This window comes from Bos mutus, chromosome 4 (assembly GCF_027580195.1).
Source record: "Bos mutus isolate GX-2022 chromosome 4, NWIPB_WYAK_1.1, whole genome shotgun sequence".
Lineage (NCBI taxonomy): Eukaryota > Metazoa > Chordata > Mammalia > Artiodactyla > Bovidae > Bos > Bos mutus.
This window is the reverse complement of record NC_091620.1, coordinates 63478111-63748993: the sequence shown is the minus strand read 5'-3', so window position 1 is coordinate 63748993 and position 270883 is coordinate 63478111. Positions and strand designations below refer to the sequence as shown.

At 38.2% G+C, this 270883-nt stretch overlaps 2 protein-coding genes across 7 annotated transcripts; both read left to right on the top strand.

The window, feature by feature from the left end:
* Positions 1-117541: 117541 nt before the first annotated feature.
* SAMTOR (S-adenosylmethionine sensor upstream of mTORC1) lies at positions 117542-196968 on the top strand. The gene is made up of 5 exons (XM_005887433.3): positions 117542-117847; positions 135366-135507; positions 151510-151680; positions 182917-183031; positions 193729-196968. The coding sequence occupies exons 1-5, from the start codon at positions 117688-117690 to the stop codon at positions 194356-194358; spliced, it is 1218 nt and encodes a 405-aa protein (XP_005887495.1). The 5' UTR covers positions 117542-117687; the 3' UTR covers positions 194359-196968.
* Positions 196969-211896: 14928 nt separating this feature from the next.
* TMEM168 (transmembrane protein 168) lies at positions 211897-270337 on the top strand. 6 transcript variants are annotated; one of them, XM_070369561.1, is made up of 7 exons: positions 211901-212230; positions 213913-213958; positions 214651-214828; positions 216505-217758; positions 259643-259785; positions 261817-262091; positions 268338-270337. In XM_070369561.1, exons 4-7 carry the CDS (start codon positions 216631-216633, stop codon positions 268883-268885), a joined length of 2094 nt encoding a protein of 697 aa, XP_070225662.1. In that variant the 5' UTR covers positions 211901-212230; positions 213913-213958; positions 214651-214828; positions 216505-216630; the 3' UTR covers positions 268886-270337. The 6 variants fall into 6 exon arrangements, with proteins under 6 accessions (XP_070225666.1, XP_070225662.1, XP_070225663.1 ...); XM_070369562.1 differs by having other exon boundaries at positions 214651-214854; XM_070369563.1 differs by lacking the exon at positions 213913-213958.
* Positions 270338-270883: the final 546 nt, after the last annotated feature.

Sequence of the window (270883 nt, the reverse complement as noted above, 5' to 3'; positions counted from 1 at the left end):
TGAAAGGTGAAAATTATTTGATATGAACAAAATGAGGAGTGAAAAATAGCAGCATTCGGAAGTATGAAATATTAGCAGAGACATAAAGTTGGGAAATTTTAAAGCCTATTTGGGGGATGCCGTATATTCTACTTGAACTATATCCAAGATATAAACAGGAAATATTCCCAGGAAAGTAAACCTGGGCTTGCATTTGGAGGCTTCCATTGGCTGACTACATAGACAATCACAGAGAATCCAAAGAGTAGAATTATTTGTAGAAGGAATGCAATTAATTCCATTTTTAGATGCTGAGGTCACCAAGTCATATGGACTAAACCTCATCATAGTTGAAGGCAAGATGATTTACCAGGACCAGAGGAGAATTTGACAGAAGGGGAGAATAGGACACAAGAATTGCTATGAAAACATCATAATGGCTATGCAATAGCAAAGGCCAGCTGAGATTACATAGCATAAATGAATATTGGACCCAATGGCATTATTTTGTCATTTTATCCAACAAGGTTGGAACAGAGAAATGGGTGATGTGAATAACTTATCACTGACAATGGATATGTCAGAAAGCCAAGACTGCAAACAATTTTAGGATGCCACAGGAAATAATGAAGGAATACAAGAGGGCCATCTTCGTTATGGAGGCAAGTGAATCAATGGGTCAACGGCCTGGCAGAAGGGTGACAAGTCTACAATGAGGAGATCACAAAAGTGAGGGAAAGAAAATAAAATAAAATTAAAAAAATAAAGTCACATTTTAGTATTTTAATTGTATGAAGGATTAACATATTTTCTTATTCTGATATGTAAAATTTCTCATGATTCAAATTGAATATAAAAATATAAAACTATTTAAAATTTAGAAAAAAAAAAAGAGCAGGCATGAGAGAGGAGGTAAAAACGGTTGTAGACAGAGGAAGAATCAGCGACAAGATTTGGTTCAGTTCAGTTCAGTCGTGTCTGACTCTTTGCAACCCCATGAACTGCAGCATGCCAAGCCTCCCTGTCCATCACCAACTCCCAGAGTCCACCCAAACCCACGTCCATTGAGTCGGTGAGGCCATCCAACCATCTCATCCTCTGTTGTCCCCTTCTCCTCCTGCCCTCAATCTTTCCCAGCATCAGGGTCTTTTCAAATGAGTCAGCTCTTCGCATCAGATGGCCAAAGTATCCGAGTTTCAGCTTCAACATCAGTCCTTATGATAGATTTCAAATCATATGCTAATAGGCAGGATTAAAATGCAGGTCTTTATTTAAAGTGAAAAAAGCAGAAGAAATACTTACAGAGAAATCATACAGAGAAGATGGACAGGTTTCCTCAAGGCACAATAGAAGAAACTAGTAGAGAATGAGGAGGGGAGGCAGTAAGGTAGATCAGGTATGGAAAGAGATGACATGGAAAAATATATATATTCCATAAGAGCCAGATGAGGGAGAATCATCTCTGATTATCACAGAGATGAAAGAAGCTGTACGATCCAAGAAGAGAGCTTCAACAAAGGTAAAAATTTTTTACTTGGGTTTGAATACTTGACCAACTTTACTTGGGTTCTAGTAGACCAACTGAAATGTGGGTGTATTTGCTTTCTAGGGCTGCTGTAACAGAGCACCACAAACCGGGCGACTTAAACATCAGAAACTTACTCTCATGGTTCTGGAGGATAGAAGGTTGAGATCGAGGTATGAGCAGAGTTGGTCCTTTCTGAGGGCTGTCAGGGAGAATCTGCTTCATGCTTCTTGCATAGCCTCTTTTGGCTTGTTGGCAATCTTTGGCATTCCTTGGTCTGCAGAAACATTACCCTGATATCTCTGACTTCTTCTTCTTATGGCATTCTCCCTGTTTATGTAAGCCCATGTCCAAATTTCTCCATTTTGTAAAGACACCAAGTCCCATTTGGTTAGGGGCCTGCCCTACTCCAGCTTGATCTCTTCTTAGTTACAGTGACAATCACCCTATTTCCAAATAAGGTCACATTCTGAGGTACTGGGGGCTTTTTAAAGCTTCAAAATATGAATTTTGGGGCAGTACAATTCAACCCATGATAATGGAGTTGGCAAAATATTTGTGAACTTGGAGCTGTGAGATCCAGTCTCCCTGGGGGCTATGATAGGCCTGAATGTCTTCTCAGAGTTTCCAGTGATGGAGAGGAAACAGGTAAAGGTAAATTTCTGCATGCTGAACCTCATGCAGATAAAGCCTTTGGATAATTGACTGCAGTATTTGCTTTTTGTCTAGATGTTTAGACCTTTATATATTCATAAACACAGTTCAGTTCAGTTTAGTTGTTCAGTCGTGTCTGACTCTTTGCGACCCTATGGACTGCCACATGCCAGGCTTCCCTGTGCATCACCAGCTCCCCGAGCTTACTCAAACTCATGTTCATAGAGTCAGTGATGCCATCCAACCATCATATCCTCTGTCATCCCCTTCTCCTCCCACCTTCAATCTTTCCCAGCATCAGGATCTGTTCCAATGAGTCAGTTCTTCACATCAGGTGGCCAAAATATTGGAGCTTCAGCATCAGTCCTTCCAGTGAACACCCAGGACTGATCTCCCTTAGGATGGACTGGTTGGATCTCCTTGCAGTCCAAGGGACTCTCAAGAGTCTTCTCCAACACCACAGTTCAAGAACATCAATTCTTTGGTGTTCAGCTTTCTTTATAGTTCAACTCTCACATCCATACATGACTACTGGAAAAACCATAGCTTTGACTAGATAGACCTTTGTTGGCAGAGTAATGTCTCTGCTTTTCAATATGCTGTCTAGGTTGGTCATAGCTTTTCTTCCAAGGAGCAAACACAACCTGTGTGCATTTAAATGCCTGCCAAAATGACTGTACACAAGTCATTCAAGTGCAGAGTTTGGAAGTGGGAATAATGTAAAGGATGGAAAATTTGTAATATGATAATCCACAAGACAAGAATTACCATATGATCCTGATTTCCCGTGGTGCTCTCTCTGTAAAGCTGAAAGAAGAGTTCATTCAGCCTCAGGCCACACAACAATCAATATAAGGTCAATGAACCACAATTAAAACATGTCAAGATCTAAAAGTTATTGAAGACAAATCGTTCTTCATGGAAGATGTTTCTCAGAGACAGAATAAATGATAGTTCAGGGAGACCAGAAATCAGTTCTGGAAAGGTCTTAGCCTACTAATCCTTCAGGAAAAGCTGACAACATTCAAAATTCCAAGATTGTCAGCAATCTAGAAAAATACTAACCTTTTATATCTTTGTCTTTCCAAGGAATTCCTCAAAAGTAAGATCTAAGAATTTAATGATAAGAAAACTTGCCCTTTAGTGTTAAAAAACAATGATAAAAAAGGCTGGAATAAAAATTTTTATATAAAATGTCATGACTTATGAAACTATGGAATATCCCTACAGTGCGGGAGACCCAGGTTCAATCCTTGGGTTGGCAAGATCCCCTGGAGAAAAGAATAGCTACCCACTCCAGTATTCTTGCCTGGAGAATCCCATGGACTGAGGAGCCTAGAAGGCTACAGTTCATGGGTTTGCAGAGTCGGATGCAACACACAGAAGATGATGTGAAAGATTTTTTTCTTTGATTTTTTATTTCCATTTTATAAATTATTCCTCATTTTGTGGTCTATGTTATAACTTTAAAGCTGCTTATTACATTTGCAACTTAACTTTTAGGCCTAAATACTCTACACTTACACTTCTCACCTAGATAATATCTACCTATTCATTTTTAGGTCTAAGCTAACTACCCACTACCACCCTTGCCCTATTTTAAGTAAGGCTTCTTGAGCTTTTCCTTTAAAATATTTTTAAGTCAAGAGTTTTGACTTGTATATATACATACTTGTGAAAATTATTTAATTCCTGCCTCTCTATACACTGGATTCTAAACTTCACAAGACCAGGGATGATATCCTTCACCTTCTTGCTTCCACTGTATCCCTACATATAGGTATTCCACAAATATTTGTTGAATAAATGAATAAAAAAAAACTGTAAGGTAGAAAAACTAAACAGTAAACAATATGTAGTCTAAGGTGTTTAGTTCTATTAACAGAGGGAGTATAATAGCATACCTATTTTATAATATTTATATAGATCTACTTTTTCCTACATCTCTCTTCATTTTCTGGCCTTCAGTTGCCCTAGGGAATGGAGGAGTCCATACCAGGGCTACTCAGGAAAAACTTTGGCACCATCACCACTCCCTCACTAGGAACCAAGGATCTCACTCAGACAGACAAGTGCAGATTTTTCACACAACTCTAAAATGCTGCAATTCCCCATTGGAGGAACAAAAAGGAAGAGTGAACCTCTTTTTCCAGATCTTAGTAGCAAAGTGTTTAAAAACAGATAGAATACCTACTAATTATGGAGGGAAAACAAGATTTGTTCTACTACATAGAGATATAAAATAGAAAAATAATCTCTTACCAGATTCATATAATTCTCATCTGGATAGGATTTTTGACTAATGAAATGCCTTCTTCTGTAACTGAAATGAATCATTCATTTCCTATGGAAACATCCTACACTTCAAATTGCATACACAGTGAATTTCAAAAATTCATTTCCCCTGAAAAGAGTGATTTAATATTTACTGCCCCCCCACACACACACAGTTTTTTTTTCTATACAGTACAGTTCAGAAACTTATGAAAACATTTTTATATATCATGGTTCTGCCTTAATCATTCCATATGCATTTGTATGGAAATACAAAAAACCTTGAATAGCCAAAGCAATCTTGAGAAAGAAGAATGGACCTGGAGGAATCAACCTGCCTGACTTCAGGCTCTACTACAAAGCCACAGTCATCAAGACAGTATGGTACTGGCACAAAGACAGAAATATAGATCAATGGAACAAAATAGAAAGCCCAGAGATAAATCCACGCACATATGGACACCTTATCTTTGACAAAGGAGGCAAGAATATACAATGGAGAAAAGACAATCTCTTTAACAAGTGGTGCTGGGAAAACTGGTCAACCACTTGTAAAAGAATGAAACTAGAACACTTTCTAACACATACAAAAAATAAACTCAAAATGGATTAAAGATCTAAACATAAGACCAGAAACTATAAAACTCTTAGAGGAGAACATAGGCAAAACACTCTCCGACATACATCACAGCAGGATCCTCTATGACCCACCTCCCAGAATATTGGAAATAAAAGCAAAAATAAACAAATGGGATCTAATTAAAATTAAAAGCTTCTACACAACAAAAGAAACTATAAGCAAGGTGAAAAAACAGCCTTCAGAATGGGAGAAAATAATAGCAAATGAAGCAACTGACAAACAACTTATCTCAAAAATATACAAGCAACTCCTGCAGCTCAATTCCAGAAAAATAAATGACCCAATCAATAAATAGGCCAAAGAACTAAATAGACATTTCTCCAAAGAAGATATACAGATGGCTAACAAACACATGAAAAGATGCTCAACATCACTCATTATCAGAGAAATGCAAATCAAAACCACAATGAAGTACCATTTCACGCCAGTCAGAATGGTGCGATCCAAAAGTCTACAAGCAATAAATGCTGGAGAGGATGTGGAGAAAAGGGAACCCTCTTATACTGTTGGTGGGAATGCAAACTAGTACAGCCACTATGGAGAACAGTGTGGAGATTCCTTAAAAAACTGGAAATAGAACTGCCTTATGACCCAGCAATCCCACTGCTGGGCATACACACTGAGGAAATCAGAATTGAAAGAGACACATGTACCCCAATGTTCATCGCAGCACAGTTTATAATAGCCAGGACATGGAAGCAACCTAGATGTCCATCAGCAGATGAATGGATAAGAAAGCTGTGGTACATATACACAATGGAGTATTACTCAGCCATTAAAAAGAATACATTTGAATCCGTTCTAATGAGATGGATGAAACTGGAGCCTATTATACAGAGTGAAGTAAGCCAGAAAGAAAAACACCAATACAGTATACTAACACATATATACGGAATTTAGAAAAATGGTAATGACAACCCTGAATGCGAGACAGCAAAAGAGACACAGATGTATAGAACAGTCTTTTGGACTCTGTGGGAGAGGGAGGAGGGGATGATTTGGGAGAATGGCATTAAAACATGTATAATATCATATAAGAAATGAATTGCCAGTCCAGGTTCGATGCAGGATACAGGAAGCTTGGGGCTGGTGCACTGGGATGACCCAGAGGGATGGTATGGGGAGGGGAGGTGGGAGGGGGTTCAGGATGGGGAACACGTGTAGACCCATGGTGGATGCATGTTGATGTATGGCAAAACTGATACAATATTGTAAAGTAAAATAATAATAATAATAAATAAATAAATAACATTTTAAAAGCTGAACAAAAAAAGAGAAAAGCAAATGTTTAAGGAAAATACGTGGTCTAGAGTGAGCAGTTCATGAGCTGTGCAGGTAGATAGGACCTTGGTAATACAAGTACACTAGTCTATAGTGATGGAAGGGTGGGATGGGAGAGGAAGTACTGATTTAGTATGTAAAATGAAACATTATTAACCAAAGGCCTATCATAATATTTGCATTCATATAATAAACAAGTTAGTTGTAATTATAAATGTCATATTTTATCTAGCACTTAGTCTCTATGAGATTTTAAAGTATCATTTATAATGTATATTCCATTTACTTGTCAAAAAGTTTTAGAACATATAATAAAAATACATCATAAGTATACAGGTCATATGAAAATAAGAAATATCATAAATCATTAAAATGAAAGATATTTGCATAATAATAGTTGAAAAATAAGATAATTATTACAAATTGACTCCAAGCATACTTGTAGACAAAACAAAAATGAAAATTTAGTTGGTTTTTTTAATTCTTGATTAAAAATCTCATGATGGGGACCTCCCTGGTGGCTTAGTAGTAAAGGATCTGCCTGACAACACAGGAGACATGAGTTTGATTCCTGGTACAGGAAGATCCCACATGCCTCGGAGCAACTAAGCCACAACTATTGAGCCTATGCTCTAGAGTCCGGAAGCTGCGACTACTGAGCCTATGTGCCACAACTACTGAAGCCCGTGTGCCCTAGAGCCTGTGCTCCACAAGAGAAGCCAACGCAAACGAGAAGCCGGCACGCTGCAACAAAGAGTAGCCCCTGCTCACTGCAACTAGAGAAAAGCCCACATAGCAAAGAAGACAGAGCACAGCCAAAAATAAAGGAATAAATAAATAAAATTTTTATAAATTTAAATAAATTTTTTTGAATCTCCTGTCAATTTCACTACAGGAAAAAAGTCTTTCTCATCCTAAGTTCAAGGAGAAATCTTCTACATGCTTTTTGTATAAAAAGGGTGTTGAATATTAACACAATGGAATCTTCCAAAGTGCTTCTGGAAAACATTAAAATGTTTTCCATTGTAATTATCCTTCAATTAAAAAAATAAAGTGGCCAAAAAAAGTTTTCATTAATTTTTATTTTACCCCTTATATAAAGTGGATGTTGATTCACAATTCACTGGGGACATTTCTAATGGTAGCTAAACCAATAGAGTCCAAATACTTCTGAGTGATCTAAGGGATAGAACTGAAAGACCATAGAAAACTGTCATTCAAAGACTACTTTAAACCAAAGAAAACTCAATTCCAAGTATACCTTACTCAGAAGTCAGACATGGAAAACAGATCAAAGTACAGCCACTCTACTTGAAGAAAGAACAGAGGAGGCCTGAGACCCTATCTTTCAGTAACCCCTCTTTACTTTACTTCCCTACCCCATCTCTAGTCAGCTCCAAAACCATTGCCCTAGAAAAAAATGGTTGGCTAACTGGTCCTTCTATTAACTACTGTTTGACAGGTTCTGAGTAGTCGTCAGTTCAATCTTAGGCTCCAAGATGAGAGTCAAGAGTATAGACCTACTGTGTTGCTCCCCTCCTCAAAAAAAAAAACCTCACATGCAAGATACACATATACAATAGGGGAGCAGGTGTCCCATTGCAAACATTTACAAATAGGAAGTGTTTGTAGGGAGTTCCTCCCCCATCCCTTCCTGAAACGAAATAAATCAGAATCAAAGCAGATTCCATGACAGTTCTCATGTGTTTGTGAAGGAGTTAAAAAAAATCTGCTAAAAAGTAAAATATGCATTTTCCCCTAAATTTATAAGACATTTCTTATTATTGCTGAAAATTCAGAAAAGTCAGAGAGCTCAAAGAAAATAGTGTTCCATAACCTTATTTTTCTAGAGGAAACCAATGATAACATTTTATTATATTTCTGTTCTATATTTTTGTATGCATTGATATGTACTTTGAAAACAGATTATGCTGAATATGCTTCTTAGAAATGTTATTTTTACATACATAAGTACTTTTGTACTCTGTCAAATGTTTTTCCATAGTTTCATTTTTCATGGCCTTGTGATAACTGCACGATCAAAACAATTTTGCGACTATCCAACAGCTGGCCATGTAAATTGTCTACCCAGTTTCTATACTATCAATTGTGCTGCAGTGATATCCTTAGAAATACATCTTTTCCTATCTTCAAGACTACTTTTTTAGAAATACAATCACTGAGTCAAACAATAAACTGCATTTAAGTCTTTTGATGCCCATAACCAGTTTACCTTCAAACAAAACAAAGCTGTACTTGTCCTCTGAAGCTAGGACAGCTGTTCAGAATTGTATTGACTTTAGCTAACTAGGGATTTATGCAACCACAGTGATCAACCTAAAGAAGGAATGTGACTTTGGCTGAGTATTCTTGCCTGGAGAATCCCATGGAGGGAGGAGCCTGGTAGGCTACAGTCCATGGGTCGCAAAGAGTCAGACCTGACTGAGCAACTTCACTTTCACTTTCTTTCACTTTTATTCTGCTAAGGCAATCTCCAAATCCCTGCAGATGACAGCCCCAGCAGCTGAATCAATTATGCTTCAGTGAAGAAGGACCTGCACCTTGCGTAATGTCCCCTACACTGATACCGCCAGTACTTTATGAGAGAGCCCGGTTTCCCTCACTTTGATGTCACTTTCATCTTTGTTGTTTGAAAGGTGAATAACAATGTCTTGTTTGGTGGCTCAGATGATAAAGAATCTGCCTGCAATACAGGAGACCCGGGTTCTATCCCTGCGTCAAAAAGATCCTCTGGAGAAGGTAATGGCTACCCACTCCGGTATTCTTGCTTGGAGAATTCCATGGACAGAAGAGCCTGGCAGGCTACATACAGTCCATGGGGTCACAAAGAGTCAGACACAACTGAGCAACTATGCACACATACATGTATATATAGATAAATATATAATGCTATAAATATATAATATAGTAGATAAATATATGTTTAATTTATCTAGAAATTCTTGGTGATATATATATATATACACACACATACATACACACACATATACATATATGTGGTAGCAAATTATCTTTTCCCAAATAGTCATCTGTCCCAGCATCATTTATCCAGTTGTCTATCTTTTTCTTCATAGCAGCATCGCTGACTCAGTGCACATGAATTTGAGCAACAGGAGATAGTGGTGGACAGAGGAGCCTGGCCTCCTGCAGTCCATGGGGTCACAAAGAGTCAGACATGACCTAGCGACTGAACAATGAACAACAACAACAAATTCTTATTATACTAATATCCAAAGGATTTTTAATCACTGGAAAATGATTCCTAAAAAAACGCTCTCCAAAGTGTCAACTACATACAATGGTGCTCTATATAAACATTTTAGGCAAAGTTTCCTACCACTTCTCAAAAAAGAACAATTTGATATAAAGAAATTAAATATTAATAGGAATATAATTTTATATTTTGAATAATGATTTTTAATTAGGTCCAACAACTGCTTTACCTATAGAACGCTAATATTATTTAGAATCCTTATACACCACTTAGGCACATTTTGTTTAAATAGCTGAGATGATTCTTTCTCTATTACTCCAACCCATGAGATTAAATCCTATTAAAAGTAATTCACATTAGCATCATTAGAAGATGATCCTTACAGTTACAGGCCTACATACAGTTCATTTCTTCCAGTTTTTTTTAAACAATGCAATTTAGCTGTGTGTTTATTTTCACTGAAAAAGAAAGAAACAGGAAGATAAAGGGGCTAATCTTTAGAAAATACTCTCTATCACTCTCTATGCCTTTCATCAAGCATTCAGAAGTGTGGTTTTCATTTCAGCCCATCTGTACACAATAAATTAGATAATAAAACAGAAGCAAGACATCATTTAATCAAACAATTTAGCTATTGAAACTCTATCCCATGAAGACACTCCCTCTCTGTCTTTTCTCAGAATAACGATACTCAGTCTCACACACTGGAATGCTTCAGCTGTGGGGGAAGAACTCTGACCTCAGGCCTTGTGCCACCTGGAGGAGTCAGAGGTGTCACCAGTCTCTCACATGTCTCATAGTTGCTCAGTGAAATGAAAATTGTTCTGGACCACTCTATTAAAATAGTAACCCTACAGTTAGTTCTATATTAGTGCTCTTTGCCCAAATAAAACTTAACTCCCAATGTAATAAATTCTTAAAATGAAATTTAAAAGATGCTTCAGATATGCCTGCCTAATACTTTTACTTCTGTGAAAATGTGCGGGATAATCATGTCCATATTTCCATGTATATTATACCAGCTCCTGTCTACATATATCGTGCTAAGAATACATAACTAAAATTATATGGCAATATCTCCACAAACGATACTGTGGTTATTCAGTGGGGGAGCGCAGGAATAAAGAAGAGAAAACTTAATCGATTACTTTCAAATAAACTGAAATGTCTTTATTTGCATCATACATAGAAGTGTAGTGCTGGTAAAGACACAAGATGAAACATCTGCAATGAACTCAGGCATTTTCTCTCTCCATTTCCTGCCCTCAGAGGACCCCAGAATTTACTCCCACAACACACAAAAAAATCTATCCTTCCTCTCTGCTCTCCATGATGCCTCAGCAAGAGACTTGCTCCAGTAATTATTCTCTCTTCCTCCTGACCCTTCTCTCTCCAGGAGTTTCCTGCTTTTGGCCTATAATACTCATGCCCTCACTTCTAGTTGATCACATATTCTTTCTTTCCTTCAAGCTTCTGTATTCTGACTCATTTTCTCACCTATTTTTTCTTCAATTTGCTAAAATGTGTCTTCTCTCTTTAGCATGCCACTGAGACTGTTCTTGCTAAAGATCTAATTACGGAGTCCAATATATTATTTTCAGCCCTTGTATTATCTGTTGTCTTTGTTACATTTAACACTGGTAACTACATGTTTCCTAACATCTTCTCCAATCTCTCTATAATGATTCCCATCCCTAGTTCTTTGGCTTCACTCACTGCTCAGCAGCCTTGGATGATTCCTTTTCTTCACCTGATCTTCATTCTGTAGTGTCACTGAGGTTCTTATACCAGGTTCTTGCATTTCTTCCTACATACATTCCTGGGAGGTGCCATCTAGACTGTGATTTCAAGCAGCTGTACACTCAAGGATCCCAAATCTCTATATCCAATCCAAATCTATTTCCTAAACCTTAGACAACTATGAAGTAGCTCCACAATAGAATGATTAGCTGCCTTTTTGAGTCTACATAAAGATGATACAAACTCTTCAGTTTTAACTCCATAAGGTTATGCAAAATATAGACATGTCATCATGTCATTAAATTCATAATGCTAATGTGTATCTCACTATTCCTGAAAAAAAAAAAAAAAGTTTCCCCTACTCCGAAGACGAGAGTTTCTTTTTACTCTGCCAAAGATCATATTATTACTTTGACTTAAAAGAAACAGAACATAAGAATAAATGGTGATGTGAGATAATACATAAAATTTAATAATTCAAGACAATTTTCTTCCAATGTATTAGGTAGGAACTCTCGTTTGCATATTTTCCCAATTGCTATTTTCAACTTTCTTAAATTGATAGGGTCACCTACATTACACTTGTTAATAATACATCTTTAATGTATGTGAGTATAAATGTTTGAATTAGTTAAGATGTCACCAAAAGACCAGATTCTGTCTTGTAGATAATAGGGCTTGAGATGACTTCATTATCTAAAAATAACCAAACACAGTAGAGTTTGCTGTAATAAAAACTGATACACAATTCTCCATAAATATATTGTGCAGGAGTCTTAGATGTTGATCACACCTTCTTTGTATAAATGAAGGCTGAGTGAGTAATTTCTAGGCAGCATCATGTAGATCAAACAGAAAATGGTGCTAGCAGGAATATGTTGAAAGCCTTCAGGTTAAAGAAATGCAAATTTTGAAAGTGGACATTATCATCAGTGAATGCATTTAAACATGCTTGTTTTGACTATATAATTATTATGATTTGTCTACTAGAGACTTACTATAATATCTGCTCTCACATTTCAGTAAATCTCGATGGCCCTTCCTTCAAAATATTAATATATACAGAATTCAATTACTTCTCACCCTTTCCTCCACTACCACCTTAGAACAAACCATAATAATCTTTCTCTGATCAAGGCTATTGAGCTTACTACATAATCTCCCTACTGGCACCTTTACTGCCCCTACAGGGCATTCACCACATAGCACCTGGAGTATCTTTAGAAAACACAAATAAAATTATATCATTCTTCTGCTCAAAACGCTCACTGAGAATAGAATCCAAGGCCCTTGTAACAGTCTACAAGGCTCTACATAATCTGTACAACTCTTTTTCTTATACCCTGCCATGCCAGTCTCATCTCCTACCATTCTTTCCCTAAATCCATCTTTCAGTCTAATTGATCTTTTCTTTTTTAATTTTATTTTATTTTTAAACTTTACAAATTGTATTGGTTTTGCCAAATATCAAAATGAATCCGCCACAGGTATACATGTGTTCCCCATCCTGAACCCTCCTCCCTCCTCCCTCCCCGTACCATCCCTCTGGGTCGTCCCAGTGCACTAGCCCCAAGCATCCAGTATCGTGCATCGAACCTGGACTGGCAACTCGTTTCATACATGATATTATACATGTTTCAATGCCATTCTCCCAAATCTTCCTACCCTCTCCCTCTGCAACACAGTCCATAAGACTGTTCTATACATCAGTGTCTCTTTTGCTGTCTCATACACAGGGTTATTGTTAGCATCTTTCTAAATTCCATATATATGCATTAGTATACTGTATTGGTGTTTTTCTTTCTGGCTTACTTCACTCTGTATAATAGGCTCCAGTTTCATCCACCTCACTAGAACTGATTCAAATGTATTCTTTTTAATGGCTGAGTAATACTCCATTGTGTATATGTACCACAGCTTTCTTATCCATTCATCTGCTGATGGACATCTAGGTTGCTTCCGTGTCCTGGCTATTATAAACAGTGCTGCGATGAACATTGGGGTACACGTGTCTGTCATTCTCATAACAGACTAAGGATATGCTCTCCTAAGGGCCTCAGCTCTGCGTAGAATGCTCTTTCCCCAGATACAGCTTAATCTTCTCTATACTTCCTATGTCTTTCTGAAAACTAAGGTTCAAATCCCAGCACCGCCCACCAGCATTGCTGTGACTCTACCACAGTTACCTATCCTTTTTCCTATCCCAGTCTCTTTTTTTGTAGATATGAAATAATAACACATATCTATGCCTTTGCTCTTATGGTTCTCTTTTCTCAGTAACCACTACACCCAGATTTCTGCTTAGGTCTACCACCTTTCCTTTAGGACTCTGTTTATATTTTTTCTTTATCAGAAATCTTTGGTCATCACATATAAAACAGCATACACATCACCCCCTTTATCTTCTATCTCCCTTTACTCTGTTTTATTTCTCTTCTGAGCCCTTTTTAACCACCTCCAGTATTGTCTCTTTACTCATTTGCTTATGGCCTGTCTCCCCTCACTAAAACAAAAAGACCCTTTTTGACAAGTTCATCTGTTTTGTACATTGCTGTAACCCAGCATCTAGAATTATGCCTGGAAAATACTCAGAGCTTAACAAATACATATTTGTTTAATAAGTTAAAGAATGAATGAGGGACATCCCTGGTGGCCAGGTGGTTGAGAATCTGCCTTGCAGTGCAGGGGACACTAGTTCAGTCGCTGGTCAGGGAACTAAGATCACACAAACTGCAGGGCAGCTAAGCCCATGCACTGTAAGTAGGACCTGACACAACTAAATAAATAATCTTTTTTTAAAAAAATGAATAAATGAACATGAATTTCAGTCAGGGTGAATTAATTGTGAAATTAATCAGAGAAATTATTTCTGAAATACTACATAACTTTCATTATGAACTAAGTTTCTCCTGTATTACACAGTATATATCTAAAGAATGGTAGCCTTTACTTCAGCATGATTCACACTGTGTATGCTCACAAGATAAACTAGTTGTTGTTCAGTCACTCAGTTGTGTCCAATTCTTGTGGACCCTATGGACTGCAGCACGCCAGGCTTCCCTGTCCATCACCATCTCCTGGAGTTCGCTCAAATTCATGTCCATTGAGTTGGTGATGCCATCCAACCATCTCATCCTCTGTTATTCCCTTCTCCTCCTGCCCTCAATCCTTCCCAGCATCAGGGTTTTTTCTAATGAGTCAGCTCTTCTCATCAGGTGATCAAACTACTGGAGCTTCAGCTTCAGCATCAGTCCTTCCAATGAATATTCAGGATTGGTTTCCTTCAGGATTGACTGGTTTGATCTCCTTGCAGTCCAAGGGACCCTAAAGAGTCTTCTCCACACCACAGTTCAAAAGCATCAGTTCTTCAGTGCTCAGCCTTCTTTATGTCTTAAGTCTCACATCCATACATGACTACTGGAAAAGCCATTGCTTTAACTATATGCATCTTTGTCAGCAAATTAATGTCTCTTCTTTTAAATATGCTATCTAGGTTTGTCACAGCTTTTCTTCCAAGGAGTAAGTGTCTTTTAATTTCATAGCAGCAGTCAGTATCTGCAGTGATTTTGGAGCCCAAGAAAATAAAGTCTGTCACAGTTTCCATTGTTTTTCCATTTATTTGCCATGAAGTGATGGGACTGGATGCCATGATCTTCACTTTTTGAATGTTAAGTTTTAAGCCAGCTTTTTCACTCTCCTCTTTCACCTTCATCAAGAGGCTCTTTAGTTCCTCTTCGATTTCTACTATAAGGGTGGTGTCATCTGCATATCTGAGGTTATCAATATTTCTCCTTGCAATCTAGATAAACTAGGAACCTACCAAAATAAATACCAATCTAGACAATGCTAGCCCTCAGAGTAATTACAGAGTGGTTCAGAAACATACATTTTCATCAGCTATAATAATGAAATTATTTAACAACCTTTTGAAACCTCTAATCCATCTGTGTGTTTGCATAGTTTGGGGCATTAAATCCAAACTGAAGGATATCTGATATTATTATAAAAGCCAAGCAGGTGTGCAGGGATCCGCATTTATTGGCTCTCAAGAACGAAAATGATCATAGTTCCCATGCTAAGACCAGTTTAATTTCTTGTCAGCAGGTCTACTCATTGTTTTGCATGAAGAAGTACCGAGAAATTACATATCTTTAAGTAACAGGCTCATTTTAATGAACTTTTTCCATATTTAAAACGACCCTACAACACGTCTGCATCAAAGAGCCAAAGGAATTTAATCATCTCCAAAACTACATGCAAATTTTTAAGTTGAGGATTCTATTTTATATTGGAAATATATCCTTCTTTAAGACCATTTTTTCTCCGGAAGCCATTCCTTGGCTAAAACAACACGAATTCCTAGCTGCTTTCTCAAACAGCAAATACATAAAGTTCAAATTAAATAGTGTAAAAAAGATCATCTTCATTATTAAAATGGAAAACCTCAAAAATAAATTTTCTGGTAAAATGATAAAAAAAAAATTATATTAACTAAATCTATTAACTACTGCACTTTAAATTTCTGTCACGTTATTTTTTCTATTCACCGTAACTATGGGTATACTTCATTTTATTGCATTTAACAGAGAGTGTATTGTTTTTACAAATTAAAGCTTTGTTTGTGGTAACATTGCCTGAAGCAATCTATTAGCACCATTTTTCCAACAGCATTTGCTCATTTAATGTCTCTGTCACATTTGGGTAGCTCTCAGGATATTTAAAATATTTTCATGATTAATATATTTGTTTTGGAGATCTGTGATCAGCGATTTTTGATGTTACTAATATAATTGTTTGGGGGCACCACAAATCACACCCATATAAGACAGTGAACTTATTTGAAAAAATGTTCTGTGTGTTCTGCCTGCCACTGACAGACTGATCCCATCTCTTTTCTTCCCCTCAGGCCTCCCTGTTCTCTGAGACACTACAATATTGAAATTAGGCCCCCTAATAACCCTACAATGGCTTCTAAGTAGTCAAGTGAAAGAGTCAAACAATGTGACAGACTTCACTTTGTTTTATTTAAAAAATCACCATAGCCACACCAACCTTCAGCTGCCAGCACCCTGATCAGTCAGGAGTTATTAATACTGAGGAAAGACTCTTCACCAGCAAAAAAATTACTATTCACTGAAGGCTCAAATGATGGTTGGCAATTTTTAGCAATAAAATATTTTTTAATTAAGGGATGTACATTTTTCAGATATAATGCTATTTCACATGTAATAGACTACAGTAGTGTAAACATAACTTTTACATGCACCAGGAAACCAAAAAATTCGTGTGAGTTTCTTTATTGTGATATTCAGTTTATTGCAGTGGCCTGGAACCACAGTATCCCCAAGATATGCCTATATTCAAAGTTTTTGTAATATATCACAAGACTTAGTAGCTTAGAATTGGGTATTGTTATAATAGGCTTAGTCTGTAAAGAAAACATAGAAATGAAAAATGATTTTCACATTTACATAAAATAGAGAAGATGACTACTACTTGAAACTCTATACTATATTATTATATACAGTATGCTTCCAAACCACTTTGTGTGTATGTAAAGCTGGCTTTTACAATATGAAGCCATTGTCAAACAAATCACTTTCATGCTGAAGATGATGTAGAGAAAATAAATCAAGTCCAAATCAGATAAAACTCTATTTCATTATTTCCCTCCAGGAATATCAGAATTCATTTAACTATCCATTTGTCCTAATGAAATATTCTGTTGTACTCATAATACAGATGAGCTGAGCAGCATCCTCAATTTGATCTACTCTCAAAAACCAGAACTGATACTTTCACAATGCGGTGCTGGAGAAGACGTTTGAGAATCCCTAGGACACCAAGGAGATCAAACCAGTCAGTCCTAAAAGAAATCAACCCTGAATATTTATTGGAAGGACTGTTGCTAAAGCTGGAGCTCCAATACTTTGACCACCCGATTCGAAGAGCTGAACTCATTGGAAAAGACCCTGATGCTGGCAAAGACTGAAGACAAAAGGAGAAGGGAGCGGCAGAGAAAGGGATAGTTAGATAGCACTACCAACTCAATGGACATGAATCTGAGCACATTCTGGGAGATAGTGAAGGACAGGGGAGCCTGCATATTCCAGTCCAAAGGGGTTACAAGGAGTTGGACACAACTCAGCAACTGAACAACAACAACGCAACCAGAACAAACTACCAGAATGGTGCAGCAGAAAGTACCGTAGGTCTGGTTACAGCCCTGGCTCCTCAGCCACCTATATGGCTTGATTCTATTTCCCCATGTGGGACATGTAAGAAATAAACCGCAGGACTTTTAAGGTCTCTTCTAGCTATAAGTTTCTATATTTTCTTCCTTAAAACAAATATATCTAAAAGGATAAAGAGTGAGATAGTTTGTTTCTTTGAACATTGCAGCAGTTGCATTTCTCTAAAGGTACAGAAGAGACCTATTGAGATGGAGAGATTGGTAGATGGAGATCTGACACTGTTGTCCACTTCCTGCTTTCAGAATTTTTATCAAAGTTTTTTCTTTATAAAATCTGATGATGTCATACCTCTTCTTCTCTGCTTGTCAATGGCAATTTGGACATCTTTACACTTAGCACCAGAGACAACAATCATACAATTTAGTCCACTGAACTACTGCTGCCCCTTTCCCTGCCTTGCCTTGCCTTCTTTTCATATATCTCAGCAGACAACATCCTAAAACATTCTACACATCTGTACCTAAAGTTCCTCTACCTTTAATGTCTTTATTCCTTTGCCCCTTGGCAAATGCCCACCTATAGGGATGGTCCTTAAAAAAAGATATTTCTTTTCTTAACTTTTTGTTTTGTATTGGGATATGTATAATTATGCCCAACGTCAGGGGCGGTGACCAAGAACACCAGGCTGCAATGGTGCAGGAGGGGACGAGAGGAGCTACCCCACGTCGGAGGTCAGGGGCGGCAGCTGCACGGGCACAGGAGGGTAGAGAGAAGCTATTCCACATTCAAGGTCAGGAGGGGTGACCTCGTCCAAGGTAAGGAGCAGTGGCTGCGCTTTGCTGGAGCAGCTGTGAACAGATACCCCACGTCCAGCAAAAACAAGACCAGGATCTGACTGTGGCTCAGATCATGAACTCCTATTGCCAAATTCAGACAAATTGAAGAAAGTAGGGAAAACCACTAGACCATTCAGTTATGACCTAAATCAAATCCCTTATGATTATACAGTGGAAGTGAGAAATAGATTTAAGGAACTAGATCTGATAGACAGAGTGCCTGATGAACTATGGATGGAGCTTCGTGACACTGTACAGGAGACAGGGATCAAGACCATCCCCATGGAAAAGAAATGCAAAAAAGCAAAATGACTGTCTGAGGAGGCCTTACAAATAGCTGTGAAAAGAAGAAAAGCAAAAAGCAAAGGAGAAAAGGAAAGATATAAGCATCTGAATGCAGAGTTCCAAAGAAAAGCAAGGAGAGATAAGAAAGCCTTCCTCAGCGATCAATGCAAAGAAATAGAGGAAAACAACAGAATGGGAAAGACTAGAGATCTCTTCAAGAAAATTAGAGATACCAAGGGAATATTTCATGCAAAGATGGGCTCGATAAAGGACAGAAATGGTATGGACCTAACAGAAATAGAAGATATTAAGAAGAGATGGCAAGAATACACAGAAGAACTGTACAAAAAAGATCTTCATGATCCAGATAATCACGATGGTGTGATCACTCACCTGGAGCCAGACATCCTGGAATGTGAAGTCAAGTGGGCCTTAGAAAGCATCACTACGAACAAAGCTAGTGGAGGTGATGAATTCCAGTGGAGCTATTTCAAATCCTGAAAGATGATGCTGTGAAAGTGCTGCACTCAATATGCCAGCAAATTTGGAAAACTCAGCAGTGGCCACAGGACTGGAAAAGGTCCGTTTTCATTCCAATCCCAAAGAAAGGCAATGCCAAAGAATGCTCAAACTACCACACAATTGCACTCATCTCACACGCTAGTAAAGTAACGCTCAAAATTCTCCAAGCCAGGCTTCAGCAATACATGAACCCTGAACCGTGAAGCATATTAAAAAGCAGAGACATTACTTTGCCAACAGAGGTCCATCTAGGCAAGGCTATGGTTTTTCCAGTGGTCATGTATGGATGTGAGAGTTGGACTGTGAAGAAAGCTGAGCGCCGAAGAATTGATGTTTTTGAACTGTGGTTTTGGAAAAGACTCTTGAGAGTCCCTTGGACTGCAAGGAGATCCAACCAGTCCATCCTAAAGGAGATCAGTCCTGGGTGTTCATTGGAGGGACTGATGTTGAAGCTGAAACTCCAATACTTTGGCCACCTCATGTGAAGTTGACTCATTGGAAAAGACTCTGATCCTGGGAGGGATTGGGGGCAGAAGGAGAAGGGGATGACAGAGGATGAGATGGCTTGATGGCATCACCGACTTGATGCACATGAGATTGGGTGAACTCGGGGAGTTGGTGATGGAAAGGGAGGCCTGGTGTGCTAGGATTCATGGGGTTGCAAAGAGTCGGACATAACTGAGCGACTGAATTAAACTGATGTCTAATTAACAATGTTGTGATAGTTTCAGGTGAACAATGAAGGGACCCAGTCATACATATACATGTATCCATAAAAGCCTTTATTATATTCTATTGTAACTTCTCTGTTAAAATCTGTCTTACTAAACCATTTCTTTTTGTGGGTAAGAGACTGTGTCTTACTTATCTTTGTGTTGCCAGTGCCTAGTACCATACCTGGTACACAGTGAGTATTCTATAAGTATTTGCTTTATATGGAACTATAGATAGATTGAGGCAATGAAAAATAACTATGAACTATCTCAGTTGCTGCCTATATTAACACAGTTATCTAAAAATTACAAAAATATCCCAAGGATATAACAAGTATCCTCATAAGAAGTATAGGGGTGAAAAGGTTTATCAGTCAAAGAAAAATTAGGACATCCTTCACCTTGTATTTTTTTAAAAAGCAAAGAGTAGTTATCAACAGAAATTTATTCATAAACACATTGGTTTGTTACCAGTGGATGAAACAAATTAACAGAGCTTCCTTAGTAATGAGAAATTTGGAAATTTGAAAGGTCAATTTTGCCACCAAAAAAATCTGCTCCTGACATCCTCTGTCACTTGTAAGCTCCTTTCAGCCTCACCATTTGCTTGTTTAATGAAGTTAAAATATAACAGAAAAGGATCTCTCTGCAAAGTCAGTAAAGTTAAGTAAAGTCTGGCCGGTCATTAAGAAAAAAATAACTATTAATCTGGTGTACTACAATTTATTTATATAAACTGTTAATTATTCCAATAGTAGGAGCCAGCTTCAAACTATTTTGGGAAGAGTCTCTTATAAGCAAAAAAGTTATTGTCCTGAAATGGCTCAACAAAATTAAAATAGACTTTTAGAGAGCCGAGAAGTAAATCAGTGCATCCACAGTCAACTAATCTTCTTCGAGGGTGCCAAAACCGGGAAAGGACTGTCTCTCCAATCAGTGGTGTTCAGCAGACTCAATATCCCAAAGCAGAAGAATGAAATTGGAGTTTTATCTCACAATATAACAAAAAATAAACGCAAAATTTACTAAAGACCTAAACCTAAGACCTAAACTTGTAAAACTACTAGAAGAAAACATAGGGAAAAAATCTTCTGATGTTAGTTTCGGCAATGATATTTTGGATATGACACCAAAAGTACAGGCAACAAAAACAAATGAACAAATGGGACTGGACAGAAGTAGACAAAAGGGATTGCATCTAACTAAAAAGCTTCTGCAGCTCCCAGCCTTAACATCATCTTCTTGGAAACCTCTGAATCATAAGAGACAAGTGGAGGAAGAAGCAAATGCACAGGCTGAAGCACAAAAAAAAGAAAAATGAAGTAGAGGTCCAAGTAAACTGCTAGCTGGTTTACAGGAGCAACAATATGGAAAGCTGGAGACCAAAGACACTAGTAGAAAATGTGGGACTGGATGCTACTGTCTAGAACTGTCTCACTGAATCTAGGCCATCCATTGTCATGTAATAACTCAATCATAACAATCTTCTAGGTAGGAATTATGATTTCAGTTTTTCACTTGAGGAGACTGAAACAGAGATTACATTATTTTTCATATCACTTGACTAGTTAGGGTCAGAGCTACATTAACAAATCCAGAACCCACACTTGTAATCACATCACCCCATTCTTCAACACTGGACTACCTTAACTTCTATACAAGAGCAATTTATTAAAAAAAATGTAACTTTTATTGGTGATTTTTCCTGAAAATAAAAATGAATCCTGTTCATTCGAGAACATTTTTGTAATCAAAAAAATATAATAAAATTATATTTTAAAAGAAAATAACCCAAAGAGGTTGAAATACTACAAATTGTACCAGTGTGGTAATAGAATTAATTGTGGAATTTTAGGACCCACAGAAAGAGAGCAGTAGACCTCATTATCAATTTGTAAATCATGCTCCATTCTATAGATGATACTCTTCTTGATAATAAAGCAGCCACTACCTCAGTATTATGTGATATTTTATGGATAAGTGTAGCTGTAACACCAAAAAGTAGGGTACCAGTGGTCAGAAACATCTCTCTATAGTTATTATTCTTTGCTATGATTCACAAGAGTATAAAAGCTTAACATGCAAGGCATTTTTGTGCCAGCAAAGCATGTAATAACTTTTTCTGATAGGTTCCTCAATTGCTTAATTTCATTAAGAAAACATAGAAGAATATTAGAGTAGACTCATGATGATTTTTTTATTTTATATAACTTGGATAACATGAATATAAAGGTTGCTAATGCTAAGACTCTGGTTCCATCCTGGGTCAGGAAGTTCCCCTGGAGATAGCTTCCCCTGAAGGGATAGGCTACCCACTCCAATATTCTTGGGCTTCCCTGGTGGCTCAGATGGTAAAGAATTTGCCTACAACGCAGGAGACCTGGGTTTGATCCCTGGGTTGGGAAGATCCCCTGGACGAGGGTATGGCAATCCACTCCATTTTTCTTGCCTGGAGAATTCTCATGGACAGAGGAGCTTGGCAGGCTACAGTCCATTGGGTAATGAAGAGTCAGACATGACTAAGCAACTAAGCACAAAGTTAAGACTAGGAAAGGATATTAGAATTGATCTAATTATATCTTTATCTTTTCTTACTTGGATATATTATATATCAAAATCACATAGAAATTTCTAAACTTTTCCTATGAGTTAATATGGTGATCTTATATGAAATATGGATCTACCCTGGAATGCTAAAAGGCCTCCATGAAGCACTAGAAAATTAAAAGAGCAAAACTTTAATTTTTTAGACTACTTCATATTCACTATGTAATTTACATAATAATATCAACTATGTGTTACAGTGACCACAACAACTTAGGTAACTATCTTGTGAAAATAATTATAGCAGATATATGTGTATATTATATTTTAAAATACTGATATAGATATATATTCATCCATCTAACAATATAATGTTGAAGGCAATAACATCCAGCCTATTAACATTTAGCAAGTGGTTGGTACAAAATAAATATTACAAACTATAAGTATGTTTTTCCAAAAATGACACTTTCATTATTCTTTATTACAAAGGTTAAATGAAATAACAGAAATTGGCATATGTAATATTTTCAATGATCTAAAATAGATTAGAATTGATTGAATGCATCTAAATGACATGAGATAAAGCATCTCTGTTTCTAAACTAAATTAGGATGAAATCTACATCTAAATCTATTTAATGCATCCTAGGCTATAAATGAAACAGTAGACATGCAGTGATAAATTATGTCAGTATTTTCTAGGCCTTAGCTTTTTAAAAAACAAAGTTCAAGTAGATCCTTTGATCAGAGTCAGACTGAAAATCAAGTGTGATGGATTTCAGCTGTTAGTCATGATTAGTGCTTTTATGATATTTAACAGAGGAAAATTTTCACATACCAAAAAAAAATTCCATAAGATTATTGGTATTTTTTGATTAATCTGAAATCAATGAAGTGAGCTTCATCAATTATGTCATTCTGCCAAAATAATTAATTGCAAAATGTGTCTCATCTTCAGAGAGCCTGCCACTTAACTTTATCATTCTTATGACATGCATGGTGGGGAATTTAATCACAGATGTATTCAAAAACAGTTATATAGAAATAAGTATTTTTATAAATTTCTACCTTCATCTTTGTATATGCTATAAACTGATGCCAAAATATCACAGATTGTATGTTATTTCTGAGTCTTTCCTGCTTATGTTCTCTGGAGTTCATGTAAAAGAAGTTCTTAATCTTTTAGGAATCACGGACCTATTTAGAATCTGATGAAAGCTATGATATTTTCCTTTTAAAAAATGTACATATTCACAGATGGCATCCAATTTCAGATAATCTATGGGTACAGCTTAAGAACTTGTGTTCTGTAACAAATACTTGATTTTTCCAGAGGGGTGTATGAAATGTGTTGGACTTCTTAAAGAAAAAATGGATCAGTGAGCTTATTGAAGATAAGGAATCTTAGATTTGGGGGGGGGGGGATGTGATTACATCATTATGTATACCATGGGAAGTGGAGTTTATCCACCTATTGAGAAACATATCTCACTTCCATAGATGAATGCTTTTACATTGACAATGTGGCCTCCACTGGCTTATTCTTCTCTTTGGTGAAATGGCTTTTCCAAGTCTCTCATCACTGTCAATTCAAGTGGTTTAGTGTTGTCAGCACATTTCAAATGCTTTTTCTCCCCCATCCATCCATTTATTAAGCAGATATTTAGGGGCTCTGTAACAATCTAGCGGAGGGATGGGGAGGGAGATAGGAGTGAGGGGGCATATGTTTACCTATGGTTGATTCTTGTTGATATTTGACAGAAAACAACAAAAGTCTGTAAAGCAATTATCCTTCATTCAAAAAAGTAAATTAATTTAAAAAACATATTTATTGAATACCTGTTACATGCTAGAATCTTCCTAGAATACTAGGCTTTGAGGATACAGGCACAAACAAAAAAAATACAAGGTTCCCACTCTCATGCAGCTTGCTTTCTAGTGGAAAGGAAGAGAACAATGGCCTGCATGCTCAATCATGTCCAACTCTTTGCGATCCCATGGACTGTAGCCCACCAAGCTCTTCTGTCCGTGGAATTTTTCAAGCAAGAATACCAGGCTGGGTTGCCATTTCCTCCTCCAGGGGATCTTCCCGATCCAGGGATTGAACCCTGGTCTCCCACATTGCAGACAGATTATTTACCATCTGAGCCACCAGGGAAGCCCCAGAGGAAAAAATCAAACAAAGAACAAAGATAATTTCAAATAATGATAGGTTCATGATGATGATAAATGAAGGTCATAGGATAGATAAGCCACAGAAGTGAAAGGAAAGACTCTAGAATGTGATATTGATCTGAAATCTCAAAGGATGAGGAAGAGTCAACTGTGGACAGATTTAGGCAGAGAGTATGCAGTAGAGGGACCATCAAGAAAAGGGCCCTGAGATGAGAGCATGCTTGGCTTATTCAAGAAACATTTATGAACAGTATGACTAGAGTATTCTAAAGGTAAGATAAAGTCAGGTGGGTAGTGGGGTACAGACCCTGTAGGACCTTGCATATTATTAAAAAGATTCTAGATTTTATTCTAAATGTGATGAGAAGCCATTAAAGGATTTCAAGCAGAGAAGTGACTAGCATAACTAGATTTGTATTTTTTTCAAAGATGATTTTGCCTAATATGACCCTAGACTCTATTGTAGCCACACTAGAGAATGCAGCAAATTCCATTCGGGGAAGATAAATGAAAATTTCTACTACTGCTGCTGCTACTGCTGCTAAGTCACTTCAGTCGTGTCCAACTCTGTGCGACCGCATAGACGGCCTCCTACCAGGCTCCTCTGTCCCTGGGATTCTCCAGGCAAGAACACTGGAGTGGGTTGCCATTTCCTTCTCCAATGCATGAAAGTGAAAAGTAAAACTCAGTTGTGTCCAACTCTTAGTGACCCCATGGACTGCAGCCTACCAGGCTCCTCCATCCATGGGATTTTCCAGGCAAGAGTACTGGAGTGGGTTGCCATTGCCTTCTCCATTTCTATTACTAATACCAAGTAAAGCAAGTTACAGTCTGTAAGTAAGTTATCTTATGACTAACAACATATGCTTTTTTAGATTTGCTATTAACTGTTAATTTATAATAATGTGAGATATAAAAAACCTCAGGTTCTATCTATACCTTATTGAAAGCTCTAACTTTCCATTTGTCTAATAAGTAATTATTGAACAACTTCCTTACCCAGTTATTGTTCTAGCCTAGTGCTTTTCAAACTATCTGTGGAGAAGGCCCAGTGTTTCCATGTTGACCAATATTTTTATAAAATGCAATAAAAATAAAGACAAGCTTAATTTATCATCAGGTGCAATAAACATATAAAATTACATAAAATTTCAATAGATGTACTCAAAAGAAACATAACCAAAGCAGAGAAAAAGAATTACAAAGAACTGCAAAACTAAGTGATTTCTAACACACTTGTACTTTTTTGTCATTCCACAATAGTAACTGAAGACTATGTGAGGAAATAGCGATTTCCCATATTAAATGCCTATTCATACACTTCAAAGAAACACCAAGATATCAATACTTAATGTTTTCGTGCAATAAATGAGCTTGCTTCTTGCTTGTCATATTATCTAATCGAGATAGGACTGACAACAATGTATTTCTAAACAGCTGCTTCTTGTTTTTAATAACACTCAAAAGTAGAGAAACCAGTCTTGCAGAAGACTATCAATAGGAATGCAAAAGATTTTTAAAGCAATTCTGGCAAGCTCAAGATACTCTTAACTTCTACACAAAATGAGGCAAGTGTTATATTTTCAAAATTAATCCTCAATCCCTCATCATAGATATACCAAATGACTCTTTAAAAGTATAACTAAAGCCTAAACTGTCTATTCCCATTCAATGACTACAGTCGTAGCTTATGAGTCCACTGATCATGAACTAGAATGTTGCAGCAATGTCGAAAAATTACTGTAGAAGTTTCCAAATCCTTACTTCAACTTTTGCCTGTTTCTGCTCACAGTTCTTAGACCCATACCCACTTATGAACTTCAGTTTGGAGAACACTATTCTAAATTACCCTTTTTATAAACAACAACAGAAAAACCTTTATGTTTTCAAAATCATTAAACTCACTGTAGAGGGATGCTTTCTACTCACCAGTGTTGCTGCTGCTGCTAAGTTACTTCAGTTGTGTCCGACTCTGTGCAACCCCATAGACGGCAGCCCACCAGGCTCCCCCGTCCCTGGGATTCTTCAGGCAAGAACATGGAGTGGGTTGCCATTTCCTTCTCCAATGCATTAAAGTGAAAAATGAAAGTGAAGTCGCTCAGTCGTGTCCGACTCTTAGCGACCCCATGGACTGCAGCCCACCAGGCTCCTCCGTCCATGGGATTTTCCAGGCAAGAGTACTGGAGTGGGGTGCCATTGCCTTCTCCGCATCAGTGTTACAGATCGCAAATAATAAAAATAGCAGCAATAAAGTCAGTGTTAGAGGGATTTCTCTCCAAATAAAAAAAGATTTGGGGTAATTCATGTCTCTGACAGATTAGATCAGATCAGTCGCTCAGTTGTGTCCGACTCTTTGCAACCCCATGAATCGCAGCACGCCAGGCCTCCCTATCCATCACCAACTCCTGGAGTTCACTCAGACTCACGTCCATCGAGTCAGTGATGCCATCCAGCCATCTCATCCTCTGTCGTCCCCTTCTCCTCCTGCCCCCAATCCCTCCCAGCATCAGAGTCTTTTCCAATGAGTCAACTCTTCACATGAGGTGGCCCAAGTACTGGAGTTTCAGCTTTAACATCATTCCTTCCAAAGAAATCCCAGGGCTGATCTCCTTCAGAATGGACTGGCTGGATCTCCTTGCAGTCCAAGGGACTCTCAAGAGTCTTCTCCAACACCACAGTTCAAAAGCATCAATTCTTCGGCGCTCAGCCTTCTTCACAGTCCAACTCTCACATCCATACATGACCACAGGAAAAACCATGTCTCTGACAACCTGGCTCTATTTCTGATGTCTGGGATTTGTTGTAACAAAGAGTTTCCTGCAATGATCATCTATTTAGAAGTACTCAGATAATTTTCTTGCTTCACTCCTCTCAAAAACAAGCAAGTAAAAAAAAGAAAAACACAAAACATACATATATATTAATTTAGCATATAACAAAATATATTAGGACTTTTAAAAACTTCATTTAAAACCTTGTAATTTCAATTTTTATTAGGTCAACTGAGTATTTATAAAAATGGAACTAAAATCGCTGGTTGGCTACAGTTGGCTCATACTAGTTTGAGAGAACCAATTACATGCATTATCTTCCCACTCAGCATTTCAATGACAACAGGTTGGTAGTTGAAATCAGCCATGGTGAAATTATTTACACCATGGAGATTAGCAAACACCACTAGTTAAGCTTTTTTTTTTTTTTTCCTAGAGAGCTGGTTATTAAACATTTACTAGTAATAACTGGTTGTAATTAATATTAACTTCAAATTTCTTTAGAGTAAGAAAAATCACTGCAGATGGTGACTGCAGCCATGAAATTAAAAGATGCTTGCTCCTTGGAAGAAAAGCTATGACCAACCTAGACAGCATATTAAAAAGCAGAGACATTACTTTGCCAACAAAGGCCTATCTAGTCAAAGCTATAGGTTTTGCAGTAGTCATGTATGAATGTGAGAGTTGGATTATAAGAAAGTTGAGCACTGAAGAATTGATGCTTTTGAACTGTGGTGTTGGAGAAGACTCTTGAGAGTCCCTTGGACTGCAAAGAGATCCTACCAGTCCATCCTAAAGGAAAACAGTCCTGAATATTCATTGGAAGCACTGATGCTGAAGCTGAAACTCCAATTATTTGGCCACCTGATGTGAAGAACTGACTCATTTGAAAAGACCCTGATGCTGGGAAAGATTGAGGGCAAAAGGAGAAGTGGGCAACAGAGGATGAGATGGTTAGATAGCATCACCAACTCAGTGGACATGAATCTGAGCAAACTCCAGGAGATAGTGAAAGACAGGGGAGGCTGGCATGCTGCAGTAAGTGGGGTCACAAAGAGTCAGACAAAACTTAGCAACTGAACAACAAAAGAAAAAAAAAGTCTTCCTGGATTACATAAAAAATCTGTCATTCAGGATAAATTTATACATAGAAATGCCAAATCACAAATAAAATTAGAAATAGGTATACAAGAAGAAGAAGAGTATATGTGTGTTTATGCCTGTAAAATTGTTTTCAAATAATTATCTTTATGTTGGCCATAATATACTGCTGCTGCTGCTAAGTCGCTTCAATCGTGTCCGACTCTGTGCGACCCCACAGAGGGCAGCCCACCAGGCTCCCCTATCCCTGGGATTCTCCAGCCAAGAACACTGGAGTGGGTTGCCATTTCCCTCTCCAATGCATGAAAGTAAAAAGTGAAAGGGAAGTCGCTCAGTCGTGTCCGACTCTTAGTGACCCCATGGACTGCAGCCTACCAGGCCCCTCCGTCCATGGGATTTTCCAGGCAAGAGTACTGGAGTGGGGTGCCATTGCCTTCTCCATAATATACTAGAAAAATTCAGTAATTTATTCTAGATAGAGAAAAATCGAGAGCTAATGAAAAGCTTTTTGAAGCAGTAGGAGAAGAGAATTCACATATCACTATACAGGTGAAGCAGAGAAGACAATGGTACCCCACTCTAGTATTCTTGCCTGGAAAATCCCATGGACGGAGGAGCCCGGTAGGCTGCAGTCGATGGGGTCACTAAGAGTCAGACACGACTGAGAGACTTCACTTTCACTTTTCACTTTCATGCATTGGAGAAGGAAATGGCAACCCACTCCAGTGTTCTTGCCTGGAGAATCCCAGGGACAGGGGAGCCTGGTGGGAGTCGGACATGACTGAAGTGACTTAGCAGCAGTAGCAGCAGCAGCATACAGGTGAAGGCTGTATTACTGAAAATATTAATAACAACATTATTTCCAATAATAGTATTAAAGATAGAACTCATGTTTATTTCTATAAACAAATAGCAGGCTACACTAAAACAACTTAAATCCATTACTGGAAAATGATATAAATTTTAAAACAGAATCATTTTTTAAAAGAAGTCAGAAAATGATAGATATAAGGATCTAAAAAATGGTGAAAGAGTGGATAAATGTTCAGTTCAGTTCAGTCGCTCAGTCGTGTCCGACTCTTTGCAACCCCATGAATCGCAGCATGCCAGGCCTCCCTGTCATCACCAACTCCCAGAGTTCACTAAAATTCGTCTGCATCGAGTCGGTGATGCCATCTAGCCATCTCATCCTCTGTCGTCCCCTTCTCCTCCTGCCCCCAATTCCTCCCAGCATCAGAGTCTTTTCCAATGAGTCAACTCTTTGCATGAGGTGGCCAAAGTATTGGAGTTGCAGCTTCAGCATCAATCCCTCCAATGAACACCCAGGACTGATCTCCTTTATTATTTTTTTTTTAAACTTTACATAATTGTATTAGTTTTGCCAAATATCAAAATGAATCCGCCACAGGCATACATGTGTTCCCCATCCTGAACCCTCCTCCCTCCTCCCTCCCCACACCATCCTTCTGGGTCGTCCCAGTGCACTAGCCCCAAGCATCCAGTAGCGTGCATCGAACCTGGACTGGCAACTCGTTTCTTACATGATATTCTACATGTTTCATTGCCATTCTCCCAAATCTTCCCACCCTCTCCCTCTCCCACAGAGTCCATAAGACTGTTCTATACATCAGTGTCTCTTTTGCTGTCTCGTACACTGGGTTATTGTTACCATCTTTCCAAATTCCATATATATGCGTTAGTATACTGTATTTATGTTTTTCCTTCTGGCTTACTTCACTCTGTATAATAGGCTCCAGTTTCATCCACCTCATTAGAATTGATTCAAATGTATTCTTTTTAATGGCTGAGTAATACTCCATTGTGTATATGTACCATAGCTTTCTTATCCATTCATCTGCAGAATGGGAGAAAATAATAGCAAATGAAGCAACTGACAAACAACTAATCTCAAAAATATACAAGCAACTCCTACAGCTCAACTCCAGAAAAATAAATGACCCAATCAAAAAATGGGCCAAAGAACTAAATAGACATTTCTCCAAAGAAGACATACAGATGGCTAACAAACACATGAAAAGATGCTCAACATCACTCATTATCAGAGAAATGCAAATCAAAACCACTATGAGGTACCATTTCACACCAGTCAGAATGGCTGCGATCCACAAGTCTACAAATAATAAATGCTGGAGAGGGTGTGGAGAAAAGGGAACCCTCTTACACTGTTGGTGGGAATGCAAACTAGTACAGCCACTATGGAGAACAGTGTGGAGATTCCTTAAAAAACTGGAAATAGAACTGCCTTATGATCCAGCAATCCCACTGCTGGGCATACACACTGAGGAAACCAGAAGGGAAAGAGACACATGTACCCCAATGTTCATCGCAGCACTGTTTATAATAGCCAGGACATGGAAGCAACCTAGATGTCCATCAGCAGATGAATGGATAAGAAAGCAGTGGTACATATACACAATGGAGTATTACTCAGCCATTAAAAAGAATACATCTGATCTCCTTTAGGAAAGACTGGTTGGATCTCCTTGTAGTCCAAGGGACTCTCAAGAGTCTTCTCCAACACCACAGTTCAAAAGCATCAATTCTTCAGCGCTCAGCTTTCTTCACAGTCCAACTCTCACATCCATACATGACCACTGGTAAAACCATAGCCTTGACTAGACGGACCTTTGTTGGCAAAGTAATGTCTCTGCTTTTTAATATGCTATCTAGGTTGGTCATCAGCAGAAGGCGATGGCTCCCCACTCTAGTACTCTTGCCTGGAAAATCCCATGGACGGAGGAGCCTGGTAGGCTGCAGTCCATGGGGTCGCGAAGAGTCGGACATGACTGAGCGACTTCCCTTTCACTTTTCACTTTCATGCATTGGAGAAGGAAATGGCAACCCACTCCAGTGTTCTTGCCTGGAGAATCCCAGGGATGGCAGAACCTGGTGGGCTGCCATCTATGGGGTCGCACAGAGTCAGACACGACTGAAGCAACTTAGCAGCAGCAGCAGCAGGTTGGTCATAACTTTCCTTCCAAGGAGTAAGCCTCTTTTAATTTCATGGCTGCAGTCACCATCTGCAGTGATTTTGGAGCCCCCCAAAATAAAGTCTGACACTGTTTCCCCATCTATTTCCCATGAAGTGATGGGACCAGATGCCATGATCTTAGTTTTCTGAATGTTGAGCTTTAAGCCAACTTTTTCACTCTCCTCTTTCACTTTCATCAAAAGGCTTTTTAGTTCCTCTTCACTTTCTGCCATAAGGGTAGTGTCATCTGCATATCTGAGGTTATTGATATTTCTCCTGGCAATCTTGATTCCAGCTTGTGCTTCTTCCAGCCCAGCATTTCTCATGATGTACTCTGCATAGAAGTTAAATAAGCAGGGTGACAATATACAGCCTTGACGAACTCCTTTTCCTATTTGGAACCAGTCTATTGTTCCATGTCCAGTTCTAACTGTTGCTTCCTGACCTGCATACAGGTTTCTCAAGAGGCAGGGCAGGTGGTCTGGTATTCCCATCTCTTTCAGAATGTTCCACAGTTTATTGTGATCCACATAATCAAAGGCTTTGGCATAGTCAATAAAGCAGGACAGGTTAGGTCACTCTAAACTGTGATCCTAGATAGAACATTTAGTCTGACTGAAAAATGAAAGCCTAGAGCCACAGGAGAAAGCCAGCAAATTCGATGATTCACCACTACAATGAATAACCTACTGGTAACATACTAATTTATCATTCATGATTCCTGGGGGCAGTGGGACAGTAGCCCAGCTTTTGATACAAGGGGTTTCATAAATCATTAACCTCTATCTTATTTGTAGTCATCTCTTCTCTTAATCAAGCAAAAGCACAGTGAAAACCAAGCTGGAAAAAACAATTTCGAACTTTAGAATAAACTGTTTTTCAAATATCATGAAAGATGTTTACAACAAAAATGTTTGGTTGGAGGAGCCAAGATGGTGGAGGAGCAGGACGGGGAGAAAACTTTCTCCCCCACAAATTCATCAAAAGAGCATTTAAACATCGAGTACATTCCACAAAACAACTTCTGAATGCCGGCAGAGGACATCAGGCACCCAGAAAAGCAATCCAACTCTTCAAAAGGAGGTAGGAAAAAATATAAAAGACAAAAAAAGAGACAAAAGAGGGAGGGACGGAGTTCTGTCCTGGGAAGGCAGTCTTAAAAAGAGAGAAGTTTCCCAAACACCAGGAAACCTTCTCACTGCCGAATCTGTGCCAAGCTTTGGAAGCACAGAGGACAACATAACAGGGAGAAAAAATAAATAAACAATTAAAACTCACAGATTGTGAGCCCTATGGTAACTCCCCCAGCGGAGAAGCAGCGCAGAGGCCTGCACACACCATTAGCAAGCGGGGGCTGGGCAGGGAGGCACGGCGCGGGCTGCATCGCTGAGAGTAAGAATCTGGCCTGAATACCCTGAGCGCTATCTGAGGGAAATAATTTGGGCTAGCAAACCAGACTGCGGGATATCTACCTCGCGAAAAGCTAGCCCTAACCTAAGACACCGCCAGGCCCGCGCACGGAACAAAGGACTGAACAGAGATAGCCGGCTGCAGACCTTCCCCCTCCGGTGACAGGCAGCCAGAGCCGGAAGAGGGCAATCGCAGCCCCAGAGAGACATTATCTATAAAACTGTAAGCAGGCTTCTTTGCTAACTAAAACTTCTTGGGGGTCTGGACAGTCAACATCTGCCTGAGAAGGTGCGCCAGTTTTACACCCAGATAACCGAGTGGCGGGGAGGCGATAAGTCACAGCATTGGCGCTCGCCAAACACCTCATCACCTGAGCTGCTCGGACCTGGGAAGAGCACAAAACGCAGGCCCAACTGAGTCTGCGCCTCTGAGGACTACCCGAGTGCCTGAACCTGAGCGGCTTAGACCTGGGAGGTGCATGCAGCCCAGGGCCAGCCTCGGATTGTTCCCGGCGGAACAACCTAGAGCCCGAGCAGTGTGGGCAGGGAGGCTACACGCGCCGGTGAGCGGGGGCAGACCCAGTGTGGCTGAGGCATTGCGGGCGCACGCCAGTGTTATTTGTTTGCAGCATCCCTCCCTCCCTCCCCACAGCGCGACTGAACAAGTGAGCCTAAAAAAAAAAAAAAAAAAAAGTGTCCTCCACCATCCCCTTTGTGTCAGGACAGAAACCAGACACTGAAGAGACCAGCAAACAGAAGAAGCTATAACAGAGGGAAACGCCTTGGAAGCTACAGGCAATAGATTAAAACCCCGTGGTTACTACGGACTACATAGGAAAGGGCCTACAGATCTTGAGAAATATATGTCGGACCAAGGAACTAGCCAAAAATGAACTGAACCCACAACACTCACAACAAAACCAGAGAAAGTCCTAGATATATTTTTACTATTTTTACGGTCATTCTTCTTTCTTTTCTTTTTTTTTTAATTAAAAAAAAAATGTTAAGTCCTCTATTGTTCCTTCAATTTTCACTTTTATAACCTATTACTTTGCAAAACAAAAACAAAAACAAAAAACCCTATTTTTTTCTTCTTCAGCAAACTTCATATATATATATTTTATAATTTTTTGACCTTGTTTTTTTTTTTTTGTTTGTTTGTTGTTTGTTTTCTTCTTTTCTTTAACATTGTATTTTTGAAATTCCAAACTCTACTCCAGATTTTTAATTTTAGCTTTTTGGTATATGTTATCAATTTTGTACCTATAGTTTTTTTATAATTTCTGTGACTTTTTTTTTTTCCTCTGTTTCTTTCTCTTCTTCTTTTATATAACATTGTATACCTGAAATTCCAAACTCTACTCTAGATTTTTAATTTATGCTTTTTGGTATTTGATATCAATTTTGTACCTGTATTTTCTTTATAATTTCTGCAACATTGTTTGTTTTTGTTTGTTTGTTTTCTCTTCATTTTTCTTCTTCCTTTTTTTTTAACATTGTATTTTTGAAATTCCAAACTCTACTCTAGATTTTTAATTTTTGCTTTTTGGTATTAGTTATCAATTTTGTACCTGTATTTTCTTTATAATTTTCGCAACCTTGTTTGTTTTTCTTTGTTTGTTTTTTCTGTCTTTCTTTTCCTTCTTTTCTTTAACATCATATTTTTGAAATTCCAAACTGTACTCTAAATTTTTAATTTTTGCTTTTATGTATTTGTTACCAATTTTGTACCTTTAAGAACCCAATCTTCAGGACCCATTTTTCACTAGGGAGCAAGATTACTGGCTTGAGTGCTCTCTCTCCCTTTGGACTCTCCTTTTTCTCCACCAGGTCACCTGTGTCTCCTCCCTAACCCCTCTCTACTCTACCCAACTCTGTGAATTTCTGTATGTTCCAGACGGTGGAGAACACTTAGGGAACTGATTACTGGCTGGATCCCCCCTTTTCATTCCCCCCTTTTATCGTTCTGGCCACCTCTGTCTCCTTCCTCCTCCTTCTCTTCTCTGTATAACTCCGTGAACATCTCTGAGTGGTCCAGTTGTGGAGTGCACATAAGGAAGTGACTACTGGCTAGCCCACTCTCTCCACTATTGATTCCACCTCATCTCATTCGGGTCACCTCTAACTCCCTCCTCCCTCTTCTCTTCTCCATGTAACGCTGTGAACCTCTCTGAGTGACCCTCACAATAGAGAAACTTTTCATCTTTAATGTAGATGTTTTATCAATGGTGCTGTATAGAAGGAGAAGTTTTGAAACTACTGTAAAAATAAGACCGATAACTGGAAGCAGGAGGCTGAAGTCCAAACCCTGACTCCAGGGAACTCCTGACTCCAAGGAACATTAATTGACAGGAGCTTATCAAACGCCTCCATACCGACACGGAAACCAAGCACCAAACAAGGGCCAAAAAGTTCCAGGGCAAGACACACCAAGCAAATTCTCCAGCAACAAAGGAACACAGCTCTGAGCTTCAAGATACAGGCTGCCCAAAGTCACCCCAAAACCATAGACATCTCATAACTCATTACTGGACATTTCATTACACTCCAGAGAGAAGAAATACAGCTCCACCCACCAGAACACCAACACAAGCTTCCCTAACCAGGAAACCTTGACAAGCCACCTGTACAAACCCACACACAGTGAGGAAACGCCACAAACTGCCAGAATACAGAAAGGACACCCCAAACTCAGCAATTTAAACAAGATGAAGAGACAGAGGAATACCCAGCAGATAAAGGAACAGGATAAATGCCCACCAAACCAAAGAGGAAGAGATAGGGAATCTACCTGATAAAGAATTTCGAATAATGATAGTGAAATTGATCCAAAATCTTGAAATTAAAATGGAATCACAGATAAATAGCCTGGAGATAAGGGTTGAAAAGATACAAGAAAGGTTTAACAAGGACCTAGAAGAAATAAAAAAGAGTCAATATATAATGAATAATGCAATAAATGAAATTAAAAACACTCTGGAGGCAACAAATAGTAGAATAACAGAGGCAGAAGATAGGATTAGTGAGTTAGAATGGTAGAAATAAATGAATCAGAGAGGATAAAAGAAAAACGAATTAAAAGAAATGAGGACAATCTCAGAGACTTCCAAGACAATATTAAACGCTACAACATTCGAATCATAGGGGTCCCAGAAGAAGAAGACAAAAAGAAAGACCATGAGAAAATACTTGAGGAGATAATAGTTGAAAACTTCCCTAAAATGGGGAAGGAAATAATCACCCAAGTCCAAGAAACCCAGAGAGTCCCAAACAGGATAAACCCAAGGAGAAACACCCCAAGACACATATTAATCAAATTATCAAAGATCAAACACAAAGAACAAATATTAAAAGCAGCAAGGAAAAAAACAACAAATAACACACAAGGGAATTCCCATAAGGATAACAGCTGATCTTTCAATAGCAACTCTTCAAGCCAGGGAGGAATGGCAAGACATACTTAAAATGATGAAAGAAAATAACCTACAGCCCAGATTATTGTACCCAGCAAGGATCTCATTCAAGTATGAAGGAGAAATCAAAAGCTTTTCAGACAAGCAAAAGCTGAGAGAATTCTGCACCACCAAACCAGCTCTCCAACAAATACTAAAGGATATTCTCTAGACAGGAAACACAAAAACGGGTATAAATTCAAACCCAAAACAATAAAGTAAATGGCAAAGGGATCATACTTATCAGTAATTACCTTAAACGTAAATGGGTTGAATGCCCCAACCAAAAAGACAAAGACTGGCTGAATGGATACAAAAACAAGACCCTACATATGTTGTCTACAAGAGACCCACCTCAAAACAGGGGACACATACAGACTGAAAGTGAAGGGCTGGAAAAAGATTTTCCATGCAAATAGGGACCAAAAGAAAGCAGGAGTAGCAATACTCATATCAGATAAAATAGACTTTAAAACAAAGGCTGTGAAAAGAGACAAAGATGGTCACTACATAATGATCAAAGGATCAATCCAAGAAGAAGATATAACAATTATAAATATATATGCACCCAACACGGGAGCACATAGTATGTAAGACAAATGCTAACAAGTATGAAAGGAGAAATTAACAATAACACAATAATAGTGGGAGACTTTAATACCCCACTCACACCTATGGATAGATCAACTAAACAGAAAATTAACAAGGAAACACAAACTTTAAATGATACAATAGACCAGTTAGACCTAATTGATATCTATAGGACATTTCATCCCAAAACAATGAATTTCACCTTTTTCTCAAGTGCACATGGAACCTTCTCCAGGATAGATCACATCCTGGGCCATAAATCTAGCCTTGGTAAATTCAAAAAATAGAAATCATTCCGAGCATCTTTTCTGATCACAATGCAGTAAGATTAGACCTCAATTACAGGAGAAAAACTATTAAAAATTCCAACATATGGAGGCTGAACAACACGCTGCTGAATAACCAACAAATCACAGAAGAAATCAAAAAAGAAATCAAAATTTGCATAGAAACGAATGAAAATGAAAAAACAACCCAAAACCTGTGGGACATGGTAAAAGCAGTCCTAAGGGGAAAGTTCATAGCATACAGGCACACCTCAAGAAACAAGAAAAAAGTCAAATAAATAACCTAACTCTACACCTAAAGCAACTAGAAAAGGAAGAAATGAAGAACCCCAGGGTTAGTAGAAGAAATCTTAAAAATTAGAGCAGAAATAAATGCAAAAGAAACAAAAGAGACCATAGCAAAAATCAACAAAACCAAAAGCTGGTTCTTTGAAAGCATATATAAAATTGACAAACCATTAGCCAGACTCATCAAGAAACAAAGGGAGAAAAATCAAATCAATAAAATTAGAAATGAAAATGGAGAGATCACAACAGACAACACAGAAATACAAAGGATCATAAGAGACTACTATCAACAATTATATGCCAATAAAATGGACAACGTGGAAGAAATGGACAAATTCTTAGAAAAGTACAACTTTCCAAAACTCGACAAGGAAGAAATAGAAAATCTTAACCGACCCATCACAAGCACGGAGATTGAAACTGTAATCAAAAATCTTCCAGCAAACAAAAGCCCAGGTCCAGACGGCTTCACAGCTGAATTCTACCAAAAATTTAGAGAAGAGCTAACACCTATCCTGCTCAAACTCTTCCAGAAAATTGCAGAGGAAGGTAAACTTCCAAACTCATTCTATGAGGCCACCATCACCCTAATACCAAAACCTGACAAAGATCCCACAAAAAAAGAAAACTACAGGCCAATATCACTGATGAACATAGATGCAAAAATCCTTAACAAAATTCTAGCAATCAGAATCCAACAACACATTAAAAAGATCATACACCATGACCAAGTGGGCTTTATCCCAGGGATGCAAGAATTCTTCAATATCTACAAATCAATCAATGTAATACACCACATTAACAAATTGAAAAATAAAAACCATATGATTATCTCAATAGATGCAGAGAAAGCCTTTGACAAAATTCAACACCCATTTATGATAAAAACTCTCCAGAAAGCAGGAATAGAAGGAACATACCTCAACATAATAAAAGCTATATATGACAAACCCACAGCAAACATTATCCTCAATGGCAAAAAAATTGAAAGCATTTCCTCTAAAGTCAGGAACAAGACAAGGGTGCCCACTTTCACCATTACTATTCAACATAGTTTTGGAAGTTTTGGCCACAGCAATCAGAGCAGAAAAAGAAATAAAAGGAATCCAAATTGGAAAAGAAGAAGTAAAACTCTCACTGTTTGCAGATGATATGATCCTCTACATAGAAAACCCTAAAGACTCCACCAGAAAATTACTAGAACTAATCAATGATTATAGTAAAGTTGCAGGATATAAAATCAACACACAGAAATCCCTTGCATTCCTATACACTAATAATGAGAAAACTGAAAGAGAAATTAAGGAAACAATTCCATTCACCATTGCAACGGAAAGAATAAAATACTTAGGAATATATCTACCTAAAGAAAGTAAAGACCTATACATAGAAAACTATAAAACACTGGTGAAAGAAATCAAAGAAGACACTAATAGATGGAGAAATATACCATGTTCATGGATTGGAAGAATCAATATAGTGAAAATGAGTATACTACCCAAAGCAATTTATAGATTCAATGCAATCCCTATCAAGCTACCAACAGTATTCTTCACAGAGATAGAACAAATAATTTCACAATTTGTATGGAAATACAAAAAAACCTCGAATAACCAAAGCGATCTTGAGAAAGAAGAATGGAACTGGAGGAATCAACCTACCTGACTTCAGGCTCTACTACAAAGCCACAGTTATCAAGACAGTATGGTACTGGCACAAAGACAGAAATATAGATCAATGGAACAAAATAGAAAGCCCAGAGATAAATCCACGCACATATGGACACCTTATCTTTGACAAAGGAGGCAAGAATATACAATGGAGAAAAGACAATCTCTTTAACAAGTGGTGCTGGGAAATCTGGTCAACCACTTGTAAAAGAATGAAACTAGAACACTTTCTAACACCATACACAAAAACAAACTCAAAATGGATTAAAGATCTAAATGTAAGACCAGAAACTATAAAACTCCTAGAGGAGAACATAGGCAAAACACTCTCCGACATACATCACAGCAGGATCCTCTATGACCCACCTCCCAGAATATTGGAAATAAAAGCAAAAATAAACAAATGGGACCTAATTAACCTTAAAAGCTTCTGCACATCAAAGGAAACTATTAGCAAGGTGAAAAGACAGCCTTCAGAATGGGAGAAAATAATAGCAAATGAAGCAACTGACAAACAACTAATCTCAAAAATATACAAGCAACTCCTACAGCTCAACGCCAGAAAAATAAACGACCCAATCAAAAAATGGGCCAAAGAACTAAATAGACATTTCTCCAAAGAAGACATACAGATGGCTAACAAACACATGAAAAGATGCTCAACATCACTCATTATCAAAGAAATGCAAATCAAAACCACTATGAGGTACCATTTCACGCCAGTCAGAATGGCTGCAATCCAAAAGTCTACAAATAATAAATGCTGGAGAGGGTGTGGAGAAAAGGGAACCCTCTTATACTGTTGGTGGGAATGCAAACTAGTACAGCCACTATGGAGAACAGTGTGGAGATTCCTTAAAAAACTGGAAATAGAACTGCCTTATGATCCAGCAATCCCACTGCTGGGCATACACACTGAGGAAACCAGAAAGGAAAGAGACACGTGTACCCCAATGTTCATCGCAGCACTGTTTATAATAGCCAGGACATGGAAGCAACCTAGATGTCCATCAGCAGATGAATGGATAAGAAAGCAGTGGTACATATACACAATGGAGTATTACTCAGCCATTAAAAAGAATACGTTTGAATCAGTTCTACTGAGGTGGATGAAACTGGAGCCTATTATACAGAGTGAAGTAAGCCAGAAAGAAAAACACCAATACAGTATACTAACGCATATATATGGAATTTAGAAAGATGGTAACAATAACCCTGTGTATGAGACAGCAAAAGAGACACTGATGTATAGAACAGTCTTATGAACTCTGTGGGAGAGGGAGAGGGTGGGAAGATTTGGGAGAATGGCATTGAAACATGTAAAATATCATGTATGAAACGAGTTGCCAGTCCAGGTTCGATGCACGCTACTGGATGCTTGGGGCTAGTGCACTGGGACGACCCAGAGGGATGGTATGGGGAGGGAGGAAGGAGGAGGGTTCAGGATGGGAACACATGTATACCTGTGGCGGATTCATTTTGATATTTGGCAAAACTAATACAATTATGTAAAGTTTAAAAATAAAATAAAATTTAAAAAAATGTTTAACACATTAGCCTCATCTGCACCTTCCAACATTATATGTTCAAAAGAAATCATCTTAAGGATTGATATATTTTCCCTTGAAGAGTTCTTTTTTATGTAATTTGAATCTGAGTTATTTTTCACAGCACAGCAGAAACAGGATATTATGGATAGATAAGTACTACTTAAAATAATGTAATGGAGAATTAAGAAGATATTCTTATCATAGTATATCCACCCTTTCCACTTTGTAAGGATTTGCTTACATTGAAAAATATTTTTTAAATGACTAGGAATCAAAAGTCCACTTCCTTTTAAGTTGTATGACAGGTGATCTCTCTAGTCTCAGTTTCTTGCTTTCTTTTCTCGTTCAGGGAAGAAAAATCTCCATCAGAGTGCTGCTCATAAGCCACTGAATGTGTGTGCACAGATGTTCGTGTGTGCTCAGTTGTGTCTGACTCTTTGTGACCCCATAGACTGTGCCCGCCAGGCTCCTCTGTCCATGGGATTTTCCAGGCAAGAATACTGGAGTGGGTTGCTGTTTCCTTCTCCAGGAGATCTTTCTTACAAGTGATGCAATCCACGTGTCTTGTGTCTCCTGCACTGGTGGCAGATACTTTACCACTGAGCCACTTGGGAAGACCATAAGCTACTCAGTAGTCTTAAATGAGCTGTGTCAGTTGATTCCCTGACACCTGTAGCCTTTTAATCACTCCCAGTGATTGCTGAGTGCCCATGGTTTTATCAACTATCTGTATCTTCCTTGAACATTTATTACACTCAGACAAAATAAGGTTTATGTCAATATTAACATCAACAATATTCATTTAGCACCTAGAAAAAAATTTTAATTAAAATATGAAAAATGTTCCAAATTTCAATCATTGTAAACACTGAAGAAAAACAAGATGTCCTGTCCATTTTTGGATCTCCCTGCTTTTGATTCATAAATTTTTAAAGTTGAAAATTACAATGACAAATATGATACATTCCTGGGATTTTCAAAAGGCTGCATAATTGTCATCAATTGATATTAACGTCTTCACTTGAAATGGTTTTCTTATCACAGGATTAGGACACACCTGCCACTAAGTAATAGCAGTAAATAAGATCAAATCTTAATTTTAAAAAACCTATGTTTAAGTTGCAAGAGGCATGTTCTCAAGAGTAATTATATATTCATAAGTCATAAACTTAGCTTCATCTATTTCTTTGTATTTTGGGAGCTAATAAAAGAAATCTCACCACATTTAATTTTTAAATGGCTGTATTTTTCCTTCATTGTCACATACAATCCCCACATGAAGAATGAACTATTACTATTTCCATTTTATGGATGAAGCAATGGGGATAGGATATAAATGACTTTAAGTTGAAGCCAGTGCTCATTTACCATCCCCCAAATCCTAGGACTCTCAAGAATTATGCTACACCTACTCTGTGTCTGCTCTATAAATTGAACAACAAAGCTTGGCTGACAGTACATCTGTTTACAATTTGGTTTACTGAAAGTTTTAAGGCCACTGTTGAGACCTGCTGCCCAGAAAAAAAAAAATATTACTGCTCATTGACAATACACCTGGTCATCCAAGAATGTTGGTGGAGATGTACAAAATTAATGTTGTTTTCTTCCCTGCTATCACAACATTCATCTGTAGCCCATGGATCACGGAGTCATTTTGACTCTCAAGTCTTATGATTTAAGAAATACAGGTTATAAGGTTATAACTGGCATAGATATTAATTCCTCTGATGAATCTGGGCAAAATTTATAGAAAACCTTCTGGAAAGGATTCACCATTCTAGACGTTACTAAGAACATTCATGATTCATGGGAAGAGGTCAAAATATCAACATTAACAGGAGTTTGGAAGAAGTTGATTCCAACTCTTATGAATGACTTTGAGAGGTTCAAGACTTCAGAGGAGTAGTTAAATTGTTTCAAATTCCACCACTGAAGATGTGGTGGAAATAGCAAGAGAACTAGAAGTGGATCTGGATGTGAGTGAATTGCTACAATCTTGCTATAAAACTTTAATGGATGAGAAGGTGCTCCCTATGAAAGACCAAATAATGTTATTTCTTGAGATGAAATCCTCTCCTGGTGAAGACTGTTGAAATGACAATAAATGATTTAGAATATTACATAAAATTAGTTGAAACACAACGGCAGGGCTTGAGAGGATTGGCTCCAGTTTTGAAAGAAGTTCTACTGTGGGTAAAAAGGTAGCAAACTTCTTCTCATGCTACAGAGAAATCACTCATGAAAGAGAGTCAGCTGATGCAGCAAACTTCATTGCCTTAAGCATTGCCACAGCCACCCCATTGTTCAACCACCATACCCTGATAAGTCAGGAGCTATCAATATGAAGACAAGATCTTCTACCAGCAAAAATTATGACTTTCTAAAGGCTCAGATAATGGTTAGCGTTTTTTAGCAATGAAGTATTTTTTAATTAGAGTCTTCCTGGTAGCTCAGTGGTAAAGAATCCATCTGCCAATGCTGGAGACATGGCTTCAATCCCTGGGTCGGGAAGACTCCCTAGAGAAGGAAATGGCAGTCCACCCCATTATTCTTGCCTGGGAAATCCCATGGACAGAGAAGCCTGGCAGTCCATGGGGCTGCAAAAGAGTCAGACATGACTTAGCAACTACACAATGTTTTTAATTAAGGTATGTACATCAGTGTCTTAGACAGCATCCTATTGCCCACTTAATAGTCCACAGTATAGTGTAAACACTTTTATATGCACTGGGAAACCAAAACATTTGTGACTTGTTTTGCTGCAATATTTGCTTTATTTGCTTTGGGTTAAAACCAAGCCCACAGTATCTCCAAGGTATGCCTGTAATCTAATAGACTGCACTGTACTTGACCATATATGAAAGAGCCAATATAAGACACAGCTAGTCATATTGACAATTCAGTACTTATTAGGTAAAGAAAACTAAAAACTAGATCTTTTGTCACATTAAAGTTACTTGCTTGCAGCTAGACTTTAAAAAATAATTTTAAACACTTTTTACTTAATGGAAATGTATTTTCTATTATAAAGTAATTCATGTATTCTGTGAAAAACTCAGACAATATGATATAAAAGTCATCTTGTAATATTAATCTTGTTTCTAGTTTTCTAGGTAAATCTTACTTTGCCCTTGTAAAGTATGTGTTTTTAGAGCATCTTCTAAGTTCCTAAGTAATCATAGAATCTCAAAATTATAAATGGAAAAATGAATAAATTGTGATCTTTAGACAAAGCAATGCTTGTAGAGACAGAGAAAAAATAAATTCCACTGCCATTGAACAGAAAGTATGTATTGTTTACTCTTGCTTCTCTAATCCATCTGTTTATTATTTCTAAACTCAATTACTTTAATCTATGACTATTTGGTGTTACTAGAAGTTGCAATTCTTTGCCATAATCACTCATTTAATTTTTATTTTTAAATTTAATTTACCCATAAGAAAATAGCTATTACAACAAAACAGAAAGCTCATGCTGCGATTTGTATAAATTGCTGGACTTATAATACTTTGAAGAGATCAGATTTTAGATCTCTATCATTGATTCACACTTTAAGTGCATATTAGAATTATCTAAGGGAGAAGGCAATGGCAACCCACTCCAGTAATCTTGCCTGGGAAATCCCATGGATGGAGGAGCCTGGTGGGCTACAGTCCATGGGGTCTCAAAGAGTCAGAGATGACTGAGTGACTTCACTTTCACTTTTCACTTTCATGCATTGGAGAAGGAAATGGCAACGCACTCCAGTATTCTTGCCTGGAGTATCCCAGGGACAGAGGAGCCTGGTGGGCTGCTGTCTATGGGGTTGCACAGAGTCGGACACGACTGATATGACTTAGCAGCAGCATTAGAATTATCTACAGAGCTTGTCAAAACACAGATTGCTAGGCCCCCATGTCTAGTCTTTCTGAATTCACAGATCTGGGACTGAAATAAGAGAATTTGTATTTTGAACAAGTTCCCAGGCAATAGTATTGGGGCTGGCAAAGACCATATTTTGAGAACTAGTGATCTATATAAGGCATTAAACATCATTTCAGAGCTCGTCTTTCTAAGATTTATTATCACTTGGTCTTGATTTTAATGGACAATTCAGTACTGTGTATATAGTAGCTTTCAGTAAATGCTGTTAACTGATCAATTCTAAAATTAAATATAAAATAAATTGAGTTATAAATCTATCAGTTATTAAATAGCCCATTCCCCCTCCATAATTTGCCAGTTGAGAAAATCTTGGCCAAGTTTTCAGAGAGCATAGATACGTCAAATACTCTTTGGATGCAGAATCTTTCTACCTATTAAGTTGCTTTTCAATGCACTTTTATTTTATTTACTGAAAATAACAATCACAGTCATCCTGGCACAGGGAATATAAAGGTAGAATAAAATACAATGAAATATTAGTTAAATTGTTGATTAGATTGTTGATTTCAAAACTTTTTTTAGAACAGTATTTTGGTAATAGTAGAGAATGATTTTTGGAACGAAATAAATCACAGCTTGATTTTTTAGTTTTAGTATAACATTAAGCTTGTGTTGCTAAAATCTGCACTGTGTCTATTTGTTTTGATATCTATCTCTTACCCTGCATGATTAATTTAAGCAAGACATTTCTTTTGTTTCCAACCCTACAGTGAGATGTTTAAGTCCTTTCTCATAGTTACACAAGCTCTACCAAATTCTGAATTCTTGTTGAAATATCAGCGGAATTGGGAGAAAATATTTAATGATTTTTCCTTTTCCTTTGTCAATATGTTATGGCATTCACATGACTCCCTCTGGTGGCAAATGCAATATGGAATGTTAATCTTTTTCAAGAAATGTACATGTATACATTTCTCTTTCTATAAAGTCAATAATTTCTCCCCTCTTCCTGAAGTGTTCTCTATCTTAACGCTACCCACAATCTAATGTGAACACTGCTGCTGCTACTGCTAAGTCGCTTCAGTCGTGTCCAACTCTGTGCGACCCCAGAGACGACAGCCCACCAGGCTCCCCCGTCCCTGGGATTCTCCAGGCAAGAACACTGGAGTGGGTTGCCATTTCCTTCTCCAAATGTGACCATTGGAAACCATCAAAAATTATTAGTTCAATCAATACAAAGACTGCACCTCTTTGTCAATCACCCTGGAAAATAGTGTTAAATTATTTTTGTAGCTTTTTAATAATCACACCAGAATAGTAAAATACTAAAGCAACTGATTAGAAAATAACTCCCCAAACTCAACCTCAATTCTTCTAGACATAGTCCATTAACAGTCATGTATAAACTTAGTCTAAGAAACTTAAGTATTTGCATTCAGGAAATACCTCAGAGCTCCATACAAATATGATGTAGAGTCATGCAGAGATGAATCTGAATTCTCCCTCTGACACTGATGGAAGAGTAACCTACATCAGGTTATGCAACTGCTAAAAGACGTGATTTTCATATCCATAAAATGGAATAATACCTACTTCATGAAATTTATAAGACAATGCATTTAAAGACCTGTCCCTGTGTCTAACATTTAATAAGATACTAGCTATTATTATAGTTATTCCTTTTAATTAACAAACCAAACACCTCTCAAATGTATTATTTACAGGAATTATTATCAACTGCCCCTTTGCCTGCACTGTCTCACATAGGATCATTTCAATTATACCATTTTATGATGCCTACATTTATGTACTCTCACTGTCCTCTTGTTCATCAGTCAGGGCCCCAGTAGCAAAAAAGATGTTACAGAAAGCTACATAATTTGAGAAGAGCTTAATAATGAGAATATTTACAAAGAAATGATTGGATCTAAAGGAAACCATAAGGGTGATGCAGTACCTTGGAAGTTACCTCCCCTAGGCCATAACAGGCAAGAGTAGTGAGCAGTTACCCAACCTGGAGAGGAGAGCTATATGGATAGGGTTGCCGGACACTCGGTACAGGCTTTGCTGGATGCCAGCCTGTAATGACCAAACTAGGAGGTGGGAACTGATATCTCACCCTCACTCTTCTTTCCTCTGATCACTTACAGGTATCTCCCATTGGCCACATTTACCTGGAAGCCAGAGGGCAAAGCTGATTAGCCTATAAGGGGCAGCTTCCCAAAGCCCAGTGTAGCAGCAAGAAAGGTAGAGGGGGGAAATGGCGATGCAACAAAAGAATTCAAGCACATCCTGCAAACCCAAAGTTTTCATTTTACTACAGTGGCCATTATCTCCTGCCTGGATTATTTCAATGTCCTGCTAACTGGTCTCTGCCTCCAGTGTTGCCTCCTTCTTGTCTATTGTTCACACAAGACAGAGTGACCTTTCTAAAAGTATAAACCTGCTTATGTCATTTCCCTAATAAAGTTATCCAGTGGCTCTCCCATTGTTCCTGGGATAAATTCCAAACCACTTAACATGTGTTTTATGAGGGCTTTGACTATCCAGCCTTGAAGATTTCTCCAGTCTCATTACTCACTGTTTTCCTGGTTACTTTCCACATAAACTGAAGGGAATTTAAGTCCTCTAATAAGTCAAGCTCACTTTCTGATCTATCTGCATGATTGTCCTTTTGCCTGAATGCTTTTTGCCACCATCTCTGCAGGTTTAGCTCAAGACTACCTCCCAAATGTCTCCTCCTCTAGGGAGTTTTCTCCATCCTCCCAGAATTAGGTCATATGTCTTCCTGGAACAGCTCCATCTGCTCCAGACATGGCACTAATACATTATTTTAATTGCCTCTTTACTTATCTATTCCCCCCTAGAGAATCTAGGCTACTTAAGCACAAAAGATTATATTGTTCATCATTGTCACCCTGCCTCCAACCCAGGCTTGGCATCATGTGGGCACCTGGGGAACATTTACTGAATGATTAAATAAACTAAGAGGAAAAAAGTCCAATCTCTTAATCAAAACTTTCAGACTCTCTGAAACCTACCTGACATTACCTAGCCACCCTCACCTTATATTTATCCTATCTCCAATATCTATTTCCCCCATTCCCACTCCCATCATGAACTCATCTGTCCAACAATCTTTCTTCTCTAGGGAGGAAATTAAAGATCCCTTTTCCTTCCCTACTCCATCTCCTAAATAATGGATTAGAATGTAGGCCTCCCATTCTATCTCCAAGGAGAAGGAATGTGATCCTTGATTACAACACAGTACAAGAAGGTAGAGTATTAAAAAGACTGAAAGACTACTCAAATATAAAGATGGTTCCTTGGGGCTTTTTTTCTTCCTTTCAAGAGACTGAAAGGTAAGGTGGGTGTCCAACCTGCCCCTCTGTTTTCGTGCAGTGAAGAAGACAAGCCTGCAAGTCCTTCCCTTCCCCCACATCACACATAGGCACTGAGGCAAATCCTCTGTCTCTTACACACTCTTCACACTCTTCTGTGTCTTGCTATCATACGGGCTCACAAAACACACTGGAGTTGTAGGTAATCTTAGAGTCCAACCTTCCAGGGCATACCACTGAGGTTTAATGCCAAGTCCTCAGATTATAATCGAGGGTTAGCTTACCTGGTTTCCATTGTGTGAATTGCTTTCTTGGGATCTCAAGCATCAGGTACTTCATTTGAGGTAAGACTATTTTTCTGTGAACTAGAAAAATACCATCTTGTCAGTTTTTGAAGTTGTTGCTGTTTCAATTTTTTTCTTTTTTTCTTTAAGTACATGGTAAAAAAATTCAAAACTGTATAGTGAGGTAAGTGTCTTTTCTTCCCACGTTCTGTCACCTGGGAATTAGAAGTGTCTGCTAATTATATTTTACTACTATCATATCAATCTCAGAATTGATTGAGTATTCTGGTGGCAGACAACAGGTGGGAAAACAGGCAGGTGGCCTCAGACAAATGATCACAAGCCCAGGTTTGACTTGGGGGAGAACTTTAATCTTTTTAACCCTGTAAATGTTATGAGGCTGACAGCACAGAGATAACCAGGATGCAAGGAGAGCTTGGTCAATGCCAAAGCAAAAGGCAGATCCAATTATTAGAATATGGGTATGAGGCCAAAGTTAGATTAGTCACACAGATGACGAATGATGATAGATCCCACCACGACCAGCCAACTACTCCTCACATCTCCCCAGGTCAGGAAGATGAAGTAACTTTCAGAGGCTAGAAAATCATGGCAGAAGGAAGGCAAGCACAGCAGTATGGAAACAACCATTGTTACACCGGTATATGATTTGTCTTGTCTATCAGTTAAACCATGAACACCTTGAAGCTAAGTACCAAGGTTTTCCCTATATTTGTTCTCTGTAATAAACAACATTTTACCAAATTTCTGTGTACCCACTACTTGAATTATAATTTTGTCTATCAAAAAGTTTACTGTCTGAAGTAGAATGTGCTAGTCACTCAGTTCAGTTCAGTTCAGTTCAGTCGCTCACTCGTGTCCGACTCTTTGTGACCCCATGAATCGCAGCATGCCAGGCCTCCCTGTCCATCACCAACTCCTGGAGTTCACTCAGACTCATGTCCATCGAGTCGGTGATGCCATCCAGCCATCTCATCCTCTGTCGTCCCCTTCTCCTCCTGCCCCCAATCCCTCCCAGCGTCAGAGTCTTTTCCAATGAGTCAACTCTTTGCATGAGGTGGCCAAAGTATTGGAGTTTCAGCTTCAGCATCATTCCTTCCAAAGAAATCCCAGGGCTGATCTCCTTCAGAATGGACTGGTTGGATCTCCTTGCAGTCCAAGGAACTCTCAAGAGTCTTCTCCAACACCACAGTTCAAAAGCATCAATTCTTTGGTGCTCAGCCTTCTTCACAATCCAACTCTCACATCCATACATGACCACAGGAAAAACCATAGCCTTGACTAGACGGACCTTTGTTACTCAGTCATGTATAACTTTTTGCGATTCCATGGACTTCTCCAGGCAAGAACACTGGAGTGGGGTGCCATTCCCTTTTCCAAGGGATCTTCCCCACCCATGGATCAAACTCAGATCTCCTGCATTTCAGGCAGATTCTTTTACCATCTGAGCCACTTCCCCCCAAAATTACAAGTGTTTCTGAAAACTGGAATGAAGCTATTTTTCTGGTATACACACCCTTTGCCTGCAAGTAGCTAGAAGCAACCAGATTCAGTTCAGTTCAGTCACTCAGTCATGTCTGATTCTTTGTGACCCCATGAATCGCAGCACGCCAGGCCTCCCTGTCCATCACCAACTCCCAGAGTTCACTGAGACTCATGTCCATCGAGTCAGTGATGCCATCCAGCCATTTCATCCTCTCTTGTCCCCTTCTCCTCCTGCCCCCAATCCCTCCCAGCATCAGAGTCTTTTCCAATGAGTCAACTCTTCGCATGAGGTGGCCAACGTACTGGAGTTTCAGCTTCAGCATCATTCCCTCCAAAGAAATCCCAGGGCTGATCTCCCTTTGACACAAATGTTGTAATCAAACTAAACTCCCCCATTTTGACCTTGAATCAAAATGTCAGCAATATGATTAACTGACTGTTTAGAGTAAAAGATAATCATTTCTGAGAGGTCAAGTATGATTCACAATTTTGCATTCTTTTCAGGGGTTTTTATACATACTGTGATTGGATACACCAGAACAATTTAATATCATCCAGAGTGACATCAACCTCAATGCAACCCATTAGGCTACTTATGAAAAACCTTCCATGAAGGCTGAAATACCTTCCAAGTGTGCTGCTCAGGAAAATGTGAGTTTTAATGTCTAAATTATTAGGAGTTGAGGGCTTCCCTAGTGGCTCAGATGGTAAAGAATCCACCTGCAAGTCAGGGACCTGGATTCGACCCCTAGGTCAGGAAGATCCACTGGAGAAGGGAATGGCAACCCACTCTAGTATTCTTGCCTGGACAATTCCATGAACAGAAGAGCCTGGTGGGCTACAGTCCTTGGAGTGACAAAGAATCAGACATAGTTAAACGACTAACACTTTCACTTTCACTTTACTGCTGCTGCTGCTAAGTCGCTTCAGTCGTGTCCAACTCTGTGCGACCCCATAGACGGCAGCCCATCAGGCTCCCCCGTTCCTGGGATTTTCTAGGCAAGAGTACTGGAGTGGCTTGCCATTGCCTTCTCACTCAACTAGGAGAGAAATAAAATAACTAACACTTTTTATTATCACTTTCACTTTATAATGCTCAAAGAAACAGCCCTTCCACTGTAACCCATTACTCTCCTCTCTGCCCATTTCACTCTAGCTTCAAAGAGGCCAGGCTTGCCTCAAAAACATTAAAACCTTCCCTTTTCCCTCTCCTTGTGTATTCTTGCCTCAGATAGCTACATGGCTGACTCCCTCCAGCTCACTTCCTCAATGTTCCCTGTGTGGAGCCACCTTCTCCGACCACAGAGAAATCTATGATTTTATGGTACCTATGCTTCCTCAGGGATCAATGCAAAGAAAGAGAAAAACAATAGAATGGGAAAGACTAGAGATCTCTTCAAGAAAATTAGATAGCAAGGGAACATTTCATGCAAAGATAGGCTCAATAAAGGACAGAAATGTTAGGGACCTAACACAAGCAGAAGATATTAAGAAGTGGCAAGAATACACAGAAGAACTATACAAAAAGGATCTTCACGACCCAGATAATCATGATGGTATTATCACTCACCTAGAGCCAGACATCCTGGAATGTGAAGTCAAGTGGGCCTTAGCATCACTACGAACAAAGCTAGTGGAGGTGATGGAATTCCAGTTGAGCTATTTCAAATTCTGAAAGATGATGCTGTGAAAGTGTTGCACTCAATATGCCAGCAAATTTGGAAAACTCAGCAGTGGCCACAGGACTAGAAAAGGTCAGTTTTCATTCCAATCTCAAAGAAAAGCAATGCCAAAGAATGCTTAAACTACCACATAATTGCACTCATCTCACATGCTAGTAAAGTAATGCTCAAAATTCTCCAAGCCAGGTTTCAGCAATATGTGAACTGTGAACTTCCAGATATTCAAGCTAGTTTTAGAAAAGGCAGAGGAATCAGAGATCAAGTTGTCAACATCCACTGGATCATGGAAAAGGCAAGAGAGTTCCAGAAAAACATCTATTTCTGCTTTATTAACTATGCCAAAGCCTTTGACTGTGTGGATCACAATCAACTGTGGAAAATTCTGAAAGAGATGGGAATACCAGACCACCTGACCTGCCTTTTGAGAAACCTATAGGCAGGTCAGGAAGCAACAGTTAGAACTGGACATGGAACAACAGACTGGTTCCAAATAGGAAAAGGAGTACATCAAGGCTGTATATTGTCACCCTGCTTATTTAACTTATATGCAGAGTACTTCATGAGAAACGCTTAGTTTTCAACATTCAGAAAACTAAGATCATGGCATCTGGTCCCATCACTTCATGGCAAATAGATGGGGAAACAGTGGACACAGTGTCAGACTTTATTTTTCTGGGCTCCAAAATCACTGCAGATGGTGATTGCAGCCATGAAATTAAAAGATGCTTACTCCTGGGAAGGAAAGTTATAACCAACCTAGACAGCATATTAAAAAGCAGAGACATTACTTTGCCAACAAAGCAGTCTAGTCAAGGCTACGGTTTTTTCAGTGGTCATGTATGGATGTGAGAGTTGGACTGTGAAGAAAGCTGTGCACCAAAGAATTGACGCTTTTGAACTGTGGTGTTGGAGAAGACTCTTGAGAGTCCCTTGGAATGCAAGGAGATCCAACCAGTCCATCCTAAAGGAGATCAGTCCTGGGTGTTCATTGGAGGGACTGATGTTGAAGCTGAAACTCCAATACTTTGGCCACCTGATGTGTAGAGCTGACTCATTTGAAAAGACCCTGATGCTGGGAAAGATTGAAGGCAGGAGGAGAAGTAGATGACAGAGGATGAGAGGGTTGGATGGCATCACTAACTCGATGGACATGGGTTTGGGTGGACTCTGGGAGTTGGTGATAGACAGGGAGGCCTGGCGTGCTGCGTTTCATGGAGTCATACAGAGTTGGACATGACTGAGCAACTGAACTGAACTGATGCCACTTTGTATCTATTCATTATTTACTTCTTTTGTCTAACTGAAATTTCTGTCAAGACAAGGACTTTGTTTTATCCCCCACTGTCTGTAACAGCCATTCAAGACCAGCTATATGTCAAAAACAATTTTAAAGGACATGGTTATGAAAGGAGTTTATATTATAGAAGAGTGAGAGGTAGACAATAAAAGTACACAAGTAAAATAGCATAATAGTTCAGACAGTACCCAATGATTTGAAGGAAATAAAACAAAGGAATGTGATAAAGAGTGACTAAGGGTTTATTTCACTTTCTGCCTAAGGGTTGGCGGGTTAATTTAAGTGGTCTGGTGGGGAAGATTTAAGGACGTAACATGATTTGAGATGAAAATTATTGACATATGAAAGAGATAGCCATGAGTGGTCCTGGTGAGCACTCCAGAAAGAGAAAGTGCAAAGAACTCAGATCAGGAATATCTTTGACAAAAAGAAGCATAAATTTCACTGTGTCTAGAGCTTCATGAATGACAAGACGAAATGGGAATGGCAGGCAGAGGGAAGTTCATACAGAGCATTGTAGATCATGTTGAAGCATTAGATTATCTTGCCACATATATGTAGAATAGATGATAGGTGAGCAAGAACAGAATCAGCAGGGAGGTTTATCCTGGCATTGTTAAGGGAGATAACAATGACTTGGACCATGTGTAGGTAGGGAGAAGTGGAAAAATGAAGATAGTAGAGCTGGAGATAGCAGAGGTAACAAAGTGCTGATGGACAGAATATATGCAGTGAAGGAAAAAGGAATCAGGGATGACTCCTACACTTTGGTCCAAACTTATTTGGTGGATGGATGGTATTTCCACTCACTAAGGCAAATATTCAGTGCTTGTCACATAATTAGTGCTTAATAGTTATTGAACATATCAATCAATATTGAGGTTCTAGGTGAAATTTTGTTTGAACCAAAAACAGTTCTGATGAAAACAGAGGTTGGAAACAACTGCAATTAGAGAGATTAGAGTTGTACACACTAGCTTTAATATCATTTGGCTGAATTGGAGGCGATGGCTCTTCTATTAACAATGGGTACATGCATTCAGAGCTGGCTTCTGGTATAATGAGGGTAATGGGTAGTCCTTAACAGGTTTGAATATTATACCCTATGAAGCAAGGGCAGTTTGGTTGTGAAGAATTGTCAATTGTGAGAAAAATGGCTTAGTCAAATACGGTACAGGTTGATGTTGATTAACAAGGAATTATATAAACTAAAAAATCAAAGAGTGAACAGAAGTTTTAATTTCATCTAGGGACGATGACTGTGTCCCCCAAAATTATTTAAATCCTTTTTAATAAAGTAATTTGAGACCTTCTAGGCATGCCAGTTTTGTAGGAAATTAATCCCTAGAAATTAGATGGAGAATGAGAGACTTTGCAAGGTATAGCAAAGTCCTTTACTGAGGGTCTTGTAAATCATACCATAGAAGCAGTTACCTTCTTTTTATTTTTTAAATTTCTCATGTATTTTATTGAGATCTTTATTTCTCCATGTAGCTTTTGTTTGTGTTTTTTTAATCCTTTTTCAAATTCTTTCCCCATTTAGGTTATTGCAGAATATTGAGCAGAGTTCCCTGTGCTTTAACTATACTCAAGGCCACCCATGGGTCTGATTGATTGAAAAAGTTATTGTGTTTGGAGAGATTATCCACCTTGCAGAAATACTGGCAGAGAAGTTAGAGCACAACCAAAAGCAAATACTTTATCTCCTGATCAACACTGGAACTTCAGGTTGCTCAGACCTGGGTAATCTAGAACCCTGCTGGCTGACACTGACCAGGCAGCTAATAGGAATAGCGGCAGCCGCACAGCTGCCCAGGATAGAAACCTTCTGGGGCATCTGCAGTTGAAGATTATAGATGTCCACTGGTGTGTCCTCTCAGGAAAGTTAGAACTCAATTTCAGCAGGATTATGAGGTTTAATTGATTAGTGCTGCTAAAGTGTGTACTATCTTGTTGTAGAGTTTGTAGTCTTAGCTTTGTAGTTTTAGGATTGAGTTATTTTTCTCCCAAGGGAGACATGTGCAATTTTCTCAAGTGATAGCTTTAACCTAATACCTTTAGTGGTTAAAATCTTGATAGTTGAAAGTTAACGGGTTTCTAACAAGCTATTCCCAATATGTGCATAATTTGTTTTGTTTTCTTTTTCATGGTAGTTCCACCTTAAGGTTGAATTGGATAAAACAAAAGAAATGCAAATTTCTTCTTCAGAATTTGGTTTCTGAGACAATATCAAGTGCCAGACTTATTGTTTAAAAACAATGGCATTTTCATTTTCATTGAAAAATACTATCATTTTCTGGCTATAAGAATTAACTATACTGAATTAAAATTCTACCACCTTGTATCTATGTAAACTCAGGCAAGTTACTTAATTTCTGTTTAAGTCTTAATTTCCTCATCTATAATACAGAAATAACAATAATTGTGACTATTAAATGAGATAATGCAGAAATGAGTTAACACTTATTTGTCAGATATTTTGTCAGTTTATTTTTATTATTAAATGTTTTGAGAATTGGTTTTATCCTCCTACTAAATAATTAAATGTGGATATTTAATTTAAAGGACCAAACTTGAGCTCCAAAACATGAGTGAAGACAAGTATTTTAAATGATGTTTCAATTTATTTGCTGTTATAACTTTGTGTCAAATCTGTCTAGTTTATCTGGCAGAACACCAGCTAAAATAAAGTGATTACTATCCTGACAATTCTAATTATCTAATCTTTTAAAGATCCTAATGTTGGTGTTGTTTAGTGGCTAAGTCATGTCCAGCTATTTTGTGACGCCATGGACTGTAACCTCCTACACGGCTCTGTTCATGGGATTTCCCAGGCAAGAATACTAGAAAGTGAAAGTGAAAGTGAAGTCACTTAGTTGTGTCTGACTCTGCAATCCCATGGACCATAGCCTACCAGGCTCTGCCGTCCATGGGATTTTCCAGGCAAGAACACTGGAGTGGGCTGCCATTTCCTTCTCCAGCAGATCTTCCCACCCCAGGGATTGAACCCTGGTCTCCTGCATTGCACACAGATGCTTTACTGTCTGAGCCACCAGGGAAGGGTTGCCAATACCTTCTCCAGGAAATCTTTCTGGATCTCCAGGGATCGAACCAGTGTTTCCTACATTGGAAGGCAGATTCTTTACTGCTGAGCCACCAGGGAACCCAAAGATCTTAATGCACATACACATTTTCACAGAAATCTTTGAAAGCTTCAGCTTGTTAGTTAAGGAATGGCCTGTTTGACAAAAATCGGTTTTTGTCCATATTTACAGAGCAAAAGGGCACATGCTACTGTTCTGTTTTATTTGTTGAAATAACCTGGGTCAATTCCTAATTTTACTTTCTATGATAGTCTTAAAGAAGAACAGTATACTTATATTCAATTCAGTATCCTTCTCTATCCTGCCATGTGTAAGGCACTGAAAAAAAATAATTAGGTCACTAAAAAGTAAGAGAAGCAGCTGCATCTACTGTATAGCTTGTCTATACCAGAAGCTGGTAGATCCTGAGAAAAAGGCTGTTTCAATAATTAAGAGAGCTTTCTCAGTCTCTAATATAAACTATAAAGTAGTTTAGTGAATGAGTGAATATGTATTGAGAACACACCACTCCCCAAAAATCTAAATCTACATTTAAACCTAATAATAAAATATATTTAAAGCTATAAAATGTAGCTCTTACTTTTTTTGTTGACCCTTGAAATTGTCTTAGGCTCTACATTCAGCCACACCTAACCAGGACTGAGCCATACTCTGCCACAAACAATAGGAAATTCAGAACAATATGCTCCCTAGCAACAGAGTAAATTCAAAAGTTTTTATGGTAGAAAAGTAAACTTTAGTTGAGTTTGTCCTTTGGACCACTGAGCAAATTTAGAATAACAGAACCTATTTTTCTTTTGTACAAATACTTAGGAAAAAAACACAACAAACATCTTTACAACTATAGAAATGTATGTATTAAACTTTATGTAGTATAATGCCAATATTGTAAAACAATTATCCTTCAATTAAAAGTAAAGAAAATTTTTTTTAAAATTCTATGGATTATAATGAAAATAAAATTTTGAATAGCATAAATATTAACAGTCATGGTTAATGACTTTTTTAATCAATCATGTCTCTCTTTTCACAAAACATCTTGTTCGTTATGCTAAATTAGTATATATAAACAAGCAGAGTTTTATCTGTAAAAAATAGGTGGTATATTTAGTTTTATAGATTTACATACATATATAATATGGCTGGATGGCATCACTGACTCGATGGACTTGAGTCTGAGTGAATTCCGGGAGTTGGTGATGGACAGGGAGGCCTGGCGTGCTGCGATTCATGGGGTCGCAAAGAGTCGGACACGACTGAGCGACTGATCTGATCTGATCTGATAATATATATATATATATCAGAATCTAATCAAAATATGCTGCTTTTATTAAAAAGCAGCAAGCTAATAAATTAGCCTGCCACAAACTAACATACAAGCTACTTTCAAGTTAACAAGTTAGCCTGCCAGTTTTATGGGTATTGGTAGAAGACATGAAACCCTGGATCAGAGATAAAGGACAAGTTATTACTCAAAGCAATGGCAATAACTAGACTGTTAGCATTTGCACTGATACCCAGACCCACCATTCCCATAGCATTTAATAAAAACAGAGGTACCCTGACCTTAGGGAACACAAATCTTGTGTTTGTGAGAGTTCCTGCCCATTGCTCCAGAGAGAGATACTATCTCTATCTTCCTACTATAAACAATCCTACCCTTTCCTTTGGAGGAGACAATATCTCCATCTTCCTAACAAACATCCTTGAAAATATAGTTGAGAACAAAAAGTAGTCACTGCCTTGCTTTATAAGAGGTGCAGAAATGCAAGACTCCTGAATAATTGTCTCTCAACAAATCTAAGCAGTGATTTCTGGGGAAAGAGGTTGAAAGAAGAGAGAGAATCCTCTCCTGGTGACTTTTCTGGGGCTGAGGTTAGAGGAACCCTCTTCATCCTGGGTAATCTGATGAGAGAGTTTAGTTTGGGGTGCACTTCTACTGCCACATGTGGCCTGACAAGAAGAAAATTCTATCTCCTATTCTTCCTTTTTGCCCTCTCTCAATCTCTCAGTTTCCCAGAACATATTTTAGTTGCGGTCTTGGCATCCTGAAGTCTGACTTGGAAATCAGTTACCTTAGAAATAATTTACAGCGTCAAATTCCCTGACTATTCCTCTCACTGCCTCCAATCTCAACCTCCCCAAAGGCCCTATTAACCCGTAATGTATCTGATTTATAGAACATTCAGTTTCAACTGCATTTTAAATTAAATAAGCATGGCTGGCTAGCTGGAGACCATAAGCACCACTTATGCCATCTCTAGTATGGGAAAATGTGTCTTTATTAATGAATGCACTTAAATGATTTTATCAGCCATGCCTCTTATTATATTGTATCTCTGTATTTAAAAATCAAGTTTTTAGCATGTTATTAAATTCACTTTTGCTAATGTCTGAAAGATGGCACTATTTTCTGTGGCAGCAAAAAAGTTATCCCAAGCCAAAAGCCTGGAGAAAAAGTAGACTTACTAACAGGAGATTAAAGTTAAGTGTAAGAGCCAACATGCTGTCAAATTATTGTATTCTCTCCCTAGAGAAGTATGATGGCCAAAAAGTAGTCGGTAAAACCAATAAATATTTTAATGATAATTCACAAAATCCTTGAAAAAGTGAATAGCTTATAATATGTCAAAGAGAAAAAATAAACAAGGAATTATAACTCTCTCACCGGACAAGGATTGTACCTCTGAGAACCTCCCTGAGTATTTCCAATTTACATTCAAATTCTCATATTTTGAAGGGCTCTTGCTATGCAATAGAACATTACCACTTGTCATCAAAATATTCTCTGTGATATTTGACTTTCAAGTTTACTTTGCTTGACTTCACCCCCATTGCACAGAGCAATAGGATCTTTTCTTATCTGCATTCCCATTTAGAACTTGTAAAACATTATCATTTTGTATCAATTCTTAATTTTTTTAAATTTATGTTCCTTTATTTCTGGTTGAAAATAATCCAATTAGCTCTATTTTTCCTGTATGAAGACATTAGACTGAAAGCAGACTAGCAACGCCAAATGTGATCTTCCCAAGCTGTAGTGAGAGGTGCATTCACTATTTCTGTGCTCTAAAAGACTGATGACATCTTTTAAAATCAAAGTAAGAATTGGGGGGGGGTAAATTTTTTACCTTTAACCATTCTTTATTTTTGCTCTTTTCATAGGATCTTACTTCATGTTGATCTGGGGGGAAAAGTTTTTTGGGTCACTTGTAATTAAGGTGTTCTACCTCTTGATTTACATTATGTTTAATTTTTATCTTACTTTTCACATTTCTAGGGCATATTCTTTAAATTTTACAAAATATTATTTTAAGATGTCACATTGCTAAACTATTCTAGGAGGCAATTTTGGATAAAACAGGAAAGGTCATATTAATTACATCTCAAAATTAAAAATACAAATGAATAGTATCTCCTTCTATATAGCTACCTTAGGAATTTTTGCTTTTATTCCATCAATCTTGACATTGTTTAAAACAATTTGGGGGAATCCTCTTGTAGATTTGCCTTTAGAATCTACTGCTTTATTTTAAATGAACTTAGTGGTAGTAAAACTTCATCCTTCACATGTGGACTTTAATTTTTGGATAGAGATAATTGTTATCCTAGTCTAGTATATGGGTTGATGATCAGACTGGGAAAAAACCTGGGATAAAAAGTATCTGACTATAAGGAATGAGGGTAGTGTTCTTATCTGATTAAGCTGGCTTTGAAGACAACTTCATGAAAAACTTTTAGAAAGCTCTCGAGTTTTGCCAAGAGCAATTGGCTGTCATATGGTCAGCTCCTGTGTAGACCCTTGGTTCAGCCAGTGGTAGCAATGTATCAACAGGTCCTAAGCTCACTCAGTTCAGTTCAGTTGCTCAGTCGTGCCCGACTCTTTGCGACCTCATGAATTGCAGCACTCCAGGCCTCCCTGTCCATCACCAACTCCTGGAGTTCACTCAGACTCACGTCCATCGAGTCAGTGATGCCATCCAGCCATCTCATCCTCTGTCGTCCCCTTCTCCTCCTGCCCCCAGTCCCTCCCAGCATCAGAGTCTTTTCCAATGAGTCAACTCTTCGCATGAGGTGGCCAAAGTATTGGAGCTTCAGCTTTAGCATCATTCCTTCCAAAGAACACCCAGGACTGATCTCCTTTAGAATGGACTGATTGGATCTCCTTGTAGTCCAAGGGACTCTCAAGAGTCTTCTCTAACACCACAGTTCAAAAGCATCAATTCTTTGGCACTCAGCTTTCTTCACGGTCCAACTCTCACATCCATACATTACTAGTAGAAAAACGATAGCCTTGACTAGACAGACTTTTTTTTGGCTCACTCGGTTAACCATTTTACTCTAAAGGAAATGGGGAGTCACTGGAGGGTTATGAGGAGGTAAGTGCTGATATAAATAGGCATGTTTCTAAAAGATCACTCTGGATGATGCATTGAGAAGACACTGAAATGTTAAGGGTAGAAGGCGAGACAGATGTTAGAAGTCTAATTAGGAAGTTATTGCAGTAATCCAGACAAAGGATGATGGTGGCTTGAACAAAGATAGAAAACGGAAGTGATGAGAGGTGGTTGAATTTTGAATACATTTTGAAGATACAGTCAATAGGATTTCCCAATATTGGTCTGGATTGGGTCCCAGCCAGGGGCCATTTTCCACCGAAGAGGCATTTGGCAATGTCTAGAGACAGAAGAGGAGAGTGAAAAAAGCTGGCTTAAAACCCAACATTCAAAAAACTAAGCTCATGGCATTCTGGTGTCATAGTTTCATGGCAAATAGATGGGGAAACAATGGAAACAGTGAGAGACTTTATTTTCTTGGGCTCCAAAATCACTGCATATGAGATGACTGCAGCCATGAAATTAAAAGACCCTTGCTCCTTGGAAGAAAAGCTATGACCAACCTAGACAGCACATTAAAAAGCAGAGACATAATTTGCTGACAAATGTGTCCCTCTAGTCAAAACTATGGCTTTTCCAGTAGTCATGTATGGATGTGAGAGTTGGACCATAAAGAAGGCTGAATATCGAAGAACTGATGCTTTTGAACTGTGGTGTTGGAGAAGACTCTTGAGAGTCCCTTGGACTGCAAGAAGATCAAACCAGTCAATCCTAAAGGATGTCAACCCTGAATATTCATTGGAAGGACTGATGCTGAAGCTGAAGCTCCAATACTTTGGCCACCTGATTCAAAGAGGTAATTCATTAGAAAAGACCCTGATGCGGGAAAGATTGAAGGTGGGAGGAGAAGAGGGTGAGATGGTTGGATGGCATCACCCACTCAATGGACATGACTTTGAGCAAGCTCTCGGAGGCAGTAAAGGACAGGGAAGCCTGGCGTGCTCCAGTCCATGGCTCGCCAAGAGTCAGATGTGACTGAGCAACTGAACAACAGCACAGACATCCCTGATTGTCATGACTAAAAGCATGCTGTAGGCATTTAGTGAACAGAAGTTAGGACTGATGCTAAACATTCTGCACTGCACAGGACAATTAACACAACAAAGAATTATCTAGTCCAAAATGTCAATTATGCTCTCACATGCACTTTGAGAATCATCCTGTGTTTCCCTACTATATGCTTTAGGAGAGCCCTCTGTAAGAATGTTGGCACTAAGCTAAAACTATTGTTCAAATGCCCATGGAAGAGGACAGACTCTAGCAAAATCCATTCTGCCAGTGGACCCAGCCTAAATGAGAAAGAAACCTCTGCAATGAGCTCATTTTAGGAATAATGAGTAAGCCTGTTTTGAGGTGGCTTTTATTCACCACATCCAGATAAGAGGGTAACCATAGTCAGGACTTCTGCTTAGACCCCCAGCATCCAGCCTCTACAAGAACCATTGAAGTCTACATTTATGAGAGTTCTTTCTTAGTTTCCTGGCAGAGAAAGAGGAACAAACAGGGACAAAGGCTTACTTCATGAGCCCAAGTGGAGTGTGCCCTGACCAAATGCCTCAAGCTCATTATTTTAGAGGAGGGAACTGTTGACCAGAGCAAGGTGGCCACTGGACAGATTTGCCATTTTAAGAATTACTCTAGATGGATGTCCTCACTTTCTGAAGACATATCACCTTCATGATAGATGTCCAAAAATTACAACTTGGAATTTTGGAGCACTACTCTATGAATGTAGTTATCCTCTTACTTTTAGAAATCTTTGGTTTGAGAAGAGAATCATCAAATCTGTAAATCCCAATTCTAGAAGGTAGAGCTAATAGGTTGCAACCAATATTAAAGTAATGTGGGTGCTTCTATTATCAGTAACACATTCGGACAGACAAAGCCATAAGATTCCTGCCCTGAGTAGATAACAAAATTACACAGGCCATTCTTTTTATCCATGTAGGTATTCTTCCAGCTCTCAGACTTACAAGGTTTCATAGGCAAGCAAAACTATTATGACAGAAGAATATTTGCTAAGGAACTCCCACACATAAAATTAATTCATACTCAAAAATCTTTTTCTGCTTCACACTAGCTTTTATCCTATGCACCATTTTCATATCTTTGTCATTTTCTTATAAAAATTATGATATAATTATCAGTGAAATTGAAAATCTTACAAAAGGTGCAGGATTTCTTGAAGTCCATAAAAGTGAAATTAGAAAACAGATAAGTCATTGAGAAGTAAAGATCTGATGACAAAGTAAATCCTTCAAAAGAAGCTTTGAAGAAGCCCTTGAATATTTTGTAAAAATAACTCCCTTTATGAGCACGCTGCAAAAGTCAAGTGAGAAGTGAAGAATGTCCTACTGTGCTCTTCTATAACTTGGTTAGAAAAATTAAATCCTCATAAAGCCTTTGATTTATTTTTTGTGCATCCTAAGAATTAGCATAATAATATGCAAACTCTAACCTAGATGTTGTTAATTAGGAGTCTACTTTTATATAGACTAAAAGCTTTATTCTTCAATATAAAAATTCACAGGAATTTTCCTCTAAATTCCTTATCTCCCTGTCATTCCTACCGCTCACATTATAAACTCAATTAAACTTAAAGCTACAGTTGGCTTCTGTCTTCTCATTACAATCTGAAATGTATCCTCTGCCTCAAGACTAGTACAACTTCCTTTTCTGTTCAGTGGTTATATACTCCTAGATTAGTCATTGCCATTAGTTGTACACAACTACAAAGAACTACAGGAATACCTCAAAGTACCTCAAGAAACTCCAGAACCCATTGTAATGTCCTATTAGGTTAAGATCATTTCCTGTTTGAGAAACTTTCGATCTAAACAAATGGACTATCCTCACAGAATGCCAGAATGCCCTCTATCCAGAAAAACTTGCCAAAGTGGCAGAACAGCTTAAAGTTGAACACTCTAAACAGATATGTCCAAGCTTTAGATGATTCTAGCTTGGTCTATAATTGGTCAATTCTCCAATTATACAGTCAAACAAAATTCCAGCTGTGTTCCAGGAGAGATTCTTCCTTTTTGAACTTTAGAGGTTGACCTGGTTCCAGAATGACTTTATTACTGTTCCTTGACCCTCATAGCAATTCAGGCCCAGCTCCTGCTAAAGTCCATTTACAGACTGGGAACCTCAGGTTTAGAAGGATTAAGAAACTGTTGCAAGATCACAGACCTAATGTATTAGTGGAGCTGAAATGTGAACCACAACAACTTGATTCCAGACCCTTCCCATGTCACCATTCTGTAATATTGACGACACTGGCAAGAGCATCAGGCAAAAATAGGAACTAGTTCACTAGCATGCCACGAGAGAGAGATTTAATAAAGATGACACTCTAGTGGTGAAACTTGAATCACGCTAACAGCAACTACCTGCTACGCGTACACAGAAGATGAACTCAGCTATGAAGAAATTAACAAGTTTAAATCCCTGGAAATTCCTTCCAAAACAAAGGCTGTTACAAATCTTACATTAAAAAAAAAAAAAATGCGGTCTGGTGTTTAAAGCTAGACTAAAATTAAAACAGCAAAATGAACAAACCAGCAAAAGTAATGATCCTATGTACTTATCCTAAGTCTTAAGTATCAAGCTTTGGGAGCATCAGGAAAACTTCATGCCTCTCTATATCCATCTTAAATATGCAGCAAAATAGGCAATGATGCTTTCCTACTTCCTTTCAATAGCACTGTGAGTGCAAATTAATGTTTTAAATGTCAATATTCTTTGAGAACATCAGAAAAAGGATGTCACATAATACATAACCCATATTTAGCTCACTTTTAGCCACTTCTGCTATTTATATACTTGTTTGTACCACATTCAACTCTTTCTTGTCTGATAACCTCAAGTCATTGCTTGTACTTTGTGCCATGTGTATGTACAGTTACATAAAGAAGTGGATCCACCATTACTAACTTATCATTATATTATTTTCATCATTAAACAACCAAGAAGATTCCAATCCATGGAAAATTGGGTTGTTTTCTTAAAGTAAAACACAACCACTTTTGTATTATATCAAAGTACATACCAATTATTTTATTCTGTTATTTTGTTTTTAATGTAACAGGACAACCATTAAGGGTTTTTTCCTTCTTTATTATTTCTATAACATTCGTGAGGCTTCTTTGGGTTATGAGCTTTTAGTAGGGGTAGTGGAGAAGGCAATGGCACCCCACTCCAGTACTCTTGCCTGGAAAATCCCATGGATGGAGGAGCCTGGTAGGCTGCTGTCCATGGGGTCACTAGGAGTCAGACACGACTGAGCGACTTCACTTTCACTTTTCACTTTCATGCATTGGAGAAGGAACTGGCAACCCACTCCATGTTCTTGCTTGGAGAATCCCAGGGACGGGGGTGCCTAGTGGGCTGCCATCTCTGGGGTCTCGCAGAGTCAGACACGACTGAAGCGACTTAGCAGCAGCAGTAGGGGTAGGGGGTTGTACATTTCACTGATTTGAAGCTTTTTTTCCTAAATATTTTTACTTATATCTCATGTACCTTAGTAGGTATCTCTTTTTGTTGATAATATACTAAATATGTTTCAAAATCTCCAAAACTGTTTCACTGGGTACCTTTTCTTCATATCTTTTCTTAAAGAAATACACATGAATACAGAAAAATAGAGATGTATAGATATGAATATAGCTATGTCAGAAGCATAATTATTTTAAGTTCACTTTTACAGCCAATGTTAATTGCACAGCCTCAGTTGACTGTGTAAAGCCTCAATATCTTTAAAAATTATTGATTTATTTGGCTGCACTGGGTCTTAGCTGCGGGACACAGGATCTTCACTGCAGCATGAAAACTCTTAGCTGTGGCTGTGGGATCAGTTCTTGACCAGGGGTTGAACCTGGATCCCCCTGCATTAGGAGCACAGAGTCTTAACCACTGGACCACCAGAGAAGTCCTAAACCTCAATATTTTTATTACATACAATCAAACAAGGCTTTTACAAGTAAAAATTTCTAAATTTAGAATTTCCTTTTGTGGACACAAAAGTTCCATTATAATCGTGGTTTGCAAAGGGTGGTCCCAGGACCAGCAGCATCAACATCCTCTAAGAACATTTTAGAAATGCAAATGTTTATTCCCCAACCACTGCCCATATCTACTGAATCAGAAAGTAAAGGGTAGTATCCGGCAACCTCTGAATAAGACTTCCATGTGATTCTGATGTTTGATAGCACATCACAGAGAGTATTTATAAGGTCCTTGAAATTAAGAATGGTGTCTTTTTCATCTATATCATTCCCATGTGTGTCTAATACTATACCCTGGCACATAATAGATATTTAGTAAATATTTCCTATGTGAATAAATTTAATGTGTGATCATTTCTGTGATTTGTTTGACACTGTCTTCTCCTGACTTCTCTCTTCTTCACACTTGTCATCCATAAAATTGGGGTGATAGAATAAAGAAATGTTAAGCGTGAACCGAACATGACTCTCACCAGGCTGTCACTGTTCCCCCCACATGATATTCTCACAGTGTCCAGTGTTTTAAATTCTCCATGATCTGTATTTTTTCAGAATGCTTAGAAGTATCTTGCATACCAAGCAGGAAGAAAACAAAGAAACTGCAGGATTTTGTACTGTGCAGAGCACTACATTACACTTATATTATCACATCTTATTTCTCTGCACAGTGCAAGAGAGAAAGTCTGTCATCAAATAAACATTTAGCAGTTTCTGCAACATTGTACCCAAAATATATAGCCATAAAGAACAACAATGATATGTGAAACTGTAGATATAATTCTCTGCTCCAGAAGTAGTATTTGCCTGACCTGGAAAGTATACAAGGAACATAGTTAATGGGTTTTTTTCTTCAAAGAAAAAAAATACCTTCATGAAACTATCAAAAACACTGTATTTCTGTTTTTCATGAAATATTTACAGATAATGACAGGTTTAGGGAAATTATGTAATCAGCAATTCCTAAATTGCTACCATTATAATTACTGTTTATTTGAAAATCCTCAGAGAAAGACAGAAGACATGTCTCCAGTTTTGTAATGATCTGAGATAGTCTCCTGCTGCTCTTCCACACACCTGGGCTAATACCAATGTAAATCAGATAATGCTAATTTGAGCATATTGATGAGGGTCAAGCGTTACTGTTCCTGTAGCTAATTAAAAAAAAAAATTTCCTCCCCTTGGCACTATTACTATCAACAGATTCTCATCCTTGCAAACACAAACATAACACTAAAGAATAGAAACCTCCATCATGCTTCTAATGTCTCATCTCTCTCATTTTAAGATCCTCTTGATTGCCATTTCTAATAGCTTTGTCTGATGTATTGTGAGAATCCTTCGATAGTATATAAACCCTTGTACTTGGGTTCTAAAAACCTGAGTTCAATCATTTAGCTACTGTTAATGGGAATCACTGCTCCTTTGAACTACAATCTCCACATCGATAAAGAAAAGATGATAGTTTGATGACAGGGACCTTTAAAAGTCATTCCTAGAGCTGCTATCAAAACAAAACCAAACTTCAAAATAATCAGAATATAAATGTTAGCAAGGCTGGAGAAAAATTGAAGCCCCTCTTCTCTCTTGGTTAGAATGTAAAACAGTGCAGCTACTATGCAAAAACACTATGATAGTTCCTCAAAAAAATATAAATGTAATTAAAAAATAATCTAACAATTCCACTTTTAGGTATATACCTAAAAGAACTAAGAGCAGGATCTCAAGGGGTCGCAAAGAGTCGGACACGACTGAGCGACTGATCTGATCTGATTCACAATAGTCAAGAGATGGAAACAACCCAGTGTCCATTGACAGATGAATGGATAAACAAAATGTGATATACACATATAATGGAATATTATTCAGACTTAAAAACAAAGAAAATTCTGACACAAATAAATAAATCTTGGGGACATTATGCTAAGTGAAATAAGCCAGGCATACACTCAAAAAACCCAAACAAAACAAAACACTGTATGTTATACGAAGTATCAAAAGCAATCAAACTCAGAAACAAAATGCATATTATTTCATACTTGCTACAAAATGAATGAAACTGGAAAACACTGTGCTAAGCAAAATAAGCCAGTAACAAGAGTTCACATCCTGGTATAAAATGTTCAGAAAAAGTAAATCTATAAAGACACAAGACATTAGTGGTTGGCAACAACTGGGATGGGGGAGTCAGATGGTATGATCGAAGCATCATCGTTAAAGGTCATATTTTTTTTAGGTGATGAAAATTTTCTAAAATTAATAGTGGTAATGGCTGCACAATTCTATACTAAAAACCATTTAACTGTACACTTTAAAAAAGAAGTAGAATGGTTGTTGTCAGTTGGTAGGGGGAAGAGGAAATGGAAAGTAGTTGTTTGATGGGTATAGAGTTTCAGTTTTGAAGATGAAAAAGTTCTAGAGATTGGTTGCACAACAATGTAAACATATTTATTACTGAACTGCACCCTTAAAGTAGTTAAGGAATTAGAACAACAATAAGATATCATTACACACCTATTTGGAAAAGGGAATGGCAATCCACTCCGATATTCTTGCCTGGAGAATCCAATGGACAGAGGAGCCTAGCGGGCTACAGTCCATGGGGTTGAAATGAGTCAGACATGACTGAGCAACACACACACAACCCACCCACCCACACACCTGTTAGAATGACCAAAATCTAACACTCATCTGCTCTTCTTTTGCTTCTCGCAATCCCTTCCTTTCCCCCAGAATGAAGGTCTCATGAATGGAAAAACCAGCATAAGGAAGGAAACTTTCTCAAGGCTCTAAAGGCAAGCAGGGTGACAGTCAAGCTATTCTCTGAAGAGTTCAATAGACAACCAGTTGGAAGAAACGTCCCCCCCGCCCCTTTCAGCCCTCTTGGCCATAAACAGAAAACTAAGGGAGTAAGTTGGACTAGTTCTCTTTCTTTCACATGTGGACTAAACTGTAAAGGAGGTCCAACTTCTCCTCAGTTGACCCTACACCTCTACCTGCCACCACCACAGCCAAAACCACCTTCTCTATGCTGGCCCCCCTTATCAGAGAGTGCCTCTCCCCTGACCAGCCCTCTCCTCACTGCTCCTAAGATTCGAGAAACAAACATTTCAGATTCTAAACGTTTCCCCCCTCCATTTCTCATCCCTCTTCTTCAGAAATCAAAGATTTTTCTTTCTAAAGCTCTCACACTGATAACAAACTAGCTAACATGCCATACTGGTTGACGCTAGATTTTATCTCCAGAAAAACTCCAATTTTAGTTACTCCCAGTATTCAGTGCCCAAACATAAAGTGAAAAATTGTAAACCGAAGGTGAGAATTCCAGGCACTATGTTACATCTGCCAAATTAAGGGACCAAGCAGTCTTTATACTGCCTTTCTGGAGAAGGCAATGGCAACCCACTCCAGTCCAGGGGGTCGCTAGGAGTCAGACACGACTGAGCGACTTCACTTTCACTTTTCACTTTCCTGCATTGGAGAAGGAAATGGCAACCCACTCCAGTGTTCTTGCCTGGAGAATCCCAGGGACGGGGGAGCCTGGCGGGCTTCGGTCTATGGGGTCGCACATAGTCGGACACGACTGAAGCGACTTAGCAGCAGCAGCAGCATACTGCCTTTCAAATCACATCAAGTAATTAGCAGCCTGCTTTGCTATGCATGAGCTGATTTTACTCTCTTAATTTTGCTCATGCAGTTGTTTGCTCATCACCAGAAAAACCAACTGGGGTTCCTGAAAAAAATAAGATGGTATTTAGTGATAAGATAAAGTCTAACCTCTTCTTAGTCCAGTTTCATCTGCCTGTAGCTGGCATGTGCAGAAGCGTTGTGCATGTTGCCTCAGAGGTAAATTTCCACAGCTGACTTCTGTGTAGACGCCTCATTCAAGATGGCAGCCGCATATTCTGCGTACAGCGGCCTCTCGGAGCACCTCGGTCTGAAGTGTGGCGTGAGCAGCAGAGCCACACTTGAGCCACGAGAACTCGCCCCTTCTCCGCATAACCCAGGAGAATCCTATAAGGCAGCCTCGCCCACAGGCTATTGGGAAGAGCTGTGCTCTATTATGCAAGCTTGTATCTCCCTATTCTTTCATTGAAGAATAAAGCTTTCTCATATGTATACACAGGGGCTTCCCAGGTGGCTCGGTGGTAAGGAATCTACCCCAATGCAGGAGACTCAAGAGACGTGGTTCAATCCTTCCGTTAAAAAGATACCCTGGAAGAGGAAATGGCAACCTCTTCCAGTATTCCTGCCTGGAAAAATCCCATAAACAGAGAAGCCTAGCAGGCTATAATCCACGAGGTCACAAAGAGTTGGACACAATTGAACACACACGTATACATATAGCTGATCCACTTTTCTGTACAGCAGAAACTAACACAACATTGTAAAGTAATTATGTTCCAATAAAAAATAGTGTGTAAAAACAGAAAAAAAGAATAAAGTTTTCTTTTGCCACCAAACGGAACTCTGCCTCATTCTCTTAGCTCAAATAACACCAAGCAGGAGGACCCTTGTTGGGGAGTGACTCGAGAGGGTTGGTAACCTTTTCAATTATTACTTATTAAGCTCTGCTGTGTACAGGATACTGTACTTTGAGCATTTCCTCAGCAACCCTACACAGAGCCTTTCCCCACTGCTCACCAAAATGCCAAAAAAGACACAGAAAGAAGAAAGCAACTACCACACTGGTAATCAAGACAGTAGATGGCCTAACTCTGGTATGTGGGAAAGAGTAATGCTAATTTCAAAACAAGGAGAACTTGATAGAGGCATCTTCTCAGAGAAAAGCACATAACATTTACCACCTTCATTATGTGAAAAGGATGTTCTTAGAGAAAGGTGGGGGGAAAGCAATGAATAGTGCATTGCTTTTAAGGCTTGGATCCTAACATAGAACTTAGCTGTTATTCAGCTGCTAAGTAGCGTCTGACTCTTTGTAACCCAATGAACTGAAGCACACCAGGCTTCCCTGTCCTTCACTGCTTTCCGGAGTTTGCTCAAATTTATGTCCGTTGAGTCAGTGATGCCATCCAACCATCTCATCCTTGGTGGCCCCCTTCTCCTCTTGCCTTTAGTCTTTCCCAGCATCAGGGTCTTTTCCAATGAGTCGGCTCATAGCATCAGGCGGCCAAGGTATTGGAGCCTCAGCTTCAGCATCAGTCCTTCCAATGAATATTCAGGGTTGATTTCCTTTAGGACTGACTGCTTTGATCTCTTTGCTGTCAGGTGACCTGGGTTTGATCCCTAGGTCAGGAAGATTCCCTGGAGAAGGGAATGGCTACCCACTCCAGTATTTTTGCCTGGAGAATTCCAAGTACAGAAGAGCCTGGTGGTTTTAAACATAGAATACAGTAAATTTTTTGCACAAGTAATTACGATTCATGATAAAAAGTATTTTCCTGTTCAATGTTACCGTTATCTCCAAATAGGCTTGCTTCTTCTGCAGAGTTCATTTAACTCTGGGTTTAAAATATACAATTGAACGGGCTTTACTTTCTCAATTTTTATATTATACTGCTTACCTAATCCTGTATAATAAAATGATAATAAATTCAACATATTGAAGCCAAATTTGCATAGATAATTGCCTCATTTATACATTCCTTTTTTTGATAACAGCATTTCATGGCTGACTCACATCCAGTTTAAAGTATGCTAACACTCCCAGGGCTCAGTTTCTTTCCAATATTGCCATTAAATATTCTTCTTCTATAACTGATTTTCACTGATTTTGCCAGTCCTAGGCTTTAAAAATAGTATCTGAAGTGCAGAACAGTTGCACAGTCAATACAATCAAATAAATTCAGTTTTTTTAAAAAGAGAGAACACATCAAAAATGTAAGTAAAAAACAAATTTGCTCTGTTCTCAAGCAAATTTTATGTTTAAAAAATTATCCTGATGCATTTGAAACAAATTAACAACCCCCAAAGAGGAGAGTTAACTGGCATAAAAATTACTTGAATTATTCCACCTGTAGAAAAGAAAATGCAAGAAAAACAATCACAGATTTAAGGCTTAAAGGATTATTTTTAAATGTATATCAAATAGCAAACTTGTCCAAAATGTATGTTCATTTATAGATGAAGAAACAGAAGTGTAAAATAATCATTGATCAATATAGGTAGAAGAATAGAAGTTTCTGAATTTAAGAGTCTTTTTAGTTTGTTTTGTACTCCAGCCAGTATTCCACTTCTCCATTTAAAATGCATTGCCAAATAATCAGAATGGAAAGAAAAGGAACATGAAGAAAGACCCCAAGCTAAAAATCACATAAAAACAAAACAGGAACATATAAATAAGTAGTTTAGGCATAGTCATGTTTGCAAGTAAAAATTTTGTGGAAGATAATGAACTATCATATGCGTATAAAGAACTAAATGTTCAATACTGATTCTCTAAAATAATGTTACAAAAAATGCTCATTTTGACAGCCCTGTGTCCTTTATTAAATACTATCTGCCATAGCCCAGATGTAAATCTGACCTAACTTTTGATACAAGATAGCCTATGAGAATGCTAGAAAAGCTAAATGTCAGGATTATGCAGAGCCAAAATTACCTAAGCATGGATAAAAGTATGGAGAGTTATACCCCAAATTACTAACAGTAGTTGCCCCTTCACGATGGAAATAGAGTTGAGGAAAGAGAATCATCACTTTTAAATTCATGTATTTTCCATTTAAATTTTTTGTTTAAATTGATTATAATAGTCACATATTACTTTTAGAATTTAAAACATACATTACTGAAATTTCTGACCAGGTGTCGAATAATGTTGCTTCTCAGTTGAAGCAGTTTTGACTTAGAGAAATAGCACTTACTGATGATCCACAAATTTCATTCCCTGAATCCTATCTCAACCTTTTCTCCCTCTAGCTGGACATACCAGTGCCCCCATAGAAAAGTCCCAGAACTGTTGCCAGGTGAGCTATCATAACATGTAAAAAAGGAGGAGTATAGGTAGGAGAAATTCTTTTAGACAATCCTTACATTCAGAAGAGTGAGTAAGAGAAGCAGTTGTGAAAACAGTGAATTGATCCTGAATCCAGATTCCCAAACAGAACTTCTTGCTTAAATATTGTCCTGCATGCCCAAAATACTTCCTCGTTTGTTTGGGTTTTTTACACTTCAGTTATTACACCATAGAATTAAACTATAGAATCCTCCCCAAAAGATCTTCCTCTGGCTTATATCTTTCCTTAAAACACAATTCTTCTTGAAAGGGTAAATGTCTCTCCACTCTCCGCACATTAGTACATGTTAGCTTAAACACATGTGCTCATGACATCCAGATGAAACCAGACTTCCTGATGAGACAAAAAGCATGTGAGAGAAGGTAATTGACAACGGGAGATCTGGATGTTGAACTGAAGAGGACTTGGTATGACTGAAAGCATATATGCCTGGGAATTATAAAAAGGACCTCAGAAAGTTATTTTTAAAAATAGATATGTCATAAATGAAGGAAGTGGATACCAAAAAAGCTGTGGACTGCTGAAAAAAGCACCCAGTGGAAAAAAAATGCTCTGTTTCCTTCCCGTTCTTCCTTTCTTTCCTCTCCTTCCTTCTCTTTTATTTCAAATACTAAAGTGAGTATTGTACCATATATGAGTTAGATACAATGGCCTAAATAAACTTCAGTTGAAGGTCCCTTTTCCATCTCTAGATCTCAAATACTCACCATCACCTCCCACAGCCTAAACACACAATCGTTTGCCCACTTCCAGGAAAGGGTTTGAGAAATAGCCCATTGAAGCCTGCCAGACAGAAACAGATTTTGTCAACGATGTATCTGTGGACTGGATGTTTATGTCTCCCTCCCAAAATTCTTATGTTGAAGCCTAATCCCCAGTGTAATGGTATTTGGTGATAGGGCTTTTGGGAAGTGATTAGGTCATGAGGATGGCGCCCTCATGAAAGGAATAAGTACCCTTATAAAAATGAGACCACATACAGCTTCCTAGCTCCCTCCCCCAGTGTGAGGTTACAGAGAGAAGCTGCCATCAATGAACCAGGAAAAAAAGCTTCACCAGACACCAAATATGCCAGTGCTTTGGTCTTGGACTTCCTGCCCTCCAGAACTGTTAAGAAATAAATTTCTGTTGTTAGAAGTCATCCAGCTGCTGCTGCTGCTAAGTCTCTTCAGTTGTGTCCGACTCTGTGCGACCCCATAGGTGGCAGCCCACCAGGCTCTCCCGTCCCTGGGATTCTCCAGGCAAGAACACTGGAGTGGGTTGCCATTTCCATCTCCAATGCATGAAAGTGAAAAGTGAAAGTGAAGTCGCCCAGTCGTGTCCGACTTTTCATGACCCCATGGACTGCAGCCTACCAGGTCCCAATTGATGATATTTTTTCATGGTAGCCTGACCGCAGTAAGATAGGCATGAAATTTACATTGAGAGGATGAAATTACACCCCAGAGGGACACATCTGAAAAATAATAGATGGCTGATCATTTTGCCACGGTGGAAGTGAAAACCAAGGAGAAGAGCCAAAAAGCTAAGGCTAGTTGGGGGGGACTATAAAGGGATGGGATGAAGGGACCAGAAGAGAGAAGAAACCTTGAGCGGGAAACAAGAATATTGAAAATGTTATTATGCAATCTGAGTCCTCTTCCTCAATTCCCTACTACATCCTTAGGAAACTGTCCACTTCTCACTATTGGAATTAGCTCTATTTTTTTTCAGGTAAAAAGTTGAGGGAGGTAAGCATAAGGTAAAACAAAGGCTTTCTCTTGGAGGCCTGTAATATTCCACTTAAAGATAGAGGAGTGTTAATATTTATGTTTGTGACAAGATAAAAAGAATTGTTTTTATAGGGTGATGACAATCTAAGTAACTTTTTCTTTTCTAGTATTATTGTTACACTGTTTTACAATACAAAAATATTTTGTAAATAGGGAAGAACTTTGAATTCGAGTTCACATATATATTGTCCAAGGCATGGGAAGTTTCCAGCAAGGTCTTCTCTCCAGCCTGGCTGAGTCACAACGCCTCCGCCAAAGTTTCATATTACATTTGCCTGCAGATTTTAGAGCTCTTCAGAACAGAGACATGAAACAAGACTCTGAGATGAGCCTTCTGTGCATCCCAGAGAGAAAGTAAGTCATCCAGAAGCAGAGATGGCTGTGCCTTGTGAAACTGAGGTCATGAAATTCAATCAGGACAGTCAGGGATAGAGAACTCACTATACATACCATCAAAAATGGTTGATAAAGTGAGCTGAATGAAAGAGTGACATTCACTAGTTTTCTTGGTTTCCCTGAGTTGTTTCTCAATTGAGGATGCCTGATAGTTTTAAAGAGGATTGGGAAGAAAAGTGGGATGGCATACAAACTAGAACTCTCAATTCAAATCCAGGTATCCCAGGAGTAGCTAGGAAATATTTACCTATAATATATAGGCCATGGAGCTGATATAAATAGTTTTTAAAAATAAATTTCAAAAATCTTTGAATAATTTTTGACCACCAGTTTATATTAACTTCCCTCAAACTTATGCTGTCCCAGCTATTTCATCTTTCTTCCTCTCAGTAGGAGTGCACTAGAAGAACACCAGCATTCTGTTAAAGCAAAAGTAGTATTAAAAGCAGTATCATAGACAATGATGTTTATGAAGACAAAATCCAGAGGACTTGGGGGAAAATGGGGCTTAGGCAGCTTCGGGGAACACATTGGTTTCCCTTGTAGCCTTTGTGATTCCAATTTCAATTTTTGCAATTCATTTAGCATATTAAGGTAATGGAAGGGTTATAACTAGAGTTTCATAATGCATGCATGCTAAGTCACCTCAGTCTTGCCTGATTCCTTGCAATTCTATGAACCTTAACCCCCCAGGCTCCTCTGTCCATGGGATTCTCCAGGCAAGAATACTGGAGTGGGTTCCCATGCTCTCCTTCAGGGGTTCTTCCTGACCCAAGTATCGAACCCACATCTTGTATGTCTCCTGCATTGGTAGGTGAGTTCTTTACCACTAGTGCCACCAAGGATCCCCTAAAAGGAACATTAAAATGTGTGAATATCATGGAATTGTAGAATAATAGAGCCAGATGGTCTAGATTCAAAATCTCAGCTCTTCCCCTCACTAACTGCATGGCCGTGGACAAGTTGCTAAACCTCTCTGTGCCTCAGTTTCTTCATTTATAAAGTTGGGATAGTAAGTTCAGGTAAGTTCAATTCAGTTCATTTCAATCGCTCAGTCATGTCCGACTCTTTGTGACCCCATGGACTGCAGCATGCCACGCTTCCTGGTCCATCAACAACTCCTAGAGCTTGCTCAAACTCATGTCCATCAAGTGGGTAACGCCATCCAACCATCTCATCCTCTGTCATCCCCTTCTCCTGCCCAACATCAGGGTCTTTTCCAATGAGTCAGCTCTTCACGTCAGGTGGCCAAGTATTGGAGTTTCAGCTTCAGCATCAGTACTTCCGCTGAATATTCAGGATTGATTTCCCTTAGGATTGCCTGGTTTGATCTCCTCACAGTCCAAGGGACTGTCAAGAGTCTTCTCCAACACCACAGTTCAGCTTTTTTTATAGTCCAACTCTCACATCCTTACATGACTACTGGAAAAACCATGGCTTTGACTAGATGGACCTTTGTTGGCAAAGTAATGTCTCTGCTTTTTAAAATGCTGTCTAGGTTAGTCATAGCTTTTCTTCCAAGGAGCAAGCGTCTTTTAATTTCATGGCTTCAGTCACCATCTGCAGTGATTTTGGAGCCCAGAAAAATAAAGTCTGACACTGTTTCCACTGTTTCCCCATCTATTTGCCATGAAGTGATGGGACCAGATGCCATGATCTTCATTTTCTGAATGTTGAGCTTTAAGCCAGCTTTTTCACTCTCCACTTTCACTTTCATCAAGAGGCTTTTTAGTTCCTCTTCACTTTCTGCCATAAGGGTGGCATATCTGCATATCTGAGGTTATTGATATTTCTCCGGGCAATCTTGATTCCAGCTTGTGTTTCTTCCAGTCCAGTGTTTCTCATGATGTACTCTGCATATAAGTTAAATAAGCAGGGTGACAATATACAACCTTGACGTACTTCTTTCCCAATTTGGAACCAGTCTGCTGTTCCGTGGACAGTTCTTAACTGTTGTTCTTGACCTGTATATGGATTTCTCAGGAGGCAGGTAAGGTGGTTTGGTATTCCCATCTCTTGAAGAATTTTCTACAGTTTATTGTGAGCTAGTTTGTTGGGATAGTAAGTACCTACTTTCTAAGTTTGAATAAATTGAATAAATTCATATCCAGAGCTTAATACATAGTCTATCATGTAGTAAGACCTCAATAAACATGACCATTAATATTAGAAGCATCAGATTGACTTTTGTGGCACTTTAGAAACTCATAGTGTGATTTACTTGGAGTTGTCACTGGAAGGTAGGAAATAAGACTGCAGAAAAGGGCTATCTTTACTTTCACAATCATTTTGAGGGTTGTTCAGCTTGTAAATGGAGAAATATAAACGTTTCTTGATAATATAATGATCCTATAAAAATAACCATGCACAAAATTTATAATTTACTTATGAGTCACTGAGATTAAATTATCAGTGTGAAAATTGAAGGAAAAAAGAAATAGAAATTTTATTTGCTGTTAATGAAGTGAATTGTAGTGTTGGAAATGACTTTCCACTTGCTTGCATAACAATAGCAAGGGCATAAATATTAAACAATTTCTAGTCTTGTATTGGAGAAGGCAATGGCAACCCACTCCAGTGTTCTTGCCTGGAGAATCCCATGGACGGAGGAGCCTGGTGGGCTCCAGTCCATGGGGTCGCTAAGAGTCAGACATGACTGAGCCACTCTACTTTCACTTTTCACTTTTCACTTTCATGCATTGGAGAAGGAACTGGCAACCGACTCCACTGTTCTTGCCTGTAGAATCCCAGGGATGGGGAAGTCTGGTGGGCTGCCATCTATGGGGTCACACAGAGTTGGACACGACTGAAGCAACTTAGCAGGAGCAATAGTCTTGTATAATTTTAGGTTCCACCATAGTTAAAGGAAACAAAAAGGAAACATATTAAAAACTTTGCAATAAGCAAAGAATAATTTTTAACACTAGAATTGTTCATTTTACCTGACAGTTTAATATCCTACATAAAAGTGAGATAGAACCTAACACATGCCGGTAAGACTGGTTGGGTGAGAAAAGCTGATATTGAACAATTACATAAAATGACTCTTGGCAAACAAAGAAAAACCAAAGAATGACTGCAAATGTTCCATTGCCGGTAATTTGATGCTCCTGAAATAGGTGAATAAAATAAGAGAGGAAATTGGGAGGCTCTTAAGGAAATGCTGAAGCAGAGTTGTAAGTTAGAAATACGAGGTTGCTTGGGGCTGGTGCACTGGGACGGCCCAGAGGGAGGGTATGGGGAGGGAAGATGGAGGAGGGTTCGGATGGGGAACACAGGTATACCTGTGGCGGATTCATTTCGATATTTGGCAAAACTAATACAATATTGTAAAGTTTAAAAATAAAATAAAATTAAAAAGAAAAAAGAAAAATCAGAAAATTTCAAAATAACATGGATTCCCAAGTATTGCTTAATAAGTACTCTGGATGGAATAATACTATAATTGCCTCTGCAACTTCAAGGTTTCTTGCTGTTCCCAAAGACAAACACATGGGACTTCTGGTTTAAGGGGATAACAAAACCAAAACGCATGGGAAAATCACCCATTTGAAAGGCATTATTGCAATTGCAATATGTGTTAACTTTTAAAAAAACACAAAATGATGAAAATAACTGGATGTAATCAAGTTCAAATAGTCTAAACTGTGCTCCCAAACTTTGAATTGATTCATATTAAATGATGATTTTAGTAGTTGAAGTAGGAATTATAAGTGTAGTACTACAATAGAACAGATTTTAATTAAAATATCTTAATAAGAAATATAAAAGTTAAAAATAAGCAAAATAACAAAAATGTCTAAAACCAGAGTAGTCTTCTCTTTAGTTTGATCTCATACTGATGTCTTAAGTGTACCATCTTTATGCTTCTGATCTATTAATATTTCTGTTTTGTTTCATTTTTGCCTCTTTGACTTAAAATAAATTTTAAATGTAATACTTTGATTTAAAAATTTTCCACTTTCACATTTTTACAACTCTTTTAATTTGTGCTTGAAGTTAAGGAACCTTCAAAAATGTTTTCATACCTTGAATGAGTAGCATTCCTCTTATTTACAAAGGCTCTTTACTCTGAGATAATTGATACCAGAATTATATTTATAAGAATCCAAATCCCAGAGTACCAAATGAACAAACATGCATTTTCTACACTTTATCATAGATCTTAGGGAAAACAAATAAAAATTTTCTCTAGGAAGATAATTAAAATAAATTGAATAATTAATAATTATATGGGTTATTTTATCCTATGATTCATGACTTTTTTATGAGCCAAAACTTTTACTTTGGAAGGTTTTATGATTAACTTCATCTGACCTAAATCAAATTTATCATTCTAAATTAAGATATCAATATAAGAAAATTTAGTAATCAATCTTTAGTTTATTGCAGTTATCAAATCATTTATCAATGAATAATTTAGATCAGTTCAAAAGAATCATACCTTTCATCCATTCATTTCCCAAATATGTATGGTAAGAAATAGCAGTAATTGTACAATATGCTACCAGTAATTTTACTTTATTTTCACAAAAATCAACTTTATATCAAATTGTTTTTCATTTTTATTCTTTTCCTCGCCTGTTAAAAAATAGAATAATATACACTTTCAGTTACCTGCATTCATGGCCAGATTTTTTAATAAGTCAGTTAAGTAGTGGATCCATATATTACTTGATATCAGCATCAGCTTCTTCTTATTAGGCACATATCTCATCAAGGTGGGTATGTCAGATGATTGTCAAAACAATTAAGTGTCTTGAGGGCAGATTTAATGTTTCCTTATAAAATAAAATACCACACAGAGAGAAGTCATTCAAACAACAAAACAATACAAATTTGAAGCTAGAGTGTTTTAAATTCTAGGAAGAAATAGCATGAAATGAAAAATGTATAAATAGAATGTCTTTTATGTGAAAATACTGCAGGCTAATACAGCTATCATATTGAGACTTGATATTTTACAAGTTAGGGCCCTTCTGTAGGTATGCAGCCAATAATCTCCATATTTAAATATATTAACAGTTTATATCCATGAAACCAAAGTCGTAGAAGATTAATGTGTATCAGGTGCAGGTAGACAACTCAATAGGTACAATTCTTAAGACAATTAGAATTGGTACTATCCTGAGGCTATGGAAGGAAAAGGCGGTTGCCAGGGACATAAAACCAACTGACTGGACATGTATGGCACTCAGATGCTTTATGATAACACTGAGTGCATGAGGGCACACACAGAGGAGCATACACAGAGGGTGCACTGATGTATGTGCAAGAGCTCATTGGATGTTGCCATGGAGGCAGCCAGTAATGGTGTACAGGGAACAAACAGAAGGACATAAAAAGAGATGACTGTGCTGCATGTACTGAGAAAGAAACCTGTGAAATCCTCTCTGCTCATTGGCCATCACTATGGAGACAGCCTTTCAAAGCCCATAGGAAATGGAAATTTGATTCTGGTTTAAACACGCACACACACTTCATAGTGGTGAGTATCATCATGAAATATATTTAAGGTCAATTTCATAAGCTGTTTTCAGGAACAATCACTAATGTACAGCAAGGAAAATCCCCCTAGACAGAAAACATTGACATTATTCAATAATGATGGAGAGAATCTTTTCTTCCTGCCCCGGTATTCATTCTTAAAAGTTACTCATTTCACTCAATTTTATCTCTAGCTTATACGTCAAATACCAATACCACTGAATCCCATTAACACATCATTCTTTCAAGTAATGAATACAACTCTGTGCTGCACAGAAAGTACTTAAGAGACCTTGAAACCTTGATGTTTGGCCAGTAGATATATTTCAAGTTTTATAAGCTCTGTATGCATTTGGTAAATGTTTTTCAGTGATGCATTACCAACAAGGCTCCCTGGTACTTGGTATCCTGTTATGTAAAAAAAAAAAAAAAAAAATCGGTTGAGCTTTAACCAGCTGCTCAAGAGGCATAAAGGAAATCGTTGTTTCCTAAATTATCCTCTTCTGCTTTTCTTTTGAATGATAGTAGTTTGCCCTTACTCAATTACCAGTATAGACATCATCTCTTGAATTCTTTCCCGTTTTTCATTTGCTTAATCTCGTTATGTTAAGCTGCCTAAGCTTAAGTTTATCCTGGTCCCACAAAATACATAGACACATACAACTTAGTATAAGAAATATACATATTGCAGGGGAAAATACAAAAATGATGCCTTTTGAAAATATGGAAATTAATCACCACTGTGCTCTGCTGTGCTCAGTCATCAGTCATGCCCAGCTCTTTATGACCCCATGGACTGTAGCCCACCAGGCTCCTCTGTCCATGGGGATTCTCCAGGCAAGAATACTGGAGTGGGTTGCCATACCCTCCTCCAGGGGGTCTTCCCAACTCAGGAATCGAACTGGGGTCTCCTGCATTGCAGGCGGATTCTTTACCACTGAGCTACCATGGAAGCCCTAATCAGCACTACTTATTGACTAAAAAAAGTACTCAGAAATTAAAAAGTGGAATATCTTATGTGAAATAATTAAGGGATTTTTCCTTCCCTTTGTGACATAACACTGTTAAGTAATAAATTGAGGAAAGTGCATGGGTTTGAATTTTCTTGACATTTCTTATTAGGTAGAATTGCCCAGGGGCTGAATTCTTTAGACGTCTGAAACAGGGTTACGATACGTACATTTGAAGTGACTTGGAGGTAGGACACACGGGTGTGGTTTATTACTCTTTACAAGGACTATTCTAACCATGGAATGGAACTTGAGAGAGAGGCGAAAGAGAGTCACAGGTAGCAAAACTCCCTAACTTACCCCTGGCAATTTTAAAATAGAAATTCTACAACCAAGGGAGGCACATGTTTCTATTGCAAAAGTAAGAATATTAATAGAGGTATAAATTCCTGTGGAATGTTCCCCTCTAGCTAGGTGGAAGGGTTATGTCTTCTGCCTGAGAAAGAGAGCACTAGAGAGAGAAGGCAAAAATAAGGGTAAACTTGTCCACCAACTCTATGCAACCAAACATTTAAAACAAACCCTTCTGTCATCCAAAGGCATAGCCAAACGAGATAGTTGATGACAATGTAGCTGAGTCCTCACTGTAAGTCAGGATGCCCCCCAAATTACAAATTTTCTTGACTAGGGATCAGCCTGTATTTGAAAATGATAAAGCTCTATTCATGTACTTGGGGTTAGAAGCAACCGTGATCCCAGGGTACCTTAGCATTTGTCGAATACATCTGCTACAAGCTGCCTACACAACAGTGGAACAGATTAGGAAGCACCAGAGCTATTAAGAGGATTAAGACTGAGAAGTGTGCCTACATAGGCTCTGAAATATTCCGCAGTACCTAACTTTATTTATTTGATGCCTAAAACCTTTGACTCAACCTTTAAACATGTCTGGTATGGTATTTTTAATCAGAGGAGGCTATCTGGTTCAGTGTAAATATTAAGTATTATGGTTTATATAGGTCCTTTTATACTAGGATTTGACCCAAACTTTTAGCAAGTTGAAGAATGGATTGTGAAGCATATTATCACATTCTTTTGATTCTACACACTATCCTCAGAAATTTCATTTGCAGAGTAATCTTTATTTTCAAGGACTTATTATATAAATAACAATAATAACAACTTATTTCATGCTATCATAAAGCTGTAAAAAAAACTTTTAGAGAATTGTTTAACTTTCCTGTTGGGGGTCTAACACTCTTATTTTAGGTTATTTTGCACAAAGATCATTGATATTTTCTAAGTTAATTGACTTTCCATACTCTAACTTTAGTTTCCACTATAGACATTTTCAGTTGAAAAAACAAAGAAAAACCCTCTAGCGATTATTTCTAAGTTACATGCTTGAAATTTTTGTAATTAAACAGCCAATAAATGGGAGCACCTAGGCTATGGCCTGGAGAAGGCAATGGCACCCCACTGCAGTACTTTTGCCTGGAAGATCCCATGGACAGAGGAGCCGGGTGGGCTGCAGTCCGTGGGGTCGCTAGGGTCGGACACGACTGAGCAACTTCACTTTCACTTTTTACTTTCATGCATTGGAGAAGGAAATGGCAACCCACTCCAGCGTTCTTGCCTGGAGAATCCCAGGGACAGGCGAGCCTAGTGGGCTGCCACCTATGGGGTTGCACAGAGTCGGACATGATTGAAGCGACTTAGCAGCAGCAGCAGCAGCAGGCTATGGCCTCCAGATCCAAAAACTCTGACTTTCCATTACTGTATAATGAAAATAAAACACTTATTTATAACAATTATGTTACTTCTATAAAACATTTACTCACATTATGATGTTATCTTTCATGTGTAAACATAGCAAAGTGTCAATATTCCTACAAATATGTTCGTCAAATCAGTAAGAAAAGTCACAGAAATCACAATAACAGATAAGAAAGGGCACGAATGAATCAACACTTCACATAACATGATGACTGTAAAAACTGTTCAACCTCACTAAAATTTAAATATGCAAAATGAAATAATGGGGAACACATGTATACCTGTGGCGGATTCATTTTGATATTTGGCAAAACTAATACAATTATGTAAAGTTTAAAAATAAAATAAAATTAGAGAAGAATAAAAAAAAAAAAAAGAAATAATATTGTAGCATATTATAGTTAAATTGTCCAAAATAAATAATGGTGTATCTTCAGTTCAGTTCAGTCACTCAGTTGTGTCCGACTCTTTGCAACCTCACGAACCGCAGCACACCAGGCCTCCCTGTCCATCAGCAACTCCTGCTACTGCTGCTGCTGCTAAGTCACTTCAGTCGTGTCCCACTCTGTGTGACCCCATAGACAGCAGCCCACCAGACTCCCCCGTCCCTGGGATGCTCTAGGCAAGAACACTGGAGTGGGTTGCCATTTCCTTCTCCAATGCATGAAAGTGAAAAGTGAGAGTGAAGTCACTCAGCCGTGTCCGACCCTCAGCGACCCCATGGACTGCAGCCTTCCAGGCTCCTCCATCCATGGGATTTTCCAGGCAAGAGTACTGGAGTGGGGTGCCATTGCCTTCTCCGCAGCAACTCCTGGAGTTCACCCAAACTCATGTCTATTGACTTGGTGATACCATCCAACCATCTCATCCTCCATCATCCCCTTCTCCTCCTGCCCTTGATCTTTCCCAGCATCAGGGTCTTTCAAATGAGTCAGCTCTTCGAATCAGGTAGCCAAAGTGTTGGAGTTTCAGCTTCAATACCAGTCCCTCCAATGAACACCCAGGACTGATCTCCTTTAGGATGGACTGGTTGGATCTCCTTGCAGTCCAGGAACTCTCAAGAGTCTTCTCCAACACAACAGTTCAAAAGCATCAATTCTTTGGCACTCAGCTTTCTTTATAGTCCAACTCTCACATCCATACATGACTACTGGAAAAATTATAGCCTTGACTAGACAGACCTTTTTTGACAAAGTAATGTCTCTGCTTTTTAATATGCTGTCTAGGTTGGTCATTGGAGAAGGCAGTGGCATCCCACTCCAGTACTCTTGCCTGGAAAATCCCATGGACAGAGGAGCCTGGTGGGCTGCAGTCCATGGGGCGGTGAAGAGTCGGACATGACTGAGCGACTTCACTTTTCACTTTCATGCATTGGAGAAGGAAATGGCAACCCACTCCAGTGTTCTTGCCTGGAGAATCCCAGGGATGGGCAGTCCTGGTGGGCTGCCACCTATGGGGTTGCACAGAGTCGGACACGATTGAAGTGACTTAGCAGCAGGAGCAGCAGGTTGGTCATAACTTTCCTTCCAAGGAGTAAGCCACTTTTAATTTCATGGATGCAATCACCATTTGCAGTGATTTTGGAGCCCAGAAAAATAAAGTCAGCCACTGTTTCCCCTGTTTCCCCATTTATTTGCCATGAAGTGATGGGACCAGATGCCATAATCTTAGTTTTCTGAATGTTGAGCTTTGAGCCATCTTTTTCACTCTTCTCTTTCACTTTCCTCAAGAGGATGTTTAGTTCTTCTTCACTTTCTGCCATAAGGGTGGTGTCATCTGCATATCTGAGGTTATTGATATTTCTCCGGGCAATCTTGATTCCAGCTTGTGCTTCTTCCAGCCCAGCTTTTCTCATGATTTGGAACCAGTCTGCTGTTCCATGTCCAGTTCTAACTGTTGCTTCCTGACCTGCATATAGGTTTCTCAAGAGGCAGGTAAGGTGGTCTGGTATTCCCATCTCTTTCAGAATTTTCCATAGTTCATTGTGATCCACACGGTCAAAGGCTTTGGCATAGTCAATAAAGCAGAAATAGATGTTTTTCTGGAACTCTGTTGCTTTTTTGATGATCTAGTAGATGTTGGCAATTTGATCTCTGGTTCCTCTGCCTTTTCTAAAACCAGCTTGAACATCTGGAAGTTCACAGTTCACATATTGCTGAATCCTGGCTTGGAGAATTTTGAGCATTACTTTCCTAGCGTGTGAGATGAGTGCAATTGTGTGGTAGTTTGAGCATTCTTTGGCATTGCCTTTCTTTGGGATTGGAATGAAAACTGACCTTTTCCAGTCTTGTGGCCACGCTGAGTTTTCCAAATTTCCAAATAGTGTATCTTAGAGCGTACAAATTTATAACCTATGATAAAATGTTTTTAAAGGTTAGATTATTTAGATCAAAGTCTGAAGAAGTACAAATACTTGGGTAAAATGTGAGAGTATCTTTATTAAATGTAGCAATTATGAACCTTAATCCAATTTTATTCCCTACAGATTTTTAAACAATTTTTCTTTTTTAATTTATTTCTTAATTGCAGGAACGTGACACTGTTGTGTTGGTCTCTGCTGTACGATAACACAAATCAGCCATAATTATACATATATCACTTTTTTTTTTTTTTTGGAGAGGGCAATGGCACCCCACTCCAGTACTCTTGCCTGGAAAATCCCATGGACGGAGGAGCCTGGTAGGCTGCAGTCCATGGGGTCGATAAGAGTCGGACACGACTGAGCGACTTCACATTCACTTTTTCACTTTCATGCATTGGAGAAGGAAATGGCAACCCACTCCAGTGTTCTTTCCTGGAGAATCCCAGGGGCAGGAGAGCCTGGTGGGCTGACGTCTCTGGGGTCACACAGAGTCGGACACGACTGAAGTGACTTAGCAGCAGCAGCACCTTTTTTTTGAGCCTCTCTCCCCTGCTCCACCCCTACAGATTTAATCAGAGTATTCATATTCTCAAATTTTAAAAGTCCAAATTTCCCCAATTGTTGGAGTTGAAATTTTACTGCACCTTTTCTCATTTTAATAGTTATCTATGATCTCAGCTTACCTTTGACTTAGTGAATTCCCCAGAGGCTTAACTCTCTTTGCTTCAGAGTTCTAACTTTTCCTTCCTTTCATGATTTGACAGAAAGAGCCCAAGGTTGAATATGTCCTATATTTCCCATTATAACTTTCATGTGACAGCATTTTTCAAATCAGCAGAAAAATTTCCTTTTCTGACCATGTTTCTTTTTCATGCCCATTCTTTTCCCTTTTTGAAGCCAGGGCTTCAATACAAATTTGAAGTGGAAAGTTAGTGCAAATACAAATACAAATTTGCACAATACTTTGGCTCATATTGCATTTTCTGTCAGTAATAGGTATAGCAGGCTTTAGATTACTAATAAATTCCCTTGATTTTGTTGTCATTTAAAAGGGCATGCCCTTCTCATTTCAAAACAGACTATAACATACATTTAAACATATATAACATGGTTTCTTTCTCTATAGCAATTAAATAAACTGTCCTCACAGTTACTCAAAAGCACAGATTCAACCTGGAGTGGGTAGTCTTTCCCTTCTGCAAGGGATCTTCCAACCCAGGGATCGAACCCAGGTCTCCTGCATTGCAGGTGGATTCTTTACCAGCTGAACTACAATGGAAACCCAAATCAGTGCTGCTGCTGCTGCTGCTAAGTCACTTCAGTCCTGTCCGACTCTGTGTGACCCCATAGATGGCAGCCCAACAGGCTCCCCCATCCCTGGGATTCTCCAGGCAAGAACACTGGAGTGGGTTGCCATTTCCTTCTCCAATGCTTGAAAGTGAAAAGTGAAAGTGAAGTCGCTCAGTCGTGTCTGACTCCTAGCGACCCCATGGACGGCAGCCCACCAGGCTTCTCCATCCATGGGATTTTCCAGGCAAGAGTACTGGAGTGGGGTGCCATTGCCTTCTCTGTGCTACTAGAACACAAATTACAAATTCAGAAATTTCATCATATTTCTTAATGATATGGCTATATTAACTTTTGATATTGATAAAATAATATTGCTTACTTGGAAACAGATAAAATATTTTTGAACCCACACTAGCTTACCAGATACTTTTAGGGATTGAAAATAAGCTCTGTATTTTCAGTAGCTAAATTATTTTTTAAAATCCTTATTTGCGTGCATGCATACTAAGTCACTTCAGTTGTGTCCGATCTGTGTGACCCTATGGACTGTAGTCCACCAGGCTCCTCTGTCCATGAGATTCTCCAGGCAAGAATACTGGAGTGAGTTGCCATTTCCTTCTCCAGGGGATCTTTCCAACCCAGGGATAGAACTGCATGTCTTAAATTTCCCACATTGACAGGCAAATTCTTTACCACTAGCACTACCTGGGAAGCCCCCAAATTCCTATTTATATAGCATTTAATAGTAAAGTTAAAGATTCAGGTTACTAGGTGGGTATTCTACAATTCTGATTCTATCCATTGAGAGATAGGCTCAGAGTCCACAGTTAAGGGCCCAGCCCTACAAGACTGCCCCTCCCCTCATCTGAGATACTGCTCAGTCCCAAGTTCAAGTTTTTACCTGTGCTTTTGACAAATTGGCTACAAACAGGAGGTTCTAACAACCTCCTCCAACTCAAGAATGCCAATCACAAGCCCTGGTTACTGTCTGTATGTCTGACCAAGGGCTACAGACCAGAGGCTCCAACAAGCCTCTCCCTGAGTTTGAATAATTCACAACAGTGGCTCAAAGTACTCAGAAAACCTATTTACTCACTAGATCATTGGTTTATTAAAAAGGATACAATTCAGGAACAACCTGATGAAAGTGATGCCACGTGGTAAGGTATGGGAAAAGGACTCAGAATTTCCATGCTCTCTGGAAGTGCCACTTTCCCTGAATCTCCTCATTTACCAACACAGAAGCTCTCCAAACCCCATCCTTTTGAGTTTTAGGAAGGCTTCATTACTGGGAAATGGTGAAGGACAGAGAAGCCTGACATACTGTAGTCCAGAGTCAGACATGACTGAGTGACTAAAAGCAACATTACATAGACATGATTGATTAAATCATTGGCCATTTAACTCCAGCTCCTCTCTCCTCCCCGCAGATCAGGAGGTGGAACTGAAAGTTTCATCCCTCTAATCACCTGGTTGGTTCGCTTAGCAACCCGCCCCCACCTTAGGTTACCCAGCTAAGTTGATTCATCCGTGTCTGACTCTTTGTGACCCCACCGACTGTAACCCACCAGGCTCCCCTGTCCATGAGATTCTCCAGGCAAGAATACTGGAGTGGGTTGCCATCTTCTCCTCCAAGGGGATCTTCCCAACCCAGGGATCGAACCCGAGTCTCTTGCATCTCCTGCATTTGCAGGCAGGTTTCTTTACCACTAGTGCCATTGGGAAGCTAGGTTACCCAACAGCTTTCCAAAAATCACATCAGGACATAACAAAAGACACCTTTACTGCTTCCATCACTTAGGAAATTTCAAGGGTTTTAGGAGCTCTAATCCTTTAATGCAAATGAAAACTATACGTATATTTCTTATTATTAATCACAATATCACATAGCTTACAAGTTTCAGCCAAAATAAATATTCAGTGCCGTTGAAGAAGAAAAAGATACCTGCACATTTACATATTACAGGCATTCAAGACTTCATAGACTCTTGTTTCTCAATTCTAGTCCTAAAATAAGATTAAGCTGAGTATCTTCATCCTTAGGACAGCCTGATCTGATAATGGATGGGATGATAATCACCTCATTGAACCGTTCTCTAATTTACGGAATCATATTCTTCATTTATCCCTGGTTCATGGAGAATATCTTGTAAACTTTTATTTACAACTATCAATATTTGTAGGCCAAAATAAAAGTGTGAATACTTAGGACACAAATTCATAATTAGCTGAACCAGTTTTTTCCCCAAGAATTTTTACCTTACCTTTGAAGTGGTGAGAGCACATTCATGAAGGGCCAATACTACATATGTACAACTTTATTGCCTCTTATTTCAGAGGAAGATGAATTTTGCTTCCCTTCTAGGTTTTACCAGTCTGCCTCTTTCTAATCACAATAACTTATTTTTTCATTAAATGTTTATGTGACATTATTTTATATCAGCTACTTTGCCAAATCCTGAAAATATAAAGGTAAACAGGATATGAGGCTTGCTTTTAAGGCTCTTAGAGTCTAGAAGGAGATATAACGTGAGATGAACTACAATAAAAGATAACAGGTTTTTGGAAAGAAATGTGGACAAAGACCTAGGAGATCACAGATAGTGCTATAAAAAACTTAATACACAGAAAGCTCAGTTAAATAGTCAGGAAATTCCCTGGCAGTCAAGTAGTTAGGACTCCACATTTCCAATGCACAGGGCCCAGGTTCAATACATAGACAGGGAACTAAGATCCAGAAATCCTCCAGATGTATTGTACAACATGGAGAATACAGCCAAAAATCTATAACTGTAAATGAAGTGTAACCTTTAAAAACTGTATAAAAAAAAAAAAACAAAACCCATGTTCCTATGTTCTGGTGAGAAGTGGTCTTACAAAGGTCCATTGCCTGACTCTCAGGGACTGGGACTCACTTTTTGGTCCCCACTTCTACCAAGGCTTCCTGGGTGACACTCCTTACATAACAGACCCCACCTTGATTTCAGTCACTACAGGCTGAAAATTGCTGCTCCCCATTATAGATCTGGGCTTTCCCTGTGGCTCAGCAGTAAAGAATCCGCCTGCAATGCAAGAGACACATGAGATGTGGGTTTGATTCCTGGATTGGGAAGATCCCCTGGAGGAGGACATGGCAACCCACTCCAGTATTCTTGCTGGGAAAATCCCATGGACAAAGAGCCTGGAGGGCTACAGTCTATAGGGTTGTAAAGAGTCTGACATGACTGAGCAAATGCACATTATAGATCTATTTGGTGGGAGATGGAAGGAGCTGTCTCTTCTCTCAGTTCAGTTGTAACCTGGGTGCTTGCATTTTGTGGTCATTTTTTCCCTTCGCCCATGGTAAAAGCAAAGAAATTTTGTCTTCAAAAGGTCCAATTAAAAACCTAGAGTAAGGCTAATGGATAAATTAGGTTATGTTCTCAGACTTAAGTCTTGAAATAATATGTCAGAAAGTCTGAATAATTGGTTAACTTATTACTTCTTCCTCAAACTGTTCACAAAATTTCAGTGTTTCATAGTTACAAATGCCAAGCTTTTCAAGACAAAGAGTTCAACCACAGTAAAATGCTGTAAACTGTCACAATTCTCTTTCTCTTTTGTCCAATATGGAGGTGGCGGTTTGGTTGCTAAGTCATGTCCGACTCTTTCGACCCTGTGGACTGTAGCCTGCCAGGCTCCTCTGTCCACGGGATTCTCCAGGCAAGAATACTGGAGTGGGTTGCCATTTCCTTTTCAAGGGGATCTTCCTAACCCAGGAATCGAACCCTACAATCTTCTGCATTGTGGGCAGATTCTTTACCAACTGACCTACAAGGGAAGCCCTATAGCCATTACGTAAATAAAATATACATATCTAGTTTGTCCATTCTGCTTAAGGTGGAGAAAAAACTTTTACAGACTACCTTATCCTTTTAGCACTAATTTTGTGGAGATTCAAAATGTGGTACATATGTCCATATATCTACTGACCATTTCCATGTCAGGGCGTGCGTATATATTTAAGAGTAACTGAAAACTGTTAGAAATAACATGAAAATTCGTAAGCCCAAGGGTTACACAGTAAATATTAAAAAATAATGTTAGCTTTGCAATATCTCAGAAACAACCAGATAGAAACTGTACTGGAAGAAATTATCCCATTTACAAGAACAGTAACAAGCTTAAATATTTAACTATAAACTTGCAGGAAATTTACAGAATCTATACGCCTAAATCTAAAACTACACAGGAGAGTATATGGAAGAGTTTAAATAAATTGTTATACACACTATTCACTTGTATAAAAAGGAGATGATATTGTCATTTCCTCTCTAAATTACTCTGTAGGTTAAATGCTGTCACAAAACACCAAAAGGATTTTTTTTTAAGCTGGACAAAATTATACTAAAGATCATTTGGGAAAATAAACACACAAAGATGATGAAGAAAATTCTAAAAGGGAAGAGTGAATGGAGCTAGCCCTATTAGCTCTTAAGATGTCATGTAGCTTCCATAATTAAACAGATTGGAACATGAGAAGAAATAGATCAATGAAACCAAAAAAAGTCAAGTGGTGCACAGCGTGCATAGAGATTTTCCATTATGTTAAAGTTGTCTTTCAAATCAATGTGGAGTAACTTCTGAATGGTAAAAACTAAAATCATAACCATAAACAAAATCAAAGACTATGTAAGAAAAAATATTTGTAACATATTTACAAAGAACTCATAAATTAATAAGGAAAAATGATCATTTTGTGAGAGATAAGAGGAATGATTTCATTTTTCCTCTAGAAAAAAGCAGCAAAATGGTACCTATCATTATTTTACACAAAAAAAGACTGTGGCTCTAAATAAAGATGCTTGGAGAGAGATAGGGAAGGGAGTCTCTCCCCTGGTCCCCTGGAGAAGAAAACGGCAACCCACTCCAGTATTCTTGCCTGGAGAATCCTACTGATAGAGGAGCCTGGAGGACTACAGTCCATGGAGTCACAAAGAGTCAGACATGACTGAGTCACGAGCACACTCTTCTAAGGTATGTATTTTTCCAATCATATTCAAGTATTTATTCATTTAACCTGTCAACATATTACCTGGGTAATGGAATTTTAGGTCAGTCTTTATTTTCTTTATTTATAAATAAACACTTTTTTTATTAGTCACCTCTTCCCTCCATTTATTGAGGTGCTCATGTTGTCAGAGAAACACTGATTACAAAAGGACCAGCCATACAGCTGGAGAGACTTATCAGGAAAGGGAGTTTGTTCCCTTTATTTTTATTTCTTCTCAACTGGGCTTGAAGGAGACAGGACAGAAGGATTACAAATTCAAAATTAGAAGGTTCAATGGGGTGCAAGAAAAACTGTGGGAAAGAAAGAGAAAGGTGAGTGCTGACAAGTGGCACCCCCTTCAAAGATAAACCCATATTATTGTTTCTGGAGGAGGGCATGGTAACCCACACCAGTAATCTTGCCTGGAGAATCCCCATGAACAGAGGAGCATGTAGGGCTAGAGTCAATGGGGTCGCAGAGTCGGGCACGACTGAGCGACTAAGCACACATATTACTGCTATTTTTAACATTTTAAGGAAGCTGCTCTATATTGTCTGTAATTTACCCTAAAATAATCCGATGTGGATGGAGAGATATATGAATCTCAGTTTAATTTTACCCTAGAAGTAAATAGAGGTGTTAGTCACTCAGTCGTGTCCAATTCTTTGTGACCCCATAGACTCTAGCTCACCAGGCTCCTCTGTCCATGGGATTCTCCAGGCAAGAATACTGGAGTGGGTTGCCATTTTCTACTCTAGGGGATCATCCTGACCCAGGAATCAAACCTGGGTCTTCTGCATTGTAGGCAGATTGTTTTCTATCTGAGCCATCAAACAGGTAATTATCATTGAAGTGTCTTAATAAGGAACATACACATAATGGGTGGTCAGCTGGATTTTAATGGCTCTAATCAAAACAATCCAGAAGCATCTACACTAGCCTTTCAAATATCTTTATCTCCAATCAGCACATGAGGCTTTGTTAGAAGTAGTTTTTCACTGTGAAATGAATGGTGTTCATGGTATATGCATTGGCTACAAATGTACAGATTTTCATACCTTCAGGTGAATAACTTAATATCTAAGCAACCCAATATCCTATGCCTTTTAGAAGAAAGCCCTGATTTATGGTTTATGAGTACATTGTTTGGCTGCCTAATGGCAGATTTTCTCACCTGACTCTAAGTAAATTTTAGCTATATTTGGCATTACAATATAGCCATATTCATCTATATTGAAGTTTATGTGCAAGATTTCGTCAGAGTGCCTAAAATGATGCAGTTTATAAAGCATCATAACTTTTTCCAATAAACATTGCTATGTAATGTTTGTATTTGTGACAAATTTGGACTTGCCTTCACTGTGACATTTCACTACACAGTGAAGCTATGAGGGAAAAGACCTACAGTCTCACCTTACTTATCCATACCAAAACTTAATTATTATGTATGGCCAAATTTCCTTAGGTCAGTTCAGTTCAGTCCAGTCGCTCAGTCGTGTCCAACTCTTTGTGACCCCATGAATCCCATCACGCCAGGCTTCCCTGTCCATCACCAACTCCCGGAGTTCACTCAGACTCACATCCATCGAGTCAGTGATGCCATCCAGCCATCTCATCCTCTGTCGTCCCCTTCTCCTCCTGCCCCCAATCCCTCCCAGCATCAGAGTCTTTTCCAATGAGTCAACTCTTCAAATGAGGTGGCCAAAGTACTGGAGTTTCAGCTTTATCGTCATTCCTTCTAAAGAAATCCCAGGGCTGATCTCCTTCAGAATGGACTGGTTGGATCTCCTTGCAGTCCAAGGGACTCTCAAGAGTCTTCTCCAACACCACAGTTCAAAAGCATCAATTCTTCGGCGCTCAGCTTTCTTCACAGTCCAACTCTCACATCCATACATGACCACAGGAAAAACCATAACCTTGACTAGACGGACCTTTGTTGGCAAAGTAATGTCTCTACTTTTCAATATGCTATCTAGGTTGGTCATAACTTTTCTTACAAGGAGTAAGTGTCTTTTAATTTTGTGGCTGCAGTCACCATCTGCAGTGATTTTGGAGCCCAAAACAATAAAGTCTGACACTGTTTCCACTGTTTCCCCATCTATTTCCCATGAAGTGATGGGACCAGATGCCATGATCTTCGTTTTCTGAATGTTGAGCTTTAAGCCAACCTTTTCACTCTCCACTTTCACTTTCATCAAGAGGCTTTTGAGTTCCTCTTCACTTTCTGCCATAAGGGTGGTGTCATCTGCATATCTGAGGTTATTGATATTTCTCCGGGCAATCTTGATTCCAGCTTGTGCTTCTTCCAGCCCAGCATTTCTCATGATGTACTCTGCATATAAGTTAAATAAGCAGGGTGACCGGGGGAGCCTGGTGGGCTGCTGTCTATGGGGTCACACAGAGTCGGACACGACTGAAATGACTTAGCAGCAGCAGCAGCAGCAGCATTGCCAAGCAACCTGAACTATCTGAAATAATAGCTGAACATTTGGGCAGTTTATTTTCTTGCTAACTTTATAGGTATGTGTCACTTCTTAATCCCCATACAACCATCTATTAATAAATTATCTTATCCATTGTACATTTATTAATTAACTCTTGGAATTTCTTTTAGGTCTGTTAAAAAATTATTTTTTTAATCTAATGTAGTCTGTAGACTAGTTCACAAAAATTTGAATACCTTGCCTTTGCAAATCTAAATCTTCTGTGTACTTGATAGTACTAAATCACTCCAGCATTATTAATTCAAAATTATAATCAGACTTGCTTCTGCCTCATATCATCCTTCTCTAGGTCTCTTCACAAAATAAATTTAATGTTTTCATCTAGAAATAATTGATTCCATACCTTGCCATGAAAACAGAGGTCTAACAACCATTAGAAATAAAATCTGCAAAAGACTGCAGAGATATCTAGTTCAATACCCTTATTTAGAGGTAAACTGTGTTCCCAGAGAGGTTTAGCAAGTTTCTCAGTTATTCAGCAAGTTAGTATCAAAGTTGAATTATTCAGAACCCAAATTTCCTTACTCCCTTAGGCCATCTCCCCAAGGATAACACAGCCGTTCCTTTTTCAATTGTTTGAATCACTAAGAGCCAACATTTCAGGAACGGAAATATGGTGAAATTGAAATAAAATCTATATCAAAATTTCAAGCTTTATTGTTTACATCTAGAAATATACCCTAAGGAATAGCAACATTAATTTTCTGACATTTTTAACAACAGCAACAAAAATACTATCTCTTTTATACTCTGTTCTGTTTTTTTAAAAATAATTTTATTTATTTACTTTTGGCTGTGCCGGATCTTCACTGCTGCATGGACTTCCTCTAGTTGCAGCAAGCAGAGGCTCCTCTCTAGTTGTGGTGCACAGGCTTCTCACTGCTGATTCTCCAGTCGCAGAGCACAGGCTCTATGCCACGCTGGCTTCCAGTAGTTGGCACGTTGGCTCATTAGTAGCGGCTCCCCCCTTCTAGAGAACAGCCTCAATGGTTCTGGTGCAGTTGCGCTAAGGCATGTGGGATTATAGGAGGTGGAGAGAGCCATAGTCTTACTTTCTTTGCTTTCTTTGGAGTTATCACATAAAGTTAGGAACCCGAAAGATCTTGCTCTGATTGAGCCACTCCCGAAGCATCCTTTTCATGTTCCGTTCATCGTATAATAATTTTGCTTCTAACCCTAAAACTGTCTTTTTCTTTCCCTGTCCTTTTTTTCAGCTTTACATTAATTGAAAAAGGATGAACAAATAGGTTAATAAACAAATGAGACTGCAATATAGGTTCTTCCATTCTGAAGGTTATTTTTCAGTTATATTCATGCCTTCTGATAACCGGCAAAGAACCTTAATGGTATCCATATGACTGACTCCATAGCATCAGAAATGATGGTGATAATATAGGTTATGGATGCGTGCTAAATCACTTAAGTCCGTCCAACTCTGCGACCCTATGGACTGTGGCTCACTAGGCTCCTCTGTTCCCAGGGTTATTCAGGCAAGAATACTGGAGTGGATTGCCATACCCTTCTCCAGGGGATCCTCCCCACCCAGAGATCGAACCCACATTTGTCTCCTGCATTGGCAGGCGGGTTCTTTACCGCTAGCGCCACCTAGGAAGCCCAATATAGGGTATGCTGTCCAGAAGAATCCCATGGACAGAGGAGCCTGGCGGGCTACAGTCCATGAGACCACAGGAGTTTGACACGACTTAGCGACTAAACCACCACCCAGAAAAAACAAGGGTTTTACATCTACCAAATTATGTACAAAATCTAACATCTTCTAGAGCCTTTCAAGGTGCAAAATAACTTAATGTGTTAACATATACAATAACTTAGAAATGTCTATATATTGTTAAGTATTGCTGATTAATTTTTTAATGTATTGCTGATTAATTTTTTTTTAATTTATTGCTTTTTAATTTTTTTAAATTAAAATTTTAATTTTTTAAAAATTTAGCTGATTAATTTTTTAAAAAATTTAAATTGTAAAATTAAAAAAATACTAAATTTTAAAAAGTTAAAAATTAAAACAACAAATTTTCTTGTTTTATTGTATCATGCTTTCTGTTTAGCTTTTCAGTACCCCTCTCTAAAAAAAACTCTGCTATTTTTGCTATGTAATCTGCACTGTCAATGCAATCCCATCTCCCATTCTCATAGTGTAGTCTTTATCATCTTCAAGTACCAGAAATAAACATTTAACATTTGCAAACAGAAAACTCTGTGTTTCTACATGCATGAGACATGATACACTTGGAGAAATGACTATCAACTGAATTCATATGTGGGGAAATGAAAGATGTCAATTTTAAAATAATTTCTTTCACTTCTTTAAGAACTTTCTGTGAACAGCTTCTGTGAACTTTCCTCATCTGTATAACAGGGATGCTAAACTATATACCCTAAGATGTAATTAGGAAATTAAAATAGCCACTTCAATGTCTATACCATGATATATCATGTTAATATAATCAGATAATAATATGGTCCAACAATTTGTTACGCAGCAAATGCATCTCTCCTTATATGCTGCTTTACTAAATTCAGGTTTTTAATAAACATTCATTTGCAAAAGCTCCATAAAGATGTAATTATGAGATTTTCCCATTATGGTGGCAGGTCTACAGAGGAATGAAGTGATATTCTCTAATTATAAGATTATAACACATGTGAGATGAGAGACATTATGGTAAGCCTAACAACCTAATGGTTGCTGTAAAGTATTCAGAATTTTAAAGATGAAATAAGGTGGACATTCTATGAAGTTGCAACTAATACACATAATTTCTCATTTCCCTTAGATTTTTGAACTATTTCCTTTGTGTAGTTAGAACTGGAAAAAAAAACTGACAATAAATCAGCATTATCCCAAATACTGGAACACTCAGGGGTTCCCAGGTGGCTCAGCAGTAAAGAATCCACCTGTCAACATGGAAACTACAGGGATGTAGGTTTGATCCCTGGGTCAAGAAGATCCCCTCAAGGAGGAAATGGCAACTCCCTCCAGTATTTTTGCCTGGATAATCCCATGGACAGAGGAACTGGCAGGCTATAGTCAGTGGGATTGCAAAGAGTCAGACACAACTGAGCAACTGAGCCCAGAGCAGACGCAAACAGTAAGCAAAACATCATATATTACTATTATAAAATTATATAAAATCAATTATAGTATTGGGTTATAGATTCTTATGATAAAATATTTATTTTGCTAAACGATACTAGCAATATAGGAAAGTGAACTAAACAGGAAAAACTAAAAATCCCCCTCCCTTTGTCAAGAGTACACACAGGAATGATGGTTAAAAGATTCTTTATTCTGTAATGTTTGGATTTCAGTGATACCTACCTCTGAAGATAATCTTGAGTGGCACACAGACACTATATGAATCTAAAGTAGGTTTGAGGCCACATTTTGAAATACAGTGAGATATCGCATTTCACTGTCAGTTCGTGTTTCTAGAGAATTTCAGAATCATTCAAGAGTTCTAAAGAATCAGATCCAATCTTCTTATTTGTGAATATGAATTATTTAAGAATAAAAAGAACAGGGAGAGGACAAGAAAACTTAAGAAAAATGATAGTATTACCTGGTCAGAGAAATCTAAATAGCTTTTAGTTAGAAACCCTAGTAGTTAACATCATGAGTTTAATAATGAATAGTCAAGAAGTTTTCAGTCTTGATGTATCAGGCCTCCTGGGCTACCATAACAAAGTACCACACTGGTGCCTTAAACAATTCATTTTCTCACAGAAGTCCAGGAGCAAGGCACTGGCAACTTTTGATTTCTGGTGAGACCTCTTTGTTTGACTTGCTGAAACTCACCTTCTCCACGTATCCTCACATGGCCTTTCCTCTGGGCATGTGTCTACAGGGAGAGTGAACGAGCTGTGGTGTCTCTTCCTGTAAAGACACAGTTCTGCTGGACTAGAGTCTCACCCTTGTGACCTCACTTACTCATAACTACTCTTTAAAGGCCGTATCTCTAAGTACAATCACACGGAGGGTTAGGCTTTTTTTTCTTTTGGGCCACACTGTGTGGTTTGTGGGATCTTATGTCCCTGAACCTGTGCCCTCTGCAGTGGGAGCTCAGAGTCTTAACCACTGGACCACCAGGAAAGGCCCCGAGGGTTAAGCTTTTAACCTAAGAATTTTGTAGGAACATGATTTAGTTTTTAATATCTGGTATCCATTGGAAATCCCTCAAAATATTGATCTCTCTACTTAAGGTCAAGCTAGCAATAATTGGCATGAGACACCTATTAATTGTGACAATCACAGGAAGTTTATTCTCAGCTGGAAGAAACCTCTCAGTATTCTCATATTGTGACTTTTATCCTTTACCCCCAGAAGAATAATACAGAGGCATTACAACACAATCTAGAGGAAATACACTTTAATACATTTTTCCTATTGCTTAGTAGTATTCCGTTGTATAAACAGATCATAATTAGTTTATTAAACTCTTGTTGGCCATTTGAATTGTTTCTGCTATTAATATATGTGTTTGTAAGCATTTGTATGGATATGTTTCCATTCACTTGGTTAATTATATTTCCATTCTCTTGATTAATTACTTAGAAATAGAAATACTAAGTCACAGGATGTGTATATTTTACTTTATAAGAAGCTGCCAAAACTTTTTTCAAAGTGGCTCTATCATTTAACACTCCCACCAGTAATATTCCAAAAGGATGGTCTATATTCTTGTTGATATTTGGTTGTCATCTTTTAAATTTTAGCAATTTGGGGATATGAATGTTATTTCATTGTGTTTTTAATTTGCATTTTCCTGATGACTAATGAAATTGATCACTTTTCATATGCTTCTGGTACTTTTTAGTTATAGAATTTCCATTTGGTTCTTTTATATCATTTCACTTCTCTGCTGAGATTTGCTTATCCATTCACTCATTTTGATCATCTGTTTCCTAAACCACGAGCATCTTCATAATTATTTCTTTAAAGTACTTGAAAGCTAATTTTAATGTCCAGATCAACTTGGGATCTCTTTCTATTGATTCTTTTTTCATTTGACTAGGGATTATACCCTTTGTTTCTTGGTGTGTCTATTCCTTTTTGATTGCACACTGGATATTGTGGGTGATACATTGTAAAGACTCTAGATTTCACTGTATTTCTCTGAGAACTGTTAATTTTTGTGTAACTAGACAGTTAAGTAACTGGCTTATATGCATGAATTTGTAGAGGCTTGATTTGAAAGAAGCCAGACACAAAGGTACATTTACAGTATGATTCCTTTTATAAGAAGCTGAAGGACAGGAAAAATATTCCTAAAATGACACATCAAAGGAATGTGAGTACATTCAGACATCAGTTGTATATGGGAAGTGAAGACTGACTGGAAGGGGCACAATGTAATTTCTTAGAATGATGAAAACATTCTGTACTTTATTTGAATTGATGTTTACATGGCTGCATCCATCTACTGTAACTCACCAAAGTGTATGTATATTTTTCTCAATAAAAATGGGTGTCAGAAAGTATCTGGAGACTACATGTTCACTTGCAAAATTTAAAGTCCTCAACACCAATAGAGAACATGGACCTGTTGCATCTAATTATCGTCTATGAATAATTATCACTGAATATAGTTTTCCATGCAATAAATAGAAATAGTAAATATAGAAAGCAATGAGGGGAAAAAAAGGAACAAGAAATTTTCCAGTCTTACAAAACGATGCTTACTTAGGAAAAGGAAACTCCAGATATTTTCTGTTCCTTGTTCAGATTCTTTTTGCCTTCATGATTCAAATTTACATTCTAAGTGGGAGAGATTCAAATCATTCCACTCCTCTAGAGTGGATTCTGTGTCTAGCTAAGGAGAATAATTCATTAAAATATGGTGCTTTATCTTGCATATTTGTTTTATCCTGAAATACTTTAAGTTAAAAAGCAAGTAGTAAAAAAAAAAAGCAAATATTGACACATTGAAAGTAATGTGTCAATTTTTTCTGATAGAAAAAAATGCCACTAGAGGTATATGGTCAGTGGGGGGGGAAAAAGCGATAAGGAGTATTCATCCTAAAGCAATGGTTCTTAACTCCTGCTGTACATTAGAATACTAATTTAAAATACTAAATACCAAGGCTTAAGACTCACTAATTGAAGCAGAATCCTTGAGTTATTATTCTCATTGAAATAAAAACTTCATGAGGGAAAAGTTGTTTTTTGTTTTTTTCTTTCTTTTTTTTTTTATTCTTATATCCCCAGATCTTAGAACAGTGCCTGGCACTATTATGCTCTCAATATTTGATGTACGGATGAAGGATACACTAGTTATTATAAACCAAGGACAATCGGTATTTTTCTTAATGGCAGGATTCTTCTAGATGATATAGAGCACAGAAATGTAAAGCAGTTATTTTATTAAAAATTATCTGGTGATTTGTACTCATTTTAGCTAAAAATTACTAAGCATTTACTGAGCATTTCCTATGTGTCAGGAATTATGCTCAGAGTACAGTATACAAATGTGAATAAGGCACGGTCCTGCATTTGAGAAATTCCCAGCCTTTTGGGATTAGTGGTAAAGAGAAAGTCTAGCACAATAATGTTCATCCATTTATTCATTAATTCAATATACTGGTTAAGCACTTACTATGTGCCATGAATATATGTGCCAGGATATGCTGTGGCAAACAAGCAAATATGATAATTCTCTTCCCATTTACTGGAAGAGAAAGATAATAAACAGGGGGAAATATATACTTGGTGATAAATATCATGAAGAAAATGATAATGATGCTGCGATAGGGAATTTGGTCAGGTAAAAGGCACTGTTTTATACTTGATGGTCAGGAAATACTTTTCTAGGGAGAAGCTTTAATGATGAGAAGAAGCCAAAAATTCAAAATGCATAGAGAATTTCTAGCAGAGGAAATATGTTCAAAATACTTGAGGTTGGAAAGAGTTTGACATGTTCGAGGGCCTGAAAGAATCCAATGGCTAGAGCATAAATGGAAAGTAGAACAAGTTAAAAGTGAAATAATAGATGTTGTTATTAAATTCACAGCCTGGTAGGTCATGGTAGAAAGTTTGAATTTTATTCTAAGGGCAATATGAATCTATAAAATGGTTTTAAACAATAAATGGCATGATATAACTTATATGTTTAAAAGATGAAAAGAATTTCTTTTTCCAAATGTAAAATAGATTGGAAGGTAGACAAAAATAGAGGCTTCTTGAAGATTAGTTAGGAAGTTTTTACATAAGTCCAGGTGAGAAATTATAAGGGCAGTGAATTAGAGAGGTTTCAGGGCAGATGGATAAAAGTGAGCTGCTATGAATATATCTGAAGAGAGGTTTGACAGGAGTTGGTGAGAAATTAAAAAGTGAGCAAGCAAAAGGAAGAATCAATAATGACCAAAGGTTTCAGATTTACAAGAATGGGAGGATTGAGGAAATAACTATATAGACGGGGAAGAATAGATCAACTCCAACATTTAAAGCTTAGGTAGAAAAGGAACCCAGGGGGAATAAGGAATAACTAGAGAGGGAACAGAGAGTTCTACAGCATGAGGGATCTCAGAATCTAAAATTCTACCTAAAAGAGGAGAGTATTTCAAGAAGGAAGAAGTGATTAAAAATGTTCAATGGGGCTAAGGGCAGAGAACTATCCACTGGATATTATAAAACAAAAGTTGTTGGTGATCTTGACTAAAGCAATTTCAGTAGAACTTTTGAAACAAAATTCAGATGAAAGAGGTGTTGTGCTCAGTTGTGTGTGACCACATGGACTGTTGCCCACTAGGCTCCTCTCTGTCCACTGAATTTTCCAGGCAAGAATACTGGAATGGGTTGCCATTTCCTACTCCAGGGGATCTTCCCAACCCAGGGATCAAACCTGCATCTCTGTGTCTCCTGCCTTGGCAGGTAGATTCCTTATCACTGTGCCACCAGGGAAGCCCTGAAGAGTAAATAGGAAGTGAGGTAATGAAGGGGCTTCCCTGGTAGCCTAGCTAGGGAAGGGGCTTCCCCTGGCTCAGATGGTAAAGAATCTGCCTGCAATGCAGGAGACCCAGGTTCAATATCTGGGTTGGGAAGATCCCCTGGAGAAGGGAATGGCTGCCCATTCTGGTATTCTTGCCTGGGAAATCCCATGGAGAGGGGAGCCCAGTGGGCTATAGTCCACAGGGTCCCAAGGAGTTAGATATGACTAAGTGACTAACACTAACTAGCTAAGGCAATAAAAGAAACAGGAGTAGATAACATTTTCAAGAATTTTAGTTTTGAAGGGAAGCATAAAAATGGAATGAAAGTTGGAAGAAAATATTGAATCAAGAGGAGATATGAGAGCATATTTGTACGGTGATGGGGATGTCCTAGTTCAGACAAAGAGATTGATGGTTCAGAGAAAGAGGGAGTATTAAAGGGGAAGTCTGAGAAGGGAACATGGTAATTGAGGAAATCCTTGAGAGAATTATGGCCTGTGGAATCTAAGTTGGACAAGGAAGGGAGTGAGGAGAGTAGAGATTGCAGTATGGTAAAGCGAAACAAATCAACAACAAAAAAGAAAACTAGAAAGAGTAATGAATATCTGTCCCTCTGAGAAGGAAGTATACTTGGAAAAGGAAGAGGACAATCCCATGGAGATATAAGATTGAACCAATGTTGTATTATCTTCTGAGGCTATAATGGAGAGTGGTGGCAGTGAAAAGAGATGAAACTTGAAAGCTAGTTTTTGGAGAGTACTGCATGCCTGCCAAAGAATTAGAACTTAATTTGTTGACAATCATAATTATTAAGACTCTTTGAGTTGCAAATAACAGATATATACTTGGGTGATGTCTATAATGAAAGGGGTTGTAAAAATAAAGATACAAATATCTTACAGAATTCAAGAGTGGAAAAGCAGTAACAGCCCGGGAAGGGCTGAAATTTAGCATGTATATCATCACTCATTTCTCCTTTTCTTTCCTAGTTTCTTTCTTCTCCATTTTACATATTAGAGCATGGTGACTCCATTGCTCATAAGTACAACCTTTTTACAGGAGGGAGAGAGATTGAGCCAGTGCAGGTATCTACTCCTCCTGTTTCAGTCAACTATGGCTAAAGTATGGGGTGTCATTCAATAAATATAGTTTCTCACAGCCCATTCTTGTGGATCAATAGCTGAGCTCATATAAGATAATGTTTTTAGAAGTTAAGTAGGCAGCCCTCAAGTCATCAAGATATGTGAAGATTTTTTTAATATTGAAGTAATATGATCAAACCCATCATTTAAAAAGATAACTCTGGCAGCAATATAAAGAATATATAGAAACAGAGACAAGTTAGATTCAGAGGTAAGTCCAGTTAAGAAAATACCAAGAAAAATACCAAGCAAAAAAATAAAATGAATCTGAATTGGGATAGCAATAGTAGCAATGGAAAGGCATGTATGGAACCTTAAGAGGCAGAATGGATCAAACTTTAATATAAGTAGTGAGGAAAGGTGAAAAAGAAAAGATTACTCCAAGATTTCTAGCTTGAACAATAGGGTAAATATGATTGCTGATAACTGAGACAAAAAACAAAAAACAAAAGTCAAACAATAACAACAAAAAACAGGTTTTGAAAGGGTGATATGAAACCTGAAGAGTTATAGTTAATCCAATGATACATCCAAAATTCAAGAAAGGGTTGAAAAATCAGTATTTGAGAGATACAAAGACAATATTTGAAACACCAGAACTGCATGATATCACTCAGGAAGATCTTGTAAAGTGAGAAAAGATAGCGGTTCCTTTGGAAAACTCCAGCAGAAGAGATGAAACTAGGAGAAAAAGAAAGAAGAGGCAGAAACATAACGGAAAAAATAAGACATAACTGTGTCTGAGACGTCAAGAAAGAGCTTTACAGGAAATAAAAATGATCAACAACGTCAAATTCTGCTGGAAGGAGAAATAGGCTGCGAGCTGAAAAGAGGCTAATGTATTTGGCGATCACATGACTGCTAACCTCTCTCAGAGCAATTTCAGTAGACTGGTGGGGGTGGAATCCAGATTGCAGTGGGTTGAGAAGTGACTGAGAGAAGAGGAAGTGGAAGCAGTGCTTATGACCTGCTCTTTCCAAAAGTCATCTATAAACTAGAATATATATCAGTATAGAATGATTTATTCTATTAATACTTATTTTATCACTATACTGGGTTGAATGAAAACTAAATAATTGACAAAGGTACAATTGAACCATGAACTCCTTTCTCCCAAATTTCTAGAGATCACTTTATCTTTAAATAAATTAATTCTGTGGCCTTTTAGAGAGGTAGATCCAATGATATTATATCTCATCTTTATTTTTACTGGTTTTCATGCCATCCTCTTTAATGATTTCTCCCATCATCATTCTTTTTTACTCCATCTCAGCTCTCAGACACATGACCTTTTTGTCGATCTCATTAAAGCTTGTGCTCATTTTCTCAAGTTTCCTATCAATCGGGGTAATTGCTTCCTACACAAAACCCAGTCTCCTATTAACTGGCTCATTACTTTGAGTTAAAGGTTCAGAAACTTCTTCAAACTGAAATCACTGCAGTGTCCTGTAAAGAAACTACTTTTGAAGATGCTGACACATCTATAAGCCAAGACATTTTTTGGATTGAATTCATTGTTTTATAGATCCAACTTATTCTTTGTCAAGTTCTTATATTCACTGGTTTTCCTTCCTCATTGTAACAGTACATTTTTTACTCTCCAAGTCATAACAGTTACAAACATATGGAGTAGTAGAGGACAGACGGTTAAGTGTCTGCCTACAATGAGGGAGACCAGGGTTCGATCCCTAGGTCGGGAAGATTTCCTGGAGAAGGAAGTATTTTTGCCACTCCAGTATTCTTGCCTGGAAAATCCCATCGATGGAGAAGCCTGATTACAGTCTACAGGCTACAGTCCATGGGGTCGCAGAGTTGGACACGACTGAGCGACTTCACTACTACTGCTGCTGCTGCTGCTGCGGCTAAGTGGCATCAGTTGTTTCCGACTCTGTGCGACCCCATAGACGGCAGCCCAACAGGCTCCTCTGTCCCTGGGATTCTCCAGGCAAGAATACTGTGGGTTGCCGTTTCCTTCTCCAGTGCATGAAAGTGAAAAGTTAAAGTGAAGTCGCTCAGTCGTGTCCGACTCTTAGCGACCCCATGGACTACAGCCTACCAGGCTCCTCCGTCCATGGGATTCTCCAGGCAAGAGTACTGGAGTGGTGTGCCATTGCCTTCTCCTACTAGAGGACAAAACCAGTACAGCTCTGCCTGATGGTACCTTTGCCTGTGGTTCAGAAAAGGTATCCTATTAATATTCCTCTGTCTAGTTGAAGACAATTGGGTTAGTAAACATTTCTCCTCATTATTTGCAGGCTAACTAGTTTTATATTTGCATTTTCTAGGCTTATTTCACTGATGCTGAACATCCTAATAACCGTTGCTTCTTTGGATCAGTGAGAAAGACCAAGAGACATGAAGTGAAAAAAGAAAGAAAAAAAATGTAATAAAATAAATGATCCAAGCCCATTATATCTAATAATTAAAAATATTCTTCAGTAGTACAAGTAAACATCTCATCAAATAGAATTTTTTACACAGCATCTATGTAAGTTCATCTATGTATACTACATCACTTTGAGCAGTATAATCTCTCCTAGAAAGAACTAAGAACTAAGATGCCCCAGGATTCAGCTGCCCTTGCTATCAAATCATTATTTAGTATATATCATATGGTGGGCACTGTGATATAGAGATACAGACCTTGGTTTGTTTTCAAGAACTATCCAGTGTGTTGAGGAGAAAGAATATGTTATCCATAGGAAAGAAAATAATAATATAAGACAGTATATTTTCAATGACAAATGAATATTACAGATTATAAGAGCTACCAGGTTTCAAAAGGAAAGGTTTACCATACCAATATGAAATAATTAGAAAAGGTTTCATAAAGGAGAGTGCTTCTTGTGTAAGATATGGGAGGAAATATAAGACATAGGTTAGCAAAAAGGCATGGGGAAGGCCTTATAGGCAGAGAAGTTAGCTTAAACAATGATCCAGAGGAGATGTAGAACTACTCAAGATTATATTAGACCAATCAACCCTGAAGAAGGCCTGGAAGTGTCTTTTATGCTCTAGAGGAAGTAGCAACCAAGAAATAAGTCTAACTACCCTGAGCCTGGGGCTTCCCAGTGGGGCTAGTGGTAAAGAACCCGCCTGCCAATGCAGGAGACATAAGAGTCGTGGGTCTATCCCTAAGTTAGAAAGATCCCTTGGGGGAGGGAATGGCAACCCACTCCAGTATTCTTGCCTGGAAAATCTCATAGACAGAGGAGCCTGGCAAGCTATAGTCCATAGGATCACAAACATGACTGAAGTGACTTAGCACACACATTTGCACCCTGAACCTATGATGCTGTGAGAAGCCCCAGGTGAAACAGCACCAATTTGCCAGGAACATGTGTGAGGTCATCTTGGAAGTGGGTTTTCTCCCAGTAGTTGAGCTATCTGCTTGATACCATCCCTCAGCCCTGCCTAAATTTTGGAATTTTGAGCAAAAATTTATTAATACTATTTTAAATCATTAAATTTTAGAATGAACCACCACCTCGTTTCTTGTTATGAGTTAAAATTATAACAAGCAAAATGGCTTTACTATTATTCACTTTCCCATCTTTGTCTTCTCCATCACATAGCATTTAGTCTTTATCCTCAAAATCCATATCATATGATGACTGGTTAATTTGTTTTTTAAAAAGGTCAAAATGTTCCTTCTAATGGTATTTATCTTTTAATAAAGGAAGATAGGAATTAGGAATATCTTTAAGATGCAAAGGCTGGAAAGGATGTAGAGTGGAAACGTAATAAGAAAGAAAAGGAGAAGTATAAAATCACCATATAAAAGCCCCAAGCGTCCAATTTAAACTATATTGCTTTAGATTATCTAGGTCACAATTTTTCTTTGCTTAATTTCTCTACTTCAAAGTGCTATGTCACTGACTATAGGTTTTTTTTTCAGTTGAGCGAAGTTAATTACTATGACTGTTTTATAAACCTCAAATGACAATTTTTTATAGGCTAAAATCAACTTAGATAAATATTTTAAAATAATTAACAAACAAAAGATTTACCCCATCAATGTTTTTCCTAAAACATGTAAAGTGAACGAAAGGGTAAAACAAAAATGTATCATACTTCTCTTCAACTAGTCTGCCACTAGTTATCTTTAACTAGACTGATACTTTAATGGGAATTTTCTTTTTCCATTTAGGAAAACATATTCTAAAATTAACTAGCGCATATTTTAATTCAACAGAAAAATCCAGTCTCTATCACCATTGACTTCTAGGAATTAATCCAAATCATGAATTTAAAATGCTGCCTGTCATTTTCTATCTTAAAGTCATGGGCACTGTTAAGAGACATATTCAAGAATTATTTGATATCTCTTTCAATTTTATATATCTTCTCATTTAATGGATATGCCAAGCCCTTTCTATTTTTACACTAAATTTATCTAGGCAGCAACATAACTAGTTTGTATCAAATTTCCACTTGCTTTATTTCATAAATAGCACATAAATAAGAATTCCACTGGTTTGCATCCTCTAACTAGTAACTGCAAACTTTATGAAAATACAATCTCTCTTTTTTTGCAACTGAAGACACAATATCTAGCAGAATGTCTGGCATATAATAGGTGCCACGTATAGGTGGCTCAGACGGTAAAGCGTCTGTCTACAATGCGGGAGACCTGGGTTCGATCCCTGGGTCGGGAAGATTCTCCGGAGAAGGAAATGGCAACCCACTCCAGTGCTCTTGCCCAGAAAATCCCATGGACGGAGGAGCCTGGTGTCCATGGGGTCGCAAAGAGTCGGACACGACTGAGTGACTTCACTTTCACTTTCATATTATTTTTAACAGAATATACAATAGAGAACATACATTTAAAGTGTATAGTGTGATAAATGTTTACATCTGTATAGACTCATAAAACTATCACCAAAATCAGGATAATAAACATATCCATTATCCTCAAAAGTTTCTTTATGCTCCCTTTTAATCCCTCCTATCATGACTACTGATCCACTTTCTGTCACTATGGATTAGTTTGCATTTTCTAGATTCCTATGTAAGTGAAACCATAAAGTATGTTTTGTTTTCTCTCTAGCTTCTTTCACTCAGCTTAATTATTTTGAGATTAATTTGTGCTGTGTGAATCAATAGTTATTTCTTGTTACTGCTGACTAGTATTCTATTGTATGGCTAAATCATAGCTTGTTTATCCATTCATCTGTTGAGAGACATTTGTTTCATTTGGGACTCTTGCACATAAACCTTCTGTGAACATTCATGTATGTCTTTATAAAGATATATGCTTTCATTTCTCTTGGGTAAATACTTAGGAGTGGTATGGCTAGATCATATGGTAGGTGTATGTATAGTTTTTTAAAGTGAAGTTGCTCAGTCATGTCCGACTCTTTGCGACCCCATGGACGGTAGCCTACCAGGCTCCACGGTCCATCGGATTTTCCAGGCAAGATTACTGGAGTGGGATGCCATTTCCTTCTCCAGGGGATCTTCCCAACCCAGGGATCAAACCTGGGTCTCCTGAATTGCAGACAGATGCTTTACTGTCTGAGCCACTAGGGAAGCCCCAAGTTATATCGCTCAGTCGTGCCCTACTCTTTGCAACCCCGTGGACTGTAGCCTACCAGGATCCTCCGTCTACAGGATTTTCCAAGCAAGTGTACTGGAGGGGGTTACTATTTCCTTCTCCAGGGGATCCTCCTGACTCAGGAATCGAACCCGGGTTTCCTGTACTGTAAGCATACTGTCTGAGTCACAGAGAGTGTCAAACCATTTCCAAAAGTAATCACATCATTTAACATTTGCACCTGCATTGTGTGAGAATTCTCCTTCCCCTATGTTCAAGCCAAAAATTGGCATGGGCAAACTTATAAAATTTAGTCATTAGCATTGATGTGTAGTGGTAGCTCTCTGATTTTAATTTGCTTTCCCCTGATGACCAATCAAGATTGCTGGGAGAAATACCAATAACCTCAGATATGCAGATGACACCACCCTTATGGCAGAAAGTGAAGAAGAACTAAACATCATCTTGAGGAAAGAGAAAGAGGAGAGTGAAAAAGTTGGCTTAAAGCTCAACATTCAGAAAACTAAGATCACGGCATCTGGTCCCATCACTTCATGGCAAATAGATGGGGAAACAGTGGAAACAGGGGCTGACTTTATTTTTGGGGGCTGCATAATCACTGCAGATGGTGACTGCAGCCATGAAATTAAAAGACACTTACTCTTTAGAAGGAAAATTATAACCAACCTAGATAGCATATTAAAAAGCAGAGACATTACTTTGCCAACAAAGGTCCGTCTAGTCAAGGCTATGGTTTTTCCAGTGGTCATGTATAGATGTGAGAGTTGGACTATAGAGAAGCTGAGTGCCAAAGAATTGATGCTTTTGAACTGTGGTGTTGGAGAAGACTCTTGAGACTCCCCTGGACTGCAAGGAGGTCCAACCAGTCCATTCTAGAGGAGATCAGTCCTGGGTGTTCATTGGAAGGACTGATGTTAAAGCTGAACTCCAATATTTTGGCCACCTCATTCAAAGAGCTGACTCATTTGAAAAGATGCTGACACTGAGAAAGATTGAAGGCAGGTGGAGAAGGGGACGACAGAGGATGAGATGGTTGGATGGCGTCACCGACTCAATGGACATGAGTTTGGGTAGACTCTGGGAGTTGGTGATGGACAGGGAGGCCTGGCGTGCAGCAGTCCACAGGGTCGCAAAGAGCTGGACACGACTGAGCGACTAAACTGAACTGAATGACCAATGATATTGAGTACTTTTCCATGAACTTTTTGCCAATTATTAGCCCAATTCAAGGTCATAAAGATTTTTATCTAAAAGTTTTGGTGTTAGGTTTTATATTTAGGTCTGTTTTCTATTTTGAGTTAATTTTTATAAATGGTATGAGGTAGGGATTGAAGGACATTGTTTTGCACATGGATGTCCAATTTTTCTAGTAACATTTGTCAAAAACACTATCCTTTCTCCACCAAGTGAGCTTTGCAACTTTGTGGAAAAATCAGTTATCTGTACATGTATGTGTCTATTTCTGAATGTTCTTTCCTGTTTCATTGATCTCTTTAAGCCAATACAGACTCTTGATTATTTTGGCCATATACTAAGTCTTGAGATCTCCAACTTTGTTCTCCATTTTCAAAGTTGTTTTGAACCTTCTGGTTTTTGCTGGGGTTTTTCCCCCCATATGAACTTTAGAATCACTTGTCAGTTTCTACCAAAAGAATGACTTGGATTTTGATTGGGGTTTCCTTGAATCTTTACATCAATTTAGGGAAAATTGACATCCTAACAATACTGAGACTTTTGACCTATGGCTGAATACATCTTTACTGAATAAAAGAAGAATTTTTGAAGTTCAGTTTTAGAATAAAGAATTTTCAGAACTCTAGGTAAATTAGAAATATCATTTTTATTAAAATTTTATGGCTGGAACTTTTGATTTGGCTTTCAAAAAAAATTCTAATTGTATTTTTAAAATTATGGGGAAATACAGTTGACTTTGGGAAATGTATTGTGGTTGCTTCCTTCTTTGACATATAACATCTTGTAATTTCAAATCTAGTATGAGATCTGTGTATGAGATCTATGTATGAGATCTGTGTTTTCTAAAGACCTTTCCTTTAGGAAAAGAAAAATGAAAGATGATTCAGTGACAAGCTATTAAAATCTAGAGGGAGACTGATGCACATTCAATAAAGGAAAGTCTAAATCTAGCTTCCAGCATCCAGGAAAATTTTATCAAGTCCCTTAAAAACAAATGATACCTATCACATTTATTTGCTTTTGTAATTCTTTAACCATTCAAAACATTTTCAGTTTATGATTTTCTTTTATTCAGACAACTGTGAAGTAAGAACAAGTCACCGTCATTGGCAGTAGAGGAAGGTAAGGAACCCAATAGAGAACAGATCACCAAAAGTCACAGTGACGGCTAGTGAAAACTGCCTTCAGGTCAACTAATTCTCTTCTGAGATGTTTCCTCACTAGACATTTCTATACAAAAAACAGGGCTCACTCCAGCTGTTCAAATAGACAAGGCACTTCTTTAAGGATGTCAGTTGTCCCCTCAATCTCCAGAAGGACCAGTGAGGAAGACTTACAGACCACCCAGCCTGGATCTACACCTAAGTCAGACCCAGCAACTAATGTCCTAGGTCAGATCTCACTGTCAGCTACTAATGTGTTAGCTCTCACCTCACTGTTTTTTGGCTTAAAGAGCAAATGTTGGACAGTAGAAGATAGGACTTCGGTTGCTATTATCCTAAAAGACCCACACCAGCACAGTCTCCCTCAAGAAATCAAAAGTTTCCCTGTAGCTTCTGCTTCATTATTCTGCTCTTTTCTGAACAGACAGCTCATTCCAGAGAATATGATTAGCAGAGTCTGGTCATTGCTTTAGGCCTGCATTCATAATAGTGGAAATTCCCCAGACATAAAAATGATGTTTAAAAGGCACTGAGTAGCCTCAACATGGCAAGGTACATCTCACAAAGCATTCTTAAAATCAATGTGAGTCATAGAATTACAGTGGTTTGGGGTTGAAAGAGATCTTTTAAATTGCCAGTGTTTTCTAAATTTTAAGCCATGACTCATTAAAACACCATAAAAATCAATGGAGTGTGCTCCAAAGTTTTTTTTTTTTTAAACTTTGGAGCAACTAAATAGACATTTCTCCAAAGAAGACATACAGATGGCTAACAAACACATGAAAAGATGCTCAACATCACTCATTATCAGAGAAATGCAAATCAAAACCACTATGAGGTACCATTTCATGCCAGTCAGAATGGCTGCGATCCAAAAGTCTATAAGCAATAAATGCTGGAGAGGGTGTGGAGAAAAGGGAACCCTCTTACACTGTTGGTAGGAATGCAAACTAGTACAGCCACTATGGAGAACAGTGTGGAGATTCCTTAAAAAACTGGAAGTAGAACTGCCTTATGATCCAGCAATCCCACTGCTGGACATACACACTGAGGAAACCAGAATTGAAAGAGACACGTGTACCCCAATGTTCATCACAGCACTGTTTATAATAGCCAGGACATGGAAGCAACCTAGATGCCCATCAGCAGATGAATGGATAAGAAAGCTGTGGTACATATACACAATGGAGTATTACTCAGCCATTAAAAAGAATACATTTGAATCAGTTCTAATGAGGTGGATGCAATTGGAACCTATTATACAGAGTGAAGTAAGCCAGAAAGAAAAACACCAATACAGTATACTAACACATATATATGGAATTTAGAAAGATGGTAACAATAACCCTGTGTACGAGACAGCAAAAGAGTCACTGATGTATAGATCAGTCTTATGGACTCTGTGGGAGAGGGAGAGGGAGAGGGTGGGAGATTTGGGAGAATGGCATTGAAACATGTATAATATCATGTATGAAACGAGTCGCCAGTCCAGGTTCGATGCACGGTACTGGATGCTTGGGGCTGGTGCACTGGGACAACCCAGAGGGAGGGTATGGGGAGGGAGGAGGGAGGAGGGAGGAGGGTTCAGGATGGGGAGCACGGGTATACCTGTGGTGGATTTATTTTGATGTTTGGCAAAACTAATACAATATTGTAAAGTTTAAAAATAAAATAAAATTTAAAAAAGAAAAAAAAATAGAATTGTAAATATCACCATGGATTGCACTTAGGGAAGGTAAGTATTGTCTGGTGATAAAACATTTGTCCTAATTATATATGTGTGTCTCTATATATGTATATGTACAATATAGATATACATATGTGTAATATATATTTATATTTGTATATACAATATATATTTATATATGCACATTTTACATCAGGACTTGGGATGTGTGTGTGTGTGTGTGTGTGTATATATATATATGGGATATATGTACATACATATACATATATCCCAAGCCCCGATGTAAGATGCATTTTTTACTATGAGTCATGGTGAACACAAAAACTTGAAAAACACTAGTCTAATCCAACCTCTTCATTTACATTAAAAGGAGAAAAAATAAGGCTCAGAAAATCAAGCACCTTGCTCTGGTAGTTAACGTAAAGGCGGAATCAAGATTCAGAAAATCTCTCAGTCCTACTCCTATTATAAGGACAACATCCATCACCTGGAAGAATACTTCCCGTTTCCTAGGTGAATCTCCTCCTACATTAGCCTTGCTGTGGTAATGAAATGAACTTTATAATTAGTATCTCACAAAAATATTGTAAACTTCATAGTTGCATTTGTGAGGCAATAGTTAATGGTTACCACTTGCTGTAATTCGGAGAAGGCAATGGCACCCCACTCCGGTACTCTTGCCTGGAAAATCCCATGGATGGAGGAGCCCCGTAGGCTGCAGTTCATGGGGTCGCTAAGAGTCGGACATGACTGAGCGACTTCACTTTCATTTTCACTTTCATGCGTTGGAGAAGGAAATGGCAACTCACTCCAGTGTTCTTGCCTGGAGAATCCCAGAGACTGGGGAGCCTGTTGGGCTGCCGTCTATGGGGTCGCAGAGAGTCGGACACGACTGAAGTGACTTAGCATGCATGCACTTGCTGTAATTAATTCTAGTCAACACATTCTACATATTAACTATGGAAAGACAGTTAATCTGTGTTATTTTAAAGATTTTTATGTTGGCAGATATGTTAATTATAGGGAAGACATTGTACCAGTAACTATAAACAAATATTTAAAGAAAATAATTTTATTTTCAATAAATAGAAAGAAATCTAAAGTAATGATCTGTCATGCTGAAGTGAAATACACCACTGAAATTTTTTTTCTTGCCAGTTCAGTTCTCAGCTATGTTTGTTTCTATCAAAAACATTAAATACATTTTCCAAAAAAAAAGTTTCTATAATTTGAAATGAAATATGAAAAGCAAAAGCTTTTCAATGGTTTCTCTAAATGTGCCAAATTAATGATACATCTACATTTTGAAAGCTTGAATTACTAGAAGAAAAGTACTTAAACTTCATGGATATTTTTATATTAATAGGTAAAAGCTATAAAAATAATATGTAAATATTTTTAATAATATAGCTTTTTATTTTTCTTGTCTTTATTTTAACTGAATTGCTAAAAATTCTATTTCTAAATAGCCATGAGCTGAATATTTGCCCAGCTTGGAATATCTCTTTCTTCAATAATAACAAGTCTTTTGCACTATTGTACACCATTGTGTATTTTGTAACTATAAATTTAATACTAATACTTCTATTATACATTAAAACCTAAATGCTTTTAAGATTTTAATGATAAAGAGGGTCAAAGAGGAATAAAAAATACCAATGATTAATGCTTTCGATAAAGAACCCTAATTTCTATTGTGCAACCTTCTCCCTCCTACAGGAAAACTCAATAAATGCAGCAATGAAAAGTACACTTTTGCAAAGTATGCCCAGAATCTTTCTATTTGCTAGCTCAGTGCCACCACCCAGATTTTGATGTGGTTTTTTCAAGTTTACTTTTCATCATCATTAATACGTTTTGAATTCATTCTGAAAATAGAATGCACTTTATTTTTACATGTTGACTCTTCTCATTGTCTATGGGAATTTAGTTTCCTTACAAAGAAGACATACTGTTCATGGGGTTCTCAAGGCAAGAGAACCCCCTTTATTTTGGGGGGCTCCAAAATCACTGCAGATGGTGACTGCAGCCATGAAATTAAAAGATGCTTACTCCTTGGAAGGAAAGTTATGACCAACCTAGATAGCATATTCAAAAGCAGAGACATTACTTTGCCAACAAAGGTCCGTCTAGTCAAGGCTATGGTTTTTCCAGTAGTCATGTATGGATGTGACAGTTGGATTGTAAAGAAAGCTGAGTGCCGAAGAATTCATGCTTTTGAACTGTGACGTTGGAGAAGACTCTTGAGAGTCCCTTGGACTGCAAGAAGATCCAACCAGTCCATCCTAAAGGAGATCAGTCCTGGGTGTTCATTGGAAGGGCTGACGTTTAAGCTGAACCTCCAATACTTTAGCCACCTAATGTGAAGAACTGACTCATTGGAAAAGACCCTGATGCTGGGAAAGATTGAAGGCAGGAGGAGAAGGGGATGACAGAGGATGAGATGGTTGAATGGCATCACCAATTCAATGTAGATGAGTTTGAGTAAACTCCAGGAGTTAGTGATGGACAGGGAGGCCTGGCATGCCACAGTCCATGGGGTCACAAAGAGTCCGACATGACTGAGCAACTGAACTGAACTGAACGAAGAAAACAAGTTATTTTTCTTGCCAAGGATATTTTCCTATACTCAGTTCAATTCAGTCACTCAGTCGTGTCTGACTCTCTACAGTCCATGAGGTCGAAAAGAGTCAGACACAACTGAGTGCACATACACACACAAAAATTCATGTGCTAGTAGTAGCATGGAGGGAAAAATTCTTTTAACTACAATTCAGTGCAAATGAAATTTAATACTCTCTTTACGACTGTGTGTGTGTTAGTCACTCACTCATGTCCGACTCTTGACAACCCCATGAATTGTAGCCCGCCAAGCTCCTCTGTCCATGGAATTTTCCAGGCAAGAATATTGGAGTGGGTTGCCGTTCCCTTCTCCAGGGGAGAAGGGATTGAACCAACCCAGGGATTGAACCTGGGTCTCCTGCATTGCAGGAAGATTCTTTGTGGTCTGATCCACCAGGGAAGCCAATTCAGTACAAATGAAATTTGATGCTGTCTTTACTATGATTATAACTTTCCAATATTTGCACCTCTTTCTGCCTTCAATAAATATTAAAATATGGAAAGAGCGAAACGATGCTGTCTTCTCAAGTTCCTCTTTTTCCCAAATGAAATCTCCTCCCACTCCAAATAAGATCCCATGCTGCTGCTGCTAAGTCGCTTCAGTCGTGTCTGACTCTTAGCGATCCCATGGACTGCAGCCTACCAGGCTCCTCTGTCCATGGGATTTTCCAGGCAAGAGTACTGGAGTAGGTTGCCACTGCCTTCTCCATAAGATCCTATATTCTCATTTTATTTGGAGAAGGGCATGACAACCCACTTCACTATTCTTGCCTGGAGAATCCCATGGACAGAGAAACCTGATGGGCTATGGTCCCCAGGTTCTCAAATCAAAGACTCTGACACAACTGAATCAACTTAGTACGCACGCATTCTCATTTTATTAGGCATGTCTGTGTAATTTCTCCTCATAACTACAATTAGTTCTTATGAAGTTTATCTGTGTTTGATCTGCTTCTTCACTGAGGGTAGGGACATATCTTTCATCTTAAATTTCACCAATCTTCTCCCTTCACTTCCACACTCTCCCTCCTCCTATGTTCTGGAGACTGTATAATGCTACCTTTTTCAAGATCTCATTATTCAGAAGGTGGCATACAAAATGGTTACACAACGCAGGCCTCATTTATATTTATAAAATTACTGATCAGATTGTTATTGCAACAATTTCCAAACATCATGTAACCAACTGCAGTGCGGTGGGTGGGGTGGGAACACTATAGCCTAACACAATTCATTAGGGACCTCAGCTGGTTGAATCTCTGAAACTCCAGCAGCCTCAGTACCACTTGAAAGCTAATGTGCTCTCTCTCTCTCTCTCTCTCTCTCTCTCTCAAGCAGTGTTCCTCCTTTCTAGGACAGAACTCAATAACCATATTCCCCATAAGCTTCTCATGAGAAGAGAGAAGAGGAAGGAGGTAGAACAGGTTGCCAAATCCACTTTGGCACTCTGCCTAGATTAACCCAACCATTTAAAAGGCAGCAAGTTACCCATGCCAACATTAAAAGTGCTCAGAGTTCTGATGCGAATTCTGATGCGAATTAGACCAAGGCAGGCTTTCTCTGACACCCAGGCCACCACAGACGTTCTCAAGGGCATCTGTTATGGATTCTCTAGCTTTCCTTTCCCCTCTTTCATCTTATATTGCTTTTTATTGCCCCTCTCCTTTCCCCAGTTCCCATGTTTTTCTGCCCAACCCTAGCACTAGAGGCATCATTCACTGCTGGCTCTTGAATTAAACAGTGCTTGGGCTTCCCAGGTGGCACAGTGGTAAAGAACACGCCTGCCAATACCAAAGACTTAGGTTCGATCCCTGGGTCGGGAAGATCCCCTGAGGTAGGAAATGCAACCCACTTCAGCATTCTTGCCTGGAAAATTCCATGGACAGAGGAGCCTGACGGGCTACAGCCCATAGCGTTGCAAGGAGCCGGGCACAACTCAGGACGCACACACTTGGTAGCCAGACCTCTTTCTGTGCCTACCAAAGCATCCATGCCTGGGTTCCTTAAAATGTAAAATTCTCGTGCTCCCAAGTCATCTCCTAAGCGCTTCTCAGGGCCACGCAGATAAAGGGAACCTACAACTGACAAGGTGAGGCTGAGGCTCAGATACAGGACCCTGACTGCATCACACCAGAATGTAACTCTCAGGAGGGGAAATGGCTAGAAGACATGAGAAAGCTGGGCGGTAGAAAGATGCCCAACCTAAGCAAACTCAGTCGCGCAAGCGCATGGCTTGCAGCGCGTCTCCCGTGGCCTCATCACAGCGCCTGCGCACAGGATCCCTGGAGCGGCCGGGAAGGGAGAGAAGCTGTCGGGCCTAGAGCTCCCACTGCCTCAGCAACCTCAGCCTGCAAACCCCGCCTCCTTCAGCTGCTCGCCTTCCCAAACAAGCGGGTGTGGCCTAGCGCTCTCCGTCTATTGGCCTTTGGCCTTTTCCGTTTCCGCCCAGCCCTCCAGAGTCCACCAATCAGCTTGTGCATTTGAGTAAGTGGCCACCTCCTAGGCAGCCGCTCTGATTCCTCTGCCTCCTCCCGCTGCTGCCTCCGCTGCTGCCTCCTCCTTCCCCACCTCCTCCGTCAGGCGGGCGTCTGCGGGGGCCCGAGGGGCGGCGGCGGCGGCGGCGGCGGCGGCAGCAGCGATATGGAGCCGGGGCCCGGCGGCCGAAGCGCTGCTCGCGGGCACGGGGCCGGACCCGCGAGCACTCCGCCGCCTAGGGAGCAGGAGCGGAAGCTGGAGCAGGAGAAGCTCTCCGGGGTGGTAAAAAGCGTCCACCGGCGGCTCCGCAAGAAGTACCGGGAAGGTAAACAGCGAACGGAGCGGGGGGAAGGGGAGGCCTCGTCGCCCCCGGCCCCTTGTCAACCTCTCCCCTCCCCCAAGGGGCCACCATTACAACCTGAAGGAGCTGCACGTCAGCCCCTGCCAGGGCCGCTCTCTCAGGCCAGGACGCCCCCTTCTCGGTCGAGTCCTCGGTTCGGCTTCAGGCGCCCTCCTCCCGCCCCCTTTTCTTCGAAGGCCCTTCAGGAGAGTTCCAGGCCTGTGAAGGAGCCGAGTCCCCACCTCCCCCATTCCCTGTCCCCAGCCTGGGTGCTGAGATTGTTGTCACCACACACAAGCACCCAGACCCTCAACACAGGAGGTGGAGGTCGATCGTTACGAGAGACTAGAAGCTAAAACACGAAGTCAGGTAGAAATCCATTCGAGAAAGATGGACTGGAAGAAGCGCAAGTTGACCACCCTGCGCTTTGATCAGCCTGTTTGATTTGTTGCCGCGTTTGACCCCTTCTTACTACCTCATTCCTGCGGGTTTAGCCCGGGCCGGAGCTTCCTCGCATTGGCTTCCAGGGCTGCGAAGTCAGCAGGCCTTTTAGCTGACTGGATTTCACCTAAGGGGGAGGGGCTCCATCCTTGCCACCCCCCGCCCCCCCATCCCGTTCTTTAAATGCTGGATCTTAGTGTTTATTTAGGCGGGAGAGAAAGAGATCTGGGGCAGATTCTTAAAATATTCTTTAGATATGAATAGTATGTAACGACTAAGCCTCCAAAGGGTACCCCGCGAAACAGGCCATCGCTGGGAACCCCTCTTACGGAAGATCTTGAGCAAAGGAGAAGCCATAGTAGCTTTTGCTTGGGCCTGAGAAGTGTTTATAGTTGGGATCTACAGTTATATTTGGTGTTTTAAAATACAAGCTTTTTTACAGAACTATTTTATAAGAAACTGACAGTGAAAATTCCCAGTTTTTTCATATGCTCAGGAGACATTTCTTCTAAAGATCAAAACGAGGGATAATTTTCTTGGTTTCTTCTGGTTTTAGCTTAATTGCACATTGAGAAGTCAGCAGTCTTCTAGTGGTTGTCTTATACTTGGTTAAGCTTGGATTAGAAGCAAACTTATGACAGTGGGAAGGAACAGATAGCTAAGATAATGTTACTTTTGAGTTACAAACACTTTTCAATTACTCTGGAAGAGTAAAACTAAGTATCTTTTGTTCTTTTGAATGTAGGTGATGTGTTTCATTTTTCAAACTTTAAAGTTTTTTTCCCCTTGACAACTCAAGGCTCGATTTTTTAATAGCTGCTTAAATAGTAATCCTAAAAAATAGCCTATAGTTATTGTTTAATAGTTAGCAATAGAGACTTATCAGGCATATTGAGACATTGAAATTTGTTTTTTTAAAGAATGCTTTAACCCCAACCCACAATTTATTCAATAATAAGTAGTTACTATAGCAACGATTGCATCATTCTTGATATTCAGAGAATGCACTTACATAATGGCATTCAATAGGTTCTTGTGTTGTTTGGAAAAATGAGGAAATAAATGGACACACTTTATTGTGTATTTTGTGCAAACTTAAGTACCTCTTTTTAAAGAAAAAAATGGATAGCATATAATTCCATTTCCATTTTTACCTTTTTAAAATAATTTGATTATTCGTTATTAATTCATTCAAAAATTAGGTGTCATCATGTCTTCAAGTGCTGTTTGTTCTCTCTTAGTTCCCGCATGTTGAAGCATGTGTTTAAGCCTGAATATTAACCAAGAGAACACTTGTTTATAACGAGAATTAGTATTTGGAAGTTACCAGAGCTAGGATAGATACATGTAGTTCATAAGTGAATGATACAGTTTGCTTTAGGGCAGGTAAAGTCCTGGCAGTCTGTAAGCATATGACTGAGACTGTTCTTTAGGTGTTTTTTTTTTTTTTTTAATTTTATTTTATTTTTAAACTTTACATAATTGTATTAGTTTTGCCAAATATCAAAATGAATCCGCCACAGGTATACATGTGTTCCCCATCCTGAAACCTCCTCCCTCCCCATACCATCCCTCTGGGTCGTCCCAGTGCACTAGCCCCAAGCATCCAGTATCCTGCATCGAACCTGGACCTGGACTGGCATCTCGTTGAATTCCACCAATGATCTAGACTTTTCTGGGTTTTAATGATATACAAAGCCCCATCAGTGAACTAGCAAAGTAAAAGGTCCTAAAAAGCATGCCCTTTCTATCTTTATTTCTGACATGTAGGTCAAGACTTGTGATTTGACAAAAATCTGTGAAAATGCCACCTGAAAAAGTCTGATTTTTCACATAATAATACCAAAGAAGTAGTGCTTTATTAATTTAGTGCTTTACTTTGAGGTCTTACTATCATTATAGTGTCATTTGCAGGTCTTCTCTGGTTATAAAATAATAATACAAATGGTGCTGTGTCAGGTTACAAAGGCCTATTTAATCAGTAACATGCCTGTACTGTAATACCAATAATTATGGAAACTGTACTCCTTTTATAACAATATTCCTATCAGAAAATACAGTGAAAATTCCAGCATAGAATCTTTGAATGTTAAACTAGAAGGAACTTTAGTGATTCCCAAACATGAATAAACAGTAAACTCATATGGGTACCTTTTAGAAAATTACTCCATTCCACCTCAGATGTACAATTTCAGAACCCCTGTCAATGGTGCTTGGAAATTTGTCAGCCAGATTTTCAAGTGATAATCTAAATGACTTCCTTTGTTTTTACACATGAGTGAGCTGAGTCCTAAAAAATAGTAAAATAACTTGCTTGAAATTTGGATAGTTCATCATTAGCACCAAACATATTTTATGAGATTTTAACAGATTTTATGAGATTAATGTTCCCCCCCGCCCCCCGCCCAGTTCAAGGCCTAATGGTGTCTCCAAATGTTCTTGAAGTGGGAGGGAAAATGAGAAGCATGAAGTAGCCCTAAAATTTGTGTTGGGTAAAAGGATGTAAATTGATGAGAATGGGGCAGTCCCTGGAGTAATAGGTATGATTTGCTGAGTTAGAGCTATGTGAAGCGTGGGTTTCTTCTGGAGTGACGACATCAGAGAAGAAAATAAATTGGGGTAGAATGAAGGAAGAGGCAAAACATTTCACTAGATAGTAAAAGACAGGAGTGAGACCTGGATAATGAGTGTAGTGTTGGATAATACAGTTTTCCCTTTCCTTATCTTTGATAGTGGAATTGAAAATCAAGCAGGAATAATACTGAAAATAAGGTTGGTAGAAAAAAGTTTCTCTCCACCTTTCCTAGTGCATTTCTGCAAACTGATGCTTGTTGTGGCAATGAGCAGGCTTGTGGTCGGGGGTCCTGGATAAGATTGTGAAGACTAGCACTTAAGTTTAACGCACTCTTTTCTTTTAACACTTTTCCTCTCTCTGCTCCATTTTACTGCCTGTCCTCTGTCAGCACTTAGAGATCCTTTGCCTATTTGTATAAGAGTAAAGTGAGAATTGGAGATAAAGGTCAGTGTTGCAGGCAGTGTTGATATCTGAAGTAGTTACCAAAAGGAAATGGTGAGGAAATGTTTAGCAATGGAGATGAGAAGGAGTGTTTCTAGTGTCAGTCATTTATAGATAAAGGATTGAGTTTATATAAATGGAAACCTTTATTTTTTTAACCTATTTTGTGAATGTCTTTAGCAGTTTTCATCAATTTAATTGTCTCTGAATTTACTTTTTCTGCATGCCAAAGCGGGTTAAAACAGTTTGTCACATAGATCCGGGCAGGTTATCAGTCAGAAAAATATTAAAATGCATGTTAACCTGTTAACAATGATCTTCTCAAGACGTAGGATAATGGGTGATCTTTATTATACTTTTCTACATTTAAAAAAATCAGTGTTACTAGTAGCAGTGATAATATTTTAAAAGTAGTTAGAATAAATTGGATAGGTTACTGATACTGAAACAGAAAAGAAGAACACAGAATAGGTTGATTTTGTAGACTAAGTCAGGAAAATGTGTTACAAAGGTTAACAGCTGTGAGCAGCATTTTAAGAGTCAGCTACTAAATAGCCTAGTATAGATGTTCAATTCTTATTGATTATTCAAATTATTCTCCTTGTTTAAGACAAAGGATACTGCAACAGCAGTTTAGGATAAGCTGCTCATTTGTGATTGATTTTTCCTTAGCATACAGCTAAAACAAGAGAATTGTAGGGGGAAGGGAAAAACCTTTGATTTAGAAATAATTTTAAACTAAAATCAAAAGGTCTAAAAGTGAAAGAATAAATGTATTATTAGCATTTTTTCATGAAACAAAGTTTTGAAATTACTTTTAAAATTAGAATAACAGACTGTGTTTTTAGTTGCACTTTCCTAATTTTTTTCTCCTTTGGGGGCTTTCAATACTGCTTTAAGTTACTGACCAACTCTTTGACCCCAAGACACTTTAACAGATTCCCTTTGTTTTACTTTTTTTTTTTTTTAATCAAGTGATGTTTAACTCTTTTTTTCTTTACATGTTCTTTTCTGATTCTGATACAGAATCTGAAAGCACTGTTTTTTATCGATGGAATCTTTGCTCAATCACCAAATGAGTAAGTTGAAAACTGTCCACAGAAAGGAGAGTCTCCTAGTTGCGTTAGGAGAGTTTGAACTGCATTTCTAGCAGGGAAAGAAAAATGAAAAAAATATAATAATCAGTCACTTCATGGGAAATAGATGGGGAGACAGTGAAAACAGTGTGAGACTTTATTTTGGGGGCTCCAAAATCACTGCAGATGGTGATTGCAGCCATGAAATTAAAAGACGCTTACTCCTTGGAAGGAAAGTTATGACCAACCTAGATAGCGTATTCAAAAGCAGAGACATTACTTTGCCAACAAAGGTCCGTCTAGTCAAGGCTATGGTTTTTCCCGTGGTCATGTATGGATGTGAGAGTTGGACTGGGAAGAAAGCTGAGCGCAGAAGAATTGATGCTTTTGAACTGTGGTGTTGGAGAACACTCTTGAGAGTCCCTTGGACTGCAAGGAGATCCAACCAGTCCATCCTAAAGGAGATCAGCCCTGGGATTTCTTTGGAAGGAATGATGCTAAAGCTGAAACTCCAGTACTTTGGCCACCTCATGTGAAGAGTTGACTCATTGGAAAAGACTCTGATGCTGGGAGGGATTGGGGGCAGGAGGAGAAGGGGACGACAGAGGATGAGATGGCTGGATGGCATCACTGACTCGATGGATGTTAGTCTCAGTAAACTCCGGGAGTGGTGATGGACAGTGAGGCCTGGAGTGCTGCGCTTCATGAGGTCGAAAAGATTCGGACACGACTGAGCGACTGAACTGAATTGAACTGAACACTGGAAGATAAAGGGAACTTAGATAAACTCAGTGAGGGACACATAGTAACTATTGATTTTGTTATTTTTAGTCACCTTGTAGTAAGGTATCTTTTTAGGAAATTTTTACATTTTAAAATGTAAAAATCAACAGTATTGGTATAGATCCTTTGATTTTGGGGGAAAAAAATGTAACAACAAATCACTGCAGATGGTGATTGCAGCCATGAAATTAAAAGACGCTTACTCCTTGGAAGGAAAGTTATGACCAACCTAGATAGCATATTCAAAAGCATATGGGTATCAACCTTGATTCCACATTAGTATTGCCTGTGGAACTTTATGGAGCACAGGCATCTGTATTATTCTAAAACTCTGTAGATTATACAGTGGGCAAAGGAGTTGAACACCTAGCTAAAGTACAATAGATTGAAGTAGGAAGGAATCTAGATGAAAGTAAATCAGCTAGGAGACTTACACCAATCTATTTTTTAAAGGTTAATAATAGTATAAGTAAAAGTAGTGTTCATGAGAATAGAGAAGGATAAGTCAAATACTTTTTGAAAGTCAGAGTGAACAGTTTTAGTGAAAGTAAAGAGTCGATGATGCCAAGATTTCTTGCCTGGAAAGATATAAGTAGCCATTTCCAGCCAGTTTGTTGAGATGGGGGCATGGAGGAAAGAGTAGTTAGGCACGTTGGCTTGTCATATGGTAATGGTAATGATTTAATTCAGATGTATCTCTTGGTAGTAAAGGATTGGAAGCCCTCTTTTAAAGTTTTGAGGGCAGATGAACAGCCCAATGGAGTGATGATAATGTATAACGGAGGATAGACTCTTGGAAGATACCAGTAGTATCTTACTGGTTTTACATAAGTAAGTAAGTATGCTCCTTTATGCTCCCAAGATACCATTACCTTTCCTTTATTGTAGTTATCACTTGTGTGCGTGCTCAGTTGTGTCCAACTCTTTTGCAACCCCATGGACTGTAGCCTACCAGGCTCCTCTGTCCATGGGATTTCCTGGGCAAGAATACTGGAGCAGGTTGCCATTTCCTCCTCCAGGGGAATCTTCCCGACCCAGGGATCAAACCCACGTCTCCTGCATCTCCTTGCATTGGCAGGTGGATTGTTTACCACTGAACCACTTGGGAAGCCGGTAGTTATCACTTACCAGGTCAGTTATCTGTCTTTCCCACTAAATTTAGTTCCTTGAGTAGGAGTCTGCCTTTTTATCTTTATGTCCCTAGTATCTAGCACCTTGCCTTGTAGATAAGGCACACACACAAAAGAAGGAAGCTGATATAGAATATGTCCATGTGGTTTGAATCTAATCTTTTTATATTCATAATTTTAAAATTTTAATTTTCAGTACAAATTTTTTGTAATGAATTTATGGTCATATCTTAAGTGAGTATATTAGATTAATTTAGCCTTTTGAAATGGTCCATATTATCATTATTAACATCAGTCCACTTTTTAAATTAAAATTGTCAGTAGGGAGTATAGGTAAAAAAATTTTTTTCTCAAAAAATGTGAACTAATAAGGACATTGTGTGTGGTGTAAGTGTCTGTGTGTGTGTTGGTATGATAATAATTTTGTATATGTCTTTGTATTTATTTATATACTCTAACTTCACACACAAAATTTTTCAACCCCAATACTCATTTCCTAAATTTTTGAGGTGAAGTTTGTGCTGGTTTTAAAATCTAAACATCTGAGAACCACTGATGTCAACTGTACTAATTTATTGTGCTTTATGTGTAGAATCACTGATGCTCATTGCACAGGTTATTTTAGAACCCCATGCCTTTACAGGGACATCTGAGTATTACTTATTCTCATTTATACAGAGATTTCTCTATTTATATGGAAGTTCCTATTCCCAGTTACATAAAAATTAAGTCCCAGAAGATTCTCCGTAAGTCCTTTGTTTACACTAAATGGGATCTGTGTGGCGATATGCATTTAGGTAAAGTTGTTTCACAAGGGAATAACAGATACTGATTCTAACTTTTCTTGATTCTTTCCATCTCTTGTATAGGGTGTATTCAGTGTTTACAGTTTGAATTAACTTTTCATCATAAATATGTTTGTAATAAGAAACAGAAAATGCACCATGGTTCAAATTATATTTATAAATGTGAATTTTTATCCATGCAGTTTTTTGTTTTTGAATTAAATTTGGCTCTTCAGTTTGCCCCAAGCCTCAGTTGCTCTATATATTATTTCACCAGGCTTTTGAGTTTACAGTCTTTCCATAAACCCTTGGTTTTAAGCCATGACTGCACAGTGGATTCATCTGGGGAGCAGTAAAATAAATGACCAGTTCCCACTTCAGACCACTTAAATAAAACGTCTAGGTGAAACCATTGTGTAGCCAGAGTTGAAATCGCTGCCAGGAATCTAACAAATAATGCAGTTGCAGAGGCTAAATCACTACCACCCAGAGACTAAGTAATTGCATTTGACTGACAAAAGACCATTTGTTTGTGGCTAGTAGAGTCAGTGTACTTTGCTTTAGTGCAAAGCTTTGTTCGTATCCATGAAAGTTCATAAATTAGAAACTCATTATGAGAAGCAAGGTGGTACAGTGGTGAGGAGCATGGACTTTGGCACTTGACTGCCAGGTTTGATGTGTACCTTTGAGAGGGTTACTTAATCTTTCTGTACTTCAGTTTCCTTGTCTGTAAAGTAAAATACCTATCAAAATGGGTTGGTATTAGAATTAAATGAGCTAATATTTGTAAGGTACTTAAACAGTATCTGGCATATAGAAAGCATTATTTGTGTTAAATACATACTTTTAAAGATAAAAGGTATAATTGTAACTACCACCTGGATGCATTTAAGGGTACTGAAGATTGAATGGTTCCTGGAATTTCTATCTAGACTGTTCTATAGTGTCTTTCTTCTTCAGTAATAGGATTGCTGAAGCTTTTGTTCTTTATCTTTTTTTTTATTTTTGCCCCCTTTGCTTCCTATATTTCTGTTAATAACATTGTATATGAAAGATCCAACCTTTTGAGCACATTAGAATATTGGATTTTTTCCCTCATCAGAGAAATGACTAGTAGCAGCACGTTAAGTGTAATATGCAAGTTTTTCAGGTGGTTCCTTTGTTTGATTCTCAGGAACGCGTCAACATCAAACATCTTAGATGTTTTTGTGCCATCTTTAGGTTTGATCCAACATCCGCTGGATCATAGAAAAAGCAAGAGAGTTCCAGAAAAACATCTATTTCTGCTTTATTGACTATGCCAAAGCCTTTGACTGTGTGGATCACAATAAACTGTGGAAAATTCTGAAAGAGATGGGAATACCAGACCACCTGATGTGCCTCTTGAGAAATTTGTATGCAGGTCAGGAAGCAACAGTTAGAACTGGACATGGAACAACAGACTGGTTCCAAATAGGAAAAGGAGTTCGTCAAGGCTGTATATTGTCACCCTGTTTATTTAACTTCTATGCAGAGTACATCATGAGAAACGCTGGACTGGAAGAAACACAAACTGGAATCAAGATTTCTGGGAGAAATATCAATAACCTCAGATATGCGGATGACACCACCCTTATGGCAGAAAGTGAAGAGGAACTCAAAAGCCTCTTGATGAAAGTGAAAGTGGAGAGTGAAAAAGTTGGCTTAAAGCTCAACATTCAGAAAACGAAGATCCTGGCATCTGGTCCCACCACTTCATGGGAAATAGATGGGGAAACAGTGGAAACAGTGTCAGACTTTATTTTTCTGGGCTCCAAAATCACTACAGATGGTGACTACAGCCATGAAATTAAAAGACGCTTACTCCTTGGAAGGAAAGTTATGACCAACCTAGATAGCATATTCAAAAGCAGACATTACTTTGCCAACAAAGGTTCATCTAGTCAAGGCTATGGTTTTTCCTGTGGTCATGTATGGATGTGAGAGTTGGACTGTGAAGAAGGCTGAGCGCCGAAGAATTGATGCTTTTGAACTGTGGTATTGGAGAAGACTCTTGAGAGTCCCTTGGACTGCAAGGAGATCCAACCAGTCCATTCTGAAGGAGATCAGCCCTGGGATTACTTTGGAAGGAATGATGCTAAAGCTGAAACTCCAGTACTTTGGCCACCTCATGGGAAGAGTTGACTCATTGGAAAAGACTCTGATGCTTGGAGGGATTGGGGACAAGAGGAGAAGGAGACGACAGAGGATGAGATGGCTGGATGGCATCACTGACTCGATGGACGTGAGTCAGAGTGAACTCCGGGAGTTGGTGATGGACAGGGAGGCCTGGCGTGCTGCGATTCATGGGGTTGCAAAGAGTCGGACACGACTGAGCGACTGAACTAACTGAACTGATGACATATTTAATAACTGAAAGGTTGCACCTTTTGACCTTTTTCACCTATTTTGCCTACTCCCCAACCCCCTGCCCTTAGGAACTACCAGTCAGTTCTCTGCATCTATGAGCTTGATTTTTTTTTTTTTTCCCTTCTTATATTCCATGGAACTCTGTCTTTTAATCCATTAATGAATGTACTGTTTTTTCCTAGTTACTGTCTTTTCATTGGAAGTAACTTATATTGAATATTCTTTAGTTATGGCATAGGCTTATGAAGGTGAATTTAGTCAATAATTACAGTTTAATCCTGAGAGTAGGACCAAGTTTCAGAATAATTTGATTCATTGATTTTCATGCTGAATTTGGTTTCACAACTTTAAGTTGGCATCACTTGTGTTTTGAATTATCAGTTTTTTAACTAGTGTTTTTAAAAGTCTAAATGTAAAGAAAGAATATAATAAATAGTCCTGTTAATGCAAACTTTATTTTAGAATTTTATGACAATCACGGGACTTTAAAGATTTGGCAGAGCTTTAACTTGATCTTAAAATGATGTATTTGAACAAATGAATACTGATGTCTTCTCTACATTTATTATTTTAGTCTGACTAGAAAATGTTTATTAACAATTAATGTCAGGTTAGGCTGCAGAACATCTAAATATAATTTTTGAATTGCCCAGATTTCTCTGTGCAATTCTTCCCTTTTCTTCCCTTCCCTTCCCTCCCACCTTCTCTCTCTCTCTCTCTTTTTAACTAAGATTTTTATAGATGCCTGTAAGAAATAAGTAAGAAAATAGGTTATTAATCACAATGATTTTGAGTTGTCACAAGTGCCAGTATATAAAAATCATTATTAGGCTAATTATTAATTAATCGAAAGCACTGATTGATTGAACTTAAATACTTAAGCATTTCTTGTTGAGTAGATCTTTGATGCAGAACTCAGGAAGTTCTTCATTCTTCATTTACCTTTTGATAAAGAAATATTATCATTTTAAATAAGATCATCTTTTAAGTCCAGTTGACATATTAACTAAAAGGTAGCAATAATAACAAAAAATCCTCAGAACTGAGTTTCAGCATACTTTTTTGCATATGTAGCTCACTGGTCAACCTTAACTTTTTTTGACTTTTAGAACACAAATCATAAATTACTTTGAAAATATAGTGCTTAAAAGGTAAATAGCATCATTTTGAATGGTGTAAAAACAAACAATGGGCTGTTGTGAAAAACATGGGATTGTCCCATTCTGTTTTTAATAAATTAATTTATTTTAAAAATAAGTTTCAAACAACTAATCTCAAAAATATACAAGCAACTCCTGCAGCTCAATTCCAGATAAATAAACGACCCAATCAATAAATGGGCCAAAGAACTAAATAGACATTTCTCCAAAGAAGACATACAGATGGCTAACAAACACATGAAAAGATGCTCAACATCACTCATTATCAGAGAAATGCAAATCAAAACCACAATGAGGTACCATTTCATGCCAGTCAGAATGGCTGCTATCCAAAAGTCTACAAGCAATAAATGCTGGAGAGGATGTGGAGAAAAGGGAACCTTCTTACACTGTTGGTGGGAATGCAAACCAGGACAGCCACTATGGAGAACAGTGTGGAGAGTCCTTAAAAAACTGGAAATAGAACTGTCATATGACCCAGCAATCCCACTGCTGGGCATACACACTGAGGAAACCAGAATTGAAAGAGACACGTATACCCCAATGTTTATCACAGCACTGTTTATAATAGCCAGGACATGGAAGCAACCTAGATGTCCATCAGCAGATGAATGGATAAGAAAGCTGTGGTACATATACACAATGGAGTATTACTCAGCCATTAAAAAGAATACATTTGAATCAATTCTAATGAGGTGGATGAAACTGGAGCCTATTATACAGAGTGAAGTAAGCCAGAGAGAAAAACACCAATACAGTATACTAACGCATATATATGGAATTTAGAAAGATGGTAACGACAACCCTGTATGCAAGACAGCAAGAGAGACATAGATGTATAGAATAGCCTTTTGGACTCTGTGGGGGGGGGGATGCTTTGGGAGAATGGCATTAAAACATGTACAACATCATATAAGAAACGAATCGCCAGTCCAGGTTCGATGCAGGATACAGGAAGTTTGGGGCTGGTGCACTGGGATGACCCGGAGGGATGGTATGGGGAGGGAGGTGGGAGGGGGGTTCAGGATGGGGAACACGTGTACACCCGTGGCAGATGCATGTTTTTGTATGGTAAAACCGATACAATATTGTAAAGTAAAATAATAATAATAAATAAATAAAAAAAGTTTTCATGGGTATTCTGGAAAGTGGAATTTTCTAGTAACTGAAGGCTAACTATGTTTTTTGTTCAACTTTGTAGCCTCCAGACATGCAACATAGTGTTATAACTGGTAGTTTGGGTTTGGTAACTTGAATAAATACATGATTTAAAACTTCTGGGTCCGGAATGGCTTATGTGAACCATAGGGAATATGTCAGGTTTATATCTCTATGAGAACAGATACCACATTTTATTACATGTCTTCTCCCTTTTGTTTGATGCCAGTGCTTGCTCATTAACTTTATTATTCTCTGTAGTATTTAACATAGAGTACTTTTTCAGCAAATCTGTTAAAGAAAATGAAAAGTATGTATAATTGCATTTAGTCTTGGTTATATATTAAATGTACTAACTATTAATCATGTTATTCTCAGTATCAGCATACTTGGAGAATCTGGAGACTCTTAAATGTTAGTGAAAACATTAAATTGAAGTTTGCAAACAGTTTGAGTTTATAGGCTTAACAGACAAATTTGAATCCTTCCTCAAAATTTTAGTAGAGCAAATGTTAATTGTAAGCCTTAAAACTTCATAAAAAATTGTCAGCATTTAAAGAGAATTTTGAATATAGTTTCACAGTATACAATGACATAGTAAGGACTCAGAGAATTTATAGTAGATGCCTTTGGTGGCTCATGCGTGTAACGTAACATTGGTCTCGGGTGTGATGGTCAGATACTGTGAGCTCAGAGGGACAAGCCACGACAGAATCCCTATTTAAATGCTGCTTTCTTTTCTGCTTTTCGGCTTTTTCCAAAACTGCTGGAGCCCACTGAGGGCATGCCCTTTTTCAGTGCCTTAGTGTAGAGTAGAAGTACTCTTAATTAATGGGGGATAGTTACTGTAAAATAAATGCTCTAGCCTCCCATCCTTTGGGTGCACAATTCCTGAGGCACACTCTATGCTTCTGTGTTGTCCACAGCAGCAGCCTCAACAGTGCATCCTTGTATTAGCATTTTCTCCTCTCTCAACTTGTTTTCCGCAACTCCCTCACTCCTGTCTCCTAGGGCTCCCTTAGTTGTACCTTTTGTAAAATCTAAACTAAGTCTTGAAAAAAGGAAATCTTTTTAAGTTAAACATCAGTTCAGTTCAGTCCAGTCGCTTAGTCGTGTCCGACTCTTTGCGACCCCATGAATCGCAGCACGCCAGGCCTCCCTGTCCATCACCAACTCCTGGAGTTCACTCAGACTCACGTGCATCGAGTCAGTGATGCCATCCAGCCATCTCATCCTCTGTCGTCCCCTTCTCCTCCTGCCCCCAATCCCTCCCAGCATCAGAGTCTTTTCCAGTGAGTCAACTCTTCCCATGAGGTGGCCAAAGTACTGGAGTTTCAGCTTTAGCATCATTCCTTCCAAAGAAATCCCAGGGCTGATCTCCTTCAGAATGGATGGGTTGGATCTCCTTGCAGTCCAAGGGACTCTCAAGAGTGTTCTCCAACACCACAGTTCAAAAGCATCAATTCTTCTGCACTCAGCCTTCTTCACAGTCCAACTCTCACATCCATACATGACCACAGGAAAAACCATAGCCTTGACTAGACGGACCTTTGTTGGCAAAGTAATGTCTCAGCTTTTAAATATGCTATCTAGGTTAAACAGGTTTTCCCAAACATATATGATCATAGAACCTTTGTTCGAATGGACTTCTGTTACCAGAAAATATAGTAAGTTTACGTATTTACTTGTAATATGTACATTACATAGGACAGTGAAGCTTACATGTTCAAACAAAGGGTCTTTTAGAATTGATAATTGTTGTTTAGTTGATAAGTCAAGTCTGACTCTTTGGAACCCATGGCAGCATGCCAGGCTTCCCTATTCTTCACCATCTCCCGAGTTTGCTCAAACTTATGTCCATTGAGTCAGTGATGCTATCTAACCATCTCATCCTCTGCTGCTCCCTTCTCCTATTGCCTTCAATCTTTCCCAGCATCAGAGGCTTTTCCAACGAATTGGCTCATCGTATCAGGTGGCCAAAGTATTGGAGCTTCAGCTTCAGCATCAGTCTTTTCAATGAGTATTCAGGGTTGATTTCCTTTAGGTGGATCTCCTTGCAGTCCAAGGGACTCTCAAGAGTCTTCTCCAACACCACAGTTCAAAACCATCAATTCTTCAGTGCTCAGCCTTCTTTATGGTCCAGCTCTCACATCCATACATAACTACTGGAAAAACCATAGCTTTGACTATATGGACCTTTGTCGGCAAAGCGACGTCTTTACTTTTAAATATGCTATCTGGCGGTCATAGCTTTCCTTCCAAGAAACAAGCATCTTCTAATTTCATGGCTACAGTCACTACCTGCAGTGATTTTGGAGCCCAAGAAGAGAATTTCTGTCACTGCTTCCACTTTTTCCCCTTCTATTTGCTGTGAAGTGATGGGACCAGATGCCATGATCTTACTTTTTGAATGTTGAGTTTTAAGTTCTTTTTCACTCTCTTCTTTCACCCTCATCAAGAGGCTCTTTAGTTCCTCTTCATTTTCTGCCATTAGAGTGGTATCATCTGCATATCTGAGGTGGTTGACATTTCTCCCAGGATTCTTGATTCCAGCTTATAACTTGTCCAGCCCAGCATTTAGCATGATGTACTCTGCCTGTGAGTTAAATAAACGGTGAGAATATACAGCCTTGCTGTACTCCTTTCTCAGTTTTGAAACAGTCAGTTGTTCCATGTCCAGTTCTAAGTGTTGCTTCTTGATCCACATACAGATTTCTCAGGAGACAGGTAAAATGGTCTGGTATTCCCATCTCTTGAAGAATTTTCCACAGTTTGTTGTAATCCACACAATCAAAGGCTTTCATGCAGTCCATGAAGCAAAAGTAGATGTTTTTCTGGAATTTCCTTGCTTTATGATCCAGTGAATGTTGGCAATTTGACCTCTGGTACCTCTGCCTTTTCTAAATCCGGCTTTTACATCTGAAAGTTCTCAGTTCAAGTACTGTGAGAGCCTAACTTGAAGGATTTTGAACATAACCTTACTAGCATGGGAAGTGAACATAATTGTCCAGTGGGTTGTACATTCTTTAGCACTACCCTTCTTTGGGATTGGGGTGAAAACTGACCTTTTCCAGTCCTGTGGCCACTGCTGGGTTTTCCAAATTTGCTGACATTGAGTGCAATACTCTTAACAGCATCATCTTTTAGGATTTGAAATAGCTCAGCTGGAATTTCATCACCTCCACTAGCTTTGTTCATAGTAATGTTTCGTAAGGTCTGCTTGACTCTACACTCCAGGATGTCTGGCTCTAGGTGAGTTGACCACACCATCTTGATTATTCAGGTCACTAAGACCTTTTTTGTACAGTTCTGTGTATTCTTGCCACCTCTTCTTAATCTCTCCTGGATCTGTTAAGTCCTTACTGTTTCTGTCCTTTATCGTGCCCATCCTTGCATGAACTGTTCCTTTGATACCTCCAGTTTTCTTGAAAAGATCTCTAGTCTTTCCCATTCTGTTGTTTTCCTCTGTTTCTTTGCATTTTTCATTGAAGAAGGCTTTATTATCTCTTCTTGCTGTTCTGTGGAACTCTGCATTCAGTTGGATATATCTTTCTCTTCTCCCTTGCTTTTTGCTTCTCTTTCTCTTCAGCTATTTGTAAGGCTGCCTCAGACAACCACTTTGCCCTTTAGCATTTCTTTTTCTTTGGTATGGTTTTGGTCACTGTCTCCTATACAGTGTTATGAACCTCTGCCCATAGTTCTTCAGGCACTCTGTCTATCAGATCTAATCCCTTGAATCTATTTGTCACCTCCACTGTATAATCATAAGGGATTTGATTTAGGCCATATCTGAATGGCCTAATGGTTTTCCCCACTTTCTTTAGTTTAAGCCTGAATTCTACTATAAGGAGCTAATTATCTGAGCCACAGTCAGCTCCAGGTCTTTTTTTGCTGACTATACAGAGCTTCTCCAGCTTCGGCTGCAAAGAATGTAATCAGTCTGGTTTCAGTATTGTCCATTTGGTGATGTCCACATGTAGAGTCGTCTCTTGTATTATTGAAAAAGAATTGACGATATCCATTTCAAGTAACGATGAAGCATCTTGAAAATGATTCTATACCTTAATGAACCATTTGGCATTAAATCTGATGAGTAAAGTCAGGAATAGTTTTATGAACATAATAGATATATTGAAGAATCATTAATCAGTGTATTTGTTTCAAAGACTTTACTTCCTGTAGTCCTACTTAGAGACTTAATAAATAAGTACATCTGAAAGATGTTACTAAAACTGGAGAGTTTTTCTTGGAGAATCTAGAAAAATTTGTTTGCCTGCTTGTTTCTAATGGCCAGTTTTTGCCAATTTGCTATATAACAAATTGAGGGCCCTGTTACTACACAAGTATTGTTTCTAATAGCCATTTATTGCCAGTCTGCTATATAACAAATGAGAGCCCTATTACTACACAAGTATTAGTGATTAATGAAAATATTACTGTATAAGAACATAATCACACACAGAAAAGAGACAGCTTTTCATCCTTTGTGGGTTTAAAAGGAGTATTCAGACCAAGTTTGAGACTGATACACATTCATCTTAACTGAGCAGTGTGTGTGTGAGGGTATGTTTGTACCCTTAATTGCTTTTTCTTGTATTGGTCAAACTAGAAGGATAATAGTTTGGTTTTCAACTCTGTACATGCTGAGCTGGGTGCTTAAAGTAACCAATAAAGGTTTGCAAATTTTTAATAGATAAGTACTGTTAAATTTGAGTTGTTATAATTCCTTTTCTATTTAAAAAAAAACCCAAGTCTTAGTGAAACTGATTGTCTCACCTGGGAAAAGAACGTAATATAATTATCACCCCCCAAATTTGGTTGTCATATTTATGTTTCTAAGTTTATTGTGTCACTAAACAATTGCCTGTACTTGAGCACGTGGCGAGAGAACCTAAATTATGTCTAAGAGCATTGATTGAAGCCACATTGATAATTTTTGTTTACTTTTTTACCATTGTAATTGTTTTAATGTTATTTATTTGGCTGTGGCATTTTCATACCTTTGTTAGAACTCACATTGATTTTTCAAATTTCATGTTAAATGTGATCACTAATTTAATTAAAAAGAAAAAAGGTAGTAGATGGAAGTAATGCTGTGGCCAGATAATGTAGTCACCTTACAATTTTTATTCATCTTATATAGACTCAAAACTTTGGAGAGGTTTCCAGGGTAATTTCTCTAGCAACATTTTGCCCTAGGATTATAATTTTTTAAAGTGTAGTATTCCTAGAGCAAATCTAAGTATATCAATGCAAACGTTTAACTTGCATGCTAATATATGTTGCCATCTCACCTATCAACCTTTTTTAATACAGGACACTGATAAATATGTAGAGATCTAGCGTCACAAATCTGTTTAAAATGGTAAATTTTATTTGCTTATCAAACCATCATGGTTAAAATGGTGAATCTATTTGCATAAAAGAGCTTCAAAATTTATAAAGTTTAAACTTCATGAAATTTTGCTTCATAACTTTGTTTACACATCTTTAATAATTTTACATTATGCTGAAACTTAAGAGCTTGACATATTTTAAGTAAACTTTTTTTTTTCCTTGTTTTTAGTGGGAGATTTTGATAAGATCTGGAGAGAACATTGTGAGGATGAGGAAACTCTTTGTGAATATGCTGTTGCAATGAAAAATTTGGCAGATAATCATTGGGCAAAAACTTGTGAGGGCGAAGGTCGTATTGAATGGTGTTGTAGGTGAGTGTTTCTATGAACTAACATTTTTGGTTTCTGATGTCTCATTTAAATTCTTAAGTCTAAGTAATGCTGTATATGATTCATTGTACCAAAATAGAAATTTTTAGAACAGATGATGTCTTTTAAATAGTTTCTCCCCCTTGCCTTACTTTATCTAGGTTTATTTCATTCATCTTTTTTAATCAAATTGTTTTTCTTTGATAAAACTTAAAATTTTTTGTTTCAACTTTTTAGAAGTATACCTTTAAGTACATTTAATATATTTAAGCATTGGTAGATTTAAAATATGAGATTTAATTAGCACTTGGGTCATTCATAAGTTATAGCATAGAAATTTCTTTAGATAATTATATTTGAATTCAAGTAAAAATTAATATTTTCCATTCTTTAAAGCTGAAAACATCTGTAAAAGTTTCCAATTTCTGAATTTTTATATGTGATTCAGGGTATTCCAACTTTTATATTGACTTTGGATAATGTTTATTTTCTCATAGCAAAGCTTCTAATGTTACAAACATCAGAAAATGGAACACTGCTGATCATTTCTCTCAAGGGGTAAAATTATGAGAACAGATTTGTATGTTGACTGAATTATGAATTCTCAAAAGCAAAACATTATCTGTCTGCTTGGACAATAAGTTTATGGTAACTTTAGGTTTATATTTCAATCCAATTATTTTTTATTCAAAGTTTTTGTTTTAATATCTTTTAAAAATTACATAATAATTCCTATTTCATCCATTCAACAGATAGCCCAGATAAAAATATGTATTTTACTTAGTTCTTTTATTTATTCATTTAATAAATAATTTAAATGTTTGTCCATGTGTATCAGTCACATCAGAGGCACTGTAAGTACATCAACTAAACAGATAACATGCTTGCTGTCATGGAACTTAAATGCTAGTGGGAGTTAGAAGCAAGAAACAATTCATAAACTAAATATATACAGGTCAGAGAGTGGTAAGTGCTATGAGAAAAGTAAAGCAAAAGAAAAAAAAGTAAATAAAATAAAGTAAATAGAAAAGAAGGCCTCACTGAAGTGATGTGTAAAAGACATGAAGGAAGTGAGAGAGCAAGCCTGAACAAGTCCAGAGGCCTTGAGACAGGAGCTCGCTGGCATGTTTCAGAAATAGCAAGGAGACCAGGGTGGCTACAGCAAAATGAAAAGGGGAGAGTGGTAGAACATAAGATAACAAATAGCTAGATTTTGTAGGATCTTGTGGACCATTATAAAGTCAGTGACCTTTATGCTGCATGAGATCAAAAGTCATTAAATGTTTTAAGAAGAAGTAACTGAACTGAACAGATTCTTATTAACATTTAGAAATGTGTCAAGAATTTTTTAAGAATTAATTGTAGTGTTAAGACAGACTATAGAAAAGGCAAGGATGATGGTAAGGAAACCAGTTAGGAAGCTACTACAATAATCAAGGCACAGAGTCACAGTGAAACAGTTTTCTTGGAGAGGGAGAGTGAGGACAGATGGTGTAGTAGGATCAATGTTCACACAAGTGTAATGACTTCAGAGAGGAGCAGGGGCGATGCTGATATATACATTGTGGTGATCATGATGATGTGTAAGAAAGGAGCTGGAAATATGAGGTAGGTGAGGAACAGTGAAAAGATTGGTATTATCAATAGATTGTGGAGCCAAAGAATTATGGAGTTGGGGAACTAAAGGAAGGAGCCAGAATCATAAGAAATGAGATGCTTGGAATTAGAATGTTTGGGTTTTTTTTTTTTTTTTTTTTTGCCTCTTCTAGAGCAGAAATTGGTTATAAATCTGACTGTTCTACGGACTATACATTTTCTCCTTCAAGCTAAGAAGCGCAATTTGAGACATGTCATTTCCCTTGTGACACAAAGTAATAATGTAATCCAATCAGGAAATCAGTACTATTGCTACTGAAGACCATCAACTCTTTGCTCTTAGCAGCACTGTTTTTAAATTAGTATTCCAGTACTTCAGGCCAGCTTTTAGACTTTATTTCAAATACCACTTTGATATGTGGTATTCTCACAGGAGCATTTACTTGTACCTTCCACTTGAATAATGAATCTGCCTCACACTTCACTCTTCCTTCTTTTTCCTCAGATTTCTGTTTTTATCAATAGTTACTGTATCTCCATGTGTTCTGAAAGAGGTCATTTTTAGGTCAAACTGCTAAAAGCAAACATTAATAAGAATTTAGATCAAACTGCCAAAAAAAGAACAGTGGCAAAATATACTAAAAAGATTTTACTATGGGAAGTAAACACAAGAGAGGTTATAGTGGCTTTACCTTAAACTTAAAACTTGGGAGTGAAAAAAGACTTCAAACAATATAGAATTTTGAAATGAGTTATCCATAATTCTAACTAGGGTTATATGTATTTTCTTTCCCTACTGACAATTCTAAGAGGGGAGTGTCAGTCTGAAAGCTAAGATGAACTTTAAGAGGGATTTGATAAAAGTTTGCTTCCAGTATTTATACTTAAAACTTAAGAGGAATTTGATATGTGAAATAAGACTTACTAACATTACCCTGCTGAGATTTTTGTTGACTGTTTAGCTTGAAGAAATTTATACATAAGATTTCCTTCTAAAAATGAGTAAAATTTTATTTGTAATATGAAGTATTTAAGTTGGAAACAAAGTATGATATAAAGCTATAATTGTATGTTTAATAAAAGAATTTCCCTTTTCTAACTCTCCACACAGAGGAAACTATAAACACACCATTTCCTGAACCATTTGAAAGTAAATTGCAGATAACATGCTATTTCATCTCCATTTTCTACATAACCATAATACTGTAAATACATTAAGACAATCATCAGTGATTTCCTAATTTCCTAAAATATCTAGTTCATAAATACAGATTTTTTGTATTATCCCCAAAACATTCTTTATAATATTTTCCCTAAATCAAGGCTCATGTATTGGTGGTTAGATTTTTTTTAGGTTCTTGTTTTTGTTTTCCCTAGCATTGAATTTTTAAAGAAATGTCAGTTGATTTGTAAAATATACCACATTCTGTATTTTTTTATTGTTGGTTCAAAGTGATTACTGGCATTTTTCAAATATTCTACATATCCTTACCAATTTTTCTTTTTGGCTTTTTATTCTATTTTATTATTACCAAGAGAGATATTTTCAAGACTTCTTTTGATTCTTCTATAATAATTTGGCTATTCTTTAAAGATCTCATTTTTCTGTTAAAGTTCTCCATGTTTTCATCTCATCAGTTAATATTTTCCTCCATATAATTTAATTTATAATAGTTATTTTAAGTCCTTGTCTGCTTATTCCAACATAAAGTTAATTTGTGGGTCTGTTTCTTTTGGCCATTTTTTCTTTCAGTCAGGAATCATTTTTTCTTGCTTCGTTGTATGTCTTGTATATAAAAATATATACACTAGCCTAGTATTTAGAAGAGACTAGGGTAAATATTTAAATATTATTTACCCAGAGAAGGCATGCTTTTTTCTGATAGGCAGCTGAGATGAGAGATTGAACACTTTGAACTCATCAGGAGTTAAGCTGAGTTGAAACTGGATTACCTCATTAGATAGTTTCCGTTCACTTCTGGCTTTAAATGCCATGAGAGTGAGTCCTGTCATGTGTATATTCCAGGTGCCATCGTCTAGCAGGACTCTGGGACGCACACCCATGGAAGTGGAGTGAAGTGAAAGTTGCTCAGTCATGTCTGACTCTTTGCAACCCCATAGACTATATAGTCCATGGAATTCTCCAGGCCAGAATACTGGAGTGGGTAGCCTTTGCCTTCTCCAGGTGATCTTCCCAACCCAGGATCGAACCCAGGTCTCCCTCATTACAGGCGGATTCTTTTTTTTTTTTTTTAATTTTATTTTATTTTTTAACTTTACAATATGGTATTGGTTTTGCCATATATTGAATCCGCCACAGTTATACATGTGTTCCCCATCCTGAACCCTCCTCCCTCCCCCCTCCCCATACCATCCCTCTGGGTCATCCCATTGCACCAGCCCCAAGCATCCAGTATCGTGCATCAAACCTGGACTGGCGACTCGTTTCATATTATTCTTTACCAGCTGAGCCACAAGGGAAGCCCAAGAATACTGGAGTGGGTAGCCTCTCTCTTCTCCAGGGGATCTTCCTGACCCAGGAATCGAACCAGGGTCTCCTATATTGCAGATGGATTCTTTACCAACTGAGCTATCAGGGAAGACGCCCATGGAAGAGTGCAGAGAATTTTGCCTTTTTAGTCCCGCTCCAAATCTCCAGTGAGTCCCCTCTCTCCCCCACCTTTTTCTTACTTGCAAAAAGACCTAAGGGGGAAAGCAGGAGAATGGGGAGAACAATCTCTGCATTTGAGTTTCTTAAAGTTTCCAGTCTGTCACATCATTCTAAGCTGCCATTGAAAGCTTGGCTGCTTTTCCTTTAAGCAAACAAAATTCCTCTACTTTGGAAGGCTTGATCCTTTACCACTCACCCACCCTTTCTGCAGATGCTCTAAGTGCCTCTGATCCCTTCACCTAGGAGGGCTTGTCACCTTTTGACATTTAGTTCCATTAGATCTCTTTGCATCCTCAGTTCTCTTGGTTTCTTTTTAATACATTATTTTTTAGATTGTATAGGTTCCCCCCACCCCCGCTTAGTTATAGTACAACAAGGGGCCTCTTGTGACTGTCTGTATCCTAATCCAAAACTAGCTTTGTGTCTTTGTTATGATTTTATTTGATTATTTTCTCATGGTTCCATTAAAATATTTCCTCAATCTCCTTTATTTCTTTTAAAGTGAAAGTTGAGTCTAAAATGTTGATTCAGGTCTCAGATTATTGCCAAAATATTTATTAGGTGGACTGCATACTTCATATTGCATCATGATAGCAAGTTCTTATTCAGGTTATTCCACAGTTAGAGATGCTAAATTTTGCCATTGGGTTAAGGTGGTAACTACTAGATCCTTCCATTGTAAACTTATGTTTTCCTGTTGTAATTAGCAAGTAATGTGTAGATTGGCATTTTTGGCCTGTGGATCAATCCTGTCTCTCAACAGTCTTTCAAGTAACCGGTTTATTTTGTTTATTAAATAAATTACTCCATTTGGGTTGCAAAATGATTTTTTTTTAATCATATCATTCCTTGCATTTATTAGCGGTCATTCTTCTGTAAATAAAAAAACCTTCCTTTATGAAGAGGGAATGATTATAGAAAGGCTAGGTAAAAATAAACATATACTTGTAATTCTTTCTGTTTAATTACCAGTTTTCAATAATAGTTGATTGCAATTGTAACAAGTGAGTTTTTTGTGACTTTGTTTGGTTTGGTTTTTGGTAGATTTTGTTTGTTTTTGGAATATTATTGTAGCCTCTTGGATTGTTATTTATTTGCTTTTTCCATCAGTCTTTGATTTGTCTGTGAATGTGTATGTTTAAATTATTCCATATTTAGCTAGTGGGAGCCTCTTCAAAGCTGGCTTCTGTGTATTGACATTACCTTTGAGCAGTATCTTGGTAGCTATGACAAGATAAATCTTTACTTTCCCAGTCAAGACCTAGAATCAAGGAGCCTTAATTTCTTGTAGGGGAAAATAGTAATTAGAAATTAAGATCTGGGCACGCGATGTACTACTGGGGTGTCCTTTCTTCTAGAATTTTTCAGTGAACATAGTTAAAATATATATAGTCTTAAATTCATAACTGATATTTTCTATTCAAATGTAACATTATAGGTTTTTTGCCTAACTTCTTTGTTTTATGTTTTATCTTATTTCTTCTGTTACACTGAAGGACTTAGTTCTGAATAATATTAATATGTTTGCTTTGTTCTATAGTTCACATAAAATGGTATCAAAATTACAGTACCAGTTTTACTTCTAACAATAAGCTGAGTGAAGTTTAAGATTTCTTTGCAGTTAGTTCTTTTGTCTTTAGAACATAGCTCACTAAAAGAATACTGTGTTTGAAAGTTACTTTAAACAGTTCTTTTGTTTATGGTTATGTTACCAATTTACTATGCAGTTAGTTTCCCTTTGTTTTATGGGGTTTTTTCTTATTTTCTTTTAACTTGGGGAAATATAAGACATGTACATGGTCCAAAAGTCAAAACTTAACAAAAAAAGTTATACTCAGAAGAAGCTCCCTTCCATTTTCTTTGTTTCTTTTTTCTCCTTTTTGCAGAAATTAGCAAATTCATACAATGTGTATACATGGATCCACCCTATCTTATTTCTGCAAATGGTACATGTCATGCACTCTCTTTTGTACCTTTCATTTTTACTTAATAGCATGTCATGGAGATCACTCTATTTGATATTGTATTCAGGATTCTCCAGAGAATCGGCTCGTGTTTGTGAAGGCTGACAAGTCCCAAAGATCTGCAGGATGAGTTGACATGCCAGAGACCTAGGAGAACCAAACCAATGATATAATTCCAATTCTAAGGCCACCAGGCTCGAGATCCAGGAAGAGCTGCTGTTTCAGTTTGAGTCTGAAGGCAAGAAAAATTCAGTGTTCCAGCCCAAAGGCAGTTTGGCAAGAAGAATCTCATACTCTGGGGAGGGTCAATGCTTTTTCTTTATACAGACCTTTTAGTGATTGGATACAGCTAACCTCATTAATAAGAACAAATCTGCTTTACTCAGTCTACCCATTTAATCTTAGTCTTATCTAGAAACATCCTTGCAGAAACACCCAGAATGTTTGACAGATATTTAGGCACCTGGTAGTCCAGTCAAGTTGACACATAAATTGACTATCACCAGTATATAGATATCTTACTCATCTTATGTTACAAGCTTTTTCTGTTACAAATAGTAACAGCTATAATGAATAACCTTGTGTATATTCATTTTGCATTTTTGACATTGTATCTTTGTAGATGTGGAATTGCAGAGTAAAAGAGTAAATACATATGTGATTTTGTTGGATATTGCCACATCACCCTCCACAGAAGTTATATCATTTAATTCCACCAGCAAAGATGAGAATACCTCAGTCATGTGTTTAAAGTTCCCTGTTTTAGTTGTGTCTGTTTCTCCATGCATTTCATGGAGTTTCTGCTTTGTAAAGATGGCTGCTATGATACATAGCACATTGCTTCATTGGGAATTGTGACCTTCAGCATTATAAACTATCTTTTAAAATTCATTTAATGCTTTTTATTTGCCTCCAGCCTTTTCACCAACATCTTGGAAGTCATAGATGAAGCTCATGCTTTCAAAATATCTTATAATTATGATATTATATGAGTTATTACATTCCAAAAGCTTTTTTTTTGTAGTTTTGTTACAAGATGCATAGTTTGGCTAGATATAAAACCTTTGATTCACTTTGTTTCCTTCTGTTTTGAACAAAATGTTGGGCTGTTTAGTCTCCTTTTGTATCTTTTTTCTCTCTTTCTCCCCACCTCCACTATTCCCTGTCCTTTCCCCTTCACTGTATTGAACCATTTGCAAGTCAGTTGCAGAAATCACAATACTTTCGTTCCTGAATACTTCAGTGGATATTATTGCACTTACTTGTTACCCATGTGGTCTTCTTTAATCTAGGAAAAATACTCTAGGGTTTGGGTTGTTCGGGATTTTTTCTTTTTTGGTGTTTTATGACATCTTGTAAAGTCATTATAGACTGGCCCTCAGTTTGGATTTGTATGGTTGTTTCTTTGTAATTAGGTTCAAATTAAGCTTATTAGTAGTAAGAATATCACATAGGTGACATTGTATCCTTCTCAGGGTACTGTCAGGCAAATGATATCTTTTCTGTGTTCATTTTTTTTTCCCTTTCAAATAGTCTTGATTTTGTTTTCTAGCAGTTTAGGTTCACAGCAAAATTGAACAGAAAGTTCAGGTAGTTCCCATATATACCCTGCCCCCACATATGGGCAGGCACACCGCTATCAACAGTCCACATGTAGTGCTACCTTTGTTACAGTTGATGAACCCACACTGACACATCATTATAATCCAAAGTTCATAGTTTATATTAGGGTTCACTTTTGGTGTTATATATTTATGGGTTTTGACAAAAATGTGATCAGTATCTACCATTACAGTATCATACAGAATAATTTCATTGCCCTAAAAATCCTCTGTGCTTCAGCTCTTAATTCATTCTACTCCCATTCTCCTCCTCCCCAAACAACTACTTAGTTTTTTTTTTTTTTTTTTTACCGTCTCCATAGTTCTGCCTTCTCTACAATGTATATATTTGGAATTACAGTATTTAACCTTTTCATATTGACATCTTTCATTTAATAATATGCATTTACGGTTCCACTGTGTCTTTGTTGGCTTGATAGCTTATTTTTTTTTATTGGTGAATAGTATTTCCATTGTCTAGGTGAACCACAGCTTATTTATCCATTCAGCTACTGAAGGATATTGAAGAGACAGAGGAACTAGAGGACAATTGCCAACATTCGGTGATCATGGAGAAAGCAAGGGAGTTCCAGAAAAACATCTACTTCTACTTCATTGACTACACTAAAAGCCCTTGTATGGATCACAGCAAACTATGGAAAATTCTTAAAGCGGTGGGAATACCAGGCCACCTTACCTGTCTCCTGAGAAACCTGTTTGCAGGTCAAGGAGCAACAGTGAGAACCGGACATGAAACAACAGACTGGTTCAAAATTGGAAAAGGAGCACCACAAGGCTGTAGTTGCCATTCTGCTTATTTAACTCCTGTGCAGAGTACGTCATGTGATGTACTGATGTGTGGGCTGAAAGAATCAACAAGCTGAAATCAAGATTGCTAGGAGAAGTATCAGCAACCTCAGATATACAGATGGTACCACGTTAATGGCAGAAAGTGAAGAGGAACTAAAGAATCTCTTAATGAGAGTAAAGAAGGAGAGTGAAAAAGCTGGCTTGAAACTCCGTATTCAAAAAACTAAGATCACTACAGACAGGGACTGCAGCCATGAAATTAAAAGATGCTTATTCCTTGGAAGAAAAGCTATGACAAACCTAGACAGTGTATTAAAAAGCAGAGACATCACTTTGCTGACACAGGTTGGGATAGAAAAAGCTGTGGTTTTTCTGGTAGTCATACATGGATACGAGAGTTGGTCCATAAAGAAGGCTGAGCACTAAAGAATTGTTGCTTTCAAATTGTGGTGTTGGAGAAGATTCTTGAATCCCTTGTATTTCAGGGCAATCAAACCAGGGAATCTTAAAGAAAATCAATCCTTAATATTCATTGGAAGGACTGTTGCCAAAGCTCCAATACTTTGACCACCTGATGCAAGGAGCCACCTCATTGAAAAAGACCCTGATACTGGGAAAAATTGAAGGCAAAGGGAGAAGGGGCTGATAGAAGATGAGATGGTTAGCATCACTGACTTAATGGACGTGAATTTGAACAAACTCTGCGAGATAGTGGAGGACAGAGGAGCCTGGCATGCCATAGTCCATGGGGTTGCGGTCATACAAGACTTAGGAACTGAACCTCAACAACTGAAGGGTATCTTGTTTGCTTGCCTATGTTGGCAGTTATGAATAAATGCTATAAACACCCATGTGCAGGGTGATGTGTGGAAATAAGTGTTCCTTTTTTGGTAAATACCACAAAACTTGATTGTTGGATTACATAGGAAGAATATATTTAGTTTTGTAAGAAGCTACCAACTATCTTCCAAAGTAACTGTACCATTTTGCATTCCCACTAGCAATGAATGAGAGTTTTGTTCCACATCTTCACCAGTGTTCAGTGTTGTTAGTGTTCTGGATTTTGGTCATTATAATAATGTATTGTAGTATCTCATTGCTATTTTAATTTGCATTTATTTCTCCAATGATACATGACATTGAGCATCTTAAGCTTATTTGAAATTTATATACCTTCTTTACTGTGGTGTCCATTTAGGTGTTTTGCCCATTTTTTAATCAGGTTGTTTATGTTCTTAATGTTGAGTTTCAAGAATTCTTTATATATTTTGGATAATAGTCCTTTATTAGATATATCTTTTGTAGATATTTTCTTCTAATCTATGACTTGTCTTCTCATTCTCTTGACATTGTCTTCTGCAGAGCAGAAGTTTTTTTTATTTTAGTTAAGTCTAGCTTCTCAGTTTTTCCTTTTATAGATTGTGACTTGCATTTGACTTTTTAGATACAACATCCAAAGTCATCTAGATTTTCTTCTGGAAACTTTTAAAACTCTGAAGAGTTTTATGGTTTTGTGTTTTACATTAAAGTATGTAATCCATATAGAGTTGATTTTGTGAAGGTTGTATTGTCTGTGTCTAGGTTCATTTTTGGTATTCAGTATCCAGTTAAAGCCTCTCGATGAAGGTGAAAGAGGAGAGTGAAAAAGTTGGCTTAAAACTCAGCATTCAGAAAACGAAGATCATGGCATCTGGTCCCATCACTTCATGGGAAATAGATGGGGAAAGAGTGGAAACAGTGTCAGACTTTATTTTTTGGGGCTCCAAAATCACTACAGATGGTGACTGCAGCCATGAAATTAAAAGACACTTACTCCTTGGAAGAAAAGTTATGACCAACCTAGATAGCATACTGAAAAGTAGAGACATTACTTTGCCAACAAAGGTCCGTCTAGTCAAGGCTATGGTTTTTCCAGTGGTCACGTATGGATGTGAGAGTTGGACTGTGAAGAAAGCTGAGTGCCGAAGAATTGATGTTTTTGAACTGTGGTGTTGGAGAAGACTCTTGAGAGTCCCTTGGACTGCAAGGAGATCCATCCAGTCCATTCTGAAGGAGATCAGCCCTGGGATTTCTTTAGAAGGAATGATGCTAAAGCTGAAACTTCAGTACTTTGGCCACCTCATGGGAAGAGTTGACTCACTGGAAAAGACTCTGATGCTGGGAGGGATTGGGGGCAGGAGAAGAAGGGGATGACAGAGGATGAGATTGCTGGTTGGCATCACTGACTCGATGGACGTGAGTCTGAGTGAACTCCGGGAGTTGGTGATGGACAGGGAGGCCTGGCGTGCTTCGATTCATCGGGTTGCAAAGAGTCGGACATGACTGAGTGACTGAACTGAACTGATCGAGTTTCAGCATTATTTGTTTAAAAGACTATCTTTACTTCACTGTATTGCCTTTGCTCCTCTGTCAGAGATCAGTTAAATGCATTTACATATACCTATATCTGGGCTCTCTATTCTGTCCACATTGATCTATTGTCTATTGTTTTGCCAACAGTATACTGTACCTGATCACTATTAATAGTATGGTAATAGCTTTATATTATGTCTTGAAATCAGAATGTGTCAGTCCTCCAGCTTTACTCTCCCTCATCACCGTGTTGGCTGTCCTGGATCTTCTGCCCATCTGTGTAAACTCTAGAAACCATTTCTTTTGTCAATATGGTATTTTGCTCTGCTTCTGATTGGGATTGTGTTGAATGTATAAATTTGAGAAGAACTAACATAGTGATAGTATTGAGTCTTCCTATTCATATTCATGGAATGTCTGGCTATTTATTTAGTTCTTCTTTATCCTCAGCTTTTTAGTTCATCTCCAATTTGAAATGTTTTTCATATCTGCAATTGTTTGATTATATATAATTAATATTGAAGTATTATGTTACAATTTTCTTCTCTTTTATAGCTGTTTTTATTTTTTATGTTTTTAAGAATTTTCATCTACTGAAAAGTTTCGATTTGTCTTTCCTTCTAATAGAAACTTGTATGGTTGCTGGGTTTATTGGACATTTTTTTATGTGTTTTGACTATTATGTTGGAGTGTCTCTAGACATATAGGTAGGGGTTTGGGTGACTTACTTGGTTTCTTAATTCCATAGAACCTTGTTTGATTGCTTTTGGCTGATACATGAATTTTTTAATGGGTATAACTTATGTCGGTATGCTCTTTATTCTTCATTGCTTCATTCCTTCCGTTTATCAGCACACCTCCAGAGATACCCCCTTTTTTCATGGTGCTTCCTTTCTCCCTCAGAAATAATACCTTCTCAAGGCTTTCACCTTTGGCGACAGCCCTTCTCATACACCTTTCAAACTTTTTCTTTTTGGCCTTCCTGTGGCTAATGCTTTATTTCACTGCATTCTGCATTCTTAAGGTTTCTCCACTCAGAGTTGGACTGTCTTGGTAGTAAACCTTAGCTGGTTTTTTTATTTTTTTTTTTTTTTTTGCCACCTTAGAGACCCCACCATACCTTCCTCTTTTACAAGGTCCTCATCTGACTCTGTACTTGGATAATTTCAAAGCCAACTCAGTTGGCCTCAGATTTTTGTCTCCAAATTACATGTATAATTAGGTACTATTCCTGTTTCCTAGTTATGCCATAGGTATGAGCTGTGTGTGCTCTTATCCTAATGATTTGTGTATTTTTTGGAACTTGTGTCTGGAGATGTGTACTCACATAGGATTGCTGTGAGTATCTGGAATCCTAGCCCTTTAAGTATTTTGCAGTCCAGCTTCTAGGTAATTATGAGATTGAGCCATATAAATTTGGTTCAGTTTTGCACTATTGAATACCAGCAATTCTGTATGGTTCCACCTAATAGAACGGTAAGCGATCTTTTTACCCTTGTGTATATGATAAAGGTATTATTTTTAGTATTAATTCCAAGGTTTTAAGGCTGTATTTAATTAACCCTACAGAGGTTTAATTAACATACAATAAAATACATCCATTTTAGTGTACAGTTCAGTGAGTACTGATAGTTGTTTACACTTATGTACCACCACCATGTCAAGACATAAAACTTTCCATCACTCTAAAAAGCTCTAATGTATACCGTTGTAGTCAGCCTTACCCCCCACTCCAAGAAACCAGTAAACCACTTCTGTCATTAGGTTAGATTTCTAAAGGCCACATTCCTACATTGGCCTGTCAGTCTTTCATGATCTCAGGTTTGCTTCTCTCCAAGTGTCACCTAGCTATCATTCCTCTCTTTGGCCTCAGGGCCTTTTCATTTATGAGTCCATCAATGTGTTTTCTGCCTGGCACTTTAAATTTCACATGCCTTGAAGTTATGTCTGTCTCTGCAGGATCCATGATGCTTTTCTCTTCCTTGACTTTGCCCATGCTGTTCTCTACCAGGAAAGGACTTTCCTCCTTAACTAATGTTCTCCCTAGCCTGATTTATTCCTACTCATCTTTCTAAAATCAGATTTTATACTACTGATTTTAGACTGGATGATATTTATAAATTGTATTTTCTTTATTATATAAATGTCTCCTTCACTAGTTTGAGCACCTTGAAAGCAGCAATGTCCTCTTCAATTTGCTTTCCCATCACCTGTGTACCTGGCACATGATAGGTAGTTAATAAATGTTTGATTAATGATAAATGAGTTTCAACTCTTGTATATAATTTGAGTTAAAATTAAATCTCCATAGGATCAGTTAAAGACATCTTTAATAGATATTTAGGCAAACTGAAATTGAGCTAATAGTATTTTTTAAGTGTGAGGAGAAATGGGCATTGTTTGCTTACACACCATAGTTGTACTTGCAAAAATTAGTTTTAAAGTACTTTTTCATAAGGCAGTTCTATTTCCAGTTTTTTAAGGAATCTCCACACTGTTCTCCATAGTGGCTGTACTAGTTTGCATTCCCACCAACAGTGTAAGAGGGTTCCCTTTTCTCCACACCCTCTCCAGCATTTATTATTTGTAGACTTTTGGATCGCAGCCATTCTGACTGGTGTGAAATGGTACCTCATAGTGGTTTTGATTTGCATTTCCCTGATAATGAGTGATGTTGAGCATCTTTTCATGTGTTTGTTAGCCATCTGTATGTCTTCTTTGGAGAAATGTCTATTTAGTTCTTTGGCCCATTTTTTGATTGGGTCATTTATTTTTCTGGAGTTGAGCTGTAGGAGTTGCTTGTATATTTTTGAGATTAGTTGTTTGTCGGTTGCTTCATTTGCTATTATTTTCTCCCATTCTGAAGGCTGTCTTTTCACCTTGCCTTATGATCCAGCAATCCCACTGCTGGGCATACACACTGAGGAAACCAGAATTGAAAGAGACACGTGTACCCCAATGTTCATCGCAGCACTGTTTATAATAGCCAGGACATGGAAGCAACCTAGTTGTCCATCAGCAGATGAATGTATAAGAAAGCTGTGGTACATATACACAATGGAGTATTACTCAGCCATTAAAAAGAATACATTTGAATCAGTTCTAATGAGGTGGATGAAACTGGAGCCTATTATACAGAGTGAAGTAAGCCAGAAGGAAAAACATAAATACAGTATACTAACGCATATATATGGAATTTAGAAAGATGGTAACAATAACCCAGTGTACGAGACAGCAAAAGAGACACTGATGTATAGAACAGTCTTATGGACTCTGTGGGAGAGGGAGAGGGTGGGAAGATTTGGGAGAATGACATTGAAACATGTAAAATATCATGTAAGAAACGAGTTGCCAGTCCAGGTTCGATGCACGATACTGGATGCTTGGGGCTAGTGCACTGGGACGACCCAGAGGGATGGTATTGGGAGGGAGGAGGGAGGAGGGTTTAGGATGGGGAACACATGTATACCTGTGGTGGATTCATTTTGATATTTGGCAAAACTAATACAATTATGTAAAGTTTAAAAATAAAATAAAATTAAAAAAAATAATAAAGTACTTTTTCAGTTCTTCTCTAGCCATGTGTTTATGGAACTGTATCAGTCAGTGTCTGTGGAGAAAAATAGTCCATCTTTGTTCAAAGAATGAGCTATATGGAATAATAATGATTTGAAGTGAAGTGAAATGAAGTCTCTCAGTCATGTCCAACTCTTTGCAACCCCATGGACTGTAGCCTACCAGGCTTCTCCGTCCATAGGATTTTCCAGGCAAGAATACTGGAGTGGGTTGCCATTTCCTTCTCCAGGAGATCTTCCCAACCCAGGGATTGATCCTGGGTCTCCAGCATTGTAGGCAGACGCTTTACCGTCTGAGCCACCTTTAAGATCTGTAAAGAAAGATTTGTTTAGCTTCCATTCACATTCACTTTAAACTTTGATAAGTATATCAGTTAATTGTTTACTTGTGTGTCTCCTGTTATATAATAAGCTCAAGGGCCAGAGGTAGATCACAGCAGTCTTTTTTCTTGTAAGTTTCTTGTCTTTAATAGCTAGTGAATATCTTGAGTTGATTCTGTGCTTCATATTTATTGCCCTGTTACATACCCAGGCATGGTACCCTACTATATTCATCCTAAAATCGTATTGTGTATTAGTCACTCAGTTGTGTCCAGCTCTTTACAACCCCTTGGATAGTAGCCTGCCCTGCTCCTCTGTCCATGGGATTCTCCAAGCAAGAATACTGGAGTGGGTTGCCATTTCCTTCTCTAAAATTGTAATAGGTATGAAGAAAATCGTTTAATATTTAATGTTAATACCAGTCATTAGTGTCTGATTCTAGATAACAACCTGATGTGGGCTTATATTTTCCAACATATCTTGAAAAATCTGCATTTTAATATTCATTTATATTATAAAAATTGGGACAAACAGTAATGGTCTCTTGATGGGTAGGAATAATTTCCAGGTATTATAAAAATCACTATTATATTCAAACCTTTGTTCTTTCTGAATGTATACCTTTATAATATGATACTATTTTTACCTGAACTAGATTTTTATGCTCTTCTTTCTATGTTGGCAACCTGATTTTGTGCCTTTGTTTTTATAAACTAGGAGGGATCTGAAAAACAGCTGTGCTACCAGCAGAGCTGGCTCAGAATTAAACAGTGACTACTGTTCTTCTTGAATGTGTCACTGAATAGCAGAGTTATCTAAGCTTTTCTGGAGGAACTTATGTTTTAGCTAAGAATAAAGTTCAGCAAAACATATAGGTATTGTGCTTCTGAAAAGAAACTTCTAATTTATTAAACATAATCTATGATCTTGCTTTGTTGTATGGTAAAAAATTTGAAAGTGCTACAGGTACTCAAACTTACCCTCTATGTGACATTTTAAAAATATGAAACTATAATTTGAAAATTTCCCATTTTTATTAATAAAGGGTAATATTTGTCCATTTTTATTTTATATCCATACTGTTGTTTAAAATATAACTTTATTTTGCATTGTAGTGTGTGCAGAGAATATTTCCAAAATGGTGGGAAGAGAAAAGCACTTGAAAAAGATGAGAAAAGAGCTATACTCGGCACTAAGACCACTCCAGCCTTAAATACGCATGAATCTTCTAAACTTGAAGGTCATTTAACCAACCTCAGCTTTACAAACCCTGAATTTATAACTGAGTAAGTATATCTGTGTTAATAATGTAAAATAATGGTTTACAACAGGTAGTGGGCAGTTTGCTTCTCTGGTAGTGTTAGTTTGAGAAATGTAAATTTGTAATACTATTACATAGGAAAGTAGCATAAACTTTTAAGGGACATCTGGGAAACTAATAGTTCCATAGCATAGATTGGTCTTACTAAAAATGAGAAAGAATCATTCATTAAATGTTATAATAATTATATTTATGGTAATACAAAATATGAAAACAGCAAAATCCAATTAAATTAAATTTAAAGTGGCTGTCCACTAACAAAGAAAGCACAAATAAAGAATTGATAGAAGATGATGATGATGATGATGATGATGATCAGGCTTCTGTGGTGGTTCAGCTGGTAAAGAATCTGCCTGCAATGCAGGAGACCCAGCTTCGATTCCTGGGTTGGGAAGATGCCCTGGAGAAGGGAATGTCTACCCACTCCAGTATTCTTGCCTGGAGAAGTCCATGGACAGAAGAGCTTGGCAGTCCATGGAGTTACAAAGAGTTGGACATGATTGAGTGACGAACACGTAGATTTCTAATAGAATTAATTGCCATTATTTTATTGTCAATATAAAAACCTGCCTGCTGGTAATACATATGCATATAGGCACAAATTTTATTTAATAAATACATGAGTATTTTCCCAGTTTTATTGAGATATAATCGACATATAGGGGCTTCCGTGGTGGCTCAATGGTAAAGAATCCACCTGCAATGCAGGAGAAATGTGGGTTCAACCCCTGGGTCTGGGAGATCCCATGGAAAAGGAAAAAGCAACCAACTCCAGTATTTTTGCCTGGGAAATCTCACAGACAAAGGAGCCTGGCAGGCTATAGTCCATGATGTTGCAAGAGTCAGACATGACTTAGCGACTAAACCACCACCACCAGTCGACATACAACATTGTTTAAGACATACAACAAAATGATTTAATATGTATATAATGTAAAAAGATTACCACAGTGAGTTTAGTTAACCATACCTCACCTAATTACCCTTTTTTCTTTATGAGAACTTTTATTAATATCAGTTATCAAATATTCAATATAGTATTGTTAACTATAGTCACCACACTGGACATTATATCTCTAGAACTTAATTGAAAATACCTTTCACCCAATCTCCTATCTTCAAATCCTTAGCTCTGACAATCACAAATCCGATTTCTGTTCCTATCAGTTTGATTTTCTTTGATTCTACATAGAAGATCATATAGTATTTGTCTTTTCATGTCTGACTTCAGTTAGTGTAATGACCAAGGTCCATCTGTATTCTCGAAAATGGCAAGATCTCCCCCTTTCTTATGACTAAATAGTATTTCACTGTGTGTTCAGTGCAATTAATTACTAATAGTATTAAAATTATTTTTATATTGTAGTATCAGAATAAGTTTGTGGAATCAAGTAATATTTTATTACTCCCTTAAAATAATTCTAGAAACATTCCTGACAGACAGTGAAGGCTAACCATGGAAATTAAACTAAACTCTTAAAACAGTTACACACCTGTGATTATCAACATAACATTTCCTTTGGTTATTTTGATTTTGTACCATGTTGAAATATCTAGTTGGGTATTTTTTTTTTTTGCTTAGTCACTCTGTCTTGTCTGATTCTTTGTGATCCCATGGACTGTAGCCCACCAGGCTCCTCTGTCCGTGGGGATTCTCCAGACAAGAATACTGGAGTGGGTTGCCATGCCCTCCTCCAGGGGATCTTCTCAACTCAGGGATTGGACCCAGGTCTCCCACACTGCAGGTGGATTCTTTACTATCTGAGCCACCAGGAAAGCCCAGTTAGGTATAAACAATTTCACTAAAAAAATTAAAATATGTTTGATTAATTCTGTAGGAAAAGATCTTTACCTTTATTCAAAGGTTACTACAAAGCTTATAAAGCATAATGAGTTGCTAAACAGCTTATACCTCAAGTATTCATTCTTAAGTATTTTAAAAATATTGACCAGTGTAAGAAATTATAGGGACTTCATTCATGGTCCAGTGGTTAAGTCTTTGCGCTTCCAACACAAGGGACATGGGTTCAATCCCTGGTTGGGGAACTAAGATCCCACATTCCACATGATGTGGCAAAAAAAAAAGAAATGATATAGTCACACAACTACCAAAAAACCAGGTACATATGGAAAATATGAATCTTAGCATTTTTATATGGTTCTTTATTACAGGCTCTGTTTCATTGTTGAGATAACGCTGTTTGTTACATTGTCATATTTTCCTTTAATTCTTTAAACATGGTTTCTTTGAATTTTTTGCGCATTTCTATAATAGCTGATTTGAGGTCTTGGCTAAATACAACATTTGGGCTCACTCAGAATCTTTCTATTTACTGCCGTTATTCTAGAATTTGGATTACACTTTCCTGTTTTTCCTGCATGTCTCATCACTTTTTGTTGAAAACTGTCCAGTGTATTTTTGATCATTTGTTTTGGAACTCTTGTTTGGATTTTTCCCTCAAGGAAGATGGGTAGTGATGGTTTTTTTAGTAGTCTGCCTGTACTTAGTTTGTGGGATCTGTTTCCCTGGTAGTTTGTACATTATTATTTTTAATTTTTTAGGCTGGTTTGCTAGGGTTGCAACTGTGTCTAGACAGATTAGGGGTCAATGATAAATCAGAAGTTGTGCTCAAATACCTCTCTAAACCTGTGAGGCCTCCAGCCTTTGCCAGTGGATGTGTGTTGATTTGGGAGTACATTTAAAATTAAGGCAGTGTTCAAGTCTGCCTCACCTTCTGCTTTCCGTCAGGCCCTCATGGGTCTCCCGTACATGTTCATTTAGCCTCCCAATCAGCCAAGGCTATGTGAAGAGTTTCTGTAGCCCTTCTGTGTCTCTCTCATTTCCGGAATCTTTGCGGAATTTCTAAATTTCTGACCAGCCTTCCAGTCTACAGTTCAGGCCAACCAAAACTGCAACCTGAAGCTAGCATAGATGCTTACATTCCCTGTTTGTTCCTTACCGAGTTTGCTACTTAATTCTGTGTGTGTTTTTCACTGTTTACTCAAAATCCCTTTAACCCTTTCCAGAAGTGAAGTTGCTTTTTTTCACAGCCAGCCCTATCCTCAAAGAATTTCCATACCAACTGAGAAAAGGGTGAAGGTAATGAGGGTGGCTTCAGGCAAAGGCACCACAAATCCCCACTGTTGTTAACCAAGATTCAGCTAGTTTTCATGAATTAACACTTAGCAACATGCTTGTGTATGTTCGAGCCCTCAAATGGTTGTTTTTCATGATTGTGTTCTTTGTTATAGTTGTTTCTTGAAGAGTGTATTTGCCAGCCTCTCCCTTGCTATAGTCAAATTTCAGTATCTGGTTTAATTTTAAAGGAAAAAGAGTATTTTAAGTACTTAAAAGAAATATGATTGTTTATATGTTATTGTTTAACTATTAATGTCATTGTTTAACTATCAATGGTTTAAATATTGAAGTTAAGCATTGAAACATCTTAGCCTAAGATGGCTAGGTTTAGATTTTCTTCATTCTAGAAACTATTTCATACAGCATCTGGCCCCAGTATGTTCAAGTATACTTATTCTTCCTATTCCTCTTACTCTTACTGCAGCTTGTATTCTAGTACCATGGAACTATGTAAATTTCCCTAGTGGTATATGCTTGGTCTCACTGGCAGTTGCAAGTGCAGTATATCCTTTTTCTGATCAACTATTGCTATATTACATTAGGATATATTTGAAATATCTTCCCTTTCAGAATTTAACTTGAACATCTCAAAAGAATTGATACTCTGGTACCAATAGCAAACCTTTTTATAGCTCTATTACAGTACTTCTCAAGTTGTATTAAAGTAATTATTGTATATTTTTCTGACTACAAATTAAATAAGATAACAGTGTGAAAATGTGGAAAAATTATTACTTAATTCTGGTTACATTTAGGTATATTTCTTTCCAGTCCTTTTAATAGGCCTCATTTCTTACACAATAGAGACCATATAATATAAAAATTTTTATGTAAACTGCTCTTGCTATGCTATTGAAACAATCATTCTGCATTATACTTTATCATAAATAATCTACCACTGTATGCATCTAAATATAAAGTGATCCTCAGTACAAAATAATGCTCAGTTTTCCCAAAGAGAATCTCTGCTCTCTTGTACATAACACTTGCAGAGAGGTAAATGAAATAGTCAAAGGTCAGATGTTTACTCTATTTATAGATATTATATAGGTGATATGTGTTTATTGCTATCTGAATCTGTTTAACTTGTGATTTTGCATAGCAAGCGTAGATGTGCTCAGTCATGTCTAATTCTTTGTGACTCCATGGATTATAGCCAGGCTCCTCTGTCCATGGAATTTTCCAGGCAAGAATACTGGAATGGGTTGGGATTTCCTCCTCGAAATTTCCCCACCTAGGGATTGAACCCGAATCCCTTGAATCTCCTGCATTAGTAGGTGGATTCTTTATCACTGTGCTACTTGCAAATGTAGATAGCAAAGATTATCTTTTTCCTGGTCTTATCCCAAAATAAAATCATTTTGATTTCTGGGTTCAGATAAGTTCTCACATAGCAAAAATACCTTTGGTCTTTTTTCACTTACATTTTATGAAGACCAAAAATTTTTTATTGCTGCTGCTGCTAAGTTGCGTCAGTCGTGTCCTACTCTGTGCCACCCTGTAGACTGCAGCCCAACAGGCTCCTCTGTCCCTGGGATTATCCAGGCAAGAATACTGGAGTGGGTTGCCATTTCCTTCTCCAATGCATGAAAGTGAAAAGTGAAAATGAGGAGTCACTTTTAAAATAGCATCTATAGCTCAGAATTGAGATGTTACTTTTTGAGTTTTATCCCAAGCCCCAATTACTGCCATTCTTTCTAATAGTAAAATAGCTGTGTCCCAACCCTCCTTCATCTTGTACATATATACTTGTAAATGATATGAAATAAGTACTTTGATGCCTTTTAAAAAGTTTGATTTTTTTTTCAAAACATTTACCAAATAAACCATATTCTGGACTGTAAAACACACCTTAACAAATTTAGAAAGATTTGAGTTATAGAAGATATTCTCTCAAACCACAATAGAATTAAACTATAAATCAATAACAGTGAGAGCTCAGTTCAGTTCAGTCACTCAGTCGTGTCTGACTCTTTGCGACCCCATGAATCACAGCACTCCAGGCCTCCCTGTCTGTCACCAACTCCCGGAGTTCACTCAGACTCAAGTCCATCGAGTCAGTGATGCCATCCAGCCATCTCATCCTCTGTCGTCCCCTTCTCCTCCTGCCCCCAATCCCTCCCAGCATCAGAGTCTTTTCCAATGAGTCAACTCTTCGCATGAGGTGGCCAAAGTACTGGAGTTTCAGCTTTAGCATCATTCCCTCCAAAGAAATCCCAGGGCTGATCTCCTTTAGAATGGACTGGTTGGATCTCCTTGCAGTCCAAGGGACTCTCAAGAGTCTTCTCCAACACCACAGTTCAAAAGCATCAATTCTGCGCTCAGCTTTCTTCCCAGTCCAACTCTCACATCCATACATGACCACAGGAAAAACCATAGCCTTGACTAGACGGACCTTTGTTGGCAAAGTAATGTCTCTGCTTTTCAGTATGCTATCTAGGTTGGTCATAACTTTTCTTCCAAGGAGTAAGTGTCTTTTAATTTCGTGGCTGCAGTCACCATCTGCAGTGATTTTGGAGCCCAAAACAATAAAGTCTGACACTGTTTCCACTGTTTCCCCATCTATTTCCCATGAAGTGATGGGACCAGATGCCATGATCTTCGTTTTCTGAATGTCGAGTTTTAAGCCAACTTTTTCACTCTCCTCTTTCACCTTCATCAAGAGGCTTTTTAGTTCCTCTTCACTTTCTGCCATAAGGGTGGTGTCATCTGCATACCTGAAGTTATTGATATTTCTCCTGGCAATCTTGATTCCAGCTTGTGCTTCTTCCAGTCCAGCGTTCCTCATGATGTACTCTGCATATAAGTTAAATAAGCAGGGTGACAATATACAGCCTTGACATACTCCTTTTCCTATTTGGAACCAATCTGTTGTTCCATGTCTAGTTCTAACTGTTGCTTCCTGACCTGCATACAGATTTCTCAAGAGGCAGGTCAGATGGTCTGGTATTCCAGACAATGAGAGCTAAAGGGCTCAAAATGTTTGTAGACTCTCTAATTAGCATATGTGTCAAAAAGTCTCAGTAGAAATTTTTAAATATTGATACTTTGGACTAAATGAAAATGCATCTTATCACAATTGAAGAGCTATAGTGAAAGAAGGCTTAGAGGGAAATTTTTAACATTGAATGCATATATTAGAAAAGAAGAAGGATGTAAAATCAGTAATATAAGCTTCTACCATAGGAAACTAGGAAAACAGAACCAAATTAGATCTAAAGTAAAAGGAAAAGAAATATTGAAAATTAGAATAGAAATTAATGAAATCTGAAAACAGGGAAACCACAGAGAGAATCAGTGGAACCAAAAGCTGGTTCTTTGAAGGGCAGTAAAACTGATAAACCTCTGGTCAAACTACCAAGAAAAAAAAGATAAATTACTAATATTAAAAATGAAAGAAAGCGATGACTATTGATACCATGGACAGTAAAAGGATAATATAGGAATATTATAAATAACTATGCCCACAAATTTGATAACTTAGATGAAATGGATATGACTGTGTATATAAAAATGATGACCAAAATTCTTTTTGGAGGGCTTCTTAAACTAAATGTGCTTCCTTGGTAAGATATAAAGCATTCCCCCCAGATTCTGTTAAACTCAGTTTATAAGATTTTTATTATAGTTTGTATATTATGCCCTCAATAGAAAGTAAATTAAAGATTTACTATCTAAAACAGTTTATTATCTTAGTAATTAGAATTGAATCTAATTTGATCTAATAAAAATATAAAGCTAGTTAGACTTATGTAGAATTACAGAAAAGTAATTTAGAAAATAGGGTCTTTGGTGTTTTAACTAACAATTTACCATTCTCTAATGAGTTATTGCTGCAGCTGCTGCTAAGTTGCTTCAGTCGTGTCCAACTCTGTGCGACCCCATAGACAGCAGCCCACCAGGCTCCCCTGTCCCTGGGATTCTCCAGGCAAGAACACTGGAGTGGATTGCCATGTCCTTCTCCAGTGCATGAAAGTGAAAAGTGAAAGGGAAGTTGCTCAGTCGTGTCCGACCCTCAGCGATCCCATGGACTGCAGCCTTCCAGGCTCCTCCATCCATGGGATTTTCCACTGGAGTGGGGTGCCATTGCCTTCTCTGAATGAGTTACCTAAAGCCTAGTAAAACTCATCCTAAAATATCAGTGAATGTTATTCACTTTATGGGGGTGACAGAGACATGTCCTATTACCTGTTTTATGGTTCTTAATGATAATTTAGTGGTTATTAACAACCTCTTCCATTTCTCCTTTTCATCTTTTAAAAAAAAAAGTCTTCATCTTAATACATGTACTATATAAGGACATGTCCTTGTATCAGTCCATTTCTTGTCCATTTTTAATATTAGATTGGTGTAAAAGTAATTGTGGTTTTGCATTGTTGAACTTTGCTGTGTGATATTGGAATACATTCTTAAATAAATGTGGTTATGTTATATGTCATTTTAATTCACATTTCTCACTTTATGTTTTTTTGCTAATGATTTATTACTTGCTGTTTATTTTATATTTATTTTAGACTAGGGAAATGATGTTAGACAAAAAGCAAATTCCAGTGATTTTCTTATTAGAGTTCAAAATGGGTTGTAAAGCAGTGGAGACAACTCACAACATCAACAGCACGTTTGGCCCAGGAACTGCTAACGAACAAACGTACAGTGCAGTGGTAGTTCAAGAAGTTTTGCAAAGGAGATGACAGCCTTGAAGATGAGATGCGAAGTGGTCATCTACTGGAAATTGACAACAAACAATTGAGAGAATCATCGAAGCAACTACATGAGAAGTTGCCGAAGAACTCAGCGTCAACCTTTCTACAGTCATTCCTCATTTGAAGCAAATTGGAAATGTGAAAAAGCTTGATAAGTGACTGCAATCCAAAAAAGTTGTCATTTTGAAGTGTCATCTTCTCTTATTTTGTGCAGCAACAATGATTGGATTGTGACATGCAATGAAAAGTGGATTTTATACAACAACCCGGCAACAACCAGCTCAGTCGTCAGACCGAGAAGCTGCTCCAAATCCCTTCCCAAAGCTAAACTTGCACCAAAAAAAAAATCAGGGTCACTGTGTAGTGGTCTCCTGCCCATGTGACTCACTACAGTTTTCTGAATCCCAGTGAAGCAATTACATCTGAGAAGTGTGTTCAGCAAATGAATGAGATGCATCAAAAACTGCAAAGCTTGCAGCCAACTTTGGTCAACTAAAAGGGCCCCATTCTTCTCCATGACCATGCCCAACCACCTGACAACAACCAGCGCTTCAAAAGTTGAACAAATCGGGCTATGAAGTTTTGCCTCATCCTCCATATTCACCTGACTTCTCGTCAGCTGACTATCACTTCTTCAACCATCTCAACAACTTTTTGCAGGGAACATGCTTCCAGAACCAGCAGAATGCTTTCCAAGAGTTCACTGAATCCCAGAGTACAGATTTTTATGTTGTAGGAATAAACTTATTTCTCATTGGCAAAAATTAGTTGACTGTAATTGTTCCTATTTTGATTAGTAAAGATGTGTTTGAGTCTAGTTATAATGATCTAAAATTCACAGTCCAGAAGCACAATTACTTTTTCATCCAAAAGCACAGTTACTTTTTCACAACCTAATAGCAGCGCATACCCTTTTTTCCCTTTTAAATGTGGTTCCTGTGTTCTCTACTCTTCATTTTCATATCATCCCCTGGCAGCTTAATTTACTTCCATGATTTTGGTTACCCATGTATATGCTGATGATACCAAATCTGTATTTCCAGTTCAGAGCTCTGATCTGATCTTCACATATCTAGGTGCCTGCTAAACTTCTCTGGTTGTATTTTTGCCTGTGAGATACCTTTATATCGTGAGCAAGCTAATATTCTCCCCTTTTCTACTGAATCACCCAAATTTGTTCCTCTTCCAGTATTCCCTGGTTCATTAAATGTGTTTGTATGCCTAAGCTAGAAACTTGAAGATTTTTTACTTGACTCCTTCTCTATCTCAAGGCTTCCCTCATAGCTCAGCTGGTAAAGATTCTGCCTGCAATGCAGAAGACCCTGGTTCGATTCCTGGGTAGGGAAAATCCCCTGGAGGAGGGCAGGGCAAGCCACTCTGGCATTCTTGCCTGGAGAATCTGCATGGACAGAGGAGCCTGGTGGGCTGCAGTTCATGGGGTCACAAAGAGTTGTACATGACTGAGTGACTAAGCACAGCACAGTGCAAGTTTAACAGTTCTCTGTATCAATGAGTTACTTCAATGGAGTTGTTTACCTATTGTTGACAAAGCCTGTGAGATACCTTTGTATCATGAGCAAGCTAATATTTTCCCCTTTACTACTGAATTTGTTCCTCTTCCAGTGTTCCCTTTTTCATTAAATGCGTCTGTATGCCAAAGCTTGAAACTTAAAGATTTATTCTTGACTCCTTCCCTATCTCACTTCGCACATCTAGTTTATCACCAAGTCCTATTATTGTTTCCAAGTTATCAATATCATTTCAGTCTGTCTACCCCTCTGTGTCCTCTTCTCCCACCAGGGCAATTACAATAGACTCCTATTTCCAGTTTTACTGAAGTTCATTATCCACAGTTCAACCTGAGAATTTTATCTGAAACATAAACCTGATGCTCACTTGGCAAACTCTCCTAACCATTCAGGGATTTTCTTTTGCTCTGAGATAGAATGCAGGTTCCTTGGCATAACATAAAAAATCCTTCATTATCCTTCATTATTGAGCTTTGCATCCCTCATTTCCTTGGTACCTTTTCTTTTTAACTATATGACTCAATAATACTGATCTTCCTTTTATTCATATAAAATTCTAGCTTCTGCCTGGTGTTTTTCCTTCTGCCTAGAATATCCCTCTCACAAGCCAGCATTTAACCCCTTCAACCTGCATAATTTCCTTTTAATCCTTATATAGTCTTAAACATTCAACACTCTGAGGAAGAACTTCCTTTACTCCTAGGTTCGGTATCATCAACAAAACTACATACTTCTCTAACTAACAGCAGATCTCAAAGTATGATCCATGGATCTCTAGGAGTCTCTGAAGCCCTTTTGGGGAGGTCTGTGAGTTCAAAGTATTTCATGTTAATATTAAAATAGTATTTGCCTTTTTTACTATGTTGCTGTTTGTACTGATAGTTCAGAAGAAGTGGTAGATAAAATTACTGGCATCTAAGCACGATCAAGGCAGTGAAACCAAGTTATATTAATAGTCATTGTATTCTTCATCATGAACCCACTTTTTTTTTTAAAAAAAGGCCAGTTTCAATTTAAGATTGTTGGTGATGAGACAATAAAAATTATAAATCATATTCAACGTAACTCTTGAGTAATTATCTATTATGTCATATGATGAAATGGGAAGTACACAAAAGGCAAACTGAAACATCATGGCATGATTAGCTATTATCTGTTTAGCCAGATTTGCAACAACAACAACAAAAAATGTTAAACAATGTCACTTTTCTCATTAACATTTTTATTTTGGAAAGTAGAATTTTTTTTCAAAAATACTATGTATGTTAACCTATGATGATTTTTATTTTGCTGTTTTTTAAATAAAAAATTTTTTTCTCAGCTTGTTTTATACAGTAAACATCAATTTATATAACCTGTATGAACAAAAGTTCTTTGAGATCTTTTTTTTAAGAGTGGAAAGGGATTCTGAGACCAAAAAGTTTGAAAACCCCTGCTCCAACGCATTGTATTTTTCTTATTCTGTTTATGGTTTACCTTTCCTTTTAGACCACTTTGTAAACCCTGTGAAGGTAAGGTCCACATCTGCCTTGCACCTCAGCTCCTAGCATAGTGCCAACACATACAAGGTCCTCAATAGATACTTGTTAAGTTAAATAAGTTCAACAGGATATATTTATTATTATTATCTTGCATATTATTGAAAATGTGAGTCTCAGGCTAAGAAAAAATTTTAAAAATCAAAAAATATATATAGAAATATAATCTGCATCTGGGATTATTTTGATTGTTGGAAGTATGTGATAGCATCTGGATATACAGAATATCACCTGAATCAGTCTGGAGAAAAACTGTATAGTAGAAGGAGAGAAGGAAAGAGAGAAACCTCAGTTATGGAACTTTAGGTAGTGCTTATGTATAATAGGAATGAAAAGGAAACTATAATGAACATAATAGTTCAGTATGGATTATCCAATTAAAGATAATCATTAATTGGACACAGATTGAGAAGATGTTCTTAAGAGAACCATGGTAGCAAGTGAAAAGATTAAGATAGGATAATGTCTTTTGGGAAATTCAGGAGTTTCCCCAAATGACTACAACACATGTATTATTTTGTATTTGTTAAGTCTATAATTTTTTTTATTATCTTGAATCACCTAAGTAGAATATAACTGAATTTATTTTTAATGCTAATACAACAGCATTAACTAAATTAGAGAATGGAGAGATGCTGGCAATTGGCTAAAGTTAAGGAACAGAAGGCATATGTATATATATAGAATTGAGTGGGTTGAAGAGTAAATTGTGTTGTTTTTGCTGCAGTTTTAAATCATCACCCCCTTCTTATCTCCAGGAAAATCACTTTCTTAATAAAAATCCCCTCTATAGTACTTCTCCAGAAGACATGCTTTACTTGAAAGCTTTGTTCTTATCCCTCTTCCTTTTGTAGATAAGTCTTTCTGGTCCAAAATTTTAAAAATCACTCATTACACTCAGAGAATGGATTTTTCGTTGGTTAATGCCATTTTTTCTAGTTAACTAGAGTAACTTGCTCTTTTGATATTGAATCTTAGAAAACATTTACCAACTTTTTTTTCATTTAATAATTTTATATGGAGTGTTGGAGGGTGATGGTACTTATGTTTTCTTTGACATTTTTAAATCACTTGCATTTTGATAAGTGTAACTCATTCTTTGTCATAGCATTTTTATATGAAAGTGTCAAAATATTGCTGTGGTAAGTCATGGTTAAGGATAGTACTCTGCAGATTTTAACTTTTAAACATATAATAGTGATTTTCAGAGATTTCGGATAAAGTAAAGTACATTTCATGATACGGTATATTGAACATAGTTGGATTCTTCATTGTCGTATTTAGAAGCATCATAGCCAGTTATCAAGAGGGAAAGTCAGTTGAGACAAATTTTAACTGGTGGAATGTTTAACCTTCAATTTGCACTGTAATTTTAATTTTGTTACACACAGTCCCAAAGTCTGTATTTGAAAGGCAAAACTAGTGACCACTAGGGTGAAGTATAAAGTAGCCCCAGCAACCGGAACATTTAAGCAGGTATATTTTCAGTCATTCAAAAAAGTAATATTTACTAAATGCTACTGTATTTCTAACTCTATGCTAGATACATGGAAAAGTAAGGTTTTAAAAAACATAGCATAATACCAAGGGAGGTAAATGTATGTAAAAGTAGTAGGTGGCTTAGTTTACTTCTTCAGCTTCATATTTCTGTATTTATTACTCTTGGTTGTTTACTTGGTAGTTAAAAAGTATAGGGTGTTCCCAGAGCAAAGCCATTGTTTTTCATGTCTTATTTTTAAATATTAACAGTATTAAGTCACCAAAGTAGTTGGCTTATTTGCATTTTAATTTAAATTCAGTTCTTTTTTGCTGAGTATAAGAAAAACAGATATTGTGCTTTTCAGAATCAGTATACCCTGTTTTATGATTTATCTGAGGAGGAGTGTTAATTTTTTTTTCAAAGTTTTGGTACATCAAAATACACAAGAGCAAGGGAAAAGAGGTGGGACAGATTTAATTTCACTTAGATTGTCAGTGTGCTCAGTGGCATTGGACCTGTAGACACTTATAAACTCTTTGAGGGCAGGTAATTCCTTTTCAAAAGAGTCGAGTGAATTCATATGAGAAAGTTGGAAAGTTGTAAGAGATCTTTCATTCCCATTCCCTTAAAAAATAATATTATTATACCTCATGTTTTAATCAGCATTGGTGATAATATATTTCCAGTATGTTTTACATGTTCTTTAATAATTTAAAATTGAGTACACAGTTTAAATTTAGCTTTTCTGTTTTTTGCATACCCAGTAAGTATGAAACTGGGAGGTTGAAAATTCACGGCTTTAAGCAGGTTTAATGAATTTTATCTTTGTCCCCATTATACTAAGATGGATAACTAAGCTCCTTATCACAGTATTATTTTAATTTTTCAGTTATTTTCATGAAGACAATAGTGCAATAAGTGGTATAACTGATAATGGCATGTGCAGGGGAAAACATGAATCCCAGTTTTTAAATACCTTCATATGTGTTATTTAACAGTTTCCCTACTTTGTTTATACTCTCATTCTTTTGAGAAAGTATAGCTGTAATATTGTTTGAAAGCATATTTAAGAGGGGGAAACAAAAGTATGGGTAAATTGGAAGACTGCTGTTAATTAAGTGAAACAAAGGAAATATAAAATTTTTCTGAGATCTAGTACTTAGGCCTAGATAGGATTTATGGTGAAGAAGAGGGTTAGTGTCTTTGACTTTCTAAACCTTCTACCATGAAGCTTATGGGGAAGCTGCTGTTTAAAAGAGATAAAATAGCTGAAACCCTGTAATCAATAAACAACTGCCTTGAGTTTCAGCCCACTCCTGCCTGACCACTTCTGTTTCACCAGGCAATAGATATTGTAGTCACAGGCTGCTGGTCACTGGAGAGCATGGCTTTTCCCTGATTCTCACCCATTTCCTTGCTTCACTTGGCCCATGGAAACTGCCTACCCATGGATCTGCCATAGACAGAGCTGGAATCTTTAGATTAGTCCCAGTGTTACACAGAGTTCTGAATATTTTCTTGCACCAAATTTAATAACACATTGTTACTATGCTTATTCTTACTATACTGATAATAGCCAAATTAGTCATATTGAGAACAGTATATGGAGGAGTGAACAGATAACCTCAGTTCCCAAATCATATATTATTTATGATGTTTTTTGAAGTGGTAGTCAAGAGTTGGACACGACTGAGCAACTGAACTGAACTGAATTCTCATGTAGTACTATATATTTATTATATTGTGTGTATTTCCCATTCTCAGTTCAGCTGTACTTATAGAAAGGCATGTAAAAATAATTCATGATATTTTATTAATAGAGCAGTTACCTAAATTATATTCCTTCTGTGTAAATTTAAGGTTAGTAACTTTGCCTTATAACTATATCATCAAATCAGATCAGATCAGTCGCTCAGTCGTGTCTGACTCTTTGCGACCCGTGAATCGCAGCACGCCAGGCCTCCCTGTCCATCACCCACTCCCGGGGTTCACTCAGACTCACATCCATCGAGTCAGTGACGCCATCCAGCCATCTCATCCTCTGTCGTCTCCTTCTCCTCCTGCCCCCAATCCCTCCCAGCATCAGAATCTTTTCCAATGAGTCAACTCTTCCCATGAGGTGGCCAAAGTACTGGAGTTTCAGCCTCAGCATCATTCCCTCCAAAGAAATCCCAGGGCTGATCTCCTTCAGAATGGACTGGTTGGATCTCCTTGCAGTCCAAGGGACTCTCAAGAGTCTTCTCCAACACCACAGTTCAAAAGCATCAATTCTTCGGCACTCAGCCTTCTTCACAGTCCAACTCTCACATCCATACATGACCACAGGAAAAACCATAGCCTTGACTAGACGAACCTTTGTTGCCAAGTAATGTCTCTGCTTTTGAATATGCTATCTAGGTTGGTCATAACTTTCCTTCCAAGGAGTAAGAGTCTTTTAATTTCATGGCTGCAGTCACCATCTGTAGTGATTTTGGAGCCCAGAAAAATAAAGTCTGGCACTGTTTCCACTGTTTCCCCATCTATTTCCCATGAAGTGATGGGGCCAGATGCCATGATCTTCATTTTCTGAATGTTGAGCTTAAAGCCACCTTTTCCACTCTCCACTTTCACTTTCATCAAGAGGCTTTTGAGTTCCTCTTCACTTTCTGCCATAAGGGTGGTGTCATCTGCATATCTGAGGTTATTGATATTTCTCCCGGCAATCTTAATTCCAGCTTGTGCTTCTTCCAGCCCAGCGTTTCTCATGATGTACTCTGCATATAAGTTAAATAAACAGGGTGACAATATACAGCCTTGATGTACTCCTTTTCCTATTTGGAACCAGTCTGTTGTTCCATGTCCAGTTCTAACTGTTGCTTCCTGACCTACATATAGGTTTCTCAAGAGGCAGGTCAGGTGGTCTGGTATTCCCATCTCTTTCAGAATTTTCCTCAGTTGATTGTGATCCACACAGTCAAAGGCTTTGGCATAATCAATAAAGCAGAAATAGATGTTTTTCTGGAACTCTTGCTTTTTCGATGATCCAGCAGATGTTGGCAATTTGATCTCTGGTTCCTCTGCCTCTTCTAAAACCAGCTTGAACATCTGGAAGTTCACAGTTCACGTAGTGCTGAAGCCTGGCTTGGAGAATTTTGAAATACCTGGCATACAGTAATTAGTATATATTTGAATAAGTGAAAGAAAAATATGGAAACAATTGAGTAATATGATATAGAAAGTATGAGAGTAATTGCTTTACTTCTGGAGAATATTTTAAAATTAAGAGTGTGGTCTTAACATGACCATAGATGTAATATGAACCTCCGATGGAAGCCTTCTTTGAAATATATAAGTTGTTGAAGAACCTTAGCCAGCTGGATTCTTTTCTACCTCAGTTTGCCAATGCAGTGGTTTTTAGCCTTCAAAGAAACATTGTTACCTATGTTAACTTTAATCTAAACCAGTAGCAGTAGAGGTCATAGCATAGAGCTTTTAAACTATAAATGTGAGTGTAGAGTAGTAAGGTATTTCAGAATGACATTGTCTTCCTCACACAATCTCTAAGCCTTTAGGCAATGTTTATTTGCATTAAGGACTGCTAAGAGGGGAAACCTGTTCTTCCCAGAATCTGGGTATTTTTATGCATTAGCTCTAGATTGAATACATATTCCCAAAGGTAGAAATAGTTTTGAAAACCCAAGAAAGTCTGTATATTTTACAGAATTCACAGTAAATTAATCTACTCTATCATAAAATCAGAAGAGAACTTGTGTCTGTGTCTAAAAACCAGGTTTTCTTTAGGCTTTAATAATAGTTGAGAACTTTAAGAAAGGATTAGAGAATTGCAAAAGAATTAAGTTAATCACTTTAGTAACTTGCCCGAGGGTCATTATAACAATCTTCCTAACCATTATAATTTTCTAAACCGTGTACTAGTGAGTACTTCAGGAGGACACATGTTCAAATTCTGTTATTCTCTGCTTTAACTCAGGGGCTTAACACAGTAACCTTGCACATAAATTGAAAAGAAAGTGCTAGTCACTCAGTCATGTCCGACTGTTTGCAATCCCAGGGACTGTCATCTGCCAGGCTGCTTTGTCCACAGGATTTCCCAGGCAAGAATACTGGAGTGAGTTGCCATTTCTTTTTCCAGGGCATCTTCCCAACTCACATAAAGTGAAAGTGAAAAGTGAAGTTGCTCAGCCATGTCTGACTCTTTGCAACCCCATGGACTACAGCCTACCAGGCTCCTCTGTCCATGGGATTTTCCAGGCAAGAGTACTGCAATGAGTTGCAAACACAGTAAATCAATGAATGAATGAATTCTCTTAAAAGAGACTATAAAATGAATTTTAACCAAAGCCCCAGATAATGCCAATCTCCTGATTAAGTTAACTGTGACTTTAGAACAAAGAAAACTTAATTGAGCTTAGAAATGGGAAATTAGTAGTACTTTGTTTCCTTTATTTTCTTTTTATCCCTACAATATCTTTTCAGTTCTGTGTACTATTGAGTACTTTGATGTTGGCCCACAGTATCTAGAGTAGGATAAATACAACATTATGGGTGATCCCGATGAGAAAAAGGATTAAAATGTTAGAAGCAGACTAAGAAAAGGCTTTAAAAGGGGGGGCTCAGGTGGTGGAGGGGTTGTGTGTGATACTTTTATCTTGAGAAAACAGTGAGAATCTGATATCTCTATCTACTCTTTGGCTTCTTACCCTGGTTAATAAAAGACAATGTATCTAGTTTTAACCCACTTGAGTTTAACCACTCTGAACAAAGATGAGATCAGTTCAAGTAATTGCCATGGAAGGAGGCCTTCATACACAAAAATGAAAAAGAGGAAATAAAGGGGAGAATTTTTCAAAGCATAGTAGATAAGAAACATTAAGAAAACAGAAGAGTCTGTTACATAATAACAAAATGTGACACAGAGAAAAGACAACTATCTTAGAGAAAAACAAATAATTCTAGAAACAGGCAATTTTTTTTGTAGGAATAGAGTCCTATATATCTATAAAAATGATGAACAGTCATGATGAATATCTCTCATGTCAAGAAAAGGTATTAAGTTATTTTTAAGAAGACAGGTAAGAGTATAGTAACTCTTAAAAAATTCCCATTACATATAAAATGTATTCTTACTCAAGCACTAGACCCTTGCCTTTAAAGAATCATGCCCTGTCATAAAATTTTGAGTTGTTAAAAAATGCTGAAATGTAGGTTAATCACTTAGGACAAGGTCATGAGTGAATATAAATCTGCATTTCAGTTAACTTTATTTATAATTTTGAATTTTTCTAATCTTGCCCAATCTGATTTAGTAATTTTTTTTGCTTCAATCTAGCTGAAAATGTTTTTACTAGAAATAGAAGCGTCAGATCTGTTGTGTTGTGTTGTTTCTAACTCCCTTGTATTCGCATTTTTAGAGTATCTTAAACCTTTAAGTTTCTTTGCCAGGAATCTTGATAGGCTTCTCTTTCATGAGGTTTAGTTTGATTAAGACCAATAATTCAGTCTATCTATTGACTTATGAGGGAGCAAGGAAACTCAGTATGTTGTGGTATGCTGCTAGGGAACAGTTAGTAGGGATATGCCACTGGTGTTCCTCTGTGTTTTGAAACTCCTTCTCATCTCTTGGGTAGCCCTACATGAAAATAGGAATCTTGACCACCAGATGCATGGGATTCTGTTGGGAAGGGTGTATTAGTGTTCTCCAGAGGAATAGAACTAATATAGTGTGTGGGAATGTATACAGAGAGACAGACAGATGTATTTTAAGGAATTGGCTCACATGATTGTAGGGGTTGGCAGGTCTAAAATCTGCAAGATGTTGCATCTTGAGTCTAAAAGTAGTCTGAAGGAGGCAAAAATCCCTCTCCCTCCAGCGATCTCAGTCTTTTTCTGGTAATGTTACTGATCAATTGACCAAGACAGGAGGATTATCTGGGTGGGTTTAATCTAATTACATGAGCCCTTAAAAACAAATAACTTTTTCCAAATGCAACAGAAGATAAGGGGGACAGAGGGTCTCAGGAGGATTTGAAGCATAAGAAGAATAAACGTGCTACTGTTGGCATTGAAAATGGGGTTGGCCATGAGCCATGGTATACAGGTAGCCTCTAGAAGTTGAGCAGTCAGCAAAAAAACAGTCCTGCATCCACATGGAACTGGTTTCTGCCAACAACCTGAATAAGCCTAGAAGTGGATTCTCCCCTCACAAAACTCTTAAATAAGAGCCTAGTTCTGCTGAAACCTTGATTTCAGCTTTATCACACCCAGAGCAGAGTACCAGCCAAGCATGCCTGAACTTCTACAAAATTAGGTTGTATTTTTAAATTAACTTTGTGGTAGTTTATTACATAATAATAGAAAACTAATACATGTGATTAGCTTGTTTTTAGAATGCGGACCTACATTTATAGTAAATATTCCATAGCATGTTTATTTTATGCATGGACAACTATTAAGTTGTATCCACACTGGTACTTCCTTCTGTGGGAGACATAGCATAATTGTTAAAAGCTCAGACTACGAGTCAGATTTTACTTCCATCTGAAATCACTTAACTAGCAAATGACCTTCAATATGTATTTAACTTCTCTAAGCCTCATTCCCCTCATCTGTAAAATGAGAGTAATAGTACCTACTCATAAGAATTTTACGTTGCTGATATAGTGGCCATTGTTATATGATGACAGTGATCACCATGATGGCAACCCAAAAAATGTTGTCAATGAGGGCAGCAATCTGGGCATTCATGTGAAGCCATGGCTGAGATCTTTTCACTTATTTCTTCATAAGCCTGCTGTGATCTCTGTATATGGATTTTCTGGGTTATCCTTTCAGTTTTTTTCCATATGTTTTGCTTAAAAACTAGATATCCATGCCTTTCTCATGAATTCTTTATCTCCAGTCTCAAAATTTTGTTTTTCCCAAGAAATTCTGTAAAATGAGTAAAGTGAAAGTGAAGTCGCTCAGTCATGTCTGGACTCTTTGCGACCCCGTGGACTGTGGCCTACCAGGCTCTTCTATCCATGGGATTTTCCAGGCAAGAATACTGGAGTGGGTTGCCATTTCCTTCTCCAGGAGATCTTCCCAACCCAGGGCTTGAACCCGGGTCTCCCGCATTGTAGGCAGACGCTTTACCAATCTGAGCCACCAGGGAAGTCAAAAATGAGTAAGATATAATTTTAAAACGGGTTTGTCAACAAAACAGATTTGGACATTAAAGTTGAGTTTTTTTAATTAGAGAGCTATTATATGGTTACATGCCTGTAGCTCTTCAAAAAAAAAGAGACTATATTTTCATTTGCCCTATCGACAAAGAAGCATCTTCTAAGACTATTTTTTGAAATGCACTTTGGGAAAAACTATCCCTTCAGATATAAATCATTAACTCCCTGAGCTAACACTTTTCTTTATTAAAGCCTGACTTCATCTACATAGTTCAGATTGTTTAACCTATAAACAACCTTTACTCACACACTTAATCTCCTTCTAGTATATTTTTTTTGTTACTATCTAAATGTGAAGGAGAAGCTATTGTCTGGTTTTACATATTGCCATCAAAATCAGTAATGGTTGAGAATCATTTCAAGGATTTATGATATGTATAGAAATGAAACAGACTATATGAAATGCTAAGAACAAGTTGCTAAATGCTGGACTTCCCTGGTAGCTTAGATTGTAAAGAATCTGCCTGCAATGTGGGAGACCCAGGTTCAATCCTGGCTTTGGGTATTCTCTAAATGTTAATAAATGATAATAAACCATACCATCAATCAGAATCAGAAGTTTTCTGTTTTAACAATTTTTTCTGCTTTTCCTTGAAGAAATGATTAAGACAGGAAGATGGGTGGAACTAAATGATTTTTAATGTGATCCAGGGTATCTAGTAATAAAGTTTACACACTTATTTGTTATCTATCACCCCTAAAAGTTGGATTGTAAAAAAATTTCTCATATATATGACTGTCATGAATTCAGAGTGACAGTGGTATTTTATATACTAACTCTCAATAGTGCATTTTCTTCTTTTCTTTCTCCTGAAGAAGATACTATATGGAAATCCAATTTCCCATTCCTCTATATCAAACCAGTAGGGTAATAAGTAAGGCCTGGATTATTGATTTCAACATTTTAGCCATAGAATATTTTCTTCAGAGGAAACATTTTGTGGTACAGGCAAAAGGTATAGAAGTTGTCACCACCCAATATCTCCCACGTCTGCCTTTGTTGGCCCTTGAATGGACTCTGGAAAATACCGATGGCTTTGAAGACAGCACTTTGAAAACCTGCTTAAAACTGTATACTTGGGTAAATATTGCCAGGTTTTCTTATGTAACCAGCAAAACATTTTACTTAGAGTTTATAGCTCCCTCTTAAAATGTCTTGAGGTGTTCAAGATTCTGTTGTTGACACTGGCAGCATGCCAGACAGAAAATTTTGTCGGAAATAAAATCCAGTATTTTCCTTATTAAGCTCCTTAACCAACAAGATGGGAATTGAGGGGGAGGGAATAAAGAAATATGATCTTTTACTATAATTGTTTTGAAAAAGAGAACAAAGGCAATATTAAGTAAAACCCAACATAGAAAATTTAAATAGAAAGTTATCATTTGAACACCTAGGCAGACAGGAGTAAAGAAATACAGATGGGAATTGAGGGGGAGGGAATAAAGAAATATGATCTTTTACTATAACTGGTTTAGAAAAGAGAACAAAGGCAGTATTGAGTAAAAATCAACATAGGAAAGAAATTTAAATAGAAAGTTATTGTATGAATAGCCTATACATTTTTACATGAAAGATTTTTACTTAACATTTTTGAGAAACTGTAAGTGAACTTGAAGACTGAATTCTTAAATTTTAAAATGTTTCCAAATAGTACAGTTTTAAGGTTCTCTGCATAAATCTATCTAAAGCAAAGTGAAAATTCACTGAGGAATGTAAATGAACATTTGAAAGAGGCGATAAAATGTAGAGAAACCATAACAAGCTTTCTAACCAAACTTTGTCTTTTATTAAGTATGTTTTATCACTTTACAGAATGTAAATGTAGAGGATTCCGATATATTGAAATTAGGAACCAGTCTAACTGTATTTCAATTAGCTGTCCTGTGGAAAACCAGTTGTTTCCTGACTGATCAGACTGTTAATCTGTTCTATAGATTTTCCTGGTCAGAAAATCTAATATCTTCTAAATATTTACCTTACCAACATTAATAAATTCAGCCATTTCTTTTTTTTTAAATTTTATTTTATTTTTAAACTTTACAATATTGTATTAGTTTTGCCAAATATCGAAATGAATCTGCCACAGGTATACCTGTGTTCCCCATCCTGAACCCTCCTCCCTCCTCCCTCCCCATTGTTTCTCATAAGGCACAATGACTTTGTTTTTCCTCAGTCTCTTTGGAATCACATTTGGCATGTCTAAAAAAGGCTTGCTTTCTTACAGCCTAGTGCACATTTAGAAAAATGTGTTCAAATGCCTCAGAGTAGTCTCCAGAGAACACTAACACGTTCCAGCAGTATTGCCGTAGACCACAAAATTGATTACAACTGTTTAATGAAGTTACAGAGCCTATATCACATTTCTTTTCAACATTCTTAATGGTGGCAAATTGTATATTGTGGTTGAATTTGATGTTTATTTTCAGAGGGATGTTTCAGTAGAAAGTGATATAGCTGTAATAAGTCCTAGGTTTCAATGGAAAGAGAGAAAGCATGAAAAGTATAATCTGAGAAAGGCTATCTGAAAGTCATAGGTGTCTTGGGAGGGAATTTAAAGAGCACATCCTAACAAAGAATGCTAAACTCAGAGAGGCGTTCACAGATGCTATTTATTAATCTAACCCATATCCTGACTGTGTATATAAATACTGAGTACTCTAAACTGAAATTAAAAATCAGATTAAATCAGATCAGATCAGTCGCTCAGTCGTGTCTGACTCTTTGTGACCCCATGAAGTGAAGCATGCCAGGCCTCCCTGTCCATCACCAACTCCTGGAGTTCACCCAGACTCACGTCCATCGAGTCAGTGATGGCATCCAGCCATCTCATCCTCTGTCGTCCCCTTCTCCTCCTGCCCCCAATCCCTCCCAGCATCAGAGTCTTTTCCAATGAGTCAACTCTTCCCATGAGGTGGCCAAAGTATTGGAGTTTCAGCTTTAGCATTCCTTCCAAAGAAATCCCAGGGCTGATCTCCTTCAGAATGGACTGGTTGGATCTCCTTGCAGTCCAAGGGACTCTCAAGAGTCTTCTCCAACACCACAGTTCAAAAGCATCAATTCTTCGGCACTCAGCCTTCTTCACAGTCCAACTCTCACATCCATACATGACCACAGGAAAAACCATAGCCTTGACTAGACGAACCTTTGTTGGCAAAGTAATGTCTCTGCTTTTGAATATGCTGTCTAGGTTGGTCATAACTTTCCTTCCAAGGAGTAAGAGTCTTTTAATTTCATGGCTGCAGTCACCATCTGTAGTGATTTTGGAGCCCAGAAAAATAAAGTCTGACACTGTTTCCACTGTTTCCCCATCTATTTCCCATGAAGTGGTGGGACCGGATGCCATGATCTTCGTTTTCTGAATGTTGAGCTTTAAGCCAACTTTTTCACTCTCCACTTTCACTTTCATCAAGAGGCTTTTGAGTTCCTCTTCACTTTCTGCCATAAGGGTGGTGTCATCTGCATATCTGAGGTTATTGATATTTCTTCCGGCAATCTTGATTCCAGCTTGTGCTTCTTCCAGCCCAGCGTTTCTCATGATGTACTCTGCATATAAGTTAAATAAGCAGGGTGACAATATACAGACTTGACGTACTCCTTTTCCTATTTGGAACCAGTCTGTTGTTCCATGTCCAGTTCTAACTGTTGCTTCCTGACCTGCATACAGATTTCTCAAGAGGCAGATCAGGTGGTCTGGTATTCCCATCTCTTGAAGAATTTTCCACAGTTTTTTGTGATCCACACAGTCAAAGGCTTTGGCATAATCAATAAAGCAGAAATAGATGTTTTTCTGGAACTCTCTTGCTTTTTACATGATCCAGCAGATGTTGGCAATTTGATCTGTGGTTCCTCTGGCTTTTCTAAAACCAGCTTGAACATCAGGAAGTTCACGGTTCACATATTGCTGAAGCCTGGCTTGGAGAATTTTGAGCATTACTTTACCAGCATGTGAGATGAGTGCAATTGTGTGGTAGTTTGAGCATTTTTTGGCATTGCCTTTCTTTGGGATTGGAATGAAAACTGACCTTTGCCAGTCCTGTGGCCACTGCTGAGTTTTCCAAATTTGCTGGCATAATGAGTGAACATAGCTGCAAATATATATGTGTGTGGGGGTGGGTGTACATGCTGTTTATCTTCATTACTCAAAAATTCCATATCTTCAAATTCACCTAATCAATAAAATTTAATTCCAAAATCAGTACACCCTTGGTATTTTCAGTCTCATTTGTGGACATGCTCAGTGTGGCGAAAAATTTAAGTCATCTGACATACACCTCCTAGCTGAAGTTGAGCAAGGCAAGCTCTTCCTTATTGTTCAATTCTCAAGTATAAAAATGTCCCATTTTCAGTCTATTTAGAGTACATTTTTTGCACTTTTTATTGATTTTACTTTTTAAGTGACCCCTAAGCATAAACAAAGTGTGTCTAAAAACAAGAAGGCTGTATTACACCTTACAGAGAAAGTACTATATTAGATATGCCTCCCTTCCTGCTACTGCTGCTAAGTCGCTTCAGTTGTGTCCGACTCTGTGCGACCCCATAGACGGCAGCCCACCAGGCTCCCCCATCCCTGGGATTCTCCAGGCAAGAACACTGGAGTGGGTTGCCATTTCCTTCTCCAATGCATGAAAGTGAAAAGTTAAAGTGAAATCGCTCAGTTGTGTCCGACTCTTAGTGACCCCATGGACTGCAGCCTACCAGGGTCCTCCATCCATGGGATTTTCCAGGCAAGAGTACTGGAGTGGGGTGCCATTGCCTTCTCCATGCCTCCCTTAGGCATGAGTTATAATGGTGTTGGTTGTGAGTTCAGTGTTGATGCATTGTAATATATATTAAATAAGTTACTTTTAAACAGAAATACACATAAATCCAAGTTATATGTTGATCTGATAATTAAAGTATTGTAATCAGAGGCATAATTTTCTGTTTCCCTTAGGAGCATGGTTCAGTGATTGTGATGACTTTATAGACCAGAACCACCACAGATAGAACCAGTTATATATACATATATAAAACAAATAATGTATAAAAAGGATAGTTTATCAAAACCAAATCAGATTATTCCCAATAATGCAGGCTTGGTTTAACACTACAGAATTGAGTGTACTGTATCACGTAAACAAATTAAAGTCATATCTCAGTAGCTGAGTAGAGTGCATTTCATAAAATCCAACATAGAATTCTGTGAAATTTTTTTTTACAAAAGGAACTAGCAAAGTATAAGAAGAGCTTCTTCAGCTTTATCAAGGTTTCTATATAAAACCTGCCACAGTCATTGTGTTTAATAGTGAATTATATATTAATTGTGAACTTACACTTAATGTCTCTCCTGAGACTGAAAACAAAATAGTAACTGCTTGTATTAGTCCTGTTTAGTACTGTATTAAGAGGCCTGAAGTTTGAGCAAACACTGGGAGATAGTGCAGGACAGGGAAGCCTGGTGTGCTCTAGTCCATGGGGTCACAAAGAGTCAGACACGACTTAGCAGCTGAACAGCAGAAGTCCTGGGAAAAGCAGTAAGGCAAAAAATAGACGGATGGGTGGGTGGGTGGATGGATAGACAAGAAAAGAAATAAGAAATGTTGTTTTTCACAGATTTCATATAACTATGTACTTAGACTAGAATACTCAAAATAATATACAGATTAGCAATTGAAATAACAGAAACTTAGTCAAGCTGCTGGATACAAATCATTATACAAAATGAGTTGCATTTCTGTAACCAACAATGAAAAACTAAATTTTTTAAAAAAATAAAGAGGGTTTATCCATAGGGAAAAAAGTGATGCTAACAAGAAATTTCTTGAGCTAACAAGAAATATAAATCCAATAAAATACACATGGAACCTTTAAGAGAAATTGTTAAAGCTATTTGGAGACAATGAAGGAAACCTAAGTAGATGGAGAATAATAGCATGTCCATGCATTGGAAGACTTGATATTGTAAAGATGTTAATTCTTCCCAAATGATCTTTAGACTCAGTGCCATTCTCATCAAAATCACAATGGGATGTGTTGTGTAAAAGGTACTACCACACAGCAATGAATCTGAATTAAATTATAGAAACACAGATGACCTTCACAAATTTATATTAAGTGAAAGAAGAAAGTCACAAAAGCAAATGTGTAGTGTGAAACTTTATTACTCAGAAAACATTCATGGTGGGAAGACTATAAAAGGAAACCAAGGGAATGTTTATCACTAAAATCAGGACAGTGGCTGCCTTTACAGAATGGGTAGGGGATGTTGTCAGGGAGGATTGTGTTTCTAGGATGCAGAGTGTTATTTCTTGACCTGGGTAGTATTTATTTGGATGTTCTGTTCACTGTGTGATTAGTGTTTAAACTGTAAATATATGTTTGATGTAACAAAAAAAAAAATTGCAGAGCTAAACCAAAGAAATTTGAAATGGATTGAGTGTATTACTGAGAGCAACAACCTTAGATATGCAGTTGATACCATGCTAATGTCAGGAAGTGAAGAGCAACTAAAGAGCCTCTAGATGACAGTGAAAGAGGAGAGTGAAAAAGCTGGCTTAAAACTCAACATTCAAAAAACTTAAGAACATGACATCTACTCCCATCACTTCATGGCAAATAGAAGGGGAAAAAATTGAAGCAGTGACGGTTTTTTTTTTCCCTTGGGCTCCAAAATCACTGCAAAAGATGACTGTAGCCATGAAATTAAAACACGCTTGCTGTATGGAAGGAAAGCTTTGACAAACCTAGACAGCATATTAAAAAGCAAAGACATCACTTTGCCAACAAAGATCTGTACAGTCAAAGCTATGGTTTTTCCAGTAGTCAGTTACAGATTTGAGAGTTGGACCATAAAGAAGGCTGAGCACTGAAGAATTGATGTTTTCAAATTGTGGTGTTGGAGAAGACTCTTGAGAGTCCCTTGGACAGCAAGGAGATCAAACTAGTCAGTGCTAAAGGAAATCATCCCTGAATATTCATTGGAAGGACTGAAGCTAAAGCTGAAGCTCCAATTCTTGGGCCACCTAATGCGAAGAGACAACTCATTTGAAAAGACCCTGATGCTGGGAAAGATTGAAAGCGAAAGGAGAAAAGGGCAGCAAAGGATGAGATGGTTATATAGCATCACCAACCCAATGGACATGAATTTGAGCAAACTCTAGGAGATAGTGAAGGACAGGGAAGCCTGGCATGCTGCAGTCCATGGGGTTGCAAAGAGTCAGACATGACTTAACGACTGAACAACAATGTTATTAAGTTATTCCATTATATTGCTGCTGCTAAGTCACTTCAGTCGTGTCTGACTCTGTGCGACCCCAGAGATGGTAGCCCACCAGGCTCCCCTGTCCCTGGGATTCTCCAGGCAAGAACACTGGAGTGGGTTGCCATTTCCTTCTCCAGTGCATGAAAGTAAAAAATGAAAGTGAAGTCGCTCAGTCATGTCAGACTCCTAGCGACCCCATGGGCTGTAGCCCACCAGGCTCCTCCAGCCATGGGATTTTCCAGGCAAGAGTACTGGAGTGGGATGCCATTGCCTTCTCCGATTCCATTATATTAAATTATATTAAAAAGTGTCTCTTTGCAGCTACATGAACTGTAGCCCACCAGGCTACTCTGTCTATGGAATTTTTCAAACAAGAATTCTGGATTGGATTGCCATTTCCTTCTCCTGGGGATCTAGGGATTGAACCCACATCTCCTGTGTCGGCAGGCAGGTCCTTTACCACTAGCACCATCCACTATCTGGGAAGAGCCGCTGGGTGGGCAAGAGACAAACTGGAGAACAATTATACCAAAGAAGTTCTCACATTGCTTCAAAAGTTCTAGGCTCCACAGCAGACTTCCCAACCTGGGGATTTGGCAAAAAAGACTGAGAATCCCCAAGGAATTTGACTTTGAAGGCCAGTAGGATTTGATTACAGAACTTCTACAGGACTGGGGAAACAGAGACTCTTGGAGGGCACAAACAAAACCTTGTGTGCACCAGGACCCAGGAGAAAGGAGCAGTAACCCCACAAGAGACCGATCCAGACTTGCCTGTGCGTGTCTAGGAGTCTCTGGCAGAGACATGGGTTGACCATGGCCTATTGCAGTGTCAGGGGCACTGACCACAACTGGGAGCCACCAGGGAAACCCTTCTTGTGGCTCAGCTGGTAAAGAAACTGCCTGTAATGCATGAGACCTGGATTCAATCCCTGGTTGGGAAAATCCCCTGGAGAAGGGAAAGTCTACCCACTCCAGTATTCTGGCCTGGAGAATTCCATGGACTGTATAGTCCATGGGGTCACAAAGAGTAGGATACAACTGAGTGACTTTCATTTTCATATTTAATGTTGAATCAACTTAAATGATTCAGAATACTCTATTCAGGTAGAAAGTTTATAAGAAGCACCTTTTAAAAGACTATTACAAATTTTGTTCTACCCAGTTTACTAGATCTATCAGAATAGTGTGAGGCAAATTCTGCTTTTACTACGTTTAGGAAGGTCATTAGTGGACAAACCACATAGGATTTTATAATATAACAGGATGTTAATAGCTAACAATATCTACCACTTTTTTGAGCATTTACCAAGTACCACATACTAGGTCAAACATAAATGCATTATCTCATTTAATCCTGGAAACAACTCTTAAGTGCGACTATCATTGTTGTCTCCATATCACACAGGTAAAGGACTGTGTGATATGGAGACATGAATCACATTTTAAGTCTCTCTGATTCCAGAACTCCTGTTCTTAACCATAGCCCCATGTAAGGATTAGAATGGCAATCTAGTGATGTATTTAACATTACATATTGTTACAGGTTCTCATTTAGTATAACTGGTTATGATTTGAGTATTCATATTTGTTAATTTAGTAAATGTCAACTATATGCAAAGCATTTCCATGGTTTCAATCTACTCAGTCTTTTGCCCCATTTGAAAGCTTGCAACCTATACCACAGAAGTTTGCTTGTCGCCTTCTTCCTTGGAGCTAGGGTATTGTGATATTTAAAGTTTCACTAAATTTAATTCAGCTTTACAGATGATTGGTATACGTGTCACTTGGACTACACAATAATCGACTTCTTGATTTTGCTGCAGTACAGAAAATTACCTCTTGAGCCCAAGGAGCAACTCTTTTTGCTGAGAGTGCTAATTCTTTTATTTCTTTATACCCTCATAACCCCCTCTTTAGATGAATTTTTAAATAAAATTTTATTGACAAAAATATTTTAATTTGTTCATATTGTTTTTACAGTACTATAACCTGCCGTGTCCTGTACAGGACTGATTCTATGTATAGTTCATTTATGATCAGATGGTGATTCTGGTCATTTCTATAAAATGTTAGGACATCAGGCTACTGGTTAAAAACATACCCCTATTTATTGCATTCCTTTATGAAAAAAAATCTGTGTATTATTTTGACTTACAGTGCCTTTTCTAGGAGCTTAACTTAGTATAGTTTAACACTTCTCTAATGGATCCTATGGCAGAATACTAGCCAAGGTATAAGGAACAGAAGCTGGGCAGATTTTTTTGTGCCCTATAGACTTTAAAGAACCCAGGATTCCATTTATTTACTCAGTTATTTCACTATATTTCTTTCCTTTATGTTTCCAGTATCTACTCATAATTTATTCAGAAAAAATTTCTAAATATCAGTGAAAATGCATGTCTGAAGTTGATTTTTATTATTGCTTTACCATCTGAAAACTAGACCAACAAAATTCCACTGTTTTCCTTCATCCTTATTTGCTGCTTGTAGAAGGCTGTATACTGTCACCCTGCTTGTTTAACTTATATGCAGAGCACATCATGAGAAACGCTGGGCTGGAAGAAGCACAAGCTGAAATCAGGATTGCCGGAAGAAATATCAATAACCTCAGATATGCAGATGACACCACCCTTATGGCAGAAAGTGAAGAGGAACTCAAAAGCCTCTTGATGAAAGTGAAAGTGGAGAGTGAAAAAGTTGGCTTAAAGCTCAACATTCAGAAAACGAAGATCATGGCATCTGGTCCCATCACTTCATAGGAAATAGATGGGGAAACAGTGAAAACAGTGTCAGACTTTATTTTTCTGGGCTCCAAAATCACTGCAGATGGTGACTGCAGCCATGAAATTAAAAGATACTTACTCCTTGGAAGGAGAGTTATGACCAACCTAGATAGCATATTCAAAAGCAGAGACATTACCTTTGCCAACAAAGGTCCATCTAGTCAAGGCTATGGTTTTTCCTGTGGTCATGTATGGATGTGAGAATTGGACTGTGAAGAAGGCTGAGCGCCGAAGAATTGATGCTTTTGAACTGTGGTGTTGGAGAAGACTCTTGAGAGTCCCTTGGACTGCAAGGGGATCCAACCAGTCCATTCTGAAGGAGATAAGCCCTGGGTGTTCTTTGGAAGGAATGATGCTAAAGCTGAAACTCCAGTACTTTGGCCACCTCATGGGAAGAGTTGACTCATTGGAAAAGACTCTGATGCTAGGAGGGATTGGGGGCAGGAGGAGAAGGGGACGACAGAGGATGAGATGGCTGGATGGCATCACTGACTCGATGGATGTGAGTTTGAATGAACTCCGGGAGTTGGTGATGGACAGGGAGGCCTGGCGTGCTGCAACTTATGGGGTCTCAAAGAGTCAGACACTACTGAACGACTGAACTGAACTGAAATCCATATTGGGCTTCCCTTGTGGCTCAGCTGGTAAAGAAGCACCTGCAATGTGGGAGACCTGGGTTTGATCCCTGGGTTGGGAAGATTCCCTGGAGAAGGGAAAGGCTATCCACTCCAGTATTCTGGCCTAGAGAATTCCATGGACTGCCCATGGGGTCACAAAGAGTTGGACACGACTGAGCGACTTTAACTTCACTTCAGTTCTTCAGATCCATATTAGCTGCATTTTACTAACTTTAATGATCATGTATAGTTTGGTTACCTTCTTTTTTCCTACTACTTTTGTAAATAAGACATGCTCCTGCACAAAATAAAATTTTTTCATTACTTAAAAAATACTATTCTATAACAGCTTTTCTCTTTGGTCCTTAAGTCATTGACATCACTATATTGGCAACTGAGAATTAATTCGTGAATGGATTCTTTCATCTATAGTTTTCAAAATGCCATCTAGGAATCTGAGAGCCTTCCAGGGTCTCTTTGGGGAGGAAATTATTTTCATAATACTAAAATGTCATTTGCCTTTTCTACTTTCAGTCTCTCTTGAATCTAGTGTTGAGTTTTTAGAAATTTCATGGCATGTGATATTACAACAGCTTGAATGAAAAGCAGATAAAGAGAATCCATTCATCTTCTATTAAGCCAGACATTAAAGAGACTTGAAAAAATGTAAAACAATAACTCACTTTTACTACCTTTCTAATTTAAATTTTCATTATGAATTAATGTTTTTAAACCACTGAGTTTTAGTTTCAAACATGGTATTATTGGTAGATATAACTTGCATAAACAAAAGAGTTCTTCAAGGCTGTCAGTAATTTTTAAACATGTAAAGGGATCCTGAGACCAAAAAGCCAATAGTCTATATATCTTTTTTATTCTCAAATGTTTGAATTTTTCTTATATTTTATTTCATATTATAAAAAGCATACTGAAAATAATCTATTTTTAGGTTGCTACAAACCTCAGGAAAGATCAGATTACTTGACGTTGGCAGCTGCTTTAACCCATTTCTGAAGTTTGAAGAATTTCTAACTGTTGGCATAGACATTGTACCTGCTGTAGAGGTATGCATAGTTCTGTTTGTTTTGTTCTGAGACTTGAACATTTTACATGTATATATACAAAGGAAGCACTATCTTTACATTCCTGAAATAGAAAATATATTTCCTGTGTACAAGTTGATAAGAGGCTCTTTCTAGTCAAAAATAAATGTATAGTCTATGAAAATTTGAGCATTTCTTTAATATTAATTTGACCAATACCATATTTGTCATTTTGTTTCTTGTTTATCATCTGTCATTGGAGTCAAGAAATTGTAGTAGGTTGCGAAGTTCCCAGATAGTTGTAATGTTTCAGCTTTTTATTTACTTTGATTTTTTTAATGCATCTCTTTCTGAAATGTACTGTGATGTAGAGCTAATATGGAATAGTAAAGAGCAGGGTCTTGGAGACTGCCAAATTTGTACTTAGTAGATAAAACTACTTTAACTTTACAGAGAATGTTTCCTCTGCTTTTAAAATTATATTTATTTCCCTCAGTGACATAAATTCATCACTTTTGCAGTTTTAACTTTTGATATGGCACCAGCCACAAAAAATTTACTAATTTTTATTGCTATGAAGAGATTATGTGTAAACAGTATAAACTCTTAGGGTCAGAGATTTTTTTTATCCCCACTGTTATGCTCCCAGGATCTAGAAGAGTGCCTGGCTTATTAAGTACTCAATAAGTACTTTAATAAGAGAAAGAAATCTTACTTTCAACCTCACTTTGACTGTCTGAGCCTCAGTTTTCTCATCCGTTCAGTGAGGTTTGTAATGGACCATACCTATAAGATTGTCATGTTTACTTGAGAAAAAGTACTTAAAGCACCTAAGAAAGGGCCTGTTTATATAGTAAGTGCTAAAGAAACGTTTGCTGTTATAATTGAAAAATTCCTGCCTGAAGTGTCAACTTTTAAATAAATTTATTCTTTAATTTTAATGAGCTTGACAATCTTTATGACTAACACTGACAAGAAAATGCTAAAAACCTTTACTATTATCTCTGCTTTATAAAGGTAGACAAATACTTTGCAGAGAATTCCTGTGCCATCAGAAGCTATAGTCTTATTTTATTTTCTTTTAAATATTTACTTATATATTTGGCTATGCCAGGTCTTAGTTGTGGCACACAGGATCTAGTTCCCTGGGCCCCCTGTATTGGGAGCACAGAATCTTGGCCACTGGACCACAGAGGAAGTCTCAGAGCTATAGTTTAAAGTGCAGGTGGATTTGCACATGGATTCTCTCCCCTTCCTTCCTTAAGATACACATTAGAGATATCCGTCAGCGACTGCTAAGACATGATGACCATTTAATCTAAACTTCAAGCTTAAATATTATTCTTAAAATATTAAATTGTTTATAGATAGGGCTATAAATTTTCAACTGTAAAGCCATTAAGGAAGGCAGAAGAACATAAGTTTAGTAGTAGAGTCAGACTTTTATAGTTCCCAGAACCCTATAACTAATTTTAAAACAAAAGGAAGAGACATACTTCCAAGCAAGATGCAGTGACAGGGACCAGTCTGATCCTCTTTCCTCCTACCTGCAGCAACTAAAATGTTGATAAAATATTCAGAAAAATATACAAGAGACATATATCAGGTAATGAAGGACAGTGATCCCCAAGAGATGGAAAAACAAATGAGGCATACAGTTTTACCAGCACGTAGCCTTCAGAGAGTTTCCAGTATGTGGCACAAATGGGATCCCAAGCAGAGCACAGCTGATAACCCTGAATTATGGAGGCAGAGGTGAAAGGCCTGGGATAGCAAGACAGCTAGGGTTCATGGACAAAGTACCAAAGATATGAGAGCTGCACAAAGAGAAAATTCCAGAGGTCTGCAAAGATTTCTTCTTGTGTACTCAACTGAGTACTTACCAGTACATTTCTGTGAGAAAACTATATGAACCTGGTGGGAGTACCACTTCAAAGGTCTAAGGGTTATATTGTCTGGTGCACTCACACAGGCTGGAAAGTAGTACCTGTTCCCCCTAGCCACACTGAAAACCTCAAGAATCAGAGTGCCTTGGGTAGAGTACACAAAACTGCCTTACCTGAGTGGTGGTGGTGGTTTAGTCGTTAGGTTGTGTCCGACTCTTGCAACCCCATGGACTGTAGCCTGTCCATTGGATTCTCAAGGCAAGAATACTGGAGTGGGTTGCCATTTCCTTCTCCAGGGGGTCTTCCTGACCCAGGAATCGAACCCAGGTCTCCTGCATTGCAGGCAGATTCTTTACCAACTGAGCTACAAGGGAAGCCCAGTAGTGGAAAATAATTAATAATTGCCTCTGTAGTAAGAATAATTAACCTTCGACTGAAGGCTGCTCTAGTCCCATGAAACAAATCTGGAAACAAGAGCCAAAAAAATCGAACTGTTTCCAGATAATTTAACTATTAATACATCCCAGAACAAAGTTAGAATATTTATAGCAGTACAGAGTAATCCAGTACACAGCAAAGTAAAATTCACCATACCTGACATCCAATAAAAAAGTAATCAGCCAAGTAAAGAAGCAAGAAAATAGGACCCACAATGAGATCAGTCTTCCAACAGAAAGCAACTGTGAACTGCCACAGATGTTAAAATTAGGAAATAAGGACATTAAGATGGGAATGTTATAACTATATTCTATATGTATAAAAAGTAGAGCCATGAAAGATAATTAAAAATAGCCAAATATAACTTCCAAAGATGGATACTATGGTGTATGATATGAAACGTGTACTAATGGGATTAATAGTACATTAGATATTACAGAAGTTAAACTGAGGACATAACAATTGAAACTACCCAAAATTAAACAGACTTTTTTTTTTTTAATGGAAGAGCATCAGCAAACAGTGAGTCAATTTCAAGTGGCCAAATATAAGCACAATTGGAGTCCCTTCAAAAAGGGGGAGAAGAGAATAAAAGAAATAAAATAATGGTCAGAATTCTTCCAAATTTGATAGAAGCTAATAGTAGAGCTGGCCTTGCGCATCCCAGGGGAATAGTTCTAGGATACCCCCCCACCACCACAGATGTCAAAATCTGGGTGCTCAAGCCCTTAGACTCAGGTCTTCCCTGGGTTCTATGTCCACAGATACAGAGAACTGACTGTATATTTCTTAAAAATCAACCCATGTCTAATTGGACCTGTGCAGTGAAAACTCATGGTGTGTGTTCAAGAGTCAACTGTAGGAGTTTATAATCTGTATAAAAATGTGTGATAACACTAGCACAAGAGGGGAAAAAGGGAAATATACTATATGTATAGTAATAGGTTTTTCTTCTACATATTAAGTGGTAAGATATTATGTGAAGGTAAAGATGTAAGATATTATGATAGGTAAAAGATGTAGACTATAAATTCTAAAGCAACTAGTAAAATAAAGAGTTACAGCTAATAAATTAGCAAAGGAGATAAAATAGGATCATAAAGAAATTTCTTTAATCCAAAAGATGGCATATAGAGAAGAAAGGAAACAATGAACAGATGGGAAACATAGAAAATAAATAGCAAGATTATACCTTTAAACTTAAGTTTCCCAATAATCACATTAAATAGACATGGCTTAAATACCCAATTAAAAGGTAGAAATTGTCAGACTAGATAAAAAAAAACAGGACTCAAATACATGTTGCCTGTAGGAAATGCACTTCAATTACACACAAGTAGGATGGCCAAAAGACTTAGAATGGCACTATTAAAATCAGACAAAGTAGACATTAGAGTAAAATATATCACTAGTAATAAAGATGCTTATTTCATCATCATAAAAAGATCAGTTCATCAAGAGTACAAAACAGTCTTCAACATTTATGCATCTAATAAAAGCTTCAAAATACATAAGCCAAAAGCTGATAAAGTAGCAATTACAGATATTTATAAAATTATAGTTGAAGATTTAATCAACTTTCTCTCAATAACTGATGGAATAATTAGAACATCAGTGAAAGAAGAACTCACCAAGAAAATTAGATATTTGGAATGAAGATAAATGAAAACATAAGCTATCAAAAACATAGGTATGCATAGGATGCCTCTAAAATCACTAAAGTGTACTTAGAGAGACTCCCCTGGCAGTCCAGCAGTTAAGACTCCATGATTCCAATCCAGGGAGCATGGGTTCAATCCCTGGTCAGACAACTGACCCCACATGCCATGTGGTGCAGCCAAAACAATAATTTAAAAATAAAGTAATACTGTACTTAAAGGAAATTATACAATACTAAACACCTTTATTATAATATAAGAAAGGTCTCAAAACAATGACATCAATTTTCAACTAGCAAAAACCAAAAAAGCCCATACTAAATCCAAAATACAAGAAAGAAAATAGTAAGATTATACCAGAAATCAATGAAATAAAAAACTTTCAGAAATATAGTAGGGAAAAAATTGAAAGCAAATGCTACTTGAGAAGAACAATAAAACTGATTAAGTCACTAAGCATACCAATTAGGAAATAAAGAGAAACATGTGACATCTTACATATTTTACTAGTATTAAAAGAAAGGATAATAAATATTGCAAAAACATTTATGCCAATAAATTCCACAAGTTAAATGGACAAATTCATTGGAAGATACATACTACCAGAGCTCACTCATAAAGAAATAGATAACCTTAATAGCTCAAAATGTATTAAATAAATTTTAATTGGCAGTTAAAAACTTCCACATAAAGAAGATTCCAGGCTCAAATGACTTCACTTCTCAACGTATTCCAAGAGGCCATTACCCCAGTACCAAAACCAGAGACATTACAGAACAACAAAAACCTATAGTTCATATCCATCATGAACATAAACACAAAAGTTCTCCACAAAATTTTAGCATATTGAAGCCAACAATATTTCAAAAAAGATAATACATTATGGCAAAGTTTGATGTATTCCAGGAGGGTAAGATTGGTTTAATGTTCAAAAAAATGCTCAATCTCTAACATCTATACAAAATCTACTCAAAATGGATTCAGTTCAGTTCAGTTTAGTCGCTCAGTTGTGTCTGACTCTTTGCCCCATTAATCGCAGCATGCCAGGCCTCCTTGTCCATCACCAACTCCCGGAGTTCACTCAAACTTACATCCATCGAGTCAGTGATGCCATCCAGCCATCTCATCCTCTGTCGTCCCCTTTTCCTCCTGCCCCAATCCCTCCCAGCATCAGAGTCTTTTCCAATGAGTCAACTCTTCGCATGAGGTGGCCAAAGTACTGGAGTTTCAGCTTTAGCATCATTCCTTCCAAAGAACACCCAGGGCTGATCTCCTTTAGAATGAATTGACTGGTTGGATCTCCTTGCAGTCAAAGGGACTCTCAAGAGTCTTCTCCAACACCACAGTTCAAAAGCATCAATTCTTCGGCGCTCAGCTTTCTTCACAGTCCAACTCTCACATCCAGACCTAAATATAAGACCAGATATTATAAAACTCCTAGAGAAAAACATAGGCAGAACACTCTCTGACATATATCACAACAATATTTTTTAATCCATCTCCTAGAATAATGGAAATAGAAACAAAAGTAAACAAAAGGGAGCTAATTAAGCTTAAAAGCTTCTGCACAGCAAAGGAAACCATAAGTGAAACAAAAGAGAACCTACTGACTTGGAGAAAATGGAAACAATTCTACTGATAAGGGATTAATTTCCAAAATACACAAATAGTTCATGCAACTTTATATATATTTTTAAAAACCCAATCAGAAAATGAGCGGAAGACCTAAATAGACATTGTTCCAAAGAAGACATACTGATGGCCAACAAGCACATGAGAAGATGCTCAGTACCACAAATTATTAGAGAAATGCAAATCAAAACTACAATGAGGTATCACCTCCCACCAGTCAGAATGGCCATTATTAAAAAGTCTACAAGGAATAAATGCTGGAGAGGGTGTGAAAAAAAGGGAACCCACCTACTCTGTTGGAGGTTCCTTAAGAAACTAAGACTAGAGTTACTATATGATCCTGCAGTCCCACTCATGGGCATGTATTTGGAAAAAACTCCAATTAGAGAACATACATGCACCCCAATGTTCATAACAGTATTATTTACAATTGCAAAGATATGGAAGCAACCTAAGTGTCCATCAACAAGATGAATGCATAAAGAAGATGTGATATATATGCACAATGGGAATATTTCTTAGCCATAACAAAGAATGAAATAATGCCATTTGTAGCAACATGGATGGACCTAGAGATATCAGATTAAGTGAAGCAGTGAGACAGAGAAAGACAAATATTATATGTTATCACTTCTATATAGAATCTAAAAGATAAATGAATGTATATAGTAAAACACAAACTCACAGATACAGAAAACAAACTTGTGGTTACCAGTGGGGAAGAGGGAAAGGAACAAGGGCAAGATAGGAGTATATGATGAAGAAATATAAACTACTATATATAAAATTGATAAGCAGCAAGACTATATTGTACAACACTCTGGAATATAACTATTATTTTGTAATAACTTTTAATGGGATATAGTCTATAAAAATACTGAATCACTATGCTAAACACCTGAAACTATTAATAATAAAATATTGTAAATCAACAATACTACAATAAAAAAAAGACATCATTAAGAGAATGAAAAGACATAACCTGACAGAAATATTTTCAAGCAATATATCTGATTAAGACCTTGGATCTATATTAAAGAACTCTCAAATTTCAATAAGAAAATAGGTTTTTAACAACCCAGTTATTTTTCAGCATACAAAAAGTTGAACAGATACTTCACCAAAAGAAAATACCCAGGTAAACATCACTACTTATTCAGTTCAGTTCAGTTCAGTCGCTCACTCGTGTCCGACTCTTTGTGACCCCATGAATCACAGGACGCCAGGCTTCCCTGTCCATCACCAACTCCCGGAGTTCACTCAGACTCACATCCATCGAGTCAGTGATGCCATCCAGCCATCTCATCCTCTGTCGTCCCTTTCTCCTCCTGCCCCCAATCCCTCCCAGCATCAGAGTCTTTTCCAATGAGTCAACTCTTCCCATGAGGTGGCCAAAGTATTGGAGTTTCAGCTTTAGCATCATTCCTTCCAAAGAACACCCAGGGCTGATCTCCTTCAGAATGGACTGGTTGGATCTCCTTGCAGTCCAAGGAACTCTCAAGAGTCTTCTCCAACACCACAGTTCAAAAGCATCAATTCTTCGGCGCTCAGCCTTCTTCACAGTCCAACTCTCACATCCATACATGACCACTGGAAAAACCATAGCCTTGACTAGACGGACCTTTGTTGGCAAAGTAATGTCTCTGCTTTTGAATATGCTATCTAGGTTGGTCATAACTTTCCTTCCAAGGAGTAAGCGTCTTTTAATTTCATGGCTGCAATCACCATCGGCAGTGGTTTTGGAGCCCCCAAAAATAAAGGTTGACACTGTTTCCACTGTTTCCCCATCTATTTCCCATGAAGTGATGGGTCCGGATGCCATGATCTTCATTTTCTGAATGTTGAGCTTTAAGCCAACTTTTCCACTCTCCACTTTCACTTTCATCAAGAGGCTTTTGAGTTCCTCTTCACTTTCTGCCATAAGGGTGGTGTCATCTGCATATCTGAGGTTATTGATATTTCTCCTGGCAATCTTGATTCCAGCTTGTGTTTCTTCCAGTCCAGAGTTTCTCATGATGTACTCTGCATATAAGTTAAATAAGCAGGGTGACAATATACAGCCTTGACGTACTCCTTTTCCTATTTGGAACCAGTCTGTCGTTCCATGTCCAGTTCTAACTGTTGCTTCCTGACCTGCATACAGATTTCTCAAGAGGCAGGTCAGGTGGTCTGGTATTCCCATCTCTTTCAGAATTTTCCACAGTTGATTGTGATCCACACAGTCAAAGGCTTTGGCATAGTCAATAAAGCAGAAATAGATGTTTTTCTGGAACTCTCTTGCTTTTTACATGATCCAGCGGATGTTGGCAATTTGATCTCTAGTTCCTCTGCCTTTTCTAAAACCAGCTTGAACATCTGGAAGTTCACGGTTCACGTATTGCTGAAGCCTGGCTTGGAGAATTTTGAGCATTATTTTACTAGCCTGTGAGATGAGTGCAATTGTGTGGTAGTTTGAGCATTCTTTGGCATTGCCTTTCTTTGGGATTGGAATGAAAACTGACCTTTTCCAGTCCTGTGGCCACTGCTGAGTTTTCCAAATTTGCTGGCATATTGAGTGCAGCACTTTCACAGCATCATCTTTCGGGATTTGAAAGAGCTCAACTGGAATTCCATCACCTCCACTAGCTTTGTTCATAGTGATGCTTTCTAAGGCCCACTTGACTTCACATTTCAGGATGTCTGGCTCTAGGTCAGTGATCACACCATTGTGATTATCTGAGTTGTGAAGATCTTTTTTGTACAGTTCTTCTGTGTTTTCTTGCCACCTCTTCTTAATCACTTCTGCTTCTGTTAGGTCCATACCATTTCTGTCCTTTATTGAGCCCATCTTTGCATGAAATGTTCCTTTGGTATCTCTAATTTTCTTGAAGAGATCTCTAGTCTTTCCCATTCTGTTGTTTTCCTCTATTTCTTTGCATTGATTGCTGAGAAAGGCTTTCTTATCTCTTCTTGCTATTCTTTGGAACTCTGCATTCAGATCCTTATGTCTTTCCTTTTCTCCTTTGCTTTTCGCTTCTCTTTTTTCTTTTGTAAGGCCTCCCCAGACAGCCATTTTGCTTTTTTGCATTTCTTTTCCATGGGGACGGTCTTGATCCCTGTCTTCCTGTACAATGTCACAAACCTCATTCCATAGTTCATCAGGCACTCTTATCTATCAGATCTAGTTCCTTAAATCTATTTCTCACTTCCACTGTATAATCATAAGGGATTTGATTTAGGTCATACCTGAATGGTCTAGTGGTTTTCCCTACTTTCTTCAATTTAAGTCTGAATTTGGTAATAAGGAGTTCATGATCTGAGCCACAGTCAGCTCTTCACTACTTATTGGGAAGAGCCAAATTCAAACCTCAGTATACTACTACACACCTATGACTATGATAAAATTTAAAAGTGTATGAGGAGTGTTGAGGAGTAGGTGGAGAAACTGGAACTCCCATAAACTCCTGGTAGAAATGTAAAATTCAGTGTAAGCACTTTTGAAAATAGTTCTGGAGTTTCTTAAAAGTTAAACATGCACATGCTATATGATCCAGCCACTACTTTCTTCGATATTTGCCAGGACAATTGAAACATGTCCATTCAAAGACAAAACATGTCTGTTCAAAGACAGGAATGCTCATAGCAGGTCTAGTTGTTACTTCCAAAAATTAGAAACAACCAAGTTATCTGTGAAAGGTATATTGAAAAACAAACCATGGTATATCTTTTATATAGTATCATACCTCAGCTATTTAAAAGCAGTAAACTGTCAATACATGCAAAAAAAAAAAAAAATGAATGAATCCCAAAATAATTGTGCTGTATGAAGGAAGCCAGGCAAAATAAGAGTACATTATTCTATACTATTCCACTTATGTTAAATTCTAGAAAATACACACTTGATCTATAGTGATAGAAATCACATCAGTGATTGCCTAGCAATGGGAAAGAACAGGGAGTATAAAAGGAAGGGCTATGTAAGGGGCACAAGAAAACTTTAGGGAGTGTTGGATCTGTTCTTAATTTGATTACAGTAGTGGTTTCGTAAGTGTATAAACATTAAAACTTATTAAAAACGTACACTTTAAATGTGTCGGATATTACTTTAGGTTGTACGTCAATTATACTTCAATAAAGCTATCCCTGTCTCCCCTCCAAAGGAACAAAAGAAGAAAAACAATAGTTTTCCATATAATAGAACTTTATGCATTGCTTTTCTTGATACATAGTCCAGATACTAATGTGACCAGCTTGTCTATACACTAACGAGGGACTAAGGTATTAGCTCATGTATTTGATAATTAACTAACTATTGTTTTATATAAGGATAGCTACTTTTATCTAATTTTAAAACTGCATTCTTATTCTTGATTATTTTCATACAATTTTAATATTCAGCAAATGATGCAGTGCTGTTTCTTGTAGTGTACTTCACGGTCACTTGACTCAGTTAATTAAATTTAATTTGTAGTTTATTTCAATAGATATATTATTAAAACTACTTTTGAGATGGTTAAAGTTAAGGATTGAAAAGATGCTTTACATGACTTTAAAAAGATTTGGTATTTTGCTTTTGTACAAATTTATAAATCCACTTTCATTGTCCTCTGACTTCTTTGGTTCATCTTCATTTCATAGTATTTCTTGTTTAAAATTATTTTTATACTAGCCTGTTTTAGGTAACTATAAATATAAATATGTATAAGTAGGTATGTATAAGTATGTATAGTATGTATGTATAAGTATGTATAAGTAGGTAACTATAAATATAAGTATGACTAAGTGTAGAAATAAATCGTCCCTGTAAGTTCTTACCCAAGTTAAATTTCAAACAAAGCCTTAATATTTTAAAAAATATGTATTTAAAAAGTATTTTTTAATTGTTTCTCAGAAATACATTTTTTTAAATGATGACTAGAAATTCTCTAGGCTTTATTACTCTGAGATTTTTCTGAGTAAAAGTTTTGGTTGAATAACTGTGTAAGTGGAATAATTTAGAAGTGAAAGGTACATACTTAAAGCTTGAATTAAATAGAAATGCTGTGAAATAGTTTGGTTTAAAATTTGTGTAGTTCGATGCAAGTAATCTTAAAATTCTCAGTCTGCCTTGTTTTCCCTTTTGCAGAGTGTATATAAATGTGACTTCTTGAACTTGCAGCTTCAGCAACCACTCCAGCTTGCACAAGATGCTATAGATGCCTTTTTGAAGCAGCTGAAAAACCCTATTGATTCTCTTCCTGGAGAACTTTTCCACGTGGTTGTTTTCTCTCTTCTTCTTTCTTATTTTCCATCACCTTACCAGCGATGGATTTGCTGCAAGAAAGCCCATGAACTGTTAGTGTTAAATGGTTTATTGCTTATCATCACACCTGATTCCTCCCATCAGAACCGTCATGCTATGATGATGAAAAGCTGGAAGATTGCTATAGAGTCCCTGGGCTTTAAACGTTTCAAGTATTCAAAATTTTCACATATGCATCTGATGGCATTTAGAAAAACCTCCCTAAAAACCACAAGTGACTTGGTTAGTAGGAACTACCCAGGGATGTTATATATTCCTCAAGATTTCAACAGTATAGAAGATGAGGAATATTCTAACCCTTCCTGCTACGTTCGATCAGATATAGAAGATGAACAACTAGCATATGGTTTCACAGAGCTCCCTGATGCTCCATATGACTCAGATTCTGGAGAAAGTCAAGCCAGCTCTATTCCTTTCTATGAGCTAGAAGACCCTATATTACTTTTAAGTTAATATAAAAGCAAAAGACCCTTTCAATCCAGATTCCTAAACTTAATTGCTTACACTAATCAGAAATACTAACATGAACTCAGTACTTAAAACCTGGTTTGCATAGAAGAAATGCAAAGGTTTACAGAGTTTGCTATTTTTTTCTACTTCTGGATTTTAAAATTTATTCTTATAGAGAAAGCTTAATGTTTCATGCAGAGTGACTCCTGTCCTAGCAGAAACCACTGTTACTTAGCATTTAGCACTAAGATATTATAGAAAGGTACCTTTTTCTCTTTAGTGCTATTGTGAAAAATGAAGCATAATTTGCTATGTATTTTTATTTTCATCTTCTCAGTGTTGACTTAAACCATTGCAATGAGAAAGTAAAATCTGTATGTAGAAAGCTGTAGATTGCACTTTGATGACTCACAAGTTAAATGTGACAGAGATAGATTGGTTTAGTAGTTTTGTGATGCACTTATCTTATTCTTTTTTTTCTAACTAAATTGTTACCTGTTATAGAAAGCCATTTTGGCTTTGTCTGATGATTCAACATTCCCTAGACCTTTTGGAATTGATGATGATTCTTTTTCTTTCTTGCTCATTTGACAACATCAGACATTGGGGATCTATTTCCCCCAACGTACGTATTCTAATTTGATTAGCACAGTACAGTAAACACCATTGCCAAAATAAAGTTTCCATGTCCTTCTTGTTGATTTGGGCATTGGTGGTGAGTATATTTAACTGTGAGAATTCACTTTTACTTTTTTTAAATTTAGGTTTCATTACAAAATTTTCTATTTAAGCAAGGAACAATATAATACTCGATACTGACCTAACACACCTTTGTGAAAGGGTTTGCACTTGTAAGAGAGCTTATGTTCTACCTAGACCAACCTTAATAGGGTCTTCACCTTTCCATTAAGGAGGTGCTGCACTACAAGTCTGGAAACTATATAGAAAATTTTTAAATTAACCCTCTGCTGGTAATCTCATAAAATGGTTTTGACCTTTCGGTATTCCAGTTTCTATCTAAAGCCCTAGCAGAAATTTGTCTTTGAATATATAAACATTAGTTGGCTGTGGGAATTTTCCCTTTCCACATTGATAAATGCCTTTCTGTGTTTCTGAATCAGAAGCAAATGATTAAGGAGAAATATATGTCCAACAAGACAAGATCAGTTTAAATGTTTAAATGGCTAAGAACATTTAGTCCACATTGTCTTGTCAGCCAGCAATTGTCATGTAAACTATCATTTTTAAGAGTGCCACTGTGTGGATTTTTTTTTCAAGTGGTTATTACATTAAAATTACCTCATACTGAGGTTTTTGCACTGAAATATCACAGTTTCAGATTCCATGGTTAATGTTGTGTGTGTGTGTGTTTTTAAAGGAAACTTGCATTTTCAATAGTTGATCCTAAATTCATAAACTGCACTTCTTTACTCTGGTAAAAGTGTTTTTGTGCTTATTGTGAATTGCTGTAGTTAACTTTGAATGTCAAACTTTATTTAGAAATACAAAATTTACCCTGTAAGATATAAATGGCTGAGTGTGTGTACCCAATATTACAAATTAAATTTCAAATTCTAAATTAATGAAAGTAACAAGATTGTAATTAACCTAAAAGTTAGTTGAGTAAATGCAATAAATATTGGTTGCTCAAATGTGCCAGAAGTAACTTGAAGTTTTGCATTTACTTTCAATAACTAAGATTACTTAATTATAAAGAAAAATTAAGACTTTCTTTCCAGTTAAGCACTACAGGTCAAATCTTGTAGCTCACCCAAAAGAAGGAGGGGAAAAAAAAAAAAAATTACTGTGTTCAGGGTAACATAGAAATGTGTGTTGGTAGTACCCCCTTTAGCATACAGTCATTTTCTGTGATTGGGCTAAATGCCATCCTAAGGGCAAAGGAAACAACATACGAAACAAAAGTCCTTTGAAAGTAAATGAAAACCGTACTTTTGAGAGGCTGGTATAAGTATTTGACGTTGGATTTAGCCTTTGTGTTACAGCTAAAATGTTGGTGCTATAAAATCTTCTGATTGTTTACAGATGTTGATTCTGCTTATGCTCCAAAGTGTGCATGGTGTATTTTAAATAGTACTTTAAAGAAATATCTCTTTATAAAAACCTATACTCTGATTTAGTATAAGTTTGTTTGGATATATAAATCTCATTTGTTATTGTAAATTCATCTTCAAAATTAGGTTGGCGCAGGATTTAAACTAATATGTATTAATATCCACCAAAGCCAATTTAACATATAAATGTTAAAATGTAAGCATTCCTGTGGCTCGGAGCCAGATTCTCTACATAATGACAAGAGAAGTCCATAGAGCCTTCTAATACCGTATGGGTACTCTTGAAAATGATTTCATTTGGATATAAAGTTAAGGGGCCTCCTGTTACATTCACAACAGTATTCTCCAAAACAATTTGATGTTTCAAAAACAAATGATCATTTGCTTGGTTTCTTCAGGATTATGACTAGATCAAGTGGTTTATACGGTAGTTGCCAAGTGGTGGGAGGTGGCTTACCTGAAAATGTATGTTTGTGTTTGTTGTATTTTTTCACATTTTGTGAACAAAGCACATTTATTAAAAATTTTAAATTTTCTAATATTCATTGTCTATTATTTACAAATTGAAAGTTTTGTGGTCTTGACCTAATCTCACTAAGTGATTTTAGAATTAGGGAGCAATTTGAAACTTAAATGACTTCGAATTTTCTAGCTGGTTTCATCTAGTCCAGTCCCTTAATTTCGTAAATTCATTCACTGAGATTCAGAGAGCTCAAGTGACCTCCCTATTGTCATACTGTTTACCAACGAGCGAGGACAACCACCAACATAAATTCTTGTTCATTATTTGTCAACTATATCATATCCTACTTTCCTTGAAAATTACATCCAAGATAAATTACCTAAGTATGAGTTATTTTAGGGCAGCAGATGGGTTTCTCACGATGTGAAGGAATTCTTTATTCTCGGAAGAAACATTTGAATTCTACCATGTACAATATGCTGGGGAAATAGCAGGGTGTGGTATGTTCACAGCCCCCTGCTTTCATGGAACGTGATCTAATGAAGATGACAAGCATTCTACATGGAGTTAATATCAGTATCTAGGAATGATTGCCTACTGCTCCTATACCTTTGCCTCTGCTTAACTCCATTAATTTGTTTCATAAAAATTGAAAAGGTTAAAAAAAAAAGTTGTAAGACAAAAACTGTTTAGCAAATCACAAACATATTGTAGATAAAAGGGATATATTGTTCATCCCTCTAGAAGAGTGCAAACTAAAATTCTGATTGTAAAAGGCAAGAAAAAAATAGAACTGAGCTTTTGCTCCATTTTCCCACACTTTTCTGAGCACAGGGCTGCAATGGTGTTCCTCTTCAAGAGTTTACATACTAGGTAAGAGAAATGTAGACAAGATTTGGGTCCTTCTTAGTGTTGGAAATTATTAGCAAATGACTCAGATGGTAAAGACTCTGCCTGCAGTGCAGCAGATCTGGTTTGATCCCTGGGTTGGGAAGACCCCCTGGAGAGGGGAATGGCAACACATTCTAGTATTCTTGCCTGGAGAATGCTATGGACAAAGGAGCCTGGTGGCTACAGTCCAAGGGTCGCAAAGAGTTGGACACGACTGAGCAAATAACTTTACTTAAAGGTGAAAAACATTCCTCTAAATTACTGGTCCAAAAAAGCATAGTACAAACGTTTATTACAAAGAATGTTGGTATCATGATAATTTTATTCTTCCTCAAAACCAGAATGTCCATAACAGTTTAAAATAAAAATTCAAATCCATGATCCACTAAACACAAAGCTCCCAAGATTGTTAGTGGTGGCCCATGTGGTTGCAAAGAGTCAGATGAGACTGAGCACTCACACACATAACACAAATTACATAATACCCAACAAACTACCATGCTACAATAGCTAATATTTTAGTTAAGGACCTCTAGATGTTACCAAAGGAGAAAAGTAATTAGGTTTTCTAAACCCTATTTTGTCTTCAGTTCAGTCACTCAAGTCATGTCCGACTCTTCGCAGCCCTATGGACTGCAGCACGCCAGGCCTCCCTGTCTATCACCAACTCCTGGAGTTTACTCAAACTCATGTCCATTAAGTCGGTGATGCCAGTGAGCAATCTCATCCTCTGTTGTCCCCTTCTCCTCCCTCCTTCAATCTTATCAGGGTCTTTTCAAATGAGTCAGTTATTTGCATCAGGTGGCCACAGTATTGGAGTTTCAGCTTCAGCATCAGTCCTTCCAATGAATATTCAGGACTGATTTCCTTTAGGATGGACTGTTTCCCCATCTATATGCCATGAGGTGATAGGACCAGATGCCATGATCTTAGTTTTCTGAATGTTGAGTTTTAAGCCAACTTTTTTCACTCTCCTCTTTCATCAAGAGGCTCTTTAGTTCTTCACTGTCTGCCATAAGGGTGGTGTCATCTGCATATCTGAGGTTACTGATATTTCTCCCAGCAATCTTGATTCCAGTTTGTGCTTCATCCAGCCCAGCGTTTCTCATGATGTAATCTGCATATAAGTTAAATAAGCAGGGTGACAATATACAGCCTTGAAGTACTCCTTTACCAATTGGGAACCAGTCTGTTGTTCCATGTCCAGTTCTAACTGTTGCTTCCTGACCTGCATACAAATTTCTCAAGAGGCAGGTCAGGTGGTCTGGTATTCCCATCTCTTGATGGACTTTCCAGTTTGTTGTGATCTACACAGTAAAAGGCTTTGACACAGTCAATAAAGCAGATGTTTTTCTGGAACTCTCTTGCTTTTTACATGATCCAGCGGATGTTGGCAATCTGATCTCTGGTTCCTCTGCCTTTTCTAAATCCAATTTGAATACCTTGTTCAAGTTCACGATTCACATACTGTTGAAGCCTGGCTTAGACAATTTTGAGCATTACTAGTGTGTGAGATGAGTGCAATTGTGCAATAGTTTGAGCATTCTTTGGTATTGCCTTTCTTTGGGATTGGGATGAAAACTGACCTTTTCCAGTCCTGTGGCCACTGCTGAGTTTTCCAAATTTGCTGGCATATTGAGTGCAGCACTTTCACAGCATCATCTTTTAGGATTTACAATAGCTCAACTGGAATTCCATCACCTCCACTAGCTTTGTTCGTAGTGATGTTTCCTAAGGCCCACTTGACTTCGCATTCTAGGATGTCTGGCTCTAGATGAGGGATCACAACATTCTGATTATCTGGGTCATGAAGATCTTTTTTGCATAGTTCTGTGTATTCTTGCCATCTGTTCTTAATATTTTCTGCTTCTGTTAGGTCCATACTATTTCTGTCCTTTATTGTGCCCATCTTTTCATGAAGTGTTCCCTTTGTATCTCTAATTTTCTTGAAGAGATCTGTAGTCTTTCCCATTCTATTGTTTTCCTCTATTTCTTTGCATTGATCATGGAAGAAGGCTTTCTTATCTCTCCTTGCTATTCTTTGGAACTCTGCATTCAAATGGGTATATCTTGCCTTTTCTCCTTTGCCTTTCACTCCTCTTCTTTTCACAGCTATTTGTAAGGCCTCCTCAGACAACCATTTTGCCTTTCTGCATTTCTTTTTCTTGGGGATGGTCTTGATCCCTGCCTTCTGTACAACGTCACAAACCTCTGTCCATAGTTCTTCAGGCACTCTGTCTACCAGATCTAATTCCTTGAATTATTTTGTCTTAGAGAAATTCAAACCATTAACACTTGGATTCAATTTATTTTAAAGTCAGATTTAAATGTGTGTTTCATCCCAGATTTGTTTCAGAATGAGCTTGGTAGTTTAGTATGTATTTTTCAAATAAGAATTTTGTTACAGGTGGCACTACTGAGTAGTAATTTTGAGTCTATATAAGCAGTGTTCAACTGTGAATTTTATTTTTAAACATAACACCTTTGGTCAATTAATAGAAAGCTATTCCACTTTTTGCAATAATATAAAACATTTATTATTAATGTCACTGATTGTCTTTAATAATTGAATATATTGGTAACTGTTTTCCATAGTATGTGTGTGTGTATGTGTGTTTGTGTGTGTGTGTGAGAGAGAGAGAGAGAGTCACTCAGCAGTGTCTGACTATATGTAACCCTAGGGTCTGTAGCCCGCCAGGCTCCTCTGTCCATGGAATTCTCCAGACAAGAATACTGGAGTGGGTTGCCATTCCATTCTCCAGGAAATTTTCCCAACCCAGGGACTGAACCTGGGTCTCCTGCATTGCAGGCAGACTCTTTACTATCTGAACTACCAGGGAAGCATTATATTTTAACAATTTCTAAGACTGGGCCTATCAGCAGTACCAAAAATGAAACCTGTTTTTGATATTAAAATAAAATATGAAGAATTAGGCTATAAGCTTATATGCAGAGTACATCATGCGAGCCGGGCTGGATGAAGCACAAGCTAGAATCAGGATTGCAGGGAGAAATATCGATTACCTCAGATATGCAGATGACACCACCCTTATAGCAGAAAGTGAAGTGGAATTTAAGAGCCTCTGGATAAAGGTGAAAGAGAAGAGTGAAAAAGCTGGCTTAAAACCCAACATTCAAAAAAACTTAAGATCATGGCAAATAGATGGAGAAACAATGGAAACAGTGATACTTTATTTTCTTGGGCTCCAAAATCACTGCAGATTGTGACTGAAGCCATGAAATTAAAAGATTCTTGCTCCTTGGAAGAAAAGCAATGACAAACCTAGACAGCATATTAAAAAGCAGAGATGTTACTCTGCCTACAAAGGTCCATAGTCAAAGGTATGGTTTTTCCAGTAGTTATGTACGAATGTGAGAGATGGGCAATAAAAAAGGCTGAGAACCGAAGAACTGATGCCTTCAAACTGCAGTGCTGGAGAAGACTCTTAAAATTCCCTTGGACTGCATGCAGAACAAACCAGTCAATCCTAAAGGAAACCTACCCTGAATATTCATTGGAAAGACGGATGCTCCAGTACTTAGGCCACCTGATGCAAAGAGCCAACTTATTGGAAAGACCCTGACGCTGGGAAAGATTGAAGGCAGGAAGAGAAGGAGATGACAAAAGATGAGATGGTTGGATAGCATCACTGACTCAAGGGACTTAAGTTTGAGCAAACGCTGGGAAATGGTGAAAGACAGGGAAGCCTGGTGTGCTACAGTCCACGGGATCGCAAAGAGTCGGACATGACTGAGCCACTGAACAATAACAGGTGACTTGCAGAACCATCTCTTGAATTTGTCGTTAATAATTAGAAGACTGTAAAACATAAATTTGTTTTTATTGTTGGATTCGAATGCCCATGTAAACCATAATAGTAGTAGGAAACATTACTCAAAAGACAAAACAATGCCTGAATGTGTTTCTTGGCTCTGGGCCTATTTACAACTCTTCACAAAGAGCCAGGATAATACACATACATCTTTGAATTGCATGTATATCTAACCTGTTGAAGGGGCAGTCACAACCAAGTAAATCAGTATAGTCTACTTACGACATTTTTTCCATATACCTTTGAGCTGGTGTGGGGAGAATCAGATATTGAGGCGAATGACTTGTCACAGAGATATATTCCACTTGAGGTTATTATAGATCTCCATAAGTTATTTACATTTATACCCTAGACCTACAAATCTTTCTTACAGTTAACTAATGCCACTTTAGCTATTCCCATTCTCTTCTTCCAAAGAAAAAGAATACAAACATGGCCATGGCCATTATTAATTTAGTTCTCCCTCAAACTCCTGTCCCCTGTTTGGATGTGAGTTTGCCCACACATGCTAAAACATGTAGGAAAGATGAAGTAATTCAGAAATAATAATAGTTTTTAAATCACCCCAGGCCTTTTCACTAGGAATCTAGGAGATAACATGTTTCCCAAAGCAGGCCTAGAAGTAAAAATTCATGATTGCTGGAAAGAAGAGAAGTAAGCAGGCTAAATCCCTGGAGCCTGCCTATAAGTATAAGCCTGCTTAGGAAACAGACTTGAGCCAGAGGGTCTAATGGCTTGACTGTAAAAAGGAACTTACATGTTTTTTTAGTTTCATTGAAATATGAGTATAGATCAAAGTACCAGAGTGCAGGTTACTTGGAAAGTAGGAAGTCAGGAATTTGAAAGTTAAGAAGATAAAACCTTGATCGCAAAAGATCAGGAGCTTGTGTAAGCAGAAATATCAAGGTAGGAGGGACCCCAGTGACCTGGAGAATGATGCCAACTGGAATGAGCTACAGAATAGGAGCTAGACTGTCAAACCATCTCCTTAGCCTTGCTTGATTCATCAATTGAAGCTTCATTACTACGCTATTACACTAGACTAGGTACTGTAAGGAATAAATATCTGTGCTCTTTAGGACTGAAAATATAACTGAAGAAAAGAAATTCATTAGCACTAATATAAAGCAAGAAAAACTTTAAAGAAAAATTTTACAATTGAAGAATAGCATATCCTGGCCCTGTTGCATCTAGTGGTACATAGCAATGAAATCTGTTCATGAAATTGTGGCACACGGTTCATAACCAGTTTAGATGCAATTTATCTAAATATGGGTATCTCTCATCATGGAAGTACCAAATGTAAGTGATGCCCGTCCCTGCATTATTTCCAAAATGTCAAAGAAGCAGCTTCCTTTGTGGCTCAATGGTAAAGAATTTATCTGCCAATGCAAGAGACAAAGTTTTGATCCCCGATCAGGGAAGATCCCACATGTCGCAGAGCAACTAAGACTGTGCGCCACAACTACTGAAGCCCACAATCCCTACAGCCTGTGCTCTGCAACGAGAAGCCACCGAGGAGAAGCTCACACGCGGGAACTAGAGAGTAGCCCCCGCTTGTCGAAACTAGAGAGAAAGACCATGCAGCAATGATGACCCAGCACAGCCAAAAATAAAATAACTTTTCTTAAATGTCAAAGGAAAATTAGCAAAAAAACAAACAAAAAAAATATTTCAAAGACAATACATTCTGCAGCTGAAAATGTAGTTCATTGGCAGCGGTAGCACAGAATGATTCCTTTCTGGCAAGAAAATCAGCAGTATTAGTTAAAAGTCCTAAAAACATTCATATTCTTTAACCCATCTAGGAATCTATCAAAATAATAATCAGAAATGTAATAATATCACAAATGCAATGAGCTTAAGTGCTCACCATTATAGTATTTTCAATAGTAAAAAGCAAATGCAACCTCAACTTTTAAATTAAGGAAAATTTTCACTAAATCATGGTTCAGCACATGATCAAAAATCTATCATCATTGATACAGTAGACAGGGCTTCCCTGGTGGCTCAGTGGTAAAAAATTTGCCTGCAATGCAGGAGAGGCAGGAGATGCAAAGTTAGTTAAGTTAGCTAAGCTCTGGAAAAGACTGCTTCTTGTCATCTATTATTTTTCCTCCCTTATTTCTCAGAAAGACAACTCTGGTTTTTGGATGGGGTTGTGGCCACTCAAAAACATGGCACATTTCCCAGACTCTATAAATGCTAAATACTGGTCAGTGTGACGTAAGCGGAAGTGTCTTATACAGCTTCTAAGAAGTGTCATTAAAGTAGGGGTGAGGGGGAATACTCTTGCCTCTTGTACTTCCTTCTTCCTGTTGATGAGAATTCAGAAGTGACAGATGGAAATTAAGCAGCCATCTGCCCTGAACAGAAGGGCAACAAGGGGGAAGGGATCAGGAACTTTAACACTGAGGAGCACCACATCTGCTCTGGAACACCTACTTCTAGAAATAAACTTCCATGAAGTCATTTATGAGCTTTCTGATACATACATCTGAACATAATCTGAAAATCTGGGGTCTATGCTTTGGGTTTCTGATTCAGTTGACCTGGGGGGGTAGGTCCTGATAATCTGCATTTCTAACACTTGGAGAATCACTACACTAACAGAACTAATAACTCAGTGGTTCTCAACCCTTGCTTCATGTTAGAATCACTGGGGAGGTGAAAGGGAGGGTTTTTTAAAACGCACACAGTCTACCTGGGACTCAGTGCAGAGGAGACTCTAATTGATCTGGACTGTATGGGTGTGTAGGCTAAAGATCTTCCAGATGATTATAGTAAGTGTACTAGGACTAAACACTGTAATCCTTTCCCTGCTTACTCTGAACAGCAACAATGAGACCGTGTTTCCTGTAGAGAAGAATGGTAGAAAGTTGTACTTGATGGCCTAGGACTTGAAGCCCAAAGACTGAGGTTTAAGTCCCTGCCCTGGGACAGTGTAGTTTCTCTGGACCTTGGATACTTTATCTATAAAATGGTGATGAAAATCTTTACATCATTGTGTTTTTGTAAAGATTTGATTATATGTTTGAGGTGAAATAATTGTAATCTCAAAGTATTACATAGAAATAAAAAGGAATCAGGCTGAGAAGATTGCTTATGGAGAACCTAAGTTGATTTAGCCCTAGAACAGGATTGAAGAATTGAAAGTAGGAGAAAAATGAGAGAAAACTTACATATAATAGGATAATTATTATCCTATTATTATCCTAAATAATAGGAGCCATCTGTGACCCCCTTTCTACACAGGACTGAAATGGTAAGATCATCCATTCCCCCTGCCATGGGTGCTGCCCCCTCCTCTTTTTTTTTTAAATTATGCTTCTATTTTCAACAGGTGTTCTTAATCTGAAGTAACTCCTCTGGTGAAATTCCTGGCCTGGAGCACACAGATCTTGCCTGCAGAGAAGCAAGTGTTGGAAGAATGGATGTCCCAGTTAGGATCATTACACTGTCATCAGCAACTGCAGCTTGAATTCTGTCACTGAAATAGTTCCCAGGTGGCTGTTTCATATCCAGGTGTTTGGCTATCCATGTGGCTGATGGCCAAGAACTGACCCTAATACTTCTAGTTCTCAGATAAATCGCACCAGGCAAGGGGTTGGGGCTTAGAACATACCCCTCAAGGCCTCCAGTGCCATATTAGGAAGTTTGGACTTAATTTTTCTAGTTTGTATAACTCACTGATTTTAATACAAGAAGTGACACAGAGTGTCTGCAGAGTATATCTGTCAGGGGCCTCGTGTGGTGGGTTAGGCTGTGGTAAGGCTGACAAGGAAGTGACCAGCATAGAAGTTACTAAAGTAATTCAGGGTCAATGCCTCACCTCAGATAGTGGAGGTGCAAGTTGCTCAGATCAGATCAGATCAGTCACTTAGTCGTGTCTGACTCTTTACAACCCCATGAATCGCAGCACGCCAGGCCTGCCTGTCCATCACCAACTCCTGGAGTTCACTCAGACTCACGTCCATCGAGTCAGTGATGCCATCCAGCCATCTCATCCTCTGTCGTCCCCTTCTCCTCCTGCCCCCAATCCCTCCCAGCATCAGAGTCTTTTCCAATGAGTCAACTCTTCCCATGAGGTGGCCAAAGTACAGGAGTTTCAGCTTTAGCATCATTCCTTCCAAAGAAATCCCAGGGCTGATCTCCTTCAGAATGGACTGGTTGGATCTCCTTGCAGTCCAAGGGATTCTCAAGAGTCTTCTCCAACACCACAGTTCAAAAGCATCAATTCTTCAGCGCTCAGCCTTCTTCACAGTCCAACTCTCACATCCATACATGACCACTGGAAAAACCATAGCCTTGACTAGATGAACCTTTGTTGGCAAAGGAATGTCTCTGCTTTTGAATATGCTATCTAGGTTGGTCATAACTTTCCTTCCAAGGAGTAAGCGTCTTTTAATTTCATGGCTGCAGTCACCATCTGCAGTGATTTTGGAGCCCAGAAAAATAAAGTCTGACACTGTTTCCACTGTTTCCCCATCTATTTCCCATGAAGTGATGGGACCAGATGCCATGATCTTCATTTTCTGAATGTTGAGCTTTGAAGCCAACTTTTTCACTCTCCACTTTCACTTTCATCAAGAGGCTTTTGAGTTCCTCTTCACTTTCTGCCATAAGGGTGCTGTCATCTGCATATGTGAAGTTATTGATATTTCTCCCGGCAATCTTGATTCCAGCTTGTGTTCATTCCAGTCCAGAGTTTCTCATGATGTACTCTGCATATAAGTTAAATAAGCAGGGTGACAATATACAGCCTTGACGAATTCCTTTTCCTATTTGGAACCAGTCTGTTGTTCCATGTCCAGTTCTAACTGTTGCTTCCTGACCTGCATACAAATTTCTCAAGAGGCAGATCAGGTGTTCTGGTATTCCCATCTCTTTCAGAATTTTCCACAGTTTTTTGTGATCCACATAGTCAAAGGCTTTGGCATAGTCAATACAGAAGAAATAGATGTTTTTCTGGAACTCTCTTGCTTTTTCCATGATCCAGAGGATGTTGGCAATTTGATCTCTGGTTCCTCTGCCTTTTCTAAAACCAGCTTGAACATCAGGAAGTTCATGGTTCACATATTGCTGAAGCCTGGCTTGGAAAATTTTCAGCATTACTTTACTAGCGTGTGAGATGAGTGCAATTGTGGTAGTTTGAGCATTCTTTGGCATTGCCTTTCTTTGGGATTGGAATGAAAACTGACCTTTTCCAGTCCTGTGGCCACTGCTGAGTTTTCCAAATTTGCTGGCATATTGAGTGTAGCACTTTCACAGCATCATCTTTCGGGATTCGAAAGAGCTCAACTGGAATTCCATCACCTCCACTAGCTTTGTTCGTAGTGATGCTTTCTAAGGCCCACTTGACTTCACATTCCAGGATGTCTGGCTCTAGGTCAGTGATCACACCATCATGATTATCTGGGTCGTGAAGTTCTTTTTTTTACAGTTCTTCTGTGTATTCTTGCCATCTGTTCTTAATATCTTCTGCTTCTCTTAGGTTCATCCATTCCTGTCCTTTATTGAGCCCATCTTTGCATGAAATGTTCCTTTGGTATCTCTGATTTTCTTGAAGAGATCCCTAGTGTTTCCCATTTGTTGTTTTCCTCTATTTCTTTGCATTGATGGCTGAAGAAGGCTTTCTTATCTCTTCTTGCTATTCTTTGGAACTCTGCATTCAGATGCTTATGTCTTTCCTTTTCTCCTTTGCTTTTCACTTCTCTTCTTTTCACAGCTATTTGTAAGGCCTCCCCAGACAGCCATTTTGTTTTTTTGCATTTCTTTTCCATGGGAATGGTCTTGATCCCTGTCTCCTGTACAATGTCACGAACCTCCATCCATAGTTCATCAGGCACTCTATCTATCAGATCTAGGCCCTTAAATCTATTTCTCACTTCCACTGTATAACCATAAGGGATTTGATTTAGGTCATACCTGAATGGTCTAGTGGTTTTCCCTACTTTCTTCAATTTAAGTCTGAATTTGGCAATAAGGAGTTCATGATCTGAGCCATAGTCAGCTTACGGTTTTGTTTTTGCTGACTGTATAGAGCTTCTCCATCTTTGGCTGCAAAGAATATAATCAATCTGATTTCGGTGTTGACCATCTGGTAATGTCCATGTATAGAGTCTTCTCTTGTGTTGTTGAAAGAGGGTGTTTGTTATGACCAGTGCATTTTCTTGGCAAAACTCTATTAGTCTTTGCCCTGCTTCATTCCGTATTCCAAGGCCAAATTTGCCTGTTACTCCAGGTGTTTCTTGACTTTCCACTTTTGCATTCCAGTCCCCTATAATGAAAAGGACATCTTTTTTGGGTGTTAGTTCTAAAAGGTCTTGTAGGTCTTCATAGAACTGTTCAACTTCAGCTTCTTCAGCATTACTGGTTGGGGCATAGACTTGGATTACTGTGATATTGAATGGTTTGCCTTGGAAACGAACAGAGATCATTCTGTCGTTTTTGAGATTGCATCCAAGTACTGCATTCGGACTCTTTTGTTGACCATGATGGCCACTCCATTTCTTCTGAGGGATTCCTGCCCGCAGTAGTAGATATAATGGTCATCTGAGTTAAATTCACCCATTTCAGTCCATTTCAGTTCGCTGATTCCTAGAATGTCGACATTCACTCTTGCCATCTCTTGTTTGACCACTTCCAATTTGCCTTGATTCATGGACCTGATATTCCAGGTTCCTATGCAATATTGCTCTTTACAGCATCGGACCTTGCTTCTATCACCAGTCACATTCACAGCTGGGTATTGTTTTTGCTTTGGCTCCATCCCTTCATTCTTTCTGGAGTTATTTCTCCACTGATCTCCAGTAGCATATTGGGCACCTACTCACCTGGGTAGTTTCTCTTTCAGTATCCTATCATTTTGCCTTTTCATACTGTTCATGGGGTTCTCAAGGCAAGAATACTGAAGTGGTTTGCCATTCCCTTCTCCAGTGGACCACATTCTGTCAGATCTCTCCACCATGACCCGCCCATCTTGGGTTGCCCCATGGGCATGGCTTAGTTTCATTGAGTTAGACAAGGCTGTGGTCCTAGTGTGATTAGATTGACTAGTTTTCTGTGAGTATGGTTTCAGTGTGTTTGCCCTCGGATGCCCTCTTGCAACACCTACCATCTTACTTGGGTTTCTCTTACCTTGGGCGTGGGGTATCTCTTCACGGCTGCTCCAGCAAAGCACAGCCATTGCTCCTTACCTTGGATGAGGGGTATCTCCTCACCACCGCCCTTCCTGACCTTCAACGTGGGATAGGAAATGATAAATGCAAGAAATATGGTGAATGAATATAAGCAGCACTTGGCCTTCACAATGATCAGGTCCTTTTAGTAAATGCTGGCAGATTTCAAAAACTGAAGATGAGTGAGACGTACTCATCTCCTCCCTCAGCCCTACATAGGGTCCTACAATGAAAGCAAGTCTCAGACAGAATGCTGCTGCTGCTACTGCTGCTAAGTCACTTCAGTCGCATCTGACTCTGTGCGACCCCATAGACAGCAGCCCGCCTGGCTGCCCCGTCCCTGGGATTCTCCAGGCAAGAACACTGGAGTGGGTTGCCATTTCCTTCTCCAATGCAAGAAAGTGAAAAGTGAGAGTGAAGTTGCTCAGTCGTGTCCGATTCTTCGCTACCCCATGGACTGCAGCCTACCAGGCTCCTCCGTCCATGGGATTTTCCAGGTAAGAGTTCTGGAGTGGTGTGCCATTGCCTTCTCTGCTCAGACAGAATAGTACTACACAAATATTTAGCAACAAGCAGCCACACAAAATAACAGCACACAGACAATATTTTGTGACAAAGTACAAAACAGAAGTCTAGACTCCAAAGGAGCCACTCTGATGGATGTCCCTCTGCTAGACTCAACAGACATACCACATTTATGCAAAGACAGAAGTGCCTGTATAATAGTCTAGCCAGCCACATATCCTGACTACCAGTTATTTCCACAATGAAAAATTCTAATCTTTTATTCTAATTAACATACCTCTAGTGAAGATCTCTGGTTCCAAATAGGAAAAGGAGTTCATCAAGGCTGTGTATTGTCACTCTGTTTATTTAACTTATATGCAGAGTACATCATGAGAAACGCTGGACTGGAAGAAACACAAGCTGGAATCAAGACTGCCGGGAGAAATATCAATCACCTCAGATATGCAGATGACACCACCCTTATGGCAGAAAGTGAAGAGGAACTCAAAAGGCTCTTGATGAAAGTGAAAGTGGAGAGTGAAAAAGTTGGCTTAAAGCTCAACATTCAGAAAACGAAGATCATGGCATCCGGTCCCATCACTTCATGGGAAATAGATAGGGAAACAGACTTTATTTTTCTGGGCTCCAAAATCACTGCAGATGGTGACTGCAGCCATGAAATTAAAAGACGCTTACTCCTTGGAAGGAAAGTTATGACCAACCTAGATAGCATATTCAAAAGCAGAGACATTACTTTGCCAACAAAGGTTTGTCTAGTCAAGGCTATGGTTTTTCCTGTGGTCATGTATGGATGTGAGAGTTGGACTGTGAAGAAGGCTGAGCGCTGAAGAATTGATGCTTTTGAACTGTGGTGTTGGAGAAGACTCTTGAGAATCCCTTGGACTGCAAGGAGATCCAACCAGTCCATTCTGAAGGAGATCAGCCCTGGGATTTCTTTGGAAGGAATGATGCTAAAGCTGAAACTCCAGTACTGTGGCCACCTCATGCGAAGAGGTAACTCATTGGAAAAGACTCTGATGCTGGGAGGGATTGGGGGCAGGAGGAGAAGGGGACGACAGAGGATGAGATGGCTGGATGGCATCACTGACTCGATGGATGTGAGTCTCAGTGAACTCGGAGTTGGTGGTGGACAGGGAGGCCTGGCATGCTGCGATTCATGGGGTCGCAAAGAGTCGGACACGACTGAGTGACTGATCTGATCTGAGTGAAGATCTACTTACTGATATTGTAGGCACTCCGGGAAGGCAGTGGCAACCCAATCCAGTACTCTTGCCTGGAAAATCCCATGGATGGACGAGCCTGGTAGGCTGCAGTCCATGGGGTCGATAAGAGTCGGACACGACTGAGCGAATTCACTTTCACTTTTCACTTGCATGCATTGGAGAAGGAAATGGCAACCCACTCCAGCGTTCTTTCCTGGAGAATCCCAGGGACGGCGGAGCCTGGTGGGCTGCCAGGGGGTCGCACAGAGTCAGACACGACTGACGCGACTTAGCAGCAGCAGCAGCAGCATTGTAGGCACTTGTGCATCCAACTTTGAAGTTCTGATTAATCTTTTAAATGCTAATTACCCACCCTGGAGTGTGCTGATTAAAGTTAAATAGCTACCCACTCCCTGGAGAAGCCCTTGAACAGAGGAGCCTGGCAGGTTACAGTCCGTGGTGTCGCAAGAGTCGGACACGAATTTAGCGACTAAACCGCCACCACCAAGAGCTATAAAACAGTAGAAAATAATGGTAGAGACAGAAGACTGGCAAACAGGAAGTGCTTCTTGGAGAGGGAGGCTGGAATTCATACTTTTTGAGTACCTTATAATTCCAAGGGGGGAAAAAAGTTTCCCTGAATATTCACAATATTTTTTAGATGGAGAAACCGAGGTCGCACATACGAATAGGAGAAACCAGAGTGCAAATCATCAGCTCCACAACTGTTGTGAAACGCTCCCTCTGAGTACTATCCCCTTACGTTTATTTAGCGAGTTCAGTTACAAAAGAGAATCAGCCGTGCACTCAGGACCCTCGGGCTGTGGGGCGGGTGAACGTGTAAGAGACTGGGGGAGAAAGGGAATGGAGCAGGCCAGGACTGGGGAGCTCAGCGTTGCTGGCGGAATAAAGACCTAGGCGGTGGACTAAAGGGAGGCTTTAATTAGAAAATGAAGCCACAAGGGCTTTGAAGGCGAGACTAAGGAGCCTGGGCTTTTAGCTGGTCAGTGGACACAAATTCATATATTATGCGATATATACTAAAGAGCAGCAACGCCTCCTACAGTAGTTACTGTCCTTGGGTAGCCAGTCTGCCGGTCCTGCCCCAGTTTCGGTCTAACCCGAGGCGGCGGCCTAGATGCTTGATGGACACGGCCGATCCTTCGTGCTCTTCCAGGTACCAGTTCCCCGCCCATTCTATGTCTGAGAAGGCAACGGCTTGTGCCCCAGGTGAAGCCGTTTGCGTTCGCGCAGTGCGGAGAGCACCTGGGTCCGCGGCGGTGCGGCGGCTTTGGGCGGGGCCAGGGGCCGGCTGCCGGGTCTCGCGGAGGAAGCGCGTAGCGCGGCTTGACCCCGGCGGCGTTCCGTACCGTCGCGAATCCGGCGGCGGGAATATGGCGGCCGCAGCCGGGCCAGTAACGGAGAAAGTTTCCGACGAGACTGGCCTGTGTTAGTGCGTGTGGCGTGGGGCCCTCGACTCCCCCGGAGTGCCGTGTCCCCTCTCCGAATCGCAGGCTGAGCCGCAAGGGCCCTTCCTTTCCCCTGCTGGCCCAACGGCCGACTCCGAGGGCTGAGAGAGCATTGGTAGTAGCGGCCGAGTCCGGGACAAGGGGTCACCGGCGGGGCGGCGAGACCCGAGCACAGCGTGCAGAGCTCGGCGTGTTGCGGGCCCCGAGCTCCGCTCAGCCGGCCTCACGGGAAGGAGGTAGGAATACCTGCCTGGGGAGAAGTTGATGGTGTGGGGTGGAGGATGGAAGGCAGGGAGCCTCTCCGTATCCCCCAGCGGTTCCCCCACTCAGCTGGGTGCCCACTTGTGGTTCCCAACAGCCGGGCTGCTGCTTAGGCCTCCTCCTAGGAGAAGGCAGAATGGAACAAGAATTGCTATTGCTGCCGTATTGCTGAAGGGTTTAATATTCGAGGTACCTTTCTCCTCATGTGGGATGGGTCCGAAGAAGAGTTCTCAGAATTCATAGAACCGATGCACTGGAATTCCCCGACCCTGGCTGCTCTGTAGATTCTTTCAGCTTTTGACACTTCCCCTAGACTGGACGTAAGTAGGGTCTGAGTCAGAAGATGATGCATGTGATAGTGTTTCTTAGGCTCGGTGAACCATTCCCTAGCAGAACGTAAAAGAGAACTTGCCGGTTTGGAGGAATTTGGATGAGTTGAGTGAAGGCTGGAGTAAGGCTGAGAGAGAAACAAGCCAAACATTCATGGTATCTCCCTTAGCTCTATGACTTCGTAGTTGTGGGTTATTAGACAACTTGTTTATTCTCTTTGTATATTAATATGCGTCCTATAACTGATTGACATTGTTATTAAATGCAGTTACTTCTGTATCAGTCTTCATTTCTTCAGGTATTTGTTGAATATCTGTTTGGAGTCAAACTTTCTGTTAAACCCTGGGTGTACAGTTTTGAAGACAAACTTTGAGAGACCTTGTGCTCTAGTGGGGAATGCAGATACTAAACAGTTGATGATCAATATTTTTCCTATTATACAGAAAGTACGTGGATCATACAAATGAGTCAAGGTGATTGCCCAAAGAAATGATTTAAGCTGAGACCTGAAGAGTAGGAATAAGCCAGGTGTGAGGACCTGTGGTGGGGTCTGGAGGAGAGAAAGGAGTACACCTGGAGTGGGAATAGCATCAGTGTAGTTCAGAATTGAAAGATCCCTGTGGCTAGAATACAAAGAATGGTCAGAGATGTGGCGGGAGAGTTATTCACATCCAACGAGGAAAGCCTCCTAAGGCATTTTAAGAAGTTCAGACTTTATTGCTTAGAGTGATGGGAAGCCTTTGGAGGCTTTTACATAACAGAATGATGTGACAAGTTTTGGCTTTAAAAAGGATACTTCTTGGAGAAGGGCAGGAGTGGATACAAGGAGACATTCAACCATGAGATGATGGTGGCCAAAATTGGGGTTGTGATCTTGAGGATGGAAAGAAGTAGAAACATTTAAGAAGTGTCTAAGAAGAAGAGTGGGCAGGACTTGGTGACCATTAAATATATGTGGTGAAAGGAGGGTTAGAATAGTATATAGGATGCTATAAAACAGACCTGACAATTATTAACTTTTCCTGTATTCAGTGGACTCTTCTGTGCTCCTTTTTTATCTGCCTCTCAAGTAATTCCCACTGAATCATGTGTGCTGGCAGACCCAATGAAAAGGATTGCACTGCTCTGTTGTTTTACTCACTTGATTGACGATGTTTGTCTTTTGAAGAAGGTCAAAATGGGGAAAGACTTTCGTGAATTAGCCATTAAAAAAAATAATATTCGGCCATGTTGATTTTGGCCCATAACAGGGTAACTGCATATATTCCATGCTATGAATGTACTATACTTTATTAATTACATGTTTTCCTTTACTTTTTTTTCTAAGCTTTCACCTCAGTGCAGGACAGAGCTAGTGCTTTCATTTCTGTCAGGTAGGTTAATACATATTAATACACATTTACGTATATAGTGAGAGAAGGGCCTAGGCTTGGGTTTGAACATCCAAAGGATAGATTCAGAATGAAGAACCTGCAAGGTGACAGGAGAGATCAGTGAATTAGGAAGAAATTCTGAAGACTGGTCTTTGGAAGCTAAAGGAAGGGCAGGTTTCAGAAGGTGAAAGTGAAAGTGAAGTCCCTCAGTCCTGTCCTACTCTTTGCGACCCCATGGACTGTAGCCTACCAGGCTTTTCAGTCCATGGGATTTTCCAGGCAGCAGTACTGGAGTGGGTTGCCATTTCCTTCTCCAGGGGATCTTCCCGACCAAGGGATCGAACCCAGATCTCCCACATTGTAGGAAGACACTTTACCCTCTGAGCCACCAGGGAAGCCCTGGGAGTCAAAAATGTCAAAGGTTTGATGAATGTGCAAGATAATGAGTGTAAAGTACTTATGGGATTTAGGAATTTAGGTTATTTTAAGAACTTGGCAGAGCAGTTTGTTGTTATGTGGTGGAAACCGTGGCTTAGTTCGTGTGAGAAGTAAAGCAATCAAATATTGGGTGTCAAGGGGACAGATGACTGAACTTGTAGGAGGAGATGGGGATTACTGAGTTTTAGTTTCGTTTCTGTATGTGTATATATATATATATATATATTTTTTTTTTTTGTATCATTTTTTAAAAGAGCTTTGCAAATGTTTAAGCACCAGTGGATAAGAGAAGAGTAGTAGGAGTTGGAAGAGAGGAGAGAGTGTGAAGTTCTGGAAGAGACCGTGAGGAAGAGTCACATGCATGGCTAAAAGATGTAGCCTTCGATCGGGCAGAGGGCCTTCTTTTCTTAAATCAGGAGATGGTAGATATAGGTGAGTTTGTGGTGCTGGAAACTCAGGTAAGCTCCCTTTTGATGACTTCATTGGAGACAAAGTCATCTGGTAAGAATTTGGTCAGAAGTGGATGTCAGAGATTTGAGAATCAGGAAGAGAGGCTTGCCTAGCCCCAGAGAATGAGAGTGTTGACTAAAGAAACACATGTCTGTCTCATGAGTTGAGTTGCAACCATTTAGTCTAGTGTGTGATTTTTTTTTTATCTCCAACACTGTTCAGTCATTTGAACCCAGACTGTACCATCAACCCTTAGAGGACGTGTATTCCAGCATATTTGTTGAATGATTATATAGCACGTATAAGTGATGTTTTTTAAAATGCAGTGCATTCTAGATAGTGTCAGTTTCTCATACTTAAATAAAAAGATAAAACCTAAATATACCAAAGGAAGATATTTTCTTTAGTGGTATGTGGCATCTTAAGGAATGATTGAAAATATAATTGAGGAAAATCATAATTCTTAGTTAATTAAATAAACTTAGCTGTGAAAAATATACTTGTTGAACTTGTAAGTTGGTAATAGTACTTTGAACCTCCCAGAGACCCTAAAGTTGTCATCCAGTGTCATTCTTCTGCAGCCATATGGGTAATTCAGGGTTAATTCAGGTTATCTCATATTTCTCTTGGCTCTTTTAGTGTCCTGCGAAAGCAGAAATAAGCTGATTGCAAAGTAGTTGCTTTTTGAGTTTTTAATCTTGTTGAGTTCTCAGTGGATATTCAGTGTGACCATAAACCTTTGCATGTATCATATCTTCTGAAATAGCATACTAGAAAATTACCTAGTAGATAGTTAAATCATTTTGTTTGATGGTGTCATGTTTGAAGTGCAACCTGAAGGGATCCTTAAGATTGAAATAATTATCTGAGTCCTTTAACAAATAATTGTTGTGGTAAGTTTCCAAAAATAAAATCATAGTTTTTAAAATTTACAATAAATATTGGTCAACATTTCAGTTTTACAGTTTTGACTAGAAAGGTCCAGAGTTGGTTTACTACAGAGATTGTATGTTTGATCATCAAAGTAACTTAATAGAGGTAAAAGTACAGGGAGAATGATGGATCAACTTTAGTGACTGAGTAACTTTAATACAGTTAAACTTCTAATAAGTTTATTAGTGAAACAGTGTTGAGACTAAGGTTTTATAGCATTTTAGAAGTAACTGGTAAAAAGATGTAGAGGATTTTAGGCAGGTGGTAATGGTTGCTATTATTGGATACTGGTGCTTTTCAAGTTAGAGGTAATAATGACGTCCCTCATTTTATTTGAGTTGACTAGCTTTCCACTATTCCAGACCCATCTGCTACATTTAAGCCGAATTGAATATCTCATCATTGCACATTGTTGAAAAACTGGATATTGGAATAAAAATGGGTTTGGTGAATTCCTTACCATCTCTGGAAAAATTTTTGTTGATGGCAACCTAGTCATACAATCCTAGAATAGGATAAGTAGAACAAATCTCCATTTTTGTTTGGATAAACTGAAGAGTTTTTAAGCCAGAGACAGTTACCATTTAGATACACACAAGTCAGATTTTAAACTGGGTATCCAAATAGTTTATTTCTCACTTAGTCTTTATTTTTTAATAAGAAAGATATATGTGAAGGGTAAATTACATAAAATTAACAGTGAAATATTTTTTCTTCTGTTTTAGATCACTGTAAACAGAGTCCACCAGAGAAAGTGCTGAAATAGGAGTTACAGATACATTGGATTTACTGGATGAAATACAAGCAGTTAATTTTCATAACGTGGGGAGAAAGCCCAGATTGACAGATTAATGTGTAAATCACTGCGTTACTGCTTTAGTCATTGTCTCTATTTAGCAATGACAAGACTGGAAGAAGTAAACAGAGAAGTGAACATGCATTCTTCAGTCCGTTACCTTGGCTATTTAGCCAGAATCAATTTGTTGGTTGCTATATGCTTAGGTCTTTATGTAAGATGGGAAAAAACAGCAAATTCCTTAATTTTGGTCATTTTTATTCTTGGTCTTTTTGTTCTCGGAATTGCCAGCATACTCTATTATTATTTTTCAATGGAAACAGCAAGTTTAAGTCTCTCCAATCTTTGGTTTGGATTCTTGCTTGGCTTCCTGTGTTTTCTTGATAATTCATCCTTTAAAAATGATGTCAAAGAAGAATCAACCAAATATTTGCTTCTAACTTCCATAGTGTTAAGGATATTATGCTCTTTGGTGGAGAGAATGTCTGGTTATGTCCGCCATCGGCCCACCTTACTAACCACAGTTGAATTTCTGGAACTTGTTGGATTTGCCATCGCCAGCACAACTATGTTGGTGGAAAAGTCTCTGAGTGTCATTTTACTTGTTGTAGCTTTGGCCATGCTGATTATCGACCTGAGAATGAAGTCTTTTCTAGCTCTTCCAAACTTAGTTATTTTTGCAGTCTTGCTGTTTTTCTCCTCATTGGAAACTCCCAAAAATCCAGTTGCCTTTGCATGTTTTTTTATTTGCCTGATAACTGATCCTTTCCTTGACATTTATTTTAGTGGACTTTCAGTGACTGAAAGATGGAAACCCTTTTTGTACCGCGGAAGAATTTGCAGAAGACTTTCAGTTGTTTTCACTGGGATGATTGAGCTGACATTTTTCATTCTTTCAGCATTTAAACTTAGAGACACTCATCTCTGGTATTTTGTAATACCAGGCTTTTCCATTTTTGGAATTTTCTGGATGATTTGCCATATTATTTTTCTTTTAACTCTTTGGGGATTCCATACCAAATTAAATGACTGCCATAAAGTATGTTTTACCCACAGAGTAGATAACAATAGCCTTGACAGAATCATGGCATCCAAAGGAATGCGTCATTTTTGCTTAATTTCAGAGCAGTTAGTTTTTTTCAGTCTTCTTGCAACAGCAATTTTGGGAGCAGTTTCCTGGCAGGTAAGTTTTCAGTTTGTTTATTATGTCACTGCCTATGATATGTGATTAAATGTTTGCTTCAGGAGTTGAATTATTAGAACTGAAAGGTCAATCTCATAATTTCAGAAGTAGATGTCGAGGGCGGGGCACTTATTTCGTTTTGTTTCTGGAATTGAGTACTGAATGAATATTGACAGGATAATTTCATTTGCTTTCTAGCAAGAGGTACGAAAATATTAGGAATACTCAGCATGTGACATGCCTCCTATCTTCTGACTGTTGATTAATGAAACACTTCATGGGTTAAAGATTCTTAGAATATTAACATTTGAAGGGTGTTTAGAGATTGTTCTTTAATTTTTTCACTTTACACATGAGGAAACCAAAAGTCAGAAAACATATCCAGAGCCACTGGTACTAGCCAGAACGAGGTTGCCTAGCTTCTGTCTAGTCCTTCGGTCTCCTCATTTTCCTAAAGGCTTTATATAGAAGTTGATTAGATATGTAATAACATTGTTTTTTTAAAAGGATTTATTTATTTATCTGGCTGCGCCAGGTCTTAGTTGTGGCATGTTGGAACTTCCGTCTTCGTTGAGACATGCAGAATCTTTAGTTGTGGCATTTAAACTCTTAGTTGCGGCATGTGGGATCTAGTTTTCTGACCAGGGATCGAACCCAGGCCACCTGCTTTGGGAGGGAACACAGAGCCTTAGCCCCTGAACCTCCAGGGAAGTCCTCATATCAAATTCTTAATTTCAGATTAGAGCCTCCTAAGAAAGGAAAAATTAGTTTTACAATACATTTGCCTACAATATGTTTTAAAAATATATTTTGTAGACAAAGACATTCAAACTAAATGTTTGGAGTTTATATCTGTAGTTTATATCAGCCTTCCGTTCCCTGAACATTTATTGACTGTACTATATAACGGGTCATTGGAGGAGGAAATGGCAACCCACTCCAGTATTCTTGCCTGGAAAATCCCATAGCATACTGAGGCTGAAGATCTCAAGATGAATGAAAAATTCCTCTGTCATTAAAGAAGGCACAGTCTCTAATGGGAGGCAGAAGAGGCAGGCATGTAAACCAGTAATTATTATTACACTTTGAAAAGTACTATAATTTGAGTATATCAGGTTGGGATGTAGGGCAAAAATGAAGGTGAATTTTGCTTGGTGCAGTTCTCTGCTTTGCACTAGTTAGTTGCAACAGAGTGATTTCTAGATACGAGCGTTTGAAGAAAAGATGTGGAGACTTGCCTGGGCAGGTGCATTATATTAGTCATTGTGGGCTAGGGCACAGAACCCGTGTGGGAGTCAATCAGAGGATTTTAAAAACAAACAAACAAACTATTTGCCAGTGCTCAGGACTATCAGAATGATGCTGATGGGTGAGAACTCACCAAGAGTTCTCCTTCCGCTTCCCCTTCTCTGTCCTTCCTGCTTGCTCCTTTCCCACCCCTACTTTTTTTTCATTTCCAAATCAGCCTCATTCGTTTTTGACACCTTTCCAGATCATCAAATCATGTTAACCAAATATTTTGTAAGTCACTAAATTTTTCTTTTCTTATACAAGTTGTCTTAAGCATGGTTTGTGTACTGCAGGAGGCATATAGAAGCTTTCCATTGAGTATGTCAGCAAAGATAATTTTAAGACAGTCAGTTTCCAGATTCTTACCTTCCATTCTCCTTTCTTAAAGTTGATCTACTTGAGAATGCCCCTAAATGTAGATGTGGAGTGGTGATGTATTGTGGTTTTAATTTGCATTTAATCAAATTTAAATGCATTTAAACCATCTCTAATGACTGATGATGTATCTTTTAATGTGTGTGTTAGTCATTCATTTACCTTTGCTGATGTATCTGTTTAAATCTTTTTTTGATCTAAATTGGGTTTTGTGTCTTATGACTGAATTTTAAGGGTTTGTTTTATATTCTTACTAGAAGCCTTTTATCAGGTATATGATTTGGAAGTGGGTCAGGAAGATCCCTGGAGAAGGCGATGGCACCCCACTTCAGTACTCTTGCCTGGAAAATCTCATGGACAGAGGAGCCTGGTAGGCTATAGTCCATGGGGTCGCAAAGAGTCGGACATGACTGAGTGACTTCACTTTCACTTTTCTCCTGCTGTGTGGCTTATCTCTTTTAAAAAAATTTTTTATTAATTTATTTCTTTTCTATTTGGCTGCAATGGGTCTTTGTTACTTTGCATTTATTGCTTTGCATGGACTTTCTCAGTTGTGGTGAGTGGGGGCCACCCTTTGTTGCAGTGCTTGGGCCTTTCATTGCGGTGGCCTCTCTTACTGCAGAGCACAGGCCCTAGGCACACAGGCTCAGTAGTTGGGGCTCGTGGGCTCCAGAGCACAGGCTCAGCCACTGTGGTGCGTGGGCTTAGCTGCTCCATGCCATGTGGGACCTTCCTAATCAGTGATTGAGCCTGTGTCCTCTGAGTGATTCTCAGGTGGATTCTTATCCAGTGTGCCACCAGGGAAGTCTTTTTTTCTTTTTTTAAATGATATCTTTTGAAGAATGCAAACTTTTAACTTTACGAATCCAATTTGTCAACTTTTTCTTTTATGTACTGCAGTTTTTAGGATCATAGCTAAGGAAGTGTTGCTCAGGCCTGGGTCACAAAGATTTTTCTCCTATTGTTTTCTTTAGTTTTATCATTTTAGCTTTTAGGTTTAGGTTGTGTGATCCATTTTGAGTTAAGTTTTGTTATTGTATGAGGTGAGGAATTTTTTTTTCTTAACATGGCTTTCTAATTGTTCCAGCACCATTTGCTGAAAAGACTATGCTTTCTCTTGTTGAATTGCCGTGGCATCTTTGTCCAAAAACAGTTTCTCAGCTCTCTTTTTTTGTTTTTGTTTTTGTTCCATTGTTCTATGTATCTTATCCTTAAAGCAGTACTATGCTGTTTCACAAGACATTTTCTAATTTTCCTTGAAATTTCTTCTTTGATCTATGTTAAAGTTAAAAGTTTGTTGTGTGATATTGTAATCTTTGGGGGATTTCCCACATTTTTTCTATTCAGTTCAGTTCAGTCACTCAGTCGTGTCCGACTCTTTGCAACCCCACGAACCGCAGCACTCCAGGCCTCCCTGTCCATCACCAACTCCCGAAGTCCACCCAAACCCACGTCCATTGAGTCAGAGATGCCATCCAACCATCTCATCCTCTGTGGTCCCCTTCTCCTCCTGCCCCCAATTTTTCCCAGCATCAGGGTCTGTTTAGATGAGTCAGTTCTTCACATCAGGTGGCCAAAGTATTGGAGTTTCAGCTTCAACATCAGTCCTTCCAATGAACACCCAGGACTGATTTTTTTCTATTATTGATTTTTCACATAAGTCCAGGTGACTGGAGAACACAGTTTCTATGATTTTAGTGTTTTGCTAAAACTTGTTTTGTAGTCTGTCATGTGTTATATTCTGAAGAATGTGTGTGTGTGCTTAGTCGCTAGGTTGGGTCTGACTCTTGCAACCCCATGGACTGTAGCCCGCCCTGCTCCTGTGTCCATGGGAATTTCCCAGGCAAGAATACTTGAGTGGGGTTGCCATTTCCTTCTCCAGGGGATCTTCCCAGCCCAGAGATCAAACCCGCATGTCCTTTGTCTCCTGCATTGCAGGCAGATTCTTTACCCGCTAAGCCATCAGGGAAGCTCCCTTCTGGAGAGTACATCATGTTTAATTAAAAAGAATAAGTGGCTGCTGTTGTTGATTGAAGCATTCTATAAATATCAGCTAGGTTAAGTTGGTTGGTGGTGGTGTTCATGTATTTCTGACTTTGCTGATTTTCTCTTTAATTCTGAGAGAGTGATACTGAAAACACTGAAAATTCTGAGAGAGTGATACTGAAAATCTCTGTTAAATTACTAGATTGTGTATTTCTCAATTTTGTCATTTTCTTGCCTTAAGTATTTTGGAGCTCTGTTTTTTCTAGGTGTATATACATCTTTAATTATACTTTCTTATGTATTGACCTTTTTATCTTCATGGTAAGCAGCATAGTTGAATAGTTAAAAAAGAGAGCTAATAGCTTGCAAAATGTAACATTATCTAACTTTTTACAGAATTTGCCAACTCTTGTTTTAGGCCAGTGCTTCTCAAACTTTGATACACATAGGAATCATATGGAGATCTTGTTAAAGTTCTAAAGACTAGAATTAAGTAATTTGGGAGGAGAGCCTAAAACTCTGTAGACCTTCTAAAAATCTTAAAAATGATGCAGATAGAAGTAAACCCATTGAGTAGCAAGGTATTAATTTAGCTATTCAAGACTAATGTGTATCTATCAAAATTGGTATTTATTCCTTTTGGCTGTGCTGGGTCTTACTTGCTAAGCATGGCCTTTCTCTAGTTGCTGCAAGCGGGGGCTGCTCTCTAGTGCCATGCACTGGCTTCTCATTGTGGTGGCTTCTCTTGTTGCAGAGAATGGGTTCTAGGGCATGTGGGTTTCAGTAGTTATGGTGCGCTGGCTTAGTTGCCCTCTGGCATGTGGAATCCTCCCAGACGAGGGATCGAAGTGTGTCCCCTGCATTGATGGGCGGACTGTCCACTACTGGACCACCAGGGAAGGCCTCCATCAGAGTTTGGTATGCATTAGTTGCTATTTGAAAACTTCTGGCCGTGATGCAGGCATTGTGTTTTTGATGCAGTTAATTTTTTAAAAATTGAAGTATAGTTGATTTACAGTGTTGTTAGTTTCAGGTGTACAGCAAAGATATTCAGTTTATACACACACACACAATCTTTTTCAGATTCGTTTCCCGTAAAGGTTATTACAGAATGCTGACTAGAGTTCTCTATGCTATATAGTAGATCCTTGTTGTTTAACTATTTTTTCTATAGTGGTTTATGTATGTTACTCCCATATATAATTTATCCCTCCCTCCCTACCTTTCCCCTTTGGTAACCATAAGTTTGTTTCCTAGGTCTGTGAGTCTGTTTCTGTATTGTAAATAAGTTCATTCCATAATTTTTTAATATTCCACATATAAGTGATACCATATTTGTCTTTCTCGGATTTACTTCCCTTAATGTGATAATCTCTGTGTCCATCCATGTTGCTGCAAGCGGCATTATTCAGTTTCTTTTTATGGCTGAGTAGTATTCCATTGTGTATATATGTGCCATATTTTCTTTATCCATTCATCTGTCGATGGACATTTAGGTTGGTTCCATGTCGTGGTTACTGTAAATAGTGCTGCAGTGAACGTTGGGGTACATATATCTTATCAAGTTATGATTTTCTCTGGATTTATCTCCAGGAGTGGAGTTTCTGAATCATATGGTAGTTCTCTTTTCGGTTTTTTTAGACCATCATCAGTAAGTCTACAATAATAAATACTGGAGAGGGTGTGGGAAAAGTGAACCCTCTTACACTATTGGGTAAATTGTACAGCCACTATGGAGAACAGTATGATACAATTAATGTTTTAAATTTAATTTTAATTTAATCTTTTGTGCTCTACCCAGTGGTCTGTGAGATTATCTTAAGTTCTTTGAATTCAGTTCAGTTCAGTTGCTCAGTAATGTCCGACTCTTTGTGACCCCGTGGACTGCAACACACCAGGCCTCCCTGTACATCACCAACTCCTGGAGTTTACACAAACTCAGGTCCATTGAGTCGGTGATGCCATCCAGCCATCTCATCCTCTGTCATCCCCTTCTCTTCCTGCCTTCAATCTTTCCCAGCAAGGGGGTCTTTTCCAATGAGTCAGCTCTTCGCATCAGGTGGCCAATGTATTGGAGTCTCAGCTTCAACATCAGTCCTTCCAATGAACACCCAGGACTGATCTCCTTTAGGATGTACTGGCTGGATCTCCTTGCTGTCCAAGGGACTCTTAAGAGTCATGTCCAACACCACACTTCAAAAACATCAGTTCTTCGGCTCTCAGATTTCTTTATAGTCCAGCTCTCACATCCATACATGACTACTGGAAAAACCATAGACTTGACTAGACAGACGTTTGTTGGCAAAGTCATGTCTCTGCATATTAAAAAAATATGCTGTCTAGGTTGGTCATAACTTTGCTTCCAAGAAGTAAGCATCTTTTAATTTCATGGCTGCAATCACCATCTGCAGTGATTCTGGAGTCCCCCCAAAAAAAGTCAGCCACTGTTTCCCCTTCTATTTGCCATGAAGTGATGGGGCCAGATGCCATGATCTTAGTTTTCTGAATGTTGAGCTTTAAGCCAACTTTTTCACTCTCCTCTCTCACTTTCATCAAGAGTCTCTTTAGTTCTTCTTTACTTTCTGCCATAAGAGTGGTGTCATCTGCCTATCTGAGGTTATTGATATTTCTTCTAGCAATCTTGATTCCAGCTTGTGCTTCATCCAGCCCAGCATTCTTCATGATATACTCTGCATATAAGTTAAATAAGCAGAGTGACAATATACAGCCTTGACGTACTCCTTTTCCTATTTGGAACCAGTCTGTTGTTCCATGTCCAGTTCTGACTGTTGCTTCCTGACCTGCGTATAGATTTCTCAAGAGGCAGATCAGGTGGTCTGGTATTCCCATCTCTTGAAGGACTTTTAACAGTTTATTGTGATCCACACAGTCAAAGGCTTTGGCATAGTCAATAAAGCAGAAATAGATGTTTTTCTGGAACTCTCTTGCTTTTTCCATGATCCAGCGGATGTTGGCAATTTGATCTCTGGTTCCTCTGCCTTTTCTAAAACCAGCTTGAACATCTAGAAGTTCACAGTTCACATACTGCTGAAGCTTGGTGTGGAGTATTTTGAGCATTACTGTGCTAGTGTGTGAGATGAGTGCAATTGTGCGGTAGTTTGAGCATTCTTTGGCATTGCCTTTCTTTGGGATTGGAATGAAAACTGACCTTTTCCAGTCCTGTGGCCACTGCTGAGTTTTCCAAATTTGCTGGCATATTGAGTGCAGCACGTTCACAGCATCATCTTTCAGGATTTGAAATAGCTCAACTGGAATTCCATCACCTCCACTAGCTTTGGTCATAGTGATGCTTCTTAAGGCCTACTTGACTTCACATTCCAGGATGTTTGGCTCTAGGTGAGTGATCACATCATCCTGGTTATCTGGATCATAAAGATCTTTTTTGTAGAGTTCTGTGTATTCTTGACATCTCATCTTAATATCTTCTGCTTCTCTTAGCCCCATACCATTTCGTCCTTTATGGTGTCTGTCTTTGCATGAAATGTTCCCATGGTATCTCTAATTTTCTTCAAGAGATCTCTAGACTTTCCCATTCTATTGTTTCCTCTATTTCTTTGCACTGATCACTGAGGAAGGCTTTCTTATCTCTCCTTGCTATTCTTTGGAACTCTTCATTCAAATGAGTATATCTTTCCTTTTCTCCTTTGCTTTTCACTTCTCTTCTTTTCTCAGCTATTTGTAAGGCCTCCCCAGACAGCCATTTTGCTTTTTTGTATTTCTTTTTCTTGGGGATGGTCTTTCTCCCTGTCTCCTGTACAGTGTCACAAACCTCCATCCATAGTTCATCAGGCACTCTATCAGGTCTAGTCCCTTAAATCTATTTCTCACTTCCACTGTATATTCATACGGAATTTGATTTAGGTCATACCTGAATGGTCTAGTGGTTTTCCCCACTTTGTTCAATTTAAGTCTGAATTTGGCAATAAGGAGTTCATGATCTGAGCCACAGTCAGCTCCTGGTCTTGTTTTTGTTGACTGTATAGAGCTTCTCCATCTTTGGCTGCAAAGAATATAATCAATCTGATTTTGGTGTTGACCGTCTGGTGATGTCCATGTATAGAGTCTTCTCTTGTGTTGTTGAAAGAGGGTGTTTGTTATGACCAGTGCATTTTCTTGGCAAAACTCTATTAGTCTTTGCCCTGCTTCATTCCGTATTCCAAGGCCAAATTTGCCTGTTACTCCAGGTATTTCTTGATTTCCTACTTTTGCATTCCAGTCCCCTATAATGAAAAGGGCATCTTTTGGGGTGTTAGTTCTAAAAGGTCTTGTAGGTCTTCATAGAACCATTCAACTTCAGCTTCTTCAGCATTACTGGTCGGGGCATAGACTTGGATTACCGTGATATTGAATGGTTTGCCTTGGAAACAAACAGAGATCATTCTGTCATTTTTGAGATTGCATCCAAGTACTGCATTTTGGACTCTCTTGTAGACTATGATGGCTACTCCATTTCTTCTAAAGGATTCTTGCCCACAGTAGTAGGTACAGTGATCGTCTGAGTTAAATTCACCCATTCCAGTCCATTTTAGTTTGCTGATTCCTAAAATGTCAATGTTCACTGTTGTCTACTCCTGTTGACCACTTTCAATTTGCCTTGATTCATGGACCTAACATTCCAAGTTCCTATGCAATATTGCTCTTTACATCATGGGACCTTGCTTCCATCACCAGTCACGTCCACAACTAGGTGTTGTTTTTGCTTTGGCTCTGTCTCTTCATTCTTTCTGGAGTTATTTCTCCACTGATCTCCAGTAGCATATTGGGCCCCTACTGACCTGGGGAGTTCATCTTTCAGTGTCCTATCTTTTTGCCTTTTCATACTGTTCATGGGGTTCTCAAGGCAAGAATACTAAAGTGGTTTGCCATTCCCTTCTCCAGTGGACCACGTTCTGTCAGACCTCTCCACCATGACCGGCCATCTTGGGTGGCCCCACACGGCACGGCTTAGTTTCATTGAGTTAGACAAGGCTGTGGTCTGTGTGATTGGATTGGCTAGTTTTCTGTGATCCTGGTTTCAGTCTGTCTGCCCTCTGATGCCCTCTCTCAGCGCCTACGGTCTTACTGGGGTTTCTCTTACCTTGGACGTGGGGTATCTCTTCACGGCTGCTCCAGCAAAGGGCAGCCGCTGCTCCTTACTTTGGCGGTGGGGTATCTCCTCACAGCTTCCTCTCCTGACCTTGGACGTGGGGTATCTCCTCTCAGCTGCTCGCTGCTCTTCTTTCAATTAGATTTTTCTCAAACTGCTTTTGCTTAACATTCCTAAATGATATAGATACAAATTAACTTAAAAGTTACTCCGTCATGTCCGACTCTGTGACCCCATAAACTGTAGTATGCCAGGCTCCTCTGTCCATGGAATTCTCCAGGCTAGAATCCTGGAGTGGGTATGTCTTTCGCTTCTCCAGGGTATCTTCCCAACGCAGGGATCTAACCCAGGTCTCCCGCATTACAGGCAAATTCTTTACCATCTGAGCCACCAGGGAAGCTTTTTAATAATATAATCTAAACCCATTTTTTTCATATTTCTGTGAGAGTAATACTAAAGTGTCTAATTTTCCCCTCTGTCCCATTAAAATATCCTTCAGTGGATAGATTTCCACTGAAAAACAGTTCCACTGATTGAGTGGCGGCAGTCCAGGTAAAAATGAGAAACTAAAGTCTTTAGATCAGTCAGCCAGCCACAGGTAGGATGAATGAAAGCAGAGATAACACTAAAATCTGGAAGACTACCTAGGATCAAGAGATAAGGACCTGGACTAAGGTGACAGAGAAAAATTGCTGTGGTAAGGATATGACTGATAGAAGTATCAAGGGAAAAACAGATCTTGTTTAAAAGTGAAACTTAAAGAGAATTTGAAATAAGCTGATGAAATGTAGAGATGAGTGTTCTGACGGTGGGTAGTCAATGTTTAAAAAATGTTGACAGAATGAAGGGAGCAGATTGGAATGTAGAGTAATCAGTTTTATTGAGTTGATGCCCTAGTGGGCATTTGTTATTAACAAAACATTTTAGAGTAGGTGGTTTTTTTTTAAGTGTATTTTTAGACAGTCAAATCTATCTCATTTTACTACCAGAATAGTAAAACCAAACAGACATAAACATGAGACTCATCTCGTGGAGCACAATTGTGACTAAATTCCCCAAATGGACTTAGCCATTTTTTTCTCATTTTAAGGTTTTTTGCATGTTAGTAGTTTGGGGTTATTTTATTTTTATCCAACTTAATAGCAAAAATTTTTTAATAAGGAAAATTTGCATAGAGTAATATTCACCCTTTTTCGTGTACAATTCTGTGATTTTGACAAGCGCACATAGTTTTATGACCAGTACAATCAAATATGGAGCAGTTCCATCACCCCAAAATTCCCTCCTGCCCCTCTCTAGTTAGTCCCTCTCCACCCATCAGTGCTTGGCAACGGAACTGTTTTATGTCTAGAGTGCCATATACACGAAATCATATAGTGCATATCTGTTTGAGTCTGGCTGCTTTCACTTAACGTAATTCATATGAGATTTAGCTATATTGTTTTATATCAGTTCATCCCTTATTATGGCTGAGCAGTATTCCATTATGTGGAAGTCTCACACTCAATTGAGGGACACTGAAATTAGTTTTTGGTATTTTTAAGTAGAGCTGCTGTAAACATTCAGACAGGGTTTTGTGTTAACATGGGTTTTTATTTTACCTGTGTGGGCTGTATGATAAACATATGAGTCATGTTTAACTTTATAAGAAAATGTCAAACTGTTTTCCAAAGTTGCTGTACCATTTTGTGTTCTCACTTGCAGTATATGGGATTTCTCTCTTTGCTTTTGTTTTTGAACCATTGTGATAGGTATGTAATGGTAACTCATTGTGGTTTTCTTTTCTATTGCCCTAGTAGTTAATGATGTTGAGTATCTTTTCATGCTATTGCTTGTCATGAAAATTTCAGATCTCTTGGCTACTTTTAAAATTGGGTTATTTGTTTTCTTAATGCGTTGAGATGTAAGTCCCTTATTAGATATTTGACTTGCAAATATTTGCTCCCAGTGTTTGACCTTTTTTCTTGTTTTTTGAAGAGCAGAAGTTCTTAATTTTGCTACAGTCTTAATTTATCATTTTTTTCTTTTATGGATTATCTTTTGATGTCATATGTGAGAAATCTTTGACCTCGTTTGAGTAGAATCTCTGACTGATCCCACGTGGATAGCTTTATTTTTTGTTAGTTTTACTGGATTTAATGAAACATTTTCAGAATGAAGACAGTAATATCATTCCAAGTCATTTACATTTAAAAGCTGGAATTTTACCATTAACCTCTGTTGTGTTTTTTCATAATCTCATTGCACTTTTAAAATGCAACATTACAGCTGTTGTTTCCTGCAGTTCATCTTATGTTCATTGAATGTGCTATTTGCATTCCACTTTTGTACTTTTTTCCTTAAATAAGTCATTAAGAAGTATTCATACTTAACAAAAGCAAAATGGCTGTCTGGGGAGGCCTTACAAATAGCTGTGAAAAGAAGAGAAGCAAAAAGCAAAGGAGAAAAGGAAAGACATAAGCATCTTAATGCAGAGTTCCAAAGAATAGCAAGAAGAGATAAGAAAGCCTTCTTCAGCCATCAATGCAAAGAAATAGAGGAAAACAACAAATGGGAAAGACTAGGGATCTCTTCAAGAAAATCAGAGATACCAAAGGAACATTTCATGCAAAGATGAGCTCGATAAAGGACAGAAATGGTATGGACCTAACAGAAGCAGAAGTTATTAAGAAGAGGTGGCAAGAATACACAGAAGAACTGTACAAAAAAGATCTTCACGACCCAGATAATCACAATGGTGTGATCACTGACCTAGAGCCAGACATCCTGTGTGTCTGTCATCCTGTGAAGTCAAGTAGGCCTTAGAAAGCATCACTACGAACAAAGCTAGTGGAGGTGATGGAATTCCAGTTGAGCTATTCCAAATCCTGAAAGATGATGCTGTGAACGTGCTGCACTCAATATGCCAGCAAATTTGGAAAACTCAGCAGTGGCCACAGGACTGGAAAAGGTCAGTTTTCATTCCAATCCCAAAGAAAGGCAATGCCAAAAAATGCTCAAACTACCACACAATTGCACTCATCTCACACGCTAGTAAAGTAATGCTCAAAATTCTCCAAGCCAGGCTTCAGCAATATGTGAACTGTGAAATTCCAGATGTTCAAGCTGGTTTTAGAAAAGGCAGAGGAACCAGAGATCAAATTGCCAACATCCTCTGGATCATGGAAAAAGCAAGAGAGTTCCAGAAAAACATCTATTTCTTCTGTATTGACTATGTCAAAGCCTTTGACTATGTGGATCACAAGAAACTGTGGAAAATTCTGAAAGAGATGGGAATACCAGAACACCTGATCTGCCTCTTGAGAAATTTGTATGCAGGTCAGGAAGCAACAGTTAGAACTGGACATGGAACAACAGACTGGTTCCAAATAGGAAAAGGAGTTCATCAAGGCTGTATATTGTCATCCTGTTTATTTAACTTATATGCAGAGTACATCATGAGAAACACTGGACTGGAAGAAGCACAAGCTGGAATCAAGATTTCTGGGAGAAATCTCAATAACCTCAGATATGCAGATGACAGCACCCTTATGGCAGAAAGTGAAGAGGAACTCAAAAGGCTCTTGATGAAAGTGAAAGTGGAGAGTGAAAAAGTTGGCTTAAAGCTCAACATTCAGAAAACGAAGATCATGGCATCTGGTCCCACCACTTCATGGGAAATAGATGGGGAAACAGTGGAAACAGTGTCAGACTTTATTTTTCTGGGCTCCAAAATCACTGCAGATCATGACTGCAGCCATGAAATTAAAAGACGCTTACTCTTTGGAAGGAAAGTCATAACCAACCTAGATAGCATGTTCAAAAGCAGAGACATTACTTTGCCAACAGAGGTTAGTCTAGTCAAGGCTGTGGTTTTTCCTGTGGTCATGTATGGATGTGAGAATTGGACTGTGAAGAAGGCTGAGCGCCAAAGAATTGATGCTTTTGAACTGTGGTGTTGGAGAAGACTCTTGAGAGTCCCTTGGACTGCAAGGAGATCCAACTAGTCCATTCTGAAGGAGATCAGCCCTGGGATTTCTTTGGAAGGAATGATGCTAAAGCCGAAACTCCAGTACTTTGGCCACCTCATGTGAATAGTTGACTCATTGGAAAAGACTCTGATGCTGGGAGGGATTGGGGGCAGGAGGAGAAGGGGACGACAGAGGATGAGATGGCTGGATGGCATCACTGACTCGATGGACGTGAGTCTGAGTGAACTCCAGGAGTTGGTGATGGACAGGGAGGCCTGGCACGCTGCGATTCATGGGGTCGCAGAGTTGGACACAACTGAGCGACTGATCTGATCTGATCTGATCTGATATTTAACACAATACCATAGCCTTTTGATGATAGTTTTATTGCTCAGCCATAGCTTTTCTCAAATCAATACTTGACAGTTCACATAAGGAAAAAAGGGAGGAAAGTGTCCAGATTCCCAAGGAAGCATATTCCCCACAGCCTACTGTTTTGTTGAGCGATTTTCTCTGAAATCTTTCACATCAGATTTTATATGCCTTTCCTTGCCACCCACTGTCATTTGCAGAGTCCATGGGTTTTGAGGCAACTTTTTGGGGGAGCCCTTTGACCCAAACCAGAAAAACCATAATCACAGTTAATTTCTCTGCAGGGGAAGCTCTAGCAATCACTGGGTTTGACAGATGTAACAAGATCAGTTTCACACTCTAGAAAGGGAGGGATTCCACGGATGCAGCACAGTTTCAATTCTAGCAAGATGGCTAGACAGCCGTATCATTTCACTTGGCACCGGGAGCAGAGAGTTTTCAAATTTGTTGCCAAAACTAGAAGTTTACATTTCACAATTTTTTGTTTGTCTCATTTCTCTTCCTAAAGTTTTGAGATATTTAGGTCTCAATTAGAGGCTCACTAACTCTTTTTTTTAGCTTAAACTTATACTTTTATTTTGATGTTTTATCTTTTCTGCAGAACACTATGAAAGAGGAATAGATGCTTTTATATCCTAAAACAATAGCAATAATCTGAGTATAATTTTATTCATGGAATAAGAACATGAATTTGTCCTTTACTGTGATTTTTCCAGCTTTTAAAAATTAAAATAATGACGAGATATTTTCATTTTAATAGTAAGACTTATTTATTAGCTGTTTATTTTTTCTCATGTGCTATCCACTGTTCTCTGTACTTTGAATATATTTAATCCTCATGTTGCTTTAAGATAGTTGTTGTTCAGTTGCTAAGTCGGTTGTGACACTTTGCGACCCCATGAACTGCAGCATGCCAGGCTCCCCTGTTCTGCACTATCTATCAGAGTTGGCTCAAATTCCTGTTCATTGAGTCAGTAATGCTATCTAAATATCTTATCCACTGCTGCCACCTTTTCCTTTGGCCTTCAGTCTTTCCCAGCATCAGTTTTTTCCGATAATTTGGATCTTCACATCAAGTGGCCAAAGTATTGAAGCTTCAGCTTCAGCATTAGTCCTTCCATTGAATTTTCAGGGTTGGTTTCTTTTAGGATTGACTGGTTTGATATCCTTGGCAGTACAAGGGACTCTCAAGAGTCTTGTGCAGCACCACAAGCATCAATTCTTCACTGAAAAAGCATCAATTCTTCAGCACTCAGCCTTTTTTCATGTATCCTGCTGCTAAGTCGCTTCAGTCGTGTCTGATTCTGTGCGACCCCATAGACGGCAGCCCACCAGGCTCCCCTGTCCCTGGGATTCTCCAGGCAAGAACACTGGAGTGGGTTGCCATTTCCTTCTCCAATGCATGAAAGTGAAAAGTGAAAGTGAAGTCGCTCAGTTGTGTCCGACTCTTCGTGACCCCATGGACTGCAGCCCACCAGGCTCCTCCATCCATGGGATTTTCCAGGCAAGCGTACTGGAGTGGGATGCCATTGCCTTCTCATGTATAGATGTGTCCAACTCTCAATCTGTACATGACTGCTGGAAAAACTATAGCTTTGAATGTATGGATTTTGATGGCAAAGTGATATTTCTGCTTTTTATTATTGCCTATGTTTGTCATAGCGTACCGTCCAAGGAGCAAGCATCAAAAATTTCATGGCTGCAGTCACCATCCACAGTGATTTTGGAGCCCAAGAAAATATAGTCTGTTACTGCTTCCACTTTTTCCCTGTCTGTTAATATTTGCCATGCAGTGATGGGATTGAATGTCACAATCTTAGTTTTTTGTATGTTGAGTTTTAAGCCAACTTTTTCACTCTCCTCTTTAACTTTTATCAATAAGCTCTTTAGTTTCTCTTCACTTTCTGCCATTAAAGTGGTATCATCTACATATGTGAGGTTGTTGATTTCTCTCCCAGCAGTCTTGATTCCCAGAGAAGGCAATGGCAACCCACTCTAGTACTCTTACCTGGAAAATTCCATGGATGGAGGAGCCTGATAGGCTGCAGTCCATGGGGTCACGAAGAGTCGGACACAACTGAGTGACTTCACTTTCACTTTTCACTTTCATGCATTGGAGAAGGAAATGGCAACCCACTCCAGTGTTCTTGCCTGGAGAATCCCAGGGACCGCAGAGCCTGGTGGGCTGCCATCTATGGGGTCGCACAGACCTGGACATGACTGAAGCGACTTAGCATCAGCAGCAGTCTTGATTCCAGCTTGTGATTCACCCAGCCCTGCATTGTGCATGATGTATTCTGCATAGAAGTTAAATAAGCAGGGTGACAATTCACACCCTTGTACTCCTTTCCCAATTTTGAACCAGTCTGTTGTTCTATGTCTGGTTCTAACTGTTCTTCCTGACCTGCATACAGGTTTCTCAGGAGGCAAGTAAAGTGCTCTGGTATTCCCATCTCTTTAAGAATATTCCAGTTTGTTTTGATCCACACAGTCAAAAGCTTTAGCGTAGTCTGTGAAGCAGAAGTAGATGTTTTTCTGGAATTCTCTTGCTTTTTCTGTGTTCCAATGGATGTTGGCAGTTTGATCTCAGATTCCTCTGCCTTTACTAAATCCAGCTTGTACATCTGAAAGTTCTTGGTTCATGTCCTGCTAAAGCCTAGCTTACAGAATATTGAGCATAACCTTACTGGCGTGGAGATGCGCACAATTGTGCAGTAGTTTGAACATTCATTGGCATTGCCCTTATTTGGGATTGGAATGAAAACTGACCTTTTCCAGTCCTGTGGCCACTGCTGAGTTTTCTAAATTTGCTGGCATATTGAGTGCACCACTTTAACAGGATTTGAAATAGCTCAGCTGCAATTCCATCACCTCCACTAACTTTTTAAAAAATATTTATTTTTAATTGATGATTGTTTTACAATATTGGTTTGATTTCTGTCATACATCAACATGAGTAAACCATAGGTGTACATATATCCCCTCCCTTTTGAATATCCCTCCCACCTCCCGCCCATTCCGACCCATCTGGGTTATTAGAGAGCTCCAGTTTGAGTTCTCTGAGTCATACAGCAAGTTCCCATTAGCTCTGTATTTACATAAGTTAGTGTATATGCATCCATGCTACTCTCTCCATCTATTTCACCCTCTCCCTCTTCTCCCCCATGCTTGTTCATAAGTATGTTCTCTATGTCTGTGTCTCCATTGCTGTTGCTATTGCTGAGTCACTTCAGTCGTGTCCGACTCTGTGCGACCCCATAGACGGCAGCCCACCAGGCTTCCCCATCCCTGGGATTCTCCAGGCAAGAACACTGGAGTGGGTTGCCGTTTCCTTCTCCAATGCATGAAAGTGAAAAGTGAAAGTGAAGTTGCTCAGTCATGTTCGACCCTCAGCGACCCCATGGACTGCAGCCTTCCAGGCTCCTCCATCCATGGGATTTTCCAGGCAAGAGTACTGGAGTGAGGTGCCATTGCCTTCTCCGATTGCTGCTCTGCAAACATTGGTCAGTACCATTATTCTAGATTCCATATATATGTCTTAATACACGATATTTTCTTTCTGACTTCACTCTGTATAATAGGCTCTAGGTTAATCCACTTCACTAGAACTGACTCAAATGTGTTCATTTTTATGGCTGAATAGTATTCCATTTGTGTGTGTGTGTGTGTGTGTGTGTGTGTATACCATAGCTTCTTTATCCATTCATCTGTTGATGAACATCTAGGTTGCCTCCATGCCATGGCTATTGTAAATAGTGCTACAGTGAACACTGGGGTACATGTGTCTTTTTCAGTTTTGGTTTCTTCAGGGTATATGCCTAGAAATGGTATTGCTGGGTCATATGGTGGTTTTATTCCTAGTTGTTTTTTTTTTTTTAAGGAATCTCCATACTGTCTTCCATAGTGGATGTATCATTTTATATTCCCACCAGCAGTGTAGGAGGATCCCTTTTCTCCAAACCCTCTCCAGACTGTTGTTTGTGGATTTTTTGATTACAGCCATTCTGTCTGGTGTGAGGTGATACCTTATTGTAGTTTTGATTTGCATTTCTCTAATAAGCAGTGATGTTGAGCATCTCTTCATGTGCTTATTAGCCATCTGTATGTCTTCCTTGGAGAAATGTCTGTCTAGGTCTTTTGCATACTTTTGGGTTGGGTTGTTTGTTTTTCTAGTATTGAGTTGTATGAGCTGCTTGTGTATTTTGGAAATTAATCCTTTGTCAGTTGTTTCATTTGCTATTATTTTCTCCCATTCTGAGGGTTGTCTTTTCACCTCATTTATAGTTTCCTTTCCTATGCAAAAGCATTTAAGTTTAATTAGGCCCCATGTATTTATTTTTGTTTATTTCCATTCTAGGAGGTGAATCATAAAGTATCTTACTATGATTTATGTCATACAGTATTCTGCCTGTGTTATCTTCTAAGAGTTTTGTAGTTTCTGGTCTTACATTTTAGGTCTTTAGTCTATTTCGAGCTTATCTTTGTGTATTGTATTAGGCAGTATTCTGATTTCATTCTTTTGCACATAGTTGTCCTGTTCTTCCAGCACCACTTATTGAAGAGATTTTTTCCCAGTGTGTATTCTTCCCTCCTTTCTCAAAGATCAGGTGCCCATATGTGCATGGGTTTATCTCTGGGCTTTTATCTCATTCCATTGGTCTATACTTCTGTTTTTGTTCCAGTACCATACTGTCTTGATGACTCTAGCTTTGTAGTATAGTTTGAAATCAGGTAAGTTGATTCCTTCAGCTCTGTTCTTTCTCCAGATTGCTTTGGCTACTTGGAGTCTTTTGCATTTCCATACAAATTGTGAAATTTTTTGTTCTAGTTCTGTGAAAAATGCCATTGGTAATTTGGTAGGGATTGCAGTCATTTTCACAATATTGGTTCTTCCAACCCAGGAGCGTGGTATATCTCTCCATCTGTTTATGTCATCTTTGACTTCTTTCATCAGTGTCCTGTAGTTTTCTATATACAGCTGTTTTGTCTCCTTAGGTAGGGTTTATGCTCAGGTATTTTATTCTTTTAGTTGCAGTGGTAAATGGGATTGATTCCTTAATTTCTCTTTCTGATTCTTCATTGTTAGTATATAGGAATGCAAGTGATTTCTGTGAGTTGATTTTGTATCCTGCCACTTTACTAGATTCACAGATTAGTTCAAGTAATTTTCTGATAGTGTCTTTAGGGTTTTCTGTGTACAGTGTTCCACTAGCTTTTGTTAGTAGTAATGCTTCTTAAGGCCCTCTTTACACTCCAGGATGTGTGTCTCTAGGTGAGTGACCAAACCATCATGGTTATATGGGTCATTAAGACCTTTTTTGTATAGTTCTTTTGTGAAATTGTGCACCTTCTTAATCTCTTCTGCTTCTGTTAGGTCCATACCATTTCTGTCCTTTATTGTGCCGGTCTTTGCATGAAATGTTCCCTCTTGGTATCTCTTAATTTTCTTGAAGCAATCTCTAGTCTTTCCCACTCTATTGTTTTCCTTTATTTCTTTGCATTGTTCACTTAAGAAGGCTTTCTTATCTCTCCTTGCTATTCTTTGGAACTGTGTATTCAGTTTGGTATATCTTTCCTTTTCTCCTTTTTCTTTCTCTTCTCTTTCTCTTTCTTCTCAGCTATTTGTAAGGCCTCAGACAACCATTTTACCTTGTTACCAGTCTTTTTCTTAGGAGTGGTTTTGGTCACCACCTCCTGTGCAACTTTACTAACCTCTGTCCATACATAGTTCTTCAGCCACTCTATCAGATCTAATCCCTTGAATCTGTTACTTCCACTGTATAATCATAAGGGATTTGATTTAGGTCATACCTGAATGGCCTAATGGTTTTCCCTACTTTCTTCAATTTAAGTCTGAATTTTGGAATAAGCAGCTCATGATCTGAGCCACAGTCAGCTCTGGGTCTTGATTTTGTTGGCTGTATAGAACTTTTCAATATTCAATTGCAAAGAATGTAATCAGTCTGATTCCTATATTGACCATCTGGTGATGTCCATATGTAGAGTCATCTCTTGCGTTGTTGGAAGTTTGCTATGACCAGTGGGTTCTCTTGGCAATACTCTTAACCTTTCCCCTGCTTCATTTTGTACTCAAACTAACTTTCCTGTTACTCCAGGTTCTCTTGACATTCCACTTTTGCATTACAATCCCCAGTGATGAAAAGAATATCTTTCTTTGGTGTTAGTTCTAGAAGGTCTTGAAGTCTTCATAGAACTGTTCAACTTGGGCTTCTTTGGCATTAGTGGTTGGGGATAGATTTGGATTTCTGTAATGTTGAATGGTTTGCCTTGAAAACAAACTGAGATTATTCTATCATTTTTGAGATCGCACTCAAATACTGCATTTTCGACTCTTCTGTTGACTATGAGGGCAATTCCATTTCTTCTCATCTGAATTAAATTCCCCCATTCCCATCCACTTTAGTTCACTGATTCCTAAGACAGGAATCTGGAATGTTTAGGTCCGTGAATCAGGGTAAGTTGGACATGGTCAAGCAGAAGATGGCAAGAGAGAACATCTGAGATAGATATCATTATTATTCCCATTTTGTAGAAAAGAAACATGCTTAGAGATTAGGATATCCAGGCAATCTGCCTTCACAGCTTTCAGTGTCAACCACTTTACTTAGTTCCATGTATCTTTAGAATTAAAAATGAGCAGATAATTTAATGTAACTTCTGTTTTACCCATTGGGAGAAGTAAGATTCAGCACACTGTCCAAGTTTGATTCCCATACCAGTGTTTTGCCTTTCTCAAGATTGTGGTCTACAAAAATTTCTGTTTTTGACATCTCTTGCGGCTACTCAAAAAAAATTTTTTTTGCTAATGTATCTACTAGGGCCTTAACTCAGTCTGCTAAATAGTAAATTTAGTTGAAAAGGTTATTGTCATTTAAATTTCTGTTTTGCTCATAAAGATCTCATTGCAATTAAAAAAATTTTTAATTACAGGTACCATTTTACTGTGCTAGATGTATTTCACCTATTTCTGATCTGTGGAATAAGCTCATAAAATATCCCTCTTTTATATATTCAGACTGAAAACCTTAATTAATTTGTTCATGTACACACAGATGGTGAGTAAGTTAGGAATGAACCAAAGTCTTAACTCCAAACCTTGAGTCCTTTCCAGTATACCCTATTGCCTCTACGTAAAGAAATCCCTGCTTTAAAACTGTTAAGTAGCTTTCTAATGTTGCTGAGGTTTCTAAACTAAGCAGAGTTTGGAGGTTGCCTGCTGTGCTGCCATGCTCAGTTGCTTCAGTCATGTGACCCCTTTATGACCCCATGGACTGCAGCCTGCCAGGCTCCTCTGTCCATGGGATTTTCCTGGCAGGAATACTGAAAGTTGCCTATTATTTCTTAAATATGGCTATCTTAAATTGAAGAACATTATCTCTGTTTACATACTGTTTTGTAGCATACATTTATATATTTTGTTTCTTAATTAGACTTGTATATATAACATTTCCCAAACCTGGCTTACTTAATGTGACTTGTAAACAAATATTTATACCAAACAACAGTCATATGTCTTATGTAAATGCCATGTTTTTAAAAATGAAATTCCAACATTGAATAAATAGATTTTGTTCCTATTAGCTGAGAAATTTTTAGGATATAAAGATATTGTATCTTTTGACCATGACTTGAAAGCCCAGATGAATAGAGAATAATTAGTAACTACTTGTACTGAAAGGATATTACTTAAAGTTGTTTACTGGTTTGCTGTTTTTCTCAGCTTGTATCTGCTTTGAAATTTGGACCATGTCTTCATATTTGATAGTGAGCTTAGGGTGGTTTGTGGAAGCAAAGGAAGATGAATAGCCATACTTACTAGTTTTGGTCAAGTAATTTGTTACAGGGAGTTGTTTAAAATATAAGGTGTACTCCAAAGTCACAAATGACTCTCAGGTTGAGGCTATAGTATAAAGGGTTGCAAGCCAGTGAAATTGAAACTTTCTGAATGTGGCAAGTGGATAAAACATCCTAAATTTATTTTGGCCCTTCAGACGTATTTGAAATCTGTTGCTAACTTTTATCTGTAAATGTTATCTTTTTAAAAAATTAATTTAGTTTAATTGAAGTATAGTTGATTTATAGTGTCATGATTTTTAGCAGAGTGACTCAGTTATACATGTACAGACATTCTTTTTAAAATATTCTTTTCCATTATCGTTTATCACAGGATAATGAATACAGTTCCTTTGCTATACAGTAGGATGTTGTTGTTTATACTTTTCCTATGTATAAGAGTTTACATCTGCTAATCCCAAACTTCCTGTCCTTCTCTCCTCTCCCACCCACCTCTCCCTTGGCAACTACAAATCTGTTCTGTATGTCTGTGAGTCTCTTTCTGTTTTGTAGATAGGTTCGTTTGTGCCATATTTTAGATTCCACATGTAAGTGATATCATATGGTATTTGTCTTTCTCTTTCTGACTTGTGTCACTCATTGTGATATCTCTACTTGCACCAATGTTACTGCAAATGGCATTATTTCATTCTTTTTTGTAGCTGAGTAGTACCTCATTATGTGTAAGTATGTACTACATCTTTGTCAGTTCATCCGTCAGTGACATTTAGATTGTTTCCATGTTTTGGCTATTATGAATAGTGCTGCTATGAACATAAGGGGTGCATGTATCTTTTTGAATTATATTTTTGTCTGGGTATATGCCCAGGTGTGAGATGGCTGGATCATATGGTAATATTACTTTTGTGAGGAACCTCTACACTATTTTCCATAGTAGGTGCACTAGTTTACATTCTCACTCACAGAGTAGGAGGGTTCCCTTTTTCCACATCCTCTCACATTTGTTATTGGTAGACTTTCTAATGCTAGTCACTCTGACTGGTATGAGGTGGTACCAGGACCTCATTCTAGTTTTAATTTTTTATTTCTCTAATAATTAGTGATGTTGAGCATCTTTTAATGTGCCTACTGGTCATCTGTATGTCTTCTTTGGAGAAATGTCTGTTGAGTTCTGCCCATTTTTTGATTGGTTTGCGATTTTTATTGTTGAGTTGTATATTTTAGAGATTAAGCCCTTGTCTGGCGCATCATTTGCAAATATTTTCTCCCGTTCTATAGGTTGTCTTTTTTTTTTTTTTTATGGTTTCCTTTGCTGTGCAAAAGCTTGGGGGTTAGGTCCCATGTGTTTATTTTTGTTTTTATTTCTATTGCCTTGGGAGGCTGACCTAAGAAAATATTGGCACATTTTATGTCAGGGAATGTTTTGCCTATGCTTTTTTTCTAAGGAATTTTATGGTGTCATGTGTTACGTTTAAGTCTTTAAGCCATTTGTGCATGGTATGATGATGTGTTCTAATTGCATTGATTTACATGCAGCTGTCCAACTTTCCCAGTGCCATTTGCTGAAGAGACTTTTTCCTGTTTTATATTCTTGCATCCTTTGTCAAAGAATAATTGACCATAGGTGTACGAGTTATTTCTGGACTCTCTGATCTGTTCCATTGATCCGCATGACTGGTTTTGTACCAATACTACACTGTTTTAATTACTGTGCTTTTGTAGTATTGTCTGAAATCTGGGAGAGTTATACCTCCTGCTTCCCCACCTCTGCCCCACCAAAGATTGCTCTAGTATTTCTGGGTCTTCCGTGTTTCCATGTAAATTTTCAGATTCTTTGTTCTCGTTGTATGAAAAAAATGTCATGGGTAATTTGATGAGGATTGCCTTAAATCTATAGATTGCTTTGGGTAGTATTGTCATTTTAACAATATTAATTCTTCCAATCCAAGAGCATGTTTATTTTGGAAATTAATTCCCTGTTGGTCACGTTGTTGTTCAATCACTAAGTCATGTCTGACTCTTTGCAACCCCATGGACCGCAGCATGCCAGGCTCCCCTGTCTTGCACTGTCTCCAAGAGTTTGCTCAAATTCATGTCCATTGAGTCAGTGATGCTGTCTAACCACCTCATCTTCTATTGTCCCCTTCTTTCTCTGCCCTCAGTCTTTCCCAGCATCAGGGTCTTTTCCAGTGAGTCAGCTTGTCACATCAGGTGACCAAAATATTGGAGCTTCAGCTTCAGCATCAGTCCTTCCAGTGAATATTCAGGGTTGATTTCCTTTAGGATTGACTAGTTGATCTCTTTGTAGTCCAAGGGACTCTCTCAAGGGTTTTCTCTAGCACCACAGTTGAAAGCATCAGTTCTTCAGCACTCAGCCTTCTTTATGGTCCAACTTTCACATCTGTACATGACTACTGGAAAAACTACGTTGGTCACGTAGTTTGCAGATATTTTCTCCTAGGTTGTCATTTTGTTTTGTTTATGGTTTCCCTCGCTGTGCAAAACTTTTAAGTCTAATTGGATACCATTTGTTTATCTATGTTTTTCTTTTCATTACTCTTAAGAAGTGTATCTAAAAAATATTGCTGTGATTTATATCAAAGAGAGTTCTGCCTACATTTTCCTATAGGAGTTTTAGAGTGTCCAGACTAACATTTAAATCTTTAATCCATTTGGGGCACCCTTGTTCCAGATTTTAGCAAGAAGCCTTGATTTTTTTCTATTTAAAAAAATCTTTTACATTATTTCCTCCTCCTTGCTGACTTTAGGTTTTGTTTCTTCTTGTTTTTCTAATTCTTTTTGGTCATAGGTTAGGTTGTTCATTTGAGGTTTTTCTTGTTTTTTGATGAAGGTTTGTATTCCTATGAACTTCCCTCTAAGAACTGCTCTTGCTGTGTCCCATAGTTTTTTTTTTTTTTTTTTTTAATGGTTGTGTTTTCATTGTTTTGTCTCAAGGTATTTTTTAATTTCCATTTTGATTTCCTTGTTGACTTACTGTTTTTTTAGTAACTTTTTATTTAGTCTCCATGTAATTGCTTTTTCCTCATTTTTTCCCCTATGATTGATTTCTAGTTTTGTATCATTGTGGTCAGAGAAAATGCTTGAAGTAGTTTCTGTGCTCTTAAATTTATCAAGGTTAGTTTTGTGCCCTAGTATGTGGTCAGTCCTAGAGAAAGTTCCATGTGCACTTAAAAAGAACATGTATTCTATTTCCTTTGGATGAATGTCAGTCTAACGGTTCTATTTTATCATTTAGGATCTCTGTTGCCTTATTAATTCTTTGACTAGAAGATGTGAGTGCTATCATTGTGTTCCCCTCAATTTCTCCCTTTATGTCCAGTATTGTTGTTGTTGTTTAGTCGCTAAGCTGTGTCCAGCTCTTCTGAGACCCCTGCCAGGGCGTATCCTGCCAAGCGTCTCTGTCCATGGGATGTCCCAGGCAATAATACTATAGTGGGTTCCTGTTTCCTTCTCCAGGGGATCTTCTCCACCCAACCTGTGTCTCCTGCTTGGCAGGCAGATTCTTTACCACTGAGCCACCTGGGAAGCCTTAAAAAATGTATTTGTTTTATGTCTTTGGGTGCTCCTGTATTAGTGCATAACAATTGGTGAGTGTAATATCTGCTCTTGTATTGATCCTTTTATCATTATATAGTGTCCTCCTTTATCTTCCTTTATCGTCTTTGCTTTAAAATCTATTTTGTCTGATATGAGTTTTGTAATTCCCATTTTCTTGTCATTTCTGTTTGCATGAAATATTTTTTTCCATCCCCTCACTTTCAATCTTTGTGTGTCCTTTACACTAAAGAGGGTCTCTTGTAGGCAGCAATATTGTTGGCTTTTGTTTTATTTTTTTTACCCAGTCTGCCACTTTGTGTCTTTTCATTGCAGCATTCAGTCCACTGACATTTAAGGTAATTATTGATACATATGCTTCCCTGGTGGCTCAGCTGGTAAAGAATCTGCCTGCCTTGCAGGAGACCTGGGTTTGATCCCTGGGTTGGGACAATCCCTTGGAGAAGGGAACAGCTGCCCACTCCAGTATTCTGGCCTGGAGAATTCCATGGACTGGATAGTCCATGGGGTCGCAAAGAGGTGGACGCAACTGAGCGACTTACACTTTCATAGTGACTTTCTTTCATTGATACATATGTATTTATTGCCATCTCAAACCTTGTTTCCCAGGTGATTCTTTTTGTTTCTTTTCCTTTTTGTTTTTCTTCTTGTGGTTTGATGATTTGCTTTCATCTTATGATTGTGTTCCTCTTCTTTTAGGTTTTTGTGAAACTGTTGTTATGTTTTTGATTTGTGGTTGCCCTCATTTTCAAGTATGTTAACGCTTTCCTATATTTTCTTGCTTTATAATGCTAGTGAGTATATAGCATTATGTTGAGGTAAATCCCTCTATACCCACTTTCTGGAGAGTTTTTATCATAAATCGGTGTTGAATATTGTCAAATGCTTTTTCTGCATCTGTTGTGAAGATCATATGGTTTTTATTTGTCAGTTTGTTGATGTGGTGTATCACTGAATCCTTGCATTCCTGGGATAAATCCCACTTGATCATGATGTATAGCCCTGTTAATGTACTGTTGCATTTGGTTTGCTAGAATTTGCCTCTGTGTTCATCAGTGATGCGGACTGTAATTTTCTTTTTTTGTGGTATCTTTGTCTGGTTTTTCTGTCACGGTGATGGTCACCTTGTAGAATGAGCTTGGGAATGTTCCTTCCTCTGCAGTTTTTTGAGAAGTCTTTCAGAAGAATAGGTGTTAACTCTTCTCTAATTGTTTGATAGTTTTCATTTGTGAAGCCATCTGGTCCTGTACTTTTGTTAGTTTGAAGTTTTTTAATCATTGTTTCAGTTTCAGTACTAATGATTTTTCTGTTGTTGTTGTTGTAGTTCAATCATTTAGTCATGTCTGACTCTTTGCAACCCCATGGGCTGCAGCATGCCAGGCTCTCCTGTCCTGCTCTGTCTCCCAAAGTTTGCTCAAATTCATGTACAATGAGTCAATGATGTCATCCAACCATCTAATCCATTGTTGCCCCTTTTCCTCTTGCCCCCAGTCTTTACCAGCATCAGGGTCTTTTCCAGTGAGTTGGCTCTTTGCATCACGTGACCAGAGTATTGGAGGTCCAGCTTCAGTATCAGTCTTTCCAATGAATAGTTAGGGTTGATTTCCTTTAGGATCGACTGGTTTGATCTCCTTGCAGTCCAAGGGACTCTCAGCAGTATTCTCCAACACCACAGCTTGAGCATCAATTCTTCAGCGCTCAGCCTTCTTTATGGTCCAGCTCTCACATCCATATATGACTACTGGAAAAAAAGTACCTTTGACTATACAGACCTTTTGTTGGCAAAGTGACATCTCTGCTTTTTAACATTGTCTAGTTTTGTCATAGCTTTTCTTCCAAGGAGCAAGCCTCCTTTAATTTCATGGCTGCAGTCACCATCTGCAGTGGTTTTGGGGCCCAAGAAAATAAAGTCTTGTCATTGTTTCCATTGTTTTCCTATCTATTTGTCATGAAGTGGCAGGTGCCTTGCTCTTCAATTTTTTAATGTTGAGTTTTAAGCCAGCTTTTTCACTCCCTTATTTCACCCTCATCAAGAGACTCTTTAGTTCTTCTTTGCTTTCTGGCATTAGGATGGTGTCATCTGCACATGTGAGGTTATTGATATTTCTCCCAGCAATCTTGATTCCAGCTTGTGCTTCATCTAGCCCTGCATTTTGCCTGATATAATATCAGATCAGATCAGATCAGATCAGTTGCTCAGTCGTGTCCAACTCTTTGTGACCCCATGAATCGCAGCATGCTAGGCCTCTCTGTCCATCACCAACTCCCGGAGTTCACCGAGACTCACGTCCATCGAGTCAGTGATGCCATCCAGCCATCTCATCCTCTGTCATCCCCTTCTCCTCTTGCCCCTAATCCCTCCCAGCATCAGAGTCTTTTCCAATGAGTCAACTCTTCGCATGAGGTGGCCAAAGGACTGGAGTTTCAGCTTTAGCATCATTCCTTCCAAAGAAATCCCAGGGCTGATCTCCTTCAGAATAGACCGGCTGGATCTCCTTGCAGTCCAAGGGACTCTCAAGAGTCTTCTCCAACACCACAGTTCAAAAGCATCAATTCTTCCACGCTCAGCCTTCTCACATCCTCAATCCAAGTCTCACATCCATACATGACCACAGGAAAAACCATAACCTTGACTAGACGATCCTTTGTTGGCAAAGTAATGTCTCTGCTTTTGAATATGCTATCTAGGTTGGTCATAACTTTCCTTCCAAGGAGTAAGCGTCTTTTAATTTCATGGCTGCAGTCACCATCTGCAGTGATATTGGAGTCCAGAAAAATAAAGTCTGACACTGTTTCCACTGTTTCCCCATCTATTTCCCATGAAGTGATGGGACTGGATGCCATGATCTTCGTTTTCTGAATGTTGAGCTTTAAGCCAACTTTTTCACTCTCCTCTTTCACTTTCATCAAGAGGCTTTTGAGTTCCTCTTCACTTTCTGCCATAAGGGTGGTGTCATCTGCATATCTGAGGTGATTGATATTTCTCCCTGCAATCTTGATTCCAGCTTGTGTTTCTTCCAGTCCAGCGTTTCTCATAGAAGTTAAATAAGCAGGGTGACAATACACAGCCTTGATGTACTCCTTTTCCTATTTGGAACTAGTCTGTTGCTCCATGTCCAGTTCTAACTGTTGCTTCCTGACCTGCATACAAATTTCTCAAGAGGCAGATCACATATAAGTTAAATAAGCAGGGGGACAGTACACAGCCTTGACGTACTCCTTTCCCAATTTTGAACCAGTCCGTTGTTCCATGTTCATTTCTAACTGTTGCTTCTTGACCTGTATACTGGTTTCTCAGGAGGCAGGTGAAATGGTCTGGTATTCCCATCTCTTTAAGAGTTTTCCACAAATAGTCAAAGGCTTTAGCATACTCAATGAAGCAGAAGTAGATGTTTTTCTGGAATTCCCTTTCTTTTTCTATGATCCAACGGATGTTGGCAATTTGATCTCTGGTTCCTGTGCCTTTTGCAAACCCAGCTTGTATATCTGGAAGCTGTCCATTCACATACTGGTGAAGCTGAACCTGAAGGATTTTGAGCATTACCTTTCTAGCATGTGAAATGAGTACAGTTGTGCAGTAGTTTAAACATCCTTTTGCACTGCCCTTCTTTGGGATTGGAATGAAAACTGAAAAGTGGCCTCTTCGACTCCTGTGGCCACTGCTGAGTTCTCCAAATTTGCTGGCATATTGAGTGCAGCACTTTTAACAGCATCGTCTTTTAGGATTTTAGCTCAGCTGGAATTCCTTCACCTCCACTAGCTTTGTTTGTAGTAATGGTTCCTGAGGCCCGCTTGACTTCACAGTCCAGGATGTCTGGCTCTAGGTGAGGGATGGCACTGTCTTACTTATCTAGGTTCTTAAGATCTTTTTTGTATAGTTCTCCTGTGTATTCTTGCCACCTCTTCTTAATCTCTTCTGCTTCTGTTAGGTCCTTATTGTTCTCTCCTTTATTGTACCCATCTTTGCATGAAATGTTCTCTTGGTATCTCGGATTTTCTTGAAGTGATCTCTAGTCCTTTGCATTCTATTGTTTTCCTCTATTTCTTTGTGTTGTTTACTTAGGAAGGCTTCCTTATCTCTCCTTGCTATTCTTTGGAACTCTAAATTCAGATGGATATGTCTTTCCTTTTCTCCTTTGCCTTTAGCTTCTCTTCTTTTCTCAGCTATTTGTAAGGCCGCCTCAGTTCAGTCGCTCAGTTGTGTCCAACTCTGTGACCCCGTGGACTGCAGCACACCAGGCTTCCCTGTCCATCACCCAACTCCCAGAGCTTGCTCAAACTCATGTCCATCCAGTGGGTGATGCCATCCAACCATCTCATCCTCTGTCATCCCCTTCTCTTCCTGCCTTCAATCTTTCCTAGCATCAGGGTCTTTTCCAGTGAGTCAGCTCTTTGCATCAGGTGGCCAAAGTATTGGAGCTTAAGCATCAATCCTTCCAGTGAATATTCAGGACTAATTTCCTTTAGGACTGACTGGTTTGATCTCCTTGCAGTCTAAGGGACTCTCAAGAGTTTTCTCCAACACCACAGTTCAAAAACATAAGTTCTTTGGCATTCAGCTTTTTTATGGCCCAACTCTCACACCCACACATGACTACTGGAAAAATATAGCTTTGACTAGATGGACCTTTGTTGGCAGATGTCTCTGCTTTTTAATATGCTGTCTAGGTTTATCTTAGCTTTTCATCCAAGGAGCAAGCTTCTTAATTTCATGGCCTCAGTCACCATCTACAGTGGTTTCCTTGCATTTCTTTTTCTTGGGAATGCTTTTGGCCACTGCCTCCCGTACAACAGTTCTTCAGGCACTCTTATCTTTCAGATCTAATCCCTTGAATCTATTTGTCACTTCCACTGTATAATTGTAAGGGATTTGATTCAGGTCATACCTGAATAGCCTAGTGGTTTTCCCTATTTTCTTCAATTTAGTCTGAATTTTTTAGTAAGGATTTCATGATGTGAGCTGCAGTCAGTTGCTGGTCTTGTTTTTGGTGACTAGAGCTTCTCCATCTTCAGCTGCAAAGAATGTAATCAGTCTGATTTCTGTATTGACCTTCTGTTGATGTCCATGTGTAGAGTCGTCTTTGATTCAGTCCTTGGCAATTGTACCTTTCTATGAATTTGTCTACTTCCAGATTGTCCATTTTATTGGCATATGTTGTTTGCATTGTTTTTAGTAATCTCTTATGATTGTTTGTATTTCTTTGGTGTCAGTTGTTACTTTCCCATTTCTAATTTTACTGATTTGAGCCTTTTCCCCTTTTTTTGTCATGAGCCTGGCTAAAAGTTTATCATTTTTTTTCTTCTGTTTCAGAGAACCAGGTTTTAGTCATTGTTTCATTTATTTCTGCTCTGATATTTAGGTTTTCTTCAACTAACTTCGGGTTTTGTCTGTTCTTGCTTTAGTTGCCTTAGATGTAAAATTAGCTTGTTTATTTGAGAATTTTCTTGATTCCTGTGGTCAGATTGTATCACTGTAAACTTCATTCTGAGAATTGCTTTTGCTATATTCCCTAGGTTCTGGGTGGTCATGCTTTCATTGTCATTTGTCCCTGGGCATTTTTTGATATTGTCTTCTTTCTTCAGTGATCTGTTGGTTGTTTAGTAGCATATTGTTTAGCCTCCACATGTTTGTGTTTTTTTACCTCTTCATCTTGTCTAATCTCATAGCATTGTGTTTGGAAAAGATGCTTGGTATGATTTCAGTGTTCTTAAATTTACCTGTGCTTGCTTTGTGACAGGCTCAGCATGTGATCAATTCTGGAGAGAAAGTTCCATGTGCATTTGAGAAGAATGTGTGCTCTGTTATTTTTGGATGAAATGATCTGTAAATATCAATTAAATCATTTGGTGTGATGTGTCATTTAAAGCCTGTATTCCCTTTGTGGATGATCTGCCCACTGATGAAAGTGGGATGTTTAAGTCCTCCACTATTACTGTGTTACTGTCAATTTCTCTTTTAATGACCATTAGCATTTGCTTTATATGTTGAGCTGCTCGTTCGTTGGGTACACTTATATTTGCAATTGTTGTATCTTCTTGAATTGGTCCTTGGATCATTATGTAATGTCCTTCTTTGTCTCTTGTAACAGTCTTTATTTTAAAGTCTATAACGATGTTACTACTCCAACTTTGATTTCCATTTACGTGGAATACCTTTGTCCATCTCATCAATTTCAGTCTGTATGTGTTCCTTGTAGCATGTCTCTTGTATGTAGCATGTCTCTTGTATGTAGCATGTATCTTGTGTTCCATGACTCTTGTAGCATATATTTGGGTCTTGTTTTGTATCCATTAGTGGGATTGTGTCAAGGGGTGTGTTTAGAGGTGACTGTGAGCTTAGTACAGCTCTTGGCAGCCTGTCTGTCAATGCATGGGGCTGTGTTACTATCCTGCTGGTTGTTTGGCTGGAGGCATTCCAGCACTGGAGCCTGTAGACTGTTGGGTTCAGACCAGGTTTTGATGCTAAACTGGCAGCCTCTGGGAGAGCCTATGCTGATCAGTATTCTATGGGGCCTCTGCCACCAGTGTTCTTGCCCCCTGCCTCTTTGAACCACAGCTGGCCCCCACATCCCTAGTAGATCCTCCAAGACTTGCACGTAGGTCCAGCCCATGCTCCTGTGGAGTTACTGCTTTGTACTCGGTCCCAGTATACATGGATTCTTATTGGACCTTCTAAGAATGGAATCTCTGTTTCCCCACTTCTGTGGAGCTCCTGCATTGAAGCCCCACTGGCCTTCAAGGCCAAATGCTCTGGGTGTTCCGCATCCCAGTGTCAGACCCTTAGACTGGGGAGCCTGACATGGGGCTCAGGATTTTCAGTCTTGTGGGAGAACTTCTGCAATATAATTATTCCAGTTTGTGGATTGTCTACTCACTGGGTATGGGATTTAATTATGTCACAAAAGCACCCCTCATATCTTATTTGTGGGTTTTTCTTTGACTGTGATTGTTGTTGTTGTTCAGTCATTCAGTTATATCTGACTCTTTGCTACCCCATGGACTACAGCACGCCAGGCTTCCCTGTCCTTCACTGTTTCCCTGAGTTTGCTCAAATTCATGTCCGTTGAGTCGATAATACCATCCAACCACCTCATCTTCTGTCATTCCCTTCTCCTCCTGCCTTCGGTCTTTCCCAACATCCCCACATCAGGGTGTTTTGCAGTGAGTCAACTCTTTACATCAGGTGGCCAAAGTATTGGAGCTTCAGCATCAGTCCTTCCAGTGAATATTCAGGGTTGATTTCCTTTAGAATTAACTGATTTGATCTCCTTGCAGTCCAAGGAATTCTCAAGAGTCTTCTCCAGCACCACAGTTCACAAGAATCAATTCTTTGGTGCTCAGCCTTCCTTATGGTCCAAGTCTCACATCTTTACATGACTACTGGAAAAACCATAGCTTTGACTATACAGACCTTTGTTCGCAAAGTGATGTCTCTGCTTTTTAATATGCCGTCTAGGAGAAGGCAATGGCACCCCACTCCAGTACTCTTGCCTGGAAAATCCCATGGACGGAGGAGCCTGGTAGGCTGCAGTCCATGGGGTTGCTAAGAGTTGGATACGACTGAGCGACTTCACTTTCACTTTTCACTTTCATGCATTGGAGAAGGAAATGCCAACCCACTCCAGTGTTCTTGCCTGGAGAATCCCAGGGACAGGGGAGCCTGGTGGGCTGCCATCTGTGGGGTCGCACAGAGTCAGACATGACTGAAGTGACTTAGCAGCAGCAGCAGGAAAAGGTCAATTTTCATTCCAATCCCAAAGAAAGGCAGTGCCAAAGAATGTTCAGACTACTAAACAATTGCACTCATTTCACATGCTAGCAAAATAATGCTCAAAATTCTCCAAACTAGGCTTCAACAGTACTGAAGTATATGTACTGAAAACTGCCAGATGTTCAAGCTGGATTTAGAAAAGGCAGATGATCCAGAGATCAAATTGCCAAAGTCCACTGGGTCGTAGAAAAAGCAAGAGAATTCCAGAAATACATCTACTTCTGCTGCATTGACTAAGCTAAAGCCTTTGACTGTGTGGATCACAACATGGACTACAGCATGCCAGGCTTTCTTGTCCTTCACAATCTCTCAGAGTTGTCTCTGCTTTTTAATGTGCTGTCTAGGTTTGTCAGAGCTTTTCTTCCAAGGAGCAAGAATCTGGCTGCAGTCACCATCTGCAGTGGTTTTGGAGACCTAGAAAATAAAGTTTGTCACTGTTTCCCCATCTATTTGCCATGAAGTGATGGGACCAGATGCCATGATCTGAGTTTTTTGAATGTTGAGTTTTAAGTTAGTTTTTTTGCTCTCCTCTTTCACCTTCATCAAGAGGCTCTTTAGTTCCTCTTTGCTTTCTGCCATTAGGATGGTGTCATCTGCATATCTGAGGTTATTGATATTTTTCCCAGCAGTCTTGATTCCAGCTTGTGATTCATCCAGCCCAGTATTTTGCATGATGAACTCTACATAGAAGTTAGATAAGCAGGATGACAATATACAGCCTTCTTGTACGCCTTTCCCAATTTTGAACCAGTCTGTTGCTCCATGTCCATTTCTGTTGCTTCTTGACCTACATGCAGGTTTCTCAGGAGACAGGTACAGTGGTCTGGTATTCCCATCTCTTTAAGAATTTCCCACAGTTTGTTGTGATCCAAACAAAGGCTTTAGCATAGTCAATGAAGCAGAAGTAGATATTTTTCTGGAATTCTCTTGCTTTTTCTTTGATCCAACAGATGTTGGCATTTTGACCCTGATTCCTCTGCCTTTTCTAAACCCAGCTTGTACATCTGGACATTCTCCGTTAACATACTGTTGAAGCCTAGCTTGGAGGATTTTGAACATTACCTTGCTAGCATGTGAAATGAGTATGGTTATGCAGTAGTTTGAATATTCTTTGGGATTTTCCTTCTTTGGGATTGGAATGAAAACCTTTTGTACTCCTGTGGCCACTGCTGAGTTTTCCAAATTTGCTGGCATATTGAGTGCAGCACTTTCACAGCATCATCTTTTAGGATTTGAAATAGCTCAGCTGGAATTCCGTCACCTCCACTAGCTTTGTTCATAGTAATGCTTCCTAAGACCCACTTGAGTTCACACTCCAGAATGTTTGGCTCTAGATGTGTGATCACACCTTTGTGTTTATCTGAGTCATTAAGATCTTTTTTTGTATAGTTGTCCTGTGTATTCTCGGAGAAGGCAATGGCACCCCACTCCAGCACTCTTGCCTGGAAAATCCCATGGACGGAGGAGCCTGGTAGGCCGCAGTCCATGGGGTCGCTAAGAGTCGGAGACAACTGAAGCGACTTAGCAGTAGCAGCCTGTGTATTCTTGCTACTTATTGTTAATATCTTCTGCTTCTGTTAGGTCCCATACTCTTTCTGTCCTTTATTGTGCCCATCTTTGCATTAAATATTCTCTTGGTATCTCTAATTTTCTTGAATCGATTTCTAGTCCTTCCCATTCTATTGTTTTCCTGTTTCTTTGCATTCTTCACTTAAGATGGTTTTCTTAGCTTTCCTTGCTATTCTTTGTAACTCTACATTCATATGGGTTTATCTTTCCTTTTCTCCTTTGCCTTTGTTTCTCTTCTTTTCTTAGCTATTTGTAAGGCCTCGTCAGACAATGGTTTTGCCTTGTTGCATTTTTTCTTGGGGGTGATTTCAGTCACTGCCTCATTTATGCTGTTGCAAACCTCTGTCCATAGGTCTTCTGGCACTCATATATCAGATCTAATCCCTTGCATCTATTTGTCACTTCTACTATATAATCATAAGGGATCTGATTTAGCTTATAACTGAATGGTCTAGTGGTTTTCCGTATTTTCTTCAGTTTAAGCCTGAATTTTGCAATATGGATCTGAGCCATGATCTGAGCCACAGTAAGCTCCTGATCTTGTTTTTGCTAACTGTATAGAGCTCCTCCACCTAGGCTGCAAAGAATATAATCAGTCTAATTTCAGTATTGACCATCTGGTGATGTCCATGTGTAGAGTCTTCTGTTGTGTTGTTGGAAGAGGGTGTTTGCTATGACCCATGCATTCTCTTGGCAGAGCTCTGTTAGCCTGTGCCCTGCTTCATTTTGTACTCCAAGACTAAACTTGCCTGTTATTCCACGTATCTCTTGACTTCCGGCTTTTGCATTCCAGTCTTCTATGATGAAAAGGACATCTTTTGTGTGTGTGTATGTGTGTTCTAGCAAGTCTTGTAGGTCATCATAGAACCGTTCAACTTCAGCTTCTTCAGCATTAGTGGTTGGGGCATAAACTTGGATTACTGTAATATTGATTGGTTTGCCTTGGAAACGAACTGAGATTTTCCTGTCATTTTTGAGAGTGCACGCAGTACTGCATTATGAACTCATTTGTTGACTGTGCAGGCTACTCCATTTCTTCTAATGGATTTTTGCCCACAGTAGTAGATATAATAGTCATCTGAATGAAATTCACCCATTTCCATCCATTTTAGTACAATGATGGCTAAATTGTCGATGTTCACTCTTGCCATCTCCTGTTGGCAAGTTGACTACTTCCAATTCACCTTGGTTCATGGACCTAACATTCCAGGTTCCTATGCACTATTGTTCTTTACTTTCACCACCAGACATATCCACCACTGGGCTTCGTTTCTGGTTTGGCTCAGCCTCTTCATTCCTTCTGGAGCTGTTCTTCTACTCTTCTCTGGTAGCATATTGGACACCTACTGACCTGGGGGGTTTATCTTTCAGTGCCATATCTTTTTGCCTTTTCATACTGTTCTTGGGGTTCTCAAGATAAGAATGCTGAAGTGATTTGCCATTCCCTCCTCCAGTGGACCACGTTTTGTCAGACCTCTCCATCAGTCTTGGGTGGTCCTACACTGTATGGCTCATAGTTTGATTAAGTTAACAAAGCTGTGATCCATGTGATCATTTTGTTTAGTTTTCTGGGATTTTGGTTTTCATTCTGTCTACCCTCTGATAGATGTGGGTAAAAGGCCTGTGCAAACTTCCTAATGGGAGGGACTTGCTGTGGAGAAAACTGGATCTTCCTCTGGTGGGCAAGGTCCTGCTCAGTAAGTCTTTAATCCAGTTTTCTGCTCATAGGTGGGGCTGTGCTCCCTGCCTGTAAGTGAAAGTGAAGTCGCTCAGTTGTGTCTGATTCTTTGCGACCCGTGGACTGTAGCCCACCAAGCTCCTCCGTCCATGGGATTCTTCAGGCAAGAATACTGGAGTGGATTGCCATTTCCTTCTCCAGGGGATCTTCTCGACCCAGGGATCGAACCCAGGTCTCCCACATTGCAGGCAGACGCTTTAACCTCTGCACCACCAGAGAAGCCCTTAAATACAAGAATACAGTCTCTCAGAAAACCTCCTATAGAGACAGAGAACTTCAGATCCAAGTACTAACATCAAAGATTTCAAAGGAGGAAAGGAAGCCAGGTTGAAAGAAGGGAGGAGGCGGGAGAGCGGGGGTGAAAGGGGTGGCCTTATAGACGTCTCCTGCCACCTACAGATATCCAGGCACTTTTCCCTGCCTGTAGTTTGGCCTTAATCTGTGGTAGGGGTAATGGTGGTAATGGCGACCTCCTTTAGAAGGCTTAGGCCACACGGTGCGCCTCCCAGGACTGCTGCCATCAGTGTCCCTGACCCCACGGCAGGCCTCAGTCAACCCACGTCTCCAGCAGAGACTCCTGGACACGCACAGGCAAGTCTGGATTGGTCTCTTGTGGGGTTACTGCTCCTTTCTCCTGGGTCCTGGTGCACACAAGGTTTTGTTTGTGCCCTCCAAGAGTCTGTGTTTCCCCAGTCCTGTGGAAGTTCTGTAATCAAATCCCACTGGCCTTCAAAGTCAAATTCCTTGAGGATTCTCAGTCCCTTTGCTGAACCCCAGGTTGGGAAGTCTGTTGTGGAACCTAGAACTTTTATAGCAGCACGAGAACTTCTTTGGTATAATTGTTCTCTAGTTTGTGTATTGCCTACCTGGCAGCTCTTCCCAGGTGGGGGATTAAGGTTAAGTGGTTAAGGACCTGCCTGCCAATGCAAGAGACTTAAGAGATGTGGATTCAGTCCCTGGGTTGGGAATTTTCCCTGGAGGAGGAAATGGCAACCCACTCCAGTATTCTTGCCTGAAGAATCCCATGAACAGAGAAGTCTGGAGGGCTACAGTCCATAGGGTAACAAAGAGTTGGATATGACAGAAGTGACTTAGCATGCAGTGGCAGCCTCCTCCAAAGGATTTATGCCACACACCACACCTCCTAGGACTGCTGCTGTCAGTGTCCCTGAGCCCACAGCAGGCCACTGCTGACCCATGCCTCCACAGGAGACCCTCAGTCACAGGCAGGTCTGGCTCAGTCTCTTGTGGGGATTGCTGTTCCTTTCCCTGCACCTTGATGCACACAAGGTTTGCTTTTTGCCCTCCAGGCGTCTCTGACGGGTATGAAGGTTGATTTTAAACATGATTGCACCCCTCCTGCTGTCTTGCTGCAACTTCTCCTTTGCCCTTGGATGTGGAGTATCTTTTTTTGGTGGGTTCTAACATTCTCCTGTCGATGATTGTTCAGCAGCTAGTTGTGATTTTGGTGTTCTTGGAGGAGAAGATGAGTGCACGTCCTTCTACTCCACCATCTTTTTGACTTGATTTTAAAATACCTTTTATGGTAGGTTCCAGTGTTTTTGTCGGAGAAGGCAATGGCACCCCACTCCAGTACTCTTGCCTGGAAAATCCCATGGATGGAGGAGCCTGGTGGGCTGCCATCTATGGGGTCACTAAGAGTCGGACACGACTGAGCGACTTCACTTTCACTTTTCACTTTCATGCATTGGAGAAGGAAATGACAACCCACTCCAGTGTTCTTGCCTGGAGAATCCCGGAGATGGGGGAGCCTGGTGGGCTGCCATCTATGGGGTCGCACAGAGTCAGACATGACTGAAGCGACTTAGTAGTGTTTTTGTAGATGATTGTTCAGCAGTTGTGATTTTGGTGTTTTCATGAGACGTGAAAGTGAAAGTGTTAGTCGCTCAGTCGTGCCCGACTCTTTGCAACCCTGTGGTCTGTTGCTTGCTAGACTTCTCTGTCCGTGATGTTCTCCAGGCATGAATACTGGAGTGGATAGCCATTCCCTTCTCCAGGGGATCTTTCCAACCCAGGAATCAGGCCCTGGCCTTGTACATTGCAGGCAGGATCTTTATCATCTGAGACACCAAGGAAGCCCCTTCATGAGAAGAGGTGAGCTCATGTCTTTCTACTCTGCCATCTTTTCCAGAGTCAAGGGGCTGCTTTAGTTTGGATGCTATCTGTCTCTTTCCTCAGTGCATGCTGGCAGTTATCCCTTGATATGTGGTGTGTGGGTTCAGAGGTCCTTGTGCACACATGAGGGGGCAGTCTTCGACACCTGCTCTTGGGTCTCTTGGGGGTGGCAGCTGTCTGCACACTCCTGGGACAGCAGGGGCAGGGCTTGGCACTGCTCTGGGTCTCCTGTGGGCAGATGCTGTCCACACTCCCAGAAGAGTGGTGGCAGTCCTTGGCACCTGCTGTTAGGTCTTGGAGTGGCAGTTCATAGCCACTTCTGGGGCCTAGGATGGCCGCAATGACTTGCGCCTGCCCCCAGAACTCCTGTGGGCATTGTCCTGTTGCTGAATGGTCACAGGGAACGGAGCTCTTATGGTGCTCTCAGCCCTCTTCCCATGCACCCCCTCAACAATGGCACTTGGTATCTCTCGTCAGCCCCAGCTTCTTCTGAGTACCTGCTCTGTTGCTACCGTGCAGCCTCTTCAGGCTGTCTCCATGCAGCCAACCCTGGTCCTCTCCCTGGGTCTGACCTCTGAAGCCTGTACTTTAGTGCCTAGCCCCCAGGTTCACTAACATATGAGCATCTTAGGCGGGGGAGTGCAGGGTGGCAGTGCCAACCTTCTGTTCACGTTACTCTGTTTTGCCCTACTCAAACGCTGTGCTCTATGCCTAGCCTCTGAAGCTCCGCTCCATATAGGCTGATCTCCCTGCCAGTGGGGGACTGCCCAGGGTGTGGGAAACTTGCCTCCATGGCTCCTCCCTGGGTGCAGGCTTCGTCTGTTTCTTTTTTCCTTTTGTCCTACCCAGTTACATGGAGGTTTTTTTGCCCTTTGAGAATGAGGTCTTCTGCTGGCTTTCGGTAGATGTTCTGTGTCGGTCATTCCACTAATAGATGTGTTTTTAGTGTTTTTGTTGGGGAAGGTGAGCTTCCTGTCCTACTCCTCCACCATTTTTACCCCCCCGCCAACCAGTAATTATTTTAAGTAAATGGCTGACATAATTTGAACGTACAGTGATCCTTAGGTATCTACAATGGATTGATTCCAGTACCTCCTCTGAATACCAAAATTTGCAGTTGCTGGAGTCCCTTACATTTATGGTGTAGTACAGTTAGCCGTCTGTATCTAAAAGTTCCCCATCCACTTTTATGTGGATAAGGGTTTAATTGATCAAAGTATTTCCCATTATAATGGAACAATATATGCAATAGAAGGTATAGAAATTGAAAAGAAAATGATGAAATTATCAATATTTGTAGATACCTATTAAACCTAAGAGTTAAACAAGTAATGTTTAAAAACAGCCATTGAAATTGCTGTAGTAATAGTTGTGAGAATTGTTGCATCCAAATTGTAAGCTATGTCATAAAAGAGTGATTTTCTCACTGATATAGTTAGTAACCTAAGTATAAAAAGTATGTAAATTCTCTTGGACGTAAGTTGTATAAGAAGAAGTTGGTGTTTATAGTAGAAATGTATTTTTTAATAAATACATTACATCCTCTAATGAATTTGCATCCTGATACTGTATCCTGTTAGTGATACAACCTGGATTAAGATATATAAACTGTTAATGCCCACAGCTCCCTAGAAGAAACAGAAATCCTCTTGGAGAAGGTATAATTATCCTAGGTCTGAAATTAGTCATATAGTATTTTTTTTTGCATACAGTGTTCAACTCATAAATATAACCAGATTCTCTCTCTCCCCCCCTCTCTCTCTCACTCACTCACATGGCATCAAGAGCAAGGAGCAACAGAACCAGCAGACAATAAGCAGACCAAAATGTCTTGGTTTATTGGAATTATCAAACACAGAAAGCCATCATACATATTTAGCAAGTTGAAAAACAAAAGCAAAGATAGTAAATAATAGTGGGAAGCTAGAAGCTATTAATATAAAAAAGCGACAAGGCAGATTTGAAAAATAACTGGACAGGCTTTTTTTTTTTCTTTTTAGACATGTTTTTGAATCAGAAAATAAAATACCTGAAATTCACTCAGTGTACAAGTTTAACAGATTAGACAAATGAGAAGTGAGATTAGTGAGCTGGAAAATATAGTTCAGAGAAGGCTATGAAAGTAGAAGCTTGAAGAGGAAAAAGAGAGGAAATACTGTACAGAAGGATAAGACTCATAGAAGATACAGAGAAATCTCATTTGTGTTTTACTGGAGTCCCAGAAAGAAAGGAGGAAATGTGGGCAAAAGTAGATAGGCCAATGGAACATAAGAGTGAAAAAGCAGGTATCAGAATGCCTGATTTATGACAAAAATAGTACAGAAATGTGGAATGGTTGAGATTTTCAGTAATTGGTAAATAGTTGAGTGCTCATATAAAAAACTTGAACTGTTCTTATAACAATCAACTATATTTGGATTATGGACCTAAAAGCAAAGTGCAAAAAAAACAAAACCTTTAGAGGATAATGTAAAATACCTTCTTGACCTTTAGGTAGATGGAGAAGATTTAGCAAGACACAACATTAGTACATTACACTTATATTGATAGCAAAACAAAACTGTGAATCATTAATAGACAGCCCCATGGCAAAATATTTCACCAAAGTTGAACTCAAATGATCAAAGATATTTAATATAATCATCAGAGAACTCAATACTTACTCTGGTTTTGTTTATCACAGAGGAAAAATATAAGGAATCTAAATACACAAATAGGAAATCATCTAATTAAAATTTCATAAATATAATAGTAATGCCATTTGGTATTTACAAATGATTTAGAATTACATTAATAAGCTTATAGTATATTGGACAGTTTGCAGAACATTATATATCATCCCACTTTGGTAAAAGACTAAATATTTGTGATTACATATATTGCATGAAGTTTGAACATATTTTAAATAGTTAGCTGTGTATGGTAATGGTACTCAGAATGAATCTAATCATATCTTTTTCTATTGTTTCTAAATTGAGCATGTACTGTATTATTTATGTAATTGATAACACAGAATATACCAAAAGTGGGCTTCCCTGGTAGCAGTAAAGAATCCACTTGCAATGCAGGAGACTGCCTGCAATGCAGGAGACATGGGTTCAATCCTTGGGTGGGGAAGATCCCCTGCAGAAGGAAATGGCAACCCACTCCAGTATTCTTACCTGGGAAATCCCATGGACAGAGGAGCCTGGGCGAGCTCCAGTCCATGGGGTCTTGAGAGTCAGACATGACTTAGCGACACCACCACCACCAGTGTACCAAAAATAGGGCATTATATCCATTTTTCCATTATGGGATTCAACTTTTTTTTTTACTAAAATTCTGACCAAATGAACCACTTGTTAGTGTTGGAAAATGTGTATTCATTCATGCACATACACGCCTAACTGTGCAATACGTGCAGTAGCAGCACAGAGAATGTGAAATACCATCCTTATTGTAAGAATGCAGGTTGGTATTGAGTGACTCATCCTTTCATTTTTTCATTTAAATGTGTCCTTTTTTATTTTAATTGCAAATACTACCTAAATCTGCCGTCTCTTAATACTTTGCCTGCCTCCCTTTTTCCGTTGTTTTTAGGCTGCTTAAATGTCCTTAATGTACAGATAAATATATTTTAGTTTTGATTTAGTTACAAAGAGTCTAGATATTTTCAAAGGAAAGCTGTATTATAAGTTTAAGAATGGAATTCATTTTTATAGTTTTAAGGAGTTTACATTTTAAATTTTTCTCTTAATTTCTGGACTTTTCACACGGGGAAAAAAGACCCTTTCTACACTCTGATAAATGAGTGTGTTATTTGAAAAATGATTTAAAGCATGTGGTAGTAACAGGAAAGGATTTGTTTTCTGGCTTTTTTCTCTGTCATATTAAAGATGTTACATATATGTATATTATATATGTTTTTAGTTTGGGATATTATTTGACAAACTTTAAAAATACAATATGCATATTATGTTTGTTTTACCATGGTGTCCAGGAGCTTATAGATAAATTTAGGCTCTATTGTTTATCCATGTGTTCTTACTTGTGTCTTTCAGCTTATAATGGATTTTAGATCTTTAATTATCCTTTTAATTCTTTTTGGAAGTAGGGGCAAAAAATGAATAAATATGGATTTATAAATATATATGAATACACATATACATAAATTTAATCCCACATGGTATGGTAAACATACTGTTTTAAATTTTTTTTAGCCAACAAATGGGATCTTCTTGAGCATGTTTCTGATTGTTTTGCCTTTGGAATCTATGGCTCATGGCCTCTTCCATGAACTGGGTAGCTGTTTAGGAGGAACATCTGTTGGATATGCTATTGTGATTCCCACCAACTTTTGCAGGTACAGTAACCTAGTGTAATTAGTCATAGCACCTTGACTCTTAACATTCTTCTAGTATTTGTATGAATATGAGATGATAGCTCATTTTTTCAAAGCTATAACAGTCTCAAAATATAATACTCTTGCATTTTTTTCATTTATCCCAAATGTTTAAAAACCTTTACTTTGAGTAGTAATCTTAAGGGTTCATTAAAGTTTTGTTTTTGGTAAACGTGATTAGAGTATGTTCTAGCTAAAAATCATAAAAATATAAGTAGATTTTCTTTGTAAAGTTATTCCATTTTCTTAGGAATATCTTGTTTAAGGAAATGTGAAACCACATGGTGAAGTGTAATAGAATGTACACGGGACCTGAGCATCCTAAATTCTAGTTCTGTGTTCCTTTAGGCAAATCATAACGTCTCTGAACCTCAGTGTCTTAATTTAAATTGCAGAGAGAGGAATGTCATGAAGAGGTAGTGAGAATATGAATGTAAAAATACTATCTATTTGAAAATGTAGTAAAAATACCAGGAATTCAGAGACATTCGCAATAAAATCAAATATCTCATGGCAGTTTTATTAAAATAATTTTGACTCCAATATGTGGCTAATCTGTTTCAATTTATAATCATTACTAAATTTTAGTTTTTCTTTTATAGTTTAAGTACCTTTGAAGTAGGAAAAAAAAAATACTTCCTTGCCAGTAATGAATTATGCTGACAAAGTAGGCATCATATTTTCCTTGGCAGAGGTGGGAGAAAACTGAACATAAAGTTTTTATTGGATTTTAAATATTTGACATAAAACCACAAAGTTGACTATTTGTAGTAAATATTTTCCTCCATATTAAAGATTTGATAAATAAGGTGAAGATTCTTATGAGAAGTAAAAGAAATATATTTCAAAAGATACCATAAAGTAAGATGTGACAACTCTCTAGGAAGAATATGTGAAAGTAGTAATTTGCACAGATTTTTATTGTAATTTTTGATTATGCATTGTTTACTCTTTTACCGTTTTGTGGCTGTTAAATGATAAAATATGGGACAAAATGTTTTGTTTTTTAATGAAGCTTTTGTAGAATTATTAGAATAGTATGGATAAATACACGGAGCAAATGTAGTTTTCAAAATTCCTATTTAGAAATCCAGTTTCTGGGTAGGAGTGATGCTTTTTTTTCTCCCTGAATATTCATTTGATCCTGCTAGTTTTAAGAACTGGTTTATCATCTTTACCAACGTACCATTTTACATGTATTCCAGGATCAAGCGTGTCTTCAGTTAGTGTTCAGTAGTATAAGGCAATGACCTAAATTATAATCATTGTTTTAAAATGTCATTTATTAAAAGGTAAGTTGTTCTGTCATTTGTGTACCTCAAGTTAGTAAAACTTGAACACTTTATAATGACTATTTTTCAATATGGAAATTAATTTAAAATACTGTTTCCATACTGTGTTTTTTCTCAAGAAAAAAAGTGCTTTCATTATTGTCCCCAATCCAGCGTTCTTGAAACATTTTGGGGATAAAGTTAGTACAGTCTTGCTTTTTAAAGTCTTGTTTAATATCTCATTTGGTAAGAAGATGCCAAATTCTTGGTAAAAAAATGAAGAGTAGTACAATCCACATTTGGAGATATCCTCCCAGCTTTCAGTTTTATTTATTTTTTACATGGAGGATAATTGGTTTACAATGTTGTGTTGGTATCTGCTGTACAACACCGTGAGTCAATCATCAGTATACATATATTTCTTTCCTCTAGAACCTCCCTCTGTGACAGCCTCCCATCCCACCCCTCTAGGTTGTCACAGAGCACCAGATCTTAATGATAAGAGGTATAATTTTTAGAAACTAGGCTTTAATTTTCCAAGCATAATTCTTAGCACTGTGGAAAATTTAGAAAAGATGGGTTTTTTAAAAAAAGATTATGCCATTTAGTTATTAATAACTTAGGAGTCTTAGATAAATTATTATAAATGAAAAATAGGAATGTGACATAGAATGAACACTTCATGAACACCAAAATGATGGGTTTTTTCCTCCTTTTTCAGTCCTGATGGTCAGCCAACACTTCTTCCACCAGAACATGTACAGGAGTTAAATTTGAGGTCTACTGGCATGCTCAATGCTATCCAAAGATTTTTTGCATATCATATGATTGAGACCTATGGGTGTGACTATTCTACAAGTGGACTGTCTTTTGATACTCTACATTCCAAACTGAAAGCTTTCCTTGAACTTCGGACTGTGGATGGGCCTAGGCATGATACATATGTTTTATATTACAGTGGGCACACCCATGGTACAGGAGAGTGGGCTCTTGCAGGTAAGTCCACCTCTGGCAATTTCACTATTGTGAAGATACACCTATTTGTGGAAATCTGTCCTTTACACTGAAACAATGTTTCCAAATTCTCAATTTTCCACTTTATAGTTTACCAAGTATACATATGACTGTTTTGTTTACCTTTTCTCTGGCATACTTCTTTAGCATAATTTTAGTGACCTCTAAAGGTTTCGAAAATTACGTTTTGTGTTGATTGGAAGAAAAAAAAAATCTGACTGCTTGACGTGAGACTTATAGTTTCTCTTTAAACTATTTTCAGAATTATTAAATAGTTACATTTTTCAGAAGCCGATTAACTTATTTGACTACTACTTCTAAGTCTTTAAGATTATAGATGCTGATTTCAATAGTTCTGCACATGTTCAATTGTATTTGTTAGAAAGCATACCATAATTTTAAGCAGCAGGTGATATGATGTGGTTGGAGTAGTGTTTAGGTCAGGAGACCTTAGCTCTGTCCTAATTTGCCCCAGCAATGCTGTTTGAGGCAGATAACGCTCTCCATTTCAGTTCTCTCATCTGAAAATAGAAGGGGTAATGTTTAACCTCCTTGCCAAGGGAGAAATGAGATTTAGATGTAAATTTGTTTGTTGGTCTTCCCAACTAGAGAGGAGACTCTGTAAATTGAAGGCTTTGTTTTATGAGATAACTTGCTTACTGCTGGAAGAGAGTCTGGCAAATAGTAGGAGATCCTTAAGTAGTAGATGGATAAAATCATTGAATGAATCATGACAAAACAGGTAATTTTCTTATTTTAGATTAGGAATAATTCATTTAGACTTAATGATACCCTTTTTTTTCTAAAAATTTTTTAGATGTTTTATACCATGAGCCCAATAAAATAGTCATAAAATATAAGTAGAAAAAGGTATTCGTAGAAAAAGGTATTCACAGAAAAATATAAAGAGAAGTATTATGGAAGGACAGAGATAGAGTGCCAATACAAGAATTCCAGAAGAAAGCAAATAAACTCAAGGTTAAAGTACACATGATTTCAAACCATCATTGTCTCACTAATTTAGTGCCAGATTGGTTTACAGGGTTTTATTATAAATAGACTTTTGTAATTTTTTGGTCTAACAAATACTGAATAAGTCAATGGCTATCTAGAAGGAGTAAAGTCAAACTAATAAGGGATCGAACCCAGGTCTCCTGCATTGCAAGCAGATTGTTTACCATCTGAACCACTAGGGAAGCCCCAATACTGAGCATGTTTGAAGCATAGCTACTGTGCTTGGTACTTTATACATATTATTAAATTTAATCTTCACTTGAAATTCTTTGAGATACTGTCACCTCTATTTTTCAAAGGATGAAATGAAAGCTAAAAGTGGTTACATAACTTACCTATGGTCATACTATTCCTAAGTGCTGGAACCACGATTCAAGTCCGAATTTGTCTGACACCTAAAATCGCCCCACCCCGCCACTGTACTATGTTGCTGCCAAAGGTAAAAACCACAAAGGCACAGAAATGGCATGTTCTAGTTCAGAAGGTAACTTTTGTTAGCATGGTTCACCCATTTTTGGAATACTGTAATATGAAGGAAACTAGTCAACTTAAAACTACTTCAGCATAAGGTTATAAAATCATTTACTCAACTTGTGACTTTTTGATAACACAACATATAAAATAACTTTTAAACATTTACAGCATGCTATTTCAAATTCAGGTAAAGTATAGCATTCTGTGTACTTCAGAGCCCAAGAGAAAAAGTTTTAATCAATTCAAACTTTTTTACAGAAATATATTTCAAACCTAAAAGCAGGGATTGATTATTTGAAAACTGCTACTGAAATGCTTATAATAACTCAAATGCAAGGGGATGGGCATAATTTTGGTGGCCATGCATATATCCTTCATTATTTTTTATAAGAAAGTAACTTCATTTTTTTAAATTTCTATTTCATTCAATTACTGCATGAATTATAGTTTTTTCCTAAGCATATGATTGTAGTAAAGAGAAATAATGAATTCTACCCAGTGGCTTGACTTTTGAATAGTTAGTAAAGCATACTGTCTCTACATAAATAACAACATGTTTCATTGGAACAATAAGAAAAATGATTGATATTAGATCAGCAGTGGTGGCTATTATCTTAGACTTAACCTGGAAAATTTTTCATTATTGGTGATACTAGATGTGTGGGTTGGAGTGTCAGGTTGAAATAAGAAGGCTGAGAGGCAGTGGGGAGAACATGCTAACTGACAAGCTTATCCCAAACAAGTCCAAACAAACCATATCTGGGTATGGGCTTTGAGATCATTGCTATATCTAGACTTTTTAAAATACTGTTTCTTTTTATATGCTAAATATTAAACATACAAAGCTTAGAGAATGCTTTAGTGAAGAATAAAGCAGCCAGGGACAAATTATAGCTTCACAGTGAAATGCAGCTTTTCCATTACAAGACAAATACTTCATTTCCAAAGGTTAAATTGGTTAATACTTAAAGAATTCCACTGAAGAAAAAGAATCTAATCCATACTATTCTCTGACACTGTGCTTTCATTTGATTATCTGTGTGTATATTTTCTTTTCTCTTTTTATTGGAGTATAATTGCCTTACCGTGTTGTTAGTTTCTACTGTACAGCAAAGCAGATCAGTTCTAAGTATACCTCTATCCCTTCTCTTTTGGATTTCCTTTCCATTTAGGTTGGGCTTCCCTAGTGGCTCAGCTGGTAAAGAATCCGCCTGCAATGTAGGAGACCCAGGTTTGATCCCTGGGTTGGGAAGATCTGGAGAAGGGATACCCTTTCCAGTATTCTGACCTGGAGAATTCCATGGACTGTATAGTCTATGGGGTCACAAAGAGTCAGACACGACTGTGTGACTTTCACTTCACTTCCCATTTAGGTCACCACAGAGCACTGAGTAGAGTTTCCTCAGCATACAGTTGGTTCTCATTAGTTATCTGCTTTATGCACAGTAGTTTTGATATGTCAATCCCAGTCTCCCAGTCCATCCCACTCACCCCTATGTCCCCCCTTGGTATCCATACATTTTTTTCCTCTTTGTTTGTGTCTCTATTTCTGCTTTGCAAATAAATTTATCCTTACCATTTTCCTGGATTCCACATACATGCATTAATACATAGTTTTGTTTTTCTGACTTAATTCACTTTGTATGACAGTCTCTAGGTCTAATAACTTTAAATGCAAGCTTATGTTTACATGAAGTATTTATTACTTAATATAAACATTTTCCCCAAAGTTTGTATTTTTCTTAACTCTTAAAAATTTATCTCAAATATTTTTTAAAAGATGGCTTTGGAAATAAACTCTAGATGTTCAGTTTACTGATATTTATAGTCATTTTTTCTTAGAAAATGTAATAGACACCAAGATGAATAGCAGTAGCATAAATGTCAGTGTTCTTATGTTTTCCTTCACTGTGAATTGAGAATAATTTATGAAGATACTTTAAAGTAGGGTTATAGTTTAGGTAAATAAATGTCTAGTAGTTACCTTCTACAATATTATGCATTAAAAAATATTATAAAGATGGCATAAGTAGACCATTACAGAATTCTACTATCAGCCAAGAAGATTTGTTCCTGTATGTGTAATTTTCTCTGTGAGACACTGTATTGTAAAAGTAAAACAGTGGAGAAAGCATATGTTTACAGGACTTACCTTCCCCAAGAGGGGCAGGCTTTGCCCCATAACTCAGCAACCATGTCCTCCCCACTGGCCTGAGGCGCCTGGCCCATTTGCAGGTTAAACCGGGCACAGAGAATGGATCCTGTTTCCAATCAGTTCCTTCCCTTGGCCTGCCTGAAACGGCCCCAGATGTTGATTCTTTCTCAGAAATGTTATTGAACACCCCTGCTCTGAAGAAAATGCTTTCTATTCCAGTCTAAGTGACAAAGAACTCTAAGCTCTGCGTGCATGCTAAGTCTGAGAATTTATTAATAAATAGTTTTCTTTAAAAAAATTTTTTTTCTTAAAACCTTTAGATAGGAAGCATCAGGATTAGATTTTACTTGAGGTTAAGAGTAGGTCCAGAACTCACTGTGAGAAAAAATCTGTGTGTGCTCCTTAACCCATATCTTTACTCACAGTACTTCTTAGAATATGTAGTCTTTTTACACTTACAGGACTTCATAATGTGGAACCTAGTATCTTTGCCTCTTTGCTTGAGGGTAAAAAACAACTTGGTAATGACAAGAGAGACAAATTAAACAATCTATTTAACCTGTAAAGCAGTTTATCACAGATAAAGTCTTTAAAAACAGTCTCAATTACTTAAACAGCATCAGATAAATGTTACTGAGATAAATGTAAGTACTTTACATCTGGGCCAAAAGCCAAATTTGACATAGAACCTTTTCATAGGAGAAAGCAGAGCAAAACAAGACAAGAGAATTAGTATAAAGGGCTTTAATGCTGCTTTAAATTTCTTGCCAATATCTAAAGAGCATGTGTATAAGAATTAGTGTAGCGTGTGCTACAGAATCTTTATTGAAATAGTTGTAGAAGGCAAGTTAGACAATGTTTTATGGCAGATGGAATTTGTATAATAACCCTTATATCTATGTTGTCCTCTCCAGAGAAGTTTAATAAAAGTGGAAATAATGAAAAGTGAGCTTGATCCTTTTAAAAAGGTACCTTAGAGAGGTCTCTGTGAAGCAATACATTAGTAATACATGAAAAACAGATTTTACATTGTCACAGTCTGGTGAATAAAAGAATATTTATCATTCATAAAGGATGTGATATATACTCTGTTTTTATGGATCATATCACTGATAGAATCCAAATTCTAAAAGATTTTCTGTCTCTCTAGTATTGTCATTTTGATAGTTTAGCAAAGAAGATGGTTGCTCTTGGTAGAATACCTATTCTGGGGCTAGGTTGTTGGAGCTTATATTAGTAAATTGTAACATATTACAACTTTCTTCTAATTATAAAAATAACTGTAAAAATTTTGGAAGATACAAAAAAGTATAACAAAACCCACCTGAAATACCAATACCCAGAAGATAACTATTGCTCTTATTTTTGTAGATACACTTGTATGTCATGCTTTTTCTCCTAATATCATAGATATTTTGTCATTAAAATTTCTTTATAAATATGATTTATGATAAAACTCTCTCATAAGGTTATAATTATTTCCATTCCCTCAGTTTCATATTGTACACTATCTGAGGTAGCAGTGGGAAGATGATCTTTATATGTAATTTTTGTCCACATCCCTGCCCTGTCTTAGGATAAATTCCTGGAATTGGAAGGATTGGATTAGTGTACCATTTGAGACAGAGGCAGAACTAGAGTGAGGTGAGAATGGCAGATGCCTAGGGCACAAAATTTAATGGAGTACTAAAAATTAAATGATCAAATTTTAATACAGTGTTATTTAAAATTTTAATGCAAAAAAAAAAAACCATACAATATGAACAAAATGTATAATGAGTAGCTGTAAGACAGCTTTCTTGGTCAGAAATATTTTTATCTTAGACATTTCTGGTATATGTTTTTTTGAATCCTTTGTTGTTTTGGGGTATAAAACGGATTTAAAAATAAACCAGTTCCAAACTCTTGTTACTAGGAGGGAGAGTCTTTTTTATGTAGTAGGTACCATATATGAGGATAAGTTAACAGTTTATCAGAGATGTAAAACAGGGGTAAGCAAACTTTTTCTGTAAGGATCAGGTATTTTTGACTTGGTAGGCCATAAAATCCCTCTTGCAACTATACTTAGCTTTTTGTAGAATAAACGCAGTCATAGACATTTATAGAAACATGAAATTTAAATTTCCTGTAATTTTTACATTACAAACTTCTCAAAAAATTTTTTTACACCATTTAAAAATGTAAAATCAGTTCTTATCTCTCAGGCCATGCAAAACTTGTGGCAGGCTAGATATGACAAGTCATAATTTGCTGCCCAATGTAGAATATTAGCTTTGCTGTATAATTTCTTTTTACCAAATTTACCTTTATTAAATAATTTTCTTATTTTATCATAGCATATCTCTTTAATGTAAAAAACAGGATGATTGGATTTTTTAGTTTTTTTGGTTTGGTTTTTACTTGAAGTTGAAAGTCTATTTTCTGTTTCTGAAAATTCTTCTGAAAAGATACTTTGAAAAGAAGGCACCCTCTTTTTTTCTTACATATTTAACTTTAAAAACTTAAAGACAGTACACTCAAGACAAGAGAGTATTGTTAGTAAGACACTTAAATTCTTGCTCTACTGAACTTTCTTTTGTTCACAGGTGGCGACATACTACGCCTTGACACACTTTTAGAATGGTGGCGAGAAAAGAATGGTTCCTTCTGTTCCCGACTTATTATCATATTAGACAGTGAGAATTCCACTCCTTGGGTGAAAGAAGTAAGAAAAATCAACGACCAGTATATTGCAGTGCAAGGAGCAGAGATGACAAAGACGATAGATATCGAAGAAGCTGACCCACCTCAGCTGGGTGACTTCACAAAAGACTGGGTAGAGTATAACTGCAACACCACTAATAACATCTGCTGGACTGAAAAGGGACGCACAGTGAAAGCAATATATGGCGTGTCAAAACGGTGGAGTGACTACACACTACACCTGCCAACAGGAAGCGATGTGGCCAAGCACTGGATGCTCTACTTTCCTCGTATTACATATCCACTAGTGCATCTGGCAAACTGGTTGTGTGGTCTGAACCTTTTTTGGATCTGCAAGACTTGTTTTAGATGCTTGAAAAGATTAAAAATGAGTTGGTTTCTTCCTGCTGTGCTGGATACAGGACAAGGCTTCAAACTCGTCAAATCTTAATTTGGAACCCAAAGTGGAATATTATTGAGAGTTTATTCTACCACTTATCACTAACTTGCCATTTTTTGTATATTGTATTTTTATTTGTAAAAAATATCTTGCTACTTCTGTAGCTGATCTTATTTTGTCTTTTCTCAAGTAATTATGGTATGTGTAAGGAGTTGGGAGTAAGCATTTTATACTAAAAGTAGTCAAAATGTTGACTTTGTCAATGCATAAGAGATGTTAAAAAATAATAACAATGCACTTTGAGGAATGTTTGCGTATGCCTCTGATTAGAAAGAAGACTTGTCCCAGCCCAGCAGTGGCCAATGAAGAATTATCAATGCCTTATTTTCTAGGCATAGAGAATGTAAACCAGACAATTTGTTTACTGTTATAAGAAAACTACCAGTTTGCTTACAGAAGATTATTTTTGTGAATAATAGGTTTGAGTTCAAAACCATTTGAAGAATTTCAGACTCACACTCAGAAAAGGGAAAAGGAAGAAGTCTGCTTAAAATGAGTATGTAAAATTTGCTTATCGTACATCACATTTAGACACTTGGCTGTGACCTGTTACCAGTATCGCAGAGAAGCCCAAAGCACTGTTTAGGTACAAACATTCTTCATATAGGTAACTGTAAGAAGCTAGAGCCTACAACTTGCTCCTCCATGCCTTGCTGGGAGCCTCTGAAAGCACTGGCAATTTTAAGAGTCTTTCTCAGGGTAACAATGTTTTCTTAATAAAAATGTTTTCAGCTACAAATTCTTCCCAAATAAACTGTCTTCCCTTTCAAAATGTAATTTTATGAAAGAAATGTAGCCATTTGTCATTGATTTAGGCTATTTTCAGTATTGAGAAATAATTTTGATCTCTGTAGAGTTAATGCTCTGTCATGAAAACAATTTTTCAGATCTCCATTAGTGGTAACACTTTTTTCTATTTGAGGTCAAAGGATTGGAAACGGTCATTTTTTTTTTTCTTGTATACCTGTAATGTATTATGTAAAAAAGTATTCATACTGGTAATTTCAGTTAAGCATAATGGTGTGGTTATAATTTTTAAAACTTCAGTGTTTTATCTAATTAAAGCAGGCATAGATCAGGCTATCTCCTAAAAGGTAATTTACCTCCTATTCCTTTCTAATAATCCTAACATTCTAAGTTTTCATCTCTGAGAAATAACATGAAAGGAATAGATTTAAATTGGAGGATACTCTAATCTTTGCTGTTTAAACGGTGTAATCTCTCACCATAAAAGCCATTTTTTCCAGCCTCAGAGAGAAGAAATAATGCCTCTACCATTTTCTACCTGTGACTTGAAAGTAGCAGTTCTAGTTAGGAAGAAGTCACTTAGCATCAGGGAACTTGTATACCACTATCTATGCAGCATTGTTATATAGTCTGATTATTTCTGTGTTTTGAGTATGATTTTCCTAATGCTATGAATAAAATTTTGTCAAAAATTAATTTTTCACATAATTTGCAAACAATAGTTATTGAAAATTTTACTATATTAAAAGGGATAGTCAAAAATATGCAAGTATTATTAGAGTTTATGGTTAGTAGGTCAGTTTGAAATTTTCTAATATTTGGTTACATATATATATCAACATCATCCAAATGAAATAGTGTAGTGTTTCACTCCTACTCAGAAATAGCGTAGGAGACAAGCCAACTGTTAAAACTATGAGCTTACAGCTACAAAAGTTTAATCAACATCAAGTAAAAACATCTTTTAAATTCCAAGCCAGTGTTGAGCAAATGAGCTTTAACTAAAGCGTATCCCTTTACTCTGAGAAAGCCAAATATAAAAGTATATCCTGTGTTGTTTATAAAGTGAAACTAAGATTTTACTAAAAATCACATTCAAAAGGTAGCAGACATTTTTACGTCACAAAGCTAATGCTTTGATATATATTTTCTATAAAGTACAACTGAAAAAGGTCTGGGCTAAAAATGGGATTTGAGCCTACTTACTCACTTTGATGAAACAAAGTAACAGTTTGGAGAAGG

What these genes read in the sequence shown, in the direction of transcription:
- SAMTOR (XM_005887433.3), top strand. Translation starts at nt 117,688, where the DNA reads ATGGAGCCGGGGCCCGGCGGCCGAAGCGCTGCTCGCGGGCACGGGGCC. An exon ending in CCGCAAGAAGTACCGGGAAG is followed by an intron (nt 117,848 to 135,365) that starts GTAAACAGCGAA and finishes CCTTGTTTTTAG; the next exon opens with TGGGAGATTTTGATAAGATC. An exon ending in CGTATTGAATGGTGTTGTAG is followed by an intron (nt 135,508 to 151,509) that starts GTGAGTGTTTCT and finishes TTTGCATTGTAG; the next exon opens with TGTGTGCAGAGAATATTTCC.
- TMEM168 (XM_005887431.3), top strand. Translation starts at nt 216,631, where the DNA reads ATGTGTAAATCACTGCGTTACTGCTTTAGTCATTGTCTCTATTTAGCA. An exon ending in TGGGAGCAGTTTCCTGGCAG is followed by an intron (nt 217,759 to 259,642) that starts GTAAGTTTTCAG and finishes AATTTTTTTTAG; the next exon opens with CCAACAAATGGGATCTTCTT. An exon ending in AGGAGAGTGGGCTCTTGCAG is followed by an intron (nt 262,092 to 268,337) that starts GTAAGTCCACCT and finishes TTTTGTTCACAG; the next exon opens with GTGGCGACATACTACGCCTT.